The following is a 222,928-nucleotide window of genomic DNA, read 5'->3' as shown; positions in this document are numbered from 1 at the left end:
GTGCTCTGTTCCTAGACAGCAGAATTAAATTTGAAGGAAAGCAGAATCACTGTTTCTGATGCAGGCAGCTGGGCTGGGCTGTTCTCAGAACATGGAATTGCTGGCAACTCTGTCCGAGTGTGCCTGAGATGAGGTATTTAGCTAAATGAGACAGTGGAAGGCTAAGCTGCCACTATTTAGGCAGGCCTCATTTTTGCATGTCTGTAAATTAATGGCTCCATTAGGACAAAAAAAAACCACAAAACCCACAACTGAAGAAGTCCTCAAACACATTCTTCACCACTCTGCTACCAGTAATGAAGTCAATGCTGATGTTGTAAAGCAATTTAAGAGCACTCAGAAATCTAAAATGCAGAGGTATTTTACAACCCACCACCCTCGGTACACCAATTCATCTCTCACAGAAGCGCATACTGCAGCACTGAGGCTGTGACTACCTTATACTCACAGAGGGCTTGCAAAACTATTTGTAGGAAGTTTTTCTTTAAAAGGGACCCTCTAAAATCGTCTAAATCCAAGGAGCTATCAAGTAATTTTATGGATGGTTGTTCACTGATGACACTTTCACAGTGACTGAAATCATTAACCTGTCACAGAGAATCGCTTATCAAAGAAAAGACTGCAAAGGAAGGGTGATTTTTCATTATTTTTCCCCTGGAGAATCACAGAGCAATTGTCCGAACTGTATGTTTGATGTTTGATGAAAGAGCTGCACCTCAAAAAACAGAGAAGGAAGAAGAAAGTGGTTGCTGCTAAATCGATGGGGATGGTTTCCTAACTCCCACACATGGGAGGATGGTTCCCATGTCTGCACATTTGGATGTGATGCTTTCCAGAAAGAATATGTAACAAGAGGTTTCTATCACTCTTCCCAGCAAAGCACCTGGATATTTCAACAGAAGACCAAATCTCCTGTTCCAATACAGCTAGTTATACCCTTGGGTCACTTGGGAAGCAAAGGTAATGGAAACGCACCAGCCCAATGGTTGGAAAACACTATTTCTCAAGATTTCTTATTTGGTTAAGAAGTGGACACACTGTGCTTTTTCTTTGGTCCCCTGGGTGTTATTGCTACACATTCTAACAGGGCAGCCTATAAGTTCTGAGCTAGCCCTGATGGATGACGTTCTTGGACGGAAACTAACCCCAAAGTTTTGGACAGCATTCAAGTATTTTTTACCATGTTATCCAATGAACGTCAGTACACTGCAAAATCCTTTTTATTCCTCTTTCTGCAGGCATTTCCAAGGGATGCATCTTTTTGTTGCCATAAGCAAATCCTACAGAATACCAACATTTGAGTGGTCATTTTTGCTGCTGCTGCATCGCCGACTTACCAAGGACAAAAAAGCCAACATGTTTGTTACTGCTGCTTGTGACTCAGACCAATACCCAGGCCAGGAAGTATTGCAAGGGTGAAAATTGTGGAGATCCTCCAAAATTGAGTGGTCTGGAGGGAATATTTCTTGTTGAAGTGTGGGATTCCTTCTCATCTGTTGAGACAGAGCTGTTTTCTGAAAGACTGCACTTGGGAAGGAAAAGGTGGAGACCTCTAAATGCTAGATTAAAACTACCTTAAAAAAACGTTCCCAAGGATGTTACCTCATTTTCGACGAGGAAGTGAACTCAATATACAGAGGAGTTGAAAAAGTCTTGTATGAAACACGTTCCCACACGCTGGCCATTTCCAAGCATCTCAGAAGACAAGCTATGAAACATCTATCTGCTACAGATGAAAAACTTAGAAAGAGCCGTGTATAAAAATGAAGATGTCTCCTGAGGGTAAAAGAGATGGTTAAAGATGGCTTCTCTCAATGTAGGTCTAAAGAGCGTACTAAATCTAAACCGGCCCTGCTCCAAATAATTCCCATACAGGGCAGCAGAGAGAGAGAAAAACTATGCGTAGAGGTCCCAGTAATAAAAAAGATAGCAAAATTTAACTTTAGCCCAGTACACCTCCCCATTATTTCACAGGCTGTTTTTTAGAGAGTATCTTTTATTACACAGGCTTTTTATGAAGGTCCTTTATTTTTTTAGGGGCTTTGACAAAAGCATGTTTCCTTTTAAGATGCTGAGAGCTGCTTTTGAAATAGCTGCTACTAAATTGTCTAAGGCAGAGCAGAATGCGGCTTTCTTCTGTTAGAGGGGATGAGCAGTTTTAAGAGGGCCATATTTCTTTAAACGTGGCTGGGCCAGTTCATGGTTTTTTTTTTCAGCAGGAGTATATTTAAAAAGTGTTTGTTGCTGTATCATCTCATTTTATACTCAGAAATTGCTTTTTAGAAAATATAAAGCAGTAGGAAATATAGAAGGAAAGTCAACCCTTAATCTAAAACTCTGGGCTGTCAAAGCATTCAATTCCAATACTGCATATTTGCAAGGTTTGCAGTTAGCATCCTCAGAAGCTTCCAGAAGGCACAGAGTGATGCAGGTTATATCCCCTGAACGGTGACTCTTCTAGTACAGGCTGCTGCGTGTTTCCAAGAGAACCAGCAGTGTTATCATGAATGCACTGCATAATGAGATCTCATAATCTGAGGAAAGCAGCTAGTGAAAGAGCTCATCAGCATCTCCCACACTAGCTGAGTTGGAAGCTTTATCCTTTGGCCCGAGTTTCTTCCCAGATGGGAAGCGATGTAGCTGTTTGTCACTCAGCAGGCTCCGTCCCTATCACACAGGTCAGAAAAGCACTTCATCTCACACCTGGAAACTAGCAACAAACTCATTTTCTTTTCCTTGATCTGAGTGCTATACAGGACAACACACAGCTCCTAAAATAGAAACCTTTGGGGTTTGTTTCCCCTTCAGCTAGAGGCCAGTCTGCAGCAGCATATCCCAGGGGTGGATAGTGGGGCCAGTGTTGTTTGACAGCTTCTTTAACAACCTGGATGAGGAGGTACTGAGAGACTGATACACCAGGGGGTTGTGCTGCCATCCAGAGGGACCTCAGCAGGCTGGAGACATGAACTGGTAGGAGCCTTATCAAGTTCAACAAGGCAAAGCGCAAAGTCCTGCACTTGGGGAGGAATGACATCACACAGTAGTACATGCTGGGAAAAAGAAAGCTCAACAGGCTCTTGTCCATGTGTCAAACACCTGACAAGAGGGAGCAAGGAAGACAGAGACAGGCTTTTCCCAGAGAGGAAGGATAAGAAACGGGAACAGTGAGCACAAACTGAAGTACAAGAAATTCCAGTTAAACATAAGAACTATATATATGTATATATGCTTATATATATATATACACATTATTGTGAGAGTGGTCAGACACTGGAACAGACTGCCCAGGGGAACTGCAGAGTCTACATCCTTGGAGATACCCAAAACCTGACTAGACACAGCCCTTGGCAACCCATTCTAGGGCAATTTCTGCCTAGGGCAGGGTATAGACCTTGTTAAAGCATTTCTGTGACAGATGCTAACCCAGACCTAGAACTAAGTTTAGTATTGGAACAGCAAGTAAACCTCTACTAGTCTGTCAATGAACCTATTTGTCATTATCTTCGTTCTACACTCCAGATGAGTCAGAGTTGGAAGTTTGGCTGAATTCTAGATTAGGTCTTTGAAGACCCAAATTAAAAACTAAGCACTTTATGATTTTATTCTGTTGGCCAGCAGAGGGAGGAAAGAGAAAGAAAATGGAAAGAAAGTCATTCGTGACTTTCTGAGGCTGAATAGCAATTCTCTTTCATATCAGCACCAGGACTTCACTGCCTCAGGGCCAAACTCTTGCTTGTCAGAGCTGTGATAATGGATAAAACCACATGAGATTTAATTATTCTTTAGGTACTCAAACACACTGGGCATCCTGCTATGCAGCTAATATCAAGAAGTGAATCCAGCTGTAATCTTCGCTGGCAGCTGACACATCGCTACAGACAACTGGACTCAGCACAGGTTTTCATATCCCTAGAATCACATTTGATGTCTTAAAGTCTGTCTCATTTATTTTTTGTTCCCTAGCAAGGCTGTAAAGTGAACAAATGAGACCCCTTTGGCCATTCACAAGGGTGTTGTCTGACAGAAAGGGAGGAAAGAGTACTCTTGGGTGTTTTCTTCCAACAAGTACCCCTGAACTGCACTCAGAACTGAATGGGAGGGTGGGAGACAGGATGCCCCAACCTGTCTGTTGCTTTCAGTCCCTTACTTTCGAGGGAAGGGCTGCTGTTCTTTCCTCTTATGCTCCCCTATTGCTAGGCAAAGTAAGGACTCGCTAAGCGTTTTGTTCATGTGTAATGCTAAACCAACTAATTTTAGCCTCACAGAAATTAGGGCTGCAGGACCTATCCCCACCAATGCTAACAGCTGCATTTATATACTGTGTTGTTGTTGTTTTACCATGCCTATGTAGCAAAAGGTAATAAATAACACATTTAATGATGAGTTATAAATTGGAAAACAAAGAAACGAACAGAAAGAAAAGAAGCTATAGTTTGAGCTAAAATTAGATCATTCCTATGTCCAATTCCAAATGCTGTTATTAGCTTTGGCCCCCAGGTCAACAGGACACAGCCTGCACTACTGCACCAGTACTCTTCTGAAACATATCTATGAGTTGCACCAGACATCTTATTAGTCCCTCTCCTCCTCCAGAAGTCCATGCTGGCAGTTTTAATAGAGTTCTGCTCATGAAAGAGTATTTCCAGGAGCACACGAATGGCATAGAGTCCCAAGTGTGATGTTCAGAACTGACTGTATGGCACTCAGAAGCCAGTCAGTCAATCAACCTTCAGCGACACTGTTTCTTCTGCACATAATTGCCTCATAAATGGCCCTTTGGAAAAATTTTTGCTCAGGCTTGAGCCTGGCTCTTGATTGAGATGTCTGCAAAACTTCTGCCTGAGATTTGTAACTTGCTATGCAAACTCAGTCACTCTACATAACCTTTTCCAGAGCGCTGAAAAATGCATTGCCGTTGGAAATCTTTCAACAGAAAAAATGGCAAAGAAAAAAAGATGATGAAGAGCCTCTCTCCTTGCTTTGTTATTTAAACGTGTCAGAAGTTCCTCCCAGCTATATTTGACAGCAAACGAAGAAACATGTGTTGCACAGTTAAAAGCAGTGATACAATCAAAGATGGAACACATCCTTCTCTAAGCTTCATCTGCAGCCCTATGGGAACACGGTGGCATGTCCACGTGGTGGCAGCAGAGGAGGAAAGTGAGAAATCATCCAGAGGAAGCCTGAAGATAAAAGTTAGTGACCTGAGCTGCAGTATTCCTTAGTTAAACGTGCGCTGCTATATGCATCTTCACTATTAGGTATGACCCTCCCAGGAACTGTACACTGAGCATCTGCCTGCAGCTACCCAAATCCAGGCAGAAGACAGATGTCCATGCAGCAGCTCAGTGACACTTTGTCACTTGGCATTCTCTGCAGGAACCCCGGGACAGGGTGGTCCCATTGAACCCAAACCGTGTGGCATTCTTCACACAACAAGCTGGCCTAGAGGTATTCCCCAGCCCCCTGCCACGTGCTTAAATACACATCTTCTCTATTCTGGGAAGACTGATTCAGCTGTCACAGATCAAGGATAAAGAAAAACGAGCTTAATAAAAGCAGAGGCAGACAAGGAAAACCTTCAAGCAACTAAACTGAGGTTTTCTACTCTCAGAAATACTTGGTATAATTGAGTCTGTTGCATCTCTTATGGCCATCTTTGCCTCTGGAAAGGCGGGTAGGTGTACCCTTAAACAGGTGTACCCTGTTTAAGTGTTTTCCCTCCTGGACACAAAGGGTCCTCACAAATGGTTTCAATACCAGGTATCTCCAGCAGTACTGTGCTCACAGAGAAACTCCTTTTCCAACCCACATAATGCCACCAGTAAACAAACACCAAAGGAAAGGCCTGAGTGGCCATCTCTTGAGCACTTCCAGCTCCACAGGAAGGTACCATCACGTATGATGGAATATGTGTCTACTGGGACACAGTCCAAATGCAGTTCTCCATAGTGATGTCAGCTGACTGTTGACATTAGAGCTCAGGTAGCTCTGTATTATGGATATCTCAAGCCATTTCAGTGTGATCAGTGGTCACAGAACTTCAGGAGTTGGAAGGGACTTCAGGAGATCATACGAGATTCTTCATACGAGAGATGCTCCAGGCCCTTTATCGTCTTTGTGACCTTCCACTGGACTCCTTTTAGGAGATCCCTGTCTTTACTGAACTGGAGAACCCATAACTGGATATAGTATTCTAAATGTGGCCTCACCAGGGCAGAGTAGAGGGGGAGAATCACTCCTCCCAGCAACTAAGAATCCATTCCATGGTCAGTGCAAGAAAGGGAGGAAGTGGCAGTGATTAGGGACCTTGGGATACTTGTAGCTGACTGTCTTCACAAATAGCCAATTACACTTGTTCATTCAGGATCCATTTCTATTCACCAACCTATTGCTTCTATTCACCTTCCCTATTGCTAGGGAGCTGTCACTTCCAAATGAGACTTCCACGCCCTCCTCTTCTGCTCGCATTTACAAGTCTAAACATGGAGACTTGTGATTGATTTAAAAGCATGTTGTGCTCTTGCATACACACAATGCACTTCCCCTTCTCAGCCCATGGCCCACACTCCTCAGTTATCTTCTCTGGGGTTATCCACGATACCCTGTGATGTCCTGTCCCCCTGTTACCATAGACTGTGCCTCCCTTGTACATTACTGGGGGTAATGCAGGGTGACAGCACTTCTGCCAAATTCTTTGGACAAGGAAGGCAGGACCTTGGGGCTTAGGTCATGCTCTGTAACCACGTGGGAGAAGGACACAAAAGATGGCTATAGCTTAACAGAGAACAATATTTAATCATATCACTATGCACTGCCACTTTCAAAAGGCATTTTGAATACAGGAGAAGCCAGTTCCTATAAGCTCTACTCAAGTTACAACTTATTTCCAGCTTATATAATCATGTTCTTAATAGACCAGGTAGAAGTTAGTAAATACTAAGCTAGAGACCGCTATTCACACAAGTGTCACACACACAAACTATTTATTCTACCCTTGACACACATGAATTTCAGCACCTGCTAGTCAGCAATAGATTTTTGCAGCTTTTTACTGAAATAGGGCATTTCATAGTTCCATTCAGGAATAGCAGCCAAGCAACTGTAAGTAAGTTCTTCCTGAGCAGCCAGGCCCAGCTAATTTCAAAATGGATTGCTCTGTGAAGGAAGGATAGCACACCCCAGACCAGAGAATGCTATACAGGCCCAAGCCTCACATAAAAAAGTCTCTTGGTGAGAGATAAACAGTGCTAAAATGTGTCAGAGAAACCATTAGGTGATAAAAATTCACAGAGCAATTTTGCCAGAGAAAAAGCATAAATAAAAAGTGCACCAGTTCTTTCCTAGACTTTCTTGCAAGTCAGCTGCATTCAAAGAGATACGCCACAGCCAGAGTTGAACCAAAGGCAATTAAAAAGTGTTGGCTGTCTTATATCAAACTTGCAGTTTGTACTCAGCACTTTAATTAAAGGCAGCAATTATATAAATGGTGCCACTAAGTGGAAGGAGAGCAAGGAGTACAGCGAGCATAGATTAAATCCTGTATGCATCTTGAGAAGAAAAAGAGCAACTGATTCTTATTTGCGTGTGGGTGCATTCATTCTGTATCCAAAGAAAACTTAGACACAAAGAGCTGGCTTGCTCTTGCAAGGAAATGTAGATCCTAAAGCAGCTTCAAGCCAGTTCGGGGGAGGGAAAAGTGGCATCTCATCTACTTTGCTTCAAGTACATGCTGATCTGCTTTTGAGCTTGTACGTTTTAGCTATGTCAAATGTTTTGGATTCTTCTCAGAGGCCTTTCAGTATATATACAAAAATGACAGGCTATTTAGAGCATTAAAAGGGAGAAACCTGAGCCCCAACGTTAAGGACAAGATATTCTGGGAGAAAAGTAATTAAAACTCTGGATTTTCTCTGTAGTTTTTTCTTGTCTTCCATTTAAAGAAATGTCATTCCAATTGTCTTAAACTAGCACTTGCTAATATGAAAAGAAAATGTTTATTCAATTGGCATCTTGTAGTGATTTCACACTGAACTACTTTTAAGTAAAGAGAAAAAAAGTCTACAAAGCAACAAGCGTGAAACAGGATAACATCTCCACTGAAATTAAGCAGAACATGCCTCTGTGATAGGAGAATGAACTTCGTGCAATAACTGCTAATGGTAAGGCATTCTAGAAGCATTAGGACACACCGTGTTCCTGCCTATTGGAGCCTATTTGGGATTTCATATTCTCATTTCCTATACCATGAAGAATAATGCACAGAGCGAGCACTCAACCACATCCAGATAATGCTGAACAAGAGCCCTCCCACTCTCTCTATACTTTAAGATACCAATTCCAGACTTCACACAACAAGAAAGCCAAGTTAACTTCAGTCGTACCTTTGGGCCTGTGGAGGAGTTGGTGGCCAGGTGATCTTGCCTTCTGATTTTGAACATCTCTGCTGGCAGCACAGACAAAGCACATACAGAAGTTACAGCTGGTTCAGTATACTTATCTTGCCCTCTGTAAGTGGAAGAACATCCATACTGTGGGATTTGTGCACAAAGGTGAGCTTTTAATGGGCTGAGTCAGGAATGACATCTGCAGCATGGTAAAGCCACAGATCTGGACAGCAAGGATATTCCCCAAAAACGATGATGTATGGATTAATTTATAATTTTCTCTTGTATCAAACAAGTTTAGAACTGAAGAAAAGCACCTGCTAGGTTCTATGCTTTCGGGAAACACTTCTCACTCTAATTATGTAATTCCACTATTTTCCCAGCCACCCATCTATTTAGTATCTCAATCTCTTCTTTCAAGAAGTGCAAACAATTCTTGGTTCTGACATTCTCTTTTCCCCTGTGAGTACTGGAAAAATGGAAACATCACTCCCATTTTTAAAGAGGAAAGAAAGGAAGACCTTGAGAACTAAAGACCAGTCAGCCTCACCTTTGTGCCTGGGAAGATCATGCAGATATTTCCGGAAGCAATGTTAAGTCATGTACAGGATGAGGAAGTGGTCCAAGATGACACGGCTTCACCAAGAGCAGATCATGTCTGACCAATCTGGTAGCCTTCTACAGCAGAGTGATGGCATTGGTAGACAAAGCAAGTGACCGATGTCATCTACCTGATCTTCTGCAAGGCCTTTGACATGGTTCACAGCATGTTCTTATCTATAAATTGAAAAGATAAGGGGCGGTTGTTCAGTGGAATTGGCCACATGGTCGCAGCCAGAGTGTTGTGGTCAATGGCTCTATGTCCAGATGGTGTCCCTCAAGGGTCCATCTTGAGACCAGTGCTCTTGAACACCTTTATCAACAACATAGGCAGTGAGAATGAGTGTACTCTCAGCAAGTTTGTTGATGACACCAGGATGAGTGGTGAAGTTGATACAGTAGAAGGAAGGGATGCCATCCAGAGGGGCCTCAACAGGCTTGAAAAGTGGGGTACACAAGAATCTAAAGAAGTTCTACAGGGCCAAAAGCAAGGTGTTGCACTGGGGTCAAGGCAATTCTAGATATACGTACAGACTTGGAAAAGAACTCTTTGAGAGTAGCCTTGTGGAGAAAGGCTCAGGGGTCCTGACGGACAAAAAGCCAGACACGAGCAAGCAGTGTGTGCTTGCAGCCTGGAAGGCTTCATCTGTAGGAAGTACTGCATTTCACATTGGACTGGAGTCTCTCTCTTCTCTTACCAGGCATCCCTGTTTCAAACAGATGGTCCAGAAGGAGAGCACACAGCAGATCTTGGAGGACAGTGTAAACAGCAGATGCCTTACATGTTCATTTTAATTATAACCCTGAGCCAGAATTCCAAATTATTTTATAGAATGACAGCTTCCTCACAAGGCAAGTGGTTAAGCCCACCTTAGTACCTGGGCTGTCCATTTACAGATTAGTAAAGAAAAAATGTTCAGATTAATGTTTATTGTTTCTCTTCAGCTTTACCATAAGTTTTCCTTAAATTTCAGTGGGAGAAAAGTGTAAGCTAAAAAACCCCCAAAGCAGGCTGGGTGTCCTGCTGTTTCCACAAATGGGCCCCACAGACTGGTCTCATCCCACAGCTCTGCCCAGTGCGCCTGGGATTCTTTTGGGACATCATATGGTTAGTGACAGGTTTTCTTCTCCCTATCTGCCTGCTTCCAAGAGCAGTGGATGGGTGGCCCATCCTATCCCTGCAACTTTGTAGGTTTCAACAAGCAGATCATTCACTTAATGCTGCACATGCTTTCACAACAAGTCTCAGCAGTCTGTGATACAGCACTGAATTACGAACCCTAAACTGCTCTATTTTCACAGCTGAAGATGCACTGAGGAAATCATATCTTTGAGCCAAAACCCACACCATGGTTGCTGTCATGGTGGAAGAGCAATTTTTTAAAGTTAGTTATAACATGACAAGTCAGTCATCAGTAATGTCAGCTTGATAAATACTGCAATTTACAGCTCCACTAGTTCAGGAGAACTATTACTTTTGTAAGGACTGGCTGATATTTTCTGACCTGTGCTAGCATATTTGAGGTTTTCTTCCAGAAGCAGCATGGGACAGCAGCTGAGGAGAGAAGGGTTTCTTTAAGCAACAGAAAGACGAGTATTTGGCAAGTCAAAAGGTCATGTGTAACTCCTAATTTATTAAACCATTATACCTGAATGGCAGACAGCATAAAGGTAGGCTGTAGCACTTTTAATCCATTTTGGCAGCCAATGGTGGCCAGGGTCGCTTGGCCAGACAACAGCCATGAGGTTTCCTCATCACAAGCGCTCTTATGTTCGTATTTCTATATTTAAGCAGACTGCAACATACAGCAGATTGGAAGAGAGCAGGCAGTAGATGTTTCTTGGCTTGTGTATGCACGTATTTGCTTGTACAGGCATTATTCACAAACATACTCGCTTCCAAGTCTAGTTTTTATCTAAAGCTTCTTAGGAACTGCTACCTAACTCAGCCACCACTTTTCCTTCCTCAAGGATTTTGTGTCTATTCAAAAGTATACTTGAAGCTTTCCATTAAAATAATAATAATAAAGCCTCCCAAACTCCTAGCAAACTAAACTGTGTCAGCGTGGCCTTTCTAATATGAGACAAGGCTAACAGCTCATCATAGATAAGTCTCTTCAGCACTTGAAGGCATATTTACACTGGATGAGCTATCATGCCAGATTCCAGGTTGCTAAAAAGGAAGCAAGGTACCACTGTTGCTAAAGAACTTCGTCTTTGCTATCAATGCTATGGCAGTGGCATTTAAAAAGCAGCTTACCTCTGATAAAATCAGATCATCTGAGATGAACTGGAATTACCAATTTTATTTTGACAGATGAGTACCAGTTGTGGAAAGGACTTGACCTTAAACATGAGCCTAACTCCTGAAGAAGCATGCATTTCCCATGCACATCTCTGAATTGAACATCTTCAGAACTACAGCACCACAAGACGTGCTGCAGTAATAAGATTTCTGAAACTGACCGCTCAGGTTTGAAATTCCAAACCAGAAAAATTCCACAGAAAGATGACTGGAATCATACACATAAAATCACCAAGGTTGGTAAAGACCTCCCAGATCATCCAGTCCAACCGTCCACCTACCACCAATATTTCCTCACAAACCATGTCCCTCAGTACAACATGTAAATGTCTCTTGAACACCTCCATGGACAGTGACTCAACCACCTCCCTGGGCAACCCATTCCAGTGCCTGATAGCTCTTTCAGAGAAGAAGTTTTTCTCAATATCCAATCTGAACCTCCCCTGGCACAACTTGAGGCCATTTCTGTTCATCCCATCATTAGTAATGTCAAAGCCACTTTGGCTTCGACTTTCTGGAAGCTGCTGCTCTCTGACAAAGAAGCCCAGCTCCTACCTAGAAAAACGTTTCACGTGCTGTAGGCAACACCTGGGGAGGAGATGTGGGGGATCTTCTCTGGTGCTGCCCCCAGTCTGAACCGTCACTGACCATGACAGGTCATAGGCACTTTCCCATGTCAGAGCAAGGCACACGTACTGCCAGCTCCAGTCTCACTGTCCTGCTGCTCAGCACTGTGCATCAGTGCATGCTTCCCTCTCACTGCCCATGAGCGAGCCACTGTGCTGGAAAGCAAGCTCCTGTCAGTGCCAGGAGCAGTTTTCTCACTCTTAGTCAGCCCCCTTCTTTTCTTGCCTCTTAACTCACTGCTTCATCCCCCCTTCCCTCCAGTGTCCCGTAACTGCAAAGCAGATGAGACAGGGCTTTAATAATGCATGCGTTCCCTCACTGTACATGCTGAATGCCTGAGAGCGCTGTTTTAATGAGTCGAGACTGTCTTTTTATCAGTACTGCTGTCTGAGGCCACAGCACACTTAAATCGAACATCTTCTGAAGGCAGTTTCTGGGAAGGCAAGAGGGGAACCCTGAAAAGAGTCAGGGAGCCAGGGGGATAGGGCAGCTGCTTTCCTCGGGCTCTGGTTTGACCCAGGATCTCTCCTTGAGGGCAGCAATCCCGTTACTCATTCATGTAGTTAAGCAGTTCTTAGGAAGACTAAGATTTTTCTTTCTTTGTGGATGCTCTTACCATGGTATAGTGAGATCCATACACTCATTTATCCTCCTTATTCAATGCTCTGTTTTCATGCCCCATCTCTGTATAGATCTCATTCCTCCACTGCTTATTGCTCTTCCCTTTCCCCCAAGTCCTGCCCCGAGCTATGTGTATTAGCCAGAAACATAACTTCTCTCAGCTCTATCCAAGCATTGCATTTAGTTGTATAAAACCTAACTTGTATACCACAACAAAATATTCCTGTAACAAGAATCTGGGCATTTTAGGGAAGATAGAAATTTTTTCCTTCAAATCTCAACCCCTGCTACTTCAATTACATTACTTTGCTACCAGTGCAGAGATGCGTGTTGGGCTGAAGAAGTGCTGCCTTAGGACATGTCTGCATAATTTTGGCTCAGTAATTTGAATGGTCATAGTACAACTGAGACCCACAGAATAGGTCATCATTGCTATTCTCCTGACCACATCCAGCTTACGCTTACACCCTAAAGTCACAGGGAAGTCTGCTTGGAAGAGCTTGCTTCAAAACCTGTGTAGGATAGCAGAAACATTCCTAATCCTTATCTTTAGTTAGATAGGAAGCAAACTGCCCCAAAGGCTGGATGCTCAATCGCCTGGTAAATGATAAGTTTTTGCATCTCCAGGAGTGCCAGATTGTTTCTGGAAGAAAACCCACATAAGACAAAGTACATGTGCACAGCTTTCATAAGCATGCAGTAGTTGCCCTTCGCGTTTGGCAACAAGCATATTTCTCCCAGGACTACCCTGTTCATCTGAACACTAAGTAAGGAAAAAGAAAATCATTTTCAGTCTAAAATGCTCCATAGTTTCACAGGGGAGCGCAAAGCTTACAAGTAACATTTGCTGCCAGCAATGTTCATGTTCCAAGACTTAAAACCTTACATTGCAGGGACAGTTTGTGGAGTTCCAGTTGGGGTACCACTGCTTTCTATGCTGTGCTGACAGAACCTGGACTTCCATTTCCAAAGCTTTGCTGCTGTTATGATTAACACAGAGTCCAGAGGTGGGTCAGTTGCTCATCTTCTCAGGAATCAAATCCCAGCATGGACTGAACTTATATCAAAGCTACAGATTTGGGCTGTGTGATAGCTTAGATGAAACATTCAAGACCAATTCAAGACCATCATGGGTGTCTATGTGTAACAAGGTTGAAGATTCAGCAGTACCACACCTTTAAAAGAGCTGGACTTGATCTTTAAGGTGTTTTTCTAACCTGAGCTATTCTATGACTCTATGCTACTGTCAGAAGCTCTGGTTGTACATAGACACGAAGGGAACAAAGAGCTCACCTATTTTTTGCTGGGACTGACAAGGTGGCTTAGAGCATGTCCAGTTCTTCATGCTAACAAGCCTTCAGCCTGATGCTGCAGTGTGTAGCTGTCTGAGCTCATCTTTCCATCAGTCAGAAAGCCTCCACAGAACTGCTGACCTTTGCACTGCAGGTTGGCAAGTCCAGGACATCAGAGCTGCTCAGCTGCACTCAGCCAACCAAGGCTTCCCACAATGCTTCTACAGTTGTTGCAGGCTCCAGCACACAGAATGGATCCACCACTGGAAATGTGCATTTCTCTAGAATTATTTCCATGCTGTTAGCATACATATATATATTTAATAAAGAAAACTGAGTGAACCAGTGTGCTTTAACACTAAACTAATAACGGAATTGTTTTCAATAGATATGCCCAATGCATATTCCAAAACAGCCCTCTGGTGGGATTGACGTGTCTGTGTTGAAGAGTTGGAAGCATTTTTTCTTCAAAAGAACAAAAGATACCCATATATTCTGTGCTAAAAAATAAAGACATGAGCTAATACCAATTTAGGAAGGACACGAACCTTGACATCTGGATGCGTAGAGGCTGGCCATTATGTTGTGTATGAGTAGTTCTCCTACATGTCTTTCAGGAAGTGGCATTTCTCAGGTAAGAAGCATTCCTTGATTTACTTATTAAGTCAAAGCTGCTATTTTTGAAGCGATTCCTTTGTACTAAGTTTCCATTTTCCAAAATTAGTTTGTTCGATGTTCTCAGCCAGCTCCAGTAGCAGCAAATTACACAGGGCATAAATAACTGCAATCCCACCATCATCAGCTTTCACTGATCACAAGAAGTGTTAGCATGAGAAAGAAAACTGCAAGTGAGCAGTATTTACTTCCCTCAGATGCCAGTAATACAGAGGATGAGTCTAGGCAAAGACAAAAAAATGCTTAACAAAAGAAGTCCATGAAATACTTGCAATTGGCAGAGCTGGCTTGGAGAAACCTATAGAGAACTTTAAGGGCTGATGTACAACACATCCGCTATTCCCTTTCATTCACAGTGGGGCTTCTGGATCATGTGATGAGAGCTAAACTTTTTATAACAGGTTCCTTTTATCCCTTTCCCGTGCCCCAGGAAAATGCATGATCCCTCTAGTAAGAGGAGCCAAGCTCTCAAGCAAATGTTAGCATGGATGGACTGAACTGTTTGGCTTTCTGCTTCCTGTTTATGTGTGTCCAGTTCCGGAGAATAGTTACTAATTAATCAGAGGTTAGTTACCTGGTGAGACAATTGGTCTACCCAACAAACACCCATTTGAAACTAGTTTTTTGGTTAGTCTTTTGCTTAGGGAAACAGTCATCCCTCAGGAACGTGTCTATATTTGGCTTAGTGATGGTGAGAACTGCAGTGATATGAGCACTGCCGCCTAATGAGAAGTGCTTGGAGTGAGCACTGAATTAACTTGCTACAGTTTTAGATACATGAGAGCACAGAAGACTATCCTGACACCATCTTAGGGCAATAGCTTTAGGGGAAAAGCAGAAAAAAAATTACAAATTTACCTGCCTGAAATCTTCAATACTACTTTAGCAACAGGACTTTGCAAAGAAGACAGGGAAAGATTCAGATCACTACCTACATTGGCTACTGCCTTCCATCTCACTTTGTGTTGGTTGCTGATATGGCTCCTCAAGGAGGATTCTAAAACCTCATTATCCCACAGATTTATCGGTTTTGAAATAGAGGGTGAGGAAGCTGCTACTAGAGAACATGCTAGAAGATTTTTTTCTGGCCACATAAGATTGATGAAAATAAAATACTGTTGTTGTAGTCATTGCCGTGTACAATTTGACACTCAGCACCTATACTTATTATTTCCAGTGACATATTTTTTTGATCTAAAACATTTGATACTTGAAGATACTAGTGATGCCAAGATGGCTCTGAGGTCTTTCAAGAGGTATGTCTCCAGTGGCCTATGCAACACTGCTTCCTGCTCAAGATGTAGAAGTGAAGCCTACTGCAATGGCCAAATTGCTCCCATTATCTATATGAATGTGTATCTGATACTTCAGTGAGATTACTTCAACAGACAGCTCTCTAAATGTCTATGCATGTGGGAGGAAAAAGGATGGAGGCTCAAGTCTTGTAAAGGACAACCTCCAAAAATGTGGTGTTAGAAAATATTTCCCTTTCTAAAAGCATCTTAGTATCAAAATCTTGGTGCGATTCAGGTTTGAATTCATGCACTGGACTGCAGCACAAGTCTAGAAGATAGTTGCCTCGCTCTACATTCAGGCCTGGGAAAAGCAGCCTAGACGGACTTCCATTGTTCCCAGGCACAGACCTTCCATGATTAAGATCTCACATCCAATACATTTGATTGCAACAGCATTCCTAGGAAGGGGAAGATATCGAGCTGGTAGTTCCAAGTATTATCAGAAATCCCTCCTGAAGCATGGAAGTATGCCACATTGAAATCCCCATCTGTCTGCAAAGAGACTTAGAACAGTTCCACTGTCACCGCCTCCCCAGCAATAAGGTATGTACTCTCTCACTTCTTAACTCTTTGGTTAGTCCAGATCCTTCATACGTCATCAGTTGGCCATGAAAATTAGACAGATTTCTTTCAGTTCATAAGTCCAGGACTTCAACCCAAACAGTGGATTAATGGGGTTATAATTCTCCAGTGGCAGCTGCTGCAGAAAGCAAAGAACAAAGTCACAATGCTGGCACATTTTACAATTGGCTCTTATTTCCTAGGGATAGCTATCAAAATATGAGCCAAGGGAAAATGGGATTGTAATGCCCATTAAAGAGAAAAAGTCAAAGATGGGATACCAGTCTGAATCTATTTCAGGCATATTATTCATTACTTCTGAAGTTAAGCTGTCAAAAGTTCAAAAGTCTGTTCTATTGCCCAGTGAATGGAAAATTATCTCTTCTCCTAACTAAGCCTAATAAAGGAGGTAGAAAAGGAAATAGATCAAAGTGCCAAAGGATTTTCAGTAGCACAGTTAAACACTGCCATTTTTAGCCCCTCAGTTGTGCCACATTCAGGAGTCTAACAGGTTTTATGATGATAGCTTTGCCCAGAGATGTCAGACTTGTCTGATGTTTGCTGGAGAAAAGGTACCTGGTAACCCCAGTTTTCCTGACAGTTTTTGAGGAACTTGACCAGATTGTTTTTTTTTTTAACATGCACTGTAATACCTATAGATTCATTCAAAGACATCTCAGATATTTGCAGATTTTAATGCCAGAGTTCCAAGAGTCAGAAGAACTTGGGTACTCACCTGGTGGTGTTTCTGCATCTCCTCCCATCACCAGGATATCCTATCTTTCATTCCCAGTCTGTGAGGGTGGCATCCTTGCATCGCGACAGCTCTGAACTCATCTCGTTGGGATTTTTCTGGATATTGTCAAGTCATAGCAGAATAAGAAAGTAAAATAAAAAATCCATCTTTAATAGTAGGTTTTAAAGGGGCTTTCAAAATGGACTAGGACAATTCTCACATGACATGATGTGTTCAACTAGAGGATGAGCCAATTGTGAGAGCAGCTACATTCCTATTCCACTAGGCCAGGTCTTGTTCATCATAATCTCTTAAAACTCAATTTCATTTCAGCCTCATTTCAAGCTTCAGCATATTGCACATCAGTCAGTTTTACCCAAACTGGGGCTTAAGACAGTTCTGCTTTTACATATGTTTGGAGAACATCTATATGGAAAGCCTTCAGAATGCCCATAAAGATATCTTGTAAATGAGGACATTCTTGAAGCTTCAATCAAAATCAAACAGCTCAGTTCATCTTCTTTAGAGGGAAGCAGTGCACGGTTTGACTATACCTTGGACTTTGGGTACCAAGTTTACTCTATTGCTGTTTTTGGAGAAGGTTCTGGGGAGACTTTATAGCTCTCTTCAGGGACTTGAAAGGAGATTGTAGTGAGGTGGGAGTTGGCTGCTTCTCCCAAGTACTAGCTATAGTACTAGAGAAAATGGCTTTAAGTTGCACCAGAGGAGAGTCAGGTTGGATGTTAGGAAACATTTCTTCTCCGAAGGAATGATAATGCAATGGAACAGGCTGCCCGAAGAGGAAGTGGGGTTACTGTCCATGGAAGTATTAAAGAAATGTATAGATGTGGCACTGAGAGTTTTAATGATATGATGGTGGTGGGTTGATGGTTGGAGTAGATCTTAGTGGACATTTCCAACCTTAGTTATTCTATCATTAAGGAAGCATTTAATGTTAGAAGTAGCATGGCTGATGGAACAAAGCACCACTTCCACCACAGGCCAAAAGCTCTGGAGGAACCACAGGAGACCTCAGGGTACTTCACAGCACAGCTAGAAGCAAATCCAAGCACAATGCCACTGTAAAAACACATTTGAGAAATATCTCATATGTCAGCAAAGCTCATACAAGTTACTCTATGGAAAGGTAGAAAAGAGGGCAACTACTCACATTTTAGAGATGCTCAGTGCCAGTAATGCAGATGCAGTGGGATCAAGTTCTGATAAGGCAGCAAGCAAAGCCTCCAGCTCCTGTCCTGCAAGAACTGTCCTGCTGCTGGCCAGCAGGGATTTGTGCACTTCATTGCTTACCATCAACTGCCCAAAGTCTGCCTAGAAGTGTAGACATGTTGCTTTCTATGTCTATAGACATATGTGAAAAATTGCTGAGCTACTTAAAAACTGATAAATTGAAACTGAGATGGGACAGAGAACTGTCATTATTTCACCTCCACTGTTAGGTACTTTCAGTTGTAAAGGAAACTAAAATATTTTGGGCTCTCCGAATTTTCTAACCTCTTTATCCCCCATCATACCATCATCCTAAAATTTGACGTGTCAGCATGAAAGACCAAATCTATGTTATAGATTTCTCACTAAAAGCAATTTGGTTTAGAGACAGGCACCCACTGACTTCTGTTGCTCACTGGTTCTGGAGGAGTGGAGAAAAAAAAAGAAGAAAAGATGCTGTTTCAGTATGCTGGCATATAAATAGACATAAGAATCTAGTTTAATTTACCCAGCCTTGAAAAACTGCCAGCCATAACAAATGCTATTACATAGCAGTGAGCCTGTGTGCTGGAGGATGCTCTAGGGAGACATCTATTAGACTCCTGTTAAGGGAAAAATTTGACTGATGGCCCCATTTCTGATGGTATTTTCCTCTGTCCTGCATATAAATAGTTGTAATAGTTAAACTGCTATTCTCAGCTGTAATAGACATAATTTTAGAGGTTTTTTGTGTGCTTTTATAAATGAGCTCGCAGAGGAAGATAGCTGTGGAGTGGGCTAAGTACTCCTTAGCACATCCTCTCCCTTATTTGTCCTTTCCCTTCCAACTCAGAGTTCCCTGACACACTACATTTAGAACTTCTTTTCTTATCATGGGTGTGATGTAAGGTGACAAGGGTCTACACAGAATAGCTATTATCTAAAGACTTTCTCCAGAGGCATTACTTTATCCTGAAAATATTTGGAGAGTGAAAGCTCCATACGTTGGAATTCACCCAAAGAGTTCCTAAAGGCTGATGGTGGATTTCTCCACTGCCCTTCATATGGATGTCTGTGTGGATCCTTCTGTATAATTCATTTCTAACTTAACTTCTATAATCACAATAAAAGTTTAACTTATATAAGGCAGAATAAATTAAGGGGAGGGGTTGGGGGGAAGGGGAAGAAAAACTCATTGATGAACTGGGAGAAGGGACATCATCTCAAATCAGCACACCCAAAATAACCTCTGCAAGTTGTAGCCTTAGTGAGGTTTCCTCCTGTTCCATTCCCATTACTTCCCCCTCCCCATCTACATTTTGTATCAACAGCTTCCAACTAAATCCTTTTGCTTTCAAGTTGATTTGTGATACTTTCTTTTGATATCCCTATCTATCCTTATGTTGCAAAAATTAGTAGATAAACATTCCTTCGTAACCTTCCTGTGCCCTTTATGGTAGCCCATAAAGCCATTGCCTTTCTCCTCCATTACCTCTTCCAGCCTGCTGAATCTCTCCCTGTAGTCTCTCCCTGTAGAGTGCCAGACCTACCCCTGGATACCCATCATACTTCCCTGTACCTCTAGATCATTTCAGTCCTTCTCCCCAGACCCTAAAGTTTCAGTATCATTCATTGCCTCTACTTATAGTGCATTCTATGTGTATGGGTACCCCATCCCTGGAGGCACTCAGGGCCAGGAAGGATGGGGCCCTGGGCAGCCTGATCTGGGTGGCAGCCCTGCCCATGGCACAGGGTTAGGACTTGATGATTTCTGAGGTTCCTTCCAACCCAAACCATTCTAGGATTCTATGCACTTTGTTATCTCACAGATTTTGCAGTGTGTGAAGAAAAGGGGATTAACTTTGGATTGGGAGCTGCCACCACCACAGCATCACAAGTTTCTTTCATTACAGCTTGCCCAAATACCACAACTCATTACTATATTGTTTATCATTCCCTAGTGGAATGATAGGCAGCTCTCCTACAGGGTCAATGCAGCACACAGACATTGTTTAAGGGCTGCAGCCAAGTTTATAACAGCCTCTAGAGCTAAAGCCTGTACCACACATCAGAATCACGCAATCGGAGATGAAAACTCACTCTGAAATTGGCTCAAGTGAAACTGAGAAATTTCTCAGACTGAGTGTCCTCAGCTGTATCATTTGTTGTTAGCTAACACTTTTCTTCCACTTCATCTCCCTTCATAAATCCCAAGAAATGGCTCTTGGCAGTTCGGTGTTGTTATTGACAGATGTTTTACTATAATCTTCACCATATTCTTCAGGGATGCTCCACGTAACTAAGCACTCTGTGCTTCTCACATACCCTGACAAGGAAGGAACAGAGATAACCTCCTGAGGCACTTCTAGCTTCACTTCTGACACACATTCAGTGGATAAATGCACACTTCATCAAGAAGAAACAGTCAGAGCTTTATACAAAACCTGCCACTTCTACGTATGATTGAAAATAGTCTAGCAGGTCAATAAATGTAGTAGGAAATGGTTTTTCAGTGTAAATGTGCATGCACACATAGACTTGGAAACGAGTTCCTTCCCTCTCTACCTCCACAGGTATTATCGTAATATTCAAATTTCCAGTAAGCCCAACGTCATGGGCAAAAGCACAGCTACTACAGACATGGGAAAGGCACACACACAAAAAAAGCATAGGATTAAGCAGACCCATTCTTTGGCCAGTGTATATATAAAAATAATAAGCCTATGTATATAATTTGATCATTTCTTAAGTTCCTTCATGCAGACTGTGGAGAGTCATGATGTAATCCTGTTGCCTTTGCCTCAGAGACTCAGGCAGCAGAAACGTGGTGGGCAACAAAGGGTTGAGACACCAGGTTGTAGAGAAAAGCCAACTTGCTTGAAAAATTAGTGTTGAGCTACGTTATAAATCTGTTATCCGTTTTTCGGGTACAGGTTGGTCAAGTGCCCACACTAACCCAACTCTGTGTTCACTCAGTGCTGAGGAAGAAGCATAATCTAATTAACCTCACTACCAACCTTTGGTAAGAGTTATGAAATCTTACGTTTTGGTCTGTGCATTCTCTGCTTTTCCAGAAACACAGTAGGAGAGCAGGATTAGCCTGTAGCTACACACACACACACAGCGCAGTTAGGCTCAACACTTGTTAAATAAGAGACCAACTCAACAGGGAAATATTTGGAAGCATCTCAGTAGTTATAATAGAGCAGGATGAGAGAAAACAAGATCACTAATGAGAACGCTGTGTCCCTTTAGTGCAAGTAGAATAGGGTTGTTCACCTCCCAAGGCAGCAATTTTTGAAGTCATGCCCTCTATAGAACAGCTTTAATTCTGTTTAAGTGTGATTTCTCCTACACGAACATTTACGAGCTTTCTGCTCAGAGGAGATGCATACACCACACTGTGTCTCTGTGTTCCTGCATGGGATACTAACAGCACTGAGGGGGAGAGGGAAAGCAAAAGACTGAGCATCTCAGGTTGAAAACTGATGAATTAATCATACAGCTTTGCACAAGAGCAAGACAAGGGCTCCTGTCTGTAAGCAGCACTGCTGGAGGATGCAGTCCCTGTGATTCCAGCAAGCAATGGCAGCAAAAGCATGCATGCAGCCACCTGGAATGTAAAGGCTATAGGGGTGAGCCATAGGAACTTGTATCTGAGTTAATTTTAAAATTGTTTTGCATTCAGAATAATCCCCACATTCAGGTCATGGCAGCACTATGGACCTGCCATGACTTTGAGCTCACCCAGCAATGAGCAGTGCATTTGAGACGAGCCTGCTTCAGGGCAGACAGGAGCCTCATGTGAATTTCCAGCTAACCAGAACTGGAGCCACTGGGCTGATGCAAGGAAAGCAATTGCACTTCCTGCTGCTTTTCACTTTGGGGAGCCTATTTTTATCTCAGTGGTGTGATGTTTTGCAGCACCAGCAAGGATGCCAATGAGAAAAGCAAAGCACACAGTGCATGCCAACACCCTGGCTATAGCACAGGTCCTCAAACAGAGCTGGTAGCACCCCCCCTCCAGAACATACTGCTTTTTAAAGCTGTGAGCAACAGCACTCTCTGATTCGTTGCCAGAGCCACTGGCACCCAGTAACTTGAGGGTGCCTTGAGCCTTCCCTCCAGCACTGTCACAGAATCAGATGCAGTGAAAATTAAATGCTTCATTGTTGGGAGGAGGCATCAGAAGGACAAGGCTGTTTGCTGTACTTAAAAAGTAACGACTAGGTGATAGAGCTCCTCACACAAGATCAGGGCTCTGGAGATGCAAAGCACATCCATAAGAGTACATAATCATCTCCAACTGGAGGCTCTCAGTCTAAAACACAGAAGATGCGTTTCAGGAGAATCACACAGAACTGCTCCCTAGGTTGAACCAGCTCAGTCACTGCCAGAGCCACACAACTATTGTGTATGGATGCCTCTTACCATAGATTTGTGGACAGCTTTGCTGGCTGCTCCTGTGCCAAGGGGTCCCAGGGCCAGTGCTGCTTCCCCACGGCAAGCTCTGTGCAGCATCTGAGGAAGGGCACAGAGTACTCAGTTTAACATATAGCTCAGTAAGTGTTATCATGGCCAAGCACTTCTCACAGTGAGAGGCAAATATGCTTGTATGAACATCAGAAAAAGGAGTCAGTGGTCAGTATTCAGCTCAAAGAGCCCTCGGGGCTCTGAACATTTTATACAAAACCATATGCAACATCTGCACTCAATGCTAAAGCATCCATCTCCAAGATTTACAGCTAGGGAGCTGAGCAGTCCCCTGCATGAACTGCCTGACCTCAAGTAAATCCACAAAAGTCATTACAGTCTGTGGAGCACAGGGTCAGCAGTCAGTTGTGTCAAATCCCAGGGGATGGAAGCTCTCCAGCCAGCTCCCAGCTTACCTCTGGGAATGGTCTGGCTACCGCTCATGTGATAACTTGTTTTGGTGACTGGTTTTAACTCAGAAGAGAGTTCTCCCTTAGTCGGCACCTGTACTAACATTTCTCATATGTCTACGTGGGACTGTGAATGGCGCCATGAGGGAGAGAGACAGGCAGCTGCAGCACAGAGCAGGAGTCCAACTGCTCATCTGACCCAAGAGCGGAGCATTATCCACACTTTTCTTTAACATAGACTTTAATTTCCTGTTCGTAACTACAGCACACTACAGGGATAAAAAATAAAAGAAGAATAAAACATTCTTGTTAAGTCTTCCATTTTGTGTAATATAATAAAACACGTGGAGGACAGAAACGTGAAAACTGTCCAGGATTCGATCTCTCCCAAGAAAAGTTGTGGGACAATCCCAACCATTCACCAAGTGGAGAATTACATTCTTGGCTGTATGTGTGCATAGACAGGGAAAGAGGGGGGGCAGAGCCTTGAAAGACAAACGTTTTGCATCAGCAGTTTCCCAGTGCAGCTACCTTGAGCCAAAGGCACACGTGAAACATTGCTCCAGAATGACAAACCTGTTTATTTAACAAGGAGGGGGGTGGGAGGAAGGAACTTGAAGCTATCTGATAGCTCTTTGAAGTCTCTTGAATTGTGTCAGATTAAATGTGGTGGAGGAGCTGATTTCTCCATTTGCCAACAAAACTATGAAACCACGTTCATCTTGACCTAAGGAGGAAAGAAACTACTGGGAAGGAGGAGCAGAGTGTGCTGGTGCAGGAAAGTGCTATGACGGCATTGGGTTCACACAAAGCCCTTTATGAAGGTTTGTTCTCCCCATTTCTGTTGTGACAGAGCACCCAGTTTGAGAACACAGGCCTCTGTATTTGAAAGAAACTCCCCACTATTCACCAATACGTATCATGAATTATGGTTTCTCTACTACTTTCTCTGGAGAAATTTATCCCGTGGACTTGAACACCTAGATATATGTATACACAAGTTCAGTTCAGTGGTGCCCCAAACTGCCCTGTCTGGCAAAGCACGGGTCTGGCAGGAATTTCCAGCAGCAGCTGGTTTTACTGAGAAAAGTATTTGTCCAAACATAATACTCCATTTAAGAGACAGAAGTGTTAAATACAAGACTTATGCTTCTGAAACTCCCATCCCAATTTCTATTACTTTTTTATTATTATTCTTATTTTTCTAAAGGGGGGAGCCATGAGGAAGAGAAAGAAAAAGGGACTTTCTGCTGGAAAACACCGAAGCCTCCTGGATTTTGCTTTCTTAAAGTCTACCAGACAAAACCTCAACGTGCTTGGAATATTGTCCTCAAAGGGACTATAGTTAAGGGACCACCAGGACCACCCTAGGAACCAAGAGACAGGGATCTTAGAGTTATCTCATCTGTCCTCTGCATCGCTGTACCTGAACGGAGAGTTGCCACAGCTCAGATTTGCCCAACAAAGCCTCTGTGCAAGAGCAGGGCACAGCTGCTGGTGAAACTCGACCTAAATTTGGAACCTAGAGACTGATTTGAAGGTTTGGTTATGAGTATGGATGAAGACTGAGTGCACGCTGAAAACCAGAAGGCACTAGTCAATCGTGTTGTACTGTACACGTGAAAGAGCACCCTACCATAAGACTGCAATATTGAGCAGAACTTGCATTTTAGCTTGACAGCGCCTCGATAAAAATTACTTTGCCTTTTATTTACTCAGCCGTTCTTACCAGCTTGCCTCATGATTTCACAGAGATTAGTTAGTTCTTGGACACTGCTGTAATAGAAGTGTTATAAAAACAATTCAAGTCTTCGCAGATTATCTTGAAGAGCAGGCCTTGAAAGAGGTTCCAAGCCAGCTACAATTAGGAAATATTTATTTCACTAGGAAGAAATGGGACTCAGCGTGCAAGTGAAGAACATCCTCTTCTCAACAGGCATCATGGCCTGTATGCAGACACCCTGAGGAGACTTCCCCTCTAGCATTTCTGTCTGGTACAATTGCTTAGCTCAGCTCTCACCAGCTTGGGGAATAATTCTAGGTTAGGTCTGGGCGCAAGGATAGAATAGAGGTAGAAGTGTATATTCTGTTTGCAACATGCAAAAATCAGAAGACCTACCTTCTTCAGTGATCTTCATCCAGACGCAATGCAGAGGCAAGAGGAAGATGACATCTCATGGCTGTTGGGAAGAAACAGAGGTATCTCAGCAGTGTTGTATTCCTGTGCAACATCCAGCTGCACTAGGGCAATATCAGAATCATGGCTCACCATGTCAAATGGAGGGGCAGCACAGTGGTTTTAACCTGTGACCACATTGGAGGGGTCAGGGCAAAGAAGGGACAAGTTGCCCTGTAAGTGCATCCTGATAAAATACCTATAAGGGAGGAGGGCAAAACCCCAAAGAATGACCAAGTTCATTAAAGAAAAACAAATAAGGTGCAAGAACTTCAAATGAAAATCCACACTTTTCAGCTGAGAATATTGCCAGGGCACATTTAAATCTCTTGAGCCTATAGAAATGGTTGACTGTACCACTGTGCAAACACAAGCTAATAAACTGTGGAATTACAAACCAATATATTTTTTCTAGTGTGTCACCTCTTTTCCACATGTATTTCTTCCTCCTCCCCATTAGGAGAGTCAGCAGCCTTTTTATAGACAGATATATTGCTCAGCACCAAGAGAGTAAAATATTGAGGACGCTCAGGCATCTGCCAGATTAAGTCTTTACCACAAGTAATAAGAACCAGGTATAAAACATACTTCCAGAAGTTGTAAGTTACCTCAAGGAGACCAACTTAGTGGAATACCTTTCTCATTCCTGGATCTGTGCTGCACACCAGTCATTTTGCCATGCTGCCAAGACAGTTTTCTTTGTGTACACAGGTCTGTTTTGAGAAATATAGTAAGGACAAATGTATCACAGACAATATCTCTCATGTTCTTGCTTGTTTTTCACCTGCTCTGTTGAATCTCTCAGGGCTCTATCACGGTCTGCTGTCACTGTCCAGAGTCGGGGTTTATTGGATCTGTAAAATGAGAGCAAACGTATTGGTGCTACTTATAGTCAATTGTTCAGTTTCCTTATTCAGCAGTCATACATCCCTTCTGGCTCTTCTCTAATTAGTCACTTATTCCCAGGACTGCCGAGCAAGAGTTTGGCTCTGTTACAGCTCTGATTGCAGGTAGTCCAATTAACGTTAACAGATCTCAGAGGCAAGACAAAGTCGTTGCTATCTCCCAAATCACCATTCACAGGAGGAAGGGCAGAAGGGAATTTTCAGAGGTGTGAATACAATCTGTAGCTCTCTGGCTGCTTTCTCTCCAGCCCAGAGGAATACACAGCATGAGGAGAGGAGCAGAGGCAACAGTTGGACACACTCATGATGGCACACAGTGGGCAGCTGTCAGGATCCGTGTGGGGCTGATGACAACCCCATCACACTGATAGTCTCCAAGGAGGCTTAGAGCAGCATGCTTTGGCCAGCTGTGAGGAAAGGTCTACTCAGCCCTAGTAACGTCACTTGGGGAAGGCCACAGATACAGAAAAATGGCTGCACTTTTGCAGGCAAGTTTCTTGTTTTTCTAGATGAACTTACACAGTGGATATAGGTAGGTCAGAAATGCAGAAGACACCAAATTTGCCCTGTCTGGAAGTGGTGTGGGAAGGAAAAACAGATACACGAAAGTTTGAGTCCTAACAAGTTTAGTACTTAAGAGAGAAAACAAGGCTCAGGAGCTACAAGAAGTCCTCTCCCACCCTCTACCTCTGTGGCCCCAATCTCAGAAAGAAGTGAGTGCAGCCAGAATAAGGAGAACATATCACATGCATGTGGAATGCAAGACTGGGTACCTCCTTATTGCTTTTTGTCCAGGAAAATAGTACACAAAAGGACTTGAGATCAACAAGAAGCTGCCTCACTGCAAAATCCTTCTTACACACTTGGGGAAAGACTTTCCGACCTGCAAGAGGGAAAATAAAAATTAGCTCTTGATCAGATTAATAGATCTGTGTTGTCTCCTCAAAAAGGCCCACTCAAAGAGAGATGTTATTCATCTCCCCAGTCAGCAGTCATGAAAACTGAAAGCAGTGACAGCAGACTAGGTCCCAGGTTCATGACTCTCTTCTAGAACTAGATTTTCAAAGGGATTGTAGAATCATAGAATTGTTTGAGTTGGAAGGGACCCTTAAAGGCCATCTGGTCCAAATCCCACAGCCCCACCTCTCCTCAGCCTGTCCTCATAAGGGAGGTGTTCCATCATTTCGATCATTTTTGTGGCCATCCTGTGGATGCACTCCAACAAGTCCACATCTCTCCTGTACTGAGGACTCCACATCTGGATGCAGTACTCCAGGTCAGGTCTCACCACTGCAGAGCAGAGGGGCAGGATCACCCTCCTCACCTGCTGGTCACGCTTCTTTTGATGCAGCCCAGGATATGGTTGGCTTTCTGGGCTGTGAGTGCACATTGCTGGCTCATGCCCAGCTTGCCACCCACCAGTACACCCAGGTTCTTTTTGGCAGGGCTGTACTCCATACTTAAATCCCCCAGCTTGTGCTGATAGTGAGGGTTATCAGAATAATAACATTAACAAGGCTGTTTGTTTCAGGTATTAGAAGTTAGTCATCTCAGTTACCTGAGAGACATAAGAAAAAAACAACCTTAAATCTTCTTTATTCTGAGCTGACAGCTCTGCCATGAGCAGCTAGTCTGTTTTAAAATTATCTTGACAAAATGCAGCAGGAATAGATTAAAAAATAGGCCTGGCTGTCTAAGAATAGATGCAAATGGTGCAGACATTCTCAGACACAGCAGGTATCTCTCTACTAACCAGAATGAATAAAAGTGAGTTGGGCTCTGAATCCTCTGAAGCTGTTCTCCCCATCACTTCCAAAATTCACCAGCATAGTATTTCCTGGACTCAGCACTGGTTTGGGAGCTGAAAATCCACAGAGATTAGCTGCAGGAAGGAACAAGATGCATTTTTAAGATGAGAATTGATATCCCTTAAGCACTCATGTCTTTAGCTAATCTAGGTTTCTAAAAAACACATAAAACTTTTGGACTTGATCACTTTTTGAAAAAGTTCTCGTTTTGTTGAGAAGAAAAGCTTGCATGGCAATGGTAGTCAGTGACATCAGCAAGCAATAGCAGACAGAATTTATCTCCTGCAATCATATTACAGGCATGCAAAAATAATACCAGCTAATAGTGGAACTACAAAAGATAGTGTGAGCGCATTCCACTGCACTAAGAACCTTTTCTTGAGGACTATTTGTCACCATCATGATGGTACCAGCAGAATTTCTGGTGAATGGTCTACTTGTAAAGCTGAGGGCCTACAGCACATCTACTGGATGTTTCTTCTTCCTTAGGAGAGCACACCATTTGCACAGCATCTGGAATTCCCATCGCTGCAGCTGGACAGGAAGCTTGTACTCTATTCCCAAGCATCTTTCCTGTAAGAATGTGAATTTCCTACAGCAAAACTGAACTGGAAAGCATCAAGTGAAATGCTTTGGGATGCTGAAATTCTCCCCTGGAAGATTACAAGTTTGATTTTGCCAGCCTTCTCCCCTCCCATGTAAGTACACACTCATTTCCAATGGAAACCAGATTTCTTTTCAAGGGAGATGTAATGTTAATACTCATTCAGCACTTGGTAAACATATGCAACTAAATTACCACTACAAAACAGATGGGGAAAAAATAGAAGCAATTTGCCAAAGATCATTTGTCACTGGTAAATACAGGACAGTTTGGGCCTCTTATCCAGCTTTTTTGGTATGAAGAAATGGACATCTCATCACTCAAGTCTGTTTTCTTGGTTCACATATAGACTTGTGAAGATGTAGCCAGAACTCAACTCAGTCTTCACTTCTGAGTGCCAGATTGCTTTTCACCTTAAAAATAGATATCAAGCTCTGCTAAAGTGAGTGCTGTGCTCGGAAACTGTTTTTGAAAGAAGCTGTGGTGTTACAGTATGCTTTCCTTTAGTCCAAGCAGGAGGAACATCTGGAAATATATATTCAAGAAAATTAAGAACATTTATTTCGCTAAAGATTGTTACGTTGATAAAACTGAAGCAGGTATAAAGTGAAGAATTAAGAAAATATTTCCTTTTCATAGCATTGCAAAGAGATGCCTCAGGTTAGCAATTTTTTTCATTAATGAAATCCCAACCAAATTAGCTTAATTCATAAAGAATTCATGTCCATTGCAGTGGAATTAGACACCAATTGGCAACCGTGCTTTTGCTCTGCCTTTCTTTAAACATTTGTCTTCTTAATGAAACTCAAAGCAACGTTGCTCTTGCTCTCTCTTTTGATAGAGATGCAGAGCAGCAGTGTGCTCTTCAGTAGAAGATGAACACGGTCCTGTACAAAGTCTCTCAGCACCATCCAGCAACATGGAAAAACAGGGCCTCAACTAGGATGTGCGATCTCCTATGCCAGTGGTACACTTGGCCTTGTTAGGCAAGATACCACATGAACAGAACATATTCTGGTGATGTGGCACCTGTTTCCACAGGGACTTCCATTTTGCAAGTATTAATACTCACCCAGCTGACTTTCATCTTCTTCATCACTGTAAATAGCAACTAAACTGGGAATGCAGCCTGGGCTAAGTTCAACTGCAAAGTCTTCAAACTCCAGTTGTAAAGAGAACAAGCAAGAGGGAATCATCAAGAGCAGGTAGTTAAATAACACTTAACCTTCTTAACCATGGGCTAGAGAAAAGTCACATTTGGGAATGTGAGCATGGCTTTCCTTGGCAAGCAAGTCACATTTTGCATTAGAACAGTCTGTGGGCAGTCTTGGCCTAGTAATGCGGACTGTTCCTCTTTGCGGGGCTGCAGACAGCTGCAGAGGATGGATCCAGCCCAAGTCTGGCCTTAAGGGATATCTCCTGCTATCTCTTCTGGGACACTCCGTGCCTTATATTTTAGAAGGATATTCCCACTGGGATGTTCTTTCAAGAGCTCTTCCTTTGTTTGGCTTGGTTTTAATCCAGACCAAAAGATCTAACACCAACAGAGTAACGGTAACTGAAAGAATAGGTTTTCATACCCTTGGGCATCCCTAGATTTAACACTGTTTTTCCACCCCTTCACCAAGGCAGCAGGGGAGGAAAGATGTTCCAAACAACATAAGATGACAACACAGAACATCAGTTGGATGCTTGCTGCGCTCTAACAGAGATGAGCAGTAAAACTAAAGAGATATGCTGGTACTATGTGTGGGAACCATCGCAATGCTGCCCACACACAAGAATAAACATCTTGGTATGGGACTAAGGAACAGCCTGGGGATATTAACACTGCCACAGTGGAATAGCTGGCTGTTCACAACATGGTCTCTACCTTTTCTTTATCTTCAAATGCTCTGGATTTCAAGATAAAGCTATGTAGGGATGAGATTGGTGCCAACAGACTTAAAGCACTTAGAACAGTCACAGCAGCTCCATGCACTGGTTCAGAGGTGATGTTTAATTGACAAAATACGCCCTGAAAAGAGTCAGTGACCTAGAAACCTTACAATTTATGTTCTTGTGTGTCACAGATGTTTCTGGCAGGATTTTATTGGATCACTCCCCTGAATGGTTCTCAGTGCAGAGGTTTAAGTGCAGTTTCTCCTTTATTACCTTTACAGCATACTCTGCTGGAGCCTCAATGAGCCAGTGGCACTTCGTGTTCCTGGGATACAAGCCAGGGTAATTAGCAGTATCAATCTTTCTCTTTTCCACCAGTATTGCAACACTCCCACAACCTGAACCCACAGTACAGAAAGAGAGAACAGAGACAATGGAATGACTGGCATTACACAGAGCTTTTAAATAAATCCACATCAACATTAAAGTTAGGAGTTTTTTTGTTATTCATTTTATGAGAGTCAGAAAGGAAAGGGTAGGAAGTTCTACAGTGTAGGTATGTTTAGAGTCCTTATGCATGGCCATGATTGCAAGCTTGAACCCACAGCCAGCATCGTTCCCATCAGAAACAAACATAATGGTGGCCTAGTCTGACTATCAGCAAAGGTCTGGGAACACATCCCCACGGACCTCATCTGAGGGACAAAAGGATTTGGTGGCATAGGTGGTCATAGCACACATTTATTCAGGCAAATAGCACAGTGATTCATTAAGGTAGATCCCTGTGTGAAGCTGTCAGCCCACGCTGAATGGAGACACTGTTCAGCTTTCTCTTATCTATAAAATATTTAGAGGCTGTAGAGAAAAACTGGAGGAGGAACTTTGTTCAAAACAACCGTATAAAGAACGGAGTGTTCCTAGAGGATGAATTGAGGACTACGGATGGTAGGTTATTACAGCACATTGCCACTAGTACTGAGAGGAGAGACGTCATCAGTGCTTACTTGAAATACTTATTCTCTATCAGTTCAATATTAAGAGCACCTTATAGAGGGACAAGAGGTCGCTTATTTTGGTGTTACTCAGTAATCCGTACATTTCCTGAGCCATGTAAACAGTTTAGAACCAACAAATAACCATCCTTTCTGAGCTGCTTCTCCAGCATGCCTTCTAGCAATGCTTAACACATCATAAAGGATAAGCTTACTCTGCTATCCACGGTCTATAGGAATAAAACAGGTATGGGGAGACAAGGAATGCTGGGCATGGTGAATTATATACAGCGGAAAGACACTGTTGAGATGCTTCAGGCCACCACACTACACTAGATGCCAGGACAAATGTGAACTGCCCAGGGAGGTGGTGGAGTCACCGATCCTGGAGGTATAGAAGAAAAGTTTAGATGTTGTACTAAAGGACACAGTCTAGTGAGCAAATATTAGTGACATTTGGGCAGTTGGACCAGATGATCTTGGAGGTCTTTTCCAATCTTGGTGATTCTTTGATTCTATGATTCTATGTCCCTCAGCCCCAATTGGGTATCACCTCCAGCTTGTCAGATTCATAGCATGCAATAGAAAGGGCTTCTCAAAGCCAACTAGATTTACTGTTCTTCATGATGATGAATTTAAAAAACAAACCAGAACCTGTTCCTCTCACTTCCCTGAAGCACCCAGACTCACTGATCAGCTCTCTTCTGCTTGAGTAGGGGGACACATAGCCACAGTCATACCCAACATGCTACTCTACATCTAATTTGGTGAAGTAGATCAGGATCATTTTCTCCTCCGGTACTGTTATATTCCATATGCACGGGATAGAAGCAAACAATAGCAAAGGCATGAATCTGAAAGGCTGAGCTTAGACATGAGCTGTACCATCTTGGGCTGGGAACCTCCAGTAATTACTTTCCTGTAAGCAAATACAGAAGCCAACAGCTGGTATCTCCAACTACACTCTTTATTGTTTGAGAAGTGCAGAGGAGTGCTGTGAATTTGCCCAGCACTAGGTGGGGTCCGATGTTTCCTTTACAGCACCAATAGCTTAACGCTGTGCTACTGACACTGCCAGCCCACTTATCTCTGTGCTTCTTGCAAGAGCTGAAAGCTTCTTTGTGCAAGCTGACACGGACACGGCTGAGCCACAAAGGGCACAACAGCTCTCAAGCCAGCCACAGCCATTTTGTGAGCACAGCTCAGACACAAGCTGCGTTACAAATAGACTTTGTGTCATCCTTTCCTTATGGAGAGGATTCACATTGCCCTGCCCAGCAAGCACAGGGGAATCCGCATTGCTGCTGTAATCCAGACACTGACAGCAGCCTTTGGTGCTTCTGAGCCCAGGGAAACTCTTCAGTGGGTGCCCAGGGGAAAGGCAGTAGTTGGCTGCTCATGCAGATACCTGTTGTCAGGGTAGCTGTTCTGAACATGGCCCCTTTCTCCAAAGACCAGCGTGCCCTGGGGACTGCACAGCTCCAGCACAAGAAGGGGGCTTTGAACAGCAGCTAGGGAGAGAAAAGCATTGTACAGGGTATTCCAATGCAGGCTATGCACTACAGTCCTGTCAAACCAGAAATGCTTGATAAAGTTGGGAGAAGTCTCTAAAAGTCGCACACAATTTCTTCCCTAAAGTCCTACTTAAAAATCCCCAGCATTTCAGGATTTGGCTTGCCAATACAGCAGGCCTGCGTTCACTCAGCCTGCTAAGAGCTGACGTGGCTGTTCCAAGCTTATTTTTCAGCACGGTTTTTATAACTTTCTGTCTTTCATCTTCTATGGGCATTTGATCCACATGGATGCCAATAGCTTTGCTTCACACAGGCAAAAGCAGTCACTTTGTAGCCACACAGCTCCTACTCCTTGCAGTTATTTTCCCCAATTACCTGGCCAGTACTCAGCTGCAGACAGAAACCTTTTGAAAGAGTAACCATTATGGGGCCCTAGCAAAGCCATAATGGGTTGGGTATTATTTAATACCTCAGCTTTGATGGCTGTGACAGAAATAACGCCATCTCCTTAATAACTTGCATTAGCCCTGTAATCATCTGTACAGAAAAATTCAAGTGGCTTGCAGCGAGCCCCCAGACCTGTGCCCAGCTATTAAAGGCACCCGTGATAAGTCACTACAACTGCTGCACGCCTCTTCCCACATGTGATCAAAGTTGTGTTTGATTAGGAGATAACCCCCATCAATCCTGCATGCTGTTACAGGAGCACAACTGCAGCTTGGTTCTGGAGCTGGCTAGCACTCAAAGGGAGTTTTATTAGGGCACAAGTGATACGCGGTGCTCTGGGTTACTTCTCCCAACTGGAAGGGTTTCATCCATCCAGGAACATGTCAGCTTGAGTAGTCTTCTGCTTTTCCTTCTGAATGGGAAGGATTGTTTGAATTGGGCAGGATCCCTAAAAGCCATCTGGTCCAGTTCCCCTGCAGTGAACAGGAACACCTACAGGTAGATCAGGTGCTTAGAGCCCCATCTAGCCTGATCTTGAGTGTTTCTAGGGATGGGGCATCCACCACCTCTCTGGGCAGCCTGCTCCAGTCAGTCATCAACCTTATCGTAAAATACTTCTTCCTTATATCCAAACTAAATCTCCCCTCTTTTAGCTTGAAACCATTTCCCCTTGTCCTAACACAACACTCTCTGCTAAAGAATCTGTCTCCTTCCCTCTTACAGCCCCCCTTCAGACACTGAAAGGTAGCTCTCGGATCTCCCCAGAGCCTTCTCTTCTCTAGGCTGAACAGCCTCAGCTTTCAGTCTGTCCTCACAGGGGAAATGTTCCATCCCTTGGATCACTTTGGATCATTTTTTTGGCCCTCCTCTGGATGTTCTCCATCAGGTCTGCATCTCTCCTATGTTGAGGACTCCACACCTGGATGCAGTGCTCCAGCTGAGGACTCCACAGAGCAGAGCAGAGAGGAAGGATCACCTCCCTCACCCTGCTGCAGCTCAGACCTGCTACTAACACAGGATTTCCTTCTGTGGACATGTCTATCTCAACTTCTGCTTCTTCCACTGCAAAATAAATGTAAAGCAATAATAAAAATGCTTTGCTGCTGATGCATCAACTTGAAACTAGAGAGAAGTGCTGTGGGTGGAGCAGCAGGACAACACTAGTCCCTGTTTTACTGCATAGAGAGGGGAGAAAAAAGCACTCTAGACACCACACTAGCCTCTGGCCAGGTGCCACTGGTCCTCAGACAGTCAAGGGGCCCCCCACAGTCACCCTTGTTGGATGTACACGGGTTATCTCATTCCTCCCAGCCTCCTGGTAGCACTGCTCATGCCACATTCCTCCATCTGTTCCTAGAGTTATGTGCTGTCCCCTGGGATGGGTGCTAGGGAACAGGGTGACAGGTGTGTTTGGATGAGCCTCAAAGCACAGGGGACGTGGAAGTGCCACTGAGCTGGGGAGAGACAGCAGCAGCCACTTGCCCCAACTGCTTCACTGCACCCTGGGCTTAAGAGGAGGCTTTTAGAGGAGTCACCAGGAATAGCCCTTGTAAGTACTTATTCAGGCATTTTCATCTCCATTAGAGTCTATCATTCATTCTTAAGTAGAAGGGAACCTTGTAGGGACAGCTCTGCTTGCACAAGGCTCAGCTATCCACACATGAATATGCACAGTAGTACTGCAGAGCACAACCTTTGCTAATGAGCTCCAAGGTCCCATGCTGCAGGAAAATGCTGATCCTCACATCTTGTCCAGGGAACAGTCCTCTCACGAGCAGGGGAGCCCTGACAGGAGAGGTGTATCCTGTTAGGTGGAGAATAAAGCTTCTCCTTTTCTTGTATTTCTGCTTCTGGAACAAAATGCTTCCTCTCCCTTTTGCACAGCCCTTTCTCCCTGGAGTGACCAGAGGTCCTTGCAGGTTCACTCACCCTCACACACCTTGCTCCATCCGTTGGCCATTTACAGCATCCCAGACTCAAAGTCTTCACCTCTGTGGGGGAGGCAAACAGGCTGGACTTCATCCCCTGCAGAGAGACTGGTGCACAGATTGACTCAGTGCTTCCAGGAGGACATCTCATTTACAGGTAAAAACAACATCTTTCCTGTCACATGACTCCATACTTTCCCCTTTTCCCTTTCTTTGGCAGCCCTGCCTGCAGCAGGGGATGAAACTAGATGACCTTTGAGGTCCCTTCCAACCCCAGCCAGTCTGTGATTCTATGACTTCTCAGAACATTGCAGCCACATGTAGGTATTGGAGAATTAGAAATACAAAATGAAGTTAGTCACATGTCATAAGCTTTGCATTGAGGCATGGCAAATTCACAGAGGGATCAGGAAGGCAGTTAGCTGCCACTGAATGCAGACTTGAGCAGAAGAATACTTGGGAAGGGGACAAGAGGAAGGTGGGGAACAGCATGATAGATCAGGAAAGCATCCTCTTGCTGCCCTCCAGGTATATACGTATGTCAAACCATCTCCTCCAATAACTGGGTCAAGACAGCTCTGAAACCACTGTTTCTTGGGTTTTACTTCCTAGGTTTCTACCATTGCGGGAAAAAAGCAAGGCTAGCAGCACCAAACCACCTCAGCTCAGCATGAGAAGTGACAGGTAGTTATTTTACGCTGGCTGATCTGTCACCCTATGGCCACGATCAGGCATGACCAATTCACTGCATCTCAGCATGGCTTTATGTAGGGAACTGCTTTTAAAAAACCTGGCAGGTGAAGCTCACGCCACTTCCCTAACACTGAGGCCCTGAAATCACCTCCAGAGACTTTGCATGCAGAAGTGCTTGAAGCAAGCAGGGTTTAAGCAGCTGCAGGCGTAGCACAGCCACATCACAGCTCATATAGCGCAGCCAATTAAACCAGAGATGCATGATGACACATGAGACAGGGACACTCCTGCCTGCCCACCCATTGCAAGTGACACATCCCCAAAGTCACCACCAGGCTATTCTAGAGTCTCCTAACTGGAAAAAAGACCCCACACTATGAGGGAAGGAGTTGCTGCAACAGTGCAAAATATTTCCTGCCAGTTCCCATGAAGGCACAGATGCTGCAACCCTGAAACATGCTCCTGTGCTGGGAATTGGTTCTGGCCCTCAGTCACAGGACTTCCAGCTGGGCTGACTTCACTTCAGCAGCCATGCAGAGAATCCACTGATCTCAGTGGAAAAGCTGCACTTCACTTCTAAACGGATGAGCAGGTTTGTTTCATCTGCTGTCCATCGAGCCACTGCTCATACATGACCACAAGGAGCTTCCAGAAGATGTCCCAGCAGATTCCTTTACAGCCAGCCTGGATGGAGAGAAGCACAGTAGCTATTGCCTTGGGCCTCACCAACCTCAATGCTGGTTTCCAACCAAGCTCAGCTCTTGTTAGCTGCAGTCCAGGATCTTACCATCACTAAGAATCACTGAATTTGGAAAAGACCACCAAGTCAACCCATCACTGCCATGCCCACTAACCATGTACCTTTGGACATGGCCATGTGTAGAACTTTAAAAGCAATGGGAACTGAGTATCAGAGTCATTCTGGCCCCATAAATCCTCTTTGCTTGTTTGTTGTCAGTGCATTTAGCAGATAAGAAGAGGCAGACATTTGAACAGTTTCAGGATGTTTTTTGGGCAGCTACACTATATTGATATATATGGAGTGCTAAACAAGAGCATGCCTTTTATGTTTTTTTCTGCATATTTGATAAGCAACATGACATCACAGTTCAGTTGAGAGCAATCAGTTCCAGCAGAGTCAAGGTGCCATTCAGTACGTCTTTCAGCAATTAGGCAGCTATGCTGTCAGAGCTGCATTACCCAACACCTAGAAACTCAACCTCTGGGGCCTCCAATGAATGCCCCAGAAAGCTGCAGGGGGGTTCACCATAAGTCTTTGCTTAAACTTCTTTCAGTAAATCAACAATTTTCTTCATTTAAGGAAACCTTTCTTCTGGGGAGCACAGAAACACCTTGGGCAGTGCTGAGAGCAGAAGCACTGGCTATAGAAACGATGATGTGCTCTGCCAACAAGGTTCATCTTGCACACTGCAGTTTTTACTGTTGTCATTCTTCAACATCAGTCCTCAGAGGTGATGCTCAAGTTGAGGAAGAAGCAGATGTGAAGTGGACTGGCCTGCAATTACAGCATAATGGATTGTAAAAGGGCTGGCAAAGGCGTCACTTATATCATTGCCTCTGCCCATTAAGAGGTCTTTAGCAAAACTGGTCTTGCATTAAAAGTACAGAAACCAGAGTGACTGCTATGGGTAATAGAAGAGATGCCAGGGCTGCTTTTACCAGGAAGCTTCACTGCCGCTCCTTCTGTCTCAGAAATGCAGGCCCTTCAAAGGAAGGGTTGAATATATTTTGAGATAAAGTAACTCATTTCCTCACAAAATGAGGTATGAAAGATCAGCCCAGCCTAGAAAAGCCACGAATGGCTGACCCGTAGCCTCCACCTACAGGAGGGAATGAAGGGAATGAAACCCTGGAAGACCCCAGAACAGAGGACAATTCACACTGTTCCCACTCCTCTTCCTTACTGCTGCAATAGCATTCCTGAAGCTCAACACCAGCCAGGCATCCAGAGGAACCCACCTGACCCCAGCACCCTGCCTTCTCCTCCCTCCTAAAAGGCCTTCCTGCCCTTCATGCACACGTTTCCAAGCTGCTGCACATGTAGGGACTGGGCTTGGGGTAGAAGGAAGTGGTAAAAACTGTTTGCCAGAGACTGATCTGGTAACATGCAAAATAGAAATAGCGCTGTCCCAGGATGGAGGCAGTGCAGTGCCCCATAGACCTGCTGGGGCTGCCCCCCAGGCACTGCCTCTCCCCTTCCGACAATCCGAGAGTAGAATCCCAGCAGCAGAGCATCCTCCAGGCTCTTCAAGTCAATGGGACTAAGCTCACTTCTGAGGATTACTTAGGGGACAGAAAGAAGAGTGCTGCAGTGAGACAGATCTCACGTACTCAGCTGCATCACCTCAGACGCTCTGGCAGATGGGGTTTCCTGACTCCAGCCTGAGCTTCAAGTGATATAGAGGTAAATGAAAATGCACAGAAATCACGTTTATTGATGAGAAGCTGGTGTACAGGAAAGTGAGGCCTCCTGTGAGGTACTTTCACAATGTGTGAGCATGCAGTGTCATAAGATAAAGTTCAGATTTCATCCAGTAGCCTAGATACCCTTAACAAAATGCAACTGGAACTTAGGAAAATTTAGTAACAAGTGCAACAGATTGTAATGGTGCAGCCTGACTTTATTCAAAGCACATTATTTCAAAGCTTCCATATCTAAGCAGCGCCCTGCGGTGCTTAACCAGAGCTGTGAAAGTCATCCTGAAAGAGCTCGTCTCTGAATCGAGCTGACCTAGCACTCAGTCTTGGCTTGGTCTGAAATGCACTGCGAGGAGACAAAGCTTTCTCACATTGCTTTTGGCATCAACTTTGCCTTAAAAATGTGAGCATCAAGCACAGGGGAAGTTTGACTGAGTGCGAGGCCAGCCAGGGATGGCTGGAGCTGATTAAGCTTTAGATGCTTCGCTGAACTGTGCAGCAGGAGATAGATGCATGGTGATCCCATTTCCTGGAAAGAAGCGTAAAGGGAAAAGCCCAGCCATCCTCTCCCAGCAGGATGTAACATGCACTGGCCAGAAGAGAGGTAGGGTGTTCAAAACAGCTAGCTGCACAATGTGGGAACACAGATTGCACCTGGAGGGCCACAAAGCAAGGAGCCAACTGTAAGCACTCACAGCTGGCAGCAGGCTGGGCGGTTTTGGAGAGCTGCAGCTTTGGGTTTCTGTCTCCTTGGAGGAGAAAGGAACAGCAGCTCTTCCTCCACTCCCTTCAGCTGGGCTGTGTCTGCATCAGCCCAGAGTCACTCAGTCAATTACTTTGGCTCCTGTGTTTCTCATGGTATGAAGCCAAGGGGAGGGGTCACCTGCCCGTCCCAAGATGGGAGACCAGGACAAAAGTTCATAGTGACTGAAGGAACTGGGGCTGTTTAGTCTGGGGAAGGGGAGGCTGAGGGGAGACCTGATTGCTCTCTTCCAGTACCTGAAAAGTGCGTACAGCAAGAGCGGGGTTGGTTGGTCTCTTCTCACTGGTGACAGGTGACAGGACAAGGGGAAATGGCCTCAAGTTGCACCAAAGTAAGTCTAGGCTGGATATCAGGAAAAACTTCTTTACAGAAAGGGTAGTTAAGCACCAGAATAGGCTCCCCGGGGAGGTGGTTGAGTCACCGTCCCTGGATGTGTTTAAAAATCATTTGGATGTGGTGCTCAGGGACATCATTTAGCAGAGGGTTGTTAGTTAGGGTAGTACAGTTAGGTTGTGGTTGGACTTGATAATCTTTAAGATCTTTTCCAACCTGAGCAATTCTATGACTCTATGACTCACCCCAAACAACATAACTGGGAGGCGCTCATTGTGTTTGCCCAGGCAAGAGCCCAAAATAACTCACTGGAGTCACCAGAAAAGAAAGCCTGGATCCAAAATGTCACCAACTACCACAGCATCGACCATCCACTCTCCTTTGGCTTTGGGCCACATCCTCTGCACAGCCTTGAATGCTCATATTTACCCCTTCCATCAGAACAGTGGCACAAGAGAGCCCTGCAGGAATTCACACTGCTGTACCTGAGTGCCAGTGAGTTGAGGAGCTCACATCTCTTCTACTGCATGGCCAGCACCCCAAGGCTCAGCAGCAACCACCTGCCCTCCATCACAAGGCTATGGGGATCCCTACACAGTATCATGGCTGCACAGGGGCTCTGAGCCTCTCTCCCCCTCCTTTCCCATACAGCATTTTATCACCTTGCTGTGTCACTCCCAGGCCTCCACCGTTGGCCTCAAAACATTTGTCAACCACAGAACACTCAGTCACAACACCAGACACAATTTTCTAAGCCACTGACCTGGACCAAGCTCTCCCCAGACCCTCTGCTGCTGACTGGCTCTCCTGGCAAGAGAGCACAGTGATTATTGCTATAGCAGCAAGCCTACTGCTGGAGTAGAAAATAAGAGTTTATCAGGGACGTAAATAATGGAGAAAACACCATTTCCTTGGGCAGGGAAGAGAAACTGCATTAGCAACAGCAGAAGAACCAACATCACAGTGAGCCAGAATGGGATGAATGGCAGTTAGCTGGTATCCCATTTCTTGCCCCAGCTGGGCAGATCTTTTTGGCACTAGCTTCATTGCTAGGGTGAAGTTGCTTGAAGATCCACCACTCTTCTGCCCAGTGTGACCTCCCTTTTCAACCTGCCCAGTGCTTGTTAATCTCTCTTAAAAGCACCTCTAGGAAATAATTATTTACACAGCTGTGAGAGCAAATGGGGAGCTATAGATATGCTAGCCAGTGCATGAAAAAGGATTCAAAAATACTGCTCTCCTAGATTTTCCTCTCAGTGAACTGCCCCAGAATCACCTGCTAGCAGGCCCAGCCAGACCAAGCTATTTCTTTCAGAGCCAAGAATCCACAGTGCAGCTGAACAGCCTTAGTAGGGAAAGGTCCATTTGTTTCAGTAAGCAAAGGGAGGGCTATGGTGAGCAGCACCTAAACAGAGAGGGTACCAAAGACTTTCAGTGTCAGCAAAGGTAGAGCCCAAACTGCTGTCTGGGGTGAGCATAGCAAGCTCCAAAGCCATTTATCAAAGCTCACTGGGTACAGTCACTTGTATTTGGTACAGGAGCATTAACAGCAGAGTGGGGGTAGGAGGACATGTGGGCTGACAGATGTATTTGTAAGGCATGGTGTGTTTGCATCTCCCTCCCCAGAGGCACCAGGCGAGCTGTCTGAAGCATCCAGCAGCTTCTTTGAAGCAATGCACAGGGTTTACAGAGAGGATGTAAGTAGGTGCCAGAAGTGCTCCATCAGTGCAAGTGAGGACCTGGGCAGGGGGTGCTGGGTAGGAAGCTCCATTATGAAATCATGCCCTGTCCAGATCTGGGAGAATCCCAGGACATACAGGATGTCTTGGAAGTAAGCATGGAATTCCCCTTTGCGCTAGTGTTGTGCTCACACCTAGATGGTAGGAAACACTATGGCTTGTTTTCAGGGCTTTTGTTTTTCTTCCAGGTCCATTTCCAGTAATGCCATTTATCACCATCATACATCCCCTGAGAGAACTCCAGCCCCAGGGGAGCACGGGGGAGTACCTGGGGACATCCTCCAGGGAGAAGGGAATGAGAACAAAGTGAGTTTCTTCTTCCTTTCTGTTTCTTCACACCCTGCAGGTTTTGTTAAATATCTTTCTGACAGATGCGTAAAGACTGACATGAAGAGCTTATGTTAGCATAATGTGTCCAAACCACTAAGACAATGCATAAACACCAGCCCTTGGCTTTTCCCATGTTCTAGTTCCAAAAAAATGACTGCTGAAGTATTTTTATATGGCCAAAAGCACATATATGTGCTGCAAAGCCGCTCCTCTGTGAGCAATCGGTTTGACTCCTTGGGCAGTAAAATGGAAAGCAACTGGAATAAGAAACAGACACCTTTCCACCTCCAGGAGAACTTACCCATGGCTGCTCCTAAGGAACAGAATGACCTCACAGCCAACAGAACAAAGCCAGGCACACCATTCGCTTTTCTTACTTTTTATATAAAATAGACATTTACATACATTTTCTTTCGCAAAGAAATTCGAGCATAACCCCTGTATGTGAAATCTAGCTGTACGTCCACAGCGAGAAAAGCAAAGACTTGCAAATTCCTGTACCACTGACATACGCCCAGCTGCTGAGAGTGAATTTATTTGTAAAACAGACCTCTAATCCATGGACTGTTCTCTTGTTTTCTTTCAAAAAGATACGCATAACTGATCTTAAAAAAAAATAATAATCAGATACAGCAATAAGAACCATATGAACAACAGCCAAAGCAAACAACTCCCACACAGAGGAACACGCAGCGGGTGTGACATCCACTTTGGGCAGAGATTTCTACAGCGATACGGTTGTAGAAGCCGTAACGATTACATAGGACATCACTGCGGGTATCTTCCAGAAGGAAAACTTCAGCAAGTCAGTACGAACATGGCAATGAACTTCTGCACAAAGTTAGCAAGATTATCTGAAGCAACTTTGCCACAATGAGACACAAGCGAATGCCAAGCTCTATTTTTTTTTTCCCTTTGCTGCTGGGTTTAAAATGTAAGTGAAAGCAAAATGGTGAGCTTTGAAACTGCTGCAAGAGAGTGAAGGTTGGGGAGAAAAAGCCTCCAAGGGCTCAGTTTTTCCGAAGATTGTACATCATCTCATACACGAATAACGGCAACCCAGTACTTGGTCAATTCAATGCACATATTCTTTCTGGAGACTTAGGCACATGCCAACTGCTTCACCAGTTTGGAGGGTAAACAGGGCAAAAAAAAAAGATACAATTATATTGCAAAAGGCCTAATCATTAAAATTTAAATGATCATTATCTTCCTTCATCAAACACTGTACACCACCTCTGGCTTGCTTCCATAACTGCTAAGAAGCTTGAGATGCTTGTTTTGACAGATTAAGGTGTGTCCAGTTAGGCTCTTTGTTTTGAATTATTCAACTTTGACTTCTTTACACCCACGTGCCTACTTGCATACACACACCCTCCATCTTAACTGAGACTTCTGGAACGAAGGCTGTTCTCACTGCTGCATTCACTAACTGTTGGGCCAAAATAAGTTGCCTGCACATTTTGAGGGAAGTCAAGTCCAAGTAATCTATAAGAGAGAGAAAATATCCCCTCCATTGCATCATTGTCCTGAGGGATGGAAAAGGGATGGAAGAAAGTAATGTTGGACCTTAAATAAGCAAAAAAGTAAAACAAAATCCATCAGCTGAAAATGTTATTCGTGGGGAAAGGAAAAAGCAACACAATTATGTTTTTCATTTAGGATTAAAATGCACAGTGAGCGTTAGACAGGAGCCGTCTCACCCTCTTTGAGTTAATTCTCCACTTCAATATTGGTGAGCATTGAGGTTTAGCCAGCGCAACTGATACAAAGAACAAACTCCCCTCCACTACGTCGAGCTTCAGCCATTTATTAATTTGTAATCTCTGCTAACCACGCTGAGCACCACAGTTGGCAGAAAACAGTGTATTTATAATTCATTATTTTATGAGCCATGCAGAGCTAGAAGAAGAGGACATTTCCTATGATTAATTTGGATTATACCCAGTTTATCACAAAGTAAGTCGTTCTATTTATCTTTTACAATCGTATTCTCTTTTGGTGGAGGTAACCCATTTCGTATTACATTCCATTGCTCTTCTTCACCTGCAATAAATCTTTTACAAGATTAACGTCCTGAATAAACACAGCATTTTAGCGTGGGAGCCAATGAGACAGGGAGTCAGCTCAAAACTTCGCGAGCGTTTAACTGCTTTGGTAGCTCATGGCCTGAATCGCTCTCCAGATACTCTGCCAACTCGCAGACCATCATCCTGCATAGATATGGTATAGATAGGGTATAAAGTGCTGCTTTGGGAATCTGGGGGTCATTATCCACCCTTCTCCTCTCAGTAACTACCATAAACACAGACTTTTGTCACAGAAACGTAACCAGTTCAGCTGGGATTATTCTACACAAATGTGTTATAACATATTCCTCTTTCAGGAGATTGGATGAACATACGGCACACCTTCTAGCCAACCTGCCTCCCTCACTGGAAGGAGAGTCTCATCTTCCTAGGTTATTCTGCAAGGAAGACAGCATTACTAAAATGGTAATCCTTTTCCAGGATCTGGGAGGGGGCACCCAAAGCTTTATTGTACTTACGCATGTGTACCAGCTTTAGGAGGCCAAGATGGCTTTGATCGTATTCTAGGAGAAGAACAAGACATTTGTTCCAGGTCACTCAAGAAAGACAAACAAAGTCTTAAACTAAAGTTATAAACACAAAACCAAATCATCCCCCCCCCACAAAGCACTGCTATAAAAAATACAACTTCTTTTTCATTTGAAAAAATATGTTTAATTGGCCACAATTTAAAGCAACACTATTGTGCGGCTTGTAGAATATATAGTATTTATTTAATATATCTTTATGAGACAAAGTTTATAGATGATATGCATCTCCCCTGACCCATTCCCTGCTTCACTGGGTGTCAGAGCACTCTGCATATAGCTCCCAGCAGGGTCTCTGCACAGCACCGTGTCAGGGTCTGCACCAGACACATCCCTGCTGGCCCCGACCATGCTGCTGCCCAGCAGCACAGCAGGCAGCCGGCCCTCTGGAGAACATGTCTGGAGAAAGGCAGGGCATTTTACCTGACCACGATGAGAAGAACTTGTGGTTCTCGGCTAGGCCCTGGCTATTTTTCCCTGCTGCTCAGTATGGTCCAGTTACCTCTGAATATCTTGGTTATGAACCCTCTACAACTTTGCTATTCATGGTGGAGACCAATAGCTCTTCTCAGAGGCCATCTGTGTGCTGGTTTCTCCACCCAGAATCCCACAGGATTCTGCTGGTAGGAGCCCTGGAAGTGCCTGGGCTGTGCAAAGATACTCTGTGCAAGGCATCAAGTGCAGCACTGGCACTGGGAACATGCAGAAATGTTAGGTCAGTAAGTCTGTGGCTATAAAAGCTGTGCAACCAGACAAGAGCTGCTGCTGATCCATCCCCAAGCCCCCAAACCCACCCTCACCCTCTAAAGGCAAGGAGGCTGGAAGGAGGAGGGAAAATCCACCAGGGAGAGGCTTGCTCTTGCTCCCTGAGAAGCTGGCATGAATGCCAAACCTGGGGCTGCTCTTCTGCAGGGACTGGGCACAACCAAGCTTCAGTACATGTTTTAGGGCAGCTTTCTGCAGCAAGAAGAACAATTTGGTGACCTACCCTGATGTCTAAACACAAAAGCAGGACCACCAAGCACAACACCACCAACCATCCATGCTTTCTCTAAACTGGTACAAACAGAACGAGCAGCAGTTCTGTTACTGTGATGACGTTTGGCCCAATGTGCTCCACAGCCATTTACTTTAGAATTATCACCAGGGGGAATTATTTAAGCACACTTCAGTGGTGCTGCATTTTTCTGACTTCAGGCAGTACAAGTGACAAAGCCCAGCTACGTGGCCAGCTGTGAATGACACTGCCCAATTCATATAAAGCAGAGAAAATATATTAATCATTTGATTATAAGTTAAATAAATAAAGCTCAAAAATAAAAGCCCCAATTCTGAAGAGAACTTGTTTTCCCATTTAAAAATAGAGATTTATGATTGATTAGCTATAGCTTATTTTCTGCATCTCTTAGGGGACGGGGTGAGAACACTTTGACAAAGTGTTTTGTCAGTGATATCACCGTGATGAATGGGCTTTGTCCCAGCACACACATAAAAAGCCTCCTTAGTACCTTCCTGGCCTGCCAAATCTTCCCTAATCATTCTGTGGCTTTACTTTACCTCCTACACCAATCAGTTTTATTGTTTCTGTTTTGTTGGGGTTTTCGTTTTGTTTTTTGCTTTTTTAACTGGGGACTGGACAGGAAGTCAAGTAATCCTAGAGTTTCTCAATGCCTTTGAATACTTCCATTTTTGCAGAGTAGTACTTATTTGGCCTGCAGGGAGAGAGCAAAGAGTAAAGCTATATGGTATTTGACAATACTGATATCATGTACCCAAATTGTTATAAAATGACGATCGTATGCATAAAACATTCAGCTGAGGTTTTTCCTCTAAGGGTCATTTGTCCCACTTGTTCAATTATCCTTCTAGGGTGGTATTCAGATACTGCTTTCCCTCTCTTTAGAATCATCTTCGAGTCATGTTTAGAGCTGTATAAGTGGCCACCATTTCCTCACCATCAACCCCTCGAAACCTTTTTATGTGACCTATAGGACCATCCTTCCTGGCTCAGATGGATCTAGCGGTACTTGCAACAAAGCTCATCAGTGGTACTCTCTGTGGACAAGGTAAGCCTGCGTTGAGTAACAGGAGGTGCTACTTCACCCCTGCTTCAATAAATGAGTGCTTTGTCCCCATGGCTTCCCCGGTGATAACCATGATATTGGAGTTATATGTCTCACCACTCACGGTGTGATTAAAATGGGTTCAGCCTAAACATAAATTTTGATTAAAGGAAGGTTTTAATTCGTTCTCCAGCATGTCCCACAGGAACTGAGTGCCTCCTGTTATTTGATCAAATGTAAGCATGCATTCAAAAATTGCCTTCCGTAACTCTGAGTCCTGCCAAAATTCCTTCAGTGTCACTTTGAGCAATGGGCTTCCACCGCATTCTTCTCCAAGGGGTATGAGTTCCTTTCCACTGCTGAGACTGAATGCTATGTCTGATCTTTCTCCTGGACTTCCTGAAACCGTTTCTCCAAGCGATCGAGCTTGGCCAGATTCTCCTTCAGCAACTTGCTGTTTGGTACCAGCTGCAAAGCTTTCTCATAGTAGCCACGGGCAGTGATGTAGTTTCCCTGCAAAGAAAATGAGTGATAAATTGCAGTTGTATTCCCTAGCATAGAAAGTTCATTGCTTGGGAAAAGTGAAGACTGTAATACAAAGGGAAAAATGTTTATAAAACTTGATATTATTATGTAGCTAGAATATTTCATTGTGAAACGGATCACTGAGTGCTGTTACCCTAAATTCAAACTAACACACATGCCAAAATGTGGATTTACATTCTTCCATTATATTGTACCAGAAGAGTTAACTTTACTTGGAGACAGAATACCCTGAGGATGTCACACAATGTGAATCCTTAAGACCCAAATCATAATTATATGCTAAAGTATTCACAAAGATAAGAAAGCTGGCTGCCTATTTCCATAATTTCATGTCAGTATTCTGCGCTAGACATCTTTATTAAATTTATTAGGTAGAAAGGAATTTTGGAAGTTGGCTCACCATGAAATTTTTCTAAGGTAGGTCAATAATTCAGGCACAGAAACTTTAGAGATGGGCAGGTTGATCCTTGCAGCCCGTCCTCTTAAAAATATGGGATTTATGTTAAATATTTCTAAGCAACCTGGTTGGGAATATCTAGCTGGGGTTGTATAGACTTTCCAGTTTTTTTGGATAAAATATGTCAAGGATGCTTGCTGGTCCAAACTGGTGCACAGACATGCAGCTATTGGCAATCTGAAGCAAGTTTAGCTTTCTGTCCTGAGTAGTCCTCCCTGCAGCTGACAGCTTAAGGAAAAGCAAAATTAACATACCTTGATGTGCTCAATGCCTCCCATATTCATCCAGGCCTGAGCTTGGTCAGAGTTGAGCTCCACAGCCCGTTTATAGTTCTACATAAATATGAAACATTTTTAGGTTAGGAGTCTGGATCTTCAAACAAAAGCAGCAATGGATCAACACACACAAAAATGAAGCGTGCACTCCCTTTGCAAGGCTTTAATTTGAAGCTGGATGCAGACTATGGTAAAGCCACCTGCACACAAGGACCTGAGAGCAGCTCTATTCCTCCCCATTGCTTCTACCACTGAACTCTGGGCAAGCAAAAAGGACTTTGTGGAATCAGTCAAACAGCTGTTTTTACTGTTTCATAACAGAAAAGGATTCAAACCAGGATTACATGTCTCCAGGGATTCTGAGAATAGTCCGATCTGTCCCAGTAACATAATTTTCTGTGCTATTATTCAGCATTAACATAATTTCTGAGCTGTCAAGCCTTCTGTTCCACAGGATAAGCCAGTCTATCAGCTATTAGTTAATGAGGTGAGATATAACAACATTGTGAGCTCCCACAGGTCCCTGAGCTTTCAGCTGAGCCACCTGGAGTTGCCACTGCCATTGAGAGGGGCTGGGGCAGGATGGACTAAGGGTCTGGTCAGTGCCTGAGCTTCACCATGGTCCCACCATGACTCAGTAATTAACCTCTCAGGGCAAGGAGCTGTATTTTCACACTGGAATAAAAAAGATGGATGTGAAGGGTAGAAAGCAGCCCTCTGTTGAGGAGAAAAGTTGCAACCAACTAGTGAAGTTGACTGCTCCATATCTTTAGCTGTACTACTGATGAACTGATAAACACCCAAAGCCAGCAACCAAGGTACATGCATCATAGAGTATTAGACACAAAGAGTTAACTCTGTATTTTAACCTATACAACTGTACAGGGGGCTTAGAACAGTCATACCTCAAAAGCCTCATCAAGGAGATTCTGTTCTCTCAGCTGGTTTCCCTTAGTGAAGAAGAGCTCTGATATGATTTTTTGATCCTTTGGTTTTAGCTGAAGAGCTTTATCTATAGCTTCAAGTGCCTGTGAAAAAGCAAGAGGACAGTGAATCACTGTATTCTGTGCCCTTTCCTTTCTCACCATTACTAAGGCCTCCGAGTACAGGAGCCAGAAGAGCAACAAGTCCTTCCCAAAAGCAAGTCTTTCCCAAGAGCAGCTCCTTCCCTTGTTTGCCCCACAGTTATCACATGTGGAAATGGGGGGTTTAGATGCCTTTGGCTGATGGGCAATGGGGCTGAGTACAGCACAAGCAGTAAGTGCTCATAAACTTCAAAACTCATGCTGCACAGTGAAAAAAAAATGGATCTCCTGAGTGTGTGCTATGGGACATGACATCTCTGGAGAGGCAGAATTCTATATGTGAGCACTCTAGACAAGGGCATCTTGCAACCACAGTACCTTAGCATAGTGCTCCTGCTTGCTGTAGATGGCTGACAGAAGGCGGTAGCACTCCAGACACTCCACATCTTCATCAAGTATATGGTTTGTCATCTTCTCTGCTTCCTTCGTCCGCCCCATCATTGCTAACACCTGGGCCTATAGTGCCACATTAAGAAAAGTCATGATTTTAAAAAGTCAGCTCTCTAATATATAGTGCTGGTGCTAGGCTCCAGTGAGGAAGGGGTTGGTGTTAAGAGACAGCACCTCAAGGAAGGGTAGAAGAACCACACACAGCCAAGAAAGGTAGAGGCTGAAACTCATGTTCTGAGGTTCTGAGGACAGGAGATCAGGAGGAAACAAAAGGAGTGGGAGAGATGGTCACTGGATGGCTGGCATGGAGGTTGCACCAAGCTCTGAGCCTCTGGCCACACTAATGTGGCCAGCCTGCTCTACAGGTGGCCTTGGCTTGGCTATGCTCATCCCACACTCACCAGAGCCAGTCGGGTCTCTTTGTTTGAAGGCTGCAGTGATGCTGCTTCTCTGTAAACTTGCAAAGCTTCTTCGTATCGCCCTGTGTTGTAGTACAGAGCCCCCAGAGGGGACAGGATTTCAGCTTTGCGGGATACCTTCAGTGCTCTGGAATTTGGGAAGAAGAAATGTTTCCAGGTGATGTGGGAATCAAAGCAGAAGTGTGAGCTGTGGCTTGCACTAAGATGGAGCAGTAGAGCCCCACAGTCTGCACAGCATTCTCATCCCACCATGTGAAGCATGATTTTAATGTCATGGGGGGGATAAGTGTGCCTACATCAGCAATCTCTCTAGCTACCCAAGAGGGAGAGACTAAATCCAAAGCGTATGTGAACATACAGCAGGGGCTGGGATGGCTGGCAGGGGCAGGGAGTGTGAGCACAGGTTGGGATGCCAAGAAGGAGGCGGTGCTATGCAGGAGTTATAGCTGTCACTGGCACATCACTCACACAGCAACACTCAGGACAGTGGAAATGGCACTAAAAACCTGCTCAAGCCACTGAAAACACCTCTGACATTGTTAGAGCATCCCTCACCCAAAAGCAGCAGTGTGCTCAGCCTGGAGGCCTCAGTCAGCACTGTCTGGCCAAGCACTCAAAAAAATAGCCCAATAAATCTGATTTTGAATGGATGGAGAATCCAAGCATACACTGACAGTTTCAAGTATCACAGGCATTTTAGCAGAAATGAGCCATACGGAAGGACAAGGGAAACCTTCTCCTCCCACTTCAGTTCCTTACCGCTTGTACCATGCCTCAGCCTCTTTGTTCTGACCCAGGGAGCGGTGAAGCCTGCCCAGGTTGACCATGGCAACATGGTGTGTAGGGCTCAGGTGGATGGCCTGTCTGTAGTGGGACACTGCTCTCTCAGGAGCCCCTGGAGAAGAAAACACTTTTATACCAGTGCCTCAACCCATCCTATCCCACTGGGAGAGATGTAACTCCTATGCGTGTTCCACCTCCCATGAGAGCACCCTCCTACCCTAACCCACTGGCTCTGAGAGAGCAGTCCACAGAGGCATGGAGAACAAGCCATGAGTGTTCCTTGCAGCCACACCACTGCAAATCATTTCAGCCATTTCAAACCAGAGACTATTCCCTATCACCCTTTAGTGTTCATCCTGTTCAGTCTTTGCGTGTTGTGCATGGGAGTAGCTGCCAGTGTCTCATTCTCAGCTCTGTGCAATAAACCCAAGCCTGCAGATGTCTGCATGCCTACTCTGGTGCACATCGGCACTGTCTCTGTGCTTCAGTGCCATTGGGTGGCACTGCTTCACTGTGAGAAACACTCTACCTGGGAAAGGTCCTGTGGGCCATGACATCATCACCACCACAAAACAAGACTGCGCAAACGCCTCCAAAAGCTCAACATAATTCACCAGTGTCCTATATTTCTAGGAAACTCCAATGCTCAATTTGAATGGAAGAAAGGTGCCACACCACTCATTCATCAGCTTCAGCGCTATTTCTTGTAGTATACTTTTATTTGTCCAAACAGTGTCTGTCCTCAAGAGGGACCGTGCAGTGCAGAACCCATCAACCAGCTACTGAAGAAATGAATGGGGCACAGTAAAAAATCCCAATATTTCAATAATGCAAATATTGTAAACTGAGCTACAGTGTGGGTTTAATTGCTTTGCATAGTCTAGGAAAGCTAGTCTGGTGGTGAAAACTGATACTCACAGATCTGTGTCTGTCAGCAAAGCATTAGACTGCATGTACTTCCAACCCACTTTCTTTTTATGTTTTAATGAAATATACAAATACAAAAGTAGTTTTGTTACCTTTGTACATTAACTATAGGATAGACTTTATCCCAAAACAATTCTTCCTCGTTCAATGCTGTTCAGGCAAGCCAAGTGGTTGGACATCCCTGCATTACAGTATTGGCATTTTTAAGCCAAATCACTTCAAAATGATTTAATTCAATTTCTAGCTGGAAAACAGATCTTGAAACAGCCTGCGTGCGTTCAAGCACTGAACATATGCTGCTGTGGGAATTTTATTTTCACAGCTTTCCAGACAAAGTTTGGTTTTCTTGAGATTATCTACGCAACATAAAAGTACCATTAACACTCCTCGGTTACTTCCTCTATAGGAGATTGGGAGAAGTCTATCAGCACTTAAGATTCATCAAAAATCAACTGCTTATCTTTCAGGGTAGGATTTCTTAAAGCATCCAGCAGCAGTCTCACTCTGCTTCCACCGCTAAGGAGATGGAGGTTTGTGAAAACTACAACTACAGAACAGGCCAGGAAGCAGCTGGGAGAGCACTGAAGTCCTTAAGGTCAGGTAAATGCCTGTCCTGTGCAAAGCAAATAGCTACAGAAATCACTGAGGAGATACTGAGCATCCCTATTCACTGCAATCACCTATATATATATATACATATATGTCTCCAGAGTGGACACTTGCTGGAGATCCTTGCACAAAACCTGAAGGTTCCCAGCGTGGTGCATCTCACTCTCTCATTCTCCAGTGCCCACTGAGGAAGAACACAGGCTGAGTCCCTCACAGCTCCTCCACGCTTTACCATCTCTCCAGGGAGGTTATTTACATGTCAGGATTTCAGTTATGAAATTCAGTGTTTTGTTTTGTTTTGTTTTTTTTCCTATTGTTTGTGTGTAGGGAAATGTAGTAATAAAACAGGAAAAGTTAGTTTGGACTTTGGCAGAACACCCAAGTGCAAAAAAGAAAGAGTGCTGCACTGCATCTGAACCAAATCTTTTGGCAGGAATAGGGCCATTCAATCTGGGTCATGAAAGAGAGAGGAGTACAATGCTGGAGTTTTTATTATTTGCAAGTTTGAAGTTTGCCAGCGCACAAATTCAGGATCTCAATATCTATCATTTATGCCACAAGACATTTTTCAATGATGAATTTTCTTTTTGGCTTCCTATTTATTTCACATTGGTACCACAGGAGAGTGACAGCTGAGTGTCAGCTCAGAGGGAGGACAGCCAGGTGCACACCAACAGGCAATGACTGCCCTTTGCCACTGTCCTTGCTTCCCAAGCACCACTGGAGCTGGGCACAGTGTGAAAGGGACTGAGCGGGGAGCAGCAATACACTGTAAGTCTATGATGCTTTGCCACTGAGTCACAGCTCTGTTCTGGAGAGACTTCAGGGAATAGCTTGGTTTCCACTAGCTCTTTGTCAGCTCAGATTTGGAAGCTTATAAAGCTGTCAGTAAGAGGTGGCAACTGCAGATGCATTTTATGTGGATGCCAGGAAGTGCCTGAGTCCATGGAAGTTGGATGGGAACCAGCAAGGCAGAAAAGAAAGGCTTTCTATGCCATTATGGAGCCCCTGAGAAATCAATTCACCCCATAGTATCTTACATTATGTTTTCACAAAGGATTGTGGTTTAAAAGCCATATTTGTTTTTACAGTAGTGGCACTCAACCTTTAGTCAAAGAGCTGCTTTGTCACTAAAGAGCTGCAAGTGCTTCAAAGACTATAACGATCCACTTGTGTGCCTGGGGTTTTAAACTGGGGTTTTACTTGATGCTGCCTGCTATCCCAGAGAAATGGCAGGATTGTTAGGGTGCTTCCCAGCTTGAACTGAAGAGAGCAAACGCCTGTGCAAAGATGGTGAGAAACAGTGCAGGAAACGTGCAGGCTGAATGCCTTTGCTGCACACCGAGTGCACTGACTACACATTTCAGTACACAGCCAGCTCAACAGAGCAGGGATATTTATTTCTAAGCTACAATGGAGGTACAGCTACGACTCTGCAAGCTTTGGAAACTCTTTTAGAAATACAGCACTGAATAAAACATGTCAAAGCAAATAAACCCAAGAGAGAAAATCCTTTGTTTCATCTCACTTACCAGTATCAACCAAGAAAACACCGTAGTTGTTGTGCAGATCGGAGCTCTCTGGACAATTCTCTATGCCAGCCTTGTAGACCTCCTCAGCTTCCTTCAGTCGTTCCTTGAAACAGGATCAATGAATCACAGAATCATTAAGATTGGAAAAGACCAGTGAGATCATCCAGTCCAATCATCACCCCATGCCCGCCATGCCCACTGACCACGTCCCTTGGTGCCACATCCACATGACTCTGGAACACCTCCAGGGTCCGTGACTCCCCCACCACCCTAAGCAGCCTGTACAGTGCAGCACCACTCTTTCTGAGAAGAATTTGTTTCAAAGGAAAAGGATATTTTGGCAGTGCCCATGTTGGCACCACCAGTGCACTCCCCTTGCCACACAGGGAGCTCAGGCACCAGCCCTCCCCCTCTAAGCCCCTTAACAGGGGAACACGGCCCCTGGCTTCTGAGCAGCCAACATTTCAACCTGTGACAAAGACATAATATATCTGCACTCCGGTATGCCAGAGCAATCCTAACAGCTTTCCCCCCATGCATTCACAACTGAAGCAACCTGTGAAAGAAAAACATCAGCTGGAAAAGGTTGGGCAGTTTGTGTGCAACGTCAGTGAGCCTCAGCTAGCACGCACCCAGCTGGGAAATGCATAGCGACAGGGGTCATGTTGGTTCTGTTACCAATCTGTCATTTGGGAGCTGATATGTTTTAATTTATTTGTTTAATGAGCATCTTGCTGGCTAACTTTCCCCCTCAGGAGCTCTGCTCTTCATTCCCTGAGCAGCAGGGAAAATACAAGGAATGAAAGCTCGGTGTGCATGACAGCTGAGGGATGGGGAGTTTGCACAAGGCAATGAAGGAAGCAGGAGGAGGACTGGGGGTGATGGAAGAGTGGGGAAAACCTGACAGATTCAGATGAAAAACAGGTGTTGTCAATGTGTGAGATGCACCTCCCTGGGTCTGACGGGATGTGCTACTGCTGGTTCTCCAATGGGCTGAGCCCTTACATTTTGCATAGATTTCAAGGAGGTTTGTAGGGGCAGAGCATTTCTGAAAAATGCACATCTTTCCTTTGGGAACACCCTGCCCATGGAAGTGTCCCACCGGCTGTGACTTGTCTACCCTGAGCTATAAGCAGCAGGTCCTGAAACAAAAACAAGGCATCTAGTCTGGATCAAATAGCAACTTAATAAGGTTTCCATTTCTCTCCAGCCACACGGTACGTGCCAGCTGCCCACATGCTCACTAGCACCACTTATTAAGGCTTTCCTCCCACCTAAGCTTGAAGCTTTGCTGTTGAATATACTTATGGCAGGAAGGTTGTTCACAATGGAAAACAGCAGTATGGAGGGATGCCAGGTAAACCTCCTGAGGCAAAGGGGTTTTTTGTGTTGGTTTTTTTTTCAGTTTTTCTGCTTCTATGGAGCAGCCCTATGGCAACAAACCCCACGACCTCCTAATGGAGCTCCCAGGCAAAATCAACCATCCAGGGCCCTGTAAGGAAAGCCTGGCAACGCCATAGCAGACCTCATGCCGGGGAGCTGAAATGAGGTTGGTCCATTCACTCCATGTCTCACCAATGCTCTCTGTGACCGGGACCCAATAACCTGGTGTCAAGAAGACAGTGTCTCCTTGGCTCTACGTCCACCTGTCAAGGCAGGTCCTTAAAAATACTGGTTTTGGGATCCTGGGCCACTTCTTTGTGTGAAGCAGAACTGGTTTTGCTGTTCAGTCCAGCTGTGAACTCTCCTCCAGTCCTACAAATCCCAGAGCGTACCGTGCTTCCTCTGGATTTAAAGGGTAAACCTGAGAGCAGCATTGGGTCTGTGGCCGTTTAAATGCACAGACTCCTTTCTCACCTCCTATTTCAGAACTGGAAAGCTGGAATTAATAGCACTGGAAGACTATGGCTTGATGAAAGTGAACGGTTTGCCATAGTTAAGTGCTTTCACATTTACGTGATGAAGGTCAGCCAGCAGAAAGAGAGGGTGGGATGAAACACAGAAACATTTTTAGGAAGTGCTTAAGTTTGGACATCATGGACGTACTTATGGGAATTTGATGTCATTAACCTGCAGGGTCAGGAAGAGTGAAGCAACCACCAGAACTGACTGAAATGAACAGTAACTTCTTGAGAAAGAGTGTGTGTCAGACAGGCACTAATGAGTATATTTTGAAGTTTTTCTGTGTTCATTTCTTTTCCTCTCATTTTAATTTGCAGCAGAGAAATGTGGCTTTGTATGCTTGGATGTCAGTTTTCTTTGTATTATTTACTGACCATAAACCCAATCGTGAAGCAAGACGGGCCTAGGCTAATCTAGATTAGCAGCAGCATCCCATGTTGAAGCATTCCCACTCCCTGACTCTAAGCACTTTTAGCATTTTTGTCACGGTTGCACTGCACATGCATTTGTACAACGCTTTTTTGGCATCTAACATCCTGACCCCACGTGCCTCAGGCTCAATGCAGAGTCTGGAATGATTTCTCTAACAAAGCGTTTGTACTGAGAGCAGTCAGAAGTGGGGAAGGGTGGGCCCATCTCTTTCTGCCAGAGCTTTCCCCCTCACAGCCGCTCCTCTTCTGAGGAGAAATGCTCTAAGTTCATCAAGGCTTGAATCTCATTAACACTTAATAACGCCACTTCCCAGTCCTTCATGAAACATTCATCAAGCTCACAAAATTCAGAAGACAGGCTTAAAAATGTATGAGATTTTTTTTATGATATTAGAAAAATTATGCACATAAGGATCTCTCAGTTAAACTGCAGGGTTTTTACGTCTGCTTTTCTGTTGCTTTTTCTCCTTATGACTTGGATTTTCAGTGTGGGTATGTCTGAGCAGGCTCTCTTCTGCAACTAAGTGGGTTAAAAAGTTTCTTTTTCTTAGTGTAGGCTGATATACTTCCAAAAAAGAAAGAAAAAAAATGAAATACTAGGAAACTCTTGGATCCAGAAACTAGAGCCTGAAAACCGTCAACTAGTATGAGATGACTGATAAAACTAAAAGAGCTGGAAAGAAGGTGTTCATAGAATCATCAAACAGCTTGGGCTGGAAGAGACTTTAAAGCCCACCCAGCCCCAACCCTCTACCATGGGCAGGGCTGCCACACAGCAACTCAGCTGCCCAGGGCCACATCCAACCTGGCCCTGAGTGCCTCCAGGGATGGGACACCCACAGCTTATCTGAGCAGCTGTGCCAGCACCTCACCACACTCTGAGTACAGTGTAGCTCCATTGGTTCAGAGTTAATGCAGGCAAACCACTGTTACAGGGCCATGACAATGGCAAACAAAGTTGTCTGATTTCTGATATTAGTACCACTGAAACAATTGGCGAAAGCAGCAATACTTTGTGAGTGAGTTATGATATCAAGCAGAGAGCAGTAGTAGGAGCATGTATTTATAAAAGGCACAAACGAGACCCATTTCTATGCAGTGTGAAGGTGTTTTTTGTTTGTTTTTTTCAGGTAGGCTCTGACTTCTGAATCAACCAGCAAGGAGAGAAAAGGGTAATCATGCCATGTAGCAGGCGAATAGTGCCAGAGACCTTTCTCTTGCAGTACTTTTTACAGTTCCAATACTGTTTTACTGCATCACTTCTACTGGTTTTTCCTTTTTCTCAGCCTTAATGCAAAGCTGAAGGAGCAGAAGCTGGTCACAGAAGTGATCGCTTCATGAGTGTTACTTAAATGTGCAGCGTTTAGCCTTTCAGCCCCTCTCTCAAACATTCAAGGTAGGACCCCTGCCAAGGTCACTAGGATGGGTGTGTGAGGAAGGAGGTGCTCAATCAGGCAGTCATCAGCTGTGGCTGAACATGAGAACGTGTTAAAAGCCTGCAGGAAGTTGTTATTTTCTGAAGAAACTTTACAAACTATCTTTTCTTCCTCAGCAATTACTCAAGTCACAAGAGGATGAACGATCTATACATAAAAGCAGATGAATTATTGCAGGCCTTGCTAATGACATTTCCTTTGGGCAAAAGACCTCAGGGCTCTATAGTGGTTTTATTGCTCTGTTGACCTTACGGCTGATGGTTCTAATTAATAAATTCAATTAATATTAAAACCAGGTATTACTGCAGACAACTCATTTCCTATACTTGCAGGAGACTCCTCATTGAGGGGCTCATTCAAAGTAGAGTTCCCATTCAACACGGTTCTTCTTTCAATTCATCTACTATATTTCTAGATTCCTGCAGCTGATGCCGATAATATTCAAACACTTGAAAGTCATTTAAAAGGGAAAATAAAATAGCATGTCTTTAAGTAACCCATATATACCATAGATGAATTTTGCAGAGTATCTACATCATTAAAGAAGCCAAAGCCACAGATCTGCTGAAATGTATCCACTTGCAGAGAGAAGATTTAATTAACCAGACTAATGGAAAATAGTGAAAGATGGCATTCCATTGCTGTGTCTGTATTTGCATTTCGGCAAGCTTTTATTTAGAAAGCTTTAGTATCCCATGCTACAGAATGGTAAGATCTCAAATTCTGGGGAGAAAAAATCAGTTTTCCAAAGCTATGTAGAAGCTTGCTGTTGTTGTGCAAGGACCTTACCACTCATCATTACAGGGCCAGACTAGGGCCATTGGTTGTGGCTGCAGACCATGGGAGCAGTGCTCAAAACACAGCATCCCTAATATGTGCTGCTGCCTGCTTGCAGGAAAGAAGGGCTTGGTGGTTTCAGTGTGGGTACCCACACTTCTTTTTGTGCCTCAATTTCCCTTTTCCTATGTGAAGACAGTATTTCACCTCACCGAGACCTTGTAGAAAGAAATTACCTCACCGCAGCAAGCGGTGAGAGCCCTGAGTAATGAGCATGGTGAAAAAGCCCATGAAGAAATGAGTAATCCTGCCTCCAGAGCACAATCTGATCCCTGTGCAGTAAATAAGGTCTGGGGCACATATTGAACAATGAGGTTAAATCAAATATTGAGCAGCTGCTCATTAAGAGCAACATAAAGCAAGTGAGTTTCTCCACCCACCGTATGTGATCATCTATGGCAGTAATGAAGGGCTGTATCCTGAAGGGTTAGATGCAAGGGGAAGAACTGAAAAGCAGAAAATCAGCAATCTTGGTTTCCTAGCTCTGGAGGGCTTTCTTATAAAACCCCAAGGTTACCTCTGTTAGGTGTGTGTGAGGGGGGAGTACTCACCTATTGTGCTGTCCGTATTCGAGGTGCACTGGATAAAGACTTTGCTATAAATGTAGGGTGGTGCAGAAAGTGCATGTACTCACAACTTTAACAGTGATTTAGTTCAAAGCCACAACATGTGGGTGTAATTACTCAGTGAGACTGAGTAGGCCTCCTATACTGAACAAGTCATCTCTAAAGCAGCAGCCCAACAGATCTCTCCAGATAGCCCCTGGCTTGTGCACTTTGCTGCACTGTGTGTGAAGTGAGAGCATTTCTACTCTGTGACTGCAGCACTGGTGCATCAGCCCTCAGGAGCAAGAGCCCCAAATGAGGCCTGTTACCTGTTCAGCCAGCAGTGAGGCCAGGCTTGAGTAGGCATCTGCGAAGTCTGGGCCATATTTGATGGAGTCTCTCAGTAAGATTACAGCCTCCTCCTTCTTCCCTTGGGACCTGCAGGCCAGGGAGGGAGGGAAGAAAAAAAGAAAGAGAAGCTCTTTAGCGGTAGATCACCCACCGAACAGCTAATTGAAAGAGATGTGAAAGGCTCTGTCTTGTTCTTTTCAGCTAAGTCTAAATAATTCACTTGTGCCTCCTCTCCACAATGCACACACCCAGCATCATCCGCATCATACTTAACCAATCTGCCTGCCCTGTGAAAGAGGGTCAGTTCTCCGGTCACTGCATACATGCTCAGTTTTGCTTGCTGGCACATACTCTTTCCCATAGGTGATGCAGATGGCCCTGATATGACTCCTGTATGTCACTGGAATGGCAGGCATGCCAAAGACAGGAACACAGACACTGTCTGCTTGAGCTCTGGTGCTCACAAGCCGAGCATGCTGTTTTGAGCTAACCTGGGGTCTTTCTCCCATCCCTGCTGTAAATATGCCTCTCTCTTCCCAGACAGCTACTAAAGGAGGGAGGACTGACATCAGACACATCTGGAAGGAGCCAGAGAGAAGCAAGTGGGTCACTTGTTGAGGAAAGAAGCAACACAAGTATCTGTATCACGTTGGCAGTGATGAAGGAACTCATTCTACTTCATGCCAGAACAGGAAATGTGCTCACCAGGGCAACTCCTCAACAAACTCAGAGACTTTGTGCTTTTTGCACCCCTACGTTAATTTCAGCAGTGGGAACACACAGGTTTTAATGAATCTGCTGTTTGGTCTACTCCTTTGATGACTGCTCATACTGAGCATTACACAGTGATCTCAGCGAAGACAAAACATCTCCAAAATGGTAAATTCCTTAATATTCCGCACTGTGAAGAACAAAGAGCAATTTATTTTGACTATCCCGCAATCAGCACAGGCCACATGCTCTGTTAAGTCAACAGATTTGATTTGTCAACTTCTCCAGCCCTACTGTACTCTCAGTATTTCTCAGTAATTCTGCCTCATCCATCCAATCAGGATCTTTAGATACATGAAGGACAGCAAAAGCATTCCCAGGCATGAGTCCTTGGAAAGTCACTTGCATGCCAGGAGGGGATGCTGACAGGGGTAACAGGGGGTCTGCAGTCAGCTGATGTGACCCCAGTTGTGCCACTGAGTCATCGAGTGAACTGGGAACAGGACATCTGCCAGCAACCTGGCTCCCACAGCTGCAGGGTGGAGATACAAAGCATTTTCACTTCCTAATAACACTGTGGGATCTTTGCAAGTCACTAGGCGGCTGGTGCTGTTATATATCCAGGCTTATAGTTCATTACATTAATGTTTTCAATTAAACGTTTTGGATCTCATTAAATAATTCCTAACCACGTCAATCGTTAGGCTAGAGGACTCTATTATTCAGATCCTACAGATTACGAGCAGCGAATATTGAGAAATGCTTATGTTAGTGAGCTGGATTGTTTTTCCCAGTTACTTTACAGTTACTGCCCTGGAAAAAGGACAAACCCTTCTCAACAAAAATCTAAGGATATTTTATTATTTGAGCTACAGTTTCACCAGTACCACTCTGTATTCCTTCCCTTGGAAAAACGAGAAGGTTTCCTGAGCAAACATCTAAGGATGCTTAGCTGGACTGGAACAACATTTTCTTTGTGCTGGGTGTACAAGGAATATGAATAGCAAGGCTTACAAAAAGAAAGAGAACAGAGAAAGTATGTGAACACCTTGCCGCTTGGGGCTTAGATTTCATCTGAGTGACAGGGTCAAGTAACCAGATCTTGTTTATAAGGTGCAAATTTCAGCTGATAATATATGTGGCTTTGCAGAATTTTTCCCTTTTCTAGTTATATAACTACAGGAACATTTTGCCTGTCCGTTATGCTAAGTGAAAACAGTCGCGCTACTCTTTTTCTTCTACCAGTGGTGCTCCATATAAATTACACGAATGAATCAAAAACAAATAAAGAACCACTTTTCTCCTGCACTAATTAGAGACCAGCTAGCTTGTCAATTCATAAAACTTTTGAATTCCTTGGCTGGAGTTTCGTGGCACATTTTCATAAATCAAAACCAGATGACTGCTTCATAAAGGTACTGATGTTTGGCAAAAAATGTAGGAAATGCCAGCTACAGAAATAAAAGGATTAAGTGATCCGCTCAGCAGCAGTAAAAGTTCCCATTAACCACAAGCATGCTCTAGGAATATAGGGCAGTCCTCCTAATTACTCTTTTTTTTTTTTCCTAAATGGCCTTTTCTTCGTTTGATCCAAGAACAATGTTTGTCTCTTGAAAGTGGGGGTAGAGAGGGAAAGATTATGGCATCTTTTTATGTGACAGGCTGAGTTATATTACAAAAAGCAGATTCAATAGTTTCTCAGAGGGCTCAGTCCTGCAAGATACCGACTGCTCTGGCCAAGCACTTAAACACGTACTTAACTTTTATGTAGGCAAGCTGAAAATTAATTACTGGCTGAAGTGCTTTCCTGGACCAAGGCCAACATATTCAGCACTTTTCAGAATCAAGGCTGTAGTTTTTACGAATCTCATGCAATCTGGGAGAACACCGAGTACTGAGAGAACAGTCCAATACACTGATTTACCACAAACCGGGGATCAGCAGCAGGAAAAGCTAGGTAATATATACCTTCAACATGACAGAGAGAGGAACAAATTCAACTGACACAAGGAGCCTATGATCGCTTAATCCTATTTTTCCCCAAATTACCTTGGTTTATAATGCCCTCTCCTAATTCCATCTTCCACTCGAGTCTCCAGCCCTCCACAACCAGCATGGCGGAGCTGAATGCAAGGAGTAGCTTCTTCCCCCAGAAGCATCGCTTACATATTTTTGCAAGTGCCCAGCAGACTGAGAAGCTTAAACTGCCCCATAGAAGCTTGAGGATTCACGGGGCTGCTTGTGGGCTATTATTAGCACTAGAGCAAATTTCATTCACAACAGAAAAGTAACCTAGGAATTAGTGCTCCAGAGGACTTTTGAATTTTCAAGATCTGTTTTACAATGTGAAGTTACTTTGACTGCTTTAAAGCTAGAAACATGGAACTCAGTAAGGGCTCCACAACAGTTCTAAACATCTCATCTTATCTTTACACCATAATCCAAGGGAAGCTTGCAGTGTGTAGCTGTCTGAAAGGTAACTCCTAAGCTTGTTCAGCTACCTGGGTTTAAACCAACTCAGATAACTGAGATGCACTCCTTTGGCTTTCTGTGCTATGTGGATGGATGACACCAAACTGGGGCAGTGGGCAATACAGTGCAAGGAAGGGCACCTTTTCAGAAGGACCATGTCTGACAGGAAACTCGAGAAGGCGAACAATTATGTCCTGCACCTAGGGTTGGATAACTCCATGCACCAGCACACGCTGAGGGACAACAGGCTGGAAAGCAGCTCTGCAGGAAAGGTTCTGGAGGTCCTGGAGGACAGCATGTTGGCCGTTAGCCCTTGATGGTGAAGAAGGATAACTGTCCCAAGTCAGTGGGCCCAGGGAGATGATCCTTTCCCTTCCTACAGTATTTATGAGACTGGAGCAATGCCTAGTGCTGGGTACTCTCGTGGAAGAAAGGTATAATCATACTGGAGGAAGGTCAGCAGAGAGATGCTGAAAAGGTCTAGGCTGTCCTTGGAGATGTTCAAGATTCACCTGGACAAAGCCCTGAGCAACACAATCCAATCTGACCCACTTCGAGCCGTGGGACTAATTGATCTCCAAGAAGCTAGTTGCAACCTGAGTTACTCTTTGAATCTATTGTCAACTTAATGCTGCCAGCATCAGTTGTGGGTTGTTTTTGTTTTGTCTTTCTTTTTTTTCTTTTTCTTTTTCTTTTTCTTTTTCTTTTTTTTTTTTTAAAGTGAGCTAAATTAAGTATGTGATGTTGAGGTACAACCTCAGCACTTCAAGCTGAAGAGAGTATTCTAACCAGAGATCATCTGGAAAGCCAGATGTAGCATCACTGAACGTTATTGTTCAGTTTGCTTCTTTGAAAAGAAGGAAGGAGTATTTCAGTTTCTGAAAGATCTTGATCCTCAGTACACACAATACCTACCTGATGTTTTCCAGTATTTTCAGACACTTACATAAGCCCATGTTAACACTTTCAAATACATACATACCCAAAAGCCTGTATCAGGGAGGCAGGCAATCTTCCTCCCTCTGACTAGGTGGGTTCACTAAACTTGGAACAACGAGCAAAAAACGCAGAGAATACCTTTTGTTACTTGACATTCAGAAGAGAATCATCCCTTTGAATAAACTCAAGATCTCAGGGGACACTGTTTCTAGGCGCTTCATTTTCTCCTTGAAAAATCAGCCATAAGACTTGCAAAGCACCTAAGAGTTATGAGGTATTTCTTCATAAGAAATGCTGCATTGAATATTAGAGCGCTTTACGTGTGGAGAGAGAGAGCACAACAGAGAGTAAGTCCTCTCCCATTCTGCAAAAGAAAGCTGAGATCCTAAATATTTACTTCAAATGTTCATAATATTTTATTTCTCGTCTCTTTACAGAATATCCCACAGGCTATAAATTTATGTGAGGTATTCTGAATGCTACATATTTATCTCGGTTTTTCGAGCTGTATCTCAACAAAGCTGAATCTATATAGAGGAGCTAAATATTTATGTAGCAGGAAACTTTGAAACAAAACAAAAGAAAGCAGCATTGAGCTGCTTTGGAACACGTAAGCAGAAAAAGAGATTTCTCACTTTTGGGCAGGCCACCTTCTGGGGCTGTTTTAACTAAGAAATATCTGTCTGTGTTGTTTAATTATCCACTGCCCGATATTTATAGTAGACAAGAAAAGGATGACATACAACTTTATTTTAGTATATGTAAACAAAACCAGTGGTCTATTCAGCCTTTGTCCTGTGATGATTCCTGAGAACATTCATCTTCTGGCATGCAGTTTTCTTCATTGCATGCAAACAGAAAATGGAATCTCTTTCTCATCGAGGGTATCCAGAGAAAACAAAATAATAATAATGAAGAATTTCCATCCTTTTGTCCTGCAAATAAATTTTTTACTCGAGTTTAAATCACAAGCAACAGATGCTTGTACAGACAGCTTATATCCAGGCAGTAATGAGCAGCAGATTCCTGGATGGGAACAGAAATCCCATCTTTCCAAAACCCTGCAGCTCCCATTTCCCAGCTCTGCAGAGGTGAAATCTAGTATCTGCAATCAGATTTCAGTGGGTGTAAGGAATGCAGCAGAATTTGACTGGGAATTCCATGTCAGACCGTTTTGTTACATGTCCCATTATACAAAATGCAGTTACTAGACATGATTTGGATGTTGCAAGTGTGGCTCTTTCTAATCTGTATCTGCTACAGCCACCAAAGCCTTTGTTAAGAGGACAGAAAATCCTTTCTACATCCTGACCTTCTATCCTCTCACTGCCATCAGTTTAAATATCAAAACACCCTAATGTCTCATGTCACATCCAGAAAGCAATATCCGCCTGTAATATTCTGCAAATTTCAATTCATTAGCTAGATTATAATAGCATTTAGTGTCTGCAGAATTCTGCTTGCCCTATGCACGCAGCACAGCACCGGTTTCTCCCCAGTAGGTCACAGTCTCTTAGTGCATTCTCCAGATTAGGTTGAATAAAAGGATAATTTGGTAGAATATCACAGAATCACAAAATTCCTGGTTGGAAAAGACCACTAAGATCATCTGGTCCAACCTATCCCCACTGACCACATCCCTCAGTGCCACAGCCACACAGATCTTGAACGCCTCCAGGACAGCAACATCACCTTCCTGGGCAGGCTGATGCAATACAGTATCAGTCTTCCTGAGAAGAAATGTTTCCTAATATCCAACTTGAACCTCCCCTGGTGCAATTAAAGGCCATTCCCTCTCATCGTATCACTGTTAGCTGCTGCCTACACAGCATCTGCTTTACATGTTGTGTGGAAAAATACAAAACATGGCCTGAGCAGGCAACAATAAAGGGCTTGCATTACATTGGGAACACAACTAAACTATCTCTAGGTTCTGCATGTAGCTAGAAGAAACATGTTTGTGATAAACTGCCCTGCAGCTGTCACTAAGTCTCCTTGCTTTCTGTGAAGGACTTCACTTATCCTGAAATGTGATGCCTTATTATTATATATATGGCCAAAAAACTAAGGGGTGGCATGGGCATCTTGTCAGCCAGCCACCACTGCTATCCACTGGGGGTAATCCCAGGCTGGGTACTGTACCAGCAAGCTGCCTCCAGTACTGAGAACTTGGAGGAGACTGACTGACTGGCCTCTCCCAGTAACGTGAGTACCTTTGTTCAACTGATGAATGATAACTTGCCTCTGTGTACTTTCTCCAGGATTAGTAAACCTTATGTGGAAGCACTGGTGTTCCTGCATTACATGTATATGTGCTAACCCCTCACTAGGAGTTCTACCTGAATGGGAAGATACAGCTGTTTTCTATTAATACCCTTAGTGCATCCAGATGCAATAGGTTGCTTTGGAAGCCTAAAAAAAGTTTAGAAACTAGAAGTAAATGGTGTGGGAAAAGGGGAGAGGGAACCTGAGAGCTTTATTTTAAAGAGGTCAGCAGAAGTATCACACACCTTGAACGTATCGCAGTATGTGGCACCACAGAAGGATGCAGAGTGCACATAACCTGATGTATCGCAGTGACTTAAATATCATGTCAGGAAATACGTGACATATTGAACACAAAACAAACAGCAGTTCCAAGACAGTTTCCCACAGGCCTCCTTTATGCTTTGCCAGCGCAACAAATCCAGTTTCTGCCCATCTGTTGGGTCATAAGAGCCCATCAGATTGCCAGATTTAAGTGTTATTGACAAAGAATATCCCGATGCTGCTTCTGCCTTTTGTCTTTTTGTATTAATATTTCATATTTAGGAAAAAAAAAAAATCACAGAGAATAGTAACTAAAGCAAACGGGATGGATTAAGAAGACATATATTTTTAAAAAGCATTGCCATCTAAGGTCAATTTTAATCAACCAAATCTCACAAATAATATAGACTTTTCATTTACCTTAAAATAAGACTGTCTTTACCTTTCTTGTGAGTATGTCCAGTAAAGCACTAATCTGCCTTCTACATAACTACTTATTGGCCATATTCTAACCCCAAATCATCAGATTTACTTGCAGTATTACTCTGACAACTTCTCCATTACCAAATGAACCAGGCAGAGCTTCAGCAGTCTACTTAATAACATTTACATAGACTTCACACTCAAAGGAAGGGGAAAGGGAAGGGAAAGAGAAGGGAAAGGGAAAGGGGAAGGGGAAGGGGAAGGGAAAGGGAAAGGGAAAGGGAAAGGGAAAGGGAAAGGGAAAGGGAAAGGGAAAGGGAAAGGGAAAGGGAAAGGGAAAGGGAAAGGGAAAGGGAAAGGGAAAGGGAAAGGGAAAGGAAGAACCCACAACACTATCATGTCAAAAAAAAACCAGCAGTGCAGTAATTGAGATTATTTTTGTTTAATTGCACCTCTAGTAGATTTTAACATAGCGGCAAAGCTTTTGTAAATCTAAGTTCAGTCTTTAGAAATGGTTAGTCAAATTAATTTGCAAGATTATGATCGCTATTCTCCTTGCTAAAGGCTAATGCTCTAAATGACAACATATCAAATTAGGAGCTGATCAACTCGTTTTCTTGCTCATTAGAGGAACCACATAGGGATATGAGCAAACTTCCCCCTCAAACCCAGACCCCACCACCCCTGGAACTGGATGAACCTTCTCTTCTGCCTGTCCAAGAACCTCAAAAGTTAGGTGCTTATATTGAAACTACACAGAAGATCTTCCAGTTATAGCTAACTAACAAGGAGAAGGGGAACCTGCTCTGAGGGATCTGCTGTGTATGTGTTATTCATCAGATCTGCATCAAATGCCTGCCTTTGAACAACATGGCTTGCTTTACTGGAAAGGTTTACATGTCTCCACTGAGATGGAAATCTCAGGTGACTGGTTTGGACTCATACCCCACATTTTTTGATGCCTAATTTGGAACAAGTGAATGCCCTCCAGCTGAAGCATCACTGCAAACAGCACCTGAAGTGACCTGGCAGACAGCATAAGGACAGCCAAACTAAGACTTGTCCCCATGCCAGCAGTAAGAACTAATGCCGTTCCTTCACCAGTCAGCAGAGAACCCACTGTGGTGACATGCACAGAGAGAATCTGGATTTCCCAGGTCTGTGTACGACTTACTTGAGCAGGTTGCCGAGATTAAAGAGAGCTCGATTGTGCTGAGGGTTCAACTGAAGGGCCCGTCTGTAGTAGTCCTTTGCCTCCACCACATCTTTGGTCAGTGTGCCCAGGTTGTTGAGAGCACTTGCATGACGAGGGTACAGTCTGGGGAAAAGGAAATATCAAGTTACAGAAGCTCATTAAGTGACACACAATGCAAGTCACTTGTCCAGCCACCACTGCTGTTCGGCACTCAGCAGTGGGAAGAAAAGCTAGAAAATAACATCTTCCTTTCATTTGCTGCAGGTCCTGATGGCATCCCGAGGAACCTTTTCAACTCCCAAAGAGATTGTAAATCAGATCTTCTCCTACAGCTCCCTTATGCTTCCAGGGCAGAAGGGAACACTGAACAGCTTTGAAAGGCTGCTTTACCCTCCAAGCAAAAGGCAGAGTGATCAGAGCAGCCTGGATGTTTTTATTCAAAATGCTTCTCAAACAAGCAAGAACCGCTTAGTCACAAATATGTTTCCAACAGAAATGTGTTTTGACATATACAGAAACCAACACGACACTGCTAAACTGATCTGTGCCTTTTATTTTTTAAATATCTGCTTCCCACAATACAAGTGACATTAATAAAGGGCAAAGTGAAGCCTGAAATCAGCTGCTGAACCATGTTTTCAGGACAAAGCAAAATGATCAAAAAATCTGGAAACAGACTACATTATCATATGAATTCCCTGAGCTTCTCGCTGTATTTATTTTTAACACTTGGTTCTTCTTTTAAATGTTCAAAACAAACTTATATCTGTTCCAGGTAAAGCATTTCACATTGGGCCCAATGTATCTCTGTTAAAATTCCCTATGAATTAAAAAGCACATTGCGGTCCACTTAGCAGCTTCAACTCTCAGGTCAATCCTAATGCAGTTTGTAGGTTTTTCACTGGAAAACTCCAGAGGTAAAAGTGATCCAGGGCCCTTTGTATCACAGATGGGTGAAAACTGAAGTTTGTGATGCTAATGAAGAGACATGAGAGAGACGCCCACAGAGGTCCCACACAAGCTGTGAGAACAGCTGGAAAGGAAGGTGCCCACAGACCCTGTATTGATGCTCATTTTATTCACAACAGGGAGGAAGCAGATTAAGATGGCCAAGGCTTCAGTTTGAGGGGAACTAGCCTCAAATCCTGCTGCCTGTGCACATTTTCTATTTCAAGCCAGGACAAGTCATTTGGCATTTCTTTGCCTTAGGTCCCTGTTTGTAAAGTGTGGATAATAGCTTTGTAAAGAGATGTGGATAATGACATTATAAATAGTTAGCTGTGACAGCCCAGGGTACGGCACAAGGAAGGGCATTTAAAGGAAGCAGAGATTAAGATTATAATGTGGTCTAACTCTAAATTTTGGGAATGTTTTTAATCTAAGACTTTCCATGCTTGGTTTTTTGCTGTGTTTTTTTTTTCTCTTGCCTGGAGTTCTTCATTTTGTCAGTTCAGCCCAGGGATTTTCTGTACTTAAGTACCATGAATAATTTAGCACTTCATACACTGCTGCAACATTTGTATCAGTCATATTTTCATTCCACAGCACATAAGTGATTCTGGCAGGGTCTTATTTGGTGGTGAAGCCAGGAACATACAAGGAAACTCTGAGAAAAGAGGACGTGCACCAGGAACAAATTCGGGATGTTTCTTACAACTAAACAAGAAAAAAGTCCCCAAACTCTTTTTCCACCCAACACTGAGCCTGGCAGACAAATATCGCACTGCCACATCATTGAGGACAGGACATCCAAGGATGCAGCTCTGTACTTTTTATATAAACTCAGAGTATTATACAGGCAAAGGCTAAGTGTAATAAACACCACTCATATCTAATGACTACAGGCTCTGTCAACATTCCTCCTGCACAGATAAGCACCTCATCTGTCAGAGGTAATCACTTCTGATGCGAGCCTTCAGGTGCAGTTTCCAAGTACAAACCACCATCTGCACTATCTGCACAACATTCATCCACACTACCTGCATTCATGGCTTAAATGATTTTGGAAGAGGTCCTTAACTGTTCTTGTTACAGAGAAACAAAGAGAAGGAAATCCAAAGCTATCCTCCAGTTGTCACGAAAATAGCATCACTTTCCACCACGGAAGCTACCCAGCCAGTTATGAAGCACTTCTGGATGTGAGAGGCTGCCTGCACTTGTAGAAGAGTCAGTAAAAGACAAAGTGATCAGTGGGTAGGAGATGAAGCTTACCTTATCCCTAAACCCCACTGGCCCACAAGGTTAAGCCTCCCAGGATGAAAAAGTCTGGGGGAAAATTTCCACAATTATGGCCATGGAGTAATGGACATATTTGCCTGCTTTTCACCATGGGGGATGCAGTTCTGTGTGATACCTCAGACCACCATCTTAAGTAAAGAATGTACTATCTGCCTCTTGGCAAATAACAAAAGGCTCAGTCTTGCTTCCTGTTTCTCCCACATGATTTTAACATTGCTTTCAACTAAAAAGGTTTGGGAGTTATGTTTGAGTCTCGTTCTCCATTTGGCTATGATAAAAGCCAAGCGCCCCTTTTGTCAGTACTCATCTAAAAAGAGCTCTTATATCTGACATGAAGTCGCTTGACACATAAGTGGGCAGAAGTATTTCGGACAAATCTTGGGAAGTCCAGAAACAGATGAACATTTTATAAAAAACTGATGGTTTTGTCCTCAAACTTTCAGAAATTAATTCTGCTTCTGGCCTCTACTACTCCACACGACATTTTAGGCCCTGGAGATTTGCTTGCAACAACTTGCAGAGAAATGAAAATTCAAGATTAAAAAGCAGCACTGATTTCACCTCTAAACTGTACAGTTCTGACCATCAGTTCCATAAATACACTTCTGAGCTCAGTGCTAAAACCTCTTGACAGCAAATCATAGGATGCAGACACAACTCCATGTATCCTGGGCTCTATTTCTTATGTTTTACATTTATTCATTACATCTCATTGCCCTTTCCAAGAAATATAAGTGAAAAAACAGAACCTTAACCAGCACAAATTGTCAGCTTAAGCCAGCTTAGCATCTGGCCTGGAGAACTTATGACAGCTGCAATTTTACATTTCCAAGAAAATGTTGGGAGAAAAGAGTCTGAGCGTGGGGAGATAAGGCAGTGGTGCTGGGCTCTTCTACGAAGTTTCAGTTCTTTAAGTTTTTATTGTAATATTACTTCAGTATGGTGATAGAGCAAGATGAGACTCAACTGAGCTCAACGGAGAGCATAACCAAGCCCTAACGCAGCGACATCTAGAGTGAAGCAATCAGAGACACTGCAAGGCCCATTTTGAAACAGTACCTAGGAGGGGTCCAGCGCTAAGCCCAGCCCAGGGTCTGATCCCAAAAGTCAGCTTGGACTCAGCTACCATCTCTCAGATACATGCAGGACAATTCATAGCAGCTGTCCTCAGGGTTACAGAATGGGGCCCAGACCCTTTTCTATGTATTAATATGGACATTGACTAAAGGACTAATGGTCTACACTCTTCATGCACATCCACTGCTTCTAATAGCAGCTTCCTAGGGATAAAACAGAGCAGAACAAAGTCTTGTGGCTGGATTTACTGAACATCATAAGACTTGGCCACAGATGACAAATTGAAGCAACGTTTGCTACAGAACTCTCAAAAGGTTTCTGCAAAAATTGCAGATACACCATTTGCGAACTGTTTTGCATTTTGCTGCATGTGATCTATCATCTTTGTGAAAGATTGATTGCTGATAGCTACCTTGTTTATCTCAACTAAAAATTCTCTGATGCAAAGGTTGTCTCTTCCACATGTGTGTTTATTTCTTGGAAGAGTAAGAAGCACCTTGCAATGGGGTCTCAAGGTAATGTAGTGTCTCTTTACGCCACAATAACGGCAGTACCCAGAACCCAGACCTTGTTTTACAAATAGCTGGGACACCAGCAAAAGATCAGCTGTTTAACGTATATGGTGTTTTATAACTTCTCTTAAGAAAACAAAGCGTTCTGTCTGGACACACACAGCGCTGTGTTTTCATTGCCACCACCATTGATAATAGTAACAGTCTGTAGGCAATATTCTTGCTATGCATCTGATTAGGTAGAAATTCCTCTAGGCTTCACCTAATCAAATGCAAGTGCTGCATTATTTATGAAAGAAAGCTGAATTTCATTAAATCTATTCTGCAAGAAGCAGCTCGTGTAAAAAATTCAATTTCTCCTTTCTTTTAGAAATCAGAGGGGTTTTTTTTAGCAAACTTGCCTTCATAGGTAATTAGAAGGCTTGAAACAGCAGTTACTTAAAAAAAGAAAAAAGAAAAAGAAATCAACCCCATATATTTTAAAGCATTTTTTAAATCAGCCTGGGATTTCAGTTCTGAAGAGAAGACAAGTGGGATGTTTCCTTGTAGCAGAATGAATAATTCAAATGATTCCTCCAGTGCTGCATCTGCAATTGTCAGAATAAATTTAAGCAGCTTCTCCTTTAACTACTACAGGTATACAGTGCACAAGAACTCCTATTAATAATTACCCTCACTTCTTTTAGGCTAGCAAAATTCCCTCTAATACTATTGAACAAAAGCATTATTGACTTGCACAGTCAAGAGACTTCTAGATTCATAAGACGATACCAGGCATAAAACATACACAATCATCAAAATGCTGACGACCACTTATTTTGCTTTTTAATTAATGCTGTTATTATGTGAAACGTTTGTTCAAGAAATAAATAAATAGAAGGGTTCTGTTTGGCAACATATTTATACTACAAGAGATCCCCCCCAAAAAGAGAAAGGGAGCGAGTTTGTTGTCATGGATACAACCTATAATCCACTAAGAATTTTAATTCTTTTAGTTCAGATGTAGAGAGACCACTTAAACCCTTGGCAAGCTCTGCTCACAGACCTGCCTTAAACGGCCCTTGGTCTGGTGCCAGAGGTATTAAGGGGGCAAAAAGCATTAGCCTGACAATTCCCCACTCACTCTTGGAGTGTTACAGGGTTTTTGCACAGTCAAAACTATAAAGGGGTAGAAAGCAAAGGGGATGGAGCCACACTAAGGCACAGTTCCTTGGGGAAATGCCCACGAACAGCATAGAACGGGCCTCATTGCCAGCTGTGGGGGTCTGGCAGCACAACAGGGGTTGTTGAAAGCCATCCAGAGCCACCTCTTAGAGCTGGGACACCCATGGGACGTCACTGTTTCCTGGTGGTTTTCCCTGATGCCCCAGGCCCCTAGGACAAGCCTGTCAGAAGCGTGCTCCTAGTGAGCTGGGAGCTGAATCCATAGACTGTTATAAAAACCATAAACAGCATGGGAGATAACTAACCTAATAGCCATGCCCTAACAGCAGCAGAAAGGAAAAATCCACCTGCATCTACTGGCCTGATACTCGAATAGGCTCCACACATATTCTTTTCTGAGAGAGAAAAAAAATGAGCAACTGCTTGAGCTGGAGAGATGTAGCATGCCTGCTTTGCCACATCTTTTAACTAAATAATCATAGAATCATTAAAGTTGGAAGAGATCACTAAGATCATCAAGACCAACCCCAACTATCCCCATCATGACTACTAAACTACATCCCTCAGTGCCACGCCAACATGGTTCTCATACAGCACTAGGGATGGTGACTCCACCACCCACTTTGGGCAGCCTGTTCCAGTGCATCACCACTGTTTTTGAGACAGTTTTTTTTCCTAATATCCAACCTGAACTTCCTTTGGCGCAATGTAAGGCCATAAACTCTCATCCTATCACTAGTTATCTGGGAGAAAAGGCCAACCCTTGTGTGTTCATGTCAAGCACACAGAGTATGTTCTACCTTTGGAGCAGCTGTGGTTCAATATCAGTGCTGTGCCACTGCGGGCAAACTGCTGGTGTTATCTCATCTTGGTCAGAGGAGGCTGTAGGGCCCTGTGACAGGCTGTGTTTACTCACCCATTCTTCAAGATGCTGGATGCTCTCTGGCCTGCCACTAGTCATCCTTCCAGTGCCTGTGTGACCCTATCACAGTGCTCTACAGGCACAGATTGGCTGTAGCCAAACTAAGGGAGCAATCAGGCATTAATTACCCCACCCCTATTGCTGGCAGCATGGCATCTTGTTTTTAAAACATGTTTTGACCCATTTCAACATTTACAGCAATATTTTATTGGCATCATTTTGCCAACAGCAGGTTACGTCAATAATATTACATCTGTCCCAAATTTTTATACTACTCACTTTATATTTACTCCTATACAGCCAGTTTTCCAATTTGAATATTACATCACACTCATTTTCGTGTGTTTACTTAGGTTCTCTATAAAGCTCTGTGTAAGGTTGATTTAAAAGCTGATGCAATACGGAGAGCAGCCATCCTACAGGGAATAACCCAACACTGGCAACAAGTCAGGCCATGGCCTCATGACATCATGGCATCTTGGTCTGAAAGCTGCTCTATGTGATGTAGGTCATAGAGCCAGACCTTATGTCATCCTCCTAAAGACCTTCAATTTGCAGCATCTGAATTCCTTTTATAGACAAAGAGACAATCCTGCAATATTAAGCAGCAGCTTGTTTCTCTTGAAGAGTTTTAATAGTTGCATCAATATTTCCTCAAAGTTAACACCCTTCAGCTTGGCAGAAGATTTGTGGCAGGCTAGGATTTTATTTTTTTTCTTAACCTGGAAATCCTGTTGAAAGTCAGGCAAGTGAGAGATCTAAAGCTTTTAGGTTCCTTTGAAAGCCTCAGGCATAATCTCCTTCAGTGAAAGCATGACAAAGCAGTCACTGTACTTGCACAGCCCTGATTGCTGCTATTACACCTCACCCATTTCTATATTACTCAATGATAAGGTGGGTTGGATCAGCGCATCACACAGTGCTAGGAATGAGGCAGGGAGCAATCCTAACCTCATGGGGTTAACCTCATGCTGCTCTCAGAGCATCTCTGAACCTCACCAGTGCTCTTCACCCCATGGGTGGTTCTGTGGGTCCCACCAGGGTCTTCAGTGGCATTACATGGACTGGCTCAGGCCCTGATGGAAACACCAAGATCCTAACTTGATCCTTATGTGTCCCTTCCAATGAGGGATATTCTATGATTCTGTGACAACTGGTTTCAGAAGTGATGCTGCATGCAGTTAGCAACTGGGATATGTGGGGTGCCTACAGGTATTTCAGACACCCATCAGTTTGTCTCACTCATCTCTGCTGAAGGGCAAGAGTCCCCCAACAGATGCCTTCAATCCCCCAGCCCACCTAACAAGCTGTACTGAGCATCTATAAATGTACCTGGAGAGACAGTACTCATCTCTACCATAGTTTCCCACGTGGCCTGGGACAAATCTGCCACACTGGTCCTCATGCTCTGTCACTTAAGCAACAGCAACAAAATGCCCTTTTCCTGCATCACTGCCCCCGTGCTGAGAGCACCAGCTCTCTGCAGTGAAGACAATCCCCAGCTCTGTTCAGAAATGGGTAAAGCAGGGCCTTGATTTCAGCTGGAACCTCCAGATGCCAATTTGGTATAAACAGCAAGTGCTAAATGGCAGCCAGGGCTCAGGGAAGGGTGAACTGACCAGCCTGCCACCCTGCTTTCCTTGCCTACAGAATGCTCCAGCATCAAGGGAAAGCTCAACAGGACATGACCATCGAAACAAGAAGAGCTGAATGAATATAATCTGTAAACTGACAAAAGCCACATGTATCCCATGACCCCAGCACCTATTTTTAAAACATTCAGAAGCATGACATTTTAAAACCAAGCCTGTAGCACTTAAAATAGTATTTCATTAAAGTTTCAAACTTGGGTGGGGATGGAAGCTAAAGACTTAGAGCCAGGGAGGAAAGAAAGGGTTTTATGTCAATGTCACAGCTAAACATAAATAAGTAAATAAAAGCCCCCCCTGCTAAACTCACATCTTTCCTGTGATGTTGAGCCAATGAGAGGTTACCAAATGGGGCAGCCTGCTTCTGCTTTCATATAAAGAATTTATGTAGGATCCATGTGAGTCCTTCAAATCCCAGAAACCACTCAAGGCCAACAAAGGACTAATAATTCAAGACATGGCTACCCTATAGAAAGAGGAAGCAATGCGGGCTTCTTCAGAGACCCTGCAGAAACCAGATCAACATCACAGCAAACAGGAGATGGCAAATTCAGATGGATTCTTCAACCAAGCATTTACATGAGGGTACTGAAACAGATCTCATCTTAATAAGAATAAAGCTTTGCAGCTCCATTAGGAAAGTGTTTTCCATTCCCCAGATTTTTAGCCTCAAAATGCAAATACAATCAGTTTCCTGGAAACAGTCCGAGCCGTGGATGAGGGACATTCCACAGCCACCATCACAGATGATGGGGGCTCTTCTCTGAGGAAATGCCTTTGGGAAAATAGCAAGTCCTTGTGTTACAGTGTAGTAGGGCCTGCATCCCGTGACAAAAGCCACAGCCTAGGAAGTGACTCAGAATGCAGATGCCTGTGACCAGCTCCCGTTCCAACAGGAACATCCAGCTTCCATTGCTGTCAGTGCAGTGATACACGTAATGCCTGCACTTGAGGCCTCATGGTTACACTTACACCACTCTGGTTTTGAGCAAATACAGCCCTGCACCCTGATTAGCATTTCATCAACAAAAGCCAGAACACTGGAGCAAACATGGGGCACACTCCAAAATAGGCACGTAGTAGTGTTTAACAGGTTAAAAAATAAATTACAGTGGCTGAAGTAATTTGGCCATCATCCCATGCACTGTGTTATAAAGGCCATTAAGCTCTGATTCAAATTACAAGGCAGCCTTTTAATCGTCAGTTATTATTAAATCACTCAACAGGTTTGTCTCGCTTCAGGACAGCCACCACATACAAAACCACATATAAAAGAGCACCAATAGTCCATAAACACACCTTGATGAGGCATCATTTAGAAGAATACCACACAAAGATGCTCCGGACTGTTTGGACATGACCTATCTCAGCCCTGTAAAATCCACTAAAGGAAAGCATTGTGTTAACTCTCTGAAGATGCTCCATCAATGCCTAACCAGAGGGCTTGCTTCAAGGGCCTGACCTAAGGAATCCAAGTGTCAGAAGAGCACCCGATGCTTTGGAAGCAAACACAGCTCTGGCAGTCACAGCAAAGCAGCACTGCACATTTTTGACTCCCTGTAAAAACAGGCTAACAAATGGTGCTGGTATTTTAATTCTTTCCAGAAATAAATCACAGATGGTATCCAAGGCCACCTGTAGTCAACACTGAGAGGCATTTCCAAGGCACACACATGCATCAAGGACCATACAGACACTGCTTTTCTTACTGCATGGAGAGTGCAATTTAACCGAATTTAAACAACCCCAGACAGTGCTGATGTAAGATATATAGGAACCCAGTGAGTAGATGTGGGGGAAAGCTTAGAAAGAAACCTGAGTCTCCCTTATAGCATCAGGGCATTATTTCTAAAGTGGAGTGGGAAGAAAGGGCAGCCTGGGTTGCTCCTCTTCTACTCATTCCAGCAGCATTATGCACCAATTTATTCCCTCAGTGAGGGATATGGCCTTGATACTCGCACTGCTTTCACCTCTCCCATCTAGTCAGGATCTCATGATGCTTCCCTGTGCCACAAAATAGCATTCCCAGTGTTTCCCTGCTTCAAACAATGCCCTTAAATCCACTGCAGGTTCTCAAAAGACAGTCTGCCCATGCTGCAAAGAGAGTCAGCCTGAGGGTTCCTGCTTGCTGCCCTGCAACCCCCTTTTCTGAAGAGTGCCAGTGGGGAGAATGGAGGTTTCTGCATTGATCTGCTGACAGCAGGCTGATCCCCCTTCTGCTCTGTTTGGCCAGAAGCACAAAGAGAACATGTGGCAATGAGCCTCTTGGTGGACATGTCCATATACAGATAAGCAGAAGCATATATATTGTCCACACGTACATACACCAGTGCATTTATGTACAGAATTCACAGGATTACCTATATGGCGAATACATTCTGCAGGACTCTGCACCACCAGATATTACACTGGTGCTAAGAAACAATGAGTACTTGCCTCCCTTGAGCAGTAGGCTGAAAGGCATCTCAAGGTTGCCCTAGGGCTGCCTGATGCTAGGAGGGCCAGATCAGTCTCTCTGTCTTTCTCCACACTCACTGTTTATCCTTCTTTCCAGCACTTTTCCCTTCTTAGCTGCCCCAATCTCAATTCATTTCTGCAACTTTCATCTTTTGACAGAAATAATGCAGTTGTGATGCTACCATTTTGTACCATTTTATGGTCATAGTACCTGACCTCAATCACACACCGTTCTCTTTCCTGCACTATTAAATTCATTATTCTACTGATATTTTATTAATTAAGGGCAAACCTATGTGCTTTTATGTCTGAAAGTGCAAAGGTAAAATTTCAGGTGTCAGCTTTTTGCTGGACACAACGATGTAGTCTGCATACCATCAAATTATTGTTACCATCATTACTTCCTTCTGCCCCACCTGCTGCTTTTCACATTGACGAGAGATCCATGGGATGCAGAACCCTGGTAGCAAACACAGCATGCCTACAAAGTATACTCTGAGATGCTGGCTATGGAAACACAGACTGTAAAATGGAGCTGCTTTGGGAATTAGATTTTGAATGAGCTCAATTGTAGCAGGGAGAGTGATCCCTTCTCCCCTTCCTTCGTTGTTAGAAGGGTTATTAAAGACTGGTTTTAAACTTTTTGGTTATGTCAGTTCATACACGTTTCTGAGGAGTGATGAAGTCTCAAGTGATATCAAGCAAATGAGCCTATGGAAGAAGCAGGACAAAAGCTTGTTAGCTATCAGCAGCAACAAAAATATCTTCATTAGCACATCACAGATATTCTTCATAGTAGCATAAGGTTGCACAGCCTTGTATTCTCACTCACAGACATGAGAGTGGCAAAACAAGTCTTATTTTAGGTAAGACTAAGACTATTTTATCTCCAGCTACAGGAGGTCTCCGAAATTCCTAGCAACAGCAGTAAGAATGTTCAGGCTGGCTTTCAAAGTAGCCATGGTCAATTCCATCTCAGCTCCATCTCATACTTCTGTCCTTTGCTTTTTGCAGGAGCAGAAAACAAGCATCTCCTGGGGTCACTACCATATGTCAGGCAAACCACCAAAGCAGTCAAACCCAGCAGTGTGCTTTTATTGTTTCATTGAAGGTGAGCTAAAAGCTTTATAAGCCATTGCTACAACCACAGAATGCCAGCTGTTGGTAAAATCCGCTTAATGGATAAATCATTTTGCAGCTCCAAAGGGTTATGCCTCCATTTGCTTTTCCTCAGCCTGAATTACAGGCGGAGCTTTTCCCATATACACAAAGCTTTTTTGTTTTTCCTCTCATTCTCCTCCTCTCCAATTCAAATTATGCTGCTGTTCTCTACTTCTGCGTATCATCGCAGTTTTCATTTCCTTCATTCTTGGGCAGCATAACTGGATTACACTAATTACCTAAATCAGGCTCCATCAGGACACTGCATCACTGGCTAGTTGGCTGGGGTAACCCCTTTGAGGAGCCACCTGCAAAGAGTCTCAAACATAGCAGTGTATCAGGAGCCAGCTGATGGTATCAGTTATCAAGTTTGCCTTGGAAACCTGCCCTGCAATTTCAGTGTCAGAGAAAACACATTCTTCTGCTTCACCATTTAGCTGAAGAGGTAAACCAATACACAAAGTGGAGGAGCCTGCCTACGATGCCTTCAAAAGTAGGAATGGGATTGCGTTTCCTGGGATTTAGTCCCAAACGTTATTATTTCCCTATGTAAACTATGTGCACTTCAACATCTTTTCACACAGCCATAGCTACACCACCTGCCTACAGCACAGGAGCAATAGGCCACATTCACTAAGCAGTGATGTGGCAGCTGACACTTCTGGCAGAGAAGCAGCAAGTGAAAACGCATTGTTACGTTGGTGGAATGGTAATTACAAGCAGTTAAAAGAGCCAAGTGCGGACTGACAAGATCACTTTTGTTTAGCAAACAGTTAAACTCACTCACCAGAGATCAAGCAAACCTACACTGCAGGTTTGGCACAAGCTTTGGGAGCAAGCTGGAATGATTAATGAGCCATCAGCCACGTGCCTCAGAGAGAGCTGCTACAGCAGTGCTGCTCCCACTTCTACCTCCCAGAAGCTGCAGGGTGCAGTGGCAGCAGTCTGCTTCCCTATTGACTCCATTTTCCTTATTAATTCCCTATTGACATGCCCACTGCTACTCATCACGCTAGGCAGATGGGATATTTTGATCTCCCATCCTTCTAACAGAGCTGTTGCTGGATTGCTAAGCTTGACTAAGCTTGTATTTTCTGTCACCTGGAGAGTGTGGATTAATCTGAACTCACCTGGAGATCAAATGCATAGTGAGGGGTACCTGGGGGAATGTCACAGAAGCTGATGTCGTTAGCATTCAAGGCCAGGTTGGATTGAACCCTGGACAGCCTGATCTAGTGGTGTCCATGCCCATGGCAGGGAGATGGGAATTTGGCAGGGGCTTTAAGTTCTCTTTCAACCCAAACCATTCTGTGATTCTTAGTGCTGCCTCAGCTTCCCAGCTTCTCATCCATTTTCAGGTCAGGCCAGTGGCCAAAAATATTCTGAATCATCGAAATGTGGTCAGGACAGTACAACTACTAATTTCCTTCTTTCTAATTGTAGAATAATGGGCCTACAATCAGGGGCAGTGATTTACAAAGGTGGAGTCTGTAAGGATGCATAAAATAACTCAGACATGAAAACTGTTCTATTCTGCGACACCTATCTAGAGTATCCACCATCATGTTATTTGTCCTATATCCATCTCCTTTTCCATCTCTCCATTGTAGCCACTACCATAGGCACTCAGCTGGCTCTGTGAGGCCTACAAAGGAGGCCAAACACTTCAGATGGGTATGTCTGAGGGGAAAACGTGGAATGTAATTCTCCATAGGCAAGCATATCACTATTTTTAATTACATCACTCTATTGCATATCGTACAGCCCCAACAACCCAGCAACAGGGCTTGAGTGACGGACTAAAAATAAGGAAAGTCTAAGTGAATCACTGAATCATAGAATCATACAGGTTGGAAAAGAACACTAAGATCATCCAGTCCAATCGTCCACCTACCACCATGCCTACTAACCACGTCACTCAGTGCCACATCCATGTTTCTTGGACACCTCCAGCGACGGTAACTCCACCACTTCCCTGGGCAGCCTGTGCCAGTGCATCACCACCCTTTTGGAGAAGAATTTTTTCTTAATATTCAACCTGAACCTCTTCTGGCACAACTTGAGGCCATTCCCCCTCATTCTGTTGCTGTAGGGGAAGAGGCCAACCCCCACCTTGCCTCTTCTTTTGCAGACTGAACAATCCCAGTTCCCTCAGCTGCCTCCCCATAAGACCTGTGCTCCAGATCCTTCACAACGTTACCACTCTTAGATGCAGATTGCTGAGGTGGTGGAAGCAAGGAGGGCAGCTCCCCAGTGACTCCGGGTGTGCGTGCAGTGCAGGCCTTGTGAGGACAGATAGCGAGCATGCAAGGTGGGGGCAGGGAATGTCTTTTCAGAAAAGTGAACTAATCCCAAAATAACTGAAGCAACCAGAGCACGAGACAGAACCACTGAGACACTGGGTACCTGGGAAGTACTTCCGTATGGACTTGCGCCCTGAACAGGCCTTGGATGCTCTCTAAACAATACCAGCAGCACAAACTGTGCCATCTAATGCAACTGAGGAAACGTTTGAAATTGCATTTCAAAATAGACTCTCTTGTAACTGAAATACTGCTGAGCAGAAGACAGCATTGTAATTATAATAAACGAGTGCTGCTGAGTCAGAGGAGAAAGAAAGTGTTTTGCCAGCAAATCCGATTTACGCAGGCAGAGGTGATGTCAGTAGGAGCAGAAAGCAGTGATGTCAGTAGGAACAGAAAGCAGTGAGTGATGTTAAACTCCACACTATCAAGCTCCGTGTGGGGTTTGGAATATATTTGTTAGTCCTTCTCCTTTCTTTCATGGGCCTTTTCTGGACATTGCTTGGAGAAGAGCTACGGGAATTATTAGTGACCACAAAAACCTGCATAACAGCAGAAGTGACTGCATCTAGGAGGGCTGCTCTGAAAGTAATGCCTCCTATTTGATTATGGTGGCCCATGACATCAGAGGTAGATGCTGCTGATATTTATTCTATCAAGCAGCAGATTAGAGGAGAAGCTGATCACTGTATGGAGAACTGTCTTCTGATAATGAGCTCTTCAGCGTGGCATTTAGAGGTATAAACAAATCCAATGACGGGAAGCTGACGTTAAACAAAACAGACTAAAAATAAAGGAGGACATTTTCAACAGCCAAGGTAATTAACCTTCAGTCCAGTTTATTGATGGCTGTACTGGATTTTCCATTCCTGGAAACGTTAAAAAATAGGATGGAGGCTTTTCTAAATGACTTCCTAAATCCCGAGCATGGTAAAAGAGAAAAGGATGCTACCCAAAATCTAAAAATCACCTTCGCCCAGTTTCACTCAATCCTTAGTGACAAAATGACATCCTGCCCTCCCAGTTCATGGGTGGGTTAAGGGCCCTTGAGAGTCCCTGGCACAACCCTGTCAGTTGGGAAGAAGATAAAACATAGGTGTAACTCCCAGAGTTTCTTCCCACGCCATATGTCAGGAAAGAATATTTCTTGCACCTCCTGACATGCCCTTTTGTGCTACGTTCTTGCCACTAGAGCCACTCCTTACATTGTCTGCCCTTTCCACATGTGCCTTTTTTCCTGGTGGCAGTGTCTGCGCCCTATATGCTGGCTCTCCTTTGCCACTCCCATTTTACCTGCACACTTTCTACAGGGCTAGTCTCTTCTCTCAGGACTGGAGGACAGCAAGGGAGCATCCAAAGCCCTGGGCAAGCATCCCCTGTGGGGCAGCAAATGGAGGGACACTGCCTGCAGGGAGCTGCCCATACTCCATGTGGGGTCAGGAGATGTGTTGCCCAGGACCTACCACGTGCACAGCCTGGGCCAGGTGATCCTGCATGTTATAGCACTGCCCTTGGCCCAGATTTACCATGCGTCTGTAAGCAAGGCAGTTCACCTTCCTGCTTCAGCCTCCCCTTTTGCAGAACTATGGTAATTATATTTACCTGCTACTGCATAGGAGCATTGTCAGCACCAATTAGTTTAGTGTTCATGCAAAGCTTTGCGGACAGTAGCCTCAATACAAGCAGTAAGTACTATTATTATTGCTCTACTTCAGATGGCTACAGCACTGGCATTTTCCAGGCATGCACCATTAACAATTTACTAAGATAAATGGCCCAGGAACCTGAAAATGCATTTGTGACAACTACCTCCTGCTTACCAGCACACATTCAGCCAAGTAAATGACACCTCATTGCTCAATGTGTAGCTATGGTAACATTTATATTTCATATTGAAGTATACACACAAACACACACGGAACTGGAGGGAAGCCAGGCTCCTTCTTTTAATGACACACACAACACTGAGCCAAGGAACTTTCCTAACCTCTGAAAGCTGAGCTGTCCCCAGGGAGGGAGCTGGGGGGGTGAGGAGCAGGCAGCCCTTGCCAGAAAGGGATGCGCTACTGGTGGGCTGCACCACACAGCGCGAGCCTAGCTGGGGTTTCAGGGAACTTACTTGAGAGCAGTCTTGTAGTGGTAGATCGCTTCAATGTTACGGCCTTGGTCTTTCAGAAAATTGGCATAATTGTAGTGCACCTTGGCGTTGTGGGGTAGAGTCCTCACTCCTGAGCTGCAAAGAGGAACAGAAGCAGGACGGTGTAAGCACCAGAATGGAAGCTTTCCCTGTTGCAAGACACTCTGGTAATTCAAAATAAAATGTGTTAAATTGAAAGACCCTAAAAAGCCTTATATTCAGTGGGAAAGTATGCAGTACTTTCTGTAATACATCTGTAACAGGCTCCCTCATCTCCAGCCCCGCTTAAACTTGAGTGTCATGAAGGCACCTTATGAAAACCTTGATTTCAATCTGTCAGCTGCAGGCACCAGAAAGAAGTATGCTTTCCATAGGCATCAGCCACTAGAGGGGATTCACAGCACACTCTGAGCACCCAGCTAGCACATATATACGCAGCACAGAGAAGAGTGCAACCAGGAGGGGAGGGCTAACACAACGCTTGCCCTGAGCTGGCAAGTAGCATGCTCTGCATTATAACACATGACCATGGATGTGTGCAACTGCACGGCCAACCCAGTCCTCCCCTTCATCCACCTTGCTATGAAGATTGGACTGAATGTTTGGAATTAATAACGAGGGTGCAAAGACAAAAAAAGAAGAGCAGGCATGTGCTTATTTACTTAATTGACAGCACATAAAGCAAGGTACACCCTGCACAGCTGGAGGAAATGCTGTTTGGAGGTTATAGTTAGAAAGAAATCCCAAGAGCACGTACACCATGGAAACATTTCCCCTGCAAGAACCCAGAGAAATCGGAATGCTGTTTAACAGAGAAATCCTTTCCAGCACATAAATAGGGACTCTCTGAGGTAATAGGAAATAAAAGTGGATTAAATGGTTCATGTAAAAGCAGAAAAATCACTGTTTCTCACTCAAAAGCAGATCCCTGCCAGCTGCTGTCTTCCTTCCTTCCTCCCCATCAGCTCTGAGCTTCCTACTCCAGGTAAGAAACCCAGGAGTTAGGGCATCCCAAGCCTTACTCTGCCTGCAATGTCTCTGCTTTTTAACTAGGGTGGGCAGTGAAGTTAACCATGAAAAATGAGGTTGCAAACAGCTTCCGCAGTGAGTAGAAGGCACCCACAGGTGCCCAAGCCCTCTGATAGGGATTTCTTTTTAAATGGCACTGGAGAATCTTAGTGCCTTTTTGGTTATCTGCAGCCAGTGGCATCAAGCGTCACTAATGCCTTCTTGTGAGAGCTTCCAAAGCTTCGCCCACGGCTGCCTTACGGAGTTCAGCGCAACACAGCCACAGTTTGCCTACAGAAATCAAAAATAGACCTTGCAGTTGACTTCCTAATCATCAGGTACTTCCAAATTACTTACTGGGAGCACTACAGGAATAAGACATTTTGTGACTAATTGCTGAATTAAATCAGTTAATTGATGCTATTCTTAAGAGAATGATTTTCTATATTAGTTTTCACAAAGATATACTGCACCAGCAGCAAGTAATGTGTGACTGCTATGGCTGTGTTAATTTCCATTGGCCTTGGGAGCTATTAACTACACACTTACAACCTCTGGGCATTACCGGAATATTAATTCTTATACAGAGAGGGTTGAATTACATCAGTGACAGCGTTACAGGCAGAGACGCAGACTCAACGCTGTTACCATCTCAGAGCTATGTGCAATGAATTGTTGGCTGCGTTATAGCCCCCGCTGAAACAGAGCACACCGAGTTAATGGTGAGAAGTATGTTACATATGCACGAGTGCTGCAGTTCTAACAAGATACAGTTTTAACACTAAGATGCATATGTTTAAATATTTTAATTCTGGGCTGTTTCTCTTTAAATAGAATTTATTACTAATCCTGCTGGTCCCATTTATTAAAACGTCACCGATAAAGCTCTTTCATCTGCGTGATTCTGCTGTGGGTGGGGGTGACATAGGAAACAGAAACTGGCTTGAGTTCAAGTCATCATGGTGCTGGCTTCTGCATCACACCACTCACGTTCCCTGACCTATTTATTCTCCTTGCATGGGTGGGGAGGGGGATGTTTGGTTTTGCAAATGCACACAGCAATGACTGAGGCAAACTGCTCCTCGACTCTGCACTGTCAGCAGCATTGCAAACACCCGGCTGGAGGAAGAGTGGATTTTTTGGAGAGTTCAGGCAAACACTTCTGCTAATTGATTCTTGACCAGCTGAAAACACTGTTTGCTCATTGACAGGGGAAACAATAATGTCCACTAATGAAAGCCAAGTGGGAAGGGGTGGAGTACAAATAGCGAAGCAGAACACAATGGCTTTCCATTTCTGCTTCCCTCAAGCCCGCAGTCACTCACAGTTTCAATCTCTTTTTCCAGCTTCTCTTCCAAACTCTCCTGTCTCCCCCCTCCCCGCCCCAGCACATGTGCCCTTCTGAAAACCTACGAGCCCACTCTTCAGCCAGCCAGAAACAAGTCAACTGAGAGGCAAAGTCATTCATCAGGAGGATTTCCTTCCTTTCTGATTTCCACGACAGCGCTAAAGAACATAAATGGAAAATAAGCAATAGGAAAGCCATCTTACGTAGAGCTTCCTCCCTATGGAAAGGAGGCAGCCTGTTAGTTATAACTCAGAGAAACAAAATGCCATTGGCACTTCCAACCTCAAACCCAAATCCCATTTAGCTAGCAAAAGTATCCCATGATATTGTTTTCCTCAGTGCCTGTCCCACTCTGCAAAGTTTGGGGCAGAAAGTACCTTGATTTTCTGTGATTTTCATATGAAAAGCATTTGGTTTGCAACAAAATGAAACCACTTCTGTCTCAGCAGGAACCCTGGGACACTGAACTGATATCTTCTGCTATGGGAATCATTATCACCAATAAAGGTTCTCTATGGCACAATGTTCCCTGGCCTCATATCCTTGTATTGATTTTCACAGATATCAGCACAGGACTCTAAGCTGTTCTATAGAAGATGCACAAAATGCAAGGGAAATTGCTCTTCTTAGCTGAGTTGACTTTCAGAATTAACAAAAGCACACAGCAGTAGATGTCTCCTTTGGAGTATGTTGGTTATTTTTCTTCTGTTTCTTTTTTCTGTTTTTGACTGGGTGGTTTTTTTTGCACATTACTGAGGTCAGCAGACCTGACTAGGGAGGGAGAACCACCACTAAGAAAGAGCCACTTTTATATAGTTCCTTTACTAGCTACAGCTGTACTTCCAGACACTGTCATAAACGTGAGCTGTGCATGCAGTGCTTTCCAGGAGCAATAGGAAACGTGGCAGCTTCACAAACCTTGAGAAGGTCGACACAGCGGATGCAGGGGTTAGCCCACAGCCCTCATCTCGCTGTCTCTGACTGGCTGGAGCCTGAGCTCCTTGCCTGTGCATTCATTCTATAGGGCCATTCCCTAAATATTTAACAAACAAGCCTTCCTTGTCCACCAGCTAACACAGTCAAGCAAACCTGATGCTTCTAGAAACGCGTGCTTCAATAGCTGTATCTATACATCTAGTCACTTTTTATGCTTGTGGGTCATCTGCTCCTCACTTTTAGCCCTTGCACACACACTTATGCACAAATGTGTAGATGCATCCTCTTCTCGGGGAGTATCATTCTCTTTCACACTGAGGGAGCCAGGACTCAGAGGGATTTCTGGTTCCTCCAAATTTGCACCCTGTACTGGAGTCCAAGAGTTGTGGCGGCCATTAGCAGGGAGGGTGATGGTGATGACACTGGCAGCACTGTGTCAAATCAGGGCAAACCTTGAGAATGAAAAAAGATGGGGGGCAAAGTACAAAACTGACAACATGCTGAGATACATACACATCTCCTGGGGAAAAAAAAGTGCAGCCAAAGTATGTGTAACAGAACCGAGGGAATTGAGACAGACTAACACTGAAGAAACACATCTAATCAAATGGAGGAATTGAATGAAGAGGTGAAGGGGAAGAACGAGAGGAGGGAAAAATCAGTAATTAAGTGGAGCAAGAAGAATAGAGAACTAAGAATGGGAATAAAGATCTTCTCAGCACATACTTCTTTAAAAAAAAATCTACCCACAGACAGACTACCAAGTAGGTTGATTTATGTCTCCTTTCCTCATATATAGATTTGCTCTGTTTCCTTATTATTTTCTCTCAAACTGCTTTACTGATCCTTATCTCCTCCTTCTGCTCTGCCCTTTCTAATTTATTGCTACCTAACATGCCTCCATCCACTTCTCCCTCCTTCACTCCTCTCAACATCATCCCATATACAGCCTCTACGCTCCTTAGATAATGAAATTATCTTCTTGTTCTACTCTTCTACTGTTGTATTTCTTTCCCATCCTACCATATTACAGACTCCCAACAGATGTGTAACACCTATGAAAAAAGATCTTAAAGGACAACAGAATGCCAACATGGTTAAATAGCATAATAAAGAAGGCTATGAGAAATTAAAAACACCCATTTAAAAAGTAAACTTTGCAGCTGAAGAGGTAAAAAAAGATAAGAGTATGAACTTTATTCAGTTAAACATAAACCATAATGAGGCAGGCCAAAGGAGATACAAGGAAAAACTTGCTAAAGACATCAAAGCTAATAATGCAATACATCAGATATAGAAAATCAGCCAAAGATCCACTAAGAAAAATATATGATGGAAGTTTTAAAAGTAATGCTTGAAGATGAAAAGGCCACAGCAGAAGAGCTCACTAAATGGAACTGAAGGACTTTCCCACACTAGAACCTTTCCTTAGAGGGCCAAGTCCACAGCATTGTCTCAAACTAAAGTGGCACTAAGAGAAGCGTTGAAACAAACCAACACCAAGAAAACTTAAAAATCCACAGAGCCTGGTAGCATGCTTGCAAAGGAAATCAAATATGAAGCTTCTATTAGCTGCAGTATGTAACCGATCACTTAAATGAGCCTTAATATAGGACAAATGGGAGATGATGAACATGATGTCAGCTGCCTCCACCCAAAGGATATGGGGAGTGACACAGCAGCAAGTCTGATTTCCTGTTCAAGTAATTTGGGAGAAACAGCAATAAAACTAGATCTAGCAAACTTCTGGATAGCTACAATCCAACAGGGAAGAATTTAACCTTGAATTTTGCAGAAAGAAGTCAGGTGAACAGATCCGTTGTTCTTTGATAGACTCAACAGGCGTGCGGTACTAAAGCCACTGAAAGCTTTTATGAAAGACCAGTCAGTTTCAATCGTGTCAGTGTTGTGCACCTGGATGCTCAAAAAGGCTTTTGATAAAATCCCTCACTGAAGTTTTCCCATTTCTTAAAGGCATCATGGAATAAGATGGAAGGTTTTCTTGTGAATCACTGTCTGTTTGAAACATAGCAAGAGAACAGGTCAGTGAAAAGTTTTCCTAAATGGAGAAGACTACAAGCAGCGTTCCCAAGGGCCGTGCGCCGGCACTTAGGCTGCTTCACGTGTTCACAAAAGATCTGAATATGGAATCAAACAAGGAGACAACACATTTACAAATGACAACATGAATCACACTGCAGGAATTAAAGCTAATTAAAACATGTTGCAGAAGGATCTCATAGTATCAAAGACTGAACAAGAAAGTGGCAAATGGAATTCTGTTACAGGCACAAGTTTTTGATCAGTGTCTACACATCAGACATTTCCACTCATAATAGGTATCCTGGACTTTGTGTGGACAGATTAGACATTAATTGGAAAGGAATAGAGAACAACAACCAAAAAACAGCCCTATAGTACTGCGCTGCAAATCTCCTGAATGGAGTATGTTGTTCTGGTCTCCATCTCAAAAGGACAGGTTGGAATTGGAAAACACCTAGCAAATAGTGACAAGAAGGATCAGAAACCACTGATATGGTTCCGTATGAGGAGACTTCAAAACTAGCAGACTCCAGCACAAAAAAGAGGTAGCACTGGGTGGGGGTCTTGGGGAGAGGCTGGGCTGTATAGGCACAAAAGGCACATGAAAAGTGATCAGCTGATTGGTTACTCCCTACTCATTCAAAACAACAGGAGTAGGGAAAACCAAGAAAGATGATCAGGCAGAACATTCATGACATACAAAAGGGAAGTTGTTTTGCGCACACTGTGTAATTTAACGATGGAGTCCAGTGCACAGGATGCTGTGGAAGCCAAAACTATAAATAGATTTGAAAAAGCAGCCAGAGACATTAATGGAAGAAAACTCCACCAGCAGTTGTTAAATGCAGAAAACAAAAACAAAAAAAAAGCAAATGAGTCCTGACTCAGGAAGACTTTAAACTGGAGATCAGTGCAAGCTAGGGAAAGACTGAGAGAAGCATCACTGCTGCTTGTGTCGTTCTTAAATTGCTTATATAGGCATCTGCTGACAACTGCTTTCAGAGATGATGCCAGGTAATCCAACACAAGCGCACCTACACTCTTGCCTTCTCCTCATAAGCCAAGGGCAGATATCTTTCTTAGACTTGTCCCCAAAATACCAAAGCTGGCCAGCCTAACCCAAGCCACCAAACATACTACCTAGTCCATCATAATGCTATGGGCAACACCAAATCCCTACCTCAGGGTACTGTGTCCAAGCTCTGGCTCAGTGCTGCACTAAAGCAGTTCCATGGCTTCTGAATTTGGTCTGGTTTGTGGAAGGGCCCCTTGCTTTGCACGTAGGCAGGATAGATACAAGTCTATTTCAAGCGTAGATGTGGCACTGAGGGACATGGTTAGTAGGCACGGTCATGATGGACTGATGGCTGGACTAGATGGTCTTAGTAGTCTTTTCCAACCTTAATGATTCTATTTGCATCCAACTAAGCCAAAGCAACTACGGGTCATGTCCCTTTTGTGACAGAAACCCCTGGCACACCGAATCATCCCAAGCTGGGTTCTCAGTGAGCGATACCTTCCTCTCATCCACCCTGGTTTGACTTCATCTCTCTTAAACACTGGTGACCAAGCATTATGCAACGTGACACAGGTGATGCCTAAAACACAACATATGGAATTGCCATCTTCCCACCCCCCTTTCAACAAGAGAGTCACCCAATTTGGGAAGCTGTCTGGCTTTTCTGCAAGTGGCCAACACCAACCAGTATGGCTTGGACTGGAACCACACTTAACACGGAGCTATGAGAGCCCAGACTGGTCACCATGGCTGCTGCTGTCTGAACAGCAAACAGAGGTTCAGAGAGACAGTCAACGAATTGTGTTGGAGTAAAGAAAGCCCTACTCCAGATTTAAAACAAAATTCCACTAACAGAGCTCCAAAGACTTCAAGAGTGTCTCCTGGAGTCTGAAAGGTACACATAAAAAGTGATTTCATACCCTTCATTGCCGAGTAAATTAAACTTTGCTCTGGCCAATAAGTTAGAAAATAAAGCTAAGCAACCAGTGTGCAAATCACCTGCGTTTCTACAATTACCTCACAATTAGACAACTGCTGAAAGCAGCTGGAAGCAAATGCAATACATTTCCTAGCAAAACACAAAATGAAACAGTCTGTTTCGATGCAGAAAAATACATAAATGAGGTTATAAAGAGAGCTGTTTGGCAAAGAGTAATCAAATAAAATGAAATATGGTACATTAAGCTTGGCACTTTGTTGCATTTCATTTTTGTCATTAAGAATACTGCTAAAGAAAATTCAATATATTCAATAGCGTTACTATGGTGTTCTGTAGGGCTGCAACAAAATTCTGCTATGTCCTTAAAAAGGAAAGCATTACATTTTTGGTAAATCTACAGCATTGAAGTTATTTAAAAACAGTGCCTTAAAAATGCTCTTGCCAGAACAAAAGTTTGTGCATATGCACATAAAGTGCTGACACCAGTTTTTGCACAGCTGTCAGAAAACAGAAAGTAGGTGGTGGTGGTTGCTTTTTTTTTTATGTATAATAATCAAAATGTATAATAATCGCATCACTGCATTAATAGCTGGATTAGTCCTTGTGACATAGCAAACCATTCATTCCGTGTAGCAAACATGCACAACTTACTTTAAACAATATGAAAACGCAAGTATTCTCCCATGGCTGCCCATACCTGAACAGGGACTCTCTGGAGAGCCAGATTTCATTCTGTTTCACGGTCTTCCAAGAGAACAGCAGCAGCAGTAAAGCAAAGAGACTCAGAACAGTAATTCTCCACTTATTTAACCACATAGTCAGCTTTTTCAGACCATGGACAAAAAGGATGCAGTACCCCATACTGGAAGAAAAGTGAAAAATGGAAAAGGTACAGTTACATTTCAGTACTCCAGCTTACAAGCAACACCATTCAGTATCACATTTCTTACACAATCACTGTTTGGGTTTTTTTAAAAACTAATTATATTGTCCAAGATAACAAACACGAATTCAGCAGCGTTTTTCTTCAAGTCACTACGTAATTTCCAAATTAATCTAAATGACAGACCCAGATGCCAGAAGTATAGTAGCATGCATAATCCCACACAGTGTAATGGTAGCCTGCACCACTCTGTGGAAGGCAGCTGCCTTTCCCAACAGCAAACTAGCAAAGCATCGTGTAATAATAGTAATACTGAGTGCTACCAAAGGGAAAAGAATTAAGGCACAATGAAGGCTCGAGCAAACAGCCCCAGTGGTGGCTGCTATTAGTGCCGGTCTGCACAGCATGGAACCCGAAGAGGAGTAAGACACAGCTGGAGGGGGGTCAGAGGCCACCCCGAAAGGTTCTGGAGAGAATCATGTTTTGAACCGAGGTCTTGCTCCTGTTTCGCTTTAAACTAAGTAATTATTAATTATTTCATGCAGATGTTGCCCATTCTTCCAGTGACTCCCTCTGAGCTGCAAATGCAGGGCTTTGAGCTGCTGTACTTAGCATACTGCTAATTTTGCTCAGCATTTTCAGGAAGGAGCGTCAATTGCTATTGCCTGAGGCACTTCATTAGCTTATCTGTAACTATTTAACCCAAACTACTACATATTGGGCTACAGCTCTCACTAGATAAAAATTCAGCTCCAGACTTAAAGTCTATCTTAGCCCTGGCAGCTCTCTCCAAAGAAAAGAGGCAGCAGAAGGATCTGAAATAACACTTGGGGATCACGGATGCAGTGTGTCTGTACCGCTATGTGGGCTCTACCTAGAGAGGAGTGCCAGTGAGACTGCTACAAGGGAAGAAAAAGTAAAGACATAACTCCCTGGTCAGAGGTAACGTTGCAAGCAAGTATGCAATACAGTGTAACTCTATCTGGAAAACAGAAAAACGTCCCATCTTTGAGGAGCTGTGAACACGTTTCCCTGCAGTTTCTCTGCCCAATGAAAGGCTGGAGATAGTGTTAAGATGCTATACAGAGAGGGACAATCCGTTCCTACTGAGGTAGCTTTTACATGTTGATCAGAGCCTGCCACCTCTGCTGTGAACTGATCTGCACCAGGTGCTGCCTCTTGCAGGGCAATAGTGTCATATAGGGCACTGAGAGAGGCACAGACATAGGAGACAAATCCAGAAAAAACACCAGTTCCAGAGATCACTCTGAACATTGGCATTAGGTCAGAGTTTTCCCATTTCTCAGATGGGGTTGTCAATATTTATTTTCATTTAGCTACACTTTCATGTGGCTGAAACACATTTTTTACAGCACTCGCACTGCTTTTTTTTCCCCACAAATTCTTTTGCACGCATATGTTTATTGCACCTACATTAATTGCAAGCAGACACTTAGAGCCACAAACTGAGATGCCGGTGCCAAACAACCTAGCCTTTATAGCTGCTGAACCCTCCTTTACAACTCTGAAAAGCTAATCTCAGTAATAAGCCCTCCCTTCCCAATGAGAGATGCCTCAAAAACCTGCAGATTGTTTTCATTCTGTTTTTTAGCCTTTTAGCAATTTAATCCTTCCCTTGAAATTAATTACCTGACATAAACATTACTTAATTGCTTTAGCACAAAGCTGCTTTCAAAAGACATTCCCTACACCTTCACGTTTTTGAGAATGGGCCTTTCCAAACAGAATGGTGAATGCATCCAGAAAACAAAATATGCAAACGTCAATGTCTTGGTATTTCTATCAAACCCTGCCCCAACTGCTAGGGATGTTGGCCCCGGCAGCACGTCCAGCTCTGGGCTGTGGCTGCACAGGCACAGCAAGGCTGCTGCCCCCCTTCCAGGGGAGATTTTCTAGCACCTGTGACAGCTGCGCACCGAGGCTGCAGAGGGGTGAGGGTAAGGGTCCATCTCAGGCTGTGATTTGCCTATGAGTTGCACAGGGCTCCCTTGGAGACCAACAGTCAATAACCCAAAGGCAATCATAGAATCACAGAATCATTAAGGCAGTAAAAGGCCACTAAGGTCATCTAGTCCAACCCCAACCCATCACCATCATGCCTACTGACTACATCTCTCAGTGCCACATCCATGCAGTTTTTGAACACCTCCAGGGACAGGGACTCCATCACTTCCCTAGGCAGCCTGTTCCAGTCTCTTCTTCCACATTCACATTGGGAATGGTCTCCCAAGTGGCTGCCACAGGGCAACCATGGAGCCAAATCATAGGAACCCAAAACTGCAAAGCTGCTCTGATGAAATTAGGACTGTGCTGTAGTTGTCCACAATGTATTTAAAGTTAATGTATCTGTACTACACAATGCACAGGTATTCAACAGAAAGGAAAAGGAGGAAGAGGATCAGAAAGTGCGAATCTGTCTTAAAACTTCAGACAATTCCCTGTCTCACATCAACAGGGGAAGGTTGGAGAGGTCGATTTCATTGCTTTGCCAGGGACCCTTCAGTGCAAATGTCTGCAGAGCCACATGTCCGCACAGTTTTTCCTATTACATGTATTTTTCAGTCCCGACCTCTGGCTGAGGGTAGATGGAAATGTCCTGGCTAAAAGGTTTTGCAGACCAAGGACTATAAAGCACTCACATGTCCTCTGCTGCCAGGAAATCAGGTGCATTTGTGATTTCTGTACCAAAAACTGTTTGCAAAACAACCATCTGCAATGTCCCTAAACAGTATCCTGGGCAACATCAGAAGAGGGGTGGCCAACAGGGTGAAGGAGGAGATCATCCCCTCCTGCTCTGCCCTCCTGAGGCTCCACCTGTAGCACTGTGTCCAGCCCTGGGGCCCCCAGCACAAGGAGGACATGTTGGAGTGGTTCCAGAGGAGGGCCATGAAGATGATCAAAGGGCTGAAGCACATCTCCTATAAAGACAGCCTCAGAGAGCTGGGTTTGTTCAGTCTGGAGAAGTGCCAGGGGAGATATCACTGTGGCCTTCCAGTACTTAGAGAGAGCTTATTAAAAGGAGAAGAATTAACTTTTTTCATGGGTAGGTGGTGATAGGACAAGAGGGAACAATTTTAATCTAAAAAAGGGGGAGATTTATATTAGATGTCAGGGGGAAATTTTACACTGAGAGGGCGGCGAGGCCCTGGCACTGCTGCCCAGAGAAGCTGTGGGTGCCCCATTACTGGAGGCATCCAAAGCCAGGTCGGATGGGGCTCCGGGCAGCCTGAGCTACTGGGTGGCAGTCCTGCCTGTGGCAGGGGGTTGAGGCTGGGTGGACTTTTAGGCCCCTTCCAACCCAAAGCATTCTATGATTCATACTATGATCCTCTACATTTCTTGCACCTCTCTTTACCTTTCTAACTTGAGATCAAATCATGATGGTGAAATCATGGCAAAACCAGACCCTTCTCCTCCACATCCACGGATCTACTCTAAACAAAAAAGCATCCGCATCAGTATCCCTCAAAAAAAAACCCAAATATATATATATATATATAGTATATAGTATAAATATATATTACTGCTGCTTCATTTTCCCACAGATGCAGAATTCCTCTTACTCTACAACCCAGTTCTTTCACACCAGACTAAAAAATCCTGGTATTGAAATTAGCTTTCATATAGAGAGCATAAAGTTTGGCAACAGTAAAGCACCAAGCTTGCTAGGACAGAGCTGCTGCACACCAATATGCCCTAATGGCTGCTGGATCTGAGCAGCCCAGGACCACTGTGGGTTTTAGTAATGGGCAGCAGTCCAGAGAAGGCGGTGAGAAGACCATGCATGAGTGATACTGCACTCATCTGCTTCAAGTAACTTGCTGAGTGACTCTAAGAACCCTAACCACCCTGCCCATAGCAGAGGGTTGGAATTCCCACTTGAAAAAAAAATTAATACACTTAAGTACTAAATTCTAAGCATCTTCATAGTTACCTTTACATGTATCTATGGCTGTATGATTTATCTTTGTATTAGCTGTAGCATTTTCTATTGAGACAGAGAGAGAGAGCTCTCTTACAAGGCTTTTGTCCTGGCATTGTCATCCTCTGTCATTCAAGCATTTTTCTAACATACTTTGTAGCCAAAGCAAAATAATGATAAACAAGCCAGATCCCCAAATCCGCTATTATTTTTTTAAGTCTGTTTTCCACTAGATTACTGTAAAACTGCTCATCTGTTTCTTTCTTCTTCTACTGCAGGCTAGGCAACAGCATGCTACAGCAGCCTTCCCCACTGTGAGAAGTCTGTGACAGCTTAGCCCTGGGTCAGATGTGATGCAGAATCTAAGGAACAGGTAACATGGTCACAGTTTTTGCTTGGGCTTACAATGAAAACACTTATAACAGGGAAACGTGCAGCTTCAGAATGTCACTGGCACTATATGAGGGCTCACACAAGAGATTCTTGCTTGGCACACAGACCCACAAGCCTCATGTTTCAGACTCCTACAGTACCAAAGTGGCTGCTTACTAGGGTCCTGAATTACAATGAGAGCAGAGCTGTGCTTGGTAGGCAAACGCTGCACGTCGTTTTACACGTTTCTGGCAGACTGCATGCAGGGAGCTACGCAGTGACAGATTTTCATCTAGTTTCTGTGGTTTGTTAATATCGTTCCACCTGCATGAAGTGAAGTGATAAGAGGCACAAACAGATGGGAACGAGGTGGCATGCAGACCCTGTATCCCATGGAGCGCTACAAATACCGCCTGGTTAACACAAGAGCCAAAACAGCAGACACTTAATATTCACAAACCATAATTAGATCACAAACTCAACTTCTTCTTTGGCCACTAGGGTTACTTTTCCCAGCCGGAGCTGTTGCAGATTTGCTCACCCCCTGTTCCTCTCTCCCAGTTTGGATCAGGCACCTCATTTTTCATCAAGAAGTCAAGAGTGCTTTGCTGCACTTGGTTGCTGGCCATGCTGCCTCACTGCAGACACAATGTGGTTAGCACTGCAGCTATCTGAGCACTGCAGCCTGAGATTATTGGCATGTTCCACTGCAGCAATTTGCCTACACTGGAAACCATCTCACCTCCTCTGGGAGGTGCATGAAGCTCTGCTGCTACAAAGCACTCCCAAAAGCAGAAGTGTGTTTTATTCACATATTTTACTGTATTTTCTGAACTGTGACGTTGCAAGGTACAGCCTTCCACTGCAAAGAGGTTCAGGGTGGGTGCTGCAGGAAGGATGCACTAAGTCCCTAACACTGGCTGCAGGGCAGCAGCAGGTATGGCTATAAACTCAAGTGGGAGAAACTGTGCCCAAAGGATGCCTTCCTCACACTCCTTAATGATAATTTTGGGGGTGCCAGATCTTGTGAAGTCATCATGTGGTGGCTGGGATTTTTGGAACTGATTTAATCTCAGCTGCATGCACGTAAGCCTGGAGTAAATCTACTAATCTCAAAGCAGTTACTCCAGATCTCAGCCCAGATAAGAGTCCAAATAGACACATGCATACAGAGCAGTTATGAAAAGCGCTGCTTGGAAGCAGCCTGTCAAAGCATGGAAGAAATACTGCCCCATTTGGGGGCTGTTAATGCAATGAAAGGGATTATCTCAAAACTATACTGAGAGCAGAAAGTGCACTCGGCGTTGACATTTAGCCCCGGAGGCTCTTTCTGGGCTGCAAACCTCCTTCTTGATTTCCAGCACTTAGTTCAGATGGCTCCCTTTCCCTCCATAAAAACGAACCCTCAATTTTGAGCCATTCTGAAGCAAGTTTAATCCTTGCATACATTGTTTAAATTAAGCGCATACTTTGCTGCTGCAGGGAGGTGTAGCCAGGAGCACGATGCTCTCTGCTGTCCAATACAAATGCTAAAAGCAAACACTGGACTCTTTCAGTTTAAAGTCACTCACAAACTTCCCAGTCCAGACCCATGCACACATTCCCAGGCACAGCACGCTTTCCATGCTCCCAGCCAAAGCTGCTCCAGCTCCATAGCATGAGCTGAGGATACAAGGCAAAGCCATTTCAACTGCATGGGCAGGGCTGTTGCTGCAGGGGGAAAAGCTGGAAAGGCAGTGCATCCCCATTAAGCAAAATGACTGCACTCACACGTCTCTAATGGGGAGTCATTGATTGCAATAAGCATACCCTGCAAACCATTCAGGCCACTCCTGCCACTCAGGCATGCAATCAGATGCAAAAGGGAGCAGTGACAAAACAAGCGTAGCCAAAGTGTCTCATTCTGCCCCAAAACAGTGCCCACAGTCATGGAAGTCCAGTGTGAGTGGTGCTGGCAGTTAGTAAAGATACTGTTAAACGATAAATGTTGAGGTTTTCAACATTGGAGCTGTTCAGGGTCAGGTGAAAATCAAGACTTTTAAAATATGTTTTTGTCTGCAAAAATAATATATGTGCACATTAGCTTGCATCTGGGTCACCCAGAATAAACAGAGAATCAAACTCTAGGGGCTCTCCTTGTGACCTGGATCACCCAGGTACACATCTCTGTCCTAGGTCAGGGTTTGAGCTGGGGATGTGAAACAGAGTTCACCTGTAGGGCTCCAAGCCTGGGGTCACTAAAACTCTCCAGTCACCAAACCCTACCTGCTGACCTGGAATAACCGCACTCTACCAAGCCAAACATATTTGAGAAGTTTTGAAAAGTTAACTTCGTATGGCCAAAAGTAGTGCTGGATCAAGTCTTATCTTGCAACTGGTTCAAGGCTGGATTAAACTCAGTGAGCAATAGGCTGGCTCACTGACACAAGTGCAAGTATGGTTCTGGATCGGGCCTGGATCAAACTGCTCTCACACTGATATGGCAGAGTGTAGGTCCAGTGCTAACGATCCTGGGAAAATAAAAGTGTGCAGTAGGTGGAGTATGTTATCCCAATGCTCACATGAAAATCCCCAGTGCCCTGATAAAAGCAATTCCAGGATGCATACATCCTATTGTCCATTTATCTCATTTGTGTCCTTTTGACCATAAGGTCCACCTTGGGTAGTAAGTGCATCCTGGAAAAAGTTTTGCATTAACTAAAATGTCCCATTTTGCATGGGAAAAATTTGTATCAAACCTTCCTTTCTCAACCAGCCAGGACTATAAGGGAAAAGCCTCTTAGAACAGTCACTTTTTTTTTGCACTAAATGTCCAAAGACAAGCAGGATGTGGGATGTGCCTCTGTTACCTGCAGCCAGCCAGCATTATCCCCTGTGCATCCCTGCTTCCTTGGTGACACCAAGCTTTGGACAGAAAAGGAAAAGCGTTCTTTGAATTGCTTGTCTCCATGATCACATGGAACAGATACAATTTATTTATTGCCAATTCTTGGATACTAAGGCTTTTTAAAGACGTGAGACCCACCACCAATGGTATTTATTGTACAAAACAGATGTCGCTGGGAAAAAAAACAAGCCTCAGAACACAGTACCATTACTGTGATAACAAAGTAGCATGTTTAACTTACTACCAATTAAGAGGCCTTTTCCTGGAATAAGGTCAACAAGCCATAATACAAAGACACAGAGAACCATAAACACTGGCGGTATACATGTAATTTGGAAACATACCTCATGAGACAGTGCTAGACTTTCCTTCTGGTTCTAAGTTAATATCTGTAGACCTATACTAAAGACATTTAGACATGATTGGTTAAATCATCAGTATGATTTACCCCCATGAGCACCACCATCTTCTATTCAGAGCACAATGTAATTACAGAAAATCCAGGAGCTCCTATTTTCCGTCGTAGAAAGAAAATATGAAGTAGAAATGAATGAAATAGCCTTTGAATGGCTATTTAACATTTGGACACATTTCCCTTCCCTCCCTCCCAACGTAAGTCATGTGATAAACAAATTCACTTCATTAGAGTGCTTGAGTCCAAGACTGAATTAACTTGCAACAGATTCCTGTCTGAAATATATCCAGGTAATAAGGAATCTTTTCATGCTTTTGATTACTGCATGCACTACAGAAAGAGAACAGTTTATAAATGAAAATTCCTATATGACTCCACAGGGATTCCATAGACAGTCCCATAAAATCTTATATTCCTTAGTGAGGAAGAGTCTATATGCTACAGTGTTAATTAAAGCATTGTAACAACTGCCAGAATTCTGTAGCAGATAGACAGATATATAATTTTCCATTTACTTCCACCTCAAATCTTCAAAAACTTCATGTAGGAAACTATTTCTATTAAATTTCACAATATATCTTCTTAAGGGGACTATATTCCACTGTAAATAAGAATTCCTCTTTTAATCAGCACAACCAAACAGATTATTTCTACAAGACGATATAAACTTAATTTAGTTCTATTTCCCAGAAGCAATGCCCTCACATATGTCTTATCTTCAAGAGCAAGATAAACATGTCTGAAGGTTTCCTTTTAACCTAATACAGCACAATAAAAAGAAAAATCTTTCCAGAACAGTCATTAATGCTCATGCTCAACACAAATACAGCCTTTTCCTGAATCAATTGTACATGGCCAAAATGCAACGTGCTTCCCAAAAGCATGTTTTAGATTTAGTTAAAACAACTCAAGACTGCAGTCTAGACCAAGCGCACCATGAGCTAATCTTTTTCAGCTTTGCAGAATTATTTCGGCTTTTATTCCCTCATCTTTATTGCCTTTCACCAAAATATCTGGCACTAGCATCTCAGCATTTCTTGCCTGCATTAGCAGAGGATGGCTGCTTTGATTTCTCCTTGAAGTGTTTAATAGGGGTAGGCAAGCCTTCAAAAGCAGGGGCTTAGCTTTGGAAACGCATCTGAAAGGTAGACGCTTATAGGGTTTAGCCTTCCCACAAGCAGTAAATCCCCTCGGACCCTTCTAAAGGAACGGGGTGGAGTTGTTTTTCAACAGAGAGTGAAGCAGAAGCAGAGTGCCTGCCTCTGCATAGGTCCCAGTGGGCTGGCAGAGGGTTCCATGCCACACTTACCTCAGCTGCTGGCTACTGTGCAGCCCCCAGCATCATGGTGAGGCAGGCTGGGGATGGGGCCAGGTCCACTGCCACCATAAGTGCTCCCAGTGCCCTGCTTGACCTGCAGAGCCTCCAGGCCTCTGTTTCTCTACAAGCCATATAGCACGGCTCACTCTGACCATGCTGTGGCAGTTCCCAGGACCTGGCAGGAACAGCAGCAACAGCGTGGCATTAAAATGGTGAGGTTTTAAGTAAACAAAGAAGGTGTGACTTGGATTCCAGATCCCAAAAGAATAAAGATGGAGGAACGGAAAGATAAACTGACTGCATGGAGTCAGTGGGACTTTTATGGCTGGCTTTGCTGTGTCAATACTTGGCTCCATTTGAAAACTGAAGCTCCTTCAGCCAGATTACCACTAGAAGCTATATTACCACTTACTGGATCTGATGTACTACTGAAGCAATGCTGAACAGGTAATTGGGAATTTGTCTCCTCAGGCTTGGAGAACTTTCCACTTCAAGTAACTTTAAGTAATAGGATGGCAATGGAAACAGAAAGTACCACCACCACTACCACATATGTAGCTACCTTGAAGAAAGTAATGTGGAGAGCAAGATGTGCTCCCAGAAAAGAGAAACACCAGTAAGTCCTGTCCTCAAGCAGCTGCAAGCAATGGGGACTTCTACTCAGGAGTATTCACATTTATAGAAATTTCAAATTAATCTATTACACATCAGGTTCTTTTCCTTTTTTTTTCCCTTCTCAATTACACCACTTAACAATGTACAGAATTACGCTAATTGGAATGAATGCATTAGCACAAGGAACCAAAAACATCCTCTGTGCAAAGGAAGAAATTCCGCTGTGTAGGTACTGCTAGGTTGCCTGCTGCTTTCAGTTGTGTTGCTCTACAAGTCAGAAATAAGCCACATAGCAACGCTTTGGTTGATTTGTTGGTTGTTACGAACCTGTAAAAAAGCTTCAGACATCCAGTTATAGCACAGCAGCCCAGCCAGGAACTAGCAGAGCAGCAGTAAAAGATGAGGAAAAGGCAGAAATTGCTCCCCTAGGATAGGTCTGGTCCTATGAGGCAAAGAGCAACTACAGTTCCGCTGCAAAGTCAGTAGGGGCAGGAGACTCCTGGATGGAGAACCTCAAAGATCTCTCTGCCTCTCCTGTATCTTCATGTGAAAGGCAACAGATGGTAGGAGCAAGTGCTCCCATTCAAGATTTTAAAACAGTTAGGTTGTCTGCGGTGTTCTGAGCAACACTGGTGGATAGGCATTATGCATAATTACATCTACATTTTAAAACAGCGGAAAACCTGCTGTGAATCGAGTCTTTCACTGATCCACTTATTTATTTTGATTCTTCTCTTGAAAACTGTGTCCTCTGGAACTGTATCCTGCCCATGTTTCCTGGAATATATATTTCACACTTTCAGTTCTCCTGAAAACATGCTTTTACCCCTTCGGGATAAGAAAACAACAACAAGAAGAATTCAATTTGAAATTAAAGACAATAAATTGATTTCCTATGAAAATTTTCAGGTTTAAGCAATGCTACTTTTAAGAAGACCTGATTTAAACAACAAAAAAAGCACTTGTAATCCTCAAACGAAAACTAAATATAAGAGATATTTTCTCCAAATACTTCTGTTTTGCCAGGGCCAATTAAAAACAAAACACATTCAACCAGGTTGACTTATCTTGTATCCCTCTTCCCCGAGGCACAGCTCAGACAGAAGAGGGATTGTTCAAAACACCCATCCGCCTCCAGAAAGGAAGGCCCAGCTGTATAATTAGCCATTAAGCAGAAAGCCTGTTCCTTGTGCCTTTGCATTTACAACATCTTTTACATCAATCCTTGGGTCTTTACACAACTTTTAATGAAAACAAAATGCTTGACTTTTTGCCCAGGCAACTACTGAACGACACTGAATTAGGACTTGAGGTTGTGACACATATAGGCAGTGTGTACACCTGTAAAACCCATAACAACTAATAAAAGGCTATTACTTGAAACAGAGATAGAAAAGCACCTTCTTATATAACCCCAAAAACATAGGTCAACAAGTCGTCACCATGTGATTCAGTACTTCTGTCTAAATGAAGCTGAATTACCACCTCTCACTGGTTAACTGAATTTCAGAGAAGAAATGGCAAAGCAAAGGAAAAGTGCTTTTCAAGACGTAACAGAAGAAAACTGCTACAGGCTGTTCTAAATAAAGAACATGCTCCTTGCAAGAGCCATCACTATTAAACCGCTGAGCTCCTGAGGAAGGGAAAAAACATCATCATTTTGGTTCTGCCACAGTCAGGAATGCACACAGAAACCCTCCTCACCACTCATGTTGTTTGAACCCAGAGGATGAAAAGAGAGCTCATTTCTTAGTAATTGAGCCAAGAAATCAGTTCTCAAGCTTCCTTGGCTGGAAAATGTCCCCTTCAGCAGCATTCACAATGCCGGTCCACCTCTCCCATTAGCTGCTGGGTCTTTCATTCCCTTTCCTATCCGTTGCCTGGGCTAAAAGCAAACACCGCACATTGCAAAGCAGGATGTGAGTGATCCCAACAAAGTAAGAGAACCACGGACTTTGACACAGGCTTATTCTGAAGAAACCACATAATCCTCCTGCCTCAAAAACAAATAAATAAACAAAGGTCAACTATCAATTCCCTACACTGTAGGTCATATATCTGCAAAGCCCGCAGGGAGATGGAAAGCATTATACAAACTATATGCACGCATGTTAACGCTGATTAATTTTGTCTGTGCAAACATCTCCTTTTTTCTTCTTCATTGCCCCTCCTCTCATTATATCAGCAGTCTCATCTGGAGGAGGACGAGGAACTGCTGACAGCTGAAGTATTTTCCGCAGTTGTTCTTTTGATATTCAGAAATGCAACCACTCAACACAGCCTTGTGTTCAGCTGACTGTTTCCTTAATAGCTTTGCGCTTTCATGTGTTGCCTCATTTTCTGTTACATGAATTTAAAGCAATCTGATTTTCAAGTTAATTTGAAATGATGCAAGATCCATTAGTGGAAGGCATCATTTGCAAAATAACTCAGGAACAACTCTCACTCACTGTACTTTCAGCTATGCTCCCATCAGACAAAAGCAGGGCTAGTGATGTGAATAAAGTCAGTAGGAATAAGCCCAAGAAGCAGCTCAGAATACAGCACAGCATGGAGAGATAGACCAATTGTACAGGAGGCTAGAAATAAATGCAACAGCTCAAGTTTTAAACCAATGAGTAGTCCTTTTGTGGTATTATTTGCACAATAGATTATCATACAGGTGTAAGGCTTTGCAAAAAAAGACCTAGAAGTTTGTTTTCCTAGGATTTTTTTAACCACATTTTGTGAGGACTGTGCTTTGTTGACAGCTCCACAAGAGTGGCTCCCATTAGAGATAATAGGAGCTGACCCTCTGCACCAGCAAATAGAATTAGTTCTTCTGACTTGTACCACTTAACCATTTATGCTCATGGCTGGGAAAAAAAACTGCACTGGCACAGCAGGCCCAGAAAGGCTATGAAGTCTCCATCCTGGACATACCCAAAAACTATCCAAACACGTTCCTAGGCACCCTTCTCTAGGTACCTTCACTTGAGCTGGGAGGTCAACCAGATGGCCTCCATAGTCTGGTGCACCCTGGGTGAACATCCTCTGACTGCCACTGTAGGCTCCAGTCTGGATACTCTGGATACGTAAGAAGTAACATCTCAAATCTGTCACTGATTAAAAGAAATGGGAAGCACTCAGACTACTGAAGCAACATTTGTTAAGAGCCTGGAAACTGAGGGAATCTTTGAGGCAGAAGCTGACAGATCCTCTTCTACAACTGCAAATCCTCCACCCACAGATGTGTATGTAATCAATAATATACAGATATGTCATGCAAATATTCAACAACTTAAGTTAGCAGCCTAACAGTGTCAGTTTTGTTTTCACTAAGCACCTATGTAGCACAAAAGCTGAGCGGTACACAACAAAAACAACAAGTTAACTCTTCAGATACTGTCCTTAAGGTAAAGCCATTGACAATTCCAGTTGAGAATGCTATCATGAGAAACTATCTGCGAGAACAATGCTCAAGAAATGACACCTCATCACTGTATTCAGCTGTTTCACACACATCAAAAACGGTGTTGAAAAATGAAAAAGAATTTGGTTAGCTTTGCTCCTACTGAGTGATCTGCTATCAGCGGAAGATAAAATCCCTCATACAATCACACCAACTCAACACAGAAAGCATACTGACTATCAATATAAACATCTGAAGTATGAAAGGTTAGAAGCAATCCTGGCTGCTTTTAGAAAATGGGATGGCAGACTCATTAGAAAGGAATTCAATTGCAATAGTTACCTCGGCATGTAAAGGACTCGCTCTGCCACCACAAATCCCACCCTGAAGAAGAGGTTGCTGGCTGGGATGAAGGGGAAAACCAGGAATAACAAGCCAACCAAAACTTCTTTGTGTTCCAGTTTCTGCAATAACACAAAATTAAACAGATGTCAACTAAAGAAGTCCAATTTCATTCAACACTTCTTACCCTTTTCTTCTGAGATTCTTATTAATAAAATAAGCAACACCAATTCATGTTTAAATGTTTTGCATTTAAAGAAATTATTGCAACGTACTGTTTTTCCATATTTACATAAAGTCTGTGCATCTGATATGTCCATAAAGTGCATGATGTGCACATTACACAGTGTATATTACTCTTGGTAACTCTTCTAAGGTCAATTCTTTGTATGCAGCTCTCTTGAGATGTCATAAATTACACCTAAGATACACTCCATTCTGGTAATAGGTTAAGTTCACAATGGTGTGAGTGTATAAATTAACATATCCATCACAGTACATTTGTATGTAAATATACAAGTGCATATCATGCAGACAGACTGCCATGTGCAATCCTGAGAGTCTATAACTGAGGAAAAGATGTTCAATCAACTACATTTTGAGTGAATAAATTAGCCCTAAATGGCATATTAATGTAGTCATTTTATCTCTTTCAAGACAATGCCTAAACTTGAAATGATACTTTCTCACACAAGGTCTTTCCACTCATACAGAGATGGAAATTTGAGATGTACTTATACTATATATATACATACACTGTATCTTTCAATTGAGCTCAGTTAACACCCTTCACTTGAGTTCATTTTAATGCTCCTCTTTGAGGAGAAATCCAATTGCCCCATGCAGTTTGAAACAACTGTGATTCAGAAGGCTGACACAAAGATCTCAGGGTGCTGAAACCAACAGCATTCCCACCACTGAGAGAATAAAGCCTCTTTCGGCAAGTTTAGCTCTACCATTACCTCCACTCCAAGCTATCGACTCATTTCACACTTTCTGTTGGTGATGTCAAGGGATAAAATCAAGCTAGAAGTGAAGTATTAAGTCTGTAAAACTACCCAGCCAAACATTCCTGCTTTCCTGCCCTGTCATACCTGTCTCATCAGCTGCAGCAGTGCTGTTCTGCATCCATGCAAAGAAGTCAAACTTTGTCACATTTGGAAACAGACACAAGCAGAACAGCTTAATGGTTGCACTACTGTCTAATTGTACGGGGCAATTGCTCAACTTTGCAGAGTAAATTGAATTTCAAAGCTTTAGCTGCAGGAACCTAAATTCAGATATGTTGAATTAGCTTTTCTAATACAGGAGTTGAGCCCAGCCAACAATGTGGGGCCACGCAGTACAACCTCTCTTGCTGTTGTATAACCAGAGACTGTGATGCTAGCTACCGCTGGCTTAATCGATGGCTGAAATTCAGAAACCTCAGTATTAAAATGCTATTCTGTGGAAAAGACTATGAACATTTTCTATAGGTACAAAACACTATATTGTATGTTAGAAGGCTAACCTGGAACACAGCCACACAGTAACCTATTACAGCTACAGAACTGAATCCATTATGCATACTTAGTACATTTATGTGGACAAGATTTACCTTTTCAGCCACCTAAAAGTTAGCCATTCAGGCTAGATTTTATATCTAATCCACCTCTTTAGTCAGTGGGAGGTGAAAAGCACACATGGCAAATGACTGAGCATCCTAAAGTGCTACAATGGTGTGACATAATACTCTGTAGGCTCTTCTCTGCCCCAGGCCCAGATGGATTGGTTTAAGGTGGGTCAGATTACAGGTTGCTCAAATGTGGACCACCGTGGTATCTCAGCTTTCCCCCAAGCAAGAATGACAAGCAGTATTCTCGTATCTTCTTAGACAAACCAACCCCGTGTTGCTTCTCACAGCCATTAAGCATTATTTTTTTCTCACAATTTCTACTTACCCACTTGCATCACCAACCTTAGCATGTTTGGTTTGTGGCCTTTGAGCAACACATACCACCACATAAACATTAACAGTAACGGAGACCACTTAGAAGGAGAGGAAGGAAAAAATGCTTAGATGAACTTTCATCTAGATAAATCTGCTCAGATATGTTGTGAATGCCCCCTCCCTGGAAGCATTCAGCTTCTTTATTGATACATGACTTAAACGGCAACACAATTACCTGTGTCCATTGTCTACTGTTTCAGTATGTTTAAAAACACAGATAGTATGGCCTTCCTGAAGTCATAGCGGAACCTGAAATATCTTATTACCAAAGCTGAAGCAGATACCATTCCATTAAGCTGATGAGCAGAGATGCCCAGTAATGGTCATTTAGGCTTGTAATTACAACAGAAAATTGGATGGAAAAAATAAGGGAATAAAAATTATTACTCATCTCTAAATGCAAATTATCAGTCCTTCCACAAAACAAGCTCTGGACATATACTCCCATTTCTCTCCTGCCTCTTAAAACCACCTTCCTTTCCCACCTTGTCTGGCCTAATTATGGGGCCATATGCTGCCATCACTATACTCCGTGAGTCTGACAACAAATATCCACAGGCAAGAGAAGGTACGTTGGGCTAATGCATAGAATGTTCCCTGTGCCCAAGATGCACTCCCGCTTTAAAATGAACCTGCTATTAAATAATTCCTCAGTTGTTGTTTGTTAAATCAGTAATTGGGAGAGCAACCTCTAGTTAACCTCTCTAGGAAGGACACAGTGTTATCCAAGGCTGCAGTGCTGCAGATAAGCAAAGGAAACTTAATGCTGGAGAAAAACAAATAAAACCTGAACATCCAATGAGAGAAAGGAGAATGTGAGAATTAGCTAGACCAAAGGAGAAAATGTTATTGTGTACCTTTTCTCCCTGCACAACAAGTCACAGCTCTAGACTAATGCCAGCTCAGTCCCACTGGCAGGGCTAAAAGACAGGAGTCCAGTGCTACAAGCCAGCTTCATGGAGAGGCAGAGCTCTCTGTAGTAGCACTGATTTCTGAAACAAGACATACCTAGCACCCAGCAGCACCCTTGTGAAAGCATTTGGTCCAGGCAGAGGGTTTGTTAAGATATGGTTCTTGAAGGCCTTCAGGTTTAAGTGCATGGGACTCAGTGTTGTTTGGCTGCATTTCAACTTTCCCATCATAGGAATGTGAAGTCAACATTTTTACATCCTTTTAAGGAGCCTCTCTGTGTGTCAAAATTGGTACCCCAGCAAAAGTAACAGCGGTCACTACATATTTGAGGGGGTAAACAACATGAGTTGTCTTTGTTATTCTAAAACAAATGCACAAAACAAAAGAAATGAAATCCAGTGGTTCTGTGACTCCCATTCCTGTTACATTACTTACCATTCCTACCTCATATATCCTCCTGAGTGCACCATGCTACAAGGCCCCGTATAAGCTTTGGCTGGTTCTACACTGTGTGGTCATGTTCATGAGCCAGTGGGTCAAGATGCTGAGCTCATCCCATAGAGCTCAGTTTGGGGTTCTCTCCTCTACCTGGCCATTGATTTCTCCATAACATGTAAGCACACTGCCATGTCCCGCCAGGGAGGACTGGCCACACAGAGAACCGGGACTGGAACAGAAGGTGGGGCTGCAGGTCATCTGAAGCTCATCTGTGGCCATTAATTTGGAATTTATATTGGAGAAATAGTTGACTTAATGACATCCAGATCTTATTCCCCACTTCCCTAAACAGCTTGTAGTGACGTAGAAACGTAGTGCCTACTGATAGATCAGACGCTAAGCTAAACCAGCCCTTGCTCAAACTCAAGAACTGCCAGTTCTCCTCTCCCAGCCTTCATAGAATCATAGAATCATAGAATTACCCAGGTTGGAAAAGACCTCGAACTCCAACCACAGCCCTGTGAAGACTAGACATATGGCACCTGTTCCTGCACACCTGCTCACCTAGGCAGCACAGGGAAAACAGAAAAAAAGGACAGAAATGTGACCGTGACATGTTGAAGGGATCTCATGTAACACAAATGATAGCGTTAGAGAGCTGAAGCTAATGGCAAAAAGTCTTATATGATACTGTTTTCTCTATCAAAATTTACTCAGCAGATCCCCCTTTTATTCCCCCTTCTCTAAGAGGGGCTGAAGATTTACATTGAAGGAGACATGAGAGGCTGGGCGGCACAGGAATGCCAGAGACTGGTACTGTTAAGGCATTAGGAAGAGACAGCAGGAGGACCTTCAAGTGAACACAAGCCACAAGGAGATGTCCTACACATTTTGTTAAGGTAACAAAAACAACTTGTAGTGCTACATTTTTCACAGTGCTTTGTCAGGGAAAAAGAAAAAATAAGAAAAAATAAAAAATAAAATAAAATAAAATAAAAAAAAAAAAAACAGAAGAAAGGAAAAGAAATATCAGGACTTTTTATTTGGTTGCTGACTTACTGTATAAACACTCTGGTCATCTAAGCCACTTATGAGACAGCCAAGCTAAACATGGGACAGCGAGCATCTTACAAGTGCCCAGAGCAATAGTAAAAGCTTTTAAAGAGTGGCAGGCTATTTTGCCTTCCTTTTTTTCTTTAAAATGAAGCATCTAGGATTAAAATTACAGAACATTTCATTCATTTCATAGAGAGATATCTCCTTTCTTCTTAAGAACCATGCTTTCCCTTGTAAATATTAAACTTTTCTTCCTACCTATCAGAGAGTACCCTGGAAGAAAAAAAAAAATACCTTTGAATTAACCTTAACTTATTCCTTTCATTAAAGACAAAACAGCTTTACAACATAATAGCATTCCTTACAGCAGGTAGGTTGGTGAGGGTTTTCAGTTCCACACCTACCTGTAATTATGATGAGGCATTACTTACATTGTAACCACGATCAATAAAGAAGAATTTTTAAACCTGTTACTTTTCATACCCATATTGATGAACTGAACGCTGCCATGCCATTTCCCAAAGGGAAGAGAAAATACTATTACACTGTCTCACATAAAATAGCAAAGAATCACTCCCAGGTCAAAAGACATCAACACAGCAATAAATCTGAAAAATTGTTTCCTTGGCAATCGGGAGGAAAAGGAGGAAAGACTCAAGTTTACAACTGAAAGAGAGGCTCCATGGTATTACATGTAAGACATCACTGAGCTACAAATAAACATCTGCTGACTACTGCTAAATCATAAGCTTCTGCAAGCCATTGCCCACGAAGTACAAGTATAGGATGTACACAGATTATTTTGACATATCTGTTCAACCCGGGACTTGCATAAAGCCACCTGTAAATTTTCTATCTTTCCCATTAACAAAGCGCTGCCTGAAGTGCCAGATCCATTAAGTCTGACATCATGATGGTGAGGCACACATTCACATCTCCAGCACCTCCAAGAGATGAGGCACCACGGAGCAAAGCTACAAGGACAACCTTCCTCGTGGCTCAGGGAAGGTAGCAGCTGGGCAAACAACATCAAGTTCTGTTATAGCTTGAAGTGTTTCTGAAGGTGTTTATAAATGCTTGCCTGTTTGGTGACAGACAAATGGATTTAATGGGTCCTCCTCCATGTTTACTTTGAGAATTAAACAAGTAATTCTGCACCATGAAGATCTAATAGCTCCATGGAGTAAAGACTTCCTTCCCATCCAAAGCATAAATCACCCTCTTCCAGTGAGCTCGGGATGGTCTACTGCAGATGTGTTGTGCTTGGCAGTGCAAGTGCAGATAAGCTGGCATACAGGAAAATTGGTAGTTGCATGGTTGTGTAATAGTATTCAATGCTATTACGTATCTTCAAATGCTTAAAGGCTGGCAAGGTAAGCACTCCATCCAACAAGACAAGAGATTCAAAGAAACTCCAAGACTCTGTAAATCACAGGTAACAATTCTTCAGTTTACTCCCAAGTTAGTAGGAAGTGCTTAGTGCAGACCACACACAAACTTAATCCATCTGGTCCTTTTGGATCAACTGCTCACAAAGCCACAAGCAATTCTGCAGTGTGATACCTCGCCAGCCTGCATCAAGCACCAGCAGCATCTCACATGGCACAAGGTTAAGATTTGCAGACTTCTAGTCTTGCACTTTCCATGTAAATGGTATTAAAGATAAAAGGGACTGTGGTAGAAGAATATCAAATTCACTGCATATTTGTGAGCAAATGGTAAAAAGCAAACATAATAAGCTAATTGTGTGGTGAAGCACAGGATCAGAATGCTCAGAGATGTGGTGGATGCGTCATCCTTGATGGTAGTCAAGGTCAGGCTGGATGGGGCTCAGAACAATTTGATCTAGGTGTAGGTGTCCCTGTTCATTGGTGGGGAGTTGGACTGGATGGACGTTAAGGGTCCCTTCCAACTCAAACATGATTCTATGATTCTAATCAGGATTGAACCCTAGGGATTTACTCCTTCACAGGAAGAAATCTGTGTTGATGGAAAGCTAGTAGAACCAAGCACCAGGTGCTCCCCAGTCCCACACACTGCTGCAGATGCAGAGAGGTGATGGATGGCAGAGCTGAACCCTGTGCCATCAGTATGATCTCCTTTAGGTCAACAGCAAAAATCAGGATGGGATGCATAATCTATCTTCAGTGGCCAAAGAAGAGAGCACTAGAGAGCTGCAACTGCTTTCTGCACTGCTGCAAAAAGTTAGGTACATGAAAATACACAGAATGGTCTGAGCAAATACAAACATGTGGCAAGGCAAAGGGGAATGCCCAGCTTCAAAGTTAGCTCTGGCACCGAGCTTAATTTACTTGCTCCTACAAAAAGGGATGGTAATTTCTGTAATCACTACAATTTATCAGGAGTTGTATTCTTTCATCTCATCAGAAAAAAGCAACCAAACAGAAAAAAACAACAAGCATCTTCAGTAGTGCCAGCTGCTTGAATACCAGGCTTAGCAAATCACTGTCTTCCTAAAATAGCTTGATTTTCTTCAGTGATCATCTAGCTCTGGTAAAATCATACACAGTTACTACTGACTATAATCAAGCAAATTTTATACTTCACAGATAGTCTAAAGCCACAGAAACCTCCAGTGCCATTTTGACCACTCCTGTTGACTGCCTATTAACCACCTGACATGCTGGTTCCACCTCTGTCGTTTGGTGGCAGAACCAAAAAGTACTCTGCAGTTCAGCAGCCGCAGTACCTATACAGGAGATGGTGCACAGGCAAACAGAAACCAGTCAGAAACATATCCAAAGCCTCTGGAAGCATCACTGGCTCCCTAATCACGGATTAGTTGAAGAGAAATCCTTGTCGCATATCTCAGACTATCCTGATGAGACTGATGACTTTTGGTTTTCAGGAAGAAGCAAGTCCTGGTCTTTATCAGTACATAAAACAAAGCCTCTTTGTCAGGAATGCTGAAAGTACCTAAAAATTCCATTTACATCAGAGGAAACTGCGGATACTCAGCAGCCCTGGAAATTAGGCTCTCAGCTATGTAATAAAAGCAGAAAGTAGTCCTTTCCTCATCCCATAACCCACAGTAGGGCACAGAATTGTCTTCTATAGATATTTCACCTTTAGTATCCCAAAAAAACTATTTCCTTTTTCCCCATACACTTCAGCTACCCATCCATTCAGATGTATGTTTACAGTCTTTCTTAACCCAGACTGCTAAAACTCCCAGAAGAAATAAGCTCCCTAATCTGTGCAGCCCCTAGTTCCACTTCATGAGCTGATTTGAGCAGGATACAGGAGCATGCATCTTTAAAACAGAAGTGGAACATTCCAAAAGGAAATCGGAAAGTCAACAAATTGCTCTAGGAACTAGAAAAATGCTTTTGACCTTGTGGTTGTTTTTTTCCTCTCCCTTTTATTCTGTGACTGCAATCTGCTTCACTACATGGCAGAAAAGAAAATGGTGACATTCAAGCACACATACATTCCTTGTGATATCTACAAGCACAATCACTGGAAAATAAAATGCTTGTGGTGGGTTTGCCCTTGAGAGGTAATGCTGAACAAGAAGATCAAAATAAAATCACACAATAGTTTGGCTCCATAATGTTTAAACAGACCAACTAAGAGAGTGAGTGTTATAATCAGCCCCACCTATGTATTTCTTGGTCCTCATTGCACTCTCCCTTTCCTTCTCAACCCTGCTATTGTGCCACTCCAAAACCTTTCAGCTCTGAGCAGGCCTTGAAATACTAACTGAAACCAGAAGAAGAGAATGGTAGCAAACAATAAGACCATTTCTGAAAATACAGTAATTCATGCTAATAAGCTGAACACGGCAGAACTAATCACCCCTACACAAAGTATCTACCTAGCGCGACAAAGCCCTGCAGGAGTTAAGAGCTCTTTCAGTGAGATTCTGAGCATCTTCACGGTGAGCAAAATAAGAACTGCTTCAGCTATGGCTGTACTTACTCAGAGTACCCCACTCCAAACCTTTCATTTCAACCATCTACCAAGAAGAAAAATCTGATACAAAACCTATTTTGGCAGTTCCTGCATTTGTTTTTTTAACACAGGACGGCGATAACAAACTAACAAACGAAGGCTTCTTTTGCTCAGTTCGTTGGAGAGCACCCTGGAAGGCTTCTGTGTGCCTGCAGCCCTGCTGGGGCTCCATAGCTGATCTGCTCACAGCATCCCGCAGAGCAGAGGCAGCGCATGAGGCATACTGAGAGCCAGCACAGGGCTCGCCGCTTCCTGCAGCTCTCGCCAAGCACAGTCTTTCTGGCTTATTACTCTCTCCCTGAAGCAAACATTAACAAGAGAAGCAGCACAGAAAAACCACGCTGCTGAGGATTAAGAATATCAGTCCTGACCTTCTCTGTGTGGAAGGAATTCAAGTGGGCCCTCAGGAAAATGAAAGCAGGATTTATTTTAAATGGACCTTTTATGAAAATGACTGTGGTTTCCAACTCGTCAGATAGACTCAGTCAATAAATAGCCTTATTCACCTTGCAGTGTCTTTGAAGCAGGTATTGTTCTGGGAATGTTGTGGAATATGAATTTTGCAAGGCATACTTTCCAACTGTGCTGTTACTACTGCAGAATATTACAAAAGGCGATTGTTCCCCAGAAAGGTCCATAAGCTGTGATTTATTAATGAAATGCCAAATCTGGGAAATCAGGGAAAGGTCTCAGGAGTGCAGGGTAGAGTAAATAGCACGAGAGAATACCCATAATGAGCGCTCACAAAAGCAACAGAAACATGTACACGAGGAGAAGACACAAATGCCTTCTCCTCCCTGATGTTATCGAATGTTGACAGCTAAGAAATATAGTCTGCGAGAGGCCCAAGAATATGCTTAGAAGATATTCATACATATAAAGCTCTGGATAAATGATGATAGGATGTCAATTATGGCAAGAATTAAAGTCATAATAATTTGGTATAAAATGCCTTGTCTTGGCTAAGGAGCACTATGCAGAGAAATGTAGAGGCAGCATTACCTTAAATCTAAAATTATCTCTGAGTAAAAAATAACCAACTGTAGCATATAAAAGAGCAGAACAATAATATATATCTCAGTTGCGTGTAATGAATATAAACCGAAAATCAGCACAACTTCCTGTGCCATACATAGCAATGTCATTACACAGCAGCAAAGCACATTCTTTAGAATGATACGTTCCTACAGGATGCTAGAGGTTACTTTTTATTATTGATGTGAAACATAAGCAGCACTCCCTCCTAAGATATGAACAAACTGTTGCACATGACTGTTTTGCTGAACAAGAGGAAGGTGTGGTTGATCACCATAAGGTACCTTAGTAGTACTGGTCCAATGCAAGATGAGGACCAAACTGTATGAGGCAAATAAATTGCCCCAGACAGGTTGGGTACATTAGTCACTACTTTGAGTTAGTTTTCCAGATCACCTTGCTCAAAATTAGCCCATCAGACACACCTGAGTGTTCCCTCTTTCAGCCTTCCCTGTGGAGTGCCCCTGGTGGAGTGCTGGTACCATATGGAATGTACAATCCAATCCACTGTGTGCTCTGCACATACACTCACAGCCACAACAGGACAAACTGCATTTTAATCACACTGCTAATTAAGCAGCAACCTCAAAATGCCATGCACAGTGGCATTTCAAACATCTGAAGGGTTTTCCTTTCATGCTCATTGACTTATTATGGCATGTCAAAGAAATAATTGTCATCCTGACAATATGCCAAAAATTGTCCTCTCTAGTTCACTAGGTGCTCACCATTTCTTCCAGTATAGAAGGGCAGTGCTATGGGCCCCTGGTTATATTAGTGGCCATTTGATGCATTCCACAGATTATTCCTTTGGCTTTGCAACCAGCTTGCTTGGCGACCAGAACGAGACAGTGGTTCAACCATTTCGATGACTGTAGCTGGAAAACATACTAATTTGACCCAAAGCTGGAAACACACCAACTCCACTCATTTAGGCTGGGGTTGGCTTTGAAAATGAACAATAACCAAAATTCATCCTTTTTTTCCCAACTATTTCTCTGGGATGTGGGCATTTCCTGTAATGTCCCCTGCTTTATCACACTGGAGATGACATCAATGTCCTTTACTCACACAGGAGACTGCTGCAGCATGTCAAGAAGCAAGCTTTTGTTTTAGTCCATCAGGTTTGAATTTGAAGATTAATTGTCATGTGTGACAAGGACAACTACAGTAAGACAAGAGCCCAGCTCAGCACCTAAGCACTGAAACGCAGCAGGTCTTCCCTGGGGAACCCTTCCACAGGGGATCTCTTTCCATTCTCTTTGGCCAACATGCAAGAGATTAGCACTACGGACACGAAACAACCCAGTCAGTGAAAGCTGCATACAAAGAATTCAGAAAGCAATTTTTAAAGTGGCTTCTTCATTGTGTAAGAAGGAAATCAACAGTAAAAACACACAAGTAAAAGGGCAGAGGCTTCTCTCTCCAAACCGTGACAAACTGGATATCTGCCTTCCATTTCCGCTTTTCCTACATAAGAACTCCATCCAATCTAGAAACAGACATATACAAAGCCAAGCACTTATGGGTGGAAATCTTGCACTGTTTATTTCCCTTTTTGAGGTGTAACAACATTCACAAAGTGAAATGGAACAAGACAGCTCCATGCCTTAGATGTCCTTTATCAGCATCCCACATACATGCCAACAGGGTTATTACCCTAGTCACAAAAGTCAACAACAAATTAGCCCTGTTTAAAATTCAATGGCAACAAAAGGCAGAAATCCAATACATGCATTCCCTAATTACATTCCATGTAATATATTCTGAGAGTCTCCTGTGAACTTGTTTTGTGGATACACACACTACCTCTTGCCACTGGAAATTAATTCAGTGTTCACTGCACAAATGTCTTCAGTTTCAATAAAACCACCGCTAGCATTTCCATCCTCCATTCTACAGAAAGAGTTTGTGCCAATGAGAAAAAATACGAGGTTTTGTCTTCTCTTGCCCATGCACATCTACACACTCAAAGAAAAGATACATAAACTATTTCACTCTAAAACCATTCCTGAGAAAACTGCAAGCTACTAATTCCAGGTTGGACTTAACAGTGAAAAGGGAAAGAAAATGGCTGTTAAGACACTTCAATGAGTCTGCTCCAGAAAGAAAGACTTCTTACACTTTATAAAATGTTAAAAATCAACTGACACATCTCATGCTACCTACAATACACAAAACAGTCCAATGTGGTTCCATGTTCACAGCAGTTTTGCTGGGAAACTGGTAGTTGAGGCTGATGAGAGCAATTCGTTAAGAATATATTATTATTCTAGTTGTACTTGTATTACATACAAAAGTGGATTGCTTCAGATCCGATTCATTCCATGCCTGAGGTTTTCAACAGCAAACAGAAGAGAATCTACATCATGAATTTCAAGGTGTTCAGTAAGTAAATTCCCGAAGAGTTATATTCAGTTTGCTTAAGGAAAAGTTAACAGTGGTTAAAAGTTAAAGTTATCCTCACCAAAAAAAAGTTCTAGATTCAAATCAAACAGTGTTTTTTGTAAATCCATACAGAATTATTTTTAAATAAGTAAAAAAATTGATACAATCTGGACATTTAATGCACAACGTGTTTTGAAATACTCTGCTTTGCATTTTGACAGAAGGCACACAATTTAGCTACCCAAAGGAATCCTGCTGGATTACCATTTTACCCACATAAATGTCTTTCGATGATTCTGAAATACTTTTTCCCAGCAAACCAGCGGTATTAATCTTGCACACAATACCAATTCCAACAGCAGGTGAAGAAATAAAAAGCATCTGAAACTTCAAAGAATGTGGAATAAGTTTTTTCAGAAGTGTTCTGTACGTGGGTAATGAGAATTTTATCATTAACTTCCCTGGAAACAGGATTAAGTCTAATACAAACACTTCTGGGTATCTCTAGCAGTGAGTAATGAAAGAAGGAGGGATACAAGATGATGTACAACCTGCAGGTAGAAAAAGTGAATACCTAACAGAGTATTTTCCAGTATTTTCCATACAGCACCTGTCAGTGTATAATCCAAATTAATGACACTGCAGTCTCAAACCATTTGGTTCATTTTCTGTCTCTTATCAGGAGCACAGAAAAGACTGTTGGAGTAGACTGAAGCACATGTACAACCTGCATATCTTAGCATAATAAAGATATTAAAAACTTGTTACACCTCTGCTATTTTTTTTCCAAAAGAAACTTCCACAACAGAACCACACAAGGAATAGTTAGCAACTCCCTACACCATACAAAGACGCACTTCCATGCCAGTCCATATCTGATCTCTGGCGCTTCTTGAGCCCACTACACCCTCATTTTCATTTCTGTAATAAAATTAACAGTGGATCCGAAATGTTGGAATTCAAAGCTTGGCTTACCAACTAAATCATTTATACATTTTCCAGATCATTTCAAACTTCCTATATTCTATTACTTTGCTGATGGGGAACCTTCTCATCAAGATGTAACCAACATAGGCATTTTAAAAGCACAGCCAAGCTATTGGTACAATAATAGACTTCCTTTTCAAATGGCTCTGCAGATGACAGTCCCCAGTCCTGTTTGAAGCAAGTGGCAAAGAGCCTACAGACTGTGGGGCAGGCTGAAACTTCAGTGGGGTTTGGATCAGTCACTGAATGCAGGACTCTGGGCCAAGTTTAGTTCTCAAATCAAACCAATCAGAGACTGAGACATTCAACTAGACAGATGTGGTGTGTTTTTTCATCTCAGACAAATTTCTTTGGGAGGAAAATTGGTGCTTACTATTCCAGCTGAAGCTTAGGAAACAAAAGGTTTTAAACAAAATGTTGTATTGCATCTCCTTCTGAGCTACCTTGAATGCAGCTAGGCAGTGAAGGCTGAGTAACACCAGCACCAGCACCAGGAAGACAGTGGCCAAGTTCCTCACATCCCAGACAGACTCGACCAAAGGGATACTGCCAACTTGCCAGTCATAGCACAGGGTAATGGGTGCCAGCAGAAGCCACGCGTTGAAGGCCAGGAGGTATGAGTAAGTCAGAAACCTGCAAAAGAAAAAAGGTAACATAATGCATGGGATAACCACCAACACCACGAGATATTTTCCTCATACCAAAAACAGAGCTGAATTCATGCTGATTGAGAATTGGGTATTTACTGCTTACTAAAAGGAGTCAAATAAAATAACTATGCACACACGGGTAACACCATACCTCTCTGTTAATAAAGACGTGCTAAGATAAGTGGGAGGAACTTCAACAGATGATTCAGATAAATAATATGGGATATTCAACCAATCCCATCTGAGCTTATTAGGGCAGGGGACAGCCACAAAGAGAAGTAGGGAGACTTTTAAATTGCTGGGGAGGGGGTGGTAAATACTGAAAAGAAATTAATGAACAAACAAACAAATAAATAAATAGATCTTGCATGGGATTTCTTCCATCTGAACCTGCTTTGGCTGTTGTTATCACACCCAGTTGCCATGGTACTTCAGCAGGTTTATTAAAATGATAACAAAGGATCCCCAAGAGATGTAGAGCCACGCAAACAGAATTGCTTCATTTGCCACTTCTAAGGCTGCCTCTCTGGGGTAAAAATGCAGCCTTTCCAACAGCACTATACTGTATTTGCTGCAGAAGGGGAAAGATATTGAAGCAGAATGTGACCTCGGGGAACTGGGATGGAATTTCTCAGGTGGGTGCTGGGCCATGGCATGGGGATGGAACAGGCCTACATTTTTGCAGAAGCATTTTCAAATAAGCAGCAGCTAGGATACTAGTTTCCCTTCTCATCTAAGAAATGTACATCTCCAGCAGCACAGCAACCCAAAAGCAAGGAGGTTTCAATAGCTGGAATAAAGTTTAATTGTAAAAAGTGGAAAATGCTCATATCCATTTCCACCCAGATCTAAGTCCACGATTCTGATGGAAAATGACATACTCCTACATTTTTATAGTTTTCAACCACTCAGCACATTTCTCTTCCATTCCTTCATTTTCCTCCCCGAGGTAGTAAACAAGGAAAAAAGCGAGACAAAATTCATTTTCTCTCTTAACAGAACTAGCGATTAAAAGGATGGTTTCCATTGAAGAAAGCATCCCTCAAAAAAGCAATGTAATTCTACTCAAACTCTCCTTTAAATTCTAATGGTTCTAAAGGAACAAATATGTCCTTTTACTCATATATTTATTTATTTTAGTCCCCAAGCCAATCCTTTCTGGTCTGCATTACTGAGAAAGCCAGCAACTCAAAACCTGATGTAGCTTAATCACACTCTCAGAGAAGTTATACGTGGTGTGACCAAACCTCTACTTGGCTGGAAAATGCAGCAGGATTCTGCATCAACCTTAATAAAATGACAGTCCAGAAAATGCTGCCAATGTCTATTTGCAGCTACTTAAAAGCCAAACTAAGATCCAGTGCCTATCCATTTACATCAATCTGAATAACGCCACAGCATATAGTATTTTTACAAGTGTGTATTTTAGGATTTTCAGAAGCAATAAGTTAGGCTGCCATTTGATGCCTATGGAGAGGCAAGTTTTTGGTGTACGTGTTCTTTTATGCTCTGCATGTTAGCATTTTCAATAAGCATAATGATGGCCATGGAATTTGTTTAACAAGTCACAACACACACCATAATCTTCACTTGCTTTCTCAGACCACATTTCCAGACAGTGAGGTGGACTGAACTCTGGCTGAATGGCCAGATCAAGAAGATGGTGCTCAGTGGTGCAAAGTCTTGTTGGGGGCCAGTAACAAGCAGAGTGCCTCAATACTGGGCTCAGTCCCGTTTAAATTCTTCAGTAACTACCTGGACAGTAGGACAGAGTGCATTCTCAGTAAATCTGATGTTGACACAAAACTGACGGGAGTGGCAAACTCACCCAAAAGCCACACAGACATTCAGAAGGACCCCTTTGAAAAACAGCCCAGTGGAGGGCCATGAGGATTACAAAGAGCCTGGAGCACCTCTCCCATGAGGGGAGGCTGAGAGCTGGGACTATTCAGCCTGCAGGACAGGAGGCCAACAGGATCTCATCGGTGTCTATAAAAGATCTGAAGGCTGGGTGCAAAGATGACCAAGCCAGGTTGTTTTCAGTAGTGCCCAGAGCCAGGACAAGAGGCAGTGAGCACAAACTGGAGCACTGAAGGTTGCTCCCAATCAGCAGGCAGCACTTCTGTGTTGTGCAAGTGATGGAGCACTGACACAGGTTGCCCAGAGAGGTTGTAGAGTTTCCTCCCTAGAGATCTCCAGAGGTCACCTGGGTGTGAATGAGCTGAGGCAACTAGTTCTTCCTTGACTAAGGAGGAGTCTTGGATCACATAACCTCCAGAGATCCCTTCCCACCTCAGCCATTCTGTAATTCCAGGCAGGAAGAACTGAGAAGGTATTTTGGACCCTTGCAAACTACAGTATTTCACATAAAGGCAGACTAGTCACTCTTCTGTATCTTCACTGATAAGACAGAAGCTGATAACTTGTTATGCAGCACAGAAGAAATAAACAGTTTGCTGCCACAACAAATCGAGTCAGTTTAGCAGATTTTAAAAGGAATTCAGGGTAGCCGGATTAGTGAGTGTTAAAGCATTTCTGATGAAAGGTTAGGTCAAACTGCCATGGGAGATGGGAAGAAAGACTCCAGGACAAGCACTGACCAGGGTAGGTTTGTAACCAAATCTCTTTCCCTGTGCTTGCAGGATTTTCATCCTCCTCAGAAGTCATGTGCGCAGCTCACAGCCAGAGGCAGCTCCCAAAGGAGATGGACAACTGCCCTGTTCCATTACAGCAATAATTAGCATCTTAAATATGCTCTGCCAACAGCGGTGAACTATTTTAAAGCCTGTGACAGTCATTACTGTCTACGCACAGCCAACTGGTTCACATCTCCAGACATTCTACTGAGAAACCTTGGCTAGCTCTCTTGACTGCCAAGCCTGAATGCTCTCTCTGAACTTGTATGTGCCAAAAGCAGACATGGAAAGCAAGTCCCAAGAGGCTGCTAAGCGACTTCAGCATGACTTCTTAAGCTGCAAGAAAGCCTTGAGTAAAAAAGTCTGGATATGCTTTCAGCTTTGGTAACCCATCCTTGAACGTGATTGATGGCTGCATAAAATAAAGCTGTAGAAACGATCGCTATTCTAGGTACTAGAAATAGAAAAATAACAGGATACTAATAATAGATGCTGACAATTCTATGCTGCTTTTACTTACGGATCTCTAAAGCGCATGATATTTCTCTACATCCACTTGTCTATCCAATCGCAAGGCTAACTAGGGAGAAATCTAAATGCAGGAGAAATGTTTGAAGAACATTCTCTCTCCAAAGCTGAAACTGCAAAGAGATAATCGGGAAATTTTGAAGACTTGAAGATTCATGGGATGGTTTCAGAAGCTAATTACATTTCAGCTGCCTACCTGTGAATGGCAACAGAAATATTTCCTTTTAATTAGTTGACTAAGTGAATTACCTTCTAAATTAATGATCTTCTCTATATTGCTGTTCATGTTTCCTAGAATTCCAGGGGAGAAAAATCCCTGCTATAACATCTACCTATCTATCGGCTAATTTCAGACAAGACAGAGTATTACCAGTGATGTGATTGGAAGAATCTGCCTCTTAATTGTCAACCAGTTTTCCCCCAGGCAGGTTAACAGCATCTGCATTACAGCAGAGTCATTTCTTATTTGCAAATTGAACACGGAAATCCAAGTTTCAGTGGGCATCCAACATATCTTTCCTTCTCAGAATCTCTGGCATATACAGAAAACCACAACTTCTCCTGTAGGTAGCAGGTGTTGTCATGGCAATCCAGTTTGTTTAGCATTCATTTTTTTTAGTTTAAATGTACTGTTGCATATTTTATTTAAGATAAATACAGGATGACTCATATAGAGAACCTGTAGCAGAAAACAACCATCTCAACTGATTGCTTTTGCTGCAAAAATGAAATAAAGTGCACTACTTAAGCCATAAATAATATAACATAAAAATAGTTGAACTATTATCTGTTACCCTTTGCTGTAACAGAGACTAACGAGCTTGGAAAAGCTCTGGTTTCAGCTCTGTCAATCTGGGAGACTAGTTAAACACACATACACACCAAAACAGGGATATTTATAGAAATCTACGAGAGGTCCATTTGTTGTTTGATTTTGGAGCATTTTAAGCTTTTTTTCCCCTCAGTACCCAGGGACTGGTCTATAGGTTTCCTTGCAAATCTGTGCTACGTCAGTGATCACAAGATGCAGACCATTCCCTGTCAAGGCTGCATGAGAGCGCAGATGCCAGTGACACTGTCTGCTCTAGGTGTATACAGTGGTGCAATCTACCACCTTGCCAATTCTGGGACATCACATCATGTTCCTGATGAGTTATGGGGCTCACCTTACTCCCAAGGTCCAGCAGGGTATACACTCACAAACAGAAGTTTTTATTGCACTGGTAAATTTAACAAGGCAAAGGCAAGAAAAAATATTCTCCCAGTTGGGAACAAGAGGGACCTGAGTAGAAAACAGGTGAAGTGCACTAAACTGGTATTTGGGAAAATGAGGAGTTGTATGAAGAAGAGAGGATCTCAGACAGAAGCAGCTGCTGTCCTTCCAGGAATCCCTGATGTTGTTAATGAGATCCTTCTAAAGAAGGCCTGTGCATTGCCAGGTGCTCAGGGAGATTTCAGCTCAAGTATGGGTGAGAAGAGTGCCTTTATTAGGGAAAAGAGACTCTCACTTGCATTAACAGCTGAAGTGACTTTAGCTCCAGGCTCTCTTCATTCTCTACCCAGTCCTAAAACCAAACATACTTGATGATCCACTTCACATTAACATCCTCCTAGGACACATGGATGCAATTATAACCAGGTGGTATCATTTAGGAGTATTGTCTTAAAATTGTATGTATTTGCACTTCCCCTAGGGAGCTGCCAGTCCAATCACGCTTTCCAACATGAGTTTATTTTCCTGATCTGTACATTGTCAGCCTAAACATTTTTCTTTTCATAGCCTCACAAGAAAAATACCACACTGTGTCTATCCAACACATCCTGTGACAGTGGAGTAAGACTACACAAACAACAGACAGACTAATTCCAATCTGACATCCAAATCCAAGCATCATCTAGACAGAAAATACTGCTAACTGGGAAAACTGCCCATGCATTCTCCTTCATCAAAACTCATCTAAGGGAAAAGAGCTGCCAGTCAGGAGAGGAAGGGAACAGAAAAGTACAGACAGACAGCTGCAGCCCAATGAAGAACAAGATAACTTCTCTGGAAGGTGAGGTGGTATGCGGCAGGGGCTCACTGGGAAAGCTTCCCTGCCTGAAGACCTCTGATCCAGTCTCAGGTTGTTTCAGCTCTTTGGCTGAATCTGACAAACGTTAAATTCTTCAAAAGGAAAGACTTTCAAAGAGCTTGCACATATCCCTGAGCCTGCTGTCACAGTCGGAGTACTGGAAAACCTGGGACAGATCTTATAATCTCGCTTGATTTTTTCCTCTCCAAGAACAAAACATGTTTCACCTACAGGAGTTGATGGCCTCTGTTTCAGCTGCACTCCTTTCTTTCCAAACACCAGCCTCCAGTAGGGAGGGAACTGTGGTGGAACCAGGGCATTAGGGAGTGCCATGGCCCACTACGATGCCTCTCCAGCTGACTTTCAGAGCAGTGCTGTCTACACCTGGGTTTGCTCCTTAAACAAAGAAAACTAAGCTAAGAAAGATGGTAAAATCTTTCACATGGCTTTGAGAAAGCAGATTCCACTGGGAATATAATGCTACTGTAGGTTGGCGTTTGCTTTGTAACATCATCTTCTAGGTAGATGTCAGTTTCTAGCTGTAGATGTCTACGTCCAATGCAGGGGAGTTGGACTAAATGGTTTTAAAAGATCCCTTGGAACTCAAACATTTCTGTGGTTCAATTCTATGATTCTCTTTTTTGTTTAGATGCGGGCCCTGAATTCTGGGTGCCTATCAATATTGCACATATTATGCTGAAGTTCTTTGGGCACACAGAAGAAAGCCCTGACAAAACAGGCAGACCTTTTCCACTCAGGAAGCATGTGGAAACCTGGCCAATTAAAGGCTGATACATTGTAGGGGTCCATTTTAATGCCGTTGCCTAGCCTGAGGTTAGTGCAAATTGCAAACCAGAGGAGTTGCTACACTTTATTGCCTGGGCAGAGTGGCTGGCACCAGGACCTACATACCCAGCACAGATCTGCAGCATGCCGCTCTGTAGTTCATTCCTGCGGATGTTACAGCTGAGATGATTACATGCCTTGCTCAGAAAACAGTCACAGGCCTATATATAAGGGCATATGTGCCAGTTTTTATGTATTTCTTCAGCTTTCTATGGGACTGAATTCTCATTTATCTGTTTGAAATACCAAAAGAAATGCATAAAGCCAGCTTACAGAGAGAACAGTTCAACCACAGGACAGTGCTATCTCAAGGCAGAAATGCATTAACTATTTAGGGCAGCAATACAAACAAGCCTACTTTATGACCACAGTGAGCAGACAAGGAACATCACAAGGCAAATACCAGAAGCTGTTAATGTAACTTGACTCCCAGAGATATACTTGGAAAGAAACACATTTACTTAGTCTGAAATTACTGGCAGGATTTAGTATTTCACGCCCCTTAAGACATGCTGTACAATGGACCTTTTTCCTTGTCTTACCATGGTGTTGGTAATACAACCTGTTTACTCAGAGGCCTCCTACTTCTTTCCTCCTCAAGAATGGCAGAATAAAGAGATGTGCTAAATGTCTGAAGCATGACAACTCCCCACTCAGTGCTCTGCTAGCACTCTAACTGCACTTCAGTACATTGTTTGCACAAAGCTGGGTAGCTCTCCAAGCCTAATTGCTTTCTTTTTCTACTTGCATCTAATTCAAGCAGGAGTGGTGGAAGAGGTATATGGAAGTGTTCTCTTTATTCAACAGCTTTCCCATAGCAGATTCTGAGATGGCAAGTCACAGTAATTGAAAGTCTGTGTTCTTTATGTTAGGTCACTTGAGAAGCCTTCTGTAGCAAACAACAGATTGTGTGGACAGGCTCTAATGGCAGCACTTAGGAGTAGCAGGATTCCTAGCACCTTCATTTCTGCCTGAGCTGAGAGAGGAAGTGATGGACAGATTTCTTTTCTTCATATCACCTTTGCCAAGCAACATACTGGAGAATGCAGCTTTCATTTATCTTGGTATTTGTCAGTAATACAAAATCCAGCACCTTACAGTGATGGAAACATTCATATTTTGACTTTCAAAGCACTTACTGGAATTCCCATTGATACATAATTGTAATGATGGTAATCTACTGAACATACTGAACAGACTATTATTATTATTATTTAAGATTGAAAGCTGTTGTTATTTCACACTGTTTCTTCTTCCAATGTTTGAATCAATTCTCTGTCTGCACTGCTCAAGATTGGAGATATGTTACCCAGAACATATGGTCATTTTCTAGAGCCAAACTGGACTGCAACAAAGGTCTGCTCAAAACAGGATCCTCTCACCAACAGCAACCAAAAATTAATGCCCAGCAAAACATATAAAAATAGCACAAGGAGATACTTTTTTCCACTAAGATGTCTCCAAGTTAGATGAGGTTTCTGCACATTGAATAACCTGGTTACCTGTTTTGTATGTGGTTGTTTTTCCTTAAGACTTGGTGAATGTCTCTTTGAGCCCACATAAGCATTCAGCACACATACTATGTTCTGTGGAAAGAGCTCCCCAACTCAATTAACTGCTGCAAACCACCTCCTTGGGCTTGTTTTGAACCGGTTCTCTTCTCCTCTCTGTTTTATGTACAGTATTTTCTTCATGCTCCCCTACACTATACAGTCACAGATATAGAATCATAGAACCATAGAATTATTTGAGTTGGAAGGGACCTTAAAGGCCATCTGGTCCACCTCCCGTGCAATGAACAGGGACACCCACAGGTAGATCAGGTTGCTCAGAGCCCCATTCAGCCTGACCTTGAGTGTCTGCACTCAAGGCATCCACCACCTGCTCCAGTGCCGCATCACCCTGACTGTAAAAACTTCTTCCTTATATCCAGTCTAAATCTTCCCTCTTCTAGGTTGAAACCATTTCCCCTTGTCCTGTCACCACAGACTCCACTAAAGAGTCTGTCCCCTTCTTTCTTATAGACCCCTTTAGATATTGAAAAGCCACTCTCAGGTCTCCCTGGAACCTTCTCTTCTCCATACTGAACAGCCCCAACTCTCTCAGCCTGTCCTTGAGGGGAGACGTTCCATCCCTGGGATCACCTTTGTGGCCCTCCTCTGGATGTGCTCCAACAAGTCCATATCTCTCCTGTAATGATGACTCCACACCCGGACTCAGTATTCCAGGTGAGGTCTCACCAGTGCAGAGTAGAAGGACAGAATTGCTTCCCTTGCCCTTCTGGCCCTTCTTTGGATGCAGCCTGAGGAAAGGTTTCCCTCCCTCACACCCTCAGTCATGTAACTTATATTAAAAGCATTGTAAGGGCTGGCAAAATCTGACCTCATTAGCCAATGTTTTTGCAAGCCCAAACATAGCTTATGCCCACCCCTAATCTTTGCCACCCTCCAATAACCCTTGGCAGCCTTGGGACACCTGCAGAAGCCTGCTGACACAGAAGCCTTGAAAGAATTAACAATACTTCTTAGGGTTCATCTTATATCAGGCAAGACTCCAACTCCAGATCTAATTTCATGGATTTCACAATGACTGCCACATATTTCTAAACTATTTTTTCCCCCATTTTTTTTTTAATCCATTCATTGATATCAGCCTTCCTCCAAGCTCCACAGGTATAGCAAAGTCTTAAAATAAAACTTTCAAACCTGCTGAATACCATAACGTTTACCCTGGCGAAGCACGCACAGTAACCACATTTCCAGCTCAGAGCAAATAAAGACCTTTGCTTTCAAACAGAAACTAACGACTGCCTTCAAAACCTCACTTAAGCTTCTCACACCAACTTCTCATAGCCTGCTGCTTCAGGTGTCTGCAACAGGAGCATGAACTGCTCAGCAGCTTCTCCAAGGCCGGATCAGAATGGAAAAACTCTCCTAAATGATAGGACATCCACCAGCTGGGCAGGTGACCATGCATACCAGCACCTACCTGGATCCTGAGTACTCACTCTGTCTAAACTTGCAAGTCCCACCTTTCCATGTGCTCTGCAAAAATTTGCCACCCTTACTATCCTGAAACATACTCTCTAGTACCATCCAGACTTTAGGGCTTTGTGCTATTTCAGCAGGGAAAATTAGAAAGCCACAGAATAGCTGCCAGCTGGGCTTGCTTAAGGAATGAGTTTTCTGCATGGAAAGCATAGGCCTCTGAGTAAATTGGCTAAAATGAGAGTTAGCATCAACCTCAGCAGATGCAGAAGATCCAGGCTAACTGTGAGGCTTTAGAATCCCTTCAGAGAAACAGTAATAGCTTTCCCTTGGAAGGGCTTCTGTCACTACTTTTCATGATGTGTGGAGCAGACAGGTGTTGCTGGATTGTAGGTGAAGCCAGGGAGGAGCTCAGCCAGCAGCCCTCTCAATAGTCCTTCAAGAGGCTGTCAAAATAATCTGCAGCAGAGGTGGCAAAAATAGGCACCATCTTACACCTCCAGAAGCTTAGCCTTGGGATTTAAAAACCCTCCCCTGTCATTATAAGATGAAAAGAGACAAACACATAAAAGATATCTGCAGCATAAAATAAGTAATTGGAATCAACCTAGGATCACTTAGGATGTTATGACCCCCTCCTTAGCAGAAAGATATCAAAAAGGGACAATGCCAAATCCTTCATGCTGTGCTGCACGGTCTGGTACTAATGACCCTGCCAGAAATGCTGCAAACAGATCAGAGCTTTCCAAATCAGACAACGTGCTTCCTGGAAGCACTTTTAGCCTTGATGGTAATAGGAGCTGTTGTCACATTATCATAAAGGTCTCCCAAATGAGATCCAGCCTGACTCTGCAGCAGATGTTGAATAAAAATTTCTTGATCTTAACTTGTGTCTCAGCTGAAATTCTGCTGCTGGAATTAGGAGCCATTGAGGTCAGAAAATGACATGGGAGGACCACTGCCATTTCACTTGAGACATCATGAATTTCCTCCAGAAGCCTCCAAAGCATCTTCCCCCAGTTTAGTAGTAAACCAGAACAATCAGTTAGGTATGTGGTCCTGGTTGGAAGCCAACTTCCTAGCACCTTCTTGGAGCACTGGTCTGGCTACGTGTGTAAGGAAGAGCCACACCACAGCAGCCATGGCTCTGATGGTCTGGTCCAGCAGAGCCAGAGGGATGCTGCACCTTAACCTAACCTAACACCAGGTCCCAGGCAAAGAAGAGGTCATTTTTACCATGTTTAAGTATTTATGTATCATTTGAAAAACAGAAAGGTAGTTATAAAATAACAGAAGTTTGTTAACACAAGTTTTTAATACCCACAGCAGCCCAACCTGTGCTCAAGCTACAAGAGCGCACTAGAAGGGCAAGTACTCTATGCCAGTGGAATCCTGACTTCCACTTTCACAGTCCTGATCAGCCACCCATATTTCACCAACAGGCACGGTCATCCCCCTCCAAACAAACTTCAGATGAAGCCAAAACTGAACGCTTACATCCCATACCTAGGGAGCAGCCAGTTTGAATGCTGAAGCCTCAGACACTGGGCTCCCCAGTCCAATGCTCAGACACTTAGACGACACGCTTTGGGCTTTGCATAAAAAGAAGCCCAGAGCTTTCAGTAAGAAAGGATGTAACATAATTCCACAGGAACTAGAGCGTGTTTTGGGGTTCTGATTGGTTTCTATTTTAGACAGAGCAATAAGGAGAAGCAATTAAGGCAACAAAACAAGTCTTCTCATTTACCATCTGTAAAATATTTCAGTGCAAAGAAAAAAATAATGGCATGACTACAGTTTTGCAAACTTTTGTTTGATTAATTGTGTTGTACCTCGTCAGCAAATAGGGTGAGAATGAAGCTGGATTGTCCTGTTCTGAAAACATTGGCATGGATCCTCCCATTATCCAGAGGCGGAAATACAAAATGAGAATCACCTTCAAAGAAGAACATCTAGGTTAGTAATGTGCTACTAAGAACAACTAAGGCCTCTGCCAAACATTTGTTTTGATAGTACTCTGGGCTCTGTGCTGTGCTCAGATGACAGTCAGCTCAGCTGATGGATTAGGCAAAATTCAATTCTGTGCAGGTGGCAAAATTCAGTTTTAAGTTGTGTTCACCCTCCCGAGCATCTGAGGCTGTTAGGCAGGGGAAGAGTTGTCCAGGGCTTGCATGACTGAGGGCCAAGATATTTCTGCCTAGGACAATCGAGCCCACTCTGGCTTCCCACACCAATGCAATCCCTAGCCCTATTGCCTCCCATTTCCAGTCCAGCAGCCACCACCTCCACGCACACCGCAGGCTGCTGCAATGCAGAGCCCAGCACAAGAACTTGCAGAGTAAGGGAAGAGCACTAATCTTCTGGGCATCAGCTAGAGGGCTATGAATATGCATATGTCAAATGTGCCAGCTCTCAAGCAATAGCCCGGTCCTCCACAACCCTGTTCACATGTGCATTACTCAGAGGAACCCACCTATCACAGCTCCTCACAGCAAAGGCAGAAATTCTAAGGACAAATCCATCACCCTGTTGTGGCTCAGTCTCAGCAGAGGTTAGCCACTGACCTCTAACTAAATACAGAGGAAAATACAGGGCTCATATCTTAAAAGCTATTATTATTCACTCATGCTGGCACCCGTCTAAGGACAAGATCCATCTATGTTTTTCTTGCTGTGTAATCCTAATCTCTGGAAGGACTTCTGTGGTTTGGCATTTCACCACCTCTCTGGGAACCACTTGTCACTGCAGGACAGGCAGGGGGATTTGGCTCCTCAAGAAGCACAAGGAGTTGTACACCCAGTGAATCCATGTGGTGGTGGTGAGTTTCTCCCCAACAACACATCAAAAGCTGCTTGGAGCAGACCAAGAACAAGGTATTTGCAGGCAGAACTGTTCTGGCGACCGACCAAGCCCTGCTATGAAACTAACAGCATGCCATAAAAGTAATGACTTTCCACTCAGCCCAGCACCACCAGTTCCCCTGTATTTAGGGCAGGAAAGGCTTACAGATTATTATGCAGTTGTAATGGCAACCACTATAAAATTAAAAGAAAATCTGAACCAAAAGCACAACAACAGTTTTATTTGTGCCCAGCCGAAGTTTTCTAGACCATTTTCCAGTACTAACTTTAACATCCACCACCTCAGCTTTCTGACTCTTTTGGGATACTACCACACAAAGCTCATTCTAGTCACATAAACAGAAACACATGATCGAGTACATACTTACATAGCTTATTACCAGAGCAGCTCTCTTCAAAAAAGGTCTTGCAGTGTATAAGAAATTCTCGTTGTTATTTGCAGTCAGGTAGCTGAAATACAAGGAAACGAATATTTTTTAAGTACTCTGAAACAGTAACTTATTTCTCAAACTGGAAGAAAGTTATGCATTACTTTAACCACCCTCAACTACCTTGCTGTAGCAATGAGACCCCATCTATTCTTCAAAGCCCTTTCCAAGTCAGAATTACACTTGTAAAATAAAGGTTACTTGAAGTAATACATGATATAAGACATTTTAGTTTCCCCCACAAGATCTTTGGAGGTTTTTTTTTTTTGCTTTTTGTCTTGTTTTCTGTATGTTTATTTGTTTTTAAAATCATCAGTTAACTCCTTAATCCCCAGAAAACCCCACGTGTCACACTGTGACTGCTGTGTTTGGTCTCCCAAAGGAATGTATCAACACAGCAACCCAATTTCAGGCTACGATTAAAATGCAAATCCTCCTTGCTCCCAGCTCCCTGTTCAGACTCTAGAGATGGGAAAAACCGTCCAGTAGAACTGAACTTCGAATAAGTTTCTGGAATTTAAGTGTATGCTGCACGCTTGTTTCATTACTGACAAGTCTACTGACAAGGTGTTATGATAATAACCTGCACGGAGACAAACACACAGGTGGTTTATTGTCCTAGGAGTGCTCATGAAAACCTTTCTGTTTCTCAATGAATAAAATTAAACTGTATCTGGAGCCTAAGCTACATATTTATTTTACTGTAGGGTAGAAGCACTTGTCCAATTCCAGGGAGCCTTCTTAATGTAACAAATGGTGCCATCTCTAAGACATTAATTCAATGAGAATTCCATTTCTACAGAACCCGATAGAGTTTTTGTCATAGTAATAAAGCGCTGAGAAACAGAAAGAAATACAGAAGAGATACGAATATTTTAAGCAGAGAGGAACTAGAAAACTATTGGAAATCTGACAGATAATTTTAAGAAGTTATAAATAAGAAGTAAAATAAATTCAGAGCCAAAACATTTTCGGGTTCTTTTGCCTAACAAATCAGTACCAGGACACTCTATTTAAATGATTTACAGAAATTACAGAATGAATCAACACCTGCACACAAGTTCGTTTTCCAAGCATGACAACGTCATACATATTTCCTGCGAACATCTAGCACATAAACTGCATCTTATTTCCTTCCCAAATTCCTCAGCACAATTTATCATCTGATTGCTTCCACCCTTCAAGTCTCAGAGGAAAAAAAACAACAAACCAAGACTGCAGCATTTCCCAGTGCTGCTAGGAGTCTTTAATATCTGGCTTTTTGTTCAAATATTCTATAGTAGGAAGCTTGCAATCCTGGTCTCTGAGGAAGGATGGAGAAAAAAAACTGCACTAAAGACAAAGCAATAGCAGCGAAGCCAGCAAGAAGCAGTTGGCATTTAACATGCAGAAGGACATCTGGGTGCCCTCAAGAAAATAACCAATCTTCAGAAAACTTTCCCTAAGTATCACACCTAAAACTAGTAACCAAACTACACGCTGTAAATAAAGTCAAATGACTTTGCATCTTTTGCGACTACTTACTTAGAAATGTTGACATTTAAGCACAGAATCTGACTTAAATGTCAGATGAGTCTTCAAGGGCTGAACTCTGAGAAGTGCAAAGTTTTTTGAGCTCCCACTGATTTTAATCAGGCTCCAGTAAGTACAAGTGAGATGAAACTAAGTCTCCAGCTTTCCCTCTCTGTGAAAGGTCAGGCTGGCCTTCAAGCGTTCACCATGGCCCTGCTCCAAAACCCACCACAGCCGAAGGGAATGGCTCTCAGTGACTTTAATAGCATTTGGATCAAATCCTGGTCTTTTGTTCCCCATTGGAACCCTTTATGAAGTGTAACCCCCTTGTGATTTGCAGCAAGAACAGAAGTGTTGGGTTGCATTTTGTTTGTTTTTTTTTTTTTTATATAGATGGAGGGAGGTGAGACTATTAATCACACGGCCTGACTGTTTTCATTATGAAGAACCTGTTTTCACTTGCTTGAAGTTTTAACTAGCTGTAACACTTTGGGCAGAGATTTTCCACTACAAATATTTGCTTTAGGTGGAATTATTCTGGGAAAAGAGCAGCTAGATCAGTTCGGCTTCCTTTTCTTCTGACACTTCAGTTAGAGACAGAGGAACACTTTTATTGGTGTTAAGAAGTTGCCAACTTTGTCCTCAAGAAACCGTATCACCTCACACCAGTGATCTGAAACTGGCAAAGCTGCCATCACCTCCGAGCCACATGCTCACCACCCACATCCACGCAAGCTGCAGACCCTACCACTTTGCACATGCTGGACAGGGATCTGATACGTAAGATAATATTTCCCTGTTTACTCTTTCATCTTTGGCAGTACATCGCAGCAATGGCCAACTCTTCATACCTTGGTTTTCACAGAATCACAGAATCGTTTGAGTTGGAAGGGACCCTTAAAGGCCATCTGGTCCAACTCCCCTGCAGTGAACAGGGACACTCACAGCTAGGTCAGGGTGCTCTGAGCCCCATCCAGTCTGACCTTTTTGTCTGCCTGTGAATAACTAAAATGATGCCTGAAATTCACACCTTCCTTGCAGCAAGTGTAACACCACACAAGCTACAAGTTTCAAGGCAAGAGTTCATCTACAAGTCAAAGTTAATCTGAAGTGCTCCACAGAATTAAAGGGAGGTCCTGTGGTAGCTCTGGCCACAGCAGAACAGGCCTTCAGAAAATCCTGAGTCTCCTCACCATTTGCGTTTGTGGAGCAATAATGCCACCAAGAAAAAAGAAATCTTTACATAGACACTAACTGCAAATCACCATGCTGCACTTTAGAACCAATGATCTGCAAGAAAGTAGGCAGCAGTGTGAAAGTAAAGGAGGAGGAATGGGTGAAGCAAGAGAGTTCAAAGAGTCCAGAACTCTTTTTATCCGTCCTCCAAATGTTTTCACTGCTTTGGTTATAAAAAGTTTCTTTCCATGACAGTTCAACCAAGAAGCAAAATGTTCATTTTCAGAAAGCTGCCATCCTGAAATCTACCTGGAAGCCATGAAAGAGAACGCTGCTCAGCATTTGGTATTCAAGCTGTCTGCCCATTAAATCAACTTGCACAAGTAGCATAAACATATAAGTTCCCTCAATGAATCAGTGTTTTACAAGATCTACGTGGCTTTCCAGAGTACTTTATCCAATCTTCAGGTTGGATATTAGGAAAAAGTTCTCTTCCAAAAGAATGCTGATAATGCACTGGAACAGGCTGCCCGTGCAGCTGGTGGAGTCAACGACCCTGGAGGCATTCAATAAACATGTGGACGTGGCACTGAGGAACACAGTGTGTAGATGATGTCAGAGATCTTTTCCAGTCTTAATGGTTCTGTAATTCTGCAATCATGGAGCCTACCTTTTAGTTCAGGAAAGTTAACTAGGAGAACATCTCATGTCTGGTATGTGTGCAGAAAAATACACATTTATGCATTAAAATCAAATGAACTGCAAATGACACCTGGAAGTTTGCTAAATGTTAGCAACACAGAGCATGTGCGATGTAGGCATGTGAAATCCAGACGTGTTTGCAAGCTGCAAATCATACTGAGCTTTGCTCAGACAGCCTTAGGATCAGCCAAAGCTCTTGATTTTGTCTGTAAGTAGGACAATCAAAGAAATCACTACGACAAAAGTTTAACTCTTTCATACCTGTTTATAATTGCTGCCTTGCATAAAGTCATTTACAGGTCAGATTGCTGTGCATTTGCACGCCACACAAGGCTGCCAAATATCCCACTCTTAATGGCAGCCACTCCCTATCACCTGCTCCACCCCACCATTGTAATGTGGCTCCCGGTGCCAAAACATACACACACACATTCCCACATGAAAGCAGGCGTGGGACACATGTAGGAAAACTGTACGGACGGTAGCCCCATGCAGCAAAATACTACCTCCAGAACATAAAGCAAGGTGAACATTTCAAGATGTGGGTCTCTCACATTTTCATGATAAAAAGATGATATTAGTGCAGGAAATCCATACCACCAGGTTTGCTGCTGAATGGTGAGAAACAAGCATGCTTGGACAGAGGTTCTGCCTCTGCTTTGTGCCAGCTTTCCCACAAAGCAGAACAGCATGTAATTGGCTACTTGCTATCTTTTAAAAGCCTTTCAGGAACTCTCCCTAAAGCAACCAAAATCACAACAAACAATAAATCCAAAAAGAGCTTAATAACACAGGAACCTCTTTTGCACAGTTCGAACAGAGGCCAAGACAGCTCTCTGGCAGCCCCGGCTTCCTGAAAAGCACAGCTCATCCTGAAACCAATTACATCATCAGAGCACTCGGAGAGCTCATAATTGAAGACAGCAGAGTAGGTGGCCTAGTAAAACTCAATACCGTGCAGTTTACAGGAATGTAAACTTTGCTGGTACCAGATGGACCTCGTGTTAATCAAAACAAACTTTGCTAAGAAGCAGACAGCTTTTTAATTTGCCTTTACTGTTGAAGGCACCCAGAGTTTACAGACAAGAGTGGGACAGCTTCTCAGCTGCAGCTAATTGCCACGACACAGAGCTATCACAAACCGCTATCAGCAACACATTTATCCCACACTGTAGCTGACTCAGTTTCAGTGTAAAACAAACTCACTCTTGTGTTCTCTTTGAAAGCTTTCTCAAGGGAAAGAAGCGAACAATTGGATGTACGATGGATGCTCCCCAGTGGGGACATCTAAAAGACCAAGATAATGACACAATAGAGTATTCTGAGAGCTTGTTTTGGGCAGTTCCCTCAGCTGTGAGAAGATTGTTGCTCCCACCTACATTCTTCCCAGGAAGCAGATCTAACTTACAGCAACCATCAGCATTTTGAACCAATGCTTTGGGAACCTTCATGTTAGAGAAGAAGTTTGAAGGATAAGTATAAATGCAAGGCTGTTATCTGTATCTTAATTCCTGATGATAAGAGCAAGACATCTCTAATCAAGGCATTTTTCAACTCAGAAGGGGTGAATGCCAAAGCTTCAGACCATTGGTAGATTCACATCTAGTCCATTAGATAGACTTCCCTTCTGGCATGGCTGAAGTTTCACAGGATTCAGATTCTATCTTTACCATTGCTACTTAGAGATGACTTCATTCCAGTCTGCCCAGCCAGCCACATCTTCAGTTACGAAAGGAGCTCTTCAGCTTAGCTTGGCCTATATTTCTCCTATAGGAGGACCATCAAGGGGCAAGTGCATGTGATAGTCCAGTCAAAAAACAGGAGTGCAAATCTGTTACAGAGTAAAAAATGCAAACGAAAAAGAAAAAGCAATCTATTTCAAACACGTCTGGATTTTTCTCTTCCTTAAAATACCTGTCAATGCAGGGAAATAAAACATCAGACACAGCTACAACTTTTGCAAGTGAAAAGAAAGAAAAGCACTTCTGCTTTCCTTTTTACGAGAAGTCTCAATATTCCCTGCAGCGTATGCGCAGTATCCCTGCTCCTTATCTCCCTGGAGAGCCTTAAACCCCAGCCACTACTACCCACGCAGACCCAGATGCATAAACACACACAAACAGAAGCGGTTTTACAGACTTTAAATGCCATGGAGAGATTTTATGAAAGTCACAACTGCTTTAACTCATTTGCATTGATAATGGAATACACACTTCAAGTAAGTTTTCAGTTATGAGCAAATGCGTAGAGTTCTTTCCCTTTATTTGATATCCAAAGCAAAACAGAGAAGGGCACAACTGCATTGCCATATTATAGCTGAGAAGGTGGCCCTGCTTGTGGCCTTTTTCTGTTATGTTAATGCACCTCTTTCTTTTTTGGGTGAAAGTGGAGGGAGAAAACTAGGAGAAAGAGGGAAAGGGACAGGGAAAGGCACAGTAGTGGTATAGGGAGAGAAAAAAAAAGGAAGATTGCAAAATAACCTTAACTGATCAAAGATGTAACCAAGATGAAAAAGGGCTTCCCCTCATACCAGACATTCCACTGACGCGACAAGGAGACAAGGTGGAGCAGGGCTAATGTGAAAAATAAGACCTCACCAAAGCATAGCCACCTTCCACCAGATCTCAGCAAAGCAAAGCACCATGCCTGCCATTTAAAACTTTCCTCAATTTCAGCCATTGGAATTCCTCCGTGTCTCACACACACAGCCTTGAAATCCACCACTAGATGCCATATCCCCCATCCTAGGCCACCTAAGGGACAGTATAGAGCTATTTCATGTAACTGCATTAGAAGCAGCACTGACAGAAGAATCTAGGCTTTAGCTGCTCCGTGTACTCAGCTACAAACCCCTATTTTTCTTCTGCTTGTTCTTTTGACAAGCTTTATTCATTCAGGCTGAAAGTTTTCCATTCCAGGCGTTTGTGTCAAGCTGAATTTATTTTCTTCCCTGAAGGTCTCAGGTAAAACAGACCATTTCTGAAAGAGCAATTAGAGAAAAAAATCATTGCTATGTCCATACCAACAAATCATGCAACCATTTTGTTGAGAAAACTTCTGTGGCTGTGTACTTTGGAGCAGGGACTTGTCATTTAGCAAGAGGGACTGCAGAGATGTGCCTGCTGTTGCTTTCAGCAACAACTCACTCTAGTTCTGGGAACATGACAAGCCACTAGGGGGAATAAAACAAATAAATCTCCATCTGCATTGCTTAGGAGAGATGGAAACTTGTATCAGTTCCCCAGGTTCTCTAGCCCTAGGAGCCTCAGAGGAGACCTTGCTGCTCCCTCCAACAACCTGAAAGGATGCTGCAGAGAGGTGGGGGTCACCCTGTTCTTTCAGGTAACAGAGATGGGATGAGAGGTAACAGCCTTAAGTTGCAACAGGGGAGGTTCAGGTTGGATATTAGGAAACATTCCTTCTCCCAAAAGAGAAATGATGCATTGTAACAGGCTGCCCAGGGGGGTGGTAGAGTCACCATCCCTGGAAGCGTTCAAGAGCCATGTGGATGTGGCACTGAGGGACATGGTCAGTAGGCATGGTGAGGATGGGTTGAGGTTACCTTAATGGTCCTGTGATTTTAACACCATCCAGCAGGAGCAGCATCACTCTCTTTGCAATTGCTCCTTCAAAGCAAGTGATATTCAAGCATCTCTGTGGCACTGCCTGTACCCAAACTGGAGGAGACAAACCTGCTTGGATGTAGAGAACTGAACATACATCGATGAGTAAGAGGCTGCATTTGAGTATTAAATAGATGAGAGAAAGAAGGCAAAGGAGGAATGAGAAGGGAAGAGTACAGGAGGAGGACTGCTCAGCCTGAAGAAGGTCCAGGGGGATATGAGAGAGGCCTTTCAGTATCTAAAGGAGTCTACAAGAAAGAAGGGGACAGACTCTTCAGCAGGGTCTGTGGCGATAGGACAAAGTGAAATGGTTTCAAACTAAAAGAGGGAAGATTTTAATTGGGTATAAGGAAGAAGATTCTACAGTCAGGGTGACGAGGCACTGGCACAGGTCGTCCACAGAAGTGGTGAATGCCCCAATCCTTGGAAACACTCAAGGTCAAGCTGGACAGGGCCCTGAGCAACCTAATCTACCTGTGAGTGTCCCTGTTCATTGTAGGGGAGTTGGACCAGATGGCTTTTAAGCACCCCTTCCAACTCAAATGACCCCGTGATTCTGTGAGGAACCAGAACTGAAGAGAAAGGAAGAAAAGGACAGAGATTCAGGGAGACACTCAGACCTCTGCTTTTGTAAGAGATCTAGCGGCAGTATCCAAGGAACCTGCTGCCACTCAATTTGTCGTGTCCCCGGTGAGCACTGAGGAGCTGAGCTGTGACACGAGCAGCGGGAGCAGCCTGCCTCCCCAGTGTAACACTACTTCAGGAAGCAGCTGTGCTTTCAGCTAACCAACCTAGTGCAAGCAGATGGCCTGAAAATACAGAGGACAGCCAGGACTCCTGCAGAATGACTGCTGCCTCTGCGTCTCTGCAGAAAGCTGGCAGCTCGTGAATACAGGCTGCCCCAAAATACAGCACAGCACAAGAGCCAGGCTCATGGGCTTGGTAGAGGGGCTGCATGCAGACCCACTGTGTGCTGACAGGAGTGTGTGGGCTGTGAGGCAGCTAAAACAGGATCCCTAATCACACACACAAAAAGAAATGCCTTTAATAGGAAAAGGGAGGAGGTTATCTGCCAGTCATGCATGAGGCTCCATTACTGCAAGTAGAAATTATGGAGGTGTCCCTGGGAAGCAAGTGTCCTAGTAAACATTTACAAACAAACCATAAAAGATGTGGAGGCCTGCTGCATTGCTTTGATGCTCTCCATAAAGCATTTCATGTCAATAAATACAAACTTTGGTCCAAGTAGTCTGCTGAGACACAGAAAGAACCCTAGTGGATTGAAATTGTGTATGTGCAGTTAGGGAACTAAGGCTCTTGCTTCTTGCTGCTGCCTTTGTCTGGGCTCTCAGTAAGTAAACCTAATAAAAAAATTAAAGCAAAAGACTTCAACAGAGCAGAAGGGGAGAAACAAATCCCTTCCATCAGTAAAACACAGCAGAGAAAGGGCACAGAAATCAATGTCTGTCAGAGGATTGTATACATTACTGCTAACTACAGCAAAGCTATCCCAGCTTCAAATGGAGTACCAGAAATGAATACAAAAATCAAGAGAGGTAGAAAAAAATGTTTAAAAAATAAAAATCAGAAGATAGCATGCAGGCAGCCCCAGAACATGGAGTGTGGAGACTCAGTGAGCAGCCCAAGGCAGGGATGGATGTTTGCCAGGAACTGCAAAGAGCTCCCCCTGAGAAGATGCCCAGCACCTCCTCATCTGTTCATCAGCCTTAAACACAGTGACATGCACTGATTGTAAGCATAGGGGTAGGTAAAGTTCAGCTGGTCCCAAGCCTCAAAGCTCCTGAAGCAGCTCTTTAAGGAATGTCAGTAGCTCACTGGTACAGCTGAAGAGTTTGATTTGAGCAAGGAGGGTAAGACAGCAAAGTTTTACAGCTGAGCCTGCTCTCAACCAGGTTGAATGCTTGATTTTTTTAAAATACATATGCTGAATTTAGTTCTATTTTTCAAATTATCATTTGGAGTCAGCACAAATGGGAAATTTTTGCACTGCTTTGAGAAGCAGATAATGTTTCAGTTGTGAGCACTTCTGGTAAATCAAGTGAGCCTGCGAGTGAAAGCTTTTGTTGTGGAATGACACTTGGGCAGAACTTGAAAAGAAATATGGGGAGACAATAACCTGACCCCGTTTCTAAATTTAGCCTGAAAAGTGTTATTTTCTTTTGTAACATATTTGTTTTGAGATTTCTCTAATACTTCCACAATTTACTTGTAATCCAAAAGCTGCCTGTCAAGTTCAATTTCAATGCACATTTTCCACTTAGTTGAAGGAAGGGGTGGAAAAAAACCCACACGTCTGCAGTTTGAGTCCTTCATACTGAGATGAGATGGAAAGAGGAGCAGTTATCACACTGCTGTGGTAATGCGGAGACTGCAGATTTTCAAGACGGTAAACCAGAGAGCATTCTGAAGAGTCCATCAGCCTGAATGTTCAATAATCAATTAATGGAAATCTGCTTGTAGGTGGTATTGGATGAAGACCAATAAAGCCTGCATGGATTCCCCTGAAGATTCTTTGTCAATTACAAGAGATTATAAACTAATCGTTTACACTGAGATCTCTTCCATATGCCTATGATGGAATGGAAAGGGGTGGTCCATGCTTGGATCCAGACCTTCTGTCACTAGACATCAGTGGTGGAGGCACTAAATTCAGCTGCACTATCTGCAAGCAGAAGCTCTGCATGTTTTCCACAAGCTTTCCCTTCAAAATGAAACCCGTGTACCAGCAACTTACAGAACAGTTCTCTGGATGCCACTGGTGAATACTTCAGGAAGAAGGTATTTCCTTTACAGAAAATACCTAATCTGACATTTTCATCTAGCGTGCCCCTTCACTTCTGCCAGATTAAATTAAGTAATCCACAAGTATGTCACAGCCATCTCTAAATACAAAATAAATGGTAAAAAATGAAACAAAACAACAACTTCCTCTTGTTAGGAAAGTGTCTGTTATTTTTAACAGCCTCAAGAATAGCTTGTTCTTTTTAAATATGAATGACACAAGTCTGTTAGCAATATAGAGAAGAAGAAAAATAACCTTCTTCAGAGATGGTATCCTTTCAGTGAAACTTTTTGATGTTCGCAATCAAATGCAACTCAGTGCCAAAGTTATACAGCAACACAGAAAGAATCTGAAAGAAAACAACTCAAAAATTGGCAGCAAATGACTGTTTTTGTCAGAAGCCCTGTAAGTAAATTGTGCCTGTGCTGTTACTGTTGGCATAAAATACCAAACAATGTACTTCCAGCAACTTTCATCTCTGTCGCTTTTCCACTCAATCATCTACACACAAACCCTTAAATTCTTCAAATTAAAAATGGGACCCGCTCTTTCATCACTCGTAGCTCAGTTCCGATACGGTTCATTTGTAAAAAGTAAAAATTAAACTCTGCAATAGCTGGTAAAGATTAGTGCCTTGCTTTAAATGGATTTCCTTTGCAAAGCCATTCTTTCTATCTAAACAGATAATGAACGGTAAAAGCCCAAAGCGCATCAATAAAAGAATAATTCTGAAACTTGGCAGAATTAGAAAAAAATAATTATATTTTATCCTATTCTGACCGCAACTCAGTCTCATCTACTGCCAGAAAAATAAGACCACAAATATCCCAGCCGTCTGTAAGTCACTAAGATAATCTCTTTGAACTGCACTGGCAACTTCCAAAATAAGTAACAGCAAGAAAACGACACCATTTTGTAGTCTCCTACTATCACAGAAGTGGGCTTCAATTCTGATATTTAAAAACTTGGCTAACATGGAAGATCCTGCATAGTTGCTCACAAGAAAGCTTACGGGATGTTGCACTTAGCCAAAAATATGAGCAGCTTCTGCCTTGGGGAGTTTGCAACAGTCTGTAATGCATATCCAGCCACATCAAACTTTCATAGGATGGGACTGGAGCTGACACTCAGTAATACTCAGCTGTGTATTTATACAGATGACCAAACATTCCCATATAATTGATGGCTTCTCCTTCCCAGAAACCTGAGAAGAGAAGGCATGTTGCCTATTTGGCTTGAAGCAAATGCATGAAAGTGCACCATGAATCTTGTTCATGGTCTTCAATGTCACCAATGTCCGGGTTGCTCGGGTAGGCCACAGCCAAGATCACTTTAACAAGAACATCTTGTAATAAAAAACCCGTCAAAGCCCCCCAGTGCAACACGTCTCCACTCAGCCCACTTTGGTATCACACCTGCACCAAAAAGGCCGGCCAAAAGGAGACAGCAATGCTTGACTCTACAAGCCATGACACTGGCTGTCTTCTCAAGGGCCAGGAGCTTCTGCCAGGTGGCTCAGTCACACAGAGGGCCTGACTGGGCCAAGGGACTTAGGTACAACCACTGATAGGGTGAACGTGAAGGCAGACAGAACCGTGGTGGGAGAAGGCAGGCTGGCACAGGCAAGGAGAAGAAACCTCACATCATGAGAGAAGTGTTAGATGCCTCAGAGGATACTCTCGTGATCTATGATTCTCTAGACAGTCATCAGTGGTGGGATCTCATAAAAAATTATGCTGATGTCCAGACAAAGTGACACAGAGGTTGGAGGAGAGCCTTTATCATGGTGCTTGGCCAAAGAGGTCACGCAGCCAGTAAAAGCCAAGGCATGCTGTGGTGTAGGTGCTGCCATCATATCAGCTTGCAGCCTGACTGGCTCTTTGCCCTCCAGTGGAACAGGGACAGAGGTTTTGGACAAGAGGCCAGCAGGAAGGGCACAGGCTGCTGAGGCGGGAGAGTGGTTGGAGTCCGCAGCAGCCTCCATTTGCTCCTGGGACAACTGCTACTCACAAACAAGGACACAGACGGAAGCTCATCCTCAAATACTGTAAGAAGAAATGGAGGCATATCCTCTACTTCTCAGCTTTGCATCAGGCCTGCTCCACCTAAAACAGGAGAACTGGAACTCCCACATTCACTGGTAAAGAACTCCTAAGACAAGCAATTCTGTAACAAAGCTGATACCGAGATTCTTAGGTAGAACTTCTCACAGGAAACAGACGTTTTCATTAACTGACTCTTTTCCTCTTCTTGTTACTCTTTGATATTTGCAGTGCATATGTTTGAACCTATTATTAAGCACAGGTCTTCGCTGAAAAATTAAGAAAGAAGTATTAGCAACTGCACGTAATATTGCCAGCCACAACTGAAGACAGAAAACTGCCATTATTTCTGTGTTTGAGTTATTGATTAAACATAACATCCATAGAGCAGCAATCAGAATTGCTATTCCATGACCATTCCCAGAGAAACAAAGACTTGTTCCAAGTGCCAATCACATATACTCTTGTGGTTAAAACGCAATTAAACGAGTAAAGCATCCAATAAACCCACAAGCTAAACAAAAACAAATCACAGAAATCTGAACTGTAGAGCAAAAACAAAGGCAGTATTTTAAAGCATAAATCAAAATGAAGAGTCAAGACAGGCTGTTGCTTGTAAGCCATTCTAAAAACTTTCAAATTACATCTAATATCAACATACAGAAAAAGGGGTCTTTTTCACAAAATATATCACAGTAGGAAGAGTCTCATGCAATAGTAATGCTTTACTCATTTCAAAATACTCTTTCCTTTTTTTTCTTTTTTCCATTGCCTTGTTTACTTTTGAAGTTCTTTTAACCAGTATGAGAAGAAAAACATTCCCAAATTAACTACGCGTAACTCTTGCCCTCAGACCCGGAGGAAAGAAGGCTATTCTGAGAAGAGCAAGATTAACAATAATATCAAACAAATCTACTGATTTAACAGTCTCAGTTTTATCACCGGAGTGTAATATCCTCACCTAAGGGCACTGGGCTCTCTGAGAACAGCCAGAGGCAGAAGAAAGTCAGGCTAGGGGGACACCATTCCCCCAAGAGGCCGCAGAGCTGAAGGATGCCAATAATGAGCCCAACATGTTGCCATCTCCCACACAGAAAGAGGTCAGGCATCCCACAAGAGGAAAGCCACGTCTTTTTAGCAAGCACATAAGCTTTCACACCAATCTTATTCTGTCAATCCCAGCTTGTTAAGAAACAACAGTTTCTATGGAATTTGGCCAACACACAGACCTCCTGTGGCGGCTAGTGTAGGAGGTGCACACATCACAAGTGCCAGCCTCGCTTCAGGGTTTGTTCTGATAAGTCTCTGTGCAAGTGTGCACAGGGCAAGGTTCTCTTGCTGCAGGACTTCCTGAGGAGCAGAGGCAGCAGGGTGGAGTTCACCTACATAGCTACTGCCCACCAAAGCCTCCTCTGGAGAGCAGAATCTCATCCAAGTGCAAATACTCAAGCAAAACTATTTCATCTGCTTCAGCTTTGTTTCCTTGAATTGATAGCTCAGGGCTAGCACATGTAAGAGAGGATAGGGCACTTTCGACCATGGCCACAAAGAAAAGAATTTTACAAGATGGATGGAGTGAACCAAGGCAAAGTGCTGATGAACACAGAGTGCTTCAGGCAACTTAATAAAACTGGTGTTATGAAATTGCTGCAAATCATCTGCATGAGCTTAAAGTCTTGACAAAAATCACACACACTGCATTACTCCATAGGTTGCTTGCCTCAGGTAAAAAGAAAAGTTCTGCCAGCTTGCTGGTACCTAAAACAGAGCATTACCCAATTCACCCCTATTTTTATTTTTTTGTTGTTGTTGTTGCTTTTAACCTCTAATAGGCTTGTTTTACTGCCCTGATCAGATCCAGGATCCTGTCCCTTTGCAAACAGGCACCTGATAGCATGCCATAGCGTCCGCCTCCAGAATTAGGACACAGACATCGAAACACACAGAGGCAAATCGATCCAATCGATCTCTAGGAGAGTTGAGAAGCCCATGGTCCTCAGAGAGCTTTATTGTTGCAATCTGCAATGAAAGAGCCTGGCAGCAAGCTGGAGAAAGCCAGTTTTATAAGCTGGGAGGGAAATGATTATAGAACTGTAGCTGCTAGGAGATCTTCCAGCTGGTTTAAATGATTTGGCCTCCTTATGAAAAGTACTGAAGGAAAAAAAAAACTCCTGAAGGTCAGTCATGAGTGCTGTAGGTATCGCATGAAACGAACTTCCCAATTTATCCTCAAATGTTTAATTCAGAGACGGGGACCAGGAGGCATAGAGAGGAGGAACAGAGGTTATTACATCCTTATGTAAATACAGATTAAAGAAGCAGACCGGCTTCTGCAGTATTTTACACAAATTAAAAGTATCTAGAGAGGGAGCGGAGAGCAACATCGCTTAATTGGAGCTCCTCGCACTGCAGCAGCTAGGAGCTCTGATGGGAGGGGAATACAGTTTCATAGGATCACAGAGTGGCTTGCGTTGGAAGGGACCTTTTAGATCATCCTGTTCCAAATCCTTGCTTTAGGTAGGGACACCTTCCAGACCAGGTTGCCCAAAGACCCATCCAGCCTGACCATGAATATTTCCAGTGAGGGAGCATCCACAACCTCTTTAGTGAACCTGCTCCAGTGTCTCACCACCCTCACAGTAATAAATTTCTTCCTGACATCTAGTCTAAACCTACCCTCTTCCAGTTTAGAGCCATTTTCCCTTGTCCTGTTGCTACCTGACCTTATAAAGATTTCCTCCCCAGGTTTCCTTTAAGCTCCCTTCAGGTACTGAAAGGCCACTATAAAGTCCCTTTGAAGCCTTCTCTTCTTCAGGCTGAAAAAGCCCCAGCTCTCTTCAAGCCTATCCTCATAGGTGAGGTGCTCCAGCCCTCTTCATGGCCCTCCTCTGGACCTGCTCCAATGTCTCCATGTCCTTCTTGTGTTGGAGGTCCCAGAACTGGGTGAAGTACTTCAGGTGGGGTCACTTACTGACTTTACAAGGCCACATCTGATGTAAATAATAACAGCACCCACCAGGCTACAGAAAGGGAAGCTGAAACCCTGTGGACTCCATCCCACTTTCATTTCTGTCAGCAGCCACCTCTCGCTGATTTCACGGTAAGAATCACGACTTCTTTCCGCTTCTTTATTATTTTTTTCTAAAACAACCTCTGGTACAGGGCCAACACTTGATGGAGAATGAGACAATCCCACCGGGTGCTGTTGATCCATGTCCTGACGGCATTCCTGGCACTCACTGACCCACCGTGCAGGATTTACAATGCATGTGTGAGCACATCATTACCTTCCCCACCCTCCACTGCCCTCTTTGCTCATCCCCTGCAACCATCGCGTGCACCGTGAGGCTGACAGATTGATCTACTCCCCCTGAAACAATAAGCACCGAGCCACATGCCCAAATCCTGATGAGAACAGCTGGAAACCTCCACAAGAAGAGTAGGAGGAGCAGGGTCGGGGGGATATCCAAGTAGGCTAACTTTTGCCAAGGGAAATGAGCCTCCCTACCCACCTCTCTGATCAGCAGTGAAAGGGAAGGGGCATGCAGGACCACTCTTCCTTCCAAGCTGCCCTCCTGGGACCCTCTTTCTCCTCTCGGGCTGTAGACCTCCCTCAGACACAGTTCACCAAAAACCCACACAGTCCAGACATAGCGCCTTGTGGTTAGAGTCTGCTCTAAGAAAAATAGAGTTACTGATGGAGAAAAAAAAACAACATCTTTTAGATGTAGTATTTATTGCACAAAAGAGTGCAGGATATCTTCACCCTCTTGGCAATCCTACCTTTGAGTTCCCAGCAAGTGACCTCAGCTTTGATGGAGAAATAGGCTGCAGAGCCCCACAAAGCATGGGGTTAGCTTTTCATTTGTTGCTCCGCAGGTCAGTCAAGGAGCCAGACTCACAAATGGAAAAGCTTTTGTCATCTCACAATAGCAGCGTACAGACAGACTGGGTCTTGACTGGAAAAAGAAAAATAATAAAGGACTACAAAATAAAGTTGATATGGTAACATATGTTTAAAATCAGTAATGAGATGGCTGAAGAAGAGCTTATCCAGAACCCTGAATGCCAGCCAGTCTTAGAGCAGTTTGGCAGAGGCAACTCCGGAGAAATAAGGTGGGGACGTCTGCTTTATGGCTTGCAGATTGTCTGTGTCAAGGCACTCATACCTCAGATACCTGCTTTAGCAAAAACCCAGAGACTAAACAGTTCCTGACATGCTGAGGTCAGGAAACCTCCTTGAGTATGAAAGGGGGGCACCCAACAGCCCCACAGCTGCAGCATCCCACCACAGAATCCATCTCAAGGTGACCACTGCTGAACCAAGCAAGTCATGCTCCTTGACTTGTCTTCAGGACACAAAGAACCATTAATTTTGACTCTCTGTATGGATGCAAAGTGCCCAGCACACAGTTCACCAGCTGGCTCCCCAGAACTGTAGTTTCAAAGACTTCATCTCCACAAAGTGAATTAAATGGAACAATTCATTGTAATGCCTAACATGGAGAAGTTTAGAACATGACCACCATTGGAAACGAAACAGGAGAACATGGGATGTGAATTTCCTTGTACTCTCAAAAAAAGGAACGCTTGCACGTAGTGCAATGCATCTTCACCAGCAAGATTATTTTTTTCCTTCAAATTTTAGAACTGTAACATGCAGCTTTCCACTCCAAATGAAATCCCTGCTGTTTTCAGAACCAGCTGTTCTATCCTTCCAGATGTCCCCAAGCTGCTTTGTGGCCAGCCTTAGGAGCAAGCACGTGGAAAAAAAAGAACAGTTCCCAGAATGAAGCTACCTGTATTACAGGAGCTGCAGATGCGACTCAGAACAACACAAAACATGCGTTTCCCTATGTGCATTTTGTAAGCAGTCACTTTGTTTAAATCAGTCATGAAACACAAGCAAACAAAAAACAGCAGCTCTGTGCTGCTGGGGCATAGAATCATTGAATTATATGGTTGGAAAAGACCACTAAGCTCACATAGTCCGTCCCCAACCCATCCCCACCATTCCCACTAACCACATTCCTCAGTGCCACATCCACACAGTTCTTGACCATCTCCAGGAACGTTGACTCTACCATCTCCCTGGACAGCCTGTTCCAATGCACTGACACTCCTGAGAAGGATCTCAGTGCACCTGAGTCTCTGGGACGCTGCAGGAGCCAGCAAACAATGCACTGCATGCTCCTTTCTGTGGTTTTGGTTTAACATCACAGGTGGTTATTGCATCCATTTTGTCCCATTGCTGACTTCACAGATTAGAACCATGGTACAGTCTGAAAGGGAGATCTGTTTCCATCAAAGCATTGATATCGATGATTGAGAAAGGGCTGCTACTACAGAAGGGGGAAGGCTGCATTAGGAAATACTGCTTCAGAGACAATGCAAAAATGAACATTCTTCAAAAGATTTCAGCAGGGATGGCTCCCAACTGCAGGAGGAAAAACACCTCATTTACTAAAAAAAAATAAGCTGTAATGAGACCAGAGCTGCAGATTAAACAAGTCAAAGAAAAACTATTTCTTTCACACCACTCTTTTTCATTCTCTTAAGTAACTTCATTGACTATTTTTAACCCCCAAAACCTGTATTTTTGGTTCTAGAGTCCAAGGCATATGCTTTTCTCCAGGAAACTGAACCACTGCCAAAATCGCGCTGCAAGCCAAGGTTCTCAACGCTCCTTGCAACAACGTTAATTAAAACTCACACAGCAAGGAGACAGGAGTAAGGACAGATCTTTTGTTTCACAGCAAGAAAAACAGGGAAAAAAAGGCACAAAAGTATTTTACAATGTACCAACCACAAAGAAAACCAACTGGGAGGGCACAGAGGTGGGTGAATGAGCACAGAGCCCTGTGGCTCACTGTATGTCTTGTCAGTACTCCTACTAAGCTGTGCTTCTTCTATGCAGTATTAGTTTTCCACATCAGCCAACCTGAGATTTAAGAGCCAACTCCCTTAATTCTGGCCGTCTCCTGCTTTCTCACCACACCTCCACAAATGCTGCATCAAAATACACCACAGTGCCATACAGAAAAAGAGCTGCTAATCATCATATCTTGTTATAAGGATGCCTCATCTGTACTTCTCTGAAGATTTATTATATCAGACTTATTATTTCCCTCTGCAGCATGATTTCCCACTCTAATATAGGAAAATGAAGGCAATAACTATTTAAAAGCCATTTGCAACATGGTCTACATGTATTAATTTTTCAGTCCTTCAGGAACATTTTCTTACACTGTGTACCTAACTCATAAACACATATCCATTTACTTAACAAATTTATGGACAAAAGAAAAGTAGAACTAGAGCAGCAATTTAATTTCTACTGAATAACACCTATGTAGTACTTTAGAATAAACAAACACCATCCCATCAAAGCAAAGTAAGGTTAGCAAAACCATTACTATTTCCCATCAACATGGAAGGGACAGAAAGAAATATAAAGGCAACTGGAATTCACATTGGACACTATTTCCTGGGTTTGGAATGGTTATTTCCACTGTAAGTAACAAAAAAACCAGCATCTCTGCAAGCACAGACAGAAAGAACCTGAAAAGCTGCCAGTTCAACAGCAAAATGACAGCAGTTTCAAGAAGGCAGCAGGTCAGAGTGCAGGATGCCCTTGAATGGGATGCGGCAATTCAGCATGCAGCACACAAGGGTTTTATCTGAAAGGCCAGCACATGCTCAGAGCAGATCCTTTTAGTTTGGGCAACCCAGAGCTACGACAGCATGAGAAGAAGAGGGAGGAAGAAAACAGAGCAAATGGAGAAGAGCTGTCTAGCTTCCTGGCTATTCAGGCTCTGTTTCTTAACATGTATAGCACCACAAAAAGATTTTGCTGAACCAGGCAAATAGAAACCCAAAAAGGAAATCTGAAACCCCTTACCCTCATATATTTTCAGCTCTTGGGACTTCTTTGGACTCCAGTACAGAGTTGATATACCACGGCTGCTATTCAGAGTGGAATTCAGTGGCACCCATGTACATTACCATTTAATGCCCAATGCTGAGGGCAGCTCTTCACTACAGAGATGTTTAGCCTTCACATTTGATCGAGAGGCTGCCCTTCAGTGTATTTCTGCCATGGAAACAAGCGTTTTAAGATCAAATTTGTTTCCCAAACAAAGGAATTTACCTCCCAGAGTCTAGCTGGGAGAGATGGAGGGGGGGTGAAGGTCAACATTCCCTCCTCTGCTTTCAGGAAATTAAAGTTACCCAAGAACAGGGAGGTGTTAAGAAGCCTCAGTTTCTTCCTGATGCCAATATTGAAAGGTGTCAAATGCCTTCCCCTCACTCTGCTGTCAGAGCACAGTGAGGGAGCAGAGAACACACATCTGAGCTTATGAGAAGGTTTATTTTGTCTCCTCTGAACCAGAAACACTTCGGACCATTAATTTATACAGCTCTGAGTTATTTCCTCTCTTGTTAGTGCTTTTTTTCTCCCCTTTAGCTAGCAAGGAGTTGGTAGCATTGCTGAGTGATGGGTGCAGAGCTGAAGAGCCACAACATCACTCCACTGCTGACAGGCACAACAACCCATCCTATGGAGACTTTCCTTTGCCCAGCAGTTTCCCTTCACTCTAAACAACAATCATACAATCACAGAATGGTTTGGGTTGGAAGGGACCTTTAAAGTCATGTAGTTCCAACTCCCCTGCTATAGGCAGGGACACCCCCCTCTAGACCAGGCTGCTCAAAGCCCTACCCAACCTGGCTTTGAACCCACTTACCAGCAGCTCCAGTATTGTCTCATGTGTCCATAGAGACCTGCTGTAGCCTAGAAAATAATCCAACTTCACCTCATGGCTAAAGAAAGGCCACTCAGCTCTAGGACTGTGCCAGGAGTCAGGTTGCCTACACACCTTGCAAAGGAGATGCGAAGGTATAGGAGCATCTGCCCTTCCTTTAGTCATCCTAGCATCCTTTTTAAACCATCTAACTCAGAGCAAGTCACTCCTGCTCAGTTTTTTTATTTCCGTGGAACTTCATGGATAGAAATTCACGGCAAAGAGAGCAGAACTTTCTCTGGGAAGTGCATTGCTGTGGTCATCCTTTTCTTAATAAATTATATGAAATATGAAGAAAAAAATAAAATAAAAAAATACTGTCTTTGTTTACCATCTACATAACTTGCCTCAGGTGATCAATCAGTGGTTCAGGCCGTGACTCAACAGTTCCTATACAAGTTCCTCTGACAGAAGGAAGGGCACTACTTTAGGAAGTCATCACTTGCAGCCCATCTTCTCTGTTGAGTTGGTTTGTTTTTTCTTCTCTTTTACTAAGGCAAAGAGTATACATCCCTTCTCAGTAAAGGTACAGCAATTCCCATTAGACAAAGTACTGAAGGAAATAAGAATTAACAGATTGGAGAAGGTTGTCAAGACTAAATGGTCATGTGTATTCCAAGGCTTCTTACTTAAGAATCCCACAGACATCATCTTGTACATACTGCTTGACTGCAAGCAGGCTGAGAGAGCCATTCAGATCTGTACTGTCAGTTATCTCACTCTCTAAACTTGTAGGGGTCCAACTCACATCATGGAGATACCAGAGATGTTGAAACCTCAGCTGTACTTAATACAAACAGAGCTACAGCAATGGACACCAGCTGTTCAGCTCCAATGACCCAGTAATCTTCATGATTATGTGTCCCAGTTACATTGGGACTCTGCTGGAAGGATTAGCCTGTCGTGTTATCACCCTAAGCTCTCTGCTCAGAAAAGCATTAAACACAAGGACTAAATGTTCGAAACAATTTCCTGCTGAAGTACCTCGATGTTTGCGAGCTTGAGACAAGTCAAAATCTAATTGGCAGAAAGCATTAACACTTCATGTGAATGCACCAGGAATCAAACAGCTCACAAGCGGGCCCCAGGAGCACCATCTGGACTCACTCAAGAGCCCTGAGACTTTATCCAGATGAAAACTGAGGTCTTCTTCAAAATGTAACTTGGGCAACAGCCACACATGAACTGTAATCCCAGGGCTCCTGTCTCTCCAGAAGCCTCCTCCATGTCCTGGCAGAAATTACCAGAGGGCAAACATCATGCCACGGTGCGCTCCAAATCACCACACAAAATCAGAGTCAACCTCAAGCTCAGTCCTATGGCAGACACACTGTCTTTTATGATGAATCATAACATCTTCCCTGAATTTGTTAGGGAAACAGCTGCCTTTTTCAAGATAAACATTAAAAACAAACAAACAAACAAACAAACAAAAAAACCCATACATGAAAGATAACTTATTTATTTCTTTATTTATTAAGATATCTACGGTCTATTAAAATATAAGCTTACTGATTGCAGGTAGAAAATCCTTTTTAAAATTACCTTGGTCTTCTTGCTGAATTTTATCATATTTGGAGTCATCATTCTTTCCATAGAAGTGTGCACTTCATTACTTGGTAATGGGACAATGATTGCTCTTCAGTTATGCAAGCTGCATTTCTAATTTGTAGGGGGTTTCTGAAGAGGTAATGACAGATGCTTAAATAAGTAAAATGTGAGAATACTAAACTTGTTATGTAAGAGATAATGGTACCCACAGAGCAGTCTGCCAGCTGGGCCACTGTCTCAGCTGGTATAAAGGAAGTATCCTGATGTTCTGCCTTGTGTATTCTTAAACGCTGAGCCTGAAGCCAAATTAATCATATTACCTTGTGCTATAATCTGACTAAATCTCACAAATGAAGCAACGTCAAGATAGGTCAACAATTGATGTCCCCACTTTCCTGAATGCTTCTAGGTAAGGCTGCCAGCAATTCCAAAGAAGGGATTTTTCCCTTCTAAAATTATATTTTCTGAGTATAGAACACACTGAGTATGAAATGAAGATATCAGACTACATCCTTCCTAGTTTCCAGAAATACACCAAGTAGAAACTCACCTGAAAATATTATGTGAGGGATAACACTGTGTTAAAAAGAGCGATCTATATACATTTTTCTCCATCCCCTGTTCTCCAACTTTACTCCTGTGAACAAAGGTTCAATACAGCCTTTTAAAATATAGCATTTTCACTCACAGCCCTTCCAGACAAACTGTCGAATCCAGACTCTGAACACTTGCATTCATTAAGGCTTCCATGGCAATGCTCACAAGATCAAGAGCAGTGCACTATCCAAACGTCATCTGTGTGTACAGATGCAGTATCAAGTGCACCTCCTCATATGACTAATTTTCCAATTAAGATTGAAATACTGTTGTGCTAAAAACACAAACACATGGGAAGAAAGCGTTCTTACCCCATTGGGATTTATCATCAAAGAGACGCTGACTTTTCTATAATCCACTTGTGTTTCTCTAGGAAAGTACTTTTACGGCATGTAAACTTTGCACTGAAAAAGAAAATTAACTCTATTTTTCTGTTTTGAAACAATTCAGCACAGCTTTCACATGGAAAAAAAAAAGTTGCTACAGTTAGTAAATAACTAAAAATCTTGCTTCACCTACCCTGATATCTCCCTGCCATTGGAGGTACATTACCAGCAGGACCCAAGCTATTTAATCTGAGGATTGCTGATAGCCAAATACATAAGACACACCACAGCAGTGATTGCTAAGTAGGTATAGCAAGTCCAGCCTTCCAGGTCAGTTGGCAAAACAATAAAGCAACTGTCACTGACCGCAGAACTTTCAGCTAGAAGAGCCCTGCTTAATCTAGTGGAAAAAGACATGAGATGCAGCGCTTGGAAGCCCAGTTTAGATAAATCAGACTAGAAACAGGCACACCTTTATTACAGTGAGAAGAACACACTGCTGCAACCATCCACCTAAGAACACCTCAAACACTCCATCACATCAAGTGTTTACCACTGACATGTGCGACACAACTCAAAGAGGAATTCGGACTTCACACAGTAATTCCTAGATGAGGCTCTGTCCCTTGCACCATGCTCTAGCTCAGATTAGATGATCACAAATGGGTCCCTCTTGACCTTAAAGATTTACAGTGACGCTTCCAATAATGGTAAAAGTGTATTCAAGGAGTCGTGGCTCCGCACAGCCCATAGAGGCTGCAAGCTGTATGACAGTTTTGCGCCAGTAACCCGTGTCATTCTCATCCCATACAGACTGTCTGAGGGCCATTGGCAAGAGCCCTGCTGACCAGATGGCATTTGAGAACCAAATTTATTCTCTCACCTCTGGGCTGGCAGCAGCTGAAAGAACTGTAAAAGTCCTCATATGCCTCAGAGAGGCAGCTTCCCCTCAAAGCATCAGCTGTCTGGCAGTGCCAGGGACTTGGTAAAGGAAATAATAATAATAATAATGGTTCTAATTCACATTTCCCACTGGATAGTCACTACCACAGGGCCATTATAAAAACGGAACAGCAGGAAGAGCAGAAAAATTCTCCCCAAATAGCGAGGCAATTTAAAAATAGTTAATCCTGGAAACACTCTCAAAAGATTAGCTGTGGCTCAACAAACTTTAAAGATGATCATTTCTAATTTAATTTGAAGTTGAACATCCTTGTGTAATAATGGTAAAGATGAAGGACTATTAGGGAATAATCTTGTTTATGGATCACTGAACTCAGAAAATTGCCAAGGCACTGTGAAACATATTCCTTATTCACACCTCATAATTAACTGACTGCTCTACAGAGACAAGATGCTGCGATATTAAAGTCGTCGTTGTTATTAGAAAGCTGTTCATTTGGAATGGGATGCTGCGACAGGTTCTCGCCTGGCTCTGGCATTTGCAAACTCCCTGGAGACAGAACCTTGAGTACGTCAGAGAAGCAGACTCATGCAGTGTAATGAAGGACAGAGAAAGCCTTTGGCCTACAACAAAAGCATGGCTTTGCCCAGGGAAAAACTTCTCTCTCCTTTCCTTGTGCCAACTGGGAACCCATCTCTCTTAGAGGCAATGGAAAGAAAAAAAATACAATTATTTTAATTAATCCACACTGAAAGGTACTTTTGGTGGAGTCAAGAGGCCAAAACAGATCAAAGTAAACACTGCAATAAATGGTGACATGCAAGCCCTGTGACTGCAGCTATCATGGCTTGGGCTGCCAAGATTTTCCTATGTGAGGACAGCAAAGGCTGAAGCTTTCAGCCTGTAGGAAAGGGTGAGGGAGGGGCACAACAGGCTCTGTCTTCAGGAAATCAAGAGAAAAACTGTTGGTCGACTGGCAAAACAGGAAAGCTTTGTTGAGGTAGATTTGCTTAAGGTTTGGGAAATCCTGGATTTAAGCCTCAGCTTTATGAATTCTTTATGAATTTGAGCGAGCAGTGGGAACTGCTGCCTTTAGGCACAGGGAGGTGGGAGCACAAACACACTGAGGATGGAGGGAAACAGCAAGTGAGTGCAAGTGAGGCCCAGATGCAGCAGCTACGGAGTCTGACAGCGTTCCCTCCAGCCCTGAAAGCAGTCAGGCTGAGTTCAGTGCCTCACTCCACCTTTTTGCCTCTAATGGGAACAGGCTGGATGCTCTCCAGCCGCAGAATTCAAAACACGCTAATAAAAGATACTCACATTTTCCATTCAGGTTTTTTACCATACATCTCATCTATCTACGCAGACTGCCATGCCTGCAGTCAGAACAAAAGAATAAATAATAATAATAAAAAAAACATGGTGGCATAAATCAGCACCGAAAATGCAACTTGTGACTAGTACAAGGATCCAGCAGATTTATAAAGAAACAGAACAGAAACAACAAGCAATAACAGACTCAATAAAACTAGAACGTGCCCCTGCATCTGGAGCCACGCATGTTATTCTGAAATCTCCCTTTTTTTTCTGCACAATTCTCAAAGGATCAAGAGGGACACAGAAAGCTAATAAGGCTTTGAGGTAGCTTTTGCAAAAAGGAGATGTGCAACAGAACAGGAGTGTCCAGCATGGAAAAGCAGTACATGTAAGGATAGCATAACATAACAAAAAGGTATAGTGAACCAGAAAAATTACTTATTACTTCCCCACCCAATTAAATCATCAGTTTTCAAGCAAAGGCAAAGACTTTATCAGAGTGCATGCAATCAAATCATAGAACTCTTTCTGATGAGATGTCACCAAAGTCAGGGGAGAAACAGGTCTAAAAAAAGAACTAAGCAATTCCATGGAGGACAAACCTATGGAGAGTCTGAAACAGTGTTCCAGATAAAGCCTCCATGTCCACAGGGTCTAAATCACTGACTGGCACATCTTCAGAGCGTATGGTGAGGAAAGATAACCCTGTGCTGGCCTCTTTCCCATTCGTTTCTTTTCTGTAAGCTTCTAGTAAAGACCAGTAAGAATATATATACTAGAGGTAGATTGGGTGTTTCTATTAAGTTGAATAGATTGATGTGAGTTCAATAGACAAATCTGAATGAAAAGAGACTTCTAATTATTTTTTTCTGAGGAAATGAAAAAAATGCCTTCTGGATGGAAAGTTATTCATCATCTCCAAAAGAACGCATGGGCAACGAGCGAAGGAATTTCATATCCCGTGTTGAGTAAGTCTGTGATGGAGTTACCACTCAGGATCAGGGTGATGGCAGTGAATCCATAGTACGTCAGCCAATCTCAGCAAAGGAATGCTGTTCTGTAAGAGACAGTCTAGAAAGGTTGGCATTAACAGCCACTCAAGACTGAGGCCTGGTAACAGCTTTCTGAAGATGACAATTCCTGATGCTTGTACCAAAAAAGCTTGTACTCTAAGCAATTCATTTTCTGAAATAAATGTGCGACATAATTAACTCCAAAGAGAAAGGGGGAGAAAAGGGAGAACAACAATCAATGAATAGAGCTTATTACCAAAATACAAAAGAAACATCTCTGCCTCAGACATTCACGGATAACTCACAAGCACAGCAGTGATATAAACTGCCTTCATGAGATTAGGCAGAGGTTATTGTTAAATGCAATTAAATCAAGCAAAGTCAAAATATTGCAAGAGAACTGAAGTACATAATTTTACAGCAGCTTTTGTAGAAATTCCTAGCAATTTACAAAAACAATACATGTAATGGGGGTGTATGATCAGACAAATCTGCATTTTATGAGAGGGAAATACAAGCACTGTTTCCTCTCTCTTCCACCTTTGAATGATAATTGCTCTTTCCCTGATCTTTATGTTGATCAATCAATACAGTCTTTGCCTCCATGGAAAACAGAGATAAAACAGTTTTTTTCTTCCAGTTCTCCTATTATAAGCTGAAAGCCCAGCAGGCTTGTTGTCATCTTTCACAGACTGGAAGGAATTGTATTATATTCCATAGTTTCTGTACCAGTGCAATCAAAGTGAAATCATAGTATAAATTTTATACCTAATTTCTCCTTACTCTACAGCTGATTTGCAAGAATAAGAGATTTGTAGGTCATAAAAGGAGAGATTTTAGCAAACTTTCAGTCTCCAGCCACAAAACGGAGGACCTACAGCAAACACATAGGCACAAAAGCTTTAAACAGAGGGAAAAACTGCATTATCTAGATAGCGAAAGAATGACACCTCAAGACAACCAAACCTAATTTTAAGAAAGGGAGTTACAAAAACAACAACCCCCACCACGCACTTCAGAGCAAGTTTTTCTTTCAAGAGGTCTCACGATGAGCTGTGGCAGGTAATGAGTGCACAAAGCAAAGCAGAGCTCTGCCAGATGCCATAGGACCAGTCTGGCTTGGAGGCAGACAATGGGCAGCAGTGCTCTGGTAGCGTCATCGGTACAAGCATTGTCTTTCAGGGCTCGCTTCAGCCATTATCTGAATTTCAGCACGGATGTTTGGGAATGTGGAATGCATTTACAAGCATCCCTTCTGTGCTACAGCTTCCTGGACATTCCTATTCTGGAAACTGCTTGATAGCTTAAAAAAAATCATAATAATCTGCATTTGAAAGATCTGCAGGCAGGAGAGAAATGTGTGCTCCAGCATTTCAAAGTCAAGTATAGGATTAAGGTTTCTAATGCACTAGTTGGAAAAAGATATTGGGATAAATGAATTAAAACGTGAAAGTGGATTTACTACTCTTCTTCTTTAGATTGAGATGAAGATTAAGCTTCTAGCCAGGGAAGGATCTATTCATCCTGGAAAGCATACAGGGAAGATGAGAGAAGCTTTAAACATGCGAACACAGATTTTGTCTTTTTAAACCCAATACTGAATCTCAACAACTACTTCATATTGAAGGTCAAAGTAACCCTTTCCACAGCAAAAGCCAGCCGCCTAAAGTCAAATTTGATGGGACTGGTGTCCTCATGTTTTTGAGCAAATGACTGCATGCATCAGAGCCTGTGAAAACCTAAAGCCATGACACTTAGCCCTCAGAGCCCGCTGTCCCTCACTTAACATATGCTATGCTATCAGGTTCTTGAAGAAGGCACAGATCAGCTCAGAAAGAGCCAGACACAAAAAATGTAGAAAGGTACAGCTGAATCTGCATTTCATCTAATCTTTATGGATTTTGTTTCTTATTGTTATTATTTTCTGTTGACTGGAAAACCATTCTGTGTCAAGCCACACTAGACTTACTGCAAGAAAAAGGACCTGGCAAGTCATTAAGGTTTTTCTGTTTCTCAAGTCACTGGTAATTCCTTGACACCAGTTTTCAGGGCTTTCAGAGAAAGCCAATGAGCATGGGCATGCAGTATTTCAAACACTAATTTAATGAGACTGCCATCAATTGTGAATAGAAAGGCAGTCCTGTAAGGAAGGAGAATGAACAGAGTCTGCTGTGAGTCAGTCTGGGACACAAGGGCTGCACCCACAGCTTAGGGATTTTCAATTAGCAGCACAAGGAACAGAACAGGCACGGATGCACCAATAAGAGACTTCAACTGCAGGGTTTCAACACAAGATAATAAACCGTGTTCCCTCTGTACAGGGATGAACAAGGGGTCAGCATCGTTCAGAAGATGGAGAAGAAAAAAAAAACAAACTGAAACACGGCTGTCAGCTCTTCTTCCTGATCCTGTCTTGCTCTGTGTGGTTCTTTGTCTCAGGGATATTTTCCACTCCTGAATTCATAAAAATGGATTTCCATGGACTTAATGAAAGTCTAACTGAAAAGTCTTCCTTAAAATAAATAAATAAAGCAGCTGGCAGATGTTAAATCATCAACTGCAAAAACTAACATCCGTCTCAGTTTTGTCCTCCATTCTGACATTTAATGCACGCAAAGCCAAACTACTTAGGTTTATTTCTGCTCACTGAAATAAACAGAGACACTTGAGCACTGTCGCACGCTAATAATCCCAGGGATTTTATTTACTTTCCACTTCCTTCTTGAAAGGGTTTGAAAAGAGGAAGAGAGGTTTCATTCCATACTGCAAGACAAAATTCTCAATCCAGAATAGCAGCTAAAATGATCTGATGAAGGAAAAATAAAACCAAAAAAGACTTAATACCAAGCCTCTTCTATTCTGCTGGCTGCATGCACAAAGTGCCTCCTTTCCACAAGGAGTGCCAGCAATGCAACCAGCCATGGCTTTGCAAGCACCGTAGAGCTGCTCCTAGCTCTGCATGGCTGTGCTCCCTCCCCCACAGGGAAATCCCCAGATTTCAATACAGGGCAAAGAACTGAACCCACACAGATGAAGAGATGAGGTCAAAATGAAAGCAGGCTTTGAAGCCTCTGGAGCAGAAGTGCAAAAGAGAGGAGACAGGTACAGAGACAGTGTCCTCTTGGATGCTGCAGCCCAAGAGGAAAGCTCCACAGTGGCCCTATCATTTAGCTGGGCAAAACTCCAGCAGCAGGAGTCTGCAAGCTGGGAGAAGTGGGGAGCATATGTAGGATGCAACACACGGTACAGGGACATCTGTGATGGGCAGGGATTCTCCAGTCAGCTGGACAAAGACTCTGGGGCTGGGAGCACAGGAGGGATCCCAGTAGGGATCCCAGCAGGGGTAATTTTTCACAACAACTTTGGGGCAAAGCAACACAATCCAAACAGCAAAGCCTGGGGGGTAAAGACTAGAAGCAACCAATTGACTAAGGCGAAGAAAGCAAGGAGATAAGAGAGTGGGGTGGAACACAGGGCAGAATAATAGAAGAGGGACAGAAGATGGAAATGGCTGCCAGAAAAAGCCATGTCTACCAGGGTTCATCCTTTTTTAGAGTCTGGAAGGGAACATCATATCATCATTATGTCATGATCTCTGCCAACAAAGACGAAGATCTGAGGGGAAAAGTCCCCCGTTTGCTCTAGTACTCCCACCTATAGAGCACAACCTACTGCTGCCACCAGTTTGTCTGTTCCAACAGCAGATGTTGATGAGGTGGATCCAAAGTTTTCATTCCAACTGCTCATGCCCTTGTGGAAACCCTCTGAAAACTCTGTTTATTCCATTTCCATGTGTTGTTTTTTTTTCCAAAAACAAAGAAACAGGACATCCAGAAATTATGCCAAGAGTCATTTAAAGGGTTACAGATTGAAACAACAATTGGTGAGGAAATATTTTACTTGGTAGTTCGTACATACAGAAATTATCAAAAAGTTAATCTTTCTCAGAACAGGACTTAATATGATGTAAACAGGGCATGGAGCCATGCTCTGGACAAAGAAGAAACAAAGTATTGAACAGTTGCTCATTAAGTGAGTACCAGCCATTCTGGGCACTCAATAGAGATGGATCATGCAGAAAAAATGGCACGTGATCGTGCAATTAAAAACTGTCATAATATAAACACACGGCGTAGCTGAAAGTACCAGGCTGTTAACTGGTGATTGCACAATTTGGCACCCTCCTCCTCACCCCCAAAGAATCACAGAATCATATAATGGCTGGGGTTGGAAGGGACCTCAAGGATTATCAAAGTTTAAAGCTCCCTGCCATAGGCAGGGTTGCCAACTGCTAGATCAAGCACTAGATCAGATTGCCTGGGGTCCCATCTAACCTTGCCTTGAACACCTCCTGGGTTGGGGTGTCCACAGCCTCACTGGGCAGCCTGTGACAGCACCTCACCACTCTCTCAGTCAAAAAACTTCCCTCGACATCTAATCTAAATCCCCCCTCCTTTAGCTAAAAACCATTTCTCCTGTATTCTTCCCCATGTCTTACTCTATCTCCTTGTGTGTGTGCAGCATCAGTCATCATACCGAGGCAGTGCTGTTTTGAAGTACACTTCAGTTAGCAATAACTAAACTTCAGTTACTTGTACTGAGATAGCACTCGCAGATTTCCAAGATTAAGACACACAAAGCCAAAAGCATGCAGAAGAGAGACAGCCCTTAGACTGACCTAAGAAATTTACAGTCTTAAAACAACAATCACACCACACAAGTAAATGGAGGTAGAAAGGAAACATGCATCACTGTGCCTCATCTTCTAGCACGCACAGTGGGAACAATTTTCCCAAGATTATGCAAGGGTTCTGTGGAAGACAGTCACAAATCAGAGCACTGAAATCCCAGGCTGAATCCAAGGCTTTAAGCACAGAGACGCTCACTTCGCATGTGCTCCTAGGCTCTAATAAAGATTTCCAGTGGGCTCCGGTACTATTTGAGCATGAGAGTATTATCACTGACAAAGAAGAGGAACAATATTCATATGTTATGGTCAGGGAACATTTCCTGAAAGGACAAGACATGGACACAGCAGTAGCTAGAGCTCAGACTCACAATGGAAAAATGTTCTAAAGGAATAAGTTCAGAGAAAAGCAAACTGCTGGCCAAATCCACCTCTGCAATACACCTCCCCTAAGGGGTCTGAACTTCTTTCACAACTTAAGCTTACTAAATAGAAAGAATGGGAGAGCTTTAGCAGGCCTGCTACAACTAAAAAAAGCTTGTGAACCGTACAAGAAGCATCCCCTGGCTACCAAGGTAACGATGGCACTTATCTAATCTGTTCTTTCAGCACACTTAGTGTCTTCTCGGGTCTTGGGTCTCCAGCTCCTCCTTGTCTTTTGGGGTAAAGTTGGGTCATTCTATTTTCTGTTCAGTTTTAAACCACAACACCCCTGCCCCACTTCAACCCCCCAAAAAATTCAGTGCACAGCCAGTGACCATCCAGCACTTCACGCTCCTTTTGCACAAAGACAATCTAACACCAAACACTGTTCTGAGCATCACAGACCGTGAGATTACTTGTTTCTTTTAAAAAACAGAGCCCTCGGGAAATCACCAGTAAGAGAGGAAAGAAAAGAAAAGCCTAGGCTTAATGTTCCAGGTTATTCATTATGCTTTCCTGAGAATAAAATCATTTTCCTTGCCTGATTCCCAGACCCTCACCACCACAGACTGAATTCTAACCAGGTCACTGTCCTCAAGTTTCTTTACCAACTATTGTGTCAGTGTTTGCAAAGTCAGGCCATACCAAGTATCCAGCCTTCTCTTTTGTTGTATGTTCACCTAGCAAAAATAATAGTTAGGTCTTAGCGTTCTGTCAGAGGTATGCAGTGCTTTTTACTTGCAGTACTTAGTGTATGAATGCAATCATCGCTGCATTCAGGCCGTGTGAGCACAAGAATGGCTTTCTGAAGCTTAAAAAAGTTGTAAGAAATCTAACAGAAAATGTCCTCCTAGCACTTCTGTAACTCAGTCAACTTCATATGCTAAGCCATGGCTTGATATAAAACTTTGACAAATTCAAGAAAATTCCAAGTTTGCAAGAAAGAAATCCTGTGAAGCCTAGGATCAGTGAAACCCAGGACCTGTACATCTGTGGAACCCACTACACTATTCTGTCTGTATTAGCTATGAATCTAAGGATTGCATTGCAAGGAGAGGCTTTAGAAATGCAGCTGAGATTTCTGCTTTCTCAAAAGAAAATTCATGTTAAAGCAGAGATGTGCAATACTACCAAATTAGCTTTAAAAATGCAATAAAATTAATTGCTACACAAGAATTAGAAAAAAATCACCCCTTTAGCACCCAGTGGGGAAAAGCCAAGCCAAAATCATGCAATTTCTACCCAGATGCAGGTCACGTATGCCTCTCCCTCTAATCTTTCATGTTGGTGGACAGCATCTGTTTCAGCTCAAACGCGCACACTGTGCTGGGACATGGGGAAGATACATTATGACCTCAACATACTTTCCCTCATACTATATCAATCTTCAGGCCAGCAAAGCCATCTCAGGAATGCACCATGTTCTGCACAGTGTTTCCATTCCCTTTCCCCTACTACTGCAAAAGGAAACAACATTGCTGACGGTTTAGTCATCAGGTCACATTTATCCCTGCTGCAACCTTAAGGACTTTATTGAATTTTACATCACTGGGTTTTGGGTTTTCTGCTCCAGATCCCACAGTGCGAACATGCAGTGAGTTCCCTTGGTCTCTTTAGCACATACACAGAGATATGAAGAGAAACTATTGGGCACAGGACCAAGCACATCCACTTCTTGTTTGGTCACTTGGCAAAGAAGTAAAAAAGAAACATGTGTAAAAAATAAATCAATACAATGGTTGGACTACATGGAAAACGAACATACTAAAAACTGGTCTACTGTTAATTCCAAGGGAAGAGTTACCAATAGCATATGCAATAAAGATCAGTTTTTAGATGATCAAAGAGAAACATGGACTTCCATTTCAAAAGCGTGCAAGTTACAGAGAAGTCTTATTTTTCAAGGATGCCCATATCTTTGACTGTGACCCACCTACAGACTCACTTAGAAAGCTCAAAACCATCAGGGTGGCTAAGAGATACGAGTGGGAGGTCACAGGCGAGACATTTAGCAGTAGTGAGTGTGAGGGATCTGTGAAGTGGCAAAACTATATTACGTGGTTTGGGAATAATAATGGGGAAAAAATAATAGTTCCTGGTTTTCATTTACCATTGAGTACAAGAAATCAAGAACACTATGGTGTGCAATGAGGTACTCATACTGTTTGATAACTGGACTCTGCTCTCATGAGACCCCATCTGGAGCACCACATTCAGCTCTGGAGCTTGCAACCTAACAGACATGGGCCTGCTACAGTAACTGCTAAAGCACCTCTCCCATGGAGAAATGCTGAGAAATATGGCATTATTTAGCCTGGACAAGGCTCAGGGGAGACCTCGCAAAGGCCTTTGAGCATCTAAAGGAAGCCTACAAAAAAACACGGGAAGATAATCTTTACCAGAGGAGTAATGGTTTAAACTAAAAGGGGATAGATTTAGATCAGATATCAGGAAGAAACTATTTACTCAGAGAGTGGTGAGACACAGCAACTGGCTGCCCAGGGAGACTGTGGGTGCCCCATCACTGGAAGTGTTCAAGGCCAGGCTGGATCTGAACCTGGGCTGCCTGATCTAGTGATACGTTTTTCTGCTCACAGCAGGGGGGCTGGAATTGGATGGGCTTTAAGTTCCTTTCCAACCCAGATCATTCTGTGATTCTATTCCACACAATCATATGCTTTCACCACAGTGAAAGCACTGAAGTTATGGCTTCATCCTAAGCAGAAGGTTGATGTGAAACTTCCTCTCATCTGTTCTACGTTTGCATCACTGGCATGGGTAGTCACAAGCCTCATTCAGGCCTTCAAACTCAGGGAGCCTGATCAAATTCATAAGAGATCTTAGTTACTCTATTTCAGCAGTATATGCCAACATCCCCCTAAATTGTAATAAATCATGGTGATAAAACCTGCAGTTTCACCCAGCCTAACGCATTCCTTACTTCTGAATGCACCCAGAGCTGCAACCCACGCATTCACAGAGACATCTCTCTGCACCAAGCATTTACATAACTAACTCCAGTTACTGCTAATTAGAATGCCTCAACTCTCCTCCATTAGCTTTTTCTGCATTTTTCTGTTAGCTTCAATGGGAAGGTACACATAGTAAATTATTATTCAATAGAAATCTAATAGGTCACATTGCAAGTATCTGAAGGAATAGAATGAAACAGTTGTGCACTGCTTAAGCTAGAAAAGAGCTTACAATCAAGCAGAGTGGTGCACTGTGTAAGGCACTTGAAGCTATCTGACCACATCCAATCAGTCTTCCAATTCTGGAGTTTTTACAAATCTTTTCCCTTCCCTGTTGCTGTGAGATCTACACAAATCAGATGATGACAGAGAATAAGTCATGTAATTAATTCTGCATGTTTGACAGCAATTTCAATTTGTTTTTTCCTTTTATCTTTTTTTTTTTTTTCTTAGTGATAGCAAGGATTTCCTGATTTACTTTTCCACCCCAAAAAGATGGATTGCCTTTTAACAGAGTAATTGCTTTGCCTGCTTCCTATTCTGCAAATAGCTCTAGAGAAAGAGTGCATACAGAAAGTATTTAAACCAGTTTAATCTGTCCTGTGACAGGAGTCAACAAATGGAATTAATGGGAGGACCACAGCCGTATGATTAGGTAATGGTCCTCTGACCTCCAGGTGATGTGGATGACATTTGGAGATGCTGAGCTGCAAAACATTTAATCTTGCAGTTTCATACAACAGCAAGCGCACACCATGGGGTTACTACTTGAGAAAATGTCTTGAGAACACTGCATCTGTTTGATCTGCTTAAGGAACAAATGCTGGAGCAGCACATTTATTTTTTAAGAGTAACTAGTAAACTTTGACATTAGACACACAGGCACTGGTCAGATTGTCCCGGCTGTTATTCTGTACATATAATGCAATTCCAACAAGAAAATATTATCTGGTTCAGTACTGCCTGCAGAGAATTGAAAACATGATAACTCTCAGGAACAGCCAAGCCAAGAGCAAAGCAACCCCTCATTCCTGTAAGTATGAGAGCAGGGAAGTTCTCAACTGGAACTCTGCACATAGAAATATGAGAGGAATCATAGAATGGCCCAAGTAGGAAGGGACCTCAAGGATTGTGATTATCCAACCCCCCCCTCCCCCCCCCCCGCCACAGTCAGAGCCACTAACCTCCACTTTTAATGCTAGACAAGGACGCCCAGGACCCCACCCAACCTGGCCTTGAACATTTCCAGGGACGGTGGTTGCATCCACAACCTCTCTGGGCAGCCTGTTCCAGTGCCTCACCACTCTCTTGATAATTTCCCCTGATATCTAACTTAGAACCCAGGGACACACTGCATCACGGCTGCATCCCCATGCTTTCTACCAGGGCTCTCAGGCACAACTATCACACGAACATGCCACATTCAGCTTCTCTCAGCCACACCACTGGGCCTTCTGGGCCCACACCAGCTTCACTCCAGGCATTCCCCAGTGAGCTGTCATGCAATGGGTAATCATAAGAGTGCTATGCACTGTCACTTGAAAAGAGAAGCTGAGAGGCTTCTACCATGAGAGCCTCTTTTGAAAAAGAAAGCAGCTTTGTACACGCAGAGCTCAATTTGCCATGTGCGGAAATCCTTTCCAACACTTTAAGAGGCAGCTGCTGAAAAGGAAATGCCAGTTGGCAGCATGGACAAACCATGAAGCCATCCCACGTGCACTGTCCCCACAGTGTAACTTCTGCGGCTTCTCCTGATCAGGAACACCAGAGGTTTTCTCCAGGTGCAAGGAAGAAATGCTCCCAAAAAGGACAGGAGGATGGTGCGTGGAAAAGGTATAAAGCAAAGACAGGGAGACAGGAATAATAGGAGGAAAACACGAAACAGTGGTGAAACATACAAAGAACAAGAAGACGGAGTAAGACAAGAGGTATTTCTTACACTGACAGTCTCTAGCATAGTATCTGTCAGGGAAAATGACAAAGAAATACAAAGAGAATGAATAAAAGCATTTAAAGAAACAGGGAAAGAATAAAAGTCAGGAATACCAGCTGCCCCAATGTCTGTGTTCAGATTACTCTTCTCCAACAGATATTAAACTTTGGAGGTGAGATGTTCCAAGAGGTGTACGGACCGCCCATTCTGGCCTGGCCTATCAGAATGAACAGGGGTCATCTGTGTTTAGCTAATAGTTCTACTCATTTGGGAATACAGGAGAAGATATGAAAACAAACAAAAAACCCAACACACACTTCAGAAGCTGTTCCCAGTGCCACAGGAGTCTGGGTGCCGGAGCAGCTGGCACTGAGCCACCCTGAGGAGACAACTTCCTCATCATCCTTCTGTCATGGGTTCCCACACAGAGAGGCAACACAGCCAAACCCACTTCTCTCCTTGTTAAAAACAAAGCCAAAAACACAGCTACACTTAAGTCAGACCCATCAGACTAAACACCAGGACGATCAGTCTGTGTCTTAGCAGCTCTTGAGTAGGCTGAACCATTTTATCTAAATATAGAGCAAACGGATTCTGCAATGAGAAGGAAAGGACTTCATGTAACAGCCTGTACACCATCCATACTGATGCAGCAAGAAGATTAAATGAATACAGAACTGCAGCAGATAATTTCTGATCTATTCCAGGAATAAAACACTTTCCCCAAGAAGTAGGTAGTGTGGGGCAACTCATTACTACCGCTCTCCAGAAAGCAAGTCATATTGTGACTATTTTGTAGCTAAAACCAAATATCAGCAGTAAAACTGCTGCTAAGTATGCTGAAGCTAAAACCCGCTGTTTGCTCACTGTAGCTGTAGTGCTGTTCAAATTGAGCACCAAACACAGCTCCATGGCAAAGCATGGCCCCAAATTCAGGGAGAGTCCTTTCTTCCCAAGTGAGATGCACAATGAACATGCTGAGAACTGCTAGACACTGCCTCTAAAAATCATTCTGCTGCTACCTGAGCCTGGCTTTCACCATTATGTGCATGCTCACGGGTGTAAGGCAAGAGCAAGCATCACCATTACTCTCATATGTATACACAGATATGCAGACATGTAGAAATTATACCCTCGAGTGTGTACTGAGAGATATACAGTGCCCAGAGCGAAGCTGTACAGTGCTGCTGTACACATGCACACGTTCCTACTTTTCACATTCAATTTTGACTTTACCCATGAAGATGCTGGGAAGGAGCACATTGCCTACCGACATCATCCTAGGACTGGAGGTCTCAGGACATGGACAGTCCTCAGATTTTCTCCTTTCCCAGGTAGAAGTGCACTTTTTGACTCTTCCCTGTTTCTTCCCTTCTTCCCATCTCTTTCCCCATTAACACAAAAAAAATTACAAATTTCAGGCTCCAAGCAACTAAACCAATGCAGAGGAGCTGACACTGTCAGATTAGCTGCAAGGGAAACGCCAGTCAATAGACAGTACCTGCGAATAACCCAGATAGCTTTGCTGGGCACACGAAGTCCACCACTGCGCGGCTCCTCGGGGTGGCAGGAGCTCCAGGCAGTCCTGTGAGCAAAGCGATGCTTCCCATTCTCCCGGGATTGGACTGGCAGAGAGGCGGGGAGCGAAGCTGCAGGCTGCCGGACAGGTCTTGTGTGGGTGCCCCCATTCCTCCTGAGCAGGCATTGAAAAGCAGAGAAAAGGAAGGAAAAGAGTGGAAAATTGGAAAGAGAAGACATCAGTTTAGTTTTTCTTTTCTTTTTTTTTTTTTCCCCCCATGTTTATTAAAAGGTTGAACATTGTGGCACAATGCGGTATCTCGCTGCAACAGACAACAATTTACTTAAGATTAAGTTGATAAGCACTGGGAGGACAGGACTTACTGCTTCCTGCTTAGAAAGACATCCAAGAGCAGCACAAGACAAGCACGCCTATGCAGAACTGCTCTGAGGAGCTCCAGCATGATGGGAAGCACAGTGAGGAAGAATATGCCTCAATCCTCAACTTTTTGTTGCAGAAAATAACCTTGTTTAAACAGAGATCTGATTTGTCCAGGCTGGTGGAAAGAGCAGGAGGAGGAGAGGAGGGCAGTGAGGCCCTGGCACAGGCTGCCCAGAGAAGATGTGGGTTTCCCACCCTTGGAGTGTTCAGGGCCAGGTTGGATGAGGCCCTGGGCAGCCCTGCTGCTGAGTGGCAGCCCTGCCCACAGCATGGGGCTGCAGCTGGGTGGGCTCTGAGATTCCTTCCAGCCTAAGCCATTCTATGATTCTATGAGTATCAGCAGTGTGTTGAAGGCTACCGGTTTTCTGCTGCCCCTTAAAAAAAGAAAATAAATCATAAAATCTTGAGTGTCACAGAGCACACAAGGCATGCAACTAGAGCAAATATTAAAATGCAGCACATATGAACCACACAGCTTCCTCTCTGCAAGCTAAACAGCTGCCATATCTGGGCAGCTGAGCGCCACTGGAGCACAGGAAATAACCCAAGCACTGGGATGCAAAGCTAAGGGAAGGTGGAAACTGAGGGGAGGGATGGAAGAGAGGGCACAGGTTTTCCAATAATTACATTTGTGTCATCTTTAGCCAAGCAGCTCCTGGAACACCACCCAGCAGCCTGCAAACACAGGCGCTGTGAGCAGTGTGACGGCTGTCAGCTCCCAGAAATCTCCTCACTGGCTACTTGCCCACCAGTGACACCATTACGACTTACTCAGCAGATGAAAGCAGGAGAAATCCTAAGCTGAGCCCCCAAGCCCTGCTGGGAGGTGACTAAATGCACTACTGCAGGAACATGAATTCGGCAGCCTGCTCTACAACTCAAGCATGGCAACTCCTGCTGGGGTGTGATGGGCTGCAGGACCCAGGGTACAAGGCAGGTAGGAACGTGGGAGGTGATGGCAGGAGCAGGACCTCCTGTCATCAGCAGCAGCAAGCTCTCACATGTGCTCACTTGTTGACAGATCTGTCCCAGCACAGTATAGGACAGAAATGTGTAAAAGACAGCTTTTATGAGCTGAAAGAATTCTGCCTTTTAACGGAGGTGCAGAGTTACATAGTTATTGTAAAACTAAATGGGTGAGAGATACTGTCCTCAGCGATTTGAGGTTTTTTTTTCCAATAACTGCAGGAGTTGCTAATTATTCCAATCATTCCAGAGCAGGCTGGATATTTTCTCCTCTTGTCTGATTTTTTTTAAGGACAAGGATTAAACTTGATTTTACTACCGAGTGTAATAACATACTTCAGCAATACCACTAGCAGAAGGAGTTAAAACAGAGAAATGTTAAGATGTTCATAACTCAGCCTGAGTTCCCCTGTAAGAAATAAATATTGGCCTTGCCAGAGTGAACCGAGCACTTCAGAGATGAGTTCTTCACATTTGGTCAATTTGCCCAGCAAAATTTAACAGGCAGCTATAGAATAACAAACAACACCAGGATGAAAACTCGGTGCCTTCCAAGTTTGTCGAATGAGCGCCATTGAATTCCAAAGGGCAAGACATCTCTGACAGTGCTATGTCTAATGATACATACTCTGTACATACAGGCAGCAACACTGAAAAGCACAGTAAGCAAAGAGATTACTTACAGTTTGAGGCCATTGCAGGAGAGGGAAAAGAAGTCATACACCAAGCACACGCCAAACACAGTGACTCCAGTTTCTTTCACGAGCATTGCACACGTCCCAAGGAATAAACTAAGCAGCAAAAAGAATGGGGAGGCAGTGGGAGGGAAATGTTCCCCAACATAAAGCTGGTCCACACTCCTGAAAAAGAAATTTGACATACATGAAAATAGCAGTAAATTTAAAACATATTTACTACATTCACACAAATATTGAGGCAATTTGCCCTAGTTTCTTGAGATCCTGAAAATAAGTGAGGTAAACAATCTGTGCTGTTTGCTGATAAACGAAGAAAGTCTTAGACACCGGGGCAGGAAGGGAAAGTATAAGTACTGAGAAGTGCACCAGGAACTTGAGCAGAAGAGTAAAAGATGATGTCTACCTTATCTTTCTGCTCAAGTAGTCAGAGGAAGGTAGAGCAAGTACAAGCACAAAGGACAGAGAAACACCTGCTTTCTGTCATCTAGAATACAGGTGCTTAAGTTTTCCTGGTGTGACAAAATGCACCATACAAGCAAAATATCCTCCATCTCACTCACACTCCAATGGGTCAGTGTATGCCCTAATCCTTAAAAACCTGGGCACTAAGTCTATGTCCTGAGTGTGAAGAAGAAAACAAACAAACAAACAAAATCAAACAAAACATTTCCTACAGGGTAACTACCAGTTCTATACCTTCAAAACCTTCAGATGAATACAGAGATCTGATTTGTAGTAAACACCCCTAGAAGAACACAAGCAGCCTTTCCTAAATGAAACGGCAATATGAAGGGGCAGAAACTCCATTGAAGCGGAGCTATTTCTTATGTGTGCTTGATCAATTACAGTTTTAGCACACAGCAAACAGTGCCAGGTTTTCATCTGAAAAGGACAACTAACGGTCTGGACATTAATCCTGAACTCTCACAGGCTGGATTCTTCACTCTCCATATTAACAATAAGCCTTTAGTAGGAAGCATTTATTTCCAATTTCAGGTCCAGTTCTACATGCACTCTGCTGGTGTATGGTCACTTAGTAATGTCAGTGGAAAAAGTGTAGCTTAATACTTTGCCCTTATGAGACCCCATCTGCAGTACTGCACCCAGGCTGGTACAGTACAAAGAAGGCCCCCAGCACAAGAAGGAAGTGGAGCTGTTGGAGCAGGTCCAGAGGAGAGCCACAATGATGCTCAGAGGACTGGAGCACCTCTCCTGTGAAGAAAGGCTGAGAGAGCTGGGCTGGTTCACACTGGAGAAGGCTCCAGGGACACCTCACTGCACCCTTCAACAAGGGAGCTTATAAACAGGAGTGGGAGTGACTTTTTACCCAGGGTGATAGAAACAAGGAAGAATTGCTTTAAACTAAAAGATGGAAAATTTAGGTTAGATGTTAGGAAGAATTTCTTTTCTCAGAGAATGGTGAGGCCCTGGCACAGGCTGCCCAAGGAAGCTCTGGGAGCTCCATCCCTGGAGACATTCTAGGCCAGGCTGGATGGGGCCCTGGGCAGGCTGAGCTGCTGGGAGGCAGCCCTGCCCATGGAAGGTGGTTGGAGTTAGATGGTCTTTAAAGTCCATTCCAATCCAAACCAATCCACAATTCTATGAAATGCTGACTTCCATTTTTACACATTATTTTTCAGAAGTATCACTTATTGGGCACTCCAACTGCAGCATGGACCAGAGCGCAGCTTCAAGGCACTGTGCTGGAGGAAGGACCTCTGCCAGCAATCATCAGAAACCAATGGATTTCCTCCTCAAACACAGCATCTTATCCAATTATAAGAACTGATACCAAAGAGCCATACCTATTATAGGAGAGAAAAGCCAACAGAAAGAGTAGACAGGCGAGGACATCCGCTCTGCCTACTATACCTGTTACCTAAAAGGAAAAGAAATGCACAGATGTAAAAGCAGATATATATAAAAAGGCAAATTCATGTACATTCAATGACTGTCTCAACAATCTGTGCTAACCGCTACTACTTTAAATACTGAGAAAGACAAAACAAACCTTAAGTGTTATCCTCCCTCACCACACCAAAATGTCACTTGGCTGGTATACTCAGTTTTGACTACTGCATTTCTCAAATGGCAAAACAAACAAGTAATCCGACACGGAAGTCATTAAGTTCTTTTTTAAAATATTGATAAAGCTGCATAGAAAAAAAAATACCAGTTTCAGGAATTGGCTTTAATTCTGTATACTATGAGCTGAATGAGAAACACATCAAACTCCCAGAGCTGAGATTTGTTAAAGAAAAGGACTACTGAAAGGACAATTCTTTGGAGAAGACTTATTATATGGAGGAGTGAGTTAATGATTAACATTTGAATAAACTTTATCGCCAAAAAGTAATAGAGCTGTACGGAATTTATTCTCTTTGAACAATCTGGGTTTACGAGAGTTTTCCCACATATCAAATAACAAAATCTTTTTGTAAGAAAGGGAATACTCGAGAAGGATGTACAACTATTTTTTACAAAATATTTCAATATTCCATTTCATAAAGATCTGAAGTTGAACATAAAGCAAATAAAAGGCCCTTTGAAAATTTGCCTCTTTTGAGCTTACATAATTAATCTATATTCAGTGCTCTGGCATATATTTTAACCTTTTTAAGTTCTGACCCAGACAAAAATAAATTCAAAAGAGTCCCTCTTTAGAACTTCTCCTGTCGTACAGAGCTGCATTATCAAAAGGGGCCTGGCTGATTAGTACACACAAGACAGCACAGGCAGTGACTCAAAAAGCTCATGGCTTTTTGTTATTAAGGTAATCTCCCCTCAAAAGTTCTCAGCAGCAGCAGCCCGCCGCTTCGCTCACTGATTTACAAAGGCTCCTTACAAGTCTATGATGTCAACGGTATCTCCACTAACGAGTGCATTTCTTCTTCTTCTTTCCTTTTTTCTGAAGCCCATACAGCTACACATCGCACTTTGCAAAGGCAGCAAGACTTATTTTATCCACAGAAGTAACTCCCCACACTATTAGGCCGTGGCTGTGGAATGAGTAAGTCTTTAACTGTTTTCACAGAACAAGCAGAAAAAAAGTGCAGCATGGGCTGCTGCTCTGTGCACTTACCATAGTATTTATGTGCACTCATTTTTCTGAGGGCGGTATTCTTATTTTTTTTAATTCAAAGCAATACAAACTAATCTGTGGGCCATATGACCTCTATCCAAGTGATCTTGGTCCAAACACATACTGACGCTCCATTCAGCGTTCCTCCCTTACATTGATGACTACAGAAGGTAAGCGTAGGAATAAAACAACATCCCAGCAGGAAACAGTGGCCTCAATGAGCTCTTTGGTTATGGAAGGCTTGACATTTTCACCGAGTGACTGACTGCCCATTTACTGCTGAACTGGTGCTGAGGACCCTCACTGAGAACTGAGCACCAGAGCAGAAAGATAACAAGTCTGAATGAGTGACATCCTTAAGGACTCCTGCAAATTCTGTTAACTGTGGCATATTCTCATCTCTGATCTTCCAAAGCAAAGATCACAGCTACCGCATGGCATATGACTCAGAAGTTTCTTAATAAATGAATGAATGAATAAATAAATAAATAGGGTGTACTTCTCATTTTAGCTCCTGCATCACCTTTTTTGTCTTTTTGGTGTTGCATACTTACAGCCTCGGTGTGAATGGGATGCACAGCAAAGAACAGCGCTGTGACAAAAGCAAGTCGACAGTCCTTGAACACAGCTTTGTTGCAAGTATACATCAGCACGAGAGTCACCAGACAGTGTAGAATTACATTCACCGCGTGGAAATAGAAGGGGTTCATTCCAGCCAGCAAGATGTTTAACCTGAAATTAAAAACAAGAGCCATAACTAGGCTGGGGCAGCTTTGTGATAGCAGGACAACTTGCAAATGCTCTGAATTATGCTTTCTGCCTGATTTGCAGTCTGCTAATGTAAGTGCAATTAAACTAATTAGTGAAAATTGCTCTGAACTTCTGGTTTATCTGATTAAAGAGAAACCACTTCCCCAATTTTCCTCCTAAAATATGCAGTTGAATTTGGCAAGCCTCATAATACGGAGATGGGAGAGGACTGTGCCCCGCATTAAGTTAGAATTGATATACTGAAGCAATAGATGTGTTTCCCAGCATCCACTAGCACAGTCCCACATCAGAAATACAGCACTGGCCCTGTTTCCCTGCTTTACTGACAACCACACTACACTAAGAAGCTGCTATACTAGTCAGCATCATTTTTATGAGGATACTAACATTCAGGATAAGTTAGCTCAGATCACCTTAAACTGAATGAGAGTTTGTAGTTTGTGTCTCTGATGAAAGAGGCCTATAACTAGCTGTTATGACATCTGTTTGACACAGTGTATTAATGTGTTTTTCTGGTCATTGTTTTTTCCAGTCAACTTGCTTAACAGCTGCTGACAGGATTTGCTTCGCATGCAATTAAAGATAACTTGATTTTCTTTAGAAGTAACTTCATCTGTATCTCATTTGAACAAACACAACACAGACACACAATGTCTGTATCCAGTGAGGTTTTTATGTATAAACAAGGAATTTGGAAGTATTAAAGTTAAGAATATTTAAAATAGAAAAGAAAAACAGAAAAACAGACAACAGTGAAAACATGAATCAATCTAAGCATTTTAGATTTAGCTACAAATCCCTCTTCCTGTTCTTACTAGCAGCTATCAGGCATCCCATGACATCCATGATTCAATAGCAATACTACCAAAGCTGTTGCTACCATGCAGACACATTCCTTCTTTCTTTGTAAGACAGAGGAGGTGTGGTATGCCTGTGAGGGCCAGGCAACACATGGCTTTTAAAAATACTCTCTACATTCCTTCCTGAGAAGCAACAGTGTGCTGCTATCTGTCCTGGGCTGCATTCTTGGTGTCAACTCGACTTTAGTGGACCAGGCAACTTACTTGTGCCTTTCCCTTCTGTTCTCATTGGAGCGTTTGTGGAGGCAATAGCTGAAACCCACAAAGTCTGGGAAAAGTGGGATATTACTAGGACCAGACCTTTCCTATAGAAGTATGGGTTGATGCAACTACACCATGACAAGGCATGGGACTGAACGACGCCCTATCCCAGGAGGCCAACTTGGATGGGACCCTGGGCAACCTGATCTAGATTGACCTAGTGGTTGGCAACCCTGCCTGCAGCAGGGTGGCCTGGTACTTGACGATCCTTGAGGCCCCTTCCAACCTGCAGCTGCCATCAGGCCTCCCCTCAGCTCATCAGCTCAGCACTGAGCAAACCAAGGGGCCCACCATAGTTTTATGATGTCCCAAGCCTGCTCCCTGCCAACCCTGATAAATACAGGGACCATGACAACAGAACACCGGTCAGTAACTGACTTGCAACATGTGGCCGTCTTCTGGCACAAGAAGCAGCTTACATAGAGATATTTCACCTGTCTCACTGATTGGAGGAGCATGGATCCTCCTCCACCAAAGAAGCTTAGGTTTCAGAGGAGCAGCAGCAAACCTGAGCCAATGCATGCTGATCCTCCTGAAGGCAATGTTGAGCCCACGGAGGTGGATCTGCCTCCAGAGGAAGAACCAATGGAGGTGGATCCATCTCCATCCAGGCAAGGCAAGCACTATAACATCATGCTTGCCAAGAGACGTCGCCACATCCATTGGCAGCACACCAGGGGCTCTTGATTTCCATCTTGGTGTTGAAATGTCATCATCCACCACAAGAGTCCCAGCACCAGCTGCTGCTCCTTCACCCTTCCTTCCCTATCTCCAATCCTCATCCTTCCCCAAGCCCTCTCACCTCTCCTTTCCCAAGCTCTGAGGAAAGGGGAAGGACTTGAACTGGGACTGGCATCCTCTGAGCTGCTGTGCTGGGAACAACAGGAGGAACCCAGAGGATGGCCATAAGCTCCCTGTGGCCTCCAGGCAGAGGAAGAGGGAAGGATTGAGACTGGTATCCACTGAGCTGCTCTGTGAACAGCCCCAAGCTCCATGTAGTATCCAGGCAACGTCAGAGCAGCTACAGACACAGCTGTCCCTTCACAGAAGCAGAGGACTTTGGTTTGGATGGCAAGAACGACTGAAATTCAGCAGGAAGGTCCATCCCGCTTGCTCCATGAGGACTTCTTTCAAGACAGGACAATAAACAGTTCAAAAGCACAATACAGCTACAAAGGACAATAATAATAGTAGAAAAAGTAAAGCCAGTAAGTGCCTCTGGTACTTTAGAGTCTGCCCTGGGACTCCTGTGTCCCCTCCTGCTCTCCCCAGTGCAGAAGAGCTTTGCCCCATGGGGTGAGGCCCAGTGCAGGACTGAGGGCTGAGGAAGTGGCCCAGGCACACAGCCATCTGGAACAGGCTGCAGGCACTGCGTGTGCTGAGTGCTGGCCATGGAAGACCAAGGAGGAATGGAGAGCAATGAGGGTGTCCATGAGGGTGTCCCCTCCTCTCACTGCAGGGTGGCACCGAGGGATGGGAAAGGCCTCCGCATCTTCTGGCACCCAGCAGTTGGTACGGGGAGCCAGAATGAAGATAGCAACAAAGAGCAGCAAGAGGCAGCCAGGCGGAGTTTCAGCTGCAAATACACTGCAGCCACGTGAACCCACCAGGCTGGGGGCCAACCTGCCCAGAAGGAATGGAGGCAGCAGCCTAAGAAACATTCCCACTCATACACCTGTAGATGTGCACAATGGCAGGGACCGCCTGCAGGACTGGTTCTTCTGACACATGAATTATTTCTTGCTACAAATCAGCGTGATGGAGCACAGCTCCCCCTAAAAACAAATGTCAAATTGTGCTTTCCCCAGAAATACAATTGCCAAAGCAGACGAGGGCAAGTGAGGACAGTGGGGAAAAGTGGATCTGGTTTTCAGGCAATATGGACAAACCTCATATCAGCAGTTAAAGATTCCTGTTTATTTAGCTCTAGCTGTCACTGTCCCTGTTACCTGCAGGGGAGCTGGACTAGATGACTATTAATTGTCCCTTCCTACTCAAACAATGCCTATGATTTATTTGGCTGACATGTGAGGACCAGTTACTAAAAGACACAATATCCAACAGCACTCTTGGAAAATCTCTCACTATCCTGTATGTAAGTTGTTTGATCACTTCTCCCATCCTGCGAAGCAGCTCTATTGGCAAGAGAGGCAAAACCTCACATGGGACAAATCTTCCCTCCCTATCACATTCCCTGCCCCAAAGTCAGAGGTGCTCTTCACACTTCACCTCTTTTGGGGGCAAACAGCACAACTGAAAAGTACGTTAGCGGCAAGTTACCCGATCCAAGTTCTTGAAAACAGCTACATGAAAGCATCAGCCTCCCATCTGGTTCATTCCCTTCTATGCTCCTTTAATAAGAAGAATTAAAACAAAACAAAAATAAAATAAATAAATAAACAAAAAACCTAACAACGTAGAGACAGAACGAAGCACAAACAGAACAGCACCATGCTGTTCAGTTACGCCTGTGATTAACCAGCAAAACCTGGGTGCAAGCATGCCTCATTGTATGTTCTGAATACCATCTTAGGTGGCCCATGAACGTCAAATGTAATTGTTTGCAGGTACTATATTCACACCACTGTTTTTGCTATAGAGCTCTTTGTCATAAGAAATTAGGCCACGTGGCAATAAAGGAAACATTCTTTTGTCCCTAAATAATCGCAGCAGAATGATTTTGAAACGTTAGCAGGAGCTGACTTCATTGCACATCAAATGAGTGAGCGGATTTGGGGCTCCACACAACTCTAATCCAAGCCATGAAAACTTTGTAATGTTGCTCTGCACACTCACCCGGCTGCAGGGAAAAAGGCAGCCTACTACAGAAAGCCCAGTTTGTCCCACTGCAGAGCAGCTCCTGGATATGGGGGTGGGTGAGGATGGCCCTTAGACTTCCATATTTAAACCAACACACACAAAAAAAAGAGCTATATACTCTTTTTTTTTTTTCTTAAACTTGCCAGCCCCAAACTCACCAATATTATTTCTAACTTGTAGCACTGAAAGAGCTGAAAGATGCGCATGGAGATCACAACATCTGTGTCAGCTGAAGCACAACTGTTAAGATACATGCTACAGCCTTGGTAAAGCACATAGCTGGGAGACCAGATGAGCTGGCCTAACTTTGTAAGCTGACTGCTTCTATCAGACCAGAAAGGTATCTGCAAATAGTACTACAAAGACACAGGGCTGAGTAAAGCAGGTGAACACACTTGGAAAAGGAGACACCACCATCTCATCCAAAGAAGTCTTTCCTAAAGGGAACTCCCCATGAAATACCTATGGAAGAAGAAATTGGCACTGCCTCAGCATCTCTGCTGGAAGAGTTCCTGTGGGCAAAGAGTGTGCTAATCCTTCTGAGAAGTGGTGAAAAGCAGTTCAAATGCAAAGGCCCAGGGGGAGTGAAAGAAAAAAAAGCACGTGTACCAAGGAAACCAGATGACATTCTCAGGTATCTTCTAATATAGCATCAACCAAGACATCATCAAGAGAAAAATACATTACAGAAATCCCAGTGCTACTCCTCACCCAGACCACACTGGCATGTATTTGAGCAAAGACCTTAGTCCCTACACCAGCTTGTGTGTCCAGGTGTTCCAGCATATGTGGGCTGGTTCTGGCACAGCCAGCTTCGCAATGAATGGCAGCTTTTCCTTTCCTCTGTCCACTTCAGGAAAAGGTTCTACAGAGCTGTGCTCTCAGAAAGGGACTTCCACAGGCACTGCTCATAAAAGGTCCACAGGTCAGACTGCATGCCATGCTGCACTCCAGCCAAGGCTTCTACTTGTACGCTAGAGAAGTCAGCAGGGACACTTCTACTTGGGAAAGCAATTCATGTTTGATCATCACTGATGAAAATGCATAACTAACAGTGGTAACTGTTGAAAAATAGCATTTTGTAGCTGACAATTTGCTCTATCAAATAGTGTCACTGTGTTCCTCGTATCTGTTGGAGTTTCCATAGAAACAAATAAGAGGCATTACTTTCAGAGCAACCTATGTAGATAATTGCCTTGGGCTGTAATGTAGCACTTTTTATCCACTTGCACAAACAAAGACTCATTCAACCTTTTTAAGACCGCTTATGATTTAATAATACTGTAAACCATAATTGGAGAGTTTCTCTTTTTATAGACTTTGTTATTATCCCCGAGCAGCTCTTGTTTAGTTTAAACTGTTCTATTATTTTCAACAGACTAACAAAAACCACAACATGTTATGAAATAGAAACGCACAGAATAATAATGGTAATTTGTTATAGCAAGTAACGCTTAATGGAAATCCTCAGAGCATCCCACACCTCATAAAACCCTCACAGTTTGCACAGAAGAAGGCTCACATGCAGATTTATGAGTTAATCTAGCATACAAGAACGGATTAAGTTTCTTGTGATCTTCCTTTCCTTTCAGATTTGTGTGATGTATATGACAAACTTTATGTAAACTAATTCACGATTTCAGTCTGAAGTCTCATAATCGCTAGGGATGCATCTACAGCATGCCAGGAAAATGAGCATCTGTACGCCAAACACACTGCAGCTGCAGCAGTGGCAACAATGGCTGAAGTTCTGTGTGGAAACAGCTCAAAGATTAAGAAAAACCTGCAGCAGTAAAGAAAAAGAACATCAGTTCCATTTGCAGCAGCGTTCATAGGACAGCCGGCACAAGCGCAGCAGTACTTTGTGCTGCTAAACTTTCATAGCACAGTACAATGCCTTGGAATTAAATGGACAATAAGGCTTAAATGTCTTTTTTTACCTGATTTTCTATAAGGGGATGGGTGAGAAGCCAGAGACCGTATCAATTCCCAAGAGAGATCAGTTTCCTTAGAGCAAAGCCACCACTTACAAGAGGACTGGGTAAATGCTGGCATTCAAAGCAAGTTATTGCTTTCTAACAGGGTTAGCAAAAGAAAACAGGAATCACAATTAGACTGAGAAGCAACAGCACCTTGGCAGTGGCAAGTATGTTAAGCAAAAATTCCTAGTGCTACACTAGAAAGTATGGTTTGGCAGTCATCCATACGCTAAGAATACTGAATATAGCACTCACCTAGCTTTACATTCATCTCCACAAACAGTCAAGGAGAAAGCCAGACTGGCAATTTACAGACTGGCAAAGGTGCCGTTTGATCAAGATTTTGAACAAATGAGAGTTTGTCTTAAAAGCTGTCCTTAACCATCCTATCTGCAAGGGAAATGCACAGGAAGAAATGAACATCTCACAAAACCCCTCACCACCCCATACCAGATAGCAGTGTGATAGTTTGCAATGCTCTGTACATCCACGCTGTTTTCCAGAAGTACAGCAAGAGAATAACGTGCATTCCAGAGTTTGATGGTGGTGGGGATGAATAAGTTGGATGTCTTACCACCAGCAGTCCCCTTCCAAGTGTCGTGAGGATAAATGACAAGATATGCCAGAACAAAGTTAGGGCAGATAGACATCAAGAAGAGAAAATGGCATTAGTGGAAACCTAGTCTGAAATTATAAGCAGATTTCAAATGGGATGCAAAAGCTTTTACCATCAAATTCAAAGCAAGTTTGGTAATCTTTCAGCTCAAGCTGCAGACCATAGGGGATGCCACTCAAATTTATACTGAACCAAACAGAAAACCGAGTTTAGCATACGAAAACAGAGCAACACTTTTCTTTTAACTCTGAGAGACAATAAATGAGAAAGCCCAGGAAAGCAGTCAGAAACACAGCAAGCAAAGGCTGAGAAATGCCCTCAGCTAACCAGCAGCAGCCAGAGCTCTTCGCTTTTGTGGACTTTAAACAGCAGTGACAGCAACGCTCCTATGAGGGAAAAGGCAGGTCCAGAGCTGAGCCTTTTAGGTAAAAGGAGATAAAAGAAAATTAAGAGTGACACTGGTGCAAAAGGAATAGGACGCTGGATGAGGGAAAACCTCCAGGAATCGGTAGGTGTCATACAGGCAAAACAGCAGTGATAAAAACAGCAAACACAGATGTGACCGAATTCACCTCAGCCACATCTTTGCACAGAACATGCCCAGGCCTTTTTGGGAATGGTGCCCCTCAAAGTAAAAGCTTTTCTCAGTAGAGAAACAAGCTTTGTTACAAGTTTTAGCTGCAGAGAAGATTTTGCAACCAGACAGAAGTCAAACAGGGTTCATGCACAGTTCCCACACCCCCCTCATGCATGTGGGGGCAGATCCTCACTTAGGGCCTGACCACTGGCTCAGCAGTGAGCAAGCACCCATGAGCTCTGGGCACCCATAAGGCTGTACAGAGCTCTCTGCTGCCAGGCTGTAGGCTCCAGCACCACCCTGCAGCTCCCAGCCTTCCCAGCACCCTGCAGGCCCCGAGGCCTTCCCTGAGCACTGGGCTCCATCAGCAGCCACCTGGCCTCCTCCCATGGAGACCAAGCAACCCTGCCAGCTCTGCTCCCCTAGAGGGGCACGGCCCGCTCCTACAATCCAAAGGGGAAAAAAAAAATTGGACACGCTGCTACATTCCCTGTTTGGTTCCAGCTCACTCCTTCTATTTCTAAACAGTAATTACACTCAGTGTGGTGGGCAGGAAAAAAAAAATCTTCTCTAAATCAGCTTCATATGAGCAACTCCAGAGCTGGAAAAAAGACAAGCTTTGAGGCACACACACCCTCCCCCAGATCTACAATGGCAGCCACGTGGTCCCGCCATGGTCAGAATCAAGGAGTCCACCTCTAGAAATGTACCCATATACTGCAACTACAACACAATCGGTTTAATACAAGGAATGCCACTTCTCCGTAACCTCACCTCTCTTGCAGCTTTAGCCCACTGTGGTTACACCAGTACTGTATTGATTTCATGGGGTGCATCACAGCATTAGTACATGGAGAATGGCTGCCATAGTGAGGGTAGAAATGCTAGACCAAGGTTCATAGGAGAAATACTGACGTAATCTTAAGCATTGTGATATTGCCTTAATACAGATAGGTGGAGGGAAGAAAATACTTCTGCGGTGCATATTTAACCTGACACATTATAACTCGCTATGTGACCCTGTGATGTCAAACTGTAATAAACCATTAAGGAAGAACAAATAAAACGTAAAATCTTTTTTTCTTCCCCTGGTTGTTTTTACTAAGCCGCCCGTCCTTGAAACTCACGCCACCGATACAGCTGAAAAAACAGAAGGATCAGCTGTATGTAACTAGATAGATTAGAAGGTTGGCAGTGACTTACTGAATTAATTCTCTTTTTGGCTCCATAATTACATCTAACCAAAGCTCGCAATCACTTCAGGGTTTGATCGAAAGCCATTGGTAGTTGCATATGAGGCTCATAGTGCCTGCACCATGTGAACTGTAGCTGAACGATCCCATTTATTCCCTAGGCATTCACGCTACCCAAAGCTACCACCAACCAGCAGCCCCTGCAGGCAGAGCTGGTGGGCCATCCATTCTGCTGTCAGCAAGTGAGCATAAGATGGTTCTTTTATTTTTCCCATTTTTACTGTCACAGCACTAGTGAGAGAGCTCTACATTCCAACTGTGTGCCTATGCCTTTTCCAGTGGGACAATTTAGTTCCTCTCAATGACTTATCTCTCCTAGCTCCTCCTTCCAGACCCAAACAACCCAAGCAGCAGCTGGAGGAAGTGGTCTCACCCACTCATGGATCCAAGCTCATTTCCAGTGAACTCTGACATCCATCTCCTTCAAGGAAGGCCAGATATCTATATATCTGTATGATCTTGTGTATCATACATAAGTATATGATATCTATATATATGTATCTATATGATCCTGTAGGTCCTTTCCAACCTTGTAATTCCATGATTCTATGGTATCTCCTGCAGTCCCCCAGCCAGTTTCATTTTACTGAGTCTCTGTAACAGCTAAATGGCCGTAACCAGCCAATATCTCCTCTGTCAGTCTTTTGCCTCCAGTGAGCAGCTATTCATGGTCTTGTGGCACCTCCCTCGCTGACATCTGCCTTCTGCTGTGTTAGAAGCAGCACCCTCCACCCCATCGCCAATTAAAGAGACCAGGAGTTCTTCTGTTTCTCCTGGGCTTTGCTCAGACACCTGGAGAACCAGGAGACTGATGTGATTAAGAGCCTTTGCACATTTTGACATTTGGGTTTTAAAAGAAACAAACAAATAGCTGTTCTTGTCATTTCCTTCTACCACACACCCTGTGGCAAAGTCTGCTGTGCTGCTGGCTACGTCAAACCACCACTCAGATTTTCATCACAGAAACACCCATCTAAACAGTGATTAGAAACTCAAGAAGAGAGACAGGAGGTGGTACTGAGGATTTCACCTTCTGCTCCTACAGTCAAGAAATATTTTGCAGAACCACCAGAACCAAGAAATAAGTGCTAGAGAACGAAAAATGTCTCATCAAACTTCTGTTCGTGGAGACGAGGTACAAGACAGAAAACACTCCATTTCAATACAAACCTCTGAGTGAATTATAGAGCTGGCAGTTGTTCTGTTCATCACCTTCACCTTAACATTTTATGTGGAAGGCACCAAGAAACAGAGTATCTCAAGTCCACAAAGTGACCTTCTTTAAAAATAAGCATATTGAATCACTTCTTGGAAAAGAAAACGGCTGCAGGTAAACATCTCTGAGTGAAAGCACTGGAGAGGAAAGCATGAAGTTTTCCCGAGGACTAAACAAAATCACATCATCTCCTTTGCAGATGCTAGACCTGCCACCCAACAGGTACACAAACACAGCAGGAACGCTTCTGAACCAACCTTTTTCAATACTTTTTGCCTTTACTGCAGCCAAAAGAAGAGCTGAGAGAAAACAGACCCCTGCAGATTCCCACAAGTGCCAAGGAGGACAACTGTCAGGCCATAGGACCATGGCCCAACGCAGCCATGTTTCCATTATCATGGGACAACCTGAGGGTCACACCTGCAGTGTGGCACTGAGGGATGGGAAAGGTCTCAGCATCTCCTGGCACCCAGCAGTTGGTATGGGGAGCCAGAACAAAGATAGCAATAAACAGTAGCAAGAGGCAGCCAGGCAGAGTTTCAGCTGCAAATACACTGCAGCCACGTGAACCCACCAGCCTGGGGGCCAGCCTGCCCAGAAAGAATGGAGGCAGCAGCCTAAGAAACATTCCCACTCATACACCTGTAGATGTGCACAATGGCAAAACAGCAAAACCAGTGCCTATCGTATCAGCTCCTTTGCAGATGCCAGAGCTGTCACCCAAAAGGTACCCAAGCACAGCAGGGATGTCTCTGAACCAACCAGTTTCAACACTTCTTTACTGCAGTCAGAAGAAAAGGTGAGAGAAGTTCCAAGACACAAAGTAAACAATATTTAATTCAACAGTTCACAAGCAGGCTTTTCCTCCCTCTGATGTTAACCCACATGCAGACAAAAAGAAAACGTAGCAGATCTGTGAATAGCTTAAACTTTTGCTGAGCAATTCTAGTAACCCAGGCCACTCATCTCTTCCTCTCATCATTCATTCTGACAGACCCGGTGCTAACAGTGTCAAATAGTTGAGCTCTTTTCACTGTTGGGCTCCAGAGCATTAATGTGCTAGAATTAGGGCTGCCATTTAGGATTTCCCATAAGTGAAGGATGCTGAAGCACCGTTACAAGATTTCAGCAGCGTTTAGTCAGGATTTATTTATTTATTTATTTTTGACAGAGCGGTGATAAATTCTTTTAATTGAGATCATTTCAAGAACACGTAGCATATATGAAAGACGTGCTCCATTTAATGACAAGACCACGGGGCATCACTTTCACAGCTGCAAAGGACAGGAAAGAGATGGAGACAAAGTATCTGCGTACTGAGGACCTGTAGGCAGTCCAGCTTTCCAAGTGAAAAGAACCACAGGAAGGTGCAAAGAATCACGCTGCTATTCATTTCGGTTTTGTTACAAGACCGTTCCTGTTGAGCATTTACCAACCAGCGGGGAAGAGTCTTTCTCCTCCTGCAGGAGAACAGAGCAAAACCAGCAAGGTGCTGCCGGGCAGGACACCATAGCAAGCAGCACACAGCTCAGCATCATCTGGCAGAACATCCTCACTGCATCCTGCTTGGGAACACTGGGTATGGAGGATCCGCCCCACTCCGATCTTAACATCTGTCTCTGGCACCCTATTGAGAGGCAGGGAGTGAGCAGAATGAGGAAAGCAGAGGGCTGGAAGGGTATTTGGGACACTGGAAATAGCCTTCCCCTGCAGCCAGGGAAGATAAATGATCCCTTCCTTATTCCAAATGTGGTGCCAACCAGTGAACAAATGACTGTGCCTTTGACCCTAGGCTTTGGCTGCACAGTTATTATACGCGCTTGAAAATGAAGTCTTGCTCAGAAAGTCTATCTTACTGGTTTCCAAAAAGGAGTAGATGGGACAGTGCTTCACCCTTCCCCCCCCCCCCCCCCCCCCCCTTTTCCTCCTTCTTCCTTCAAACAGCAAATGATAAACCACTTCCATGAAGATACATAAATGTGATCTAAAGCATTCCGTTTCCATTCCATTATTAAAGTTTAAGACTCTTTGCTAATCAGTATAACTTAACCTCAACTCTGCAACTCGATCTATGCAGCCAAGTCCAGCACCATAGCCACATGGCAATGTGTGGAGGTTCGCTCACCTCTTGAATTACCCACAGATGTGCTGTGGGAGTAATGGATCCACCGGAGGGCTCCCCAGCCATGCAACAGTTTGGCTGAGCACCTAACAGAGCAGGCAGTCCGTGTGCACTGAGCTGGCTCTGCCCGGGGCTGCCTCCCATCCCTTTGTTCTTTGCAGAAACCTGCTTAGAACTGCCTTAAGAACACATACGGTCCGTCCTGAACAACTCAGCTCATGGGCATCTGCACTATTCAGTTTTGCTTATGAGGGATATTCCACCCAGCCACAGTTGCCAAATAGCTGGTACTGATTGCTCTCAGCTCTAAGCCTGTCCTTACGGCACAAGGATGCTGGACGCCCCCCCACCACCACCACCAAACCGTTGTTGCCTTACAGAAACGCGCTGTCTTCTGAGAGTTTGTGAGATGTTAATTATAAACACCAGCTACCTGAATGGACGGTTACTCAGCAGGTCCTGACCACCTCCTCCTGGTACACTGAGTGCTGCCTATCGAGTTCGCTCTTTACCGTAGCCTTAGGTTCGCGATGCACAGAGTCTGACTGGGACCCCCGTGCTCAGCATCACCCAACTCCATCAGCTCCCCTGCGCAGCTCCCCCCAAGAGCCCAAACATTTTTAAATGCTAAAACGCAGTAAACATTCACCATCATTTGTGTTACGTCAGAACACGGCAAACAGAGAACAAGCTAACGCCGAAGCGGCTGACTGGTGACCGCGCCGATCTGCTACACGTTCTCCTCTGAGAAGAGGAGAGGCTCTCCTTCTTCCTTCTGGGATTAGCGAAGGAACCGTTAGTTCTTTGCTGCTCCCCGACCTCTCGTTCCCTCCCCATAGAGCCGGGACTCCGCTCGGGGACCGCAGGGGGACGCGGAGAGCGACTAAGCAGGGGGCTGCCGCGGCTCCGCTTCGGAACGGCGCAACTTCCCGGCACGCTCACCCAGCCGCGGAGCGAAGTACTGGGGATAAAGCAAAGGGCTGAGCGGGAGGAAGAACTTCGGGGGAAGTCTGCGTACCTCTCACTAGGATGTGCTTCTCCGAGCGCTCGGTCCCCCCAGCCGCCCGCAGACACCTGTTCGCGCACCGCCGGGGCCGGGGTGCAGCCGTCGGGAGCCGCGACATCATCACCCGGCCCCGCGCACTTACTTGAAGGTGAGGACGCAGAGGGGCCGGTAGGACTTGTGGCTGGTGTTCTCCGCCATCCGCTTGCCCCAGAAGTCGTTGGTGAAAGCGGCGGCCACGGGGGCGGCCGCCCGCACGTCGGGGTTGTTGACGATGGCCCAGACGTCGTCGTGCACGAACTCTCCCCGCAGCGAGTTGCCGTAGCACAGCGCGCACAGCCCCGCCAGCACCGCCGCCGCCGCCGCCCCGCCGCACCGCCCCGGCGGCAGCACCGAGGGGCGCGGGGCCGGCGGCGGCGCGGCTCGGTCCCGGCTACGGTTTCCCAGCGCCGAGCCCGTCACCATGGCGCGGGACCGGGCGCGGGGAGCCGCGCTGCGAGCCCCGGCTCCGCCGCCCGCATGCTGCGGGGCGGGCAGCGGCACCGGCGGCGCCGGCGGCGGCCACTCGCGCTCTGCCGGGGCGCAGCCTGCCCGGCTGCAAATAAACAGCGGCCGCCTCCCCGCGCCATCCCTCCTCCTCCTCCTCTCCTCCTCCTCCTCCTCCTCCTCCTCCTCCTCCTCCCTACCCCCCCGCACGCATGCTCCTTGCCGCGCTGTCACCTCCACCCGCTGCGGGGGGGGCTCTGCCCGGGCGGGGCGCGGAGCTCCGGGCGGAGCGGTGCGGCGGTGGCATCGCTCCCTGGGCCGCGCTCAGCCGGAGAGCACAACTGGGCACCGCAACCAGCCCTGTGCCGAGCGGCCCCTGCGGGACGGGAGGCGTTGCGGTGCCACGGAGGTTGTTTTCCCTGCTCTGAACAGCTGCCCCTCTTCCAAAATTTCCATCAAAGCGTCGCTGTGGTGGCCCTACCCTCTCGTGTCCTATCGATAACTTCACTAACAAAAAGAACTAGCGCTGCTGGGCAAAAAACTTGGATTAAGTGCAGCGAATGGACATGAAGAAAGGTTAAGGGAACTGGGCTTGTTTAGCTTGGAGAAGGCTCTGGGGAGACCTCATTGTGGCCTTCCAGTACTTGAAGGGAGTGTAAAAACAAGGGAGAATGGTCTGAAACTGAGACAGGGGAGGTTTAGGGTAGAGATTAGGAGGAAGTTTTTCACACAGAGGGTGGTGATGCACTGGCACAGGTTGCCCAAGGAGGCTGTGGATGCCCCATCCCTGGAGGCATTCAAGGCCAGGCTGGATGTGGCTCTGGGCAGCCTGGTCTGCTCGTTGGCGACCCTGCACAAAGCAGGGGGTTGAAACTGGATGATCATTGTGGTCCTTTTGAACCCAGGCCATTCTGTGATTCTGTGACATTCTAGGCACACCCTGAATTTCTCCCTGAATCAAGTCACACTGCAAAGTGTTCACCACCGCCTCGTGTGTGTGTGGGAAAGGAGTGCAGCAGGAGTAGTGGAGGGTTCTTGCAGGCTGTCCAGGGACAGTCTGCTCCAGGAATGCTTTTACCCTCCGAATATTTTAGCACTTTGAGGTTTTTCCAAGAGCAACAAAAAGAAAACAGGCTGCAGATAGCACTTGGCTCCAAACAGGACAGCAGGGACAGAAGGAAACCCCAGTGGGAGTGGGACTGTCAGTCAACTTTTCCCTGAAGAGGCTGATGCGACCGTAGCAGAGCTCTCTACTGGGCTTGTCCCTGTGGGGATACTACTCACTGTGCTGGGCTGCTGTTCTGCTGCTGACTTCCCAGCACTGCTGTGAGTGTGGGCACACAAAGCCAGGCTCAAGCACATTGAGTTTGCATGCGAACCCAGAGTTTACATGGGAGAAAACCCCCTATGTACTTCCTTACTTGTTCTATGCACTTGTCAAAATGTCATACAGGTAATGAGGTTAACATGGATTTGTTGAGCTTCCTTTGTGGGGAGGTGACACTGCTACCATTTCTCCATGCTGTGTAAGAAGATCCTACCAATATCCACTTTCTTCTCTCAAGCAAATATCTGTAAGATAGACAAATAATGCTCAAGTCAACCATGAAGGAAGAGCTCCTTTCACCAAAAAAATACAGTCTGCTGAAATCATGGAACTATGGAATGGGTTGTGTTGGAGGGACCTCAAAGCCCAGCCCCAACCCCCTGCCACCCAACAGCTCAGGCTGCCCAGGGCCCCATCCAGCCTGGTCCTGAGTGCATCCATGGATGGGGCACCACCGCTTCTCTGGGCAGCAGCCTGTGCCTTCCAACTGCAGCCATTCTGTGGTTCTATGGCTCTATGGTTCTATGATCTTCTGCTCCCACGGGCCTTGGGCCTTCACCTAATGTAGCTGTGTCATCGCTTCTGAAATATAAAGCCAAATTGCTTCTCAGAAGAGGATATCTGAGCTGTGGGATCACGTGTGTAGTTGAGCACTCCAGCTTTTTGGCTGTTTGCTTGTATTTGAATCACAAGTTTCGTGCCAGCGATATAAAAAGGACTGTTAACAAATGGCCGTTAAAACTGAAGACCTTGAAACTAATTACACACAACGCTCCAAAAAACTCACTCTGCTAATTGAGCGGAGCTCATTACTTGTGAAGTAGGGAGGCTCAGCCTCCACTCACAGTGGAACATACGGCAGGCTACACGCGCAGCAGTCACATCTGAACTGTTACACTTCAAAGGGCCGAGCGCCGATTGATCTGTTACTGTCTGAGGATGGCAACAGCTCAAAGGCAGAGAGAAACTGCTAAAGTTTTAGGTTTAAAGCTTAAGCGCGGACTTCTGAAGTGCTCAGCTTTGCGCTGACTGATCAGAGTATAAGAATGCAGTAAATACAATTTAAAAGTTAAATTACCATCTGGTCACAGCTAGAGGTAGATTTCAGAAGTAGCGCAAGTAAATAGTTCCTTGCTCTCTGAACAAATAATTCTACATTTCAACTAAGCCATTTGGTAACTGGTACAATTGATTTCTGCTTGTAGTCGGTTACTGAACGGTTTCACAATTGATTTCAATAGCCCCAGGATGAAACTCTATCTGCCATGCATACGACGTTGGGTTAGTACAGATTGCATTCCTACTGCTAAAAGCAAAAAAAATAAATAAAAAGCAAATAAAAAAGTATGAGGCAGCTGCCACGGTCTGTCAGCTATGAAAGGAAATTGCCACCTTGCGTTCAAGAGCCGTGTGGATGTGGCACTGGGGGACACGGTCAGTGGGCATGGTGGTGGTGGGCTGACGGTTGGACTAGGTGAGCTTAGAGGTCTTTGCCTCTGTGGTGAGGCAGCAATCTGTGCAGCCCAGAGCCTCTCACTCTGTGTAGCCAAATAGGATCGGGGCTTTGGAGCTACCGGGAGCACTGCAACAGAGCCAAAACGGAATGCTTTGCTGCACTGAGCTAGAGCAATCCTATCGATGATCCATTTGCTCGTCACCATACTGATTTGCCTCTAGGTCGGTATAGGCTATAGGAAGCTTGTCTTTGGCAGAGTCTTCCTAAAGCCCGGTGGAAATCCTCAAGTTTTTGCTGTCACTTTCAACTACGGCAAAGAGCCAGAAGGATTACAGACAGGAGAAAAAACTTCTTGCCCTCAGTACCCTCCAGCTTTTTTTCTGGACCTGTGATCCTCAGGAGACAAAGCTATCTTTGAGGGCAACCTTCCATTCTCAGTAGGTTTGTAGCGCTTGAGGTTCAGCCCACAGCCCTGTGATCAACCACCTCTCCTGAGCAGACACAGAGTGCTCTACGTATTTCAGCTGAAAACACGAAGCCCTTCATTCTACAGAGCTGTATCAGCAAGGAGATACCGCACGGTACTCGGTGGATCCCTGTGGATGTGCATTCCCCATCACTGACACAGACGGCGAGCAACAGAATCCTCCATGACCCATTTTTAGATCCATTTGACACCTGCTTCATATGCTCGTGTAAAACCAGAGATTTCAAGCTGAAAAAAACCTTGCCATAATTGCTACTGGATTAGAGGGAATCCTTTTTTCAGCTCATACAACAAATGCCTTTTCTGCCTTTGGAGAGACCCAGTTTAAGCTTTAGTCTAATGGCAGGATTGCAGAGGTCCTTTAAGCCCCCATAGGGGCTGCAGAATCCATGGTCTGACAGAGGTTCTTGCGTGCTTGCTTTGGGGGTGTGGAGCCACGTGGTGGGATGGGGAGTGGAGAAGGGAGCATTTTTCTGTTCTGAATCAGTGTGGGTCTGCAGTTTTCCTTCTCCAGAAGCACTGCAGAACTTTCCCAAGGCTAAAGAGAGAGTTCTCAGTCTTGTCTTTGTGTTTTATAGCATAAGAGCAAGGGATAAGTGCAGCCTAAAGAGCCTGAGTCATATGAGCTATCACTTATCCATCTATATAGTACTGATTAACTACAAGATTTCCCCCCCCCCAAAAAAAAAAGAAATCAACTAATGACTCAGAACCACAAAAATGAACAAGGGAAAATTCAGGGTAGTCTTATTTTCGGCTGAGTGCATGAAGGACTCTTAGATGGCCCAACATTTATTTCCTTCTCTTACAGTGCAAACTGCATTTTGGCTGCTGCTGGAACACTGATCTCACCACAAGCAGATCAGCACGAGTGTGAGGCTGTTTGAAGAGAGGACCTTGATGGTGAGAAGTTGTTTTTAAAGGATTGCTTTCCTGAGAAATGGACATTAGTAACTCAGGCACCACATGCTTCCTGCTGTGCAAAGGCACAAGTAGATTTCTGTATGGTTGGGCACTGCAAATAAATGCAGCATGAGAAATAAATAGGTTTGGTCACAGAACCCAGATCCATACTTAGTAGATGGAATTCATAACACTATTGTATGGAGGCACTGGATTGTGAAGAAGAATCTGACTTCAGTGAGGTGAAGGATGCATTTCTGACTGAGGACTGAACTGAATCAGTAGACTTAGACTAGATATCAGGAAGCAATTCTTTACTGTGATGGTGGTGTGACACTGGGACAGGTTGCCCAGAGAGGTTGTGGATGCCCCCTCCCTGGAAGCATTCAAGGCCAGACTGGATGGGGCTCTGAGCAACCTGGTCTAGAGGGAGATGTCCCTGCCTATAGCAGGGGGTTGGAAATGGATGATCTTAAATGTCCCTTCCAACTCAAACCATTCTGTGATTCTATGATTCTATGACTGGACTCAGCCTTCAGAGCTGGCAGCACATTTCTCAATGTAATCACCTCTTAGAAGTTTACATGCTGCAGTAATGGCAGAGTTTGAAGACCCCGAGTGTGTTCCCTATTCACCAAGTGTGTTCCCTATTCAGCTTCAGCTGGATTTTTTTCTGGGCATGTCTGAGCTGTAATCCAGCAGCAGTCCTCTCCCAAAAGTGATTTATAGGAAAGATCTGGCATCCCTGGTTTCTATTGAATTGCAGTCCCTGCAAATGGTCTGATAAAATCAGATACTCAGATAAAAATCTCTACACTTATTCTTTGATTACTGAGCAAGCTCAATTTCATCACACTGAAGTAGAAGCCAGTGGTTACAATTACCTTTCCTTCCTTTCATCTGGCTTTTAATATTTGGATTTAAGATGGAAAAATTACAAATGAATAAATCTGCACAGAGTCTAGTCAAGATTTTTCTCTGTATAATAACATTATTCATATCTCTATGATTAGCAACAGATGGAATAAATTTTAGTACACATATTAAACTCCGTATTGTAGAATAAGCCACATGGAGTCACTGCAATGTGAGGAAGGAGAAAGTTTTCATAACAGCTACTGAGAAAGGAATATGGATTTTTCTTTCAGGTGACTTTTGTTCGGTTTTGTTTTTGCAGGCAGATCTGCTTTTATTTCACCGTGCTCAACTTTCTGGTGCTCATGTTGGAAAAACACTTGAGACAGCAGTACATCAACCGGCCACACTGGGCACCGCTTCTTCTCACTAAACCGAGGTGTACTGAGCTGCTCAAGCTGTGTTAAAGCAAAGTTTTCAGCTGCCATTACAATGACCTAATCCAATGCTGGTGCTATATCAGCTGGAAAGCTATTAGGCAGCTCCACTTTTCACCTGCAAACACCACCCATACCAGCTGCTGTTTTCGGAAAGTGGCTGAGAAACGCACAGGCAGCCAATAGATCAGTTAAAATCAAAGCAATAAAACTCTGTACAGCTTCTCAAGAGAAATAATTCCAAACCCCAGTTCAGCGGGCAATTGAAAAGGGCAGCATCAGGAGAAAAGTGGAGCGGGGAAGAGGCAGCTGGGAATTACTGGAGCAGCTTTTCAGTGCTCCCTTTTCTCTCTGCGTTGTTCCATATGCTTTAATGACCTTCAGACCTAGGGGGTGGGCTTAAGTGGACCCTCCTTAGAGATCCTTGCTTCTTCAGTAGTCATCTGCACTCTTGAGAATCTGCTGTAGATGGATAACATGTGTTGCAAGGTGTGAGGAATTTTTAATAAAAATGTTAAGAACTTTCTGTATGCAAGTGATTACCTACGTGTGAGAACACCTTAGGGAAGAGCGGAATGGTAGGTGCAGATGGCACCTCAGCCAGCAGGTCATCAAGGTGCCAACAGATCTGTGTGAGGCTTACCAGAACCTCCTCACACTGAAGACAGTCTATGCAGCAAGCAAAATGAAGGACAGGCTAATAAACCGGAGCTCTCAAGAAGTGATGAAAGGAAGAAAAAAAAACAGGCTCGGAGCCATAGAACAGCCAGATAAGGACAGATAAGCAAATGCTAAGCCAGGTGTGGAACAGGATGAAGAAACAAAAGATCACACCGTCAACTCAGGAGATCCAAGAGCAGCACTTGGCTTCCAGTCCATGAAGAACCTAGGAGACATGTTGAGATGCCTACAGGTGTCCCTTTCCATCTTCACCACCACAAGTCACCTGGGCTGAAGCACTTGGAGACATTCATTTTGATGTTTGGAAGCATGAGGGTATGTGAAAGTGTAACCCTTGTTTTGTTTGAAGTAAAATCACCTCTGTCCTGTTTTAGCTCACAGTGCTTTGTTGCATGGTTACGGCTGTGTTACAAAATGAGTTTGGCAACGTTGTCAATAAGAGCTACATGTACTAACGATACTTGACTATTTATCCACCTGAGTACAAACTTCTGGCTTGCCTAAAATGCTCTGTAGAGACATACAAGTGTTTTTTCCATTTTTCCTAGGCATATACAAGCTCAGGATTCCAGCTCCTCCTCCTGTTAGTGGGTGCCACAGGGCTCCTTCCTCCCAAGCTCTGGGATCACACCTTCTCTCCAAGGAGATGATTTCTCCCATGTTTCCTTATGCACACCTATGCTCCATTCTCCAGCCTGATGCCACTCTAGCTTTCTTCTCAACTGCTAGGAACGTATAACCTGTATTTTTAAACAACTTAAAAGAAAATACTGAGTTTTGCCTAATTTTGGAGCTTCTCATTTCCCACGGCTTCAGGCCAAAGCCAGAAGTCATCTGCAAATCAGCTGACACACTCCCAGGGTTCCTTCAGTGGAACTCTGAAAGATTTCTGGGCAGCTTTTGCATCCTGAAAGAAGTAGGCATCAAACCCAGCCAGTTTGCGAGTATTTGCCGGGTGCTCACTGTCACTAAGGCTGCTCAGCAAAACCCCTCAGTGGTGTTTTCTGACACTGCTACTAGACCAAAGATCTCATTCTAGGCTGTTTTATGATGCTCTGGGTTCACTTGTTTATGCTTTCCTACTTTCCGTTACGTCCAGAGCAATGCAAAATAGCAACTTATGAAGCTTTCCAAGTGAGAAAACTCCAGGCAGCACAGAAACTCCATGAACACAGTCAGCCCCAGCTCATCACACCTGCTATTTTCTCCCATCCCTGGGATATGGCACCCAATGGCTTGGATCATGTTTCATCTTACATAACTGCCACTCACAGGGTCCTTCTGAGCTGTTATAGACCTCATTCCAGAGCTTTGTTCCCCAGGCTCAACTCAACCTTTTTCTTTGTACTGTAGAGGTCATGTATGCTGAGACAGAGCCTCCCTAGATTCTGCTTCAAGAACGATGAGTGTTTCCTTGCAAAGCCTGCAAAAAACAACAGCAAAAAAAACAGGATTTCCATGATCCCCATCATCATCTCAGTGCAAAAGGCCAACGCTCTCTGGTACAAACAAAAATAACAACAATAGCAAACAAACCACTCTATCAAACCACAGCACTCCTCTCCACTCTTAATTCTTCCTTGGGAAAAGATGGAGAAGAAAACAAATTAACTTCCCGAGGGTCATCACTGCTCAAACGGATCTGTTGATGAAATTAGTAAGAGAACATACTGAGCTTGCTCTGAATAGGCAAGGGCTGTAGAGGAGCCTCAAGGAAAATTCAAGCACAGTCTGACTTTGAAGGAGTGCCGCAGAGATCCACAGCTTGTGAACTGGGTCTATTTCTAGTTATCTCAGTATTGACGTAGTTCAACCATTGTGAGGAACAGGAAATTCATAAAGACTGGGTTAGTCTTTTTGGCACGAGGCTGGCATCTGCCACAGGACATTAATCCATTCTAAGCTGCAGTAAGCTGAGCTGCTGGGTTTGTATTTGTGTCACCGAGACCGCTTACACTCACTGCTGGTCTACAAAGTCCTATTAGTCTGGCTTGACAGTGGCTTACCCCTCGATGAGAAGAATAGCCTATGGATCATGATCATTAAGTGATGATTTACACAAATTCTGTTAAGCGACTCATTTTCCCTAAGTAAGTCCACCTTCCAAAACATTTAGAGGAGAGGGGGGTGACTTGACAGGAATCACATTTTAATTTCCTTTGTGAAATATTGCAAGCTTCTCTCTCTCCGCCTTGCTGTTCTTGCCTGTGGGGACCACGTATCCTCCCCATGGAGAAAATACATCCCAAGGTATTTCCTTCTTTGTTTTCCCAGATGAACTTAGTGGGAATCCCATTAAGTTTTTTAATCTGTTAAACTGGTTTTTAACTTTTCGGGCTCCTATCATGCCATAAAACTGACTGACGAATGACAGGGCCCTGCTAGGTTTGTCCAGAGTGTAACATGAGCTCCCAGGGTTGGAAACAATGAAACACAATGTTTGGAAAACTGGGATTTTTATAAGAGCCACACCAGCCCTGACTTCACCCCGCCCTTTGAGTTTGTTAGCTGCAGTTTGGCAGTGATGGTTGGATTTCCTTACAGTTTCTATCATTAGAGGCCTTCTGTTCTCAAAGGTAGGGAGGATCTTCTGGGTGCATCAAGGCCGTTTAGGAAGAGAGCTGACGAGTGTCATGCTGGAGCCCTGATCTGCATGGACAAAGTCAGAGTTGCATAACGACCTGGCCAAGGCTCACACAGAGCAGCTTGTAAGAGAAAAGACTTTCAGATGAATCAAAAGGCAGCCTCCCCTTCCCACGCTGACCTCCTTGGCCAGCCTGCTTGGAGCTGCCCTCAGCTGAAAATCTCATCTATCTTTTACCATTACATCTTCAAAAGACCGTGGATTGAAAGGAACAAAGAAAAGCTACCATTAAAGTCTGGATCAGCTACGATTGTCGCTTGCTGGTTTTGGAAACAAAGTAAAGAGATGTTAATGGAACATTTCAGCTCACTGGTATTAATACAGTTGGGCTGTCCTGGAAGAAAGGCTCCCTCAAAATTCAGAACGTGGTTTCTTTGGCTTTGTAGGTAAAACCAATCAGATCCCAGACTGAGCAGGGGAACAAGGCAAAGAAATGGTGGAAGAAAATAAGACTTAGCTCCACTGTTCAAAAAACCTGAAGCAGCAGAGGTACAGGAAGGTTAGGAGATGTGCCCAAACCTACGTTGGGCAGGGAACACAGGCAGGAGCTGACAGCACACCTGCAAGGCCCTGTCGTGACAGCTCTTCATAGAGGGAGGTACTTCTCTGCCCTGGCCAAGAACTGTGATGGAGCACAGGGAAGGCTAGAACAAGGCTTTACTCAGCCTTTCTGAAGTTTTCCTATGGGCTTTTTCAATCTTTGCACCTCAAGATCCTGAGGTAAGAGTGGGACAGGGCTTTGCTTTGGAGACAGAATGTTGTGCCCTTGCACTGCTGACCTCAGGACACAGCTAGCTGTAAATCAACCCTACAGCAAAATCCCTAATGGGCGATATGATAAGATGTCACATCATTACAGCATCTTGCAGCAGGCTGTGCTTATGCCAAAACCAGAGAAGCAGGAATGCATATGCCCTTACAGTGACAGCAGAGGAGATTTTGTTTTGGTTTTGAATTAATGATTGATAGGGTAAAGGCAACTGGGGGAATGGGTCAAACACAGCTAATGAAAAAAGTAGGTCCAGTCGTCATCCTGTTATATCACTTGCTAATAGTGTTTAGCAATAGCCTGGGTGTTGTAAGGCTTAAGGTTATCAGCAGAATGACTGCAAAGAGCTGTTTGGCATTCAGGCTGCATCTGTGCATATAACCCATCAATTTAGACAAAAACATGTACTCTCCATAGGTGCAAGGCATAGGCTATTACTATTATTAATATAGTAATAGTCATAATAAATTACATATGGAGTGTGTTTGTTATTCAGAGGAAAACTTCATTATAATTTCCACGCTGGCAGCATTTGATTTACTTTTTCTTATCTCTGAAATGGTATAATTAGTTCCCAAGTTACTACTCCTATGAAATCTCTGTCTTGTTGGGGGTAGGAGACGTGGAGCTACAGCTGCAGCCATTGCTCTTTCTGGCAAAGATAGCTTTCCCTTGAGAATATTAATTTTTAACATAAAAATGAAAAATGAGTAAAACTGTGTTACACGAAGAAAGGAGGAATGCTCTGTACGCACCTCGCAGGGTTCTGCCCTCGCGATGGAGGGATGCCTTTGGTAAAAGGAGCTCTCTAGTGTCCACTTGTGATACTGCAGTTGGGAAAAAAGTGATGCTACGAGCACGGGACCCGATAAAATAGATGTGCAAAGCAAATGAGAAGCTCGAGTCTCTTGGTTTAGGCACTCAGTGCTAACGTGTAACATGCAAAGTGCTTTTTCAATTGCACTGTGCTCCTACCCAAAGACAGCAGAAGTCCCTGCCACTCGGGGATCCGAGGTCAGGAGCAAATACCAGTGTGAGGCATTCTATCTGATACAAAAGAATGTCTAATTGCAAGCTGCTGGTATTTAATGCATGCGACTGATTAAATAAAATTGCCTCATGCCAGACCTTGGTCACTAATCGCAGAAAGCAAAGTATAAAAATGATGTGTGTATGGTACTGTACAAAAGCAGAAAGCCTCTCTGTCTTTCTAAAATTAAGGCCTTAACACTTTAATTAGTAGTTATTATGCAGGTTTGACTGCATGCTACAATAATAAATACATTGCCTTTGCACTGGTTTAATGTTTGTGTTCTCTTCTTTCAGCAGGCGAGTGATGAGCTCACCAGTGTTGGTAAAAGTGAGTTTAAAAGTCTAACTGGTTACCACTGGATATCACAGATGGAGAATAATTACTTGACAGATTGGCAAACTGAGATCATCTGCAAATATTATGGGAGATTTTTGGAGGCTCTTCTAAAGCACGCCATTATTTTAAATAGCATTTTGCAATTATAATACCTCCGTTGCGGATACTATGGCTGAAGATTGCAAGTGTGAGAAACAGTGCCATCACTGAAACTCTGTCACTGAAAAGCACCACCTCGTGTTTCCTACACCCTGCTTCCCAGAGCAGGATTTATCCTTGAGTAGAAAATAAAGAGGTAATAATTAACTAAATGTGTCTCAGAGGCAAGAAATCCTACACAGAGCTATGCTGTTCACCTTTAATCACTGCAAATAAAATGATGGTGGATTTCCAGTTACCAAGAGGCAGAGGGTTAAACCTTTTGCCTTGAGATGTGTTCCTTCTTCTCCCATTACTGGCCTTCATCTTCTGAGCTCAGCTTACTGAGAGATCGGTTTAGTCGCTGAAAACTAATTTCAAGAATAAGCCACAAACAACAAAGAATGCTGCCAGACTCTGGTCAGTCATGACAATAATAGTTTTCCTCCAGTCAGCATCTCAGCTGGTTCTGATAAATGCAAAGCCTGTCTGTGCATTATTGTGTCTTAAACAACAAACCTGTAGCCATTTGGGTTAGATGCTAGACAGAAATATTTTACTCAGAGTGCAGTGAGGCGCTGGCTCACCTGAAGCTGTGGGTGCCCCATCCCTAGAGGCTCTCAGGGCCAGGTTGAATGGGGTCCTGGGCAACTGAGCTGGTGAGGGGCAGTCCTGCACACAGCAGGTCCCTTCCAACCCAAACCATTCTATGGTTCTTTGATCTATGATTCCTGTGGCTCTGTTTAAAAATGCATCAAACTATTGATATTTTCAGACCAGAAAGCAAAACCAAAGTGTGTCTGCCTCCTCATAAAAATGGTTTGAAAAACACCCTTTGATTCTTTAACTCGGGAATGTTAGTCCCACATTCTTTGTGAGATTAGAATCAGAATCACAGAGCCATAAGGGTTGGAAGGGACCTCTGGAGATCACCTAGTCCATGCTCATCTGATAATAGTGGTTCCTGAGTGTAAGTTGCAAGTGTTGGTGGAAGAGACTCTGAAAATCTTCTTTTCTGATCTCCTGCATAATCCAGGATAGAAAAGTTCACAAAATCTGTGGTGAGTTTCTGTTTTATTAGCAGTGTTGGCTCCTTGTACTGCACACAGCCCTCACTCACCCCTTCTGATGTCAGCTGAAAGGGTGCTGTTGAACTGGCGAGGATCAGTACAGAAGACAGCAGTTCCTGAAGTCCTACAAGGCTTTGTTGGGGAGAACTTGGTATTTTACTTCATGTCTTCTTCAAAAATGATAAACTAGATGACATGGGAACTGTGTTATATCATGAAGAATAAAATCCATAATTTGAGACAGCACAGAAAGAACCTGGTTTTGTGCTTCATTTCCACTTCTAAACATAGAAGAGATTCACAGAAGCACCTGCTGAGTTTTTGAATGACTTTGGATCAGCTGTAAAGAGCCTGTATGCCAAAAGCAAACCAAACTCACACATGAAAACAGGCTAATTGCAGTGACACCGGGTCAGTTTGCATCCCAAACTGTTAGCAAGTCTGGTTTGGTGACGAGTGCACCCAATAGAAAGAATGCAGAAACTCTGCACGTTCTTCACAACATGAGAATGCAGGACATTAAACAGCTGCAAAAAATATGTACTTAAGCTCTGGGTTTTACATCTCTGCTTTTCATTCTCTCCGCTTATAGATAAGGATGGTCAGATTAGATGGAGATTTGCAAGTGGATAAAAGACATTGTAGTTCCAGGAATAGCTTCTATTCAGTACAGTAAATACTTGGGTCAAAGCACAGTCTGAGATTCTGGGGTAGCCACAGCATGTGCCTGAGATCACCGAGTCACAGCCTGAGGGCCACAGCAAAACCAGTGGAAATTTCAGAAAGCAGATCAGACCTTTTGGAGTGTCATTGACTGTGCAGAAGAAATGTCTTCATTTGCTTGGTCTGAAGGGCTCCCAGAAAAAAGAAAAAGAAAAAGAAAAAAAAAAAAAAGAGTTTATATATATTACCTGGAGTACAGAAATAATGAGAAATGTCAATCTTGCTCTCTGCTTGCCTGTGGGATTTTCTTCTCCTCAGAGGGGTGCAATATTCACCTCGGCTGGCTATCTGATAAAGAAAAATATGTGGTTAGACTGGAATCGCTTCTAATCTACCAGAGCCAGCGTGAGTCAGCCAAACCTGTCAAAGGTGATGTCATTTGTCACCCTCCAGACATGACTAAGTGGACATCCGCCTGGACCTGCCACCACCCACACAGACACCACCGGAGTCCATGCCGGGTCACAGCCCTCAAATCTAAAAGGATTTGCTGCAAGCGTCAGCATAAGGCACGCCAACAAAAGAGCAGCCACTGCTGCAGGTCCTTTCTGCTAGCATTACTGCAGTGGCTGTGCAGATTTCCCACTGTAGGATGGTGGGAGATGCTGAAAGGCAAAGAATCTGGCCTTGTTGCTGGTGTTGGTGCTGACAGTGAGTCACCCAGCTGCCTCAGCTGAAAATTAGTCTCCCTGCCTCTCCAGCCCTGATGAATATTGATGAATTTCACAACACCGAAAGAACCAAATGCAGGGCGGCTGTTGGAAGGGACAAATGCTTCTGCTCTGGATTGGGAAAAAAGAAACAGACACATTCAGAGGAGTGGCTGTGATGAGCCAAGACTGTCTTCTCCCTCATTTGTCAAAATGTGATTTGCAGACACACTTCACTTCCATTCACCCGGTGGCTGCCATTTTCTACATCCTATGTCCACAAATCTCTCTTGCTAATTTGATAGGCAATATGTTGGCTGCCTCCTCTATAAAAAGCCTCTCCGAACTGGGATGCTTCCCAGCTCATTTTAATAAATCATGACTGTAATTAAATTCTTTTGCTGCATATTTCTGCAATAAAATCCATATCATTCATTTATTAGCCTTTTTTTTTTTTTTTTTTTTTGCTGTCCAGATATCATTCTGTCTTGCTTCTGAAGCTGCCCCTCCTGCCTGGCCATTTGAAGAGTGCCATCTGCTTTGAATCACTAGTCTAATTCAGTTTCTTTCTCCTTGACCTCATCTTCAGAGTCTCTCCTCAGTTCTGTCCGACCCAACAGCCCCATTTTTCTTACAACCACTGTCCTTGCCACAGGCAGCCACTTAAGCCACTCTCAATAGCTCAGCTTAGCAAGGCTGTCCCATTGCCGCAAGAGCCACTTCTACCACTGTGCCAGGAAGTGAATCTTACACAACCCCTTCCCAATTCCTGCTTAGCTGCAATTCCCATTTTGTGCTGGCAGAAGATGGAGAGGAAGACCTGAGCTGGATCACAGAATCACAGAATGATAGAGGTTGGAAGGGACCTCTAGAGATCATCTAGTTGAACCCACGTGGATGCTCACATTGCATTGGGGTTGGGGAAGAGGACTTTGAGGCATGCAGGCCAACTGAAGCACAGACATTAAACACTGACTGTAGCAAAGGCTGTGGGTAAAGTCAGGGGAAGAACTCGGTAGCCCCCGCCCTCAGCTTTAAATCTCATTCCAGAACAAAACTCACTTAATGGAGGTCACGTCAGTCCCATTGGTTGGAGAGAACGGGACTGATCTTAGGAGCCGTGTTCTGGCAAAATGGCAAAAGGCCGGATGACAGAGAAGCTGGATGGGATCCGGGTCAGACAAAGCAGTGTAAGCACTGAGTCTTCGCCTTGGTCTGAAAAACAGTGTTTCAAAGACATGGATGCATGAAGCAGCACCTTGTTCTGCGCTGCATCAGAAAACTTTCATTTTTGGCAGAGACGTGTTTAGGAGGTGGAGTCCTTTGTTTTTCACCTCCTTAAAAGCATGATGTAAAAAGCTATAACGTCTGAAGTTATAATGTGGGGTCAATTTTATGCTGATACTTGGTTGGTTTCATATTCAGAATAGATTGAGATACGCCTCTATTTGCATCACTCTGAGCTAGGTTTTAAACATGTAAGTGGGAAAATTAACATGAAAACGAGTCCTTAAACTGCGGTTACTTGAAAGATGCAGAGCATGAAGAATTCAAATGGCTTTCACTCTGTGACCCAATTAAAATGCATGGAGCACTGCTGCAATTTGGTTGCAAGCATTTCAGAGTCATTGGGATGGGGTGGCTGCCTCCACCCTTCTGTCAGTGTAACTGTACGCTGGTAGCCTAATGCGGACCAAAGAATCCTGCAAACATCCAGAACCATTTTTTTCCCTAGAACACATTTCCATTAGGCTGTCCTTTTCCTCAGGCTTTACAAAGGGAAATACTTGAGACTGCAGATGAGCTTTGCAGAGACGTGTATCATACGATCATTGGTAATGTGATATAGGTACCACTTACACTGGTACTGAAAGTGCAGCGGGCCATTCCATGCTATTATGAAGTCAGAACGTATTCTATCAGAAGCAATAGAAATAAAATCTCAGCGGCATTTTCTGTTATGTAAAAATACCTTTGTTGAAGGAGGCATTGGTGAAAGCATCTGGGTTCCAGGAACAGAGAAAATGAAGACCTTTTTTTCTGTTTATTAGAGTAGGTATATTATGAATACACCAAGCAATTGGGTAAGCTAATACGAAGTATTGTAGTGCTGCATTAGCTCCAAATCAGTGTCCTTGCTCTGCAGAAGGGTAACAGAGTAGTACAACATCAGTGTGAAGGGCCTCGTGAAGCTTTGCCCTCAGGATTCCAGAACTGCCTGATTCCCTCCAAGAAAACTCACACACCATTATGAGGGAAGCAAAAGTGACAAAGTTGTCATCTCTTCCACTGTGTCTTTTGTCTCCTTGTGACAAGCCTTCTTATTTTTAAGGGAAAGTGTAGGAACAAGGGAAGCTCAGGGCCAGAGCAGCATCCCCCTGTATGGGTGCACAGGCAAGGACAGACTCCAGGAACTCCAGCCCCAGACCTGTCAGTGAGAACTAAAGGAACAGCCTCATTAGCTGACAGCAGCAGCAATACCTTGGTTTCCCTGTGGATTATCTGCTCGGGGAAAAGGAACAGAATGTATCTGGCAAGTGTACATGTTCTCAATGTAATAACACGTTGCAGCCGCATTCCTTTTCTTTGCATTACTGAAAAAAGAGCTACAGTTCTTTTTCCTTTCACATTCATTTGCGGCTGCCGGGCAGGCTTTGAGGGAGCTTTGCACAGTAGCCACAAGTGTGACCTTTTCTGTATTACAGCAAGGATGAGCTGAGGCTGAGATAAGCAGCCTGATATTCTCCAGGCATCTCTGCTGCAGGTGACATCACTGGGGGAACAAATGCCAGCACCTCCTGGTCACGCTCACTGCAGAGCCCCTGCTCTCCTCCCTGCGGTCAGCAACACAGAGCACTTTTTAATTGTCTCTGTAAGTGACAGATTGTCTGATACAGGCAGAGCTGTGAAGCAGCAACCTGCCCACTGATTCCTGTGTCAGACAACAGACACTGGTTTACCCTCCTATGACAGTTTGGAGGGGTTCCCACCTCTCCTCCTGCCACCTATGGCTGGTCTTCAACAAAGCTTGGCCCTGTCTGTTGGACCAGGGCCACACAAGCAGTTTATCTGACACTGGCACAGGTGAAGAGATGGAAATATTTTGCAGGGGACTAGGAACACACTGGCTCACTGGGAACCTTCCACAGCAATCCTACAGCCCTGCTCCTTTTGTGCTACTTCTGATCCTCTCAGTTGTACCACAGTCATGTGTGCTTTTGCAAGCATGGGAAGAGGCAGTTTTGAGAATCAAGTGGCAATTAAAGCTCCAAACTCTTTCTCTGTTATCCCCTACTATGCAGCCTTCTCTTCTTAGGGCTGAACATACCCAGCTCCTTCAGCTTTTCCTTGTACCTTTTGTACCTCTGCTCCCTGACCACATCAGCGGCCACCCACTAGTATCACTTCTGTTTATCAACTTATTTTCCTACTGGTGAGCCAGAACTGGACACATTATGCCAGATACAGCTTCACAAGTGCAGGACAGAGGAAAACAATCACTTACCTCAACCTGCTGCCTCTGCTGTTATTAATGCAGCCCAGTGTCTTTTGCGCTTGGCTCTCATTCATGCAGTGGCACATTCTCAACTCACATTCAGTTCGATGTCCATCAGGACCTCTAGGTCCTCTTACATAAAGCTAGTTTCTAGTCAGCCTGTTTCCAGTTTGTACTGTTGCAGGGTGTCTCTGTTTACGAGATGCAAAACTTCACATTTGAAGTCTTGAACTTCATGATGCTCCTGTCACCCAGATTCTTGTTTGTGCCTCCCAGGATGATGGCAGCCTTGCCCTCCAGCATATCAACTACTCCCAGCATACAAAATAACTGCAAGTAATAACACAGAAGAGATGACAGTCAGACTAATGGCACTGTATAAACTAAGAATGCAGCAGGACTGACAGCTGTGCTATATTCATCCTTCTACTAGAAAACACTCTGTGCTGCTGTTCTTCGTGGGATAGTAGATATCCTTACTATTGAGGTGAAAACCAAAAGATGATGCTTATAACAGAAAGGGCTAAGAGAATTCCTCCGGGAAGATTTAGTGGACAGAATTAAGGTGCCTTTTTATCTTTATTTCCAGAAATCAGAATTATTAGCATCAGCCCAAAGCACATCTTCTCAACTGAAAGAAAGAAAAACTGATGCTCTTTCCCGTGACCTTAACTCAGTCACACGGGTCAAGCAGCAAAAATTAGATGCTTAAAATAACAACTAAGCTGAGCTTCACTGCTCCTCTACACAGGCACTTGTCCACAGGATAAAAAAATAGCGAGCTGTATTTCCCCATCAGAGCTGCTTAGTCATTCAAACAAAAAAAGATAACAACTAGGTAACAACAAGCAAGAATTAAAGGGAAGATAATGCTGTGTTCTTAGTCACACAAAGCCGAAATGCCTATTGCTCAGAGTGAAGGGGAAAATGGCTCCTCTCCATGAACAGTGCTGACAGCAATATCTGTATCTTACTCTTCCTGTTTTCACTCTTGCCCACACAGCAGTGGCTTTCAGTTGGCTCATTTCGCTCGTCTAGCGCAGCATGTTGAAACACCATGCAGTAAATCAATGCAAATCAATTCTGAAATCTGCTAGAAAGAGTCAAGTGTATGCTATTTTTAAAGAAAACTAGGAGGAGCTTACCAACTCACATGGAAACTTGGGGCAGACTCCAATGTTCAGACATGGTCGGGCGGGAAAAGCAACCATGAGGACTTTCCCATCTGAAGGAGTAGGTAGGCAGACTGGACAGAGAATGGAGACGCTTGCTGTCACTGTGTGGTCAGCAAATGGCACTCTCTTCAGAATGACTTGAGTTACTGTAAGGCAGAGAGATACTCAACTCCCTTTCCCACGACTTCAGCAGTTTTCTGGATTAAGGTCCAATACTGGTGTGCCCGAACTGTCCATGACAAAAAGTGGCTGGAACAACAACAGCAGAGTTAGGATGCACATCTTTCCCACTCCCCCCTAAAGCCTTCCCAAAGGGGTGCCAAAAATTGATTCTGGAGAGCATAATAATCAAGGAATAATAACTTGGAGAATGGGACCTCACAGATACCTCCCTTTCAGCTCACACAAACCAAGGGTCTGGAGGCTGCAGGGAGCTCAGGGACATCTGCTGGACTCCTCCTGTTGTCCCAGTGCAGCAGCTCAGCGGACACCAGTCCCAGTCCTGCCCTCTTCCTCCACCTGGAGGCCACAGGGAGCTTATGGCCATCCTCTGGGTTCCTCCTGTTGTCACCAGCACAGCCGCTCAGAGGATGCCAGTCCCAGTTCAAGTCCTTCCCCTTTCCTCAGAGCTCGGGGAAGGAGAGGTGAGAGGTCTTGGGGAAGGATGAGGATTGGAGATAGGGAAGGAAGGGTGAAGGAGCAGAAGCTGGCGCTGGGGCTCTTGTGGTGGATGATGACATTTCAATGCCAAGATGGAAATCAAGAGCCCCTGGTGTGCTGCCAATGGATGTGGTGACGTCTCTTGGCAAGCATGATGTTATAGTGCTTGCCTTGCCTGGATGGAGATGGATCCACCTCCATTGGTTCTTCCTCTGGAGGCAGATCCACCTCTGTGGGCCCGATGAGTGGTGGGCATGGAACGGGCTGCCCAGGGCTGTGGGCACAGCTCCAAGTGTCAGAGTTCAAGGGGCGTTGGGACAACACTCTCAGACATAGGATTGGATTTTGAGTGGTCCACGATGGTCCTAGTGTGTCCTTTTTCCACTCAGGAAATTCTACAAATGATCTCTGCTTCTTCTCACTCTCCTGTATTCCTCTTCTGCAGCTTTCTCTCTCCCATGACTGCTGAGTTGCATCTTTCAAAACCAAGGTTTCCTGTGTTCAAAGCAGGGTAAACGAACTTACAGCAGTAAGAGAAGTGTCAGAACTGTATGAGCTCTACTTGGTAACTTAGCTTCCAGAACTGGCAGGGACCAGTAAACTTCACAATCTGAGATAAAGACAGTTTAACTGAAGAGAAAAAGAAGAGGAAACAATAATGACAATAAAACTATAAACAAAGTAAGTGATGCATTTTGCAGTTGCCCACCACCTACTGCCTGATGCCCAACCCAAACTCTGACCAGAGGCCAACCCCCAGCCAACTCCTTCCCATTTTGTTGTTCAGCATGACACCATCTGGTATGGAATATCCCTTTGGCCAGTTTAGAACAGCTGTCCTGGTTCCATCCCCTCCCAGCTTCTTGTGACCACTCCCAGCCCTCTTGCTGACAAAGTGCAAAAAATAGAAAAGTCACTGAATTAGTGCAAACATTGCTCAGCAACAACTCAAATATTGATGTGTGATCAACACTTTTCTCATCCTGAATCCAAAACACAGCATCACACCAGCTACTAGGAAGAAATTTAACTCTACCCCAGATGAAACCAGAACAGCAATGCAGCGAATAGTCTAGCCATTATAAAGGTAATTTCAGTTATCTTGGAACCCCAGGATGTCTACAAATAGTCTCCAACAAAGAAGAGCACAAACATACATTCCAACTTCATCAAAATAAGTTCCCTTAGAGGAACTCCACAGAATCACAGAATCACAGAATTGTAGGGGTTGGAAGGGACCTCTAGAGATCATCGAGTCCAACCCCCCTGCCAAAGCAGGCTCCCTACACCACGTCGCACAGGTAGGCGTCCAGGCGGGTTTTGAATATCTCCAGAGAAGGAGACTCCACCACCTCCCTGGGCAGCCTGTTCCAGTGCTCCGTCACCCTCACTTGCAATAGCTCTTGCCAGGTATGAGGAAAAGTGGTGCTCTCACAGATCACTTCAGTGACCAAGTGCTTGGCAGGGTCAGCTGGGATATAGGAAATCTCTTTCCCTGAGCTGAGGCTGGACCCACAGTCTCCAGCACTATGTCCTGTAACGTAAAGGGGGAGTTTTTTGTGATCTCCCTGTTTTGTGAGATTGGAGAACGATGCTCTTACAAAGCCCACTGAGCTGCTCTTCTGAGATGTAATAAGCAGGAGCTTGATGGGTTGAGGGCTGTCTTTTAAGATGGTCTTTAATATTCAGCTGTTGGGACTCATTCCTACAGTAGAAAACATCCCTTCTGTGGGAGCCTGGATCTAAGCTCAAGTAGTGTTGCTTTGCTTTTACCCTAGGACATTGCATCAGAATAATCCTTTTGCACGTGGTCACTTACTTAGCGGTCCTGATTCCTTGGCTCCGCTTGCAAATAATCTGAGATATCTACCTTGCTTTCCAAAGTGCCTTCCCTTCTTTACAGAGAGGAAGCTAATCTGCTCATTTCCACATTTTCATTCAGGGAGAGGTAAATCCAGGGAAAAGAGTGTGTAATAAAAACTCACTGAGGCACTGGCTGCTAGATCTGCCTGAAGGATATCTTTTGTTCTAGTTCAGCTAGTAGGCCTACTTTATCCCTTGGATGCAGTATACACAATACAACCGCTGTTGGCATGCTATCCATGGGATAGAAAAATAATCAGCCTAACCACAGAGAAATGACATATATTGGCTCATCAACCATTTCCCCTCCTCCACAACTCTTTTTGCTACAAAAAGAATGCCATAATGGGAAAGAATGCCTTTGTTTATCTTTCACATGTGGTGAGCTTGAACTCACCTGCTGAATCTGTAAGGCTACCTGCAAGTTGTTCCCTCTGCAAGCAGAAAGCCACCAACTTTGCTTGGTGTCTGCCTGACAGCCCCCTAGAAGGATCCAAGCAAGAGGTGGAGACCCAGTAAAACACATGTTGTGCCTCACTCTGAAATAGATGCAGCGAGATGAGCTGGCAAGGAAGAAAGAGTCAAATTGTCTCAAGCCACTGTAAAATCCCAGACTGTGCTCTCAGTAATATGATCAGATCTGGGGCTAGATGATCAGCTTTGGCAGTTCTAATAGAGCCTGTCTGCCAGCACTGTAATTGTAAACACGACCAACATCTGAATATAATAATAATAATGATAAAAACCAATGTTACTATGGCCCACACCCACTGGGACATCTCATTTTTGCTTTGGCTTTAAGATAAAGGATGATGAGGATGTTTGGATCAACAGCTTCATTTCAGCCAGTGTTTCTGATAAGTCTGTCACCACATTTGTCTCTGGAAAATATTAAGCACAACCTAGAGCTCATTCCTAGATGATGTACAAGCAGCTTGTTTTTCTCATTTCACCACAAATCTTATTTATATATACACTGCAAATAGATTGATACCACACACAGAGCACATCTATAGGGCCCGATTCTCCAGTGTTAAATTAGATTTATGATCTTGTAATTCCACGGACTTCAATGAGTTTTTACCAGACTAAAGCTGGTTCCTAAGGAGAAAGGATATATTATGAACTTGCACATACTACTTGTCTACCCACCCAGAAACGTTAGTGCAGGCACACACCTGGCACAGATGGGAACAGTTAAATTTGCCTCATCTTTCCTTTTATAAGACTATGATTTCAGTTGTTCACAACTGCCAAACATTCAATGTTCAGGCAGAAATTTTCCCTCTAATGTGCTTGCCGCAGGCTATGTATTTTCAGACAGCTCCCTCAAAAGTAATCCAGGATTTTTCGGGATGAATTTAGGGAAAACCAGTTTCCCTAAAACCAAAGTTTCCAATTGCTTTATATAGAGTATCTCAAAGCTTTGAAGTAAGAATTCAGAACACTGAAAGGAAGTGTTATGCTGTGTTCCAGAAATGGATGTGCTGCTGCCCTGGAAATCCATCCACAATCCTAAATCAGCAGCTCACACTGAGCTGTTGGCTTTGCACTGGCCCTGAGTTAGTTACCCAGCTGTGCCAGCACTGGCGTGTTCTGCTGCAGTGGGCAATATCTCTGCGCTCATACAAGGCATGCAGCAAACCCACAGTGGATGCTTACAAATCCATTTGTAAGGAACTGCACGATGGTGCTATAAGCATTCTGCTACACAACCATGTTGCGACTGCAACAACTGTTTATGTTGGCTGGGTTCAGAGGCAGCAATATGGGTGAGTGGCAAACTTCAGAAAAAGGCAAAAAGTGGGAACAGGAAAGCTGCCCTAAATTAGGTTGGCTTTGTATTGTATTTTGTTTTATTTATAAACAGCTACTCACAATGCCCTGAAAAAAAAAAAGAATCCCTGCTACTTCCTTTGCTTATGCAGGGCTACACTCATTGCAGATGCTTACCCAAGTACAGAAAATATTGCTAAATGATTTACCAAGGTAGCGGAGAAGGCCAAGAGCATCCTGGCTTATATCAGAAATAGCTCAGCCATCAAGAGCAGGGAGGTGATTGGTACTCTGCTCTGGTGAGGCTGCATCTCAAGTGCTGTATTCAGTTTTGGGCCCCTCAATGCAAGAAAGACACTGAGGCCCTGAAGCATGTCCAGAGAAGGGCAACAAAGGTGTGAAGGGTCTGGAGCACACAGTTCTTATGGGGAGTGGCTGAGGGAACTGAGATTGTTCGGTGTGGAGAAGAAGAGGCTCAGGAGAGAGTGCATGACTCTATACAACTACCTGAAAAGAGGCTGTGGCAAGGAGGGGGTCAGCCTCTTCTCCTGTATAACTATCAAGACAACTAGAGGGAATGGCCTCAAGATGCTCCGGAGAAGGTTCAGATTGGATATTAGGATAATTTTTTCTCTGAAAGAATGGTGCTGGAACGGGCTGCCCAGGGAGGTGGTGAAATCACCATCACTGGAGGTGTTCAAGAAATGTTTAGATGTAGTCCTATGGGACATGGTTTAGTGGGGAAATATGGGTGGTAGGCAGATAGTTGGACTAGATTGTCTTGGAGGTCTCTTCTAACGTTGGTGGTTCTATGAGTCAGTGATGTGCTTCTCTTAGTGTATGAAGAGTCTGTAGATCATTTAGGGTGGACTTGATCTTTGGAGTTAAAAGGCCCATTGCCCCACTTCTACTCTAAGGAGAGAAAAGGACCAAGAAAGGCTTTTCTGTAATTGCTTATCTCAGGTGTGGAGGATCTCTGTGGTGTAAGACAGAACATGCATGGGCAGTATCTATCCTGTCACCTCGCTCTCAATGATGACACCTAGATGGTGGAGTATAAGGAAAAGTTCACCTTCACAAGAGACAAGGTTATTGACAGAGGGGTCATTGCGGGGAGAGATAAGGCCTCCGCTGAGCCTCCTCTTCTCCAGACTGAACAATCCCAGTTCCCTCAGCCATCCCTCATAAGACCTGTGCTCCAGGCCCTTCACAGTTTTGTTGCCCACAGCACAGTGAATGGTTTTGTTACAGAACATTCCACCTTTAGCTTACATTTATTTTGATGTTTAATGCAAGTCTGCAGACCCACTGCTGACCATGCATGGTGGCCACTGACATTTGTGGGCTGCAGACCACCCTGCCAGCGTGACCACCCTTCTGCTGTACACTTAGCTCAAGTGGAGGTCTCTGCTAAATCTCAGTCTAAATAGCTCAGCCATTTTGCTGACCCCTGTGAGAGTACATATGGCTCCATATGGTGGGAATCTGTGTTTTCAATTTGCTCCTAAGACCAAGTATAGAAAATTATATACAAAGCTATGGAAAGAGAATATTATGGTTGCAGAATCAAGCACTTACAAGACAGGAACTGGCTGACAAGGTTTCAGTTACATAAAAGAAAGATCTAAATAAACATGTTTTGATAGCCAAAAAATGCTCTCTGAAAGACAGGCTAGATAAATAGAAATAAAAGAATGAGGCCGCTTTGTTTGAGTACAGTTTCTTAAATCATGATTGTCTTTCCAGACCATTTCCTTCTCTCCTCCCTAAACTCCTGCCAAATTGCAGCAAGGTTTAACACGAGCATTCCACAAAAGGTTGATCTTTGTACTTGAGAGATAAGAAAAGTCTGGGCTTTGGAAGTGATTTTTTTCTTTTTGGTCATTTTGAAGAGCTATAATGGTATAAATTGAGTACCTTAAAATCACCACAATGAAGAACTGCCACACTGCGTAATTCTTCCTGTTATTTTTCTTCCTCTGTAAAGATGACATTCATGCCTGTGGTGGGTCCACTATAGTTAAGGGAGAGACTTTTCACTGTGAAATCTGCTTTCTGCAAAAGTAGAAAATAAAATTTCAGAACAAGTCCAATTAGGGTTGCACAACAATCCCCAATTTCCCCACACTTTGCTGTCATTAGAGAGATACCAAACAAGTGCCGTATTTGTTAAGCTTCAGCAAGGGAAAACCATCTCCCACAGAGTCAAGGCAAGTTTGCTGTGAGGGAAAGCAGAAGCTTCCCCAGGCCAAACTGAAAGAGAGCAGCCAGCCAGCAATGAGCATGCAGCCCATGATGGAGTTCTCTTTTTAGCAGTGATGAGGACCTATTGGGTCCCAGCTGATCTAAGGGCTTTGGTAGCTGGACAGTACCAGTGAGGCTAAAACAAATCAAAGCAAGGCATGTGGCAAAGCAAACAAGTCATATGAAACTGAAATAAATTGAAATCCTTTCCCTTGCAAGAAGTCCTCCCCACCCGACAGCAGTCACAAGCTTTGTAGAATCCTATTTGCACATCAGGAAGAGAACCTGAAGCACAGTTTAGAAATCCAGCGACACTGTTCACACAGGTGCTGCTACAAAAGGGCTCTTCCTATAGAGAGTGGGATTTCTAGATGCCAGTCAGGCAGGGAACTGAGAGATGAAACGAATATGGGAGCAGCACGGGCTGCAAAGGGCTGCAAGGGCTGGACTAAGCTGTAGGACAGCCACAGCTTGAGGCAAGGATCAAGTACAAAGAGATGGTGATTAGCAAAGGAGGTCTCAGCTGAAAGGGCAACAAGCCCAATTCCTACCTGTCAGGTTCTGCCTTTTACTGATAAAAGCTGTACATTCTGTAAGGAGCATTTTGCCAGCCCCCCAGTCTGCAGGCATTGGTGCAGGCAACATCACAGCTCTGGAGAAGGGCCAGAAGAGTTCAAAGCCCTTTGCTGGAAACCAAAGCAACTCTGACAAGCATAGACGTAAAATTTATGAGGTCCTGATTGCTAAGATTGTACATTTGGGATATAAAAATGTAACAAATATGCCACCCACACTGCTTATTCTTTTCTTATGTGTGGAGATTTGGGCTAGCACGTTGAAACACAAAACAATCCGAGCACTTTTTTAGGTAGGATTTATGGCATTCCTAGGCTGACATTTAGTATCACAGTTTGCAGTTGAGCGTATTATTCAGCAAGCCACCTGCCTCTATAACTGTCACTGGTCGAGACCAGACCTGGTTTATGTACGACTGAGAGGAACTCCTGTTCTTTCAGCTACTGCCTGTTTACAAGGAGGTTTCATGGCACACGGCAATGAAAAAAATCAATTTGTAGAAATAAAAGAGAAGGGTGAAAGCCTGGCGTGATTTATCTTGTTTGGAAGCTGTAGGAAGGGGCATGCGAAATCTGCATTCCAGTAAAGATCAGGGCAGCCCACAGAATAAATTGCCACTGGCTCATGCAGCCAGAGACCCCACAGAAACACAGTGGATCGCTCACAGTGAAGGGTCAGGGATTGCCAGGTGGGCTGGCAGAGGGCCTGCAATTTTCATATCTGGAGCTTCTTGAGCCTTATTCAGAGCACCAGCTCTGCCCAAAGGGGATCTGTCTGACTTCTCTGGTGCGAGTGCTGCTGTAAGGTAGTAATTCAGCCATATCCATGGTGACAGGATATGGCAGAGGGGTGTCAGGATGGCACACACTGTATATAGTGTTCAGACTGTCACACCATAGCGCAGCCCCCAAAACTGCCTCTCTGAGTGCCTCCACACTCATTGGGAGAAATACAAGCAGTACCTGGAGGTAAGTCTCTGTCCAAGTGCAGGTGCAGCAGCTTTGTCTCCAGCGCTGGCTGTACAAGCAGCCCTTGGGTCTGTCTGCATGCTCAGGCAGCTGCATTGGAGTCGTGGAGTAATTTAGACTGAAAGAGATCTCTGCAGGTCATCTAATCCAACTTTCTGCTTGGGGCCTCGTCCTCAGTCACTGGGCTGAGACACAGGCTGCTGCAGCTGGCCCACTGCCTCTCTGGTCACAGCAACACATTACCTACATGTAACCAGAATATTTGTGGCTTAGTGTTAAGGCTGAGATTCTCTTGGGCAGAAGAAGCCATTGATAAATTCACTGGTAATCCTTACAACTCTTTATCACAGTGGAGCAAAGAGAGGGCTCCATCAGCCTGCCATTTCTGTGCTAATACCAAATCTAGCAATTTCCTACTCTACAATAAAAGAAAACAAAAAGAAGCCCATTTTGTGTTTCCCTGGGGTCCAGTTGCAGTAGAGACCAGAGAGACTAAGAGCTGAATGTTTCTGGAAAAGGAGTGTTACACTGAGGGCAACTGGAGTTTGCAGGGTGATCGGGTGTGCTCCATGACTAGGATCTCTATTTAGACAAAAGATTGGCCTTCTGACCTGATTATAGGTAACAGACATTGCTCTACTTCAATGAAGATCTCTTCCACTTGGAAGAAATGTGCTGGCATAACAGATTTTCTCACCTGGATTTAAATGCACCTCAAAGTAAGTGGTACTTTTCTGCAAGCATCAACAATTTAGCTTTGAATACTGCAAAGGAGAGGAAACCTAAATCTCTGTTGCATGCATTGGCTCATACAGTGCAACATAACAAAAATCTGCCCTTTGGGGAATGACAAATGGAAAAATAGGTGACACATAAAATTAAAATCACAGAATGGTCTAGGTTGGAAAAGACCCTTTTTGGCTTTCAAGTTCAACCATCAACCTGACCTGAGTCCCATCACTAAACTGTGTCTCTTAGTGCCACGTCCACTTATCTCTAAAGTACCTCCAGGGATGGGGACTTGATAGCTAGCTGAGATCAACTTGAACCTGATCTTCCTAAAAGTGTTCATTATTAAAATAAGTAAATAATTCACATTTACATCATTCCTGAGGATCATGGGGTTAGAAATCATACATGGTAAAAATCTTGTGGCATGATTTCTGGAATGTAACTGGAAATACTTCTTGTGTTTTACTGCAGAAGGATGTAAATGGTTTTACTCTGCCTCTGGTGCTTTTTCTCTATGGTTTGGCACTTCCCAAGCACAGAATGTAGACCTGCAGGCAAAGACTGGATGATGGTACATCAATTGCAGAAATGAGTTCTGTCTGGCACAGGCAAGATGGGCTCTCTTTTTACAGCCATTATATGAATTATATGAATTCTAATATATACCAAGAACATGTCCCAAGCTCATAATCCTGAGGACAGGCCCTTATGCTAAAAGCAATCTTGTTGTAAATGAAACTTAATACCCATTCTGCAAGTGAAGGTGATAACACTCATTGAAGAAAAGCTCTTGAGCATCAAGAGTATTGAGTAAAGGCATTCCATCATTCCCTGAGTTACATAATTATCAGGCCAAATGCAGGATAAAGGTAGGAGAAGGAGGGGAGGGGGTTGGTGGGAGGTAACCTAGATTGCTAACAAAGGCTTTTCGGAAAACTGCCAAAAAGGATGTTTAATGGTTACAGCATCAAAAATAATATGTACAGAGACTTAGGATTTTCTTCTCTCAAATACTGCTTCCTTGGATGCTCAACTGGCCTGAAGAATCAAGCTGATGCTGGGTGCTGAGATTTCCTCTTCCTTAAATCTGCCTGGCATACATATTCTGCCAGAAGGAACTCATGATCACTTCAACAAAGTGAAAAATAAATCTATTATTATTTATTAAATGTTGGGAATTTAAATGGTAGTCATTTACAGCTGAGCCTAATACAACCTTACGGACCCAAATGTTGCTATAGAACAAACTATAGCATCAGAAATATCAGTAAAACCTACAGAAATGTATTTTGCTATCAGCTTCCTTAGGAAATGCCAAACTTGGAGCAGCTGCCCAGAACCATCAGAGATATCGCACCAATTTATATAATCACACTTTGTGGTTCTGTTTTGTAGCACTTAACTGATACAACAAGCAGATGAGTAATAAGGGAGCTTTTCTTTCAGAGTTACCCCTCACCATCTTTCTCCCTGCTTTCTGACTCCTAGCAAGGCAGGCACATGGTGAAAAAATGTTTCAAGCCAGTGGGTGGCATCCAGTATTATATTCTGGATGTGTCGTTGGTGGCTTGAATATGTCAGATATTTTTAGCTTCTGCAAGCAGTTCTAGGCAATCAAGTATTGTAATCAAGAGCATGGCTCGGCTATATTTTTTCAGTCAGGATTTCAAAGATTCAGGTTTTACAGCTCTCTCAGTTAATGTGCTAGGATGGTACAGGTGTAGTTGCTCCCTGTTTCGGTGTAGCACGGTCATTTTCAGAAGTACGATCTTTTGCAGAACTCCCCACTGTGCTCAGCTGAGTGGATAGTTATTTCAGTAACAACAGCTTTCTGCAAGGAAATAGGAAAGGTAGTCCTGAGCCTGGCTGGAGATGTTCAGTGTTACCTGTGACTGTGAAAATCTCTGTGTTCCACTGGGCTACAAAGGCATGCTATTTGAGAAATGACAGAGATTGCAGACAAAAAATGACAGAAAAGCCAACCCTTTCAGGACCAAGCAGGAAGCCTACACAAAGCCCGTGATCACCGCCAAGCAGAAGCAGCAGCAGCAGTAGGGGAGGCCAGGTCGCCCTGCTGCTTCCACCAGCACTTGCTAAGCTGCCCCTGCCCAGCATAAGGACGCAGCATGCCGCCGTTCAGCACCGCGGACAGCGCCCGCCCGCTCCCGCCCTGCCCACGCGTGTCCCCACCCCGACCGCGCTCCCAGGTGAAGAGGAGCCATTGGGGACCGCTGGGCTCCCTTCATTCTTCCAAGTCCCTCATGCTTAGACCCGTCATCAGTGTGCTGTTTCTCCTTCTCACATTCTTCTCGTGAATGAGCAATCTACTTCTTTTAGCAAGCTTAGTCCACCAGGCACCTGCTGATACTTAGCAATTCAAAGATCCACTACTGATTTCTCAAGTAGCTTCTCCTTCTATACCTCCTCATCATCATAAGTAACTTGTCAGAAGTCAGTATAATACAATAGTGTCAAACTAGTTTGCAGAGAAGCCACCCATGTACGTCTGCTCAGATGAGTGCAAAAGCATGAGTAGAGAGACTTAAGAATGACCACTGCTGCAACAGTACGCTGCTTGATTCTTCCATTCACAATCTGACTCTTACCTCCCACACACCAGCATTTCTAATTGAGCACTTCCATACATGATACAGACCTTTTTAATTCATGCTTGAGCTTTTAGACTGCTCAGAGGAAGTGACATACCCTTGCAATTGAAACTAATGGTACTTCAAAGCAAGCTGTATTTTCTAGGGTTAGAAATTGCATGGCAGTGGGACTCATGCCTAATGCAAAACTGTTTCTGCTCATTTCCTTTCAAATGCAAATTCTAATTATCCTCTGGCTGTCTGAAGCAGGGCCACTTCATTCAAGATTATTGCCATTACGACATTTTGAACAAGACAAAAACACCTGCCCTCCTAATCATCTCTGCGCACACAGCACACCCAAGTTACTCTGCCTCTGCTATCCCCAAATTCCCACTGCCCAGCATACAGAAAGAGCAGCAAGACTGGCTAGATGAAATCCCGAGCAATCTTACCTGATCTCAGAGGTGACTCCGCTGAAGGTTGACTAGCGTCCTCCCAAACTCCCTCCCAGCCTCCAGTGTTCTGTGGTTCTAAGCTTTTACACAGGGACAGTAACATAAATTGACAAAAGCTCCCACTGTGTAGCATACTCTGCCCCATGACTTACATTGTCTTTCTTTCTCCTAATCCTAACAGATAGACAAACAACCAATGCAGAGGCCAGGATCTGGACAACACATTCAGAAAGGTTTGCCACATTTAGTCATCTCTAATCAGAACCATACCTACCTTCAGATGCTTCTGTTCGGCAGATTTCCAGGTTGCTCCTCCTGGCTGCCTTTTCAAGGTCCTACAACTTTGATGTTCATTGACTATTTTTCACAGCAGTCACTGACGAAGTGCTGACCTGAATGCAGCCTGACAAGCTTTCTGAATGCTGTAGTGTCATTTACTCGTGTCGCAGCACCCACAATGAAAGAAAGAAATGAAAAGCATCAAAAATGTCACAATAGATGGTGCAATTAAGGCAACGTATCACACTGTGAAACAGAAGAAAAACTATCGCTCAGCTCCTGGGCAAGGAAAGGCTATAATTTACTGTAGCAAGCAAAGCATATGCATCAAATTACTCCCATGTTTCAGAATCTCTCATGTATGAACGTCAGCAAAACTGACTGCACACTTGCACACAATCAGCAAACAAAAAGTGGAGGCTTTCTTTTCTCTAATCAGATGGTTACAATCCTCCTGATTCTCCTCTAAATAAAACCACCCGAGGTGTATTCATGTTAGCACACTTACACACCCGACCAGGACCATTCCCCTGAGTTTTCTTTATAACAAAAGAGAGTGGGTTTTCCCGGAGGGTGATTTAGAGCAGCCAATGGCTTAGAAGCACACCTCTGGCTCTTGCCTCCTCTACTACAGAAGCCTAACAAGATAAGCTTCCTAAATTCAGTGCCTGCAGTCGGGTGGTGCACCTTTTTTATTTTTCCCTTTCTTTTTTTCCTATCACCTCATTAAGGCTACATGCACGAGCAGTTACCAATTTGTGTCTTCAAAGATTCTATCTACAGCTGGTTAGCTGGTTATTTTTTCCCCTATTTGTCTTTAACCAAAAAGGAGATAATATAATAAACAGTAAGAAAATGGTAACATAAAAAAAAAATTACTTAAATTACTTTGTGAAATAGAAACTATCCAGGAAAGGACAAAATGCTTTCCAATGCTTTCATACAGCTTCGGAAATTCTGTTAGTGTCCTGTTAGGCAATCTCCTGCAGCAGAATAAATCTTGGGCTCAGGCTTCCCATAATAAGAGTGACCTTGGATGAAAGCCACAGAGATGGCAGCAAAATAAACTAGCATATGTCCTTTGACATTATGTTTAAGTAGCTTTTATTTTCTGCAGCAGTACTGGCAGAAAGTAAAATCTGGAGTTAAAAGTCAGAGGCAACTCCCTTCCCAATGAAAAGTGATAGAAAATGTAGCATTTTTTTCCCCTGTCTTCCATAGAAATAGAGCAAGAACATCAAGCCATAAGCTACTTATATTTAATAAACAAAGCAATTCTTTTTCTTGTCATCTTTAAGCTAGGATTTGTTTGCCTCACTTTTCCCGTATCTTCCGCAGCCTGCTGTACAGTTAAGGAATTTCATTCAGTCAGGCCCCTATTCAATAATTAGCCACTGAAACACTGAAAAAAATTGCTCAAGTTCTGCTTAAAAACATTTTAGCACAATAGTTCATCTACAGCAAGTAACAGAAGAGGATCCCACGGTTACTAATCTATGCTCTGTGGCAATATCTAGCAGCAGAAAAACCTGGCTTTGTTCTGCAGTTCTTCCTAATTCAGTACAGCAGAGCCGCAAACAGCAGCCACCCCCAAGGGCAGTGCATGGGAGAGGGGGAAGACATGCATGTGAGAGGAGGCTGTGCACGTGAATGCCTGGGAGAGGAGGAAGCCAGAGCCTCAGCTAAATGAGTCTGCTTACAGAAAGCAGAAGCTGGAGGTCTACAAGATGTTCGTGCCCCCAAAATCGCTGCAACAGAGAGAAAAGTGAGATGGTAACAAAATCTAGTGAGGGCGGACAGAAGATAAATACAAGCAGTTACCTCTACCTCTCTGTAAGGGGCGGCAAGACAAGAATTGCAACCACACACAGCTGCCACTTCAGTCATGCAGTGGCAGTGGTTTTTGGTATGCAATCTGTCAGTAATAGAAAATCCCATTAAGCAATCAAATATGCCCATGCAACAGGGAGGAGGAAACGACTAGAAGATCTGATATAGCCTGAGACAGCACAACTCCCTTCTTGACAGAATGGCCTTTGGCAGCCAGGAGAGGCCTTTGGATCCTCCAGCCTGCTGGTTCAGGAGGCCTGGGGTTCTGAACACAGCTGTACTTGCAGGTAGGAAGAGCTCAGGGGGAGAAAGTCACCAGCCTCCTTACCTCAATCTGCCTGGATACTCACCTTTGGGAGATCAGTGATCTGTCTGATCAACAGTTCTGTGGGATAAATATTCTGCAACTGAGCACCACAAGTAGCAGCTCCTCCTTGGGGCAATTTCCATGTTTGCCTTTCCAAGCCTGGGGACTTCTTGAGCATGGTTTCTATCTAGGCTAGCCTGTTTTTCCCCCTACAATGAAGACAGTCAGCCTTTCTTGAAAAAAAGATTTAAAAGATTGGCTAAACAGCACGTCTTGCACAAATTGAATTGATTTTTCAACTCAGCAATCATGATCCAAAGAACCAGATTCCATGTAGCTGTATAGCCTTGCTTCCAGTGGATGGATTTTGGAGACATCTACTCACAAAAATGATAACTGGCTCTGCACACATTCAGACACATTATGGCGTGGTTTTATTTAACCCAAAAAGACTCTCATGGCAGGAGGAAAACATGAGGCAGGGTTTGCCTTCTTGACACTCATAGAGCTCTTCCAGAATGCAGCCACAACCGCTTCTGAGATACAGATGTCAGCTCTACAGTTGTGGTCAAATGCCTACAAAACAGTATAGCTGTTTGTCTCCACTACTGCACCTTGCATAATCTCGAGGCAGAATCAGGTGCAAGGCATGTCCTACTGGAAATGACTGTGGTTTATTTATACTGAATGGAGCCACAAGACTTGGAAGCTGCAGGCACCCTTACTTGTTGCTGCTGCACACTGTGTTCTACAAGGTGCTGAGAGATATAAAAGGCCAGTAGCTTTAGTAATAGAGAAAACAGATATTCATACACTGATATGGCCTTTCCAGACTACATGTATTTTTGTATTGTATTATTATTTTTTTAATTCTGAATTTCATTTGTATGAGTACGGAGAGTTTTTCTGACATACACACAAATCCATCTAGCTCGAACTCTGCCAGAGAAAACAAATTCCATAGGAAACTGCATGGGAGTGATTGAAGTCCCAGTGATTTCATCCAATAGGTAATCAAATGATTTCATTTATGCATTTAACATGCCTGATACCAAGAGAAAGCAAATACTGATCATCTTTCACCCTCACTGGGGACAGACTAAAAGAAATTACCATTTTAAGGGATTCTGTGTTAGAATTCAGCTTATGAATACAACTTTGGCTACAGACCAACACTGTCAGAGGGCAGAAAGAGGCACGAGAATTATGTATTTACTTCAGTAAAAAACACATTCTTGAGAGCCTGTTAAAAGTGGCAGCAACCTACACCTTCACAGTGGATCCGGAATGCTTATTAATACCTGCAGAGAGGCCATGAGCTTCACAGCACCCTGATGCGTGGTGTTGATGTTCTGCTCTCATACGCTTAGGTTCACTTCAAGGCCTCAAGAGTAGCTGACAGCTGGCATGTCATTCATCCCACAGCTGAGAACCATTTTTCTCATCACATCAAGCAACCCACACAAGATACAACTGAACATTGTCACTGCTAGATAGATTAAAATTGCAGCTCAATAGAGGAGCTCACTGTTAATAAGCAATTTCATAAATTATCTACGATGTTCTGGCAGAGCTTCGCTGGAAGGAATTAACACTGAATCAAGCACTAGAACCTAGTGAGTTTCTTGGGTGAAATCCTGATTCCATGAGAGCCAACGGCAAAGCTCCCAGGTACTTCCATAGAACCAGGATATTAATCTCACATGCCAGCTGCAACACACTGCTACGGCTTTGGGCAAACTACACTAACTCAGCCTCCCAGTCATAAATATGTATCACTTGCCACTGCTCTTAGAGATACTGTGAAGGATTCTCAAAAGCGCCCCATACAGAAAAGGGCATTATCAAACATTGCAATCTAGCAAATAGGCTCCTTCAGCAACTCACCATGAAGGAAATACTCCACCAACAAAAAGACCAGGCTCAGGGCTTCAGCGGGACTGATCTTTTCTCCTGTGGAGGCTTGGAGATACCATCCTCTTCACAAATTCTATGCACTGAAAACTGGTCTAAGCTTTGGTGCAACCCCCTCTCATAGGAATACAAGATCACTATCTCTCTACTAACTTGACATCTTCAGAACGGTATTTGGATGATCTGTAATGATCTCATCTACATCAGTTAGACTCTTACAGACAAACCATACACGTGAATAGTAGCCCGAGAAAGCACGAGGTTAACAAACACTGCTACACAAATGCACTTAATAACTCCGCATAGCACATGCTGTTGTTTAAAATTAATTCTGGGGAGTACTTGTAAATAAGTTTCATAGCTGTATGAAGAAAGGCTATAAAATAAGATTGGGCTCCTTGGTAGGTGGCATGTTACATTTTTTTTAAGAAATATTATTCCTCTCATATAAATGCACAACAGATGTAACATTTGACCTAAACAGTAAGATTTATTACTATTTTTAATGCAAATTCAGTGCAGCTTAAGAGAACGCTGTACATAATTCTTCAAGTTAGGAAGAGATTCTACTTGTCATCGGTGCATGCTTTGCATTTGTCAATTCTTTGCCCTCAAGGCCAACCCACAGTTCACTATTTTAGGCTTCTACAAAGGTGATGGTCCTGCAACCCAACCTGACAGTGTAACACAGCGATCTCCCTCTCGTCATTACAAACATGGGCTGTTGCCTTTGTGTTTAATAATCAGAAGAAATCTGCATGGTCTCTTTCTGAACCCCAAATATCTCAGGTGGTTTTTATGCAAGGTGAATTACCAACAGCAAGTACAACCCAAAGCAATTTCCACAAAATGTTTGTCAACAATAAAAAAACTAAAGCCACGATCAAAGAACAGAACCTAACTTAGATTGTTCTACGTCCATTTCTTTACCTCGTGAGCTTTTGTGTAAATACTTATTGTTTCTTATTTTCTCCAGAGGCTACTATTCTGTTTTCTAAAAACAACCTGTTTGTACACAGTCTTCTCCTTTCGAAGCACCACCCATCCTCCTCCAAGGTCCATTTCCACAATCTCTGCGTGTAGAAGGTAGAGAAAAAGGGACATGCGCAGCTTTACTAACACAATCATGTTGAAAACATCTGAAAATGAGGCACAATTCCCAAGTAAACACCTTCAATGGTAAGCAGGCCTCTGAAAAATTCATAGGCCTACCCATCGTGAAGTAATTCTGCATTGTGAGGACAAAGAAAGGACTGAAAATTAAAACAACCTGACTAAATATCATAATCCAGATTCAAGGAAATACTCGTTTTCGTTGCTCAGCAGCTTCAATTAGCAAATCATTTTTCAGATTTTGCATTTCACTTCATTATAACATAATCCAGGACGGGCCCAGAGGCAGAATCCGACCAACCCTCCCACTTCACCTCAGGTGAACACTAGAACCAGCATGGTTCCATTCACATTGGAGAAATCAATCCACCTGGATGTGCATGTCCCACTCCACCATGCAATAGCCAAACGCTTAAGATTTTGAACCTTTCTACAGCTTATGAACAGAACTGCAGCATTAACATCCATTTCCATCATTATTTTTAATGAGCATCTACCAATTTGTAATCAAACCTGCTTTCCAAACCTGAGCATTGCAGCTGTGTGGTGCTGCCCAAGAAGCAGAGTGCATTCTTTTTCTGAAGAAAGGCATGGAACATATTTCTTGAACTCTCCTCTAGAAGATCCAGGTGGAATCTGGAACAGTGCAGGATCATATCAAACATGTTGTCTTAATTTAAATGGAGCCTTCCTGACTCCTAATTCACTGTAATTGCATATGGCTGCAGATTCTCCCTGAAGCCACAAAGCTCAGTATTCATGGAGCAGTTGGTCAGTTAGCTCCCGTGACACAGAGCACCTTAGGCAGCAATTTGATAGGAGGTACACTGTAGACCCACAGAGTGTCTCCCACTGGCGACTGCACATCAGCCACAGCAAGAGGTTCAAAGACTTTATAAAGGGATACACTTGTTCTCTGCTGCAGAAAGCCCCACAGAGTCTTTACCTTGTAGTAATGGCTGTCAGATACATGTTGCTGACATCTGCACAGATGTTGCATTTTCTATTTTAAAAGTAACTCAGTGCATTTATATTGAGCATTGTGATTAGATCTGCATGCCAGCAAAGTTCCTATCCACCTAGTGCACAAGCACTTCTTCAGTTCGTACTGCGATTTTATTTGTCAGTGGATTTTTGTTTGTTTTATGGGGTGGGTGGTTTGCATTTTACATAAGTAATAGCAGTCAAAGAGACGTCAAATGCAAGCAGCTTGGCCTGTTCATACATCCTTTTTATGGTATGATTTTATGCTGTGACTTTCTGGTATCTGGCATAGCATTTAGCTTCTTCTAGCACATCAGA

General features: G+C 43.7%; 1 protein-coding gene across 1 annotated transcript; it reads right to left on the bottom strand.

Annotated features, from left to right (window-relative positions):
* Positions 1–44,469: 44,469 nt before the first annotated feature.
* Positions 44,470–186,131, bottom strand: TMTC1 (transmembrane O-mannosyltransferase targeting cadherins 1). Its single transcript, XM_072342570.1, has 20 exons — positions 185,798–186,131; positions 172,729–172,906; positions 170,898–170,971; positions 169,078–169,254; positions 166,970–167,161; positions 130,026–130,107; positions 128,629–128,732; positions 117,521–117,710; positions 104,297–104,418; positions 90,828–90,992; positions 82,820–82,933; positions 67,197–67,340; positions 58,927–59,035; positions 53,447–53,549; positions 50,355–50,490; positions 49,578–49,722; positions 49,105–49,242; positions 48,607–48,729; positions 47,681–47,758; positions 44,470–46,936 (listed from the first exon to the last, which is right to left on the bottom strand). Exons 1-20 carry the CDS (start codon positions 186,115–186,117, stop codon positions 46,796–46,798), a joined length of 2,835 nt encoding a protein of 944 aa, XP_072198671.1. The 5' UTR covers positions 186,118–186,131; the 3' UTR covers positions 44,470–46,795.
* Positions 186,132–222,928: the final 36,797 nt, after the last annotated feature.

The sequence above is a fragment of the Excalfactoria chinensis genome, chromosome 1 (assembly GCF_039878825.1).
Source record: "Excalfactoria chinensis isolate bCotChi1 chromosome 1, bCotChi1.hap2, whole genome shotgun sequence".
NCBI classification, from domain to species: Eukaryota; Metazoa; Chordata; class Aves; order Galliformes; family Phasianidae; genus Excalfactoria; species Excalfactoria chinensis.
Note: the sequence above shows the minus strand (reverse complement) of the source record. Positions and strands in the feature narration are given on the sequence as shown.

Bases quoted from the DNA above. Each gene is read 5' to 3' on its own strand.
- TMTC1 (XM_072342570.1), bottom strand. From the start codon at position 186,117: ATGGTGACGGGCTCGGCGCTGGGAAACCGTAGCCGGGACCGAGCCGCG. The intron at 130,108-166,969 runs GTACTGTCTATT...CTTGTATTTCAG, and splicing joins GCTATCTGGGTTATTCGCAG to CTACCTGACTGCAAATAACA. The intron at 117,711-128,628 runs GTACAACACAAT...TTTCTTTTGCAG, and splicing joins TCACCCTATTTGCTGACGAG to GTTTCTGACTTACTCATACC.